The sequence below is a fragment of the Acipenser ruthenus genome, chromosome 1 (assembly GCF_902713425.1).
Source record: "Acipenser ruthenus chromosome 1, fAciRut3.2 maternal haplotype, whole genome shotgun sequence".
Classification (NCBI taxonomy): domain Eukaryota; kingdom Metazoa; phylum Chordata; class Actinopteri; order Acipenseriformes; family Acipenseridae; genus Acipenser; species Acipenser ruthenus.
Genome location: NC_081189.1, coordinates 5,682,220 through 5,970,577, shown reverse-complemented (window position 1 = coordinate 5,970,577; position 288,358 = coordinate 5,682,220). Strand labels below are relative to the sequence as shown.

The following is a 288,358-nucleotide window of genomic DNA, read 5'->3' as shown; positions in this document are numbered from 1 at the left end:
CCCTTCTGTACATGCTTTCAATGGCAGCAGCATGTTTCAACATGCAAATCAATGCATTGTACTATACACAATTCAGATAACATGGCGTTTTTAAACAGGTTTGTCACTAAGGTGACCCTTTTTCCCTTGAACAGGTCACTGTACTTTTGGAGGTGCCATGATGAGACATTCTAGACAATATGGCTTATTAAACAAAGGCTATGCCACTCCAGAGATCACTATTGCTAGATGAATAGAAGTTGCTTCAGATTACAACATCTTTTTTCAATGCTCCTTTTGTCATGACGTTAAGGTGCTATGAGTTCAAACTGCTCTTCATTCTAGTTGCCTGCCAACCAGAAAAACAAAAGGAAACTTAGTCCAAAGTGGCAGATCACTAGCTGGCACTCCCTGTTACTTTTATGAAGACACACTAGCTGTTCTGGCCAACATGAAATAAGTTAATGGGAGGCAGCTGGAACTGAAGCGCAGCTCCTCTCAGATGAAAGCTCCTTAGCACAGGCTTATGAAAGAAAACCCTGAACCACTCAGAATGCTTGCAAATAGAAAAAAGAAGAGAATTACATTTAAAAGTACTCACTTTTTAAATTACAATAAGGGTCAACATTCTGGCCAGGGTAAATTGGTCATTTTAATTCCTTCTTCTCTATGTATGGGGACATCTCTGTAAAACAAAGACATTTAATGATTGCAGTGGCTCTTAGCCATCCTGAACTATATCAAGTACCACAAACAGCTTTCCAGTCAATATTAATAAACATCCAGCAGGGGGGCACACTATTCATTTCCTGATTTGAGAACTGTACGGCTGTTGAAATAATATATTTCATCAGTCATTAAGGTCCCAATCCTAAATTGGATTTTTTCTTTAAAATTATAGTAAGTTGAACACAATCCTTGGCATACATGTGCCGTGGTGCTAACACTGGGTTTTGCCCCCTGCCCTGTTGTTACTGTCTGCCATCAATAATAAGGAATACCAGCTTGATTCAACAAGAATGAAACATAGTAAACATAGTCCTCAAATCAGGAAACTAATAGTGCCGAACTACTTCTGAACAGGTTCAGAACAAGCTATAACCTAATTAAAAGCTGCATCAAACCCAAACATCTTTAATCAAGCTCTAAAGACTAATCAGAAATTAGTTGAAAATACAGATTGTACAGATACTGTTGTACCAGACATATTAACCCAACTGTCTCTGGCTTCCATTCATGCCCATGAACATGATGGGTAATTCTGTTACAGGAGACCCCAGCCTGGCACTAGCAGGAATTATACTCAATTATACTTCTCATACTCATTCATATAGCAAGGAGTCTTTAAACAGTGATACTCACCTGATACTATACAGTATAGGGTGGTGATGTTCTAATCCCATACTGGCAAACGCTTTCATCAGGATAGAGAAACACACTGTGATTAATTGAGCCACTTATTAACGTTACTATTTAAAATATTTATTTAAAAAAATCTTAGGGCGTCAGGATTAAGATCTGCCACTGTGTAGGTTCGGTTGTAAAGGACAGGATCAATCAGGTTTCTACATTTGAGGGCAGCAGGGTTATGATCTGCCACTTTGTGGCTCATAAAAAAGACTCTGAGGTATTTAGATTTGGTATTAAGCTGTTACATTACCAGTGCAGTTAAAGAAACCTTATTACCTGCCACATTCATTGTACTTCCAGCCACATCTCATACTTCATATTTACTTCTTCCACTTCACACTACTATTTGTGTTCACGTATGCATTGCAGTACAGTGTTATCATGCTGTGTATATCATTCACATATGCATTGAAGTACAGTGTTATCATGCTGTGTATGTCATTCACATATGCATTGAAGTACAGTGTTATCATGCTGTGTATGTCATTCACATATGCATTGAAGTACAGTGTTATCATGCTGTGTATGTCATTCACATATGCATTGAAGTACAGTGTTATCATGCTGTGTATGTCATTCACATATGCATTGCAGTACAGTGTTATCATGCTGTGTATATCATTCACATATGCATTGCAGTATAGTGTTATCATGCTGTGTATGTCATTCACATATGCATTGCAGTACAGTGTTATCATGCTGTGTATATCATTCACATATGCATTGCAGTACAGTGTTATCATGCTGTGTATATCATTCACATATGCATTGCAGTACAGTGTTATCATGCTGTGTATATCATTCACATATGCATTGCAGTACAGTGTTATCATGCTGTGTATATCATTCACATATGCATTGCAGTACAGTGTTATCATGCTGTGTATGTCATTCACATATGCATTGCAGTACAGTGTTATCATGCTGTGTATATTATTCACATATGCATTGCAGTACAGTGTTATCATGCTGTGTATGTCATTCACATATGCATTGCAGTACAGTGTTATCATGCTGTGTATATCATTCCCTTACATTATGCTTGGGATGCTGTTTTGTTTTTGTTTTGTTTTTCTGTTTCTTTTTTTCATATCAAATCAGTATCTCAAAATTCTTCATAGGAAACTGAATAACGGACAACTAATAACTGGTATTTCAGCTCATTTCAATAAAGCAAAACATTTTTATATTTCTGGAAAATAATTCGCTCTTTCAAATTACTTTTTCAATATCATTATTATTAATGTAGCTTCACACAGTGTTAACCTTTAATGAATTGCACAAATGTATTATACTTAGATTTTCTTCTGTTTTTTATATTAGCTTTTTTAAACTGAATTCTAAACTCTTTTTTTATTTCTATACACAGTATTTTTTATGAAAGGCGCTATATAATACTATCTTTATTTTTTATATAGCGCCTTTCATAGTACACCACCATCACAAAGCACAGGTAGGCTGTGAACTGTGCATTATATGCAGAGTCACTTATAATAGGACATTGATTTAACATCTCATCCGCAAGATGAAGCACAAGGAGTGACTTGCCCAGGGTCACACAGTGAGTCAGTCAGTGGCAGAGGTGGGATTTGAACCGGTGATCTTCTGGTTACAAGCCCTGGACTTTAACCACTGGACCACACAATCAATAAGTATTGATTGATTGATTTTACTAGGTAGCAATTCATTTATTTACCAGTAACTTGAAAACTAAGCTAAAATGAGCTGCAACAGCAAACTTCCTGTATAGGCAGTTGGATTCCTTATAAATTGGATACTTCAGCTGCAGGGAGTTAGAACTGTAATGCCTGATTTAGACCACAAGGTGGCAGCATCATACAGTCTTTTGAACTGATCCCAGCTCAAAGGTATCAGGAAGCACTACAGTTATTGGTTATGTAATACTATGGCACAGAGCCTGCTACAATGTTATAGGTTGTTAGTTGAATGCTTCTCCCAATTGATGTTTGTCGCATCCATATTCCGTTCGTTTCTAAAACAAACAACTAGCACTATTCCAGATCTAACTGTAGCACTCCCCCCACCGCCACTCAGCTCACATTCTCCTGTGCATGGGAGCCTCATGTTTAATGCACCATTGGCATTTCAACACTTCTGATACAAGGTTTGGTAGCTTGATACCAGCACCCCAGCCTAGCCCCCATTCTCTGCAACACACAAAGACCAGGTGTGTCCCCTCCAAGGCTTCTCACCCCTCTCCATCCACATCCCCTTATTTGATCTCACTGCTGTTCCTTGAAGAAGATCTGCCCTGGGTCCTGCCTACAAAGTAAGTACCTACAAATCCCACATCATATTACAGGTTTTACCACAAAGCCTCTTCATCCTCAACTCCAGATAATATATTCAGGGTTCTCTTCCAGCAGATCTTCTTTTGGTCTGTCCTCATTTTCAGTCAGTTTACCAGGATGTACAAGGGTGTGTTGAGTTCTGTGGAGACAAACATTTATTTAATCCTCTTCCATCATTATTCAAAATTTGGCACCTACAGTCCATCCCAGCCCAGATATTGTATTCCTACAGTACCTGGAAGCCCATTGTGCAGCTGCATTGCTTTCCAGCACACGAAAAAGACAGCAGTCACTGCCTCTCCGGCTGATAACTGACAAAGCTGAGCCCAGTAATATCAAGTCTCTTCTGCTCCACATTGGAAAACATTCATCTTTAAGTGAATTTAATCTGAGAATGTACCAGTTAAATAGAAAGCTACTGATCCTCAAATAATAATGGTTACATTTTAATCTATATGTGGCAGGGTAGCATCACTTGCAAGGCTTGTTACTGTCAGGGAGAGAGACTCAGACACAAGAAGCTGCAGTTTAAGCACTATTGCACACTTTAATTAAACACAAAAAAACCCAGCCCCACTGCTTTTTCCCTTTTTATACACCTGTGTCTGGAGCAGAATTAATTATCAGTTAATCCATTATGGCCCCAGCCACATTCCCACATGTGTTCTGGCAGGGAGAAATTTAACCCCCTCCCTGCCAACCCAATATTCCCCATACACACCCACAAATTACACAGGCAGGGCTTCCACCCTGCCACACCATAGTACAATGGTTTTGAACCCCGGTCCTCAGGGACCCCTGTGTCTTCTGGTTTGCATTCCAACTGAGCTCTCAATTACTTAACTAAATCCTCAATTGAACTAATAATTAGCTTAATTGACCTTTTTAATTGTTCTCAGCTCCTAAACAGTTGGAGATTTCAACTTAACTATAAAATGTTAGAAATAACTTGAAATCTCCAACTGTTTAGGAGCTGAGAACAATTAAAAAGGTCAATTAAGCTAATTATTAGTTCAATTGAGGATTTAGTTAAGTAATTGAGAGCTATGTAGGAATGAAAACCCGAAGACACAGGGGTCCCTGAGGACCGGGGTTGAAAACCACTGCCATAGTACAAAAATGATCCATGTGTTATTACACATCATTTAAACATAATCTTTGGAAATAATGTGCATTTATCAACAGGAAAAAACTATGCTAAGATCTGACCAGAATACACAGAGGGGTTTATTTATCCTTTTACAATTAGATGTGTTATAGGTTAACATACGAAAAAAAAAAAAACGACATACTTGTAACGCAAATTAAAATACTCTTTTTTTTCATTTGGTTTGCTCTAAATATTATATTACTGACCGGAATCAGTGTGGATAAGTGTGGAGTGGTGGCACCCAGTTATAGGTGTTGAATTTCCAGTGGGGCAACAGGAAATTACTTAAAACAGGGAGCCTGGTGTAATATTAAATAAATAACGGTAGGTGGAGGTGATCCCTCACAGAAGGCAGCAGAGCCAATTCGATTAATTTGTTTTGCAGTATTGTAACACTATAGCTGCAGTTGCAGTGAATGGGCGCAAGATGTCCCTATACACAAAAGAATCCCTGTTCAACATAACATAAATCAACAGGTAGCAACACTAGCAACAGAAAAACTCACCATCCTTTACAAAAAAACACGTACAGCAGTATCTTCAAAGCTCAGATAATGGTAGAATCTGCACTTGCTGCATAACGTTTCCCTTTTTTGCTCTCAGTTACACTATGCAACAATAACGATCTCGATCTTGCATACACTTAAAGCTCTTTTATATTAGCCCATTGTGTAGCGTTGTATAAACTATATATACAGATGTTTCCTTACGTTACTTTGAGTAAACACTTTAATACAAGTGCCCAGTTACAATTGTGCTACAGTAATAAAAAGCTAATTTCAAATCTAAACTAAAATACAAATGGCACATATCTTGTGTCTTTGTAAGTGTTATCTTTTTCAATTATTATAATAGTTGCGGTTTAATGTAAACTTGACCTAGAATATGCGGCTACTTTTGGAAACAACCGACCTATAAGATTAGCAACAGGGGAGCCACCGCGACGGAGCCCACGAGCTTGCAGAAATACACTCTTGGGTAAAATTGCGGTTGCTGTTGCGTTTCCATTGAAATCCACGTGGTGGCATTCGTATTGCTGAGAGGAGAGCTGCAGATTTTTCGGCAACTAACATTAGCACAGCTCTGTCCATTTGAACACGAGGAAGTTTCCGCTGCGGAACTTGGGACGATGTAGCATTCGTAATCTATCTAAAAGAAGAAAAAAGTGGGGCCATTAAAAAATGTATCAAATTAACGAACCGGTTGTAAAATGTGTTATTGTGCACGAGGTTCTGATTACTTCGACGCAATGTACATGGCTACATAAACAGAAAAACTAAGGTATATATTTTTTTTGCAGTTTATCAAACTCAAAAGCTGGTTTAAATGCTGTGTCACAAAGTGCACATTGCCACTAGTCCTTATGTCGCTGGTTTGTCTTCATAGCGTTACGCATAATAGTGCCTTTATTAATTGATCTAATGCGATTGAACATTAGTGTCGAAAAGGACTCCCTTGCACGGAGGACTGTTAAACTTCACCATGACAGGGCAGTTTAGTTTGTCAAATCTCTTTAATCCATCAGTGAACGTATGCAGATTTGAGCGATCCACCACCTTTAATGCATTAGTTGTGCCAGCAGTCATGAATAAAGAAAATGGCTTTAAATATAAAATGTTTCACACATACACCTATGGAAGAGAAGGGGCTGACATGATGAAAATGCACTTCTTTTGTCAGCGTACGTGCTGCCCAATGGGCATGGTGCCGCTGTACTGACTCTAAACCTCTGCTGTGCCTGGGCTGTACTGACTCTAAAGGCGGAAGTGGAGGCTGGATGAAATCATGCACATGCTCAGTAGGGTTGTTTTTCACAGCATCTCTGATAAAGTGAGCAGGGAGAGAAGATCAGTTTGTCTTTGTACAGAGACCATAGAGCAGGAAGGTGCGTAATAACAGCATCTATTGCTGTTATTGAAACCTGCAAAACTCAATGAACTGTTTGTCAGAAACTCACTGATCCTGCCTGCAGCTTTTGCACGGCAAAGGCATCGATCAGTGTAAAAAAGAAAGAAAGAAAGAAAAAAGATCACATTTTATATGAGATCTTAATTTTTTTTTTCCAGAGAAATATTTTTGTACGTTTTTCTTACAACCATGGTGCTGGGGAAGGTGAAGAGTTTTACAGTAAGCTACGACTGTCTGAATGACAGCAATGTCCCTGTGTTCTCCAGCGGGGATTGCGTCTCAGGAAGGGTGGTCATCGAGGTCACCGGAGAAATCAGGGTGAAATCTCTCAAAATCCACGCGAAAGGGTTTGCAAAAGTTCGTTGGACTGAATCTAGAAATGCTGGATCCAATACTGCCTACACGCAGAATTTCACCGAAGAAGTGGAATACTTAAATCATAAAGACATCTTAATTGGGCATGAAAGAGGTAAGCATATATATATACTTTTAAAAGTCTGTTTTTAGTAGGAATGTATAACGATAGCAATCAACGTAATAGATGCTCTGGACAGTTTCTTGAGGAAGTTAGACACATAAAAAAAAACTATATAATTTATTTAAAATGATAATATTATTGATAAAAACACGTTTCAACATTTCGATCCGCATGTCGTTGAAATTAATTCCCGTCAAAGCATCATCCCAGAACTGCTTGGACTAAGTGAACAATAAGAAGCCATCTGAAGAATGGTGTCTGCTGTAAAAAAAGAAAGAAGAGTCCGAGCAAAACAAGTCCATAAATCACATCGCAATTCGATCCTCAGGACGTTATTATTATTACTGTGCCATGGTCGTACAATCAAGTGTTCATTTAGGGTTGATTCTTTATTCAGACAGGGGTATCGACATCTTTACATTGTGGAAAACAAGAGCTTTATTCAAAATCATATATGACGTTGCAGGGGTATCCAGTTTGACATAGTCTATATAAAGGTATGGAGATGCTACTAACGCAAGTTACAAATATCTGTTTATAGATGGCATGACGAGGAACTATGAGTTTGATACTAGAATACATCATTTCAGCAGATTCGTGCAGTGATACTGTGTGAAATGTAACTAAACGAGAATGTTACTGTATAATGTTACAGTATACTAAAACGACCTTATACCTAGCAGTAATACACAGTACACAATACACTTAAATAGACGCAGTGTTGGTCAGTATGCTTGTTTTTTTCACTGGGGTTTGAACTAGCTGTTCTGCACTTAATAAAGAGATGTTAAAGAACGGCGTTTTTACAAAATTTGAACACAAACGATCAAAGCCTTTAAACGTATAGTTTATAGGGTATAGTTTATTGTTGTATCTTCTAGAAATTAATTTTCATAGATGATTTCCTCAAGTTTCCACCCTTTGTCAAAAGCGGTTCAATCCTGTTCAGAAACTGGTTGTATGGGGGGGAATTGGGTGCTTGCCGTTCTGTTCCACGATTGGTTGGAAGCGTCAGATGACTATCGTGACTTCATGCCTGCAGAAAAGACAAGAAAAGAAAAGCAATTTGTTCCGTGAAGTTAGATGAATTGTATCATTTTAAATAATGACGTAAGTGTTCGTTGTAATGCACAACCCAGGTTCTCTGTACGAAGACGACGACGCCAAGTCATAATTGCATGCCAAATAACAAAATAATAATACAAATCAATAAATGGCTACAGTGCCATAAAAGACGGAGACATTATCATGAAGGAAATGCTATTCCTACAATGACCGTAAACTTATTTAGGTTATTGAAAATGATGTATTCCTTTGTCAATTTTCCATTTAGTGTAACATGACATTATTTCTATGTGTGAGATACAATTAAAATATGCCTCTTAAGTTTCACCGCACACATTAAGCCACACGCATTCATTTTGTGAGTTGCATTGTTACCCTCTTAAAGTTAGTCTTGAAGACGGTTCCCTGTCTCTACGCTTCACTCTAGCTTGGTTACAGCTGCCACTCCCAGGCCGATTCTCATTGGTCGATATGTTTTGTTAGTTTGTTGCTAAGGGTACTAGGGTTGGATGCTGATTGTGCAACTCAATTTGCCGGTGTTTTGCGCATGAAGGGTTGAAAGAGAAAGCGAATGTATTCTAGTTAATACTGAATTCTGCACGTTTATCTAATTGTTTCCACTTTCAATAGAATGTCGTGTTTCTTTATTGGCCCTTAACGCGATTCTGCACAACTATAACACGCTTGTCTCCCAAGTGCTTTGCAATGCAACACATTCGAAATGCATGTTTTTTTTTTTTAATGTAATGAAATACAGGTAGATTGTACAGCACATACAGTGCTTCCTATTTAAGTCAAATTACTAAAGTTTTGAAATTTGCTGTTTCTTTTACTTTTCATATCCGTCAATGTAAAACATGTATCATTTTATAAAATATATCGCGCAATCTTAAAATATGTATTATCTGTTAAATGAAATGTATGCTATTTCGCTTTAGTTTTTATGTTTTGTTTTGTCGATGCCTGCCACAAGTTACTGTAATAATTGCATGCTCACTGTTGGTGGACAAATTGGTTGTATGTAAAAAAATAAATAATTAAATAAAAGTGCTCTAGTTTCTAAATCATTTGGTGGCGTATTTATTTCTAATGCAGTGCACTGTCGTCTCTGGGTATGTATAATTATAACTGTTTGATATCTCCATCACACAACACACAAGGCTGCTTCCTGACGCCATGCTGCTCAAGCAGTGTGCTGCCGTAAGGGGGACGTCACTGAGAGCGCTCAGGTTAGGCTGCGCTGTGTGAATGCTGCATACTGTAATGTATATGAGAAAGACCGGCTGTGGAGCTGCTCGCACCGGTTCAGGCCGGTCCTCTCCTGCTTTGATTGACAGCTCAGCACTTGTTTACCACACAGCGCTGCTGCTGAGGCTGCTATAGACTGCTGAGCTGGCAGAAAAGCAACTTCAGCGTTATGGAACAGGACTGGGAGGGGGGAGCGCATCATGTCCAGGACAAGGGCTACATTTAGTTATAACGGGAATTCAAATAAATAAGTGTTCAGGCAATGGGCTACGATTACGAATGTTCATGTATTTTACACTGTAACACAATTGTATCTGCACATCAGTACATAAATAGACAAACAAAGGATGCAACCTTTAACCCATATTTAGACTTTTTTTAAAATTATCAAACCACTACTTTAAAGCGTCTTTTCCCTTTTGAGGTGGGGGCTTTCATTTTATTTAAAAATGCAACTGTATTTAACAGACGTGTTACCAACTAATATTGCTACGATTTGCATTTATTGGCAATTCTCTTATTTTTGCAATGAGTACAATTTATTTGTTGTTTTATTTGTGTATAATATGTGTGTCTGTCGGTACGCAGTGAATTAGAAACGTTCAGTACAGAATGCACAGTCTACACGGAAAACGTGACGACATTGAAAGGAAATAACGAAGGTCGAATTGTTTACCACAAATTTAAAACCCCTCAAGGGCACAGCTGACTAGGGAGGAGCTTCTTAACTTTAGTGTCCTAATTGGACGGTTTAAAAAAATTAAAAAAAGGTGTTTTTCCATCCCCTGCAGCTAAGAACCAGTCTGCCTCTTGGGGCCTTCCTTTTCTGTAGCTACTCTGCAGATGGTGTGCATTGTGTTACCTCAGTAGGTACTTGCCTGAGTGCTTTGTTTCTGGGCAGAATATGTGTTTTAAAAATAGCACATTTCTTGTTTAAACAATATTGTGAAATGGTATTGGTTACATAAAACTGCAAGCAGGTGTGTGCTTCAAGAAAAGCAAACTGACCACTGTTCTAACACTTGGTTGTGCAATTTGGGGGTAATAACAGTTCAGGTACGCCTATATTGCAGTAATATTCAATTGATGTTTGTTTTGTTTTCAGGTTTACTTAAAAAAAATTGTAGTTTATTTTTTTGTTGTTGTTTTTTTTTCTTTCTTCCCCTTAACTTTTTGTAGCGCATTTTGTCCACTTCGTAAAACGTTGTGCCACGGTACGTGTACACGTATTTGGAAAATGTTTGTTTTTGTTTCAGATGATGATAACTCTGAAGAAAGTCTCACCACTATTCATTCAGGAAGACACGAGTATGCATTTAGTTTTGAGCTTCCGCAAACGTGAGTATCTGTCTTCTCCTGGTGACACAGTTTAGTGATACTGTTTGCTCTGGCATGCTGTTGCAACACATTCTTTAAACTTGAATAAGTGCCCCTACACTGGTAACCCTGGTTTGCACAATCCAGAATGCCATTGGTGCCGCATATATTTTCAATTCATGAAATTGAGATTCAGATGTTTAATATTTGATGACGTTGGTTATTTGAATGGTAATGCACGGGAACATGGATGCCAACTGTCCCACTTTTGGTGTGATGGTTCCTCATTTAATTTTGTATAGCATTGCAATGGAGTGAATACGTGGTTTGTGTTGCTGCGTTGCTGCAGGATGTGTGATGTTATTTTGGCAGCAGTGTGGAGTAGTGGTTAGGGCTCTGGACTCTTGACTGGAGGGTTGTGGGTTCAATCCCCAGTGGGGGATACAGCTGTTGTACCCTTGAGCAAGGTACTTTACCTAGATTGCTCCAGTAAAAACCCAGCTGTATAAATGGGTAATTGTATGTGAAATAATGTATAATGTGATATCTTGTAACAATTGTGAGTCGCCCTGGATAAGGGCGTCTGCTAAGAAATAAAATAATAATAATAATAATAATATTTTAATGAGATTTTTGTTTTCCACACAGACCCCTGGCTACCTCCTTTGAAGGCAAAAATGGCAGTGTGCGCTACTGGGTGAAAGCTGAATTGCACAGGCCGTGGCTTCTGCCAATGAAAGTGAAGAAGGAATTTACAGTCTTTGAACACATTGACATCAACACTCCTTCATTGCTGGTATGTGCTATTTTTCGTTTTGATATACAGTCTCCTAAAGAATGTAAAATAATAATGATGTGGTATAGAAAATGTTTTTTAAATGTTAGAAATTTCTTATGGTAGGAAACACAATCTTGTCATTGGATCACATCCCAGTAAGACTGTTTTTCATTATTATATTAAATTATAAATCGATATTACACGCTCGGCCAATTACGCGCCTCCCCCTAGGAACCCGCGGTCACGGTCGGCAATGACATAGCCTGGATTCGAACCTGCGATCTCCAGGCTATAGGGCTCACCCTGCACTCCACGCGGATGCGCCACTCGGGAGCCCCTTTACACAAACTCTTAATGAGTTTCCTATCCAATAATTCTCTCCCTTATTGAAAATATTTGTTTGTCAGGGGTACACACTTGAGCTTCTAGAAAAATAAGAATTTCGGGCTGTTCCGCAACTACTTATTTGAATGAATGGCTGTTATGTTACCAGATTTTTTTGTTCTGCACTGCCAATTAGTGAAGGCAATGACAGGCACCATACTCCAGTCTTGCCTTTTCAAATCCTTCCCTAATACCATCTACTATGCAGAAACACTTGGAACTGTGTTACCCATTCAAGGGCTAAGTCCTTGGCCCGCTCTTTAATCTGTAAATCGCTGACATCTTGTGGATTACAAGTACAAGTATTTTGGTGGTGGGGGAATTTTAGATTTCTGGCTCCTCTGGTTGTCGTTTGGAAGAATATTTACTAATTTGTTATTAAAACAATTTTAATGTAGCAACTTCATAGACCCAACAGGGATTTTTTACTGGGGTCTGGAACATTATAAAAAAATATATATATATGTATATGCCTGTTGTGTTTTTATACTCCAAGAAACCATAAAAGGCTTAACTGGACAGCATTCTGAGGAGTATATGAATTGATGTGTGTTTCCTATCTGTGTGTTTTGTATGCAGTCACCCCAGGCAGGCACAAAAGAGAAGACTCTTTGTTGCTGGTTCTGCACCTCAGGTCCCATCTCCTTAAGTGCCAAAATTGAAAGAAAGGGCTACACCCTTGGTAAGGACCTCAATATTCCATTTCAAGCACTCTTGTGTCAAAAGTCTTATACAGTGATAGAATGATAAAACTCCTATTGGACAGCACTTGGAGGTATTCATCCCATCACTCCATTTATGATGGGGGGGGGGGGGGGAGAATCGATAGCAAATTATTTTGTATTAGTAGTATTATGATCAAATTTAAAAGTGGTCTTTACTATAATTGACAGGAAAAAAATGTAGTGTTCCATATAGCATTTTGAAAACAAACAAACATTTAATCAGCGTTTTAAATGTATAAGTGATAATTGACTTGTGCTTTCCTTTGCAGGTGAATCCATTCAGATCTTTGCTGAAATTGAGAACTGCTCCTCCCGCATGGTGGTGCCAAAGGCAGCCATTTACCAAACACAGACTTTTTATGCCAAAGGGAAAATGAAAGAAGTCAAACAACTCATAGCCAATCTGCGTGGGGAGTCCCTGTCCTCTGGCAAAACAGAAACGTGGAGTGGCAAAATGCTGAAAATCCCTCCTGTGTCTCCCTCCATTCTGGACTGCAGCATAATCAGAGTGGAATATTCACTAATGGTGCGTATGTCTCATGTTGCCACTGGCCATACTGAGTCAGGAAATCGTCATATATATTTTTGACCTACAGCTATGGCCAAAAGTGTTGCATCACCTAGAATTTTAGGATTGAAACCATTTATTTATATAATTGTAGATCTTTTATTTAACATCATGTAATCCAAAGAAACATGATATTGATTTTGCAAAAGTCCTGAAGCCACAGTAGTAGTACAGTATTTAATGTTACATTTTGAAATGTCACATTTTTCAATTTCTCTGGTTTTCATTAAGTATATGGGGAAAACTACAAAGCATTGTGCAATTAAATATGTTAACGTAACATTATTCAGCACTTGGAGGTATTCCAAGTTTCACTGACAGGCCCACACAACCTTAACAGGCAAACCATAGCGGAGAAAGGTTCAGGTGGTACCAGCTTAGACCACAGTACATTCTAGAGTGGATAAAACTGCTATGCAATGAAAGACTTATTTCCATCCAGCTTTCATCCAAGCAAAATTAGTTAATTCTTTAGGGTGATGCACAACTTTTGGCCATAATAATAACAATGTTTTAAACCTCACCATAATAATAACAATGTTTTAAACCTCACCAATCCAATCTTTAAAACTTAAGCAGTAAAAAAGTAATAATTTAAATATCTTTATACACACACAGATATTCAGGTTAGAGTAAGAACTTGATCCCTACAGTAATAGGGGGCTTTCTAATTGCATCCCTCTTCAGCAAGGAGAATTGCTGTGTAGCTTACAGCCAGGTAATTAGGGGTGTCCAGTTTTAAACATGTACACATTTCACTATAGTTTACTGCTACTAAACATTTATGCAGTCACTACACATTTAAAAAATAAAAAACAGATATCAGCCACTAAATGAATTCAGTATGTTATTTATTCGCTTGGTTGTTTCTTGAACTCTGCTTCATCAATTAGAAAGCCTGGATGTTGGGTTTACTTTTTCACCCCGGTGAGTCGGTTGCTACATTATGCTGTGTGGAGTTTGGCACAGTCTTTAAATGTCTGAAGTGTAAACGGTAGAGTTGACTGCCTTTGAGTGTGCATGGTAAGGTATTGGTAAATGTGAGTGCCCCGCTGTAATTTGCTGTACAGCTGTGTGAACACAAACCCAACCTCCTTAAAGTGGCCTTCTCCAGTATTCACTCTGCAAGGAACTGAAATTCCTGAAGAGTCCTCGAGTCTTTCTCTTAAAAGATTACAGAACAGACAAACCTAAATATAACCCGCCTAACAATCCCATCAGTTCTGGATGTTCTCTACAGGTGTTGCTAAGAGGATTGCTCATGCTAATGTAGAACAGGTGCACAGATGTGGGGTTATGACACTTAAATAAGCTCTTGTCCTCTCAGGTGTGCTAATTCACCCTGCACAAACAGATTCAATGTGCCGTTTATACTTGACATACTGCTGATTCATACTGTTATTCTCTGTGCTTTAATCTGACCAATGTATTTTTGCTTGTGGTTATCGCAGGTCTTAGCAGGTCTAAGTCCTGTCCCGTTTCATTCATAGGTATATGTGGATATTCCTGGAGCAATGAACCTGCTTCTGAATTTGCCTTTGGTCATCGGTACGATACCCCTGCACCCTTTCGGCAGTCGCACCTCCAGTGTGAGCAGTCAGTGCAGCATGAACATGAACTGGCTGAGTATGGCACTTCTGGAAAGACCCGAAGGTAAGGAAGGAGACTGCTGCCTGTTAGCTACTTCACGGCTAATGCTATAGTACCTCATGTTCATTGGGGTTTGTTATACAAATGTAGCATTGTTACTGAAACTCTGTATTAAGCGTTTCATATCATTATTGTGATTTCTGTACCATTTGAAGTCTTTCAAACAAAGCTTTTAAAATAAACATGACTCCTGAGTAAAATAAAAGAAGATTTAATTTGTAAGGTGTGTAAACTGGGACAAAACTAAACTTTCTGAGTTTGTACTCCTCATGTTGACAGTTCTGATGAATGGCTGTTTTAATTCTAACCTACATTTATTACTGTTATATTTTTAGCACCACCAAGCTATGCAGAAATCACCACTGAAGAACAGAGACAGAACAGCATGGCGCCCCCTGCTGCACGGGATGACTTTGAGCGGGCACTCGAGGGACCACTATTCGCATATATCCAAGAGTTCCGCTTTCAACCACCGCCCCTCTATTCAGAGGTATGAGAACGCTGCACAGGAACTCTGTCTGGGTTTTATTTATTTTGCATATTTAAAAGCCTCCACCACAACAACTCTTTGTATTGGTGACTACCATGTTATGCATAAAGCCCCATGAAATTTATTTTTTATAATTGTTTGTTTTATTTTTTACATTTTATTTTTGTTTCATCTACTAAAATTGTTTTATTCCAGATACAGATTAATAAAATAACTCAAATAAATATAAATAAATATAAATATATAAATATATATATATATATAAATAAACAAAGTATACATCATGTTTTAACTAAATACATATTTCTTATTAAAAATGATCCTTTTTTATGATTTTGACAAACACCTAGCACAGAAATTTCGTTACCATAATTTCTCATTCGCGACAGTAATGGTTACGTACGTGAAGTCCCCCCACTATTTAATTAACTGCCTATTTATAGTAAATACTTGCCCATGCCCTCTATAAAAATACAATAAGATAAAATAAATAAATACAAAAATATTTCTATTGCTGCACAATGGAAATCAAATCCACATGAAGGATCTTAAATCACAAACACAAAAAATGGCTTATTTCAGAATGTTGTTCACACTGTCGCTTAGTTTCATGTACCGCAACACATTCACAATACATTCCTTAAACATATTTGTATCCACTGGTGCACCAGTGGCTATCTCCAGTGGATTAAACAGTGGGCCAAGAGAAGTCAGGAGAAATTCTTTACAGCGTTGTTTCATTGTTATGCAGGTGGTTTAGGCATTTTAGAAACAAACGTCTCTTCTATTCCATCACAATTTTAATTCCCAAACGACCCGTTCCAAATTATACATCTGCGCAAATGCTAGTCACAGCTTCTGTTTCCCTTCAGACCGTGTCTATGATAATGGCTGAGCCTTGACAACTACGATTGCCATATTTGTTTAAAGTATTTTTTATATAAACGACTACAAGGAACGTCCCGCTCCAGGAACCTGCTACTCTACGTAACCCTCTCCTATACTGTGGTGGGATCAACATCCCTTAAACTGACCTACTTCTGGGCTCCTGGAGCCCCAGCTTTCTCAAGGACACTCCTGTCTCTTCACACGGCCTCGGCTGGGCAGTGCCTTCACGAGCGCCGTCTTGGAATTATTATTATTATTATTATTATTATTATTATTATTATTATTATTATTATTATTATTATTTATTAGCAGACGCCCTTATCCAGGGCGACTTACAATTGTTACAAGATATCACATTATTTTTACATACAATTACCCATTTATACAGTCGGGTTTTTACTGGAGCAATCTAGGTAAAGTACCTTGCTTAAGGGTACAGCAGCAGTGTCCCCTACCAGGGATTGAACCCACGACCCTTCGGTCAAGAGTCCAAAGCCCTAACCACTACTCCACACTGCTGAATGGAAGGGTTTCGTTGTAGTTGTCCTGTGGAGTGGACGCTCCGCTCCTTGATGTAAACAAAAGCTCTCTCTCCACGCCCGCCTTGTGTCAATGGCACTGCAGCAGCCCTGAGCTGTAGCTCTGCCGCTTTCTGAGCTCCACGTCGCATCCACGGGCATGCCCCCCAGCCAATCCAGACCTCTCGATCAGCACAACACAGGGCGAGCCCACTGCTCAACTGGTCGCCTAGCAATGAGTCTCCTGTTGCGCATCGCAGCTGCTTTCTGAAAGGCACACATGCACTCCACGAACCAGCGACAGGCCTCTCCCTGTCACGCCTCCTAATTTAAAAAATGTCATTCTGTGTTTGCTTTATAATTTTTCATTTTATGTTTGCATTTTGTTTTGTATGTTGCATTTTGTTTTATTTCATGCTATTTCATATTTGTGTAAAACATGGGGCTCTAGTTTTACAAATACAAACCTTTTGAATGACATCGACCACTGTGGCTTGGTTGTGAGAATGGTGAAAAGGGAGCCAGGACACAAACTTAGGGCCCAGTTCCAGATTCGGGTAGTTAACAATATTTGTTTAATAAATAACTCCTCAATTTGTGGTGTATTTAAATAATTTCTTAAGTGCATTATTGTTTGCATATAAATTCAGTTTTTGTAAATGACTATCTCCATGTTTTTCACATTTTATTTATTTATTTATTTATTTATTTATTTATTTATTTATTTTTGCCAGATTGACCCAAATCCAGATCAAGTAAACGGTAATGAAGAAGGGAGACCAGATTCTTGCCCATCTCGCTGAAGGAAACCCGGACCCACCCAGAGTTTACTTGAGGATTTTTATACTAGCGTCCTAGCTCTGTTTCGAACAGAGAAAATGTGACGAGAAGTCCACTACGAGCAGAGGAAACTGTCGGACATTTTCCTGCCGAGTGGTGGATTGATATTAGACAACCTGTGATAATCATATTGAAGCCTACGGCCTAGACACAAGACTGCTCTGCCTGCCTAGAAAACTTTGCTTTCTGTAACCGTGGCACATACGTGACTCTCTAGAGAGCAGGTTCTGTAGAAAAGCAAAACAAACAAACAAAAAAAAGCATTTCCTGTATGGCGTTAAGCAGCATTTTACTTCAGAGGGAAGATTTGTTTTTTTTTGTTATGATTTTGTCCTCCTGCCTCAGTTGGAAGTTTGCGCATATTGCCTAGTGCTTGTGTTGCGTGGCTCTGTTTTAAAATCATGAAATAAAACAATTTTTTTTCCTCGTTTTATGCTGGACTAGAGAGTGCAGGCTTTACTCCTTCTTGAATCTCCTAATCTGCACAACTATGAACAATGCAGAGTACAGCATTAAAAAAAGAAAAGAAACTGAAATGAAAAATAAGCTGAGAAGAATACAATGACTTTTTTTTTTTTTTTTTTTGAGTTCCTATTAAGAAATGTAGCCTGGACTGTACCTGCGTTGGACCTGCTCCGTACTGGCCTCTCGGGCTGATACCTTTTCAGCTTGGATCCAATCGTGGCTTTGTTTTCAAACATCAAATGCCTTTAGCCCATTTTTGTTTGCTGTATGTGTGTTCTTCAGCCTCCTGTAGTAGAACAGCAAGAGATTACAAACCTGCGTTACAAACACAACAAACTGAGATTCCAGAGAGTACTAGTGGGGGATATTTTGTGAAGACTGCACGCTTCAGATTGAGCATTTGTTACCTTTCTACTATAACCACAGAGCAGCGTTGTTACATACTGCCTAAAACAGTCACTCTCAGGTGAACGTCTCACTTGCCAAACAGTTGGAATGCTATACTGTGTGTTTGTTTTTTTTTTTTCTTTTAATTGCACTGTTGAAAATAGTAAACATAATAATGTGGGATGCAAACAGAGACAGGAGGCAGTTTTTAAAGACAAGTAAGATTCCCTTTTTGTCCCGCTGAGCTTGCAGAATCCTCCCATACCACATTTTTTCCAGTCCTATGAAGCCAAAAAAAACAACGATAGAAAGGTACAGGCTATTACAGCAAACAGTTCGGCACAGAGGCCAAAGAGGTCTGGTTTGCTGTATGGCTTAACTTGAAGCAAGCTAGAACAGGCTGACATGTTCTAGACTGTTTAAATGCATTATATTAAAGACAGATGGAGCAAATGAAAATCTGTTGGTGCGTAGGGTTAACACAGACTTCTATGAGAAGGTGATTTTATTTTTTTGTTAAAGGTTGAAGGACTGGGAAAACATTTTGGTAGATCAACTGTTCCCCCCCCCCCCTCACTTGTTCCTCCGTGAAGTACCAATCCAAAAAAGTTTACAAGAGGCATTCTTACAGATCGAACCAGCCAGCACATTGTAATAATCATCCAGCTTTTCACCATGTAAACCTGTACACACATCAAAAAAAGTGATCTTAACTGAGTGGCCTTGAAGAAGAACTGACATGATTTATTGTTATTATTTTCATAAATGATTACTTAATTCCAGTTGCAGCCAAACTAGGAATTCTTATATTGCCAGGCTGAATCTTCACCTTTTATACCCACCTACATTCGGACAAAAAGGGAAAACAATTGGTCCTTTAAAGTGAGAGAATAATTCACAAGATCCCTGTATTACATTTTGATTTCTTAAATACTGGGGTAGTTGATGACCTAGGGCATTTGGTGTTTGTTTTTCAGTCAGACTCCATGGTGTGTGTTTTTTTTTTTTTTTTTTTTTTTTTTTTTTAAAAAGACTAGGGAACAATTGCTGTTGTATACAGCAAACGCCTACAGACATTATAAAAGTCTACTGAAAATGGAATTGACCAATATTCCAGTCAGTGGCTTGGTTGTTGCTGACACTTTTGTGTATTTTTGTCAAAAGATTTAAATGTGGTCTAAATGATAATTAAAAGGAAAAAAAGAAACAGCAGCTAATTTCTTTCTTTTTTTTATTTCTCTAACTGTTTCATTGGTCAATCCCATAACCCTGAACATGTTGGGCTTGTATTATAGTCCAGTGTTCAAGATAGTTTCCTCATTTTTGAAATTAGGAACAAAAATGAAAGGAAAAAAATCCCAAATGGTTTAGAAGCAAAGTGCAATATTCCATGTTTCTGTATGATCGAATTTGTTCTGTAGCTGTTTGTACAGTTTCTCATTCTTTGTTTTTTAGCTTGGTGCTGTTCGTTGTCTGTCGACTCTGTTACGAGAGGAGAGTACCTGTTCTGAATGATTTCTTTTTGTCTACTTCTTCCTTGTGAAAAATAAACAAGGTTTTTTTTGTTAAATCTTTGAGCTGCTGTTGTTTATTTCGCTTCATGTCAGTCGTTTGTCTGATTTCTTTCAGTTCCATCATGTGCGGTGTCCAGGAAATGGTAACAAAGTGTTCTCTGTGATTCTTTCTGTCAAGTTACTGGTGATGGTTCCGAACAAATGACCTGTCTTGCTGCCGCATTGTTTCAACCATTGGCCACGACGGATCTTTTTCACATACTGTATATACGTTGTACTTCATATGAACAAACTATTCCAGCACCGATGGGATTCACCTAACATTATGCAGACTTCAATGCTTTGGTTTTGTTTAACTTTTTCCCAAATGCGTTTACCATAGTTTTGCATGGTCAGTCCTGGTTTTTAATAGGTTTTTACCATACCTCACTGGGATTTAAAATGCTTGCACTATGCTTTATTATATATTGCTATTATGAGAAACGTTTTGAAAAGGATTCCATTACAAGAGATGCATACAAAAGGACTACAGTTTTCAGGAAGTGAACTGGGCCCACTCAACACATTAAGAATTGGGTTCTGCCCACAGTGTGTGTGGGGATGGGGGTTGAACGGAATTAATTCTGTCATATATTCAGTGTTTGTTTGGCTTAATTAACACCTAGTTGATATATTTGGTACAGTTTGGTGACACATTTACAGTATTGATATCGTTTTGAATTGACTGTTCTTTTTTCATGGAAAGTGAAGATAAATGTATTTTCTGTACCAGTTCCACACCAATGTAGTGGATGGATTTGAATCTTGCCTCATTCACAGTGACTGGCACCTTACAATACAACCTGAAGAAAGACCTCCTTGTGCTTCTGTGCACTCACAAAGCTACCTATTGCAACCTGTTGGTGGTGGTGGTAGTGGTGGTATTATTATTATTAGTATTATTATTAGTATTATTATTATTATGTAATAGCCAAAACGTAGTACTTTATTTTTCAGCCATGTAAAGATAAAATATGTATTTGGATATCATTTTTATTTATAATTTTTTTGTTTCACCAATCATGTAAGCCAAAACCAAGAAGCTCTCAAGCCTGCAATACAGTGTTCTCTCTTTACGATGATGTAATCGGGCCGTTATGAAGAAACCATGCTTTTTGTGTCAGTGGAATGGCATTAATAACAGATGGGAGTCACGACAATACCGCCTTATTACTGCTTATGCAGTTTAAAGGGCCGCTTTACAGTATGTCATTTTATCCAGAGAGGATTAATCCAATATGCAAAAGCTGTGTTTGTGTGCGTTGGGTTTCCCCCTCTGAAATCAAGCACAGCGGCAGATCTAGTTGTTGAGTAAGTTCATTACTAATCTATTTCCCATTTTGAGGAGCACATTAAACTATGGTTTCCTTTTAATCCCTGGCAATGTCTGACATGTGGGCAGCATCTCTGTTTGCCTACTCCTTGTTGATGAAAGCTTCAGTTTGTGCAGTAGGCTGCAGCAGGGAAACTTCTAAATTACTTTGAAATGTCACTGCCAACCTGGCAATATGGGACTTCCTTTCATACACCTTCTCTCGCTCTCACTCTCACTGCAGTTTTCCCATGAGCCGAATTGTTGTTCCTAACTTCCTGTTGCAGGACTCTCTTTCTATTGTAGGACAGAAACCAATGGGCTTGTTTCAGTTTCACTATCTTTGTGGAGGGTGCAATTGCTTTTAACAGCATTTTTGGTTTGATTTTCTTCACTGGAGTGGATTATTTTCTCCTGGATTTGTAAATGTGGTGCATTGCAAGACAAGTTCCTTAAAGTCTATTGCACTGGAAGGTAATTTGTATTTATTCAATACATCTTGGAAAATAACAGATCCACAATGCTCTGCAATGTTTGCCGTGTACACTGCTGGACACTTTATTAGGACCTGTCTAGCGGGTTGGGTTTGACAATGACCTGGTGTGGGTCGTGTTCTCCAGTGTACCCTGGGTCCCTTGCTTACTATGGCAAGGCTAAACGAATGTCAGTTTATTTAAGCGCTGTAACCGATCCAGCCCACTCAGTCACGGCTACATGATAATGCACCCACCGTAGCAGAATTGTGATTGAGATGAACCTGAATGAGGTGTTCGTCATCACAATCCTCTGCCTACCTCTCTGCACCAATAGTGTGAAATATGAATCACTGTATATATTAGCATTCCCCGAGACACCTTTGTGGAGTCCATGCCAAGGCTGTCATTAGCAAAAACAGTAAAGTTGTCAGGCTGTGTATATTTTGCCCTTTACTGCTATGAGAGGCAGGGACAGTCCTGCAGGTATCTGAAGGACACAGGAAGCAGAACCAGCCCTGGTGTAATAGGCTCAGTAGATCATTTATGTACAAGTCAACACTCTGAGTTCGCAACTAACTGTAGTTTCAATACTGCAAATATGTGAACCAGCAGACAAAGAAGATAATTACTGTAAATAATCTTGGTCATATAAAATTCAAACTACAAAGGTCATCAGCAAAATAAAAAAGGTTAACCTCTGAACAATAAGGGACTTGCGTCATGCTGTTATGCTAGTAACAGATATGAAACGATAAGCCTTGTTTATCACAGCTTTGAGGTAAACAAAAGTGGGAAAAGGGCACATACCTAATACAAACTAGAGCAATACTAAGGGAAGTTTAATACCATAACAAACAGAATATAAAACACATTGTGTGTATAATGGGCATGACTGAGCAGTCGGGCTACATTCCTTGTATAACAAACTGTATAATAGCAAACTATATAGAATACTATAACCAGGGAATATTGCACACCTCGTACATAACACACATCTCATATACAACACCCAGAAATTATCCTAAAATGTGTGTGCACACTACACCCCGAACAGTACATTACAGTGCACACTACACCCTGAACATTACATTACATGCACACAATACCCCGAACAGTACATTACATTGCACACTATACCCCGAACAGTACATTACAGTGCACACTATACCCTGAACATTACATTACATGCACACAATACCCCGAACAGTACATTACAGTGCACACTACACCCTGAACATTACATTACATGCACACAATACCCCGAACAGTACATTACATTGCACACTATACCCCGAACAGTACATTACAGTGCACACTATACCCTGAACATTACATTACATGCACACAATACCCCGAACAGTACATTACAGTGCACACTACACCCTGAACATTACATTACATGCACACAATACCCCGAACAGTACATTACAGTGCACACTACACCCTGAACATTACACTAAACACAACCCACAAGCAATCGGAGCAACAGAATTTGAAAGCTCATGTAACAAAGTGAAGATATGTAGGTATCTGTATACTGTATGTGGCTCTGTGGATCTAGGTGATACAACAGTGATAAGTAAAGTGGTCACAATCTAAAATGAATCTACCAATTAAATTACAGTATAAAGAATGCAAGGGACAGGAGAGAGATTGCTTGTGTGACTTAAACACAACCACCATAGTCTATCATAGGTAATAACAGCAGTTATCTTAATCGGTTAATATTGGAAACAGTTCTCTATAGCATTAATCACTCTAGCTTTAAGTAATTTAGAAAATAAACTTGTATAGATTATTGTGTGGGGAGACAGTACCACGCAGACTGTTATATTCCCACACGTTGAGGATGTGGTTTAATGTGGGATGCTCACATTGTCTGTGAGGTGAAGGGGCGTGCTGCACATTTCAAAGCGGTGAGTCAGAAACACAGGCGCTGGGTTTGTGCTGAACGCTCCAGTGGAATCCAGGTACAGTACTATATACAGTATACACTTTTCCGTTAAATTGAAAGTTTAATAGGCTGACTACTGTACATAAACCAGGCCAATATGTACACATTCTGAACAAAATACAATAGGGATTGTTAATAAAAACCGATAAAGGCCCACTGGTTGATACAGTACTCATCTGCTTCCTCAGTGACTCGCTTGATACTCACGCTTCTAATTTAGAAAAGCTTTCAACTCTTTAACAATGGAGGGGCAAAAAGTAGGTTTTTTGTTTTTTCTGATCAGAAATACAAACTCAGGGTGTTTTTCTTCTTTTTCTTTGTAAGTAATCTTTGTAACTGCTGCACACTTTCCTTGTGTGAAAAACCTGCCTGTAATTGTGCAAGGCTCAGTCTTGACAGATAACAAGGCTTTAATGCTTAAGCCATATCTGTAGGAGGGGATGTTGACTTCAGACACGCAGATCAAGCAAGTCACTTCTTCATATCAGAAAAGCTCTTTACTGCTAATTAAGTGCAAAGCTTTATTTTCATCTAATTTACTCCTGTGCCTTTAGGGAGCAGAATTCTTCTGATGTTGATTGCTATAGATTAATTAATGCTCCTTTATCCTCTCTAACAGCTCCCCACTATGGCAAGACAAATGATCATTTAGAGATATCTCAAATTGCATTTTAAGATATCAACATATTTAGAGATGTCTGTAAATCATTTGTAGATATCTTTAAATTAATGAGGGGTGTAAATAAACCCCTTTGAAGATATCTTAATTTACAGATTTACAGATATCGTTAAATAATGTTTTGCTCATTTAGAGATATCTCGAAATCACTTCCTGTTTATTTAGAGATATCTCAAAATAATTTCCTGTCATTTAGAGATATATCTAGAGATATTTCGAAATGAAAAGGAAGTAATTTTAAGATATCTCTAAATGAAATCCTGTGAAATTGCTGTTTTGAATGGACTTCCTGTCCATTTAGATATCTCTAAAAGAACGGGAAGTTATTTAGAGACATCTGTAAATGAACAGGAAGTTATTTCAAGATATCTTTAAATGATTTAGAGATATCTCTAAATGAATAGGAAGTTATTAGAGATATCTCTAAATGAAAAGGTAGTTTTGAGATATCTTAAAATGATTTAAAGATATCTGAAAATGCATTTTAGATCTCTCATTTAAAGCTCCATTTAAAGATATATGGAAATCATTTTGCAATATCTATTTAAAGAATAGACCAAAGACCTGACGCAAGAAGCTGCTTTATATATTTGTATATTTTTTTCATCCTTAGCTAGGCTTTTCTTCCAGTTAACAAAGGTGGTTCCTCCAGTTTTTTAGATTGAGTAACAATCTCCTTAATGATTGCGTAATTAGTGTTAATATGATCAGATTTAACTCTGCTTTGTTGTTTCCCAGTTGTATAGCAACATCCAATCACACATTCCAGAAGCATGATTTATAATACCATATCCTAATCCACACTACCTAAATAATGCAAGAGCAAGCCGCATTTTGATTAGCTTTCAACACGTGATGATGGTGCATGTGAATAGGGTGTACGTGTTTTACATGAAGGGCTTATAGAATTCCTGGACATATTTTTGTCTTGTTAAAGTGTGTGTTGGGGGGGGGGGGGTGGAGGGGGGGGGGGGGAATTGGGGGTTATAAAGCAGTGCTTTTTTTTTTTTTTTTAATATGTAGTTTTTGTATTTTTTGTATTTTTTTATCAAATCCACCTCTTAAAGACCCTGACTTGGAGGTGTAAGTTTCCATATTCCACTTACTGTTTGCCTTGTTCTCGTTTTGTGGTTCTCCTTATGTTTGTATTGGTGGTGTTGGTTTGAGGGGGAATTCCTCAGGTAGAACAAGTACTACATTTCAAGGAAATTCTGTGTCTCCGAGAAGTGCATTTATGATACATACAAATTATTTTCATTGGAAACTTTAAAGCTGTATAAAAATAAACCAGTTAAACCAAGGATATGATACTGAAAATAGGAACTTCTATAAAGTGAAGAGCAAACAGACCAATCCCAGGGTTGAAAGAAATGAACAATAGAGAACTGAATCTACCTAGCCCAGAACACAGAAGAGAAATAACAGACGGCTTAATTGATGTTTTTAAAATCTTAAAACGAATGGACAAAACAAACCCTCGAGAATACTTTAAGCATAACACCAAACTCAGCAACAGAGGACCGTTATTAAATGGGTAATATTTTTGTGGTGTAACTACTTTTGAGATGCATTTCTCCTTAAAATTGTTTGCATGTATCAAAAAATGTAACGATTATCTAAACAGGGCCAGCAAGATATGATATTTTAAAAAGGAGAAAAGAAGGATTGCTTTTTTTGAAAATATATTCCACACGCAATTATAAATTTTGCTTTATTGCTTCACATTTTAGACTGCTAGGATTTGATAAGAAATAAATGTATAAATCTGAAAAGTAAATGCAGGATACTTCTTCTCATGCTAATATTTAAGAAACAAATCTTGCAAAGCTCCCAAGTAAGATAATGTTTATTATTTTCATGTCGCAGTATTTTCTAATTCCACTCTGTTGTCTATCTTGCAGCAGTAACAGGATCCTGTCCCCTTTCGATGAGATGAGATGAGGTAAAAAGATCTAAAACGAGCCCGGCTTGTTAACATCCTGACAACTTTTTACACTTAGAACATTAAAGTCTGTTTCAAAGCTCTTTTAAAAATGGCCGATCTAGTGCACTGATAGTGTAAGGATTATTGTCCATATTGTCAGGTAACACAGCAATAACGATCCATGATGTCATACGGAACAGAAAATACAGAGCATGTTGTTATGTTTTTTTTTTTTTTTTTAAATCACTCTTCCTTGTGATTTAGAGGACAGATCTCAAACCTCAGTGCACTAGAGCAGCCATTTTGAAAAGAGCTTTGAAACAGACTTTAAAGTGTAAAAAGTTGTCAGGATGTTAACAATGAAAAGAGAAATTACAGGTACATTATTTAAACAGTTGTAGCAAAACGTTGGGACGTATAACTATAGTTTTAGAACCTACTACTTACTTGAGTGTACAAGCAAATAGCTGTCTCATGAGATAATACTGAAATAAAAAGGGGGGTTAATCTAATGAGGGAGAATTCCTAAAGTTATGAGTGGTAAAGTTGACACAGAAATGCAAGAATTTTTTTTTAACCCATCAGATTCTGTTCTGAACCTTCCAATGTATGGGGAAAGACCCTTTACTGGTATATGCCAGAAAAATGATTCCAAACAAGAAAATCTTTCCCAATCTTTCAACCTAATAAAAGAAACTTTGCAAGCAAGGTTAGCAAAGCAACATTTTTAAAGTTAACCTTTATTGCAAAGCTAAATATGACTTGCTGCGGAACCCCAGATCTTTCAGAATTGTTTTCAGTTCTCTTATGTTTCCATTAAGTTATTCACAGATTTCACACAGAGTTCGACTCTGTTGGCCAGTTTGTAATAGAAGGGAGTTAAATATTGGAGAACAATAACTCAAAATGATTGTAAGCATCATACAAACATAAGGGAAATGTGAAAAATGTATACAATTACATTTGAAAATGGCTTAAACACAGTGCATGATTTCATAATGACTTAATTATTACAAAGTGCATGCACCATCAGTAAATAAATACATTTAAAAAATCCCCTTTTCTCCCCTTGTTACCCAATTATAAATGAAATGGAGACAGACTTAGGAGAGAGGTCAGGAGACACCTTCCACAGAGAGGGGTGAGGTATGGAATCGATTATCCAGCCAAGATGTTAATGCTGAATCACTGGGATCCATGCAGACTTGACAAAGTTTTAAGATCAACCGGGCGATCATTAATAGGCTGAATGGCCTGCTCTTGGTCATACATGTACTTTTTGTCTTGGTTCCCTGAACTACAGTTGCGGATCATTTGTATAACATCCTCCTGCTGAAGCAGGCCTGCTTGGTTTGCATAGCGACAGGACTTCCTATCAAAGTGGAGGGTATATCTCATGGGTCTGTTTGACAGAAGAAACAAACATTTGAATTCATTATTATTTACTATTTTTTTTGTTGTTGTTTTCAGTATACTTTACAAACCATTTATACATTTCTGATACAGTATTATGTGCCACTAACCTTGTTCTACATTTTTTCAGAGGTTGAGTTCCTTATTTGGCACAGAGTGACTCATGCCTGCAGTCTATTTTCTGTTTTATTTCTCCTGAGTCACGACAAGCACTGGCCCAGCAGCTTATTCCAGCGTGCAGCACAGCAGGTGCTTGTTTAATGAGAATAGCCCTGACAGCACGCCACCCTCCAGGATCCTGCTAGAACAGACTCCAGTGGGTGTGGGGTCAGTTTGAGCCGTTGGGTTAAACAGATATCAATCTGGGGGATTTCTGTGGTTTGGTAACTACGTTAAGGATCTCCAAGTCTGTAAATCCAAGCCATTAATTTGATCAATGGCATGTACATTTAATTAAAGAGTAAGTAGCTTCAGTTACATTTTATTTATTCATTTAATCATGCAGATCATAAAGTTGACTTTTACTATCAAACCCTCATTAACAGAGCAAACACAGTCCTCATTAGTGACATAACCACAGCACTCCATGTGAGGTATTCTGTTTATATAACAAATACAATGCATGGAAAATACAAGTACAACCCTGTTTAAACCTAAATCAAACAGCTACATCTGGATAAGTACTTCCCTTAGACCAGGCTTAGCAATAGTGTATTTTTGCTATGCTACCAATAAAGACGAAAAGAGAGAAAACATAACCTGGGCTCCTGAGTGGCGCATCCGGTAAAGGCACTCCACGTGGAGTGAAGGATGGGACCTATAGCCTGGAGGTCGCCGGTTCGAGGCCAGGAGTTCTCAGAGGGTGGTACACAATTGTTTAAGCGCTGCCCGTGGTGGGGAGGGCTTAGGTCGGCCAGGGTGTCCTCGGCTCACTGCGCACTAGTGACATCTATAGACTGGCCGGGCGCCTGCAAGCTGCCCAGAGCTGCGTGGTCCTCCAACGCTGTAGCTCTGAGGTGGCTGCATGGCAGGTTGCAGAGTGAAAATAAGCGGACAGCTGATGGCACACGTTTCGAAGGATGCGTGCGTTCGTCTTCGTCTCTCCCGAGTCAGAGCGGGGGTTGCAGCGGTGAGCCAGGTTTACGAATTGGGCATTTCAAATAGGTAGAAAATGGGGTAAAATACAATTGCCGATTCCAAATTAAAACAAAAAAAAAAAAACATAACCTGTTCTGTTTCAGTTCTGCAACCTAAAAAATGCATTCCCAGCCTTTGAACCAAATAAAATTAAACTTTGGCCTCAACATAAGTGAAAATGTTAGCAGACATTAAATTAACACTTGTTTAAAACAACAAATACATGTGTTATTACCGACTGATAATATTTCTGCTCCTAGATCTTTGGAAATTCCCTGGTTTTTACAAGATGTTGATTTTCCTGAAGGATTCGATTAGAAGATTTTCATAGTTTTTTTCCTTCCACTCAGTACAAAGCAAAAAACAAGCATAGCCTGGGGCTGATAGTAAACAGTCATTGCACCGAGAACTGTGGTTTGTTTATTTGATTGATAGATCAGAATGTAGGTTGTTTTCTTGGGCACTGGACATTACTCTCTATCAGTTAGCGTCTGTGTCAGCTCTCAGCACTCATATCTCCATACATAAGTGCTACAATCCTAAACCTGCAAGGAACAGACTCGGATCTGCTGACAGTGTAGCACTGGGGAGGGTTTATGTCACGGATCAGATAATAAGTGACTTGTTTATAATTATAATTTGTGGTGGGCTATGAAAATTTTGCTTTTAGCTTTTTTTATTTATTTTTTTTTAATTCTAAAACTTTCTCTTGTCATCTTGGCAAAAAACCCTTGATAAGACTTCTATTTTCTGGTTTTAAAAAAAAAAGATTTACTTCAGTTCCTGCTTGGTCACCACCAGCATTTGTGTCCTCAATACACGCAGCAGGTCCGATTCAGAAAACTTGAAGGACCGATGTTTTGTTAAGCACTGTTTTTTTAAAGCCAGTCTCGATGAATCAAATCCGATTTGCAGTTTGCGAAACCCATTCTGAAATCATTTTTCAAAGCACTTCTAACAACAGTCCTAAAAAAAAAAAAAAAACATTGCTATCAGAGCTAAATAATACTTGTCCTGTAAGAATTTTTTTGTAAACTGTGCCCCTACCTCTTTTTGTATAGACAGGTGACCTCTGGGTTGGAAAAAGTAGAGGGTTTATATTCACAGACTGGCTGACAATGGCTGGGTGGTTAAGAGGATTTCTCTGTCTGGATTTAGCCAATGCATTACATTAAACAGTTAACATTTTCCCAATCCACTTTTCAGGTTTTCCTACAATAGCCAGGTGCATTTATAAGAAATTGGAAATTATTATTATTATTATTATTATTATTATTATTATTATTTTTATTATTAATAAAAGTATTTGTAATACAGGCTTCTCTGAGGCATTCACCCGTGGCAAAATAAATAAATAAATAAATAAATAAAACAGTGGGTCGTCCATAGCTATTAAACAATCAATAGTGTTGAATTATGAAATACCAAAAGAAACTAAAATTCAGTGACAAAAGCTGAAAGGACTAGAAGTCTAGATGTATTGAAAAAAAGCTTTGCCTTTAGTTTCTTTTAGTATTTCATAACTCTAAATATAAAACAAAACCTGAAACTTTCCACCTGTGGGATTATTCAAAGAGACACTACCAGACAGAGGATTTGATCTGGAAAGTTCTGGGCAGACCACTGTGCTGTCAGGGGCAGTCCTGTCATGCAACCTCTCTGCGACGCAGTCGAGCCTCTGTGCTCCTGCCTGTCACGTAATCCAGGGGGTGAGTCAGCGCTGACTCATGAATTCCCAGGCAGTGGGTTTCCCAGGACGGTCAGCTGAGTCAGCACAGCCAATGGGCTGCGAGTAAGAGGCCACACCCTCAGACTGAGTCTCTCTCCCTCATCCAGAGCCTCTGTGCGGGAGTCATTGTGAGAGCCTCTTTGTTACTTTGATGATGGCAGAGTGAGCACGTAGTTGCACGTCAAATATTTTGCAATAAGCATTTAATGAGTCGGGAGAATTGCGTGAATAGTTGTCCTGTACAAAATCCCCCTCTACACTGGAAAAAAATAGTATGCATACCATTTTTAAGAAAAATTTTAAGAAGTGTTAAAGCTTAGATCTTCCCACAATAAACACTGATGAATAATACATTATTATAATCAATTATTTGTAATAAAACAATGCATTTTTATATATATTTCAGAATTGGAGTGGACAGCATTTCCATCAAACAGGTTTTAAAGCAAGAAATAAATAAATAAATACATAAATAAATAAATACATAAATACATAAATAAATAAATAAAAACAAAAAGGTGACAAATTGACAGTTTTCTCTTGAAGGCTCTTCATATCACAATACAAGTGGAGATGTACTTTTTAAATGTCCACAGCCCCTTTAAAAGACTCTTTCTAGAAGCAGGACTGCGTGTGCTCTCAGTGGGACTGTAAGAACAAAGGGTTTAGCTGTCCAATCTGGGAACAGGATGTCAAGCTAGTATTATAACATTTTTCTGCAGTCAGCATGTCTCGTGCTTGACCTCTCTTCTGCCCTTTTCATAGTCCTGGTAGCTGCCAGCAGTCTGCTTTCATACAAAACCCGTATTTAAAATGTGTTGCCTTGACTATTGTAGTCCTTTGCTGCTCATCGCCAGTATGAACTGTGATGAGGGAGGCTGACTCGTTTGGTCCCCATCCTTCCACGTGTTTCTGTAAAAGAACATCATCCAAAGTGAGGGGATTCACTGAAGTTTCAATTTTTTTGCAGCTGCAAAACTTGGCACATGCAAATATAAGTTGTACTACAGTAGCTTTAAGCTATGTAGCTGTACGAATACCGTCCCAATACTTAGACATTACATCCATTCATTACAGCATTGGTACAGAAATAAAACCCTTGATAACAAGTGCTGTTAGTAAAAATCCTGCTGCTGTACAGTATCAGACTATAAACCTCAGTAAACATAAAACAGATTAAGATACACTTTCCTTGCTTTTACCATAGGGTCTATGTGGCAGGGCAAACTGGGGAATGACCAGACCTGTGATTGTTGGCAGGGACAGATGTAACCCCATCCCTGCCAACCTTTCCCACACACACTATTTACAGCAGCAGGGCTTCTGTCCTGTCACAGTCTATTTTAATGATGCATTGCAAACAGTGGTGAATCTAAATAGCTCTCTTTTTACTCTATACTGACCCCTTTATTAACTTCTCCAAATGCAATGTAATAAAACATGTTGGGTACCTGCACTGGGATCCACTACCGGTGTGGGAGAAATTCCTAGTTGTAATTGAATATACTTGGTAAAATGACATTAACATTTTTAAACTATGAGACTTGAGATGCGGTGATGTTTGTCTTTCCCCAACCTTCCTTCCCCCCAAACATTCTCGATTGATCTACTTCAAGGGACTAGATATTAGTAACAGTGTCGGTAAGATTTAAATTGGGGAATGGTTTAGATAACCTGCTGTGCTGACCTGCATGTCTGTTCTAAACAAACTAAGCTGATTCTTATCTGTTAATTAAGAATGTCTGTCTGAAAGCCAATGTACAATGTTCTTCCTATAAAGGGTTAAGAAGTGTGACCCCTGGTGGATACGAGGTGCCATGACTCCTTAAAACTGATTTCAAATGTAGTTTGGCGAAAGAGTAACACTGAGTTTAGAATCATTTTAATAACTCATCTTATGGACGCAAGATTAATAGTTTATGTTTTCCCAATAAAATTCAGATGTTATAGTGTTTTAATTAAGTTTACAGTGAAAATAATTGAGTTTCCTTTAGTTATTGTATAACATGTTTATCATGCTTGTAATTTAATTAGGAGAATGAAACTCAAAATCTGTATTCTACTATGATCAATATAACTAAAGTTAGAACTAAATGAAGTTTTATTCTATAAATGTTATTTTTTTTTTTCTGTTATCTCTCAATGGAGGAGGGTACGCAGCGCTGCCTGTGTTTTAATGACACGCATTACTTGTGTAAAATGAAGTGTCATTCAAATTCTGTAAGGCAATAAAAGGACTGATTTCGGTCAGGGATTAGCTTCCTGTATTCCCCGGGACTGATTGGATCATTTTGAGATCCTTAAATCTATATATGAACTTTTAGTGTTCCAGTTTCAAGCCTCTTGATCTTTAAACTGGACAGCATGTTTTTATAACTTAGCCTCATATTTCTTTTCTATTTTGTTCGTGGTTCTTCTGATATATTTGAGAAATCGAATAATGGAATTGTAAATATAATTTTATAAGAAATATGAAATTTGTGAAGGACTAAAACCCTAGTTTTATGTTTAAATATTAACCACATAATGTAGGTGTTGTCCTGTAATATTAAGAAATGAATATTAACTATATGTGTGTTTGTCTAGGATATTAAGGTATAAATGTTAACTATTATATGTTCATAAGTATGCACTACACCAGTAAGATCACTCAGATAGACCTGGTGTTGGCTTGCCAGCTTTAGACATTTATTTTGAGATGTTCACCAAATGCTTTACTTACATTCGAGATAGAGAAACAAATATCTTTATGTTTTTATTGAGCCAGCTCAGGTGCTTTATTTAAACATCAAGATCATAGTTTTTTGTTTAGTGTGTTATTTATTTCAAATCGAAGGTGTATGATCTAATTACTCTTGAGGTACGGTTTAATAATACCTATTAATTATGTGCGGCAGAGGAAAGAAACCTTAAACACAGGGCAGTGACACACTGCTGTTACTGTTGTCTAGCCAGAATCCTCCTGGAAACTATCTACTGTCTAAATAAATAATCTTTACCTGGAAAAATAAAATAAATGAAATGACACAAAGGGCGGGCAATTAGCCTGGGTAATTTGGCGCGGCGGAGAGCAGTCTGAGTGTGTGCTCACTGTGCTTCCAGTTTAATGAGGCACACTGATGTGGCATGTGGCTCCGGCCTTTCCATTTTCCACTTGTTTCCATTTGCTCACATTAACTCTGAAGCCTAAAATGTGTGCCCACTTTCTCATTTATTTGAATCCACCTACTAACCACATAGTTTTATTTTATTTTATTATTTTTTATTAATCACAGCTGTTTTAAGAGCAGGGGGAGCTGGCTTTTATGCAAATGGTTATTAATGTGTATGCCCCACTTATTTAAAATAAACAGTAAAAAATAGGCTTCCACAGTTGTAGTGTAGTAAATGATCCTGCTGCTGCACCTAACTACAGTACTACCCTTTAACACAGAGGCTGCAGACCCTAACACCCTGCTCCGTGGTGGAGGCTTTCTGTTTGAACCCTGCAACTTGGATTACCATTTAGATTCACTGGAAGATATCTGATATCTGAGAGAATCTATGGAGAATGTATGCTTACATTGTATTAGCAGTGACCATGCAAGCTCAAACACATGTACAACATGTAGCATATCTAACCCAGAAACCGAACACCTTTTAAGCACCAGCTGGACACGAAACAGTTCATAGTCAGCAACACCTGCTGGAAACACTTTATAGAACCCTCTGTGAATTGAAATTCTCAGTCCGGAAGTGGACTCTACTCTTGGGTCCAAAAAGATTAATGTTACCCATTAGAACACATAGCTATGACAAGCAGAGATGTCAAAGAAAGACCACCAGGAGAACAGCTGGGTTTACATACGTGGTTTACTGTCCTTATCTGCTTTCTCCTAGATCAAATAATACGTTTACAAGACCAAACCTTCTGGAAACAGTCTAGTTCCTATAGTTACAAAATGAGTATGGACAATACTTCAGTGTTGGTAACTCCTGTTCATGTAAGGCTGGTAAGAACATAACTTGCATATTAATTAAGATGAATGAAACTTTCAGAGGGACTTTGATATTAATAAAAGATTATTTCCCTCTCTGCGTTTCTTGGTAATGGTCTAATTACAGACCTGGATGACCGATATTAGTGCACTACATTGTTGTATGACCGAGCAGGAATCCTGCCTGACTTGACAGGCGATGGGAGCTATAAATAGTACATGAAGGTAATATGAGGACGATTCCTGCTTTCTAATTGAATCTCATGCTGTATTTCTCAAACCGTTTTACCAGGAAAACACTACATTTCCACATGACTTTTTGACCTATATTCCCAAGTGCTGTTTATGTGTATCTATATACCCCCATTTTCAGATCAGTCTTGTAAGAATGCTCTTCAGGTTATTATTATTTATTTCTTAGCAGACGCCGTTATCCAGGGCAACTTACAATTGTTACACATTATTTTTGATATCACATTATTTTTACATACAATTACCCATTTATACAGTTGAGTTTTTACTAGAGCAATCTAGGTAAAGTGCCTTGCTCAAGGGTACAGCAGCAGTGTCCCCAACCAGGGATTGAACCCACGACCCTCCGGTCAAGAGGCCAGAGCCCTAACAACTACTCCACACTGCTGCCCTGGTTAAGCAGCACTAAGTTTAAGCAGCACTAACTCCTCAGAGCTGAGATACAGAACACTAAAATGCTAGTACATTGGTTACATTGTACTTGCCATTTACTTATATACACTTAGCACACTTAGTATCGTGTAGCTACCATGTAGTTAGCATACTTGTATTTTGAAGTGAATCTGACAGGTTTAACGCTCAATAACTGAACCCTTGCATCATTTTTGCTAGCTGGCATTAGCAGAAATCAGAAATTAATTTACGATTTTGAATGCAACTTTTTCAGATCTGTACTAACAAGGATTCACGTGTTGAATTTACATTAATGCAATAATGTTGAAATGTGTCTATCTTGGATGACACAAGAAAACTTCAAAACTATTTACTCTTGGAATGCTCTGTATTGAACAAAGACTGTCCATTTCAACATACATCCAATCATCTAAATAGTCATAATACTGTAGACTGGACAACAAATCTTTGCAGATACCGATTGAAAAAAACCCAGATATCTCTGCTTTGAAGAATAAACAGTTGCATTATCTTGCAATTTAATGTACACAGGAGCATGTGTATGTAAAGCTGCAGTCAATAGCTGATGGCTATATATGGGTTATATAGATGACTCAATATTTAAGGTGTGAAATGGACAAGCCAGGAATGCTGTTCTCTCTAATTTCCAACGCCTTAGCAAATCTGCTCCTTTGAAATATGTGATGCCTTTTTTACTTTGTGCTGAACTGATTGCAAAGCCAAAGAGACGATCAGCACTTCAGCACCGATGTGCTTAAAGCAATGCATTCCTGATTGTAATTTGGTGGGAAATCCAAATTTGGGTCAAGTTCTATTTCTTATCTCACCTTTGGTCCTTGTGTTTTATTTGCCACCTTATTTCTGACTCAAAATTGAGTCTCTTTACAGCTGGACTTCCAATGGCAGAGCCATAAATTGCATATTTCTCACCCTGCTTGATAAAAAACAGATTTTAAAATATTTAAATAAAATATGAAGCGAGATTCAAGATCAGTTAGCCTCAAAAGCTCATGCTTTTAAGAAACACCATCGGGTGAGGATCAGTTCAGCAAACACCTCCCTCTTTTTCACAACTTCTCTTTGGGATAACAACTCCTCATTTTTCTTGATGATCATTTGACTTAGCAATGTGAAAACAAGCACACTGGGTCCTCAGTTCTGCTGAGGACCCAGTGTGAAAATAAAGTCCAACAGGAAAATTAAAGTTTTTTTATGATAACTTTAAGAATTTCTGCACATAAAAAAAAAACTTATGTATGGCTTCTATAGACAGGTATTTGCTTTGGCTCATAAATTTGTTATGTAGAGATCCTGAGATAATTTATCTTGTGATTTCAACATAACGGTTTGAAATGTCGAGATCCGGAGAATTTATCTTGTGATTTTAACACATTTTAATTTTATTTTTTTGTCCTTAACCAGTCACTGTACATTAGGAGCATAAAAGGTGAAACCATTAAGATAAACAGCTGTTTTCTCCTGGTGGATATGATGGGTATCATTATCATTTTATGTCTTTTATCTTAACTTAACCTGGGTTCTCTACCAGCATAGCGTATACAACCGTCCTCACTACTCTGAACCAAATCCAAGATTTCAGATTTTAAATGTAGAAATATGTAACTATACAGCAGAAAATGCACAAGTTTGAACCAAACCAGTTTGCCCCTTTGTGCCCAGGCAAGCTGTACACTCCACATCTTTGCACTTATTGTTCTGCTAACTCAACAAGGTCATGCATTCAGCTGCTTGGCATGCCATGACTCTTTTGCTTAAAATCATGTCAGCTGTTTTGCGTAGCTGTGAAAATTGAATTTCTCTAATTAATATGTTTTTTGCTGCTGCTTTGTGGTTCATTCTTATGGTTTCTGATTGGCATGTACAGTAAGTGTGGACAGTAAGTGTAGATGAAGTGGAGTACTGCCTACACAAAATCAATATTTACTACAATAAAGACTATGGTTAGGGTTAAGAATGTAGGGTAGGTTTTGCGTGAGTCATGTAAATTCTCCACAAACATAAGTACGTTTTGGATTTGGTTGTGTGAAACATCACAATAGGGCAGTGCAAGCCAGAATGTAACACTGCAGTTCCTCACACAAAGGTAAACATAACCTTGGTCTGGTACAGCTACATGCAAATTGTGGTTTGTTGAACATGATCTGGAAACTGAAAATAATGATTTACTACAATATAAACTTAGAGGGAATGGTAGACTTTAGGGGTGTGCCTAGAGGTAATGTTAAGAGGTAAGTTAATGGGTAAAGGTTGTCACTAATGTTAGGGTTACAGCTTCAGTTAGAGCTAGGGTTAGGTTTGGACTTGAGGTTGTAGCAGATCACGTTCTAACAAATAACTGGAATGGAGCCAGTTTGCTCTTAATGTCATGTTGGCTAATTCCAGCAGATAAACTGAGCATTCATCCCTTCCCAGTCTTCAAATACACAAATAATGAACTGCCCAACCAAAACAACAAAGCTCACAAAACCATATAAGAGGAAATACTAACTTTGCTTTGCCCCATGACTCCCTTCAGAACAAAGTTCCCTTTTGTATATTTCTTTATTCCTCACACGCTTTCCCAGTTATTATCAAAAACAAAGCAAACCTTGTTTTGACTCAAAAATAGTTATTGCAATAACCAGCCAAGAAGAAAAAAGCTAAACAAAACAAAACCAAAAAAATATCCCTAAACATCTTTGGTACTTATCACTCCAGAAGGCGTCAATCCCAGAAGCACATCTTAGGGTGGACAAGCCTCCTCCTTTGTCTTGAGCCAAACACCATAGTCCGGAAAATCTATATTCCAGGTATTTTAGATCCAATAAATTTTCCAGTAGGCCTCAGTATTAACCCCTTATTTTTACGAAGGCTTGAATGATGGTTTTAGTTTCCAATGGTTACTTGAACCAAGCACACTTCCCACTCCCACCAAGCACACAACTTCTTCCCTGTGTCCCAGCAGCTCATCTCAATTAGTTCAACTGGATAACCTGTTGGCATGGTCTTAAAGAAACAGAGCCCTTAATTAAAACAGAGTTGTAACAAGGCAAGGGCTTTGGCTTATTTAGTGATGGTATATACTTTGGACTTGCTGTGAACTTACACATTGGCACACATTTTCAAAATACTGATAACAGCCACCACCAAACAAGTCGAATGGTTTGCTTACATTTTTAAGTGGAAGTAACATTTGTATTCCAGGTGAAATGCCCAGGTCCCAGGACAAGGTCACCACTAGCACCAAAAGCTGTGGGACTTTTAAGGTTTTCTTGTGCCGTTTTGATCCTCACTGGCAGCGATCCCTGTATGCATGCAGAGGTGAGTTCTATGAGAAGACCTTTTTTTTAAATGTACCAAACAGTCGGTTTAAGTAATGCTTGTGGTAGATGAATGGTGCTCTGATCTTTCTGTTATCTGGCAGCCGGTAGTCTGACAGCACTTGTGGCAGTAAGATCAATGGCAGAGCCAATCCAAGGTCATATCCCATGACCTCACCTCACCCACCCAGAGGTAAGCTGTATCTATGACAGCAGTGAGTATCTATAATCACTATCTATTACAGATGCATGCATGAGAAATGTTGAGTGTGGTCTGATAAGATACAGAAATCCACTTTACTCAGCTTCAGGGGTCTTTTTGAGCACACTCAACTTTAAACTCTTCAACTCTTTCAAATTCACCTTGTAATGCACAGCAAAAGCCAATTATTAATCTATTAAATATTTAAATGAAGCAAATTGCAGAAACCTTGGCAGTGCAGGAAAAAAAAGTCCTTGCAATGTTGTACACATTGCTTTATAAAGGCCATGTCTGCAATTTAAATTAATTGTTGTTTTTCTTCATACGAAGTGACTGCAAAGTGACTTTAAAATTGTGATTTATTTTTTTTTGTATCTGAGCGAGTCATATTTTCATAAATTATTGATGTTTTTAAATAAATGGTCCTTGTGCATTTAAAAGGCATGGTTTTCGCTAAATCCCTTCAGCTAAATCCACAGGGCCTCGTAATGTGGTGGTTCTCTATTAGCCACTTTGAAGACATTTTAATTCCCAGGGACCCTCATGCAAATGAAAGCTGAAGCATTAAGCTGAAGTGGGCAATGTCGGTGTTCTGTTATTGGGTTGTTTTTAAAGCATTAGCTTGAGCACTTGATTGGTTTTAGGGCTGGCCAGTCTGAACTGGGCTGGGGTTCATTTTTGTATTTTTTTATAGTGTATTTACTCAGATTCCAAATGATGACCTCAAATCATCGAGCAAATCATTTTGAGCAAGACAACTGTATATCCTCTGGAAATTGTATTTATTCCATGGCAAGTAACTGCTTATTCCAAAACATTCCAGTTCCAAATGTCTCAACTGTAAATATATCTCTTTTAGGAATGTCACATTTATTTTGTATTTGTGTAGAACACACCTTGAATAATAATGTCCTGATAATATCTGATACAACGATTACCTCAAATATAGCTCAGTGGTTTGACATCACCTCTGGGTTGTTGATTTTTGTTAATGCTGATAGACACCATAAGCCACATCCCTTTTATTGGTATAATACTACCAATCAATTAATCCGAACAATAATTTTTTTAATTATTTATTTCCCTTCAAAATCCGGCTACATATGTGTATGGATAAATAAGGTTCTATACAGGAATTTAAAGTTTAATTGCATACTAAGTGCCTGTGAATATAGAGATCCTCAATCGGTAAACCAAGTCTCTTTCACATGTGCCTCATTTATATAAAAGAGGAACGAAGAACAGTAGAATAGCTCTGTATAGTGTACCGGGTCAACGGGATGATATGTTCTGTACACTGATGTTAACACTTGAGTACTGCTTAAATGATACAATTCAGATATGACTGGTCGCTGCAGTATACTATCATTCAAACCCATCTTTTGAAGGTTGAAAACAATTGTCAATAATTTGTCGATTTCTCCCTCAAAAGCGGAGGATCATCATGTATTTTATAATACATAACAAGCGTCGGTATTTATTTGAGTGCGTTCCTAAGCATTTGAAAGGGTAGCTTTCATGGTGTTCCATCACTGGCAGCCTTTTGTTTTTGTTTACCTTGCTTGTAATCAATCATTTAGCCTCAAACGCTGCACAGACTTGTAATAAATGTTTTCCAAAGCGGTCTCCTCAGTGCTTGATTTCTAGAGGAGGGTTTCGCGTTCCTTTAGGACCTAATAAGATATTCTGTCTCACATATAAATAGGGCTGTGTCAAAAAGAGACACATGCTGCAGCAGCTCTTTTGCAGAGTTTCATAAGGGCCTGAGTACAACAAAAAACTAAGCAAAACTGCTGAGCACTGGACTGGCTGCTGCAGCCAGTGTGGAAACTCTATAACCCTGTGTACTTCATAACAGGGATAGCTGGGAAGCCTGGGATGTTTCATTGGGGCCTTATGCGCCATTAACGCTCCACAGAGCTACATGCTGCAATTTAAACACAACTTGTTGCTGCCACCAATGCCCAACATACTGTTGCTGTTTATTTTCTATTTTTCTTTTTTTTTTTTTACATAACCTCGATTGTATTGAGAGTTATTCACATGTCTCTGGGTCTTTCATGCACTGAGGAAACACTCCCTGACTTATGTCAAAGCCCCCACTATCTGTAACAGCAGCACAACATTGGTGGGTGGAGGCCCTGGTTCTGGTTTTGATATAGACTGTGTTGAAAATCCCAGTGATGATAAAGCAGCTACAAGGTTAATAAAAAACAAAGACAGCTGATATTTATGGACCAGCAAGTGCTTACACTATTTTTTGCAGTGCAGCCAAGGTAAAGGTACTCTGTTTGTACTGTAGCAATGGAAAAAAAAACAGTCACCCTACAAAAACTGCAGCTACTGTACTGCATAGAAACACTAAAGAGGGGCTCCAAAGACGGGATTGTAGTGCGCTGGGCTTCTTTTTAGGGTGCTTTAAAAATAACATGTCACAAAGGTTACTCAGTCCTAAAGCATGCCATGAAATCTCTCACCCAGTGTAACTGGATTCAGTCTATTCTGAGACCAATCAAAGAGAAAGCATGATATTTGTGTAGGGGGAGTAAAGTTTTCACACCAGCGTTTCCATTTGCTAACAGGCTGGGCAAATTAGCTGATGGTCAGTTGTTAGTTCATTATATATTCCAATGACGTTTGCTATATTCAGACTTCCGAGCCTGGGTCAGGTTACACAGCTACCCAAGACAGCTAAGGTAGTTTGTGTATCCCAAACATGGCATTTGAGTTATGAGTCTTTTGAATTAGATACGTCTGGCCCCTGGCATCTGCTGCATTGTGCAAAAGGTTATGAAACTGGGTCAGTCCAGTGTTTTGTATCAAATGGGATTAGGGGACGGTGTTGTTTACTTAAAATACGGTAAAGAATCATCTTTATTGTGATAATATCTAATCAATGAGGCATATGTATTAATTACTGTATGTTTTATGTCTAGGGTTAATTGGTCTACCACAGACACACATATTCAAAGCACAAATATAGTTCTTATACAACCAGGATCAAAGCTTCTTAAATAACTGTGAATATATATATTTTTTACTTAAAACACATCACATCATCATGTCACGTTGAAGAAATTTAATTTGAAGAAAAGTGTTTGATGTCCTTGCTGTTGAGTTGTCCTCCCTTAGCGAGATGTCTCCAGCAGTACTATCTTTAAGTTTTCAGTGGTAACAAAAACAGCTTTTTCAAGATGCAGAGTTCAATGCAGCTACTATATAAAAGGTGAGTTGCCTCTTAGCCGCATGAGTCCTTTCCTGTATTTACGGGGGTTTGCATTAATGAGCTGGAGCGAGGCCTTACCATTTACCTGCACTGTTACCTCAGGTCCACTACCACACATACAACCAAGATACACAAGCGAGACCTTACCGTTTACCTGCACTGTTACCTCAGGTCCACTACCACACATACAACCAAGATACACAAGCGAGGCCTTACCGTTTACCTGCACTGTTACCTCAGCTCCATTACCACACATACAACCTATTAGCTACAAGATACACAATCAGAGTGCCTTGTTGCTCTGCGAAAGTATTTTTATCCTGGTTTTGACAAAATGTTTTTAAACAAGTTCACAAGCAGAGTTCCAGATGGTTCAAGATAGCTTCATAGTTGCCTTGACAACAGGAAAACAAAAATGGTGAGCTTCCAGTGTCCCGTTGGAAGTTTGAGACTGGAACTAGTATAAACACAGACCTGCAATATAACATTTCTTACATTCCTTTGTCTTGTTTGTTAAGAAAGGATTTTTTTAACTCGAAATGCATTATATCCACTTATCCACTAGCTTGGTTTATAACATGCAAACATAGTCAGACACTACCCACAGCACACTGATGACTGGGAATGTTCCAGCAAAGCCCATTTTACCAGCAGATAGAGTTAGCTCATTGCTGATATTTCTGGTGCACTTTATGGCTTGCTTGTTTATCAGCACACACCTTCTGTATTTTATTTTGTTGTTGTTGTTGTTGTTGTTGTTGTTGGTAAGAAGAGGGGACTTAAAACACATTGGTTTCATTGTGGTTTCCCAGCTAGTTGTTTTAAAGTCACTAGGACATGATGACTGAAACAGATAAGGATACAAAAAAGAGGAACACATTCATTAAGATACCATGATTAAGGCTGTATTTTTTCACTGTAGAAAATAGCTTATTTCACAACATTTTGCGGTCTTAAAATAGGCATTTCAAGATGTTTCACTGTTAAACGTAAAATGTAATAAAGCAGAATAAAAAGGCATTGTCACATTCAAAATGTATAATTTTCTCTAGAGTTATTGTGCAACAAATGTTCCTAAATATTAAAATGCTTCCCTGAAAAACAATGAATGCTAAACTGCAGGATATTGCGTTTTGATCTCCACCTTTTAAAGACATTCTATTTTCACTATCACTGAATTATCAAACAAAAATAAAAACATAAATAAATTTAGAATAACAACAGACACATTAAATGTCCCCTTCTTGCACTGAAAACAATATTTCCATATGATGCAGCTGGTGTCTTTTTAGTTGAAGACATTTTAAAGAAATCATGCAGCTCTATGCAGTGTGTTCACACATTTACCAGAAGCGTCAATAAGGCAAACGTTTGTTGTATTTATTTTATACAGAATATGTAGTTACACTATTCTTTCAGAAATAGCAGTTTTACCGGGGATCTACATATCGTACTCAGGAGGATGTGTGGTCCGGTGGTTAAAAAAAAAGGGCTTGTAGCTAGGAGGTCCCCAGTTCAAATCCTGGCTCAATCACTGACTCACTGTGTGATCTTGAGTAAGTCACTTGTGTCTTTTGGTTGAGAAGTTGTTGTAAGTGACTCTGCAGCTGATGCATAGTTCACACACCCAAGACTCTATAAGTCGCCTTGGATAAAGGCATCTGTTAAATAAACAATTAGACTACACCATCTAAATACACACTTATCCCGCCACTAGTAGCCATGTAAGAGCAGGGACCCTTAGCAGTGTGTTATACTGCCACATATCTCTACCAATGTTGGGTTTTTGACTGCAGTTGTTTGCAGATAACTATATCCAATGTGACCATTCTACTGTGCAAGAGAGCTATTTTAAAGCAGCCGTGTTATAAGTCACTGCTCAGTAAGCGATGACACCCTCCCTCTTGTGGTTTTCTCTTCCCTGGAAGGGACCCGCATTCGGTGTGCGCACCACAAGCCTCGCTCTTCCGCATGGCACAAGACGCTGCTACCTGTCATTCATCCAAGGGCTCTGGGTCTGCTCAGGCTTTCACAGTATGCAAATAAAAACATGGGAGTTTTCTCCTAGGAAAGTGGAATAGTGCTGAGAGCAAGGCTTGGCAGAGCAATAAGTAACTGTAGTTAAGAAAAGACGATTTTAGGATAAAGCCAATAAGCAAATTAGACATGTCCCGCCGTCCACCAAAAACAAACAAACAAACAAAAAACAACCATTTAAATAAATAAAGTAATAGAGAAAAATTATTGTTTTTATAGCAGTTCATTATCTTTAACAGGAAAGTCCAGACAGGAAGCGTGGAAAGTAACACTTTCACTTACCCTTTGAATTCATTTTGAGTGCTTGTTATTCATAATTGCTACAGGCTGTACACATCTAGGCCTTATGGTCTATACACAAACGTTTCAGTATTCTGTTTTTTCTGTTTCAGAATTCAGATTTTAATACAAATTCTGTAGGGTTTTAAAATGCTAAGTTCAATTGCAACTGGTTGCTGGTAGATGATTCATTATGTTTGCAGGTTCAGGGCAGTATATGGTTTTTGCTTTTTCATGTTGCTAGTTTTCAAGAAACACTGCATTTGTAGTCATTACACAACCCTGCCCATATTCCTCATAATGCCTACAGGTGAACTGCTGCTGCAATCTCATCTTGTGGCTTTTTGTTGTCTTTTGAAATTGTAACTTGCAAAAACACAGATTTAAACTTTCCAGGAAAGATACAGCAGCTTGCTCTGTCATTCAGCCTCCTTTGGCTTGAAAAAAAACTGTCTTTGGTTCAAAACTAGAAAGTCCCTGGTAAAATTGCTGTACTTGCTTTGAAATCTGCCTCACCTTTGTCTGGATACATGTGTTGATACTGTAATTTTACATGTATGACCAGCATGCCGCTAGTTATAAGAGTGCCAATCTGGTTGCATTGCATGCATGGTTGAGTGATTGAATATTTAAAAGTGGGGTGTTCGGTAGACCGGTCAGTTTGCAAGTCTGGTGTTTGTAACTCTGAGGTTCTACTGTATTCCAAGACAAATACAACTTCTAATGCTACAAATCTAGTAGAAAATAACTTTAGCTCACTTTTTGAGTTAAATTAACCTTATGCATTGCTTGTTACTAGTTTTGCTTTACTATACCCATGGCTTTTTTCAGTCTGATTTCTCATCCGACTCGAATGCAGCTTATTATAAAGAATGTATATGAAAAAAAAGGTAATCTGTCTGTCATCCCTCTTTACTGCACCAAGAAGGTTTATCAAACCACAGTCATGCCAAAATGAAAAGTGCTTACCAGTTTCATTGCATTTTCATGTGTTTAAAAATTGTGCTCATGTGTCACCTGTGGTCTGAAATTCTTCAGAATGCTACAATGGGATATTTTTTTTATTTTTTTTTTCAAAAATTTAGTCGTTGCCAATTATTTTTTATTCTCTTCTCCCAATTTCGAATGGCCAATTATTTTATTACGGTTGGCTCACCGCTACCACCCCTGCGCTGACTCGGGAGGGTGAGGATGAACACACGCTGTCCTCCGAAGCGTGTGCCGTCAAGCCGACCGCTTTTTTTCACACTGCAGACTCACCATGCAGCCACCCAAGAGCTACAGCGTCGGAGGACAATGCAGCTCTCGGGCAGCATACAGGCAAGCCTGCAGGCGCCCGGCCAGACTACAGGGGTCGCTGGTGCGCGGTGAGCCGAGGACACCCTGACCGACCTAACCCTCCCTCCCCCCGGGCGACGCTCGGCCAATTGTGCGCTGCCCCTTGGAAGCTCCCGTCCTCGATCGGCAAAGGGATAGCCTGGATTCGAACTCGCGACTTGCAGGCTATAGAGCGCATCCTGCACTCACGTGGAGCGCCTTTACTGGATGCGCCACTCGGGAGCCCCCAACAACAGGATATTTAAGAGCAAGTTGCAATTATTGTCATTTAATAGATTTCTGAGTGTGCCTCAGACAAACTGCTGGCACACAACATTTAATGCTACTTGCTGTTTAATGTCTCGCTTTGTCCAAAGGACAACACGTCCAACAGCACAGTGAGTTTTTATTCTGTCTGCCTTCTCATAAAGCTGTGCTTTGGGTTCAGCAGGCAGAACGGTTGGCACAGTAAGGTTGTAATACAAGGGAATGAAAATCAAATGTGTGCGCTCCCCAGGCATATAAAAGGAAGGCATGCGAAGTGCACTTCTCGCTGGTAAGGTGCACATTAAGATGCACCCCAGGTTTGATTATGAAAATTCCCTCATCTCCTGCACGTCTGACCAGCAATATAATGTACGTCTTGGCAAGACTGAAGTGGCTTTGAGTTAAATCCATTCCTATTGCTCTATGATTTCTCCAGCATACCACTGCTGGTAAATCAGACCATTTGGTCAACTGCTGTTTTTATAAATCTGACCGTAGAACGTTTTAATATAGTTGTGTTTCATAGCCAAATACATGTCACACAGCATGCCGTTTAAGTTAACAATTTTAGGACCTTGGTTGTTTTGTTTTTGTCCACAAAAGGCATACATATTTTCACAGCACAAAGAAATTAGGTCAGTGGCTGGCCTGCAATTTAAGAAAAAAAAGTAAAAAAACAACACTCTGGTTTTAGACAGGGCACTGGGGTGAAAACCCCAACTCTGCTGTAGCCAGATCTTTAATGTACACAGAGTGGACAGGACTTGGGATAATGCTGAAGAAATTAATTTCAACATCTGTTTTCTCTTAGCCTTGGATTCAGTGGTGACTTACAGTATGTTTGAGTAAATAAGCGATGTAGAACACAATGTCTGCTAACATTTTATTTTATAAGACAAACACTCAATTGTAATGTATGACCTGGTTTATATCTCTCTACCACCGTCCCTGGTTTCTCTCTGGTGTACCGCAGTGCTCCATTCTGGTCTTTCAGTCATGTCATACTTTCCCATTCAGTGGTTCTCCATGCTGCTCAAATTTACTTTGTTTTTAAGGACTCTTCCTGACATCAAGTTCTGGATGTTTCATAACTGCTTGCAACAAAACTCCAGCAAGGCAGGGGTCAGGCTCTTATGCTCACACTGGCTGTGGAATGCTCCTCTTTCTGACATCCCCTGAAGTCAACTATTAGAAGGCTTGGCGTTATGTTAAACTTGATCTGGCATTCCACAGTGTTCCTTTATCACCAGACTTGATCCTGGAAACATTCTATGATCTCCCAGTGGAGTTTAAGGGCCTTGTGTAGCCATGCTCTCTAGCCTTGCTATCTTTGTCACTATGTGACTGTCTACACTTCAGACTGTACTCTGAACCGCTGATCTCAAAGTTCAATGTGATTAACTGGGGGGAAGGGCTTTCAGGTTTTATGTCCTTCTTCAGCTTTCTGTCAATATATATATGGAAGTCTGACTCACGACTGATATTTAAATATAGAATGAGAAGCCTAGCCTAGTCACGGCTACACTTAGAATCTGTACGATTCACTGTACGATACACAGTGCACAAGACATTTACTGCATTATGTAGCACACACTTTTTGTGGGATTGGGCTGTAAAATATGAAATCACCTTACAGCAAGCCAGTTTCAGTCATGATAGGAACAACATCATATATGCCAGACCTGGTGGCCAGGTGCTTCTGAGATATCCAAGCCTGTTTCAGGAGGATCAGAGAGGGTCACCCCCCGCCGCCCCCCCCCCCCCCATAACAATCTGAGAACACCTTGAGGACTCATAGCAAAAGGTTTTTACATTTGTGTTAATTAGGGTGATAATGAAGATGAGTTGAAACAGAAGTTCTTAAAAGTTTTATTAACAGCGTTACACAAAGAGATCAGTGTTATTGAGAATACTTGCCTATCACCTATTTATTCTACATAATATTTACATCCAGCTAGGGTAAGTCTCTTTCTTTCGTCTTTATGCAGTACATTTTAATTAAGCTCTGCTGTACAAATCTTTCATGGTATCAAACACCTAGTGAATTTTTTAAACAGCATTCTATCCAATTACATCATTTGTTTTAGTGCAAAAGCAGTACAAGTACCGTATAAAAATACTGATTTTTTTTTTATTTAAAAGAGTTAGAGATGAGTGTCTGCTATGGGTATTCTTCTCAGCTCTACAATCTGTGAGTTTGCAATGCTGCCTCCATCCTGACTGCCGTGACCCGACTCATTGTCGTTCATGTTAAGGCAGGAACCTAGAAGACACAGAAAAAACTGACCATGAGACCACTGAATACACACAGTCATAATAAATCACCTCAGCCTCTCCACAATCGAAATACTCCATTCACAAACATCCCATGTCATAAAGCTTGTGGGTTTAAAATGGTCTGTTCAATAGACCAAACAAGTATTGCTCTTTGGGTAATTCGCATGGGGAGCTTTGAGAATCTAAGTGTTTGGTGCATTTCAGGAAGAGTCCTATTGTAATGATAAATAATGCCATTCAACACAGCAGACTAATTAACCCGTCCTGATCTTGGGTATTTCCATAGAAAACCCTGAAACTATTTAATTAGTTACAGTAGGGCTGACAATTGGCTGAGTTGCTTAGTGCTGAAATAGTTCAACAATGGTGGTATTTATAGACACTGCCATTTAGATCAATTGAATAAAAAATCCAGTGGCTGATGAAAAACATTTTGAGAAGAAGCAAATATTTAAGGGAGAAGAGAGCAGGACAATCCCAACTTCTTTGGAGACTTTTTTAGTCAAGTTGTGGGCCATTTCTCACATGGACGACACATTATGAACTGAAGAACTTCCTCACAGACATACATCCAATGGTGAAGTATGGACATTTTCCTTTGATTGCCTGAGGAGCTATTTGGAGCATTGGCCAATCATGATACATTTTTTTTCTACTGTACATATTATAGTTTTTCAAGTTTGTGTAGGAATTACCGTGCAATAATAAAGGAGATGCTGTATCGCTGTCAGCAATCGAGCTTGGTAATGTTCTTAGAAGGGTATGGCACTTGACATCAACACCCTGATGAAAGAATACTATACTATTCTTTTAAAAAAGCCCACACTGGTCAAGGAAATATATTGAGCAAGACTGTAACAAGATGAAACTGAAGATAAACTCAAGCAAGTCTGAGTGGAGCTGGCAATGTCAAAGGGTTTGTCTCCTGATAAGCAAACATCCGTTTGTAACAGGCATCAAAATAGCATGCATGGTGAAAATGTAAAAATACAATATATTCAAAACCATCAACAGAAGCTCTGTCATGCAATGTAAATGAACATTTCTTAAATAAAAAAATAAAAACCTTGGAGCTTAATTCAATTAACTTTATAAATGGAGAGAAACATTCCGGAAAATTGTAAATGTAAGCAATCAAAAGAATACATGTGGAGAAATATACATTTAGATTCAATTAACACCTCATGAAACGAAACCGCATTTATCAACTGGTGCTTGAGGGTATGTATCGGAAACTTACAGATCAACTTTCTGAATGAATGGTAAAATAATTCAATTCAGAGTTACATTATGAATGATTATAAAGAAGCCTGGTTAAAATCATGCTATTAGACACAGTACAATAGTGTTCCAGCAGAGCTGGGTAACTGACTCTAAGCTTGCTCTCTCAGAGGTTACTGGCCGTGACATTCCTTGAATGAGAAAGTATAGCCGGTCATTACCATACATTAACCTTTTACCTCTCTGGGTCTTAATTTCCAATGTAAACTTAGAGACATGTCAACATTTTTCAGTGAGGGAGAAATACCTGTTATCTTTGTAGGGAGAAATACCTGTTGTCATTGTATTTTTTATCTTGCTCCTAATTGTATTATTACTTGTACTGTGATTCTTGAAATGTATTTTTGTTTACGACTGTAAGTTACCCTGGATAAGGGCATCTGCTAAGAAATAAATATTAATAATAATACTAACTAGATAGGGGAGTGCAGCTGCAAGCAGGTCCTTTCTTAGAGGTGTGTAAAGTTAAATTGCCCTGTTCTTTCATTATAAAACCCCCTTGGCATGAAGATAAATTATCTAGCAGGTACTGAAGCTGACGGCACATTCATAATTGCTCAACAGGAGGTTAGGAAAAAAGCTCCCCTTGGTAGATTAGTTAAAACACGCATTGGTGTAGAACACTTTGTTTTAAAAGGGCTTGGTGCAGAACTAAGAGTAGCATTGCCAGATTGAGAGTTCAGGTAGGAAAGAGTAAGGTAGGGGAGCTTCTGGGGGTTGCGGACACACTGTTTATTACACTGTGTTGACTATATTATTATTATTATTTATTTCTTAGCAGACGCCCTTATCCAGGGCGACTTACAATTGTTACAAGATATCACATTTTACATTATTTCACATTATACAGATATCACATTATTTTACATACAATTACCCATTTATACAGTTGGGTTTTTACTGGAGCAATCTAGGTAAAGTACCTTGCTCAAGGGTACAACAGCAGTGTCCCCCACTGGGGATTGAACCCACAACCCTCCAGTCAAGAGTCCAGAGCCCTAACCACTACTCCACACTGCTGCCTATAATGTCTAGAAGACAGGATCTATCCCACGCTGGCTTTCTATAAAATGAAGGATATTGGAAAAGTTACAACTTACTATATCGTCTTTGAAAATATATTTTAAAATAACAGTGTGGAGTAGTGGTTAGGTCTCTGGACTCTTGACCGGAGGGTCGTGGGTTCAATCCCTGGTAGAGGACACTGCTGCTGTACCCTTGAGCAAGGTACTTTACCTAGATTGCTCCAGTAAAAACCCAACTGTATAAATGGGTAATTGTATGTAAAAAATAATGTAATATCTTGTAACAATTGTAAGTCGCCCTGGATAAGGGCGTCTGCTAAGAAATAAATAAATAAAAATAATAATAATAATAATAATAATAATAATAATAATAATAATAATAATAATAAAATAACGCCATGTACTGTGGATGTTGTTGGACCTCTGTATTTGGGGTTATAGACATGCTCTCCCCTCCTTGATACAAATTGTAGTATTTACATCAGTCAGTGTCTTGGTTATCTTTATAGCTTTAAAAAATAATTTATGATATCTAATTTGAATCTCCTTTCTTCTTTGTTCACATGTTGCAAATGCTAAATATATACAGCGGTTTGAACACAAAAGAAATAGAAACACTTGACAGCTGTAGCACACACACCTCCCTGTCTCAAGTCAAATTATTGATGACCATATTGGCCATTCAGAAGAAAAGTGTTCACTGCAGATTTCCACCCCCATCTTGTTTGAAGAAACCAGAGGCCTACATTAGTGAGGCCTGGTCATGTGGTACCACTCCAGAACAGTATAAATACTGAATCGGTGCTGTCCTGCCAGCCCATGGTGGCCCTACAAGCAGTGGTGTTATGGCAGCTGTTTCTAAGCGTTTGTCCAAACACTGCATACAGAATGCAACGTGATGATTCACTTACCAGTCTTTAAGGCAAATATTAGATCATCAAACTCTTGGGACTCCTCCTCTGCCACCAGCGAGCTGTTAGGGAACCCTCCCTGTGTGGTGTAGGCTTTCCCGTTCTGAGGACTCTGCTTCAAGACACTGCTGGCCTGGCTGTTGGGCCTCAATGATGTTCTCTCCCAGTCTGGAGGCACCTACACAACAACACTCGTTATTGAGGAGGAACACAAACATTAAGAACGGCCATTCATGAATGACTTGCTTTCAAATAAAACTATACATCTGAAAATTTTAAATGTGGAAAATGTGAACAAAAAACAAACAAAAAAAACATTGCAGTAGATGCATCTTGTTTACCCTTTGCACCTGCTCTTTTGTAGTTGTTATATTGTCAATAGACTTTATTTGGGTATAACAATAAAATCAAACCTCCAGGACAGTGCAATACGTGGACATGCAGTATATAAGCAGCGGAAACTTTATTCACAGTATACAAATTACAACCAATTTAATACCAACATTTAATTCTTAAGTTAGCAAAACACTAGAGGAAAGTATTTAGACTTCACATAATCTGAGTTTCTGCCTTAAGGAGCTGCCTGTATCGTATGGAGAACGCCTTCGAGGTAATGTGATACTGCTTGATTGAGAAATTGGCAGAGCAAAGTGAAGTGGAGGTAGAGGTGGGGGTGGGGTTGGGAGGTCACTCGGCTTTCCAGATAAGTTTCCTGCCTGACTCTGTATTTGCTTTACTTTCATTGATAGTTTGTGGGAGGGACCTGCCTGACAGTGTTTGCGATACTTTTATTTAGAGGTTAAATCCCATCTTCAAATTTACCAAAACACTGCCATTAATCAAGACACACACACTGTACACTATTTAATGATTTTCATAATTTTGCACAGTTTTAGATCAGCTTTGCTTAGCAGTCCTCTCTGCTATATATTTCTCTTATTTAAGAGATGCCCTACACACCATGCATACATTTCTATAATGCTATTCAAAAGTACTATAGCTTGATAATCTCTGAGGAATATGGGATCAGAAGTATTGCACTGGTGGCATTTCTTTGGTTTACAGCTTGAAAATACTAAGGCTTAACAACTAATTAACAACTACATTAGACATAGCACTGGATGTACCTACTGCTCCGATGAAAGGAGGGATCAGAATCAATCACAAATGAGATACCACTCGAGCTCCATCATTTTCATTGGACCCCGTATTATTCAGCCTCGTGGATTTGAATGCAAGATGTGCCTTGCTTAAGAGACAGACGCCATACAGCTAGACAACTAAACCAGCTCACATAATCCTGGAGAGGATCAGCTTAATCCAACTCAGATTCTCATCTCAAACAGCCACATGTCCAAGAAAAAAATAAATGAATAAAAATAAACCACAACACATTACGGTTGTCCTGTTTTCTTTAATCATTAACTTCAGTTGTATTGTTTCCACAAGCCCTTGTCTATTAAATTTTCCACACAAACATCCCCTCATTGTTAAAGAACAGACATTCTGTGTTGCTTAACCAACCAAAGCCAGAAATCACGAATAAGCAGGACGTCATAACTCTTTGGTAAAGAATCCCTTGAATGAGTTTCATCACAATTGGATGCCCAATTTTCCAGACATATCTAAGAGCGACGTAATGTCCTCCTGGCACATCTCCTAAGTCGTGCTAAATAAATAAACGCTTTTGTTTCTAACTATCTTGAGTGTATTGCAATCCCCTTCTCCATGACGGTTTCCGCTAAGTAAAATGGGAAGTTTGTTTTTGCTTTGACAGCTTACACACTGCAACCTACACTTTCCTGGACAGAAATTATAGATGCTGTAAGACAGCCCCCACTCTTCTAGAACAAGCCTTAGTATTTTGTCATGGAACCAATCTGGCATTGAGATTACCCAGCAGGGCATCTTTGATCAAATCAAAATCCCCTTTGCAATACCGAACAGCCATAATAGCATCAAGAGCCCACCGCTGTAATAGCAGCCTTTCTCATTTCATTCTTACAGGAACATTTCCCTGGCAGTCAGGACTCTGACGGAGCGAGAAATTTGGTTTAATTGTTGCCGGATCAGTGACTGGTACAAAATGTTCAGTTGGGTGAAATCAGACACAGATCTTTGTAACACGTCCACTTTCGAAGTTGAAAAGGTTTTTTGGCACTAATAGACTCTAATTTGATCTGAAAGTGGTTGTAAACCCTAATATGTGCTTTCATGAATAAAACAGGATTACTGGACTTCAGTGGAATGGGGTCATGCCAATGCAAAAATTCAATCACTCTTCTGTTAGGCCTGGTGTTATACTTCCACCCTGCTGCGGAAAATATGAATCTCAAATCTTGGGGGGAAGAAATCATCGTGAAATGCCTGCTTAATGTACACTGTATGGGCTTCTAGAAAGAGAAGTGTAATCTCACTTCCAAGACCATTAATACAAAGTACATTGTTATCATGCCACAACGACACCTCATAAAGGGAGTTCTGTTCTAAATGCCTACACACATAGACACTGTCTTTGGGTTCGCTAGGAGAATCCCTGTTGTTTTCTCATTGTAAATGCAATTAAGTTGAGTCTCTATTGGGTTTTTTTTGTATTTTTTTACCTGCACAATTACCTACAATTTACCTTTATGACTTTATTATCACTATATTGATTCTCAAAAGATTATGCCAATTACATTATTAATAGGCCATAATTAAGCAAGTTTTAAACAGTAGTGATAACATTATGGGGTCTCTTCTGACCAAATTTACTGTGAGGTTGTAAATACAGCATTCCTGTTGGGCCTTTGGACCCCAAAACAGACCCTGAGTACTAACTCATAGGCTGACAATAGAGAATCACAGAGTGCTACCTACACACCACTCAGCATATTCCAATTGTGAGAGGGAGAGTGGATGGGACCGGTTATGAAACTCATGTTCACTAATGTAGTTTTTTTTTTTTTTCAGAACCAGCATTACACAACACCATTAAAACAAACAAAAGTAGTAATGAAGCAAAAACAAAAAAATTATTTGAGGGTGCACAAACCTTTGCAGTAAGATAGCAGTCATAGAAAGATTTCAATATGGACCAGACCATTCTTAAAAACACCTAGAACACCTTTCTAAGTAACGGTTTCCTCAGATAGATTCTTCCCTGCATAAAATTCATTGTATTCATGTCTGTTTAATGCCAAATTATTTACAAACTTTATTTTGCATCTGATAAGTGAGTGGTTGATAAAGCAGCATGATTTACCAGTAATGTCGGTGCAGCAGTCAAAAAGGATCCTCTTACTTGGACAAAATTTAATTAAAATCACATAATAATTATCTTTAACAATAAAAATGCAAAACAAAAGGAAAGAAACCCCATCTTAAAGTCAAGTTACCTCCTCCATGGCAGTTATAAGGTTCTGGGTGGACTTGCTGATCTCTCCCCCCACCGAAGGACCTCCACTCTCCTGAAATGCTGATCCTGGGCTGGGGTGTCCACTCATCTCCACACTGTAGCTGGCTTTGACCGGCCAACAGAGCTGATTGTGCAGTATAAAGTACACCATGAAGACATAGAGGCCCTGAAATCAAACACACACAACAGGCTTCACGAAGGACCATAGAAAACAAGAGGCTTTCATTTGTGTTTGAGGCAAATTTCACTTGCTTGGTTTACGTGCAGAACGGCAGAAAATCTAAAGATCAGAGTGAAGCATGTTTCAGTTTTAATTATTTTCCAAATTGTCAATCGTTGATGTGCACATAAAACCCAGAGTTGAATTGGATTATGCTGCTAAACTGGGCTTTAGGTAACAGATCTACTGAGTCAAAGAAATGGACTTTGTGCCTGTAGCCAACTCTTTTCCTTATTCCTTTCCTTAAAATGGTAATTCCATTCATCTGAACTGTCGTGCACTGCCATCCATGACCAAGGGGGTCTCAAAGGTGCCGTTCTGAAAGAAACACACACTGTAGCAAACATGCAGTTTCATTTTAAACAGCCTTCTCAGATTGCATGCTTTACTCACAGGAAATCTCTTACATTCAGTCACTTTACCTCAGCTACAACCACTTTAAACATCTGAGAGCCAGAAGTAACTGAAATTCTACTTCATCAGCAGTTGAAAAAGGACATTAGCTAGTCAGCCTGGTAAACAACAATAGAGAATGCCAGAGAACAACTGAATATTAAACAGGGAAGAAATTGAATCTCCAGTGCATTGAACCATTGCTCTGCTCTTTTCTATTTAGGATGCCATTACCTGCTCAGTCTGGAGGTGAAGTATGTAATCTTGTGTGTATTTAGTCAAATGTAGCCATCCAGAACATGGTGCATACAATATATTGTGGCTGTATGCTCTGTCACTGTGACATGTTGATGATGAATGATAGCCGTGTTATCTGGGCTGATTACCGTCAGATGGGTGGTAACATCAGGTTTTGTAGTTAACTAACATGGCTTCACGGTACAGTACAGAGGATGATGGATGGAAAAAATAAACATTGTTCAGACTCCTACATAATCAAGTATAACAAAAAACGGACAAGGGTTGGAACGGACCAAAATGAAATAATCAGATATGCATCACACGCGTTTAACCGTCACTTAAGTGAAAATTTTATAGGGTTGGATATGTGAGTGCTGACTGTATACAGTAAATCTGGGCTCTGGACTCTTGACCGGAGGTTCGTGGGACACTGCTGCTGTACCCTTGAGCAAGGTACTTTACCGAGATTGCTCCAGTAAAAAAAAAAAAAAAACTGTATAAATGGGTAATTGTATGTAGAAATAATGTGATATCTTGTAACAATTGTAAGTTGCCCTGGATAAGGGCGTCTGCTAAGAAATAAATAATAAAATAAAACAGAGCCTTGTTCAAGGATATACAGATTTATATTTTCCTAAAAGTCTTTCAGCCAGCTAAAAGTTCGATGGAGGTTATTGTGTGCCCAGTAAACAGATTAACTTCAAGTGTAAAAAGTAACAACTAATAATTAACCGGTTAGGCTTTGCAAATGTTGCCAATAAGCTTCTCCTTTGAAGTGAATTATTTCTGTCAACACAAAACACACTTTCTCTTTCTGTTTCCTCTAAAATGTTATTATACCAACAAAAAGAAATCCCCCTTTTCATTTCAGTTTTACTTTCTGCCCTATAAAAGGGCTGTAATATGTCATTTGTACACCTCATACTGCTGTACAGAACAGCAGGAGTGTGGCTATTTGTCTCATGTATGTAGCCAGTCACAACAACTCAAGATACAGGCGTGGAATTAAACAAACTGGGCTGTTTAACAAGTCTGCACTACAACTATGGAAAATGTAGTTAACAAGACACTGATGAATTACATTCTAGGGTAACATTGAACATAACTGTGTGACATGTAAGGTACAAATTGTTCCCTGTGAAGTCCTGCATTGACTATAAAATGCTTCTACTGGTGTATAAATCATTGCATGATCTGACCCAAACCTATCTGTCCGACCTAATTGTCACTCATGCTACAAAGCGCACTTTGCGATCGTCTAGCGCAGGAATGCTACAGATCCCTCGAGCTAATCTCAAAACATTCGGCTCGAGAGCTTTCTGCTGTTATACACCAAAAGCCTGGAATGCCCTCCCAGACGACATGCAGACTCAACTTTTTCTTTTGGTCGGCTACTGGAAACCCATCTGTTCAGAGCTGCCTTTAACTGTTAGAACTGTCCCTTGTTCTTTTTATGTGAAGCTCTCTGTGATGTGAACACATGAAGGGCGCTATATAAATGCAGGATAGATATATAGACAGATAGATAGATAGATATGTGCTTAAATGTTTGCTGTTTACTTTAAAAACAAAAAAGCTGTATTATTTAATTTAGTCCCAAACTTAAAACCAGCTTTCTAGGTCACTCCATTGCACTTATGTGCCATGTTGGTCCAGGGAATGAAGAAAAGATATGTTGTTGAGCTAGTTTCAATCACACTACTCCCACTCGCCTGCCTACAAGAGCCCAATGCTTTCATTCTGCAATGCTGGAATATTCTGTTACTGTGCAAACATTGTTTTAGCCTTTCATTCATTATGTAGCAGTAGAATCCCAGCCAAGCCATGTAAATATTAGGGTCTAAACTCTAAACCAGAGGTTCCCTCTTGTTTCTTTTTCACCATATGCCGCCCACCTGTTCAGCTGCATTAGGCACTGCAGCCCACTATTAGCATGCCGTAAGAAAAATGACAGATGAAAAACATTTTTAAACTTGTAGCACTGTGAATAAACATCATCTAAGTTTTTGATTTTTAACCTTATTTTTGTCTTCATTTGTATTTTGTCATTGCTTTTGTTTATTTTATATATATATATATATATATATATATATATATATATATATATATATATATATATATATATATATATATTTCTGAAACCACACAGATAGGAGGAACCTTAAACAATAATATTACTGCTGGAGATTTAATGCAGTAGACACAATTATTTTATTTTTTTGTTTTAATTCCAAAGCTTGAAACAATGTCCTTCGGCTTGTGTTTACTACTACTGTCCACATGTAAATAACCACTGTGCTGCTGCTTTACTATTCTCTATAGGCCAGAAGCAAAACAACAAAGAAAAGCAAGGTCCAACAAACCTCTGAACCTAGTGGCAACTCAACTTCTATACTGTTCTCTCAGTGTATCTTTCCCCTAAAACAGCTGTATAGCAAACAACAAAGACCATCTGTACGCAGCTCTCCATGTGTGACACTTCTATATTTAGCACTGTTTACATAAATGTACAGTACATGTTAACAGCACCATTTAAACAATGTACTACCATTATCAGGATGTGTTTAGTTTCCCTGAAATGGCACTGTATCATCTGCACACACTCGCTTTCAATCACAGAGCCCAGAACAGGAAGCACAGCACAGCACTGCCTGACCTTTTGTTTTACAGCAAAGTAACACATAACTTTCTATGGGAAACACAGAGGCAATGCTTCATTTCAAGTATTCACCCATTAATAATGTGTCCCAGTAATCATCTGGTAATTAATTTTACAATAATTAAGGCTGAGACTGAAAAATATACTGGCTGGGCTTAGTCAAAGATAAACAGAATGTTATTCTGAGGTTCACTCACTGATTTGGTGTTATGAGATGCACTGCCATTACAGATTCTTTTCACTGTTGGTGAGATGAGGTAAAAGCTCTATAAGCATTGTGTTTTTGGATGGTACTGTATGTAGTGTTTTTCATATAGGAATGCATTTACTCTTGCCAGGTTTATTCCAGTAGTTTGTAGGGGAAAGGACTACTGCCAAATGGAAGTCAAAATGAGACTGAAAAGCAGTGGGATCAGTGACTCAAAATTCAAACTGCTGCTTCAGGACCATTTGGTAAAGATGATTTACATAGGGTCTTTGATCCACAAGAATACGATGCTGGTAAGTTCACAGGACCACTCCAGGTTGAATGCAGTGGTTGTGCTGATGGAAACTTTGGTAGCACTTTAGATCACAGAGGCATTACCATGTAATTACATAGTAATAACCCACTAACTACCAATGCGTGATGCTCTTACACTGTAACTAATGAATAGGTGAGTATTATGAGTTACCATGTAATTAAATCCAAGAACAAGATTGTATTTAATGTAATTACAAAGTAGTTATCATGTAAAGAGACCAATATAGTTACCCAGTTATTATAGAAATTACAGTACTATTCATGTGCTACCAAAGAATATTGCACCACAGTACAGCACGGTATAAATGAAAGGATGCAGAAAGAAATGTTCTCATTTTGTTTTTAATACAGGATGTGGAAAATCAATTTGCATCAGTAACCTGTTTGTGTTTTTTATTGTTCTCACAGTTTACTGGAAGAAACAAAAACAAAACAAAAGCAGATGTTAATTGTTTCGATAAATAACACTGGAACAGTTTGATTAATTCCATATTTGTCACGCAAAATTCAAGATGATAAAATGCAGATGTTCACAGGAAGATTTAGCAGGGCTTAGTAAAAAGATGCCAGTGAATCCTGCTAAATAAGCATTGAGGAACAGATGTTACCCACCGTACAGGCATCTACAGTAAGGTTAAGATGCACAACATGTAATTATATATGTAAATCCTGCCCTGGTTTTCTATGAAGAAAAAAATATTGTGCTCTTTAGTACTATTCCACTGATTTAAGAGTGATGCCAAACACTTTTTGTCCATGAGCAAATGGACCAACCTAATGCTCCTCCTTAGAACGCTATAGTCGGAAGCCATAGTTACAAAATGTGTGTTTCACCTTATAACGACAATGGATTGTGGAATGGCATTATGGGGAAATGGGAGCCGTAACTATGCCACCTTATAACTGGTTCTGCGGTATAAAGGGCTGCTTAAGAAATGGGGTGGGGAGGGGGTAGTATCATTTGTAATGCTTTTAAACATAATGTATACCTGTGACAGAGATCGAATGATTCTTGGTGTTAGATCTCCCTCCGGACCTGTGAGGGTGCTGTGTAAAAGGAACAGAGTACCCTTAACTAAATAGCATGATAATTTATTCCTTGGGTTAGGTGGAGGTTGGTCATTTAGGAAGGGGGCGGAGCTACGGTACCCAAACTCAATGACTCGGACGGGAAACGGCGTGGCATCCGAGGATTGGAGGAGCGGATGCGCTCGTTAACCTCGGGGTCATGAGCGAGGATGGTAGTGTAAGTGATCTGTCCCTTGGTAAATGGTTAGTTACAAACCTACACGGAGACCGTGTTGCAGTATTGCGAGAACCGTGAGTTTTTGTCTTGTGTGTATTAGTGTCTGTTGTACCTGTCTGTTTGTCTCAAACTAGACTACCCAGAGCTGTAGCCAGCATAAACCCAGACATCACTTTCACCCCTGCATTCACGGAGAACTGTAATACACCACTAGCACCTATTCACTGTCACTAAAAACTGTGTTTGTTGTTTGTGTATAGTGTTGGTGTACGAAACTGGACTTTTTGGTTGCGGGTCAAACCCGGGGATTACAATTACCGAGTGATACACACCGTTGTATCACTCCATCACTATTATTTACAGGCGTTCGCCATAAGGCTCTGGACATTGTTTAATAAATCAATAAACACCCTTGCACCTGGAATTCATTGTCTGTCTGTTTTGTATCCGCTCTGCACTGCACACACCTGTAACCACACACCACTTTGCCACAATACCACACAAGTTTTTCCCTTCTGATTTAATTGTTTCTGTATTTCTCATTTTTAGTCAATTCAATTTAGCTCTACAGTGCCACAGAATGCCACTTAAGATGGGTTTATCTCTGGTCAAGACTTACTGATACTCAAAAGGTGGCAGAAGACAGTGAGAATGCAGAGTGAATAAGCTGTATGCTAGGATAACTGCATACTTCATCCTGACAGACAGCTTTCTCACTCTCTGCAATAGTGAAAATACAAATGAGTGGTTTGTGCATCCCTCTACAAAGACTATAGAACTCTTATTGGTCTGTTAGTGTGTCTGTGTCTCTTGTTTATTACCGCTTAATATCACACCCAGTAGGGTCTCATTTGCTTATGGGTTGACTAATGCCACTGACATCTACATCAAAACAGGACCTGAATAGACAGCTGTGGCCATAACTCTTCTGTGTGGACAAATAGCTTACAAAATAGGCCAAATGTGTTTATGTGGCTCTAATCGATAGTACAATATATCCTTTAAAAAGGAAATTGGAACAAAATGAACATACTGTTCTAATATGTTTATGTCTGTCTTGGGGTGTCTGTATAAAAATGGTCCTGTCTTGTGGACTCATTTCTGGATTAGATTAAGACTGGCCTGTTTCTGTAATGTCTCTGTAGTATGTATTGGCCCTGTAGCTTATTGGGGGGGGGGGGTAGTCATTTCCTAATTAGATGATGTAAACAGCTGATTTATTGGGTTATGGCAGAACTTGTTTGTGAAGAGAAGGTATTTATATTTTGAACTGTCTTTTATTAGAATAGTTAAGCAAAGGAACTATATGGAAAGCATTGGTTTGCTGTTTTAAACTTTACCTTCATTCTTGCAAAGGTAAACAGCGTGGAGTAGTGGTTAGGGCTCTGGACTCTTGACCGGAGGGTCGTAGGTTCAATCCCAGCTGGGGGACACTGCTGCTGTACCCTTGAGCAATGTACTTTACCTAGATTGTTCCAGTAAAAACCCAACTGTATAAATAGGTAATTGTATGTGTAAATAATGTGTAAAAAATAATGTAATTGTATGAAAAAATAATGTGATATCTTGTAACAATTGTAAGTCGCCCTGGATAAGGGTGTCTGCTAAGAAATTAATAATAATAAAAACAAGAGCAGAATGCATGTTAAGGCTACAGTAAAGGCTCCCCATTCTACACAGCATGTAAAAGTCACCTTGCAAAGACTGAAACTACTACCTGACAATGACAGCCCCCCATTGATTGACAGTGTTTCTTAGGTAACCTGGAGTGTAACAGCTGTCTAGACAAAGCATCCATTACAGGAGAACCTTTCAAGAAAAAGCAAGTCTAGTTTAATAGGATTTTCTTACAACAGTACCATAACCAAATTGTTATTTTACCACAAAAAAAAAAAGGTTCTAAAACAGGCAATGCAAAGTGTTTGTGCTTCTGAGGATCTTCAGTTCATGGATAAACATTGACGAGATGCAGTAAAAAGCCAGCATCTACATTATACACATATATGCATCTCTGTCATATCAGGCTCTAGTCACAAAGCTTTCACTTTGATAAACAAAATATTTATGAAACTGCTCTAGGTGGTTGCTCAACAACAGCAGTTTCAAGAATATGATTTATCCTAATCATTTTGATAACAACGAGACTTTGGTTTCCTCCAATTAGCCTTGGCACTCTCCCTGAAAACATTCATCCTGTTCTTTTATTATAGTGCTGAATGATTTGCTATCTAGTTATGTCTAAAAGGCTGTCAAGTGGGAGACATTCTGTTTTTGTCAGTCTATTCTCAGTCTCTTTTTCTGGCATGCTCTAACCAAGGATTAGTTAATGATATATAATGTTTTTTTTTCCTGTGGGTAGATTCGTTGGGAGGGGGGTAGACAGGTCTAGTCAGGTTTGTACAGACAATTCATTTTACAGACACATTACTCATGTTAGCTGTATAAAAGAGATGTGGTGTGTCTCTTAGAATCACAGTAAAACCTATGAAATTACAGGGTGCCGGGTGCAAGAAGGGAGATCTCTTTAGATGGTCGTGACTGTGGAGAGATAGCAGTGGTCCACTTAAAAACAGGAAGCACAATTAAAGTTGTAGACATTGTTTTTGTTCACAAAGACAAGTTTTCTAGTTTATTTTGCATGTGTGTGATTTAGCTTCTGCATTACTGCGAGCTGTACCTCGTCCTTCGTCCCTCACACTGGGGCACACTGCTGTCCCCCTGGCACTGATTTCCACCTGTATATATCACAGCTTGAAGAGTGCAAGACTTGCTTTGACTTTTGGTTTCACTTCATAAACTATCCGTTTCACTTGTGGCTTCTTATAATGCCTGTCTGAGGAGCACTTTGTCTCTTATCACACCACAGCCTATATGAGAAAGCAAAAGCTTTTCTTCACAATAGGAAGCTTATGTATTCAGTAGTCTTGTCTGTCATTGTTAGTAATTGTTGACATTATCAAATAAGAAGATTACAATCAACATGTTTTGATATTGTGTTTGTTAAATGTGTAATCTGAGCACCAAATACCTCACAGTTAAAACTATTTATTGTTAAATTCCAAATGTACCAACATTTCCTCCAGTGCACACTAATTACCAGGATCCATCGGTTTTGAATTCTGTTCTGAAAAACCGCTGACAGGCATACACATCCTTGGAGATCTCTCTCCTTCCCTTCAGCTTTCCCCTTCATGAGTATGACCAGGTTTCCATGGAAACAGGGTTAGGGTCAAGGTACCGACATGAGTAACTCATATAATTGAACAGTGAGAAATGGAAGAATATAATACAGCTATTGCCAAAAGTTTTGCATCACCTAGAATTACAGGGTTGACATATCGTTAAAAAAAACTAAATGAACATAATTTAGATCTCATCATGTGATCAAAGAAACTCACAAAATGATCTTGCAAAAGCCTACCGGAAGCTAGAATAGTAGCACAGTATTTCATGTTAGATTTCGAAATGTCACATTTTCCAATTTTTGTTTCTCGTTAAGTACATGGAAAACTACAAAGCAGTACGTAATTCAATATGTTAACGTAACATTAGTCAGCAGGTTAATTCTATAGGGTGATGCAAAACTTTTGGCCATAGCTGTAGGTTCTATATTAATGGTTTTATTAAACTAACTTATCCTATCAAGTAATTGTTACATTCTTCAATTACTCAATGTTCCCTTTTAAAGAAATCTTATTGAAAGTTATGTACGTTTATATTTGTATGCAGGGCGGGACTTAATTTTTTTGATGTGAGTTATATCAACACATGCTGTGAATTATCCAGCCGACCTACAGTGATGATTGCTGGTTGCCTATTACCAATATGTGAATAACATATGGTTAATTAGCAGAAATACAGTTGTGTATTTGAGGCCTTAGCTCATTAACGCTTTGCTACCCAGTGTCCTATATATTTGAGATTGAGAAACTAGGTATTAAATAGGTATTGGAACATACGCAGGGCAGTAAAGGGTTAATACCACATTGTATCACTTAGTGGTGTTAACTTTCATAGTTAAGCAACTATGTAAAATTGGCTACAACAGCACCCCTATGGACATTTTTATAGTGGCATTGTGTTCCCCATGGCTTGTTCTGTGCCAGTACCAATACTCAGCAATCGACCCCAGCAAGCAACAGCATGTGTGGATATACCCCAAGCGACTATTCCAACCCTCCTTTAAATGTTTGACTTGATTTTCTCCATTTCACCACACCTCCCACTTGAAGCATAAAGGATCGTTCACACTGGACGCGACGCGATGCGGGTGGCAAGCGGATCTTTTGTGTTCAATTTCTGGAGAAAACTCGGCTTCATAAATGAACTGCTGTATACCTAGTTTTACTTGTGCTTGCTTCTGGGGTGGGAGGCATTTCAATGGCGCAAGCTGGCTGAGCAAAAGCATCTCATCTTCATCCAGCGAACTGGTGTTTTTATTTTGTAAATATGCCGTCAGGTATTCCCCAGCGGGATCATCGTTATGATTTCTTTTACACCGCTGTGGTGTGCAAGTCGATGAAGACAGCGCGGTTTCATGTTCTTCTGTCTCTTCAGCAGCTTGCTCCTCTGTCAAGTTGCTGAATGTTTTGTATTTTTTTTAAATGGCACTTTATGTCATTATATACAAACATACAATTAAACAACAACAAAAAGAACAGTGTTGGCCAGTCTCCACTATCCTAGTCAGAAAGAAAATAAAAACCACTACTGTTTTTCTGTACAGTTTTGTAAATGCATGTAAAGCAACTGCTGTATTTAGAAAATCTATTGGATGGGCAGTACAGATCATAAACACATGCAGAGACGGACGCGACCACTTTTTTTTAATAAGTGCTAATGGTTTGTTGTACAGTTGGTACATCATTTTACAGACACAGCCTGTCTATAATATATACAGTGCCTTGCGAAAGTATTCGGCCCCCTTGAACTTTGCGACCTTTTGCCACATTTCAGGCTTCAAACATAAAGATATGAAACTGTAATTTTTTGTGAAGAATCAACAACAAGTGGGACACAATCATTAAGTGGAACGAAATGTATTGGATATTTCAAACTTTAACAAATAAAGAACTGAAAAATTGGGCGTGCAAAATTATTCAGCCCCCTTAAGTTAATACTTTGTAGCGCCACCCTTTGCTGCGATTACAGCTGTCAGTCGCTTGGGGTATGTCTCTATCAGTTTTGCACATCGAGAGACTGAAATTTTTGCCCATTCCTCCTTGCAAAACAGCTAGAGCTCAGTGAGGTTGGATGGAGAGCATTTGTGAACAGCAGTTTTCAGTTCTTTCCACAGATTCTCGATTGGATTCAGGTCTGGACTTTGACTTGGCCATTCTAACACCTGGATATGTTTATTTGTGAACCATTCCATTGTAGATTTTGCTTTATGTTTTGGATCATTGTCTTGTTGGAAGACAAATCTCCGTCCCAGTCTCAGGTCTTTTGCAGACTCCATCAGGTTTTCTTCCAGAATGGTCCTGTATTTGGCTCCATCCATCTTCCCATCAATTTTAACCATCTTCCCTGTCCCTGCTGAAGAAAAGCAGGCCCAAACCATGATGCTGCCACCACCATGTTTGACAGTGGGGATGGTGTGTTCAGGGTGATGAGCTGTGTTGCTTTTACGCCAAACATAACGTTTTGCATTGTTGCCAAAAAGTTCGATTTTGGTTTCATCTGACCAGAGCACCTTCTTCCACATGTTTGGTGTGTCTCCCAGGTGGCTTGTGGCAAACTGTAAACGACACTTTTTATGGATATCTTTAAGAAATGGCTTTCTTCTTGCCACTCTTCCATAAAGGCCAGATTTGTGCAGTATACGACTGATTGTTGTCCTATGGACAGAGTCTCCCACCTCAGCTGTAGATCTCTGCAGTTCATTGTAACAGGGTGAGGTGCCCTGTACATTGCTTGTTTACTTTTAGATCGGGGTCCCCCTCTGCCCCTGTGTTATTTTGTATCATTATTATGATTTATTATTGTATACATGACGGCGAGCGCCGTATGTTATTGTTTTGTTTATTTTTAAAACGTGTCCTGGCAGAGGCGAGATCGGTGCTCGTCCTCTGCCAGGTGTAATGAAAAATACTCGTGCAGAAGGTGGCCATCTCCCGAATTAATTAAGTGATTAATTTAGTTGCTAATCGGGAGATGGTCACCTGAATATAAAAAGCCTGCAGCTCTCCAGTTCAGGGTGGGTGTTTGGAGTAGAGAGACGGAGAGCGAGAGGATTAAAACGAAACTAACAGTAAACAGGAACAGTGACGGCGATCTGCCCAGCCTGACCTGTGTTTTTGTGTTGGTGATTTCTTTTTGTTTAATTATTTATTTTGCTCTGTGAGCGAAATAAATAATTAAACAAAAAGAAATCACCAACACAAAAACACAGGTCAGGCTGGGCAGATCGCCGTCACTGTTCCTGTTTACTGTTAGTTTCGTTTTAATCCTCTCGCTCTCCGTCTCTCTACTCCAAACACCCACCCGGAACTGGAGAGCTGCAGGCTTTTTATATTCAGGTGACCATCTCCCGATTAGCAACTAAATTAATCACTTAATTAATTCGGGAGATGGCCACCTTCTGCACGAGTATTTTTCATTACACCTGGCAGAGGACGAGCACCGATCTCGCCTCTGCCAGGACACGTTTTAAAAATAAACAAAACAATAACATACGGCGCTCGCCGTCATGTATACAATAATAAATCATAATAATGATACAAAATAACACAGGGGCAGAGGGGGACCCCGATCTAAAAGTAAACAAGCAATGTACAGGGCACCTCACCCTGTTACATTCATCCAGAGTGATCATGGGCCTCTTGGCTGCATCTCTGATCAGTCTTCTCCTTGTATGAGCTGAAAGTTTAGAGGGACGGCCAGGTCTTGGTAGATTTGCAGTGGTCTGATACTCCTTCCATTTCAATATTATCGCTTGCACAGTGCTCCTTGGGATGTTTAAAGCTTGGGAAATATTTTTGTATCCAAATCCGGCTTTAAACTTCTCCACAACAGTATCTCGGACCTGCCTGGTGTGTTCCTTGTTCTTCATGATGCTCTCTGCGCTTTAAACGGACCTCTGAGACTATCACAGTGCAGGTGCATTTATACGGAGACTTGATTACACACAGGTGGATTCTATTTATCATCATTAGTCATTTAGGTCAACATTGGATCATTCAGAGATCCTCACTGAACTTCTGGAGAGAGTTTGCTGCACTGAAAGTAAAGGGGCTGAATAATTTTGCATGCCCAATTTTTCAGTTTTTTATTTGTTAAAAAGGTTTGAAATATCCAATACATTTCGTTCCACTTCATGATTGTGTCCCACTTGTTGTTGATTCTTCACAAAAAATTACAGTTTCATATCTTTATGTTTGAAGCCTGAAATGTGGCAAAAGGCAACAAAGTTCAAGGGGGCCGAATACTTTCGCAAGGCACTGTATACCAACGAACTATGATTGTGAAAACCAAATCAATTTTAGTGTTTTTTGATCCCCTGTGTACTCCGTTAACTGCACCCCCTAAGTAACGCCCATTATTTTTGCCTCTGTCATTGTGATACTAGCCTGAAACACACCCGCCAGCTAATAGTACATAGCGATTTAAGCTTTTGACCGTGTTTTGCTTTATTTTTAAAATTGAATTTATTTAATCAAATTAGGACTAAAATTGGCCATAGATAGATCAAATCAGAAACGTGTTGTTATTTAGAAGAAAAGCGCGGTAAAAATCGACCCTACAATAAAAGAATACCTTGCAGTCCCAGATTTTCGGATAGATAGCGAAAATCACTGTTAAGTGTCCTCAGTTCACCTGAGAAACATTTTAACAGCCCTCAAAATGCTGTTTCACAAAACCACAGATAGATGTCGTCTGGAACTAATGTTAAATAAGAAAAAAAAGTACTTACCAACATGCTGTTGAAGATGACATACATTATCAGCATCCAGAGGTGTCTGTAAGCCATATGCAGGCCTCCCCAGAGCCACACCAGAGAAATCAGGGCAAAGAGATACATCACTAGCGGGACCTCTGAAAAACAAAAACACGCAGACCACATTTCAATTCACTGACATGACTTCACCTGTTGTGAAGGTTATCAGCAAACACTGTCCCCCCGTCACACTGAATTAAAAAATACTGCTAATGGCCACGGTAAACACATTTTTCTTAGGTTCTGATGTGAATATAACTGAATGGTACAATGGTTAGCAAGGACACCTTTTAAACGGATTCATCCATCTACAGACGTGCTCAAATTTGTTGGTACCCTTACAGCTCATTGAAATAATGCTTCATTCCTCCTGAAAAGTGATGAAATTAAAAGCTATTTTATCATGTATACTTGCATGCCTTTGGTATGTCATAGAATAAAGCAAAGAAGCTGTGAAAAGAGATGAATTATTGCTTATTCTACAAAGATATTCTAAAATGGCCTGGACACATTTGTTGGTACCCCTTAGAAAAGATAATAAATAATTGGATTATAGTGATATTTCAAACTAATTAGTTTATTTAATTAGTATCACACATGTCTCCAATCTTGTAATCAGTCATTCAGCCTATTTAAGTGGAGAAAAGTAGTCACTGTGCTGTTTGGTATCATTGTGTGCACCACACTGAACATGGACCAGAGAAAGCAAAGGACAGAGTTGTCTGAGGAGATTAGAAAGAAAATAATAGACAAGCATGGTAAAGGTAAAGGCTACAAGACCATCTCCAAGCAGCTTGATGTTCCTGTGACAACAGTTGCAAATATTATTAAGAAGTTTAAGGTCCATGGAACTGTAGCCAACCTCCCTGGGCGCGGCCGCAAGAGGAAAATCGACCCCAGATTGAACAGAAGGATAGTGTGAATGGTAGAAAAAGAACCAAGGATAACTGCCAAAGAGATACAAGCTGAACTCCAAGGTGAAGGTACGTCAGTTTCTGATCGCACCATCCGTCGCTTTTTGAGCAAAAGTGGGCTCCATGGAAGAAGACCCAGGAGGACTCCACTTTTGACAGAAAAACATAAAAAAGCCAGACTGGAATTTGCTAAAATGCATATTGACAAGCCACAATCCTTCTGGGAGAATGTCCTTTGGACAGATGAGTCAAAACTGGAGCTTTTTGGCAAGTCACATCAGCTCTATTTTCACAGACGAAAAAATGAAGCTTTCAAAGAAAAGAACACCATACCTACAGTGAAACATGGAGGAGGCTCGGTTATGTTTTGGGGCTGCTTTGCTGCGCCTGGCACAAGGTGCCTTGAATCTGTGCAGGACACAATGAAATCTCAAGACTATCAAGGCATTCTGGAGCGAAACGTACTGCCCAGTGTCAGAAAGCTGTGTCTCAGTCGCAGGTCATGGGTCCTCCAACAGGATAATGACCCAAAACACACAGCTAAAAGCACCCAAGAATGGATGAGAACAAAACATTGGACTATTCTGAAGTGGCCTTCTATGAGTCCTGACCTGAATCCTATCGAACATCTATGGAAAGAGCTGAAACTTGCAGTCTGGAGAAGGCACCCATCAAACCTGAGAGCTGGAGCAGTTTGCTCAGGAAGAGTGGGCCAAATTACCTGTTAACAGGTGCAGAAGTCTCATTGAGAGCTACAGAAAACGTTTGATTGCAGTGATTGCCTCTAAAGGTTGTGCAACAGAATATTAGGTTAGGGGTCCCATCATTTTTGTCCATGCCATTTTCATTTGTTTTATTATTTACAATATTATGTTGAATAAAAAATCAAAAGCAAAGTCTGATTTCTATTAAATATGGAATAAACAATGGTGGATGCCAATTACTTTTGTCAGTTTCAAGTTATTTCAGAGAAAATTGTGCATTCTTCGTTTTTGTGGAGGGGTACCAACAAATTTGAGCATGTCTGTATAGCTGACTCAGCCAAGACACAAGTTTAAAATGCTGTGTTTTTCCAGGGACGGCTTTGTTAATCCTATTTGTTTATATAAAAAACTTACTATATACATGTTGTGCCTCATATACAGGATGCCTCATATATAGGATGGGCAGTATAATCAGGTTCAGTATTCTTCTACACAATATATTAAGGTATTTTGATAGCATTAAAAAAGGGATAAAGACAGTTCAACCAGTCCTCTTTATGCAAATACCACAGACGACCAGAAAGTGCTCCCCGCTGCCAAATGGCTCTTGAATCACATCTATACATGATTCCATATGTCATTTTTAAGATATTTTGTGAACAAAATCAAAGCACCCCTGAGCCAGACTGAATACAAACCAACCGCACCACGTTTATTTATTTTATTTATTTATTTCTTAGCAGACGCCCTTATCCAGGGCGACTTACACCCACTATACTGTACACTAGCCACCAACGAGCATTGGGACTCAATAAAGTCCTGAAATCTGGTGTCAGTTAACCACAGAGCCATAGGAGCACTGAAGGGTGCTTAATAACACAAGGACATAAGCTGGTGTAATCAGGGAAAGACCATGGTTCCATCACACCAAGAGTTACTGTACTTATATTACTTACTGTATAACAATGGCGAATACTTTGTGAGTTTATTTTTAATGGTATTGTTCACTGAGAACAGCGCTACTCACTTTAACTCCATTCCAACTCAGGACTTTGTTTAAAATCAGGACTTTAGCCTATATAGGGTGAGTTAAATCATTTACAACCTGGTTGAAACAAACTCCTGGACTGTTCAATAATCAGAGACCTAGTTGGAGCAAGGCCATGGATTGGAATAGCCACATGTGTGAATAACCCTGACACAGCTACCAACATCATAACATCACAAGGTCACTTTAGGATACCTTTAGGATAGGAATTGTAAGCCTTCCAAATGAAATATGTGCAATCAACCGATCTGCATAATGGAAAACTGCTTTGTTCATAATTTTCCACTTTTTTCCATTCAGAGAAGAGTGAACGACTCATTTTTTCCAGACTTCTTAAAATCCTTATTCAATGCAAATAACTGTTTTATTACTCCTGGGTAAGCAGCGAAAATACATTTATGAATTCATTAGGATACTGTAATCAGGTTCCATAACTTGGCAGCTGCTGTTTCCAGTAGCTTTAGGCATTCTGCATGTGCTTAAACTGGAATCAATCCCAGTGGCTGAAAAAAGTGCAGAAGCATTTCTTGGGGATATTAGTTTCTGCAATACCCTTTTTTTATCCCTATTGGGCCCATGTACAGTGCCCAGTTTTATCTGGAAATGTTTTAAACAATACAGAATAAAAAACTCAACCTAGTTCAACTGCTCCTGTCTGCAGCTTAGTCCTTTCTAGCTTTTCTCCTTGTGGGCAAACAATATGAAAACTGCGCTTATCAGCATGTATGACCATTGTTACTTTATCCGCAGATGTTTCAAAAGAATGAATATGATTTTGTTGTGAGACAGATTGAGTGATGGGCAAAAACAAACGACGCTGGGAGCAGACCCCCCGTTAATCAATGACACAAGACACAAGCAACTTCAACAGTACGAGGTACACAAGAGGCAGCAACAGCACTTGGTAAGACTGTTTTGTATAAGTCACTAAGAGCGTTCTATTACACTTGTATATAGTAAGAACAGCACAAAGAAGCTTTTGGGTGGGATGTAAAATCTCACCTCAAGCCTAAACCACACAATAAGATAAAAGAAATCTGTATACAATAAGCTTTAGAAGGACTCTACAGCACATGAGCTAGTCATAGGCTGCTGCAGTCTGTCTCTAAGTCAGTAAGTTGACATGCTCCCAGACGTACCGAAAATGTCAGCAACAGAAAATCTTTTCACCTGGTCCTCATTCAACCAAAAAGGTTTGACCCTAAACAATGTTGTGTGTCCTTTTAAAATGATTGTGTTTCTTGTATGCCATGGATAACTGATATGTAACCTTTTGTACCAAGAGAACTTTACAAATAAATAAAGACCAGGAAGAACATGTTTTTGCAGACAGAAACATGATAAATATGCAACTTCTTGCGAGAAAATCAACAGGCTGAGTCATCACAGGGCCTGACATGCTCTTACAGTACATTAGCCAAAGATGTTTGTGTTTTTTTATCTACTTCTGCTGTTGGGTTGTTATAAATAACAAAAATTACACTGAGGCGAGGACATGCCCTGTGACATAATACGTTAATGTTTCCAAATAAATATAACAGAACTGCAGGCAATTCTGCCACCTTAGATTACAGTCTGGTTAGATCTCAGAAGAGCTGGGTCAAGTCAGTACTGGGAGAACAAAGAACAACGACTCAGAAAGGTGAAACCAATGTCCCAGACTGAACCAGTGCCCCATTCTGCTGTATGATGGCCCTTCCTATCTACTGGACCCAAGCCCTTTTCAATCTGAATTTGGTGGCTACCAATAGTGTAAGAACATACGAAAAGTAGGAGGCCAAACAAACCTGCCTCTGCTCATGTGGTTTCTAGTGGCTGATTGTTCCCAGAACTCTGTCTAGTCAGCTCCTAAAGGGTTCTTATAACTTAGCAGCAACACATTGGCAAGAACAGTGATACTCAATGGTGTCTCTGCCAGTGCATTACATTCCAGAAATGTGTCCCAACCTGGCCCTTATTTATTCAGTTGGACAGTCCTGAGTCATGCTCCAGCCTGGTCTTTAATTGCTTAATTGAATCACTTGGGAACAACATCAGGAATTGGAATGGACTGAAAGAGACACGAGTGCGTGCCACTTGTGCAAAAGAACCTATGAAAAGAACACACTCGGGCAAAGCAAATGATGAAACAATTAATTGCCAAAGAAAGAAAGTTGAATTCTCACAATAAAGAAAGGAAACAATGCATGATAAACTGCATGTCTGCCAGTAGGGTCAAGAATCTGTATAGCAGAAACCTCATTGGCACCGAGCAGACAGGCAGGTTCTGGCCAATGTTTGATTTTCTGAAGAAACAAAGGCAATTAAAGCAAAAAAGGAATTAATTAGGGAATTCTTCAACCTTGCAAATAAGCTTTTCTGGCATTGTTTACCAGCACTACATGGCTTCCAGCACTGACTCGTGAGGGACAATAATGTATTCTTGTACACCATTGTGTTTCTGTATTTACAACTGACAATTATCAGCATGCATTAATCTAAATGCTTTTTCCTACAGCAAGCATCAGTGCCATGTGCCAGTCCCTCACCGGAGCCAAAAAACCCAGTTACAGAAAGAATGGCTGAACTGTACCAGTGTTGCTATGCCAACAAGAGACAATTAGTCTTCTGACGGACATTTTAGGTTCATAGTTTCACAACCACAAGGGCAGTGGTACCTTCAAAAGGAACTTTTTTAGTACAATTGCAGAATGACTGGGTGGGACGTATTAAATGGATGTGCAGCTGTAATTTCTGCCCCCTCAGAAACATTGGCAACTAATAAAAAATCTGCAAAACCCTAGTGGTCTTTATGTAAACCACCCCACTTAAGAATTCAGCTAGAATATTTTCCAAGGCAAAAACAGTGGTTGAAAAACAAGGCAGCATTCCTGAGAAAACTCTCCCACCACAGTTAACTGCTAGACCAGAGTTAGTGTCAAACAAGTCAAGAAAAATAAAACTGAATAAAACTGGATGTGAGTCAGTTTATTCCAGACAGGCTCAGTGACTGGGTGCCAGTTCTGACTCCTCACTCTGTTTTTCCATAAGCGTAAGCAAATTCCACACTGTGGTTTGAGCCAGGGTCCAGAAGCAGCAAAAGATATTCTTTCCAGGAACATGAGAGACTCATTCAGTCACAATAAAATGCATGTGTGTCGGAGGGGTTTGGAACAAAACAGGCAGGTAACAAGGTCACTGTGTTGCTATGTATTTTGAGTACAGTTCACTCCGTTTATAGGAATCACTGACATAAGAATCAACCGCATATAGTGATCAAAACCACTGGGACAAAATCATTCCTATACTAAGCATGTTAAAACAACCTGCTTGTAAGAATCAAGCAATCCGCTTATAACAATAGTTTCGGGGCATACCGACTACATGTAATATGGTACTGTATTAAGTGCAATGACGTGAACAGCCAATAAAGTTGTTTTTGAATTTGAATTTGAATTTGACCACATCTCACATGATTAGGCACGTACGCAGCGTGGATCGTGCAATGATACAGGGAACACTGGACAAGTTTGTAATCAAACAGTGACTGCACCACTGCACTGTGCAGGTATGTTTTTGGTGTTGCTCTTTTAGTGAAACTCTGTTTCAGTAAAGTGAATACACATTCATTGAATACATACTGAGTACAGCAGTGTTATTGTGTGATATACGCGGAGAGGTGAGGGGGGGGATTGCAGAGCTTTGTATCTCCGCTGAATGAAAAACTGTGAGATTTACATCGCAACTGAAAATAAGTAAGCCACAGATGATTAAATGCTGTGGTAGGCCTCACAGTAAATACTGTACTGTAATGTTATTTTAACTCAAACGCCATTACATGTAACACCACACAGCAGTTAAACTAGGAACCCTCACAAGACGATCACTTTTCAAGTATACTGTAGTAAAATAGGATTCTGCAGCCTTGAGTAAACATAATCATGATCATATAACAAGCTGCTTCCCCACGAGGACTTGTTTTGATTGTTTTGATGTATTGTCCTCAGTGATTAAGCACCGTTGACATTTGTATTTAAACTGCTGATGTGCGGAGGGACGCTTTTGCTAATTGTAATCATATCGGTCCGCTTTTAAGAATCATCCTCTTATAAGAATCAAATCATCTGAGTAGATGTGATTTTTATAAACAGAGTGCACTGTATCACATTCACAGGTTTGTGTGTGGATACAGTAGGCTGATGTTTGTATAATTTAACAAAACTAAAATGCTTTTGCCCAAGTGAACAATTTAATTACACCATAATCTGTTAGGATCCCAATTAGAAATACAACACATTGGCTTGGGGTTCAGAGTGAATAAATAAAATGGCCAAACCCTACCCCTAGCTCTCACTCTAACCTTAACCTCAAGCCAGGGGGTCCTATTTTCGTGACCTATTCCTTTAATGCACTTGTATCAATGTGCAAAATGCAAAATATTGATTAAATAAGAAATAAATACAGAAGGACATTTTCCAGTACTGATTTATTTTTCTCAAATAAAAAGCTTAGTTAACAATTCAAACACACATGAACATTGCATGAACACTGCAATAAGAATTGTCACCTGAGAATGGTGAGACAGTGAAGCTCATATCTCTCAACTGTTGGAGTACAAACATGCCAATAAAAAAAAAGCTAATGGGGTATGACAAAGTATCCTGTTAAATACCCCTGGCCAGATTTAGTTGCTGAATAAACAGAAAACAATTAAGCCACTCAAAAAAGGGACCTGTGCCCTGTTAAAAGGCAGTTAGAAAAGGGTTTTTTCCAGACACTGAGTGACATGTTGGTCCTTTGTAGCTGAGCCACAACCTCATTTACGAAACACAAACAGAAGGATTCTGAGAAATACAGTATGTGCCTGCAGTTTCTAAATAAAGCCCCAATAAACGTGGAAATCATTGCAGACGCTCGTGAGTATGCAGTGGTGCTCTAATTGCCAGCACAGTCTGTATTCTTTTCAGTTTGTTCTTCCTGCTGTAAAGTGCTCTGACAAGGATATCATCATTTCCACCGGCAGCACAGTGGGTGACTGAGCGAAAGCCAGTTGTGAGGTTTGATCTCTAAATGCTTCCTTCACAAAACACTGTGCAGCTGCTTTACAACGTGTGGGTCTTGGTGGCGGGTTTGCACACATGAAAAGTTAAAAAGATACTGATGGCCTGTCTTGTGAACCTGTCTTCAATCGTTTAAACTGCACTGAGATAAATTCTCAAAGTTACCCTAAAACAACGACACGTCTGTTGTATTACGGATCTGCACAGTGTGGTTGTTAGTGTGCAAACCTGATGTATTCCTGGATTATTCATCCGTGCCAGGACTGTAAATTAAAAATGAAAGCTCAAGGAGTAGATCATCATGACCTACTTCCACAGTATGTACATGAAATAAACTTAAGTCTGAAATAATAACAGTCTTATATTCCCATGTAATTCTCTCACAAACTAGTGGTAAATACTGTTGCCATGTTTTATTACAGTTGGAGAGGCGGTTCTCAAGATGTACTGTAAGTAAACATTTAGGAGGCAGTGTGGTCCAGTGGTTAAAGTAAGGGCTTGTAACCAGAAGGTCACCGGTTCAAATCCCACCTCTGCCACTGACTGACTCACTGAGTGACCCTGAGCAAGTCACTTAACTTCCTTGTGCTCCATCCTGCGGATGAGATGTTAAATCAATGTCCCATTGTAAGTTACTCTGCATATAATGCACAGTTCACAGCCTACCTCTGTAAAGCGCTTTGTGATGGTGGTCCACTATGAAAGGTGCTATATAAAGATATTATTATATACTATAATTATAATTATTATTATTTTTTTGCTTATGTTCTTTCTAAACATGATTACTTTAGAACCAAAAGCAGTTGTATGGGTGTCACTGTTTATTTCAAGACACAAAGGCAAAACACATCCTAGCATGCCAACTACACGGAGGTCACATAAACCTGTGGGGTCACTGGTCACCTAAAAGAGAAAATATACAATAGGCATACAGTTAAGTAACTCCTGTGTTTACCACCAAACTGAACCTGAACCAAACTGAACTGCTGGGTCAAAGGTTTTGATGAAAGACAAAGCATCTGAAACATACTACCTGTATATCATGCACATTCAGTATTATGATATACACAGATTAAACATCCTATAAACACCAAAAAAAAAAAAAACATCCTGTGGCAATATACGTAGAGCAGGCACCAGTGCTGTGGTGGTAAAAATAAGTGGGTAAACGAACCTTTCTGGTGTTCCGGGCCAGGCAGTGGCATGGTCGGCACCAAGGGTGGGCAGAGATGCCCTTAGTAGATTATGTGCATGTCAGTTGTGGTGGTCATACAGCGTTGTGGGTTACAGGTTAATTGGAAGAGATTCTGCCCTTCATTAAATGCACTTGAATCACTTTATATAATAAACTGGAATATGCCTTGGCTTTAACCCATGATAGAGTGTACTACTGGCGGGCACTGTGATTCCCATATGTTTGAGTAGTTCTCAGGATGTGTAATCTACTTTTCTATTGTACTAGCTTACCTACTGCGCAGTAGCATTTTGAAAGTATGAACTTATAAAGCACAACTTGATAGACTTGTTTATTATGCTTCCATGTGGGCAGTGTTTTCAGTTTTTTAATTTCCCATGAAATATTATCTCAGTCGATATCACATTTCTTTTGCTGAAGTAGCAATGTTTCATAACAGTACATTAAAATCCATCTGTCTGCAGCAACGTAACTTGCAGACACCATCACGGCTTGTCTGTAGATACGCTGTGCGACTATCACCAGGGATGTGTGAAGACTTTAATTTTGAACAGTTTGCTGATGCACCAGTAATCAAATACTGCACAGGAGAATGTTCCAAAACATGTGCACAACTGAAACTTAAGAAAAGTTCATGTTATGGTCACCATTACATTTTTTGGGGAGAGCGCCAGGAGTCTGCAATGCTGTGAATTGCTTTCATGATGTTACCGTGTCCCTGTAACTTAAGTTAGTTTGTAAGCAAGCCTGACCTATTGAGGTATGTGGGCACTACAGTGCAGATTCAGCACCTTACTTCCTGTGCATCTTATCTCCACTTCTACATGTTTTTACATTAGCAAACTTGTTTACGTGTTATCCGTGTGGAACAATGGATTGAAATTTATTCAGCTGGGGAGCTGCACACTCAGTAATTGCCCTTATCATCCTTCGCATGATTTTCAGTGATCACCTATTGTTGGAACAGTAATCACTTAGCATGCTAGTTTTGATCATTTGTTTAGTCTGAAAAAATTGTATAATGACAATAATCATGTATTCTGACAGTCATCTAAAGCAAAAAAGGATCCACTCCACTGCTGCTGAGTTGTTTTGTTCTTCTTTTTCTCTGTATACAAACGGTTTGTCTATAAATAGAGCTGGGTGTTAAGAGCCAAATTACTTGAATTGTGGGAAAGAACATTGATATGGCTAGATTTTAAAAAGTGGACCGAAAACAATAAAAAGTGCAAGAGAGAAAGAACTGTTAACTAGTGAGAAAGACACAAAAACAGGAGGAAAAACAAGATTTACGATAATCTTATCTGGATTAAAATATTTTTTAAGTGTCGTTTCACACTGTTTTATAATGGACACATTGTATGAACACTGTTTTAATTTCTTAATGCAATGCAAAGTTAGATAAATGTTTTCTATCTGATCGAAGAACAATATTTATATTATATGATTCAGTGTTTTCTTTCCAACACCTTTTGAGGTCACCAGGTAGCAAACATCCTGTAATATAATTTTAAACCTAGGAGCCCACCTACAGAGAGCTGCCCACGGAGTTTCATAACCCACTTTGCAGTCTTTGTTCTTGCAGTATAATTAATACAGAAACCTTGCCTTTTCAAAATAAACACATTCAATATATCAATTACTGTAATGCAATTGACTACATATTTTTTCACCTCAACCATGTCTGTGATAAGAGTGATCCTCAGCAAATACCATATCCAGGAGGTTAGGTTGGTGTCAAACATAGATTCTTACAAAAATGATCTGTTTCTTCTTCTATGAAGTAAATCCATCCCTGTTAGAAGTAGCTCAATGGCTACAGAACTGGAGCCCTAACTTGAAGCAGGAAGCAAAGGAAAAGGAAACTTTCTGTTTTATTGAGATTGCATTAATACAGAATCTCCAATTATGTTCTATCTCACTGTTGTCCTCCAATCTCCAGCCTCTTTACACTCAGGAGCCTGACAGTGTACAGTTCCTGGTGATTTTGCCTAAGTAACCAATGGGAGCACCACAGTGGATGTGTCTCTCCCTGTGGAATCCCCTGTGACTTGGACACGACCCTGCGTTGTTTGACTCATCCTGCACACCACACGTCATTCCTTTACCAGGTTAGCTACTCAGAGACCCTAAAGGAGACTTTCAGAGAGGACTAAAACAATTGTAACTGTATTTAACCTGGAATGAAACTATTTAGAGCAATAATTTACCTGGCTTGAGGTTAAATTTATTTACCCCCCCCCCCCCAATCTTATACCACTGGGCCCCTGGATAACAGGAGGATTTTGTAAGCAAAAGCCACGACAAACATGTAGCTCCCTTCACACACTGGCAGCTGAGTGCTGCGAATTTAAATATAATTGCTCTTTTAAAACAGCAATGAAAAGGCAAAACCTCTAGAGTTCCTTTGAGCTTAGCATCAAAGTGAAAAGTACCTTATCGAAAGAACATCTTGTCTCATAAACAAAACAGCTCATTAACTTTCAGTCCCAAATGTGATAAGAACAAAATGGAACCACCTACCTATCTGTTTCCTCTCATAAACCTCAACTCGCTTATTACACAGTTGAATCGGAAACTTGCACTTTTGTCCCTCATTCTACTGTGGTTTTGGGTCTGAGCTGCTAATTTGCAATTAAATTATACAGTACTGGGTTTGAAATACCCTTCTCTGTGTTCAGGTTTTGGATAAGAGTGATCCAAAATTGAACTCAACACAATACACAAAAAGTGGGTGCATGAGCCTTTACTCCAGCCTCTCAGCCTGGAGTTCTCTGGATCAACATGCTGACCTGTTTGAGACTGTGCCATAACATAATTCACTACAGGTAAACTAGGATACCAGTCCAATCCAGTGATCCCCTCCTAAACTTAGACACACATTCTACTAAGCTAAAACATCTGCTGCTGTTTTGCTTAATACATGTACAATGTCTCAGCCTGTTGTTTAATATACAGACTGTTGCAATCTTTGGGTAAAACTAAACAATGGTGGTGAAAGGAGGTCTGTTTTAGAGGCATAATATCCAAACATGTATTTCCATGAATCTTGACTCGTCAGTAATAACTGTGAGCTACATTATTTCATACAAAAACACCTTTGATTTGATGTGGTCATAAGGGTCATTTCTTGTAAGAGTATGTCATGACTCGCCTTCTACTATATAAACCCTGTCCTCAATTCCAAAATACATTAGAGCTACATGTACTACACTCCATGTTTGTTTTAAGGGCTTTGCCCACTGGATCCATTCCACCATGCGTTTTTAAAAGGCGTAATTGTGATGCGTCATTAATTTAACAAGCATGTACAGTACATTCCCTATTGCACCTTGCACACTTGAGTCCGTAATTGTAAGCACGATGGTGATACATCAATTTTGGAATCAAAACAAGTTTGATTTGATCCTTTTTGACGTGCGTTAAAAATGACATTGACCAGTGATAATCACTTGGGAAGACACGTGGGTTCTTGCAGTTCCCTGAACAAAATTGAAAATCTAATTGTGTGTGCCGCCAAACAAAAATTACTTCATGATAAATCCAACAAAGATTACAAAGACTTTGAAAAAAAAGAAAACATATGGAAAGACATTGGTTAAAATATTGGTCATATGGTTTCTGACGCTATGACAACTGTATGTTTTTTTTTTATTATGTATTGCTTAACAACATTATTGTAGGTCTAGCAGAAATGTAATAATTAGCAAACGTTTTAACTTCCATCTTTAGTGCACTAAAAAATAAAGTGGTTTATGATTGCTGGTTTGCTGATCGTTAAGTTTATACTACATTTAACAATTTTTTTGCGTTCAAAGTTATGTAAGACTTAACAACAGAATTGTATTTATTTTTTATTAAAATGGTGAAGCTAGGTATATTTACTACAAAGCCTCCACAGCACATGAGCACTCTCAAGTACGATATTAACGCATCTAGTGTGCAATGAATTGACTCATGACTTTTTCGGATGACGGATGATAAATGACGGAACGGACTCAGAGTGCAATGGCCTTCAGTCATGTAGCAGGATATCTACCCCATTCCCATCCAAGCCTTTGGACTTTCTGCACCGTCATCCTAAAAATAGAACCCCCGGCAGTGTCAAGTGTCAGGCTGTGCGGCTCCCTCTGTGCTGCCTACTGTCAGCTGCACCCACACATGAAAACATAGTAAGGTCCACAGATTGTGTCAGACACAGGCCTAAAAGCTTTTGCCACAGCACATTTTCTGTCAGTCTAGGGATCACAATCTTGACAACCTGCTATCATATTACTACTCAAAAGAACACTGAGAGCAAGTCAGGATGTTGTTGTCTTAACTTTACAATTTTATAAGGAAGGTAGAACAACAAAAGAAACACACCTTGTATATAATGGGAGAATTTAAAATCACTGCTGTATTATTTAGACAGGGCTTGAAATTGGAAAAATGGGACTCTCTGATGGAAAGAGGCTAAAAGCTTGTGCTAGGGGTATCTGCTTCTCAAACATACTGCAAGACTATAAAAGGAGGGCTGTGTGTCCCTGAGTGGCTCTCATATCTCACTCACTTACATGCTGCTGCCTCAACATCATAATTGTCTAGCTCTGTGTTTTCCGTCCCAAGGTCATTTGCTGATACCCACCCTTTAACTTGTCTGCCGCCGCCATAAATAAAGTGACTAAGAAGCTGCTGAAAACATGTTTATGCAGCAACCCGTATGGATTCTGCACTTGTGGGAAATCTATAGATTACTAAGCAGGGTCAGATAACAGAGTTCCATTTTTAGCAGCTCAAGCAAACACAAACTGTTCACCTGGGCTTGCCTCATCTTCCCATAAGGGCTCACCTTTGTTATACTACTTGTTCTTATCACTGCTTTTGAAAGTAATTATTAAAATGACTTTTTGAAAAGTATTTTAATGCATGTAATTTAAAGGAGTATTTAATCATCTTATCTTTTACCATTTCTCCAAACGCTAAAGAGTTTTAAGCTGATTTATCACGAAAGGCGCTATATAAGACATAAAGATAGACACTTTAGTGGTTAGCATTGTTAAGTAAAAAAGATAGATGAAGCTGCACCTTTGCTACACATGCTAGGCTGTCTGTTTGCATTTTGCCTTGCAAGACATAACTACTAACTGCTATTTTTGTACCAAGGATTTTACTTGTCAGATCTACAGAAATGATATTTTTTCAAATCAACAAGGATTTTCTTACCTGCCATGATCCTATGTTGGGCATGTGTAAAATATGGATATCAAAATAGCACGTTCACAGTTTAGTGGTGTTTGTACCATTCATAAGGGAACAGTTAATACACTGTCTGACAACTTCATTAGGACCTGGCTACTCAAAAGGACCTTAAATACTCAAAGTTCGAACGAACGGTGTAATCTATTTAGTATTGTTGCAGATTTCCCAGCAATGTTCACCCAACTATGCTGTGCTTGTACTCTCATGGCAGGGGCTATTTCCAAGATGATTATGCACCAATTCAACGTGACCCAGTGGCTTGTGAATGGTTTGAGGAGCATCAGAGACTTCAGGCATCTTCCATCACTACCAGAATTCCCGGATCTCGATCTCATTGTGTATGATTGAGATGAACTTGAATGAGGCATGACACACTTTAGTGACTTTCACAGTATCCTAGTGAGGGGTGAATCTTCAAGGATATTTCACAATGTATTTTATTATGTTACACTTTTGCAGTTGTATTTGTTGTGTTCTGTTTTTCAAGGGCAGCCATGCAATTTACAACAAATGTTGCAAAAACTGAATTACACACACTTGAAGCATCAGTGAGAGATTGTAGATTGTAGAATGTATCATTTTTCTGAGTACAGTAACTAACTTTATAAACACTATGATACGGTACTTTCAGGAACTTTGCCAGCCTTCAGTTCATAATATGAAAAACATCTACAAGTTTGTAAAACAAACCATGCAATGGATAATTATGTAAAAATTGACAACCATGCCCTGGTGCCTCCCTTATAATCCTGGGTGTGCAAATCAGGTCATTACCCATTGCTTTTTGCTTATACCCATACAAGACATAACTTATATTTACAGTAAACAAAACCTTACATGTAACGTTGCAGGAGGTTTCTACTAGTTCTGTGAAAATTACTGTACAATGCAGGAACATTTGAAATGTAAAATGAGATAAAGAAACACATTGCCTTTCATTGTGCATATTAACATTCTGGGTACAATAGAACACGTAGCTGCTGTAGAAATCCCCTAAGGTGCAGTGGATGGAACATCATTTATTTTGCATAAAGAAATTAGAAAAAGGATATGTACAGTAAATTCAATTCTGGAGCTCTACCACCCAATAGCTTGAAACTTTTTCAATGACCCCCTTTTCAATGACCCCGTAATAACCTGTGTATTCAAGGATGAAACCTTTTGACAATAATATTTTTTTATAGCTTTATAAGGTTTATACTCTGTTTAGGGCATTATTCTTACATAGGTTACTGTAAAATAATCAGATAAGCCTGTGTTTCTGTATTTTAAAAGCGCCTCTGTTAAACATATCGCAAAATGTTCAGTTGCTTGCCAAAATCAAGACAGGGCCCCAGAATGTTTTTATAACAAGAAGCCTTGTCATTGACACATTACGAGGAACAGTAACCTCTCACCAGAGCTGCTTTTTTTAAAATAATAAACCCAACTTGTGCTCAAGGACTGGGTACATCGGTTGTTGTGAGATTACCTAACCAGTATCGGGGAGCAGCTTTTAAGTGTAAATGATGCAGAAGTCTCCTTCCATACCTGTGCCGTTGGTCCTTCCTCTGAAGACATCGTCGTAGGCTTTCCATTGGGGGGTCACCTGGTAGGCATGGATGAACACCACGAAGACGCCCACGAGACAGGTCAGGGGGATGAGAGCAGCAGTGGACAGGGCAGCATACACATTGGGAATGAAACACCTGCGACAGAAACACAGTACACATTACTGACATTTAGTTTTTTTTAACACATGGATACAAGGACATTAACTGTGTTAGTAGTTAGTTGACCAATAACCTATTCACACTGCTTTTTAACTCTTTCGCCAGTGCGCTGGTTTGATGGAGTCGTCACTGTAGTACAGTAGTCTCCGCCTATAGGAACACATCCTCAGGGAACACTTCGCCTAAAAGAACACCCTGGTGGTGAAACTGATTTTTCTCATTGTAAATGCTCCGGCTAAAGGAAAAGGAACTTTGCTTAAAAGAACACCTTCTTGGCACTGATAGCGATTCGTTCACAACGGATACAGTACTGTTTTATAACTTGATAACTCATCACCATCAAACTTAAATTAAAATGGTTTATTCAATATTTTCAAATGTGACTTGTTATCCCGAGTGTCATTTATCATTGCCTCGTTTTGTATTCTGATTTCCACGAGTGCACCTCATCGCTACAAAATGGCATGTAAACAAAACGGTCGGCAGGAGGCCACTGATTGAGGGTCAGTTTGTGTACTTAACAGTCAAGAGTCATTATTGCTGTATTAAGTTATGACAATCCTAATAAAATTACCCTGTCCTGCCATTTTGACCAGTTGGACACCCACAGCATGCCAGCCATTCTGTATATAGTATGAGGTGGAGGACATGCAGTTTGGGTCAATTTCCTTTTAAAAAGTAGTCTTTTACAGATACTTGAACAAAATTGTAATTAATTAAGGACCTTTTGTAAATGTAACAAAAAGTAACTATGTTATGTTTTCACATCAAATGTAATGCTTTACCACTTTCGTTACCTGTCTGAAAAAGGAACCATTACAGTTACTGGAAAATGTAATCAGATTACAGAAAGGCAATTCGTTATCTACAACACTGAGGACATGATCACCAAAAAATGCCCCCAGGATGCAGCCTATGTTAAACCTGGAATCACACAACACAGCAATTTCATTTTTATAACATCCTTCATTGCAAGCATCCCAGAGTGCTTTTAAAAAATGTATAACAAACTAAGAAGAGCTCTAAACCAAAAAGGCCAAATCAAAATAGTGTTCATTCTGTGGCAAACACAGGAACAGGAGGCGTTGAAATAAGCAAGCCACCACAGGGGTCACCACAGGGGTGCCTGATTAAATAGCCCAGTAACACAGGTGTCTACATTTCCTTTAACCAAACACTGTATGTTTATTATACTGTCATATTTATAAACACAATGTACCATAAATGAATGACTTATTAACAATTAATTCAACACGCTGCTAATCAGCAAGCAAATGTGTCTATGAATGCCCCTCTTGCTGTGAATATTTATTATTCAATTAGACACATAGTGTGGCTGTATTTGTTTGCTGTCAACAGAACAATCAGTCTATGAAATCTTCAGTTTGGTTCATGTGGTCAGGTTTGGGAGTTGCCATTTCAGTGGGTAGCATATTGGCATTAATGTCAAAAGGTCACAGATTCCCAACCTACGCCACACTTTCCATTATATGATTCCAATTGAATTCAATGTAATGTATTCAATGTGGCCAGAACACTTGAGATAATACATCTTCTGGATAAATAAGACAATGAAACACAACATTGGGAGGGGGCTCATGATGTAAAACTATTAGTCAGGTAGACACTTCAACTGCACTGAAGAAAGCACTAGCCGAAACCTTTGTTGACTTGAGCGTTTTAAAGTTATGGACGTCATAATGTAACGATCCTGAATACTGGCCTGTTAAAGCTTGGGTGCCCCACCCCTCACGTTGCTTGTACTGTAATTTGAAGTAATCTGGATCCTCAGAATTCTACGGTAGCTCTTGCTGTTTGTAATTGGTGGGTTGTACCCGTTATATGAGCGAACGCTTGACTACTCTCAATACATTTCCATCTCCTGTTTACTACATACAAACCCATTTGCATTGTATTGTATTGTAATACACTGGGAGGGAGCAACAGTAAGTTGTGAAAAGTAACTTCAAAGAGTTTAAAGCGGCTTTGGCCAAACTCAGAACAAGTTTCCACAGGGCCTGCTTGGTTGGTCAATTCGCAGGCTTTTCCTTGGTTTTTAAACACCCTGGCTGAGGGAAAACTACTAGCTTTTTATCTGAGGAATTCATTTTCATCAACAGGATGTTCCTGTTATGCTCCCACTGTACAATTAAGAAAGTAATCTACGCAGTTTTGACTATGGGAACCTCGTGTATAACTGCGTCAATGTTTGGGGAATGCATGAGAGACAATCCAAATAACGTACCCTGATTTATTTTCACAGGACAACTCCCACCACAGTGGTTTTAATAGCCTGCTTGAAGAGAAAACAAAAGAAGAACAGTGTGTAATGAATTGGCATCTCAGCCCATTAAACTGAATGGAAAGCCAAGGACTGGATGCAAACCACAAGCCATTGCATTCATCCCTCTCTTAATCAACGCACGTCCTCGAGTGTAAACAAATGTGCATGTCCACCTAGGCTCAGGGAGGGAGTTTCAACGTCAGGCTTTTCCGATTAATGCAATCAGAGGTGCAACACCATACTAATAGATCGTAGATCAAATTTCCATTCGTTATTATTTAAAAGAACAAAGTTAAAAATAGAGCAACCACGACCACTTGCTGTCCCCCAGAATCCAGAGGGACTTTATAGAATCACGCTTCTCGAGAGCCAACGAAAGGATGGATACAGGAGCAACAGCATGGGCTAATGGGAGCACACTGAATGGAACTTATTAGACAGGAATGAGAAACCTTCTGTACCAGTGTGGAACAGAGTTTTGGATATCCATAAACTTCTATCCCCTGTTTAACAAAAGCACACACTGCGGCGCTTACTGAGACTGCACTGGCCCTCCCAGAAGGCAAATAAAAGTGATACTGAAAAGCAGCACTTTACTGTAACCACATCCATAGCAGCACCACAAGCGCCCTGATTGGCTCTCCGATCTCTGCTGTTACCGAGTGAACCCAGAAACAAGAAACTACGCGCTATGATTGGCTAAAAGGCAATGTTTGTTCTAAAGGAAATTAGATACCACAGTTGGCAAAACAAACCACCATAACACTAGAGCTGCCAAAACTCAAAGTGAGAACATAATGTGCTCTTCATGGGGGGCGGGGAGGGGTTACACCATGACACGGGCTGGGGTTCAGTGGAGAGCCAATGGGATGGATGTCACTAGTTTAGCCCTGTGGTTGGTATCAAAAGACATTTATATATAGTGGCTGTTAGGGATCTTAGCTCTCAGTCTAGTTTTTAGTGTTCAGCTCTCTGTGGATTACATTTCTTTATGTTGATAGTCTCTGCAGTGGCTGCTGACTAACAATCACAGTGGTCATTCGAGAACGGTGATGATCTTTACTGGTAAGGTGGTTTGTGTGTATGGTGGGACCCTACACTGAGGCTACCCCTCCCACCCAGTCACTGGGGCTGTCAATGTAACACCCCCACCAACACAAAGCTTTACAAACAAACATTAGTAAAGCTTTACCTTGTGTGACATAAAAAAAAATATTGATATGATATGTATGTATCCACCATTAGACTGCTGTTACAATTGTGTGCTCATATTCTGTTTTTTTTTTTAAAGTTAGATGGGTAGTTTCCCGGTCCAACAAAAATGTAAGGCATAAAAAGACAACGGGTTATGAAGTTTTGGAATAATACTGATAACTTGTCATTTCCATTTGGTCACTTGCATATCTGTTACCTGCATCTAACTTTCTTTCTATACTTGGGTAATTGCATTTCTATTAAACATTTATTCATGCTAACCAAATTTGCTATACAACTAGTAAGAAACTAGTATGGAGGTGCAAGTAGGAATAGTACAAATAAATCAGTTGCTTTCAGAAAATTAAAAAAAATGCTGGCAAACTGGGCCCTGTGTCAGTTCTAGTGAGGCCTGGCTTTATTTGTGACATAGTGTCTCCATGTATTCTCTCTGATCAAAGTGACTCAAGACTCAGGATGGCAGGGTTAATAGAAGTCCCTGGCTGTCTCACCTCGGATCTTCATATATATATATATATATATATATATATATATATATATATATATATATATATATATATATATGAAATAGTATATATATAAAATGAAAAAGTAAATATGTGTTTTGTTACTAGGCCTGACTGTCGTTTTATTTAACTTCCTTGCTGTTCACTGATTGGTCATTAAATATTGTGTTTGTGATAATGGTGTAAATGACACTGCTACACCATTGTCTTCTCACAAGGCTGAAGATGTCATAACCTTTTTCTTTCTATTTATAACACATAATAGATGTCAGTATAGAGAACAAAAGGTAGGTTACCAATGTAATATATATATATATATATATATATATATATATATATATATATATATATATATACACACACACACATACATACATATATAGTACAGTAAGGGGAAATTGAAAATATTTAATCAAATAAATGTTTGTCTACTCAACTGGGTTTCTTGTAAGTTTTGCCTCACAAAACCCAGATAAAATCATATGTATGTTATTAACATAAGCCCAAACAACTGTCTCTAATACTACAGTATATCTCCATTCATTTTGTTCCATAAATCACACATCTGGGAAATTTAGTAGCTCTGTATTTTCTCCTGCAAGATGGCGTGCGCATCTACATCTGGTTTGTATAGCGAGGGCCTGTGCAAGCATGAATTTTCAATACAGACTGCAACTACAAGAGCGTAAAGAAAAAAAAAAAAAAAAACGACTCATATGCAAAGGAACAAAAACAGCCACTGGCTCTATTTCAAAAGCCACAGCAGGAATAAACGGTCTGTGGTCTAAGCTGCCAAAAATAGAGAAGTTAATGTGAGAGAAGTAGGAGCTGACACGCCACAGGTTCCCGGAGGTGAAATCACTGTGCTGAGCTGCAGTCCTGCCTGTTTACTCTTCTCTCTGGTGCTGTTTGATCTGTGGGCTCAGCACCCATATACAGAACCTGAGTATCTAGGAATATGATCTTTTTTTTTTCAAAGATAATTGACTTCATGTAATACATGACTGTTGATTTATTTTGTTTTTACTCGTTTGGCCTGAAGGTGGTTTAGTGAAAATAAAGACAGGGAACAAAAATGACCAAGAAGGCATTAGTAGTGAAAAATACACTGAAGAGTGATGGTTCTGTCTGTGGGACCAAAAATAACAACAAAAGACATACTTAACGAAGGGCAAAACTTAAATACTGAGGGGTCGTGTTCGATTTGAATGCAGTGTAGTGTAGCACATATCTAGGTTTAGTAAACTAAAATTACTTAACTTGGTAAGGAATACCTGTTGTCTTTCATGAGGGTACAGGTTCATTAAAAAAAAATGTAGTCATGAATTGAATGTTTGTTTTTTACATGCATCATTTTCCAGTACTGCCCCAGAAAGCATTACAAAATCTAAAAAACAATAACAAAGAAACTGGTTAAAACAAAAACCTGGCCTGTTGGAGATACTTCACAACCACTGGCCTAACGGTAAAGGAATCAAACATTTTCTGTCATCTGCACGTATGGTCCTCTAGATACAAGTGTGACTTATGTACAGTCATCTACTGTACATCAGTTTCTGTTATACTAACCATAACATATATACAGTTTTGATGTGTCAATATTTTGCCTGCACAGTCAATTCTATAGCTGTCCCATCTCTGACTCACCTATTATATTAGCACAATAACAACCAAATAGATCAATGTTACTACTGTGTCTGTATGTTTGAGCCTTGCTGTACACAGCTTATATAAAAAAGTCATGCTCAGAAGACAGAGTGCACAACAAAGCTCAATGCCTGTGTGGTTAAAGCAGCTGTGGCCACAAACTGCAGGTACGAGTACGAACATTAGAATAAACATCAACAACAACAGAATGTTGCTATGACAACTCCAGGTTGCTGCAACTCATCTGTATAGTCCAAGGGCAAAGGCCAAGTTTACTCTTCCATTACAATCAATAAACACTTTACAAAAAACACCCTTTAATGAGCATACCAACCAGTTATACAAAATATCTACTATATGCTGTATACCATACATATTCAGAATGCTAGGACACTTTTAGTTATACAATTTTTTTTCTTACCAGCCCACAGTGAGCTGTTACATTATATAAACTTGGAAAGTACCAGCTTATCTTAACATCCTACAGCTGTTTAAACAGCATATAACTGCCATTTAGCACATACATACCTCAGAACAGAGTCTCTTACTTTTGAATTTTTTTTTAAATGAACATTACCTTTCATGAAAAAATATTGGAATGGATGACTGAGTAAAAAAAATAGAAGAGGGTGTATGTGTGTCTGGGGGGGTGGGGGGGGGGGGGGGGGGGGTAGGGGGTTAACTTCCTTCCCTACTGAAAAAATAGCCCTGAAACAGGCTGGACCTTACTGCCTACTTGGTCTATTTGTAGCCTGCTAGTACGAAACATTCAGTTCCTGAAATGTACAATCTTCAAAACCACACAGTAGGCAAACCTTTGAAATAACTGACTCCAACAAATACATCCAAGGCTTTGAACCACACAATAAAACCGTGGAAGTTTCACTTCCAGTCCCGTCTGTGTTGGAGAGCCACACAAATGACTTCATATGCAGTGAACCGCGTGACTACAGAAACTAGAGAAAAATCAACAAAACAGTACATTGGAGATCTTGTTACCTAAATAACCCTAAAGTGACATACAAACGATGCATACAGCACGCAGAGCTTTGATACTGTCTAAAATGTATTGTGGCAAGGGAGATTTGGACTATATTTGAGATTCAGCCATTGGGTTTTGAGAGATCCTGTAGATAATGGGGCAGTCCTCTGACTGATTGACTGCCATTGTTCTAGAAACTACATTCATTCAAATCCCAGTGTCTGAGATTCAGTTTTCCCACAACCAACAGCACACAGTATGGAAAGAACAATGGTAGGTTTGGATGAATCTTTGCTGGTCCTTTCTGGATTTTCCAAAAGGGTTGGTTCATGGATATGGCATCACAAAAGAGATACACCATTGTCCTCTTGTTCTAACCATAGGTCTGCGGGCAATGATGGATCAGAAAGGGCACTTACACGTCTCCGTATACAGGGCCATAGATTTCAGGCATGCTCCAGTGGTAGGCGCCCCGAAGGATGATGACGAGCAGGGCGATGACGAAGGCAGGCAGGCCCCAGCTCAGGGCAAAGAAGAGCAGATAGCGCCTCTCTGTGTGCTCATCGTTCATCACCAGCACGTGCCAGAAGTTCACAGCCTGAAACAAGAGGAGCAGACAGGCAGAGTCAGGCAAAGCAACTCACAGGATCATGTCTGTAGGGTATCAAGTACAAACCTTCAAGCAACAGAGAAAACAAACTAGAAATAAAGAACTAGGCCAATATTCATAAAACATCAACGTGCCCTTAAATGTCTTACTAGGATTTCCAGTGAGTCTCTGACTGGCCCCCCTACTGTATTGCATTACATAATGTACAGCACGTTTACAGTGGCTCTCAAAAGTATTCACCCCCCTTGGACTTTTCCACATTTTATTGTGTTACAACATGGAATCAAAATGGATTTAATTAGGTGTTTTTGCCACTGATCAACACAAAAAAGTCCATAATGTCAAAGTGAAAAATAATATCTACAAATTGGGTCTAAATTAATTACAAATACAAAACAGAAAATAATTGATTGCATAAGTATTCACCCCCTTGAGTCAATATTTGGTAGAGGCACCCTTGGCAGCAATTACAGCCATGAGTCTATTTGGATAAGACTCTACCAGCTTTGCACATCTGGACCCTGCAATTTTTGCCCATTCTTCTTTGCAAAATTGCTCAAGCTCCATCAAGTTGGATGGGGACCTTTGGTGAACAGCAATTTTCAACTCTTTGCACATATTCTCAATTGGATTGAGGTCCGGGCTTTGACTAGGCCACTCCAGGACAATGACCTTTTTTTTTAAGCCACTCCAGTATGGCTTTGGCTGTATGTTTGGGGTCATTGTCCTGCTGGAAGATGAATCTTCTTCCAAGTCCCAGGTCTCTTGCAGACTTCAGCAGGTTTTCCTCCAGGATTTCTCTGTACTTTGCTGCATCTATTTTGCCCTCTATCTTCACAAGCTTTCCAGGCCCTGACGCAGAGAAGCATCCCCATAGCATGATGCTGCCACCACCATGCTTCACGGTAGGGATGGTGTTCTCAGGATGATGTGCGGTGTTAGGCTTGCGCCAAACATAGCGCTTAGCGTTGAGGCCAAAAAGCTCTATTTTGGTCTCATCAGACCATATAATCTTCTTCCACATAGTCTCAGAGTCTCCCACATGCCTTCTGGCAAACTCTAGCCGAGATTTGATGTGAGTTTTCAACAATGGCTTTCTTTTTGCCACTCTCCCATAAAGGCCAGTTTTGTGAAGCACCCGGGCTATTGTTGCCATATGCACAGTGTCTCCCAGCTCAGCCGTGGAAGACTGTAACTCCTTTAGAGTTGCCATAGGCCTCTTGGTGGCCTCCCTGACTAGTGCCCTTCTCACATGGATGCTCAGTTTTTGAGGACGGCCTGTTCTAGACAGATTCAAAGTTGTGCCATATTCTATCCATTTCTTAATAATGGACTTTACTACTGTGCTCCGGGGGATATTCAATGCCTTGGAAATGTTCTTATATCTTACCCCTGATTGGTGCTTTTTAAGAACCTTATTCCGGATTTGCTTTGAATGTTCCTTCGTCTTCATGATGTAGTTTTTGTTAGGAAATGTACTAACCAACTGTGGGACCTCCCAGAGACAGGTATATTTAACCTGAAATCATGTGAAACACCTTAATTGCACACAGGTGGACTCCATTCAACTAATTATGTGACTTCTGAAGACAATTGGTTGCACCAGAGCTTATTTAGGTGTGTCATAGCAAAGGGGATGAATACTTATGCAATCAATTATTTTCTGTTTTATATCTGTAATTAATTTAGAACAATTTGTAGATCTTATTTTTCACTTTGACATTATGGACTTTTTTGTGTTGATCCGTGGCAAAAACTCCTAATTAAATTGATTCCATGTTGTAACACAATAAAATGTGGAAAAGTCCAAGTCCATGGGGGGTGAATACTTTTGAGAGCCACTGTAAATCAGGCAGCTCAGTGACGGGGCACCAGCAAGGAATGACAGAGTTTACAATGAAGACTCAAAGCTCCAATTTAATTTCAGGAAGATGGGCTCAAGTTGGCTTGCACTGGAGTAACTCAAGTTAACAGCAGGTGTACCCACAGTCTAAACTAGGTGGCATGCCATCTGCCCTGGGACCTGGCCACTCTACAAATTAGGCAGAATACTGACATGCAGCACTGTAAGTCAAGTCAATTCTATTATTAATCAGCCGGATTCCATGGTATCTGAGCCTCACTGCAAAAAGCCACCTGCAATAGGTATTTTAAACTAAAAAAGCCAAACTGCAAACACGCATTTCTAGTCAATTTAATGAAACAATACACAGTTTTTTATTCATGTGACGGCCAAACATGAAATATTTACTACAGAAGTTATTTCACGTTTAATGGAACTACTGTACCACAGGGTATATTTGCAGAAAATATTTGTCCTTAAATGCAATAAATCCTTTGTAGGCCCACTTATTTAGTATGTTGGGATGTGTCTGTCTTGCTATAGTTTTAGCAGAATTCTTCATTGACTTGTCTGGTTAATTGTAAGAGCTGTTTTCTTAATATGTGTTTGAAATGTTCTTTACAGTTTCCTTATATTCATCCATTTAGATGATGGCCCTGTTTTCACTACTGATATCTGGAGACTATCAAGTACAGCACCGGTACTGCTCTGAAATACAACACAATTTACACTTACATGGCTACATTCATGCCAAAGCATCTCAGGACACTTTGTTCACAGCATTATCCAGATATCCTGCCTTGTCAAAATCTAACTACAGCGGGTTAGACAAACAAAAAACACCCACCATACCATTGTTAATAGAGTATAGGACCATGATGTCATCTAAAAAGGCACGCACAAAGACGTTTCAGTGGTTGCCACCTATATGGGAGTGGAAATCTGTTGTACAGAAGGGCCCATAGTGTCATTTCATCAAGAAACATCAACAATTTGTCATGGATACAAGGCCCTAAAGTGTGTCTGTCTTGCCTGAAACTGGCTTGCTAGAACACTACAGAATTCTATTTGCATAACAAATAATCAGTCGTGCACAGAGTACCGATGACAGGTGTTTCCAGCCTCTGCACAAAGGATCGTATTCAAACATGTATGGAGTTGACAACAGGACCATGATGGTACAGTGCCTGGGGTTCCATGTACAAAACCGCCCTGTCTGCCTGCTCTCTTGTGGGCAAAGCTATTCATGTGAACCAGAATGACTTACTTTAAACTGTCCATGAACTACATGACAAATAGTAGCACTAAAATGGCAAACAATGGTGCTTAATTACAACAGCTTGTGGGAGATTCTTAATGGAGTGTATCTTAATTAAAACCAGCAGCCAAACGGAAGACTTTATTATTTGCTGACCCATTGTCGATAGCCCATATAATGACTCATATCAACAACGGCTCATTTCGCTTGAACATTCACAAAGCAGTTCAATCGACCACAGCACTAAGCATTTCTTTATGCATCTGAAGGATCAACAAGGTCCTTGGCTCATGCTGATGTTGGAAAGTTCAAATCCTGACACCATGAATAATGGGACTCGATTTCGCTTCATTGTTTTTAACTTGTGAATTGTTTCTAGGTTTTGTGTCAGAAAGGAGGTTGATCCAATCCAGGGCAATGCTCCAGCGCAGCAACACAATCAGCTGTGGCTTACCCCAGTGGGCAAAGGTTGATCAAAGTCTGATTTCCCCTTGTCCTTTTCAAAGCTGGGTTTATAGTGATCAATCGGATTCATTCAGGCTGTATTTCTAATGTCCTGTCTCTTATATTTCTTTATTTTTGTACAGACCTTGATATTCTGGAAAAAAAAACATAATAAAAGAGACCATTTTAAATATTGTACACAGCCTGAATTAATCAGGTTGATCAATATAAACCCAGTTTTGAAAAGGACAAGTAGAAATCAGACTGGGGCAACCACGGGGGTGCATCCACACAGCAACTGCCTCTCTACCCATCACTGATGGTACTGTGAATACTATTGATAGACTGAAATATCTCTCCAGGAGGAGTAGAGCTCTAGCCAAGATGAGCTGTGATGATCGGTTTCTTGATTTTCATTAAAGAAACAAGAAAGACTTTTAATAACTTTCAACAATTTGTTTTGTGCCTTTTTTTTCGACATATTCAACTTTTTGCCATTATTATGCTTCTACTTTGATCAGATAGATAACAAGCGATCCAAATCACGATGTACAGCTGTGATGGAAATTTGTTTTCAAGTACGTTTTAAGAGGCAGCAGAATCACAAAGCCAGACGGGCACAAGTGACCCTTGAAGCCACCTTCATTAGAAGAGCAGTTTGAAAAATCTGCAGAGTAACGTAAATCATGGAACTCATGTGAGTCAGGTACATGAAAATGTGATGCAAGACAGAGCGTATCAGAGTGTACTTCTGCCAGGTTGCAGATGGGTATTACTTAAAGCAGCACTGACTCAATAGCATCTTATACACAGACATATCTCCTTCTCTCAAGATCATTAATTTTATAAGAGTGATATATGATCTGCAGTGACCCAAAACACTGTTGTGTAACAATATCCAAGTGATATTATCAGGAGCTCATTCCCACTGACTCCCATTATATTCTGGTTGGGACATTTCAATGGATATTTCTTGACCCCTCTCTCCCCTTCTTTCAACACATCTCTTCCCTGACACTGACCCCAAATCCATACTTTTCTCACTACTTATTCCACACAACTAGTCCAAACCTGTACTCTCCAGATTGGACTACTGTAACTCTCTCCTTGCTGGGCTCCCTGCTTCGGCTATCCATCCCCTTCATTCAAAATTGTGCTGCTCATCTAGTTTTCGCCCAACCTCGCTGATCTCATGCTGCCCCTCTGCTTCGCACTCTCCACTGGCTACCTATCTCAGCTCACATTGAATTCAAGACCCTTGTTCTTGCCTACCACTTTCTTCACCACATTGCCCCCTCCTACAATCCCTCGAGACTCCCTACACCACCCTGTACTGCCTTGTAACATCTGTAAGTCGCCTTGGATAAAGGAGTCTGCCAAATAAATAAATAAATAAATAAATAAATAATATAAACAGGAGTGATATAGTAGCTCAGTCCTCAGTTCAAATCACAAGGCAGGTCCCTTTGTTGCAATGTCTGCCATACCACACCTGAAGACAATGTGAAGGAAATGATTCACACTTTATTTTAGTTTTGAAGTATCTCATTTGTGACAGACTTCCCAAGAGAGGTCCCTTTTATCCCAGGCATGTCTGAAAACAGGATATTCACATCTTCGGTTGAATGGAACTGGAGTTTCAAGGCACCGCTTTGTCTTAAAACACAGCAGCAAAAAATTGGCCTTATCTTATCAGGTGGATACCTGATTAATTTATTATCATTTTGTTTTACATTTCTATTTAACAGTTTGCTTTCAACACTATAGGCCAACATGTTCAAAGGTTTTATTATTATCAAGTGTATCTAAAAGTGAAATACTAACTAGTTCCAAATACATTCTGGCGCTTTCGACGACCAAATTAGAAAAAAGCTTTGATGACTCACATGGGCCTACATAGATACCCAAATGAAAAACAACTGCAGCCTAAGCATAGCCAAGATTAGCAATAAGGTAAAGGTTTCCCCTCGTTTGATTTTTTTTCATGTTCTTATGTACTGGTTGAAAAGGCAGCTGTGTTTATTAGAAAGCACAAACAGAACTACAATATATGTCCTCCCTGGATTGTAGTTATTTTCAGATAATTGAAATAAAAACTTTGGTTTGAGAGGCCTTGAATAATAAACCTATCTCGTTTTAATATACAGCACTACATAATCAGCAGCCATTAAGTCACTGACAACTCATAAAGCTAAATAAAGGTGGTAACGTTTCAGCTTGGAATCTTTTTTGTAAGCACTGACATTAGTTCCAAAGATACCTTCAATGCCACCCCCCTACACTCACCAGAAAGTGTAAACTCACAGTACCTCAGCACTGCTGCTAGGCCATCTGTGATACATAAAAAAAAAATGACTGACTTCATTTCAAAAGAGGGTATCTGGTACAGTGAGAACGAGCAGAAGGATATTTATGGAAAAGAAAGTAAGGTCACCATTAAGATGCCATAATTGGACAAGGCCTCGTAGATGTTGCCAAGACATTGCAATGATGTGGCATCAACAAGAAGTCACACTGAGGACATCAAGGGAGCCCTAATGGGCAAGGAAGGAGAACCACCACTCTTCATGATATCATTAAACTAGGTCCTGGTAGGGAGGTCACATAAAATAATACTGTATATGAGACGTGTGCTCACAACAGCCATGACCAGGTAAATGGGATGGGATGAGATCATGAAAATAACCTATTTAATACAATCAGGGCAGGATGCTCCAGAAATAGGTACAGCATAAGTATCTAAGAACCAGAGTGATATAATGTCATTCTTTATTTTGTATTTAATTTCTGAATACACACTGTCTACACACTAAAATACTGTAAACTATTTCTCTCCTAACAAAGACATTGATAAGACTTCTAGTCAAACGTTTGTTTGAAGAGTAAGTAGTATCAATTGTAAATTGCTTTTTTATATTAACATATTATATAGTTTGCATTCTTGAAGCTATTTTAGTACTTTTACATATATTACAATGATCTTATTTTAGTATTTTTTCCATATCGTACCATTGATAAAGAAATGGATGAACTGCCATCAGACATTGTACAGGTGTTATTGTGATGGGAAAGCGCACGGTGTGCAGAACTGTGTAGCAGATCAGCACGGCTCTATAGCAGCCATTTGTTCAAGTTCAAAAGGTTAGTGTTCAAATTCAAGTTAATTTGACTTTTCTGCCCAGATCGCCACTTACCTGAATAAGCATCCAGCTGAACTGGCTGAGGTGAAGATAGTGAGCGAGCAACCCCAAGGCAGAACAGCTTTCCTCTGAGAGCTGCCGGCTGCTGTACGCGGACACCAAAAAGGAGATCTGCAACAAGAAGATATGAATGTCAACTCAAATAAAAGTATGCAAATACTTCTTATATCCACAACTAAACATAACACTAAAATCCAGAACATTAAAAGTGGAAAGTCACATTGTACTTGAGGCTAATGTGTGTAAAAACCTTAACTCCATCTCAGATTGTATTCACTCAGACGTCCTCGTACACCTGATGCTTTGATATTGTTTTGTATGATGTATATATCACCCTGCTTTGATATGCAGGTTTGTAAGCTTGAGCAGATGCTTTAATCAGGCTTGATTATATACTGTTGCACCCTTGTTTGTTCCCACAGTTCATATGAACACAACTGTATATTAGTGCCTCTGTATCAAGACCAATGCCTTAGACGCATGCTGTTAACCTTTACAAAATCAGGATTTGACACCCTTTAACAGTAGCACCCTGGGTAGTTCTTACAAGCACCCACACCTGCACCTTACCTGTTGTAAAGCAAACCACATATGTTGCAAATGCCGCAGAAAGCAGACCTGGGTTTAAAATGGAGCAACTGGCATTTAATGGTAGCTCAAAGGGACTAAAACAATAAAAAATGCTCCATGGCAGCTATTAATAGTGCATGAGCTGTAGTTCTCCAAGCAGACCAATTCATTACCTTCTGGGACATCTGTACACACATGCAGGCTTGCTGAACAAACAGGCACATTGGCACTAGTCTATTGCAGAACAGCGGCCGGGATCAGGTGAGGACAAACCCCTCGAACAACAAAAGATGCAGCAGGGGCACTGCTATTCACAGCAGCCTAATTGTACGGCAACATCGTGTCTAAAGAATTGGCCGGCTGTGCCTTTGAAGTTTGCTTTCAAATCCCAACGTGGGCGGCTCTCAACGTGATTCAGACCCTCCCGACCAAAGCAGCTCTAATTAAGCGCAAACAGTGCAGTCGACCCTTTGAAAATGTGCACTTGTTGCTGCTTCTGCAGTTTTCTATCATCTCCCCGCTTGCTCTTCTCCTGGAGATTTCAAATGCACAGCTTTTTAATAAAGTATGACTGAAAGGCAGCACAAAATCCCATTGGGGATTGTTAAGATTAATTATCAACTAACAACATGTTAATTTGCAATTGCAAATAAAATACCTAATATGCATCCATGCCTGTACTAGTTGTTGCTATCTGAATGTTCTGACTGCTGTGCTGCGGTCACACAGCTTTGTTTTGACATTGAGCAAAATGTTATGTAAATCAGCAATTTAAATAGCACTTCACAGGAGTCAGTATCATGAAAAGTAGGTCACCCTGACCTACAACCACAGTATGTAGAATAGCTTTACTTATTCCTTCAATAAAGGTAACACTAGATCTCAACCAATACAGCAGGCACAAAACAAGTAGGTCACCAAGGCTTTCTGTAGAAAGTGATTCTGATGTGAAGATTTTATTTATTGCAATGATAAGATGCTAGAACTTCTCTAGAGCAATTCTCAAGATGTGAATGAAACCTAGAGTCTTCTAAGCAAACATTTAGACAAATGTATTCTCAAAATATAAGAAAATATCAGTTGCTGGGGAAAAATAATTATTTTAGGTAAGACTTTGTTTTATCATCACCTGCCCTCCAGTACACTACTGTATTAGCCTCACTAGTGCCATTTTTAATCATACTGTATTTCATCAAAAGATACACAGGCGGATCTCTGGAGAATGTGAACATTATCTAATATGATTATTAAGTTGTTATATAAATATATTCTTTAAGATAACAAGGTATGTTAGTAACAGTACACATCCTGGATTTTAATAAGAAATGTAATAATTTAAAAGGTCAGTACCATGAAAATGTTTCTCACCATGGTGTGCATTTACCACATGCAAGTTTCAGGCTATCGTGCTTATGAGAAAACTTAATTATCCTGATAATAATGTTAACACATTTCTGAACTTCAAAGTACATTATCAAACAATGACATGTTTTTGAACCCACACACGGAATCGCTAAATACATCTGCACTAACACTCAGCACCCCCCCCCCCCCCCCATTTTAAAGATCACTGCACTTCTTTATACACCTCCACTTTGAGCCTCAAAGTCCTCGTCAGAACAACACATCACACCCCCAGTCCTTTATGTACTGCATAGATAAGTAGGAGCCAACCTGTTTGTTTTACCCTTACATAGCCAACATTAGATTACACATAACTTTCCATAACTCTGTGTGGAACTGCCCTGCATTACTTTGCTTGCATAATGTGGTTATCGTGATTTGTACAGCCAACACTCCTGATTAAAACTCAATGCACTGTGTGTGTGTGAGACATTTACTGTACACAAAAAAGGTTAAAATCAGGTCAAATCATTGGCTGACAGTGCAGTTCCTTGTTTAACTGTGTAGGGAAAAACACATTGGAAATACTGACGTGACAATACAAACAAACACCACCTACAATTAACTTTAACTCCAGGCAAGTTCATTGCTTTAAACAACAACAACCAAAAATGTTTTTTTTTCACATTATTGAAAATGTTCTATATAAAGTATTAAAAAAAAAAAGGTTAACTTGTTTTGTAACAAAACAAAACATATGAAACTTGTTCAAATTTGGCCCCGTAGCAAATCATTCAAACACAAGCCCATGTCCATTATGAAATACTGTAGCACTAAAGCACCAGGACTGAACCTTCATGTACTTACTGTCTGCTACTGAAACCAGTGACAATGCTTTTACATTACTTACTTTTACAACTTGTTATATAATGAGAGATCTACAGTCATCTCCAAAATTACTGGCACCCTTGATAAAGATGAGCAAAAAAGACTGTATAAAATAAATAATACCAGTACTGAGCTATTTTGTAATTTTCCAACATGTGGAATATATTTGACTTTATTAATGATTCAATGGAATCAACCAAAATTACTCAAATTATCAATTTATTTCCAAAAGAAATCAAGTGTCACAATTATTGGCCCCCTTGTTTTCAGTACTTTGTGCACCCTCCCCTTGCAAGGATAACGGCACTGAGTCTTTTTCTATAATGTTTAATGAGATTTGAGAACACATTGGGAGGGATCTTAGACCATTCCTCCATACAGAATCTTTCCAACTGTGGCCCTTGGATTTCTCTTTGCCTCCCGAACCATCTGCCTCACTGTGCGTGGGGGCAAGATACACTTGCGTCCTCTACCAGGCAAGTATACCACTGTTCCAGTGGTTTTAAACTTCTTAATTATTGCCCTAATAGTGGTAAGTGGTATATTTAGTTTTTTAGCTATTGTTTTGTACCTATTGCCTGATTTATGAAGGTCAACAACCATTTGTCTCTTTTCATTTGTGAGTTCTTTGCCTTTCCCCATGGTGATGGATGACAAATGGATTTCATATGCGTGTTACCTCATTTTTATACCTCAGTGAAACAGGAAGCCATTGAAGGCCACAATACAGTTCTTTACAGTACTTAAAGAAGTAGAATGTTCATGCAGATTTAATTTTGTTTGATTTTATTTATAAGAATCTTTAGGGGTGCCAATAATTCTGACACCTATCTTTTTGAGGAAAAATGTTATTACTTGATAATAAAAAACTTTTTCTCTGAGCAATTGTATTAGAATAAAAGAATATGTTTTTCCCATATATTTGAGCATAAAATATAGCTCATTACCTGTGTTGTTTATTTTATACAGCCTTTTTTGCTCATCTTTATCAAGTGTGCCAATAATTTTGGAGGTGAAGGTATATAAACAAGTTATAAACTGTAGTAGTACATTTCCACAAATTATCATTTAAACATGTTAATGATAATTTTTTGAGACTTTTATCAAATCTGCTGTGGGGTTGAACAATCTATTGCACAATAACCCCACACAAATACCACCCTGTATTCCAGAAAGCAAGCAGATTTTATCTGGACTGATAGCATACTGAGTGACACAAACAGACTCATTGTACTGCAGAGACATTAGGAACACAGGCTGTGAATACAGAAATCAGGGCCTAATTTAAATGCATTCTAATACATCCTTTAACAATAAAACCACCTAGTATACTTGATACCCCCGGCTTATTTATTTATGTATGTGGTCAGTCCAAATTGGCAACGAATCATCCAATTTAGCCTGACCAGATTAACATATACGTTTTGCCCAGAGAACAAAACCCATCAAAACGTTATTATCGAACCAAAAAGGTTATTATCATAACCCTAGATCCCTGAAATAGAAATGTAACCATTACCGCATGGGAATTTACCCTGTGGCGCAGTCATGCCCCGTCCCCGAGGGCACAAAAGTACTGCGCTAGTGTCATTCTTCCTTCAAGTCTGCTGCAATCATGAATGCAGCGACCTTGAAGGTTAACGGTTACATTTCTATTTAAGGGAACCCGGGTTATGATAATAACCTAACGTTCCCTTTCAAGTACGAAATGTAACCATTACCGTATGGGTGAGTGTGCCAGAGCCGTCGCGAGGGCAATAATGCAGAATGACTAGAATGCTACTAGGCTAAGCGGAGAGGCTGTCTTGTGCGTTACCACATGGAACCCCCAGTACAGGAGCTAGGGCGATAGGGAGAATCTCACCTCTATGCCTGTGTTGTAAGGATCGACTTGGTTTTGAGGATCCACGGCATTCAGTCTGTAGAACCTAGTGAAGGTATCTGCCGCATTGCATATGTCCAACAGATGCCCACGTCAAAAAGGTCCTGCAAAAATTGCAGTATAACTGCCATGGGACAGGTCGTAGGGTCGAACCCACGAAGCAGACAGCACCTCTGAAAAACACCTCACTTGTACCCTTAAAGGGAACACGTGGACAGTGCCCTGGCATTCTGCAGGGTGTCAATGACTCTATTAGAAATCCCCAGATGGCTCAAATGCAGCCATTCAGGGGCCGGACCCAGAACTGCAGGCTCGATGGGTTGGGATGCCATAAGGTCCCGCTCAGGAGCTGCATCAGAGTTTCCTGGACGATTAAGGGGCTACTAGGAGGACCTTGGCCTGGTACTGCCTGATTTTCTTCCAACACAGCGGGAGCAGGGCGAGTGGTGGGAAGGCAGATAACAGTTGCCTTGGCCACTGGTGTGCCAAGGCATCTATTGCCTGTGGGTCCCCACCTCCTATTAGGGAGAACCAGAAGGGAACAGTGGGTTAATTCCTGGGAGGCAAAGAGATCTATCTCTGCTCTCTCCCAAACTTCTCGCAAATGAGGCTCACCACCTTGGGGTGAAGCCTCCACTCTTGAGAGGAGGTCCGCCGCTCAGTTTGTCACCCAGGGCAGATGAACTGCCCGTAGTGAAAACAGGTTCTTGTGTGCTGAGAGCAAAAGCTTGTGGGCCACACGATGGAGACTGGGCGACCTGAGGCCGCCCTGGTGGTTGGTGTAAGCCACCACAGTTGTGTTGTCTGTACGAACAAGCATATTTCTCCCTCAAATTTCCTGCAAAGAATTCTGCAGCTCTAAAACACTGACGCGGAGACCTTGCTAAGGGGTAGAGGCCCTGCTAAGGGGGGTTCCACACACCTTACGCACCCCTGCCATTCCACACAGCGCCCCAACCCAGGCTGGACGCATCCGTGGTGATGATCTCTCTTCTGGGAAGGAGCGACTCTAGCCTCTGGCTTCACATGGGGCACAAGGCCACAGTGGGACGTAACAATCAACAGGCTGTAGTGCGCAAAATACCTATAATTAGTAAACACTATACTGAGCATCAAAAGAAACGAATCACTTATATTGGAGCATCAAAAGAAACGTATCACTTATATTTGGATAAAGTTCACTAGATGTGATTGAAAAATGACAAACTCTGTTTTAGAGCAGGTGCAGTGACTCATGGGGAGTCACATATATGAGCCGGCACAATCAGAGTGTGCTATACAAAAAACAATGTTAGTCTTCTGTCCTTACCAGCTCAGAGCCTCAATACAAACTCCTGGGGAGTCACATAAAAAGTGTGTGCAAGCTCAGTCCTATACTTGCCAACATTTGCAAACTGTTCAGTGGGACACCCGAGGGGGTGTCATATGCAGAAAAACACATAAACACACAAACACTCATTAACATATAAGTAATAACTTAACCCCCCCCCCCCCCTCCCCCCAGAATAAATGTATATTTTTAACTCCAGTCTCTGTTTAACGAACACTTTCTTTTTTTGTTGCTTTGATAGATGCCATTTTCTTTATGACATGCCATGACTTTATTTAATACATATCTCAGAACCTACAACACTACGCTTCCTGTGATCAATGAATGCTGTACGAAAACGAAGGGTGTAGCTAACTCCAGTCCTTCACATTCCATTGGCTCCCACATTTTACTCAAAATCATACGCATCAAATCATATTGCAGTAGCAGTGAGGAAACAATACGCTTCTGCAATATGACTGGATATGACACATGTCAATCAACTGAGATCTGGTCATGTGAACACAATCCCTGCCAGGCAGTGCAGTGCACGAGGGTCAGCAGTCGCTAAATATATATATTGTCAACAATGCCCAGTGAATCTCGGGCAATGGTGTTAGTGCCAACAGCTCTCATCAAGCATTGTTTATAGCGGTGCATTGTAGTCTGTCATGCTGCACTAAGTAGTCTACACTGAAAAGAAAAAAATGCTGTGTTGTTGTTATATATATATATAAAAAAAAATGTTCTTGCAAAAAAAAAGTTTTACCAATAAGTGTACTTAAAAAAAAAGCTAATGATAAACTGTGTAACTGTGTCATAGTAACCTGTCGTGCTGCAATAAGAACACTGTAAAGAAAAAAATTGGTTGATTTTAACACTAGCTCTGTGTCGTTGGTTCTATTAATATTGAATACATTTGGTTGAATACAGCTATATTGTATGAAGTATAAAACACTCCTACACACTGTACTTTGCCAAATCTCACTTTTATTATTTAAAATGAAAGATTTCGTCAGAGCATTATTTGGTTGAATAGCAATCCGTTTTTTTTTTTGGTTTGAATAGTAATACGATTTTTTCAATATTGACCAACTACTAGCCAATGTTGTTATTTAGGTCTTTAACAACATTGACCGACAAAACTGGGCAATGACGTCAATGCCCGGTCAATGCTGTTATTGGCCACTGCTCTTGGGCACTGACAACAATGCCCGGCCATTGACGTCATTGGCCGTATATATATATATATATATATATATATATATATATATATATATATATATATATATATATATATATATTCCGGCGCTACAGCGAAGACCCTAGACTAGCTATGAAGAATTTCCAAGGATTTTCTTCCTATGTATCAGGGCGTGGAAGATTTGCTAAGAAATCGGGACAGTCCTGGCCATACAGGGACTGTTGGCATGTATGCAATCCTGCATCCTCTTGAGCCACTGACAACATCTGCTGCAACCTGTTGGCAAGCTCTGCTCATTTTACAGTCCTGGCTATGCATTATAAAACAAGATACTGTATGTAAACAACAGAATGCTCACATGAACAGAAACTGCACCAGGGTCACAGGGCTCCCTTGATTGCAGTTATTGCTGCTGAAAGAGTACAGCTGTAGAGGCTGCCTTGACTGCAAATACAATTCCATTTATTACATAACGCTCTTCGTGGGAGTCAAGGTTTCTGTGCTCCAGAGAGAGTTATATGCTCCAATAAAGCAGAGCCTAAAAGGAGTTAAAGTACCCGATAGACAGGATATAGTTCAAATGAAAAACAACCACATTTACACTGTAGTTACAATACAGCAAATTGCTGGAAACAACCACAGAAAAGAGCAGTTTGACCGATTTAAATTTACTGAATATCACTGAAGCCAGCGACTGAGCTAAAAATTATACATTGGTTACCATTTCTAATGCAAACATGTATCAGTATATACTGTTCATCTTCACTAAACTAGCTTGCTAAAATAATAATTAGGACACTGTCATCCAATAAACACTAATGTTACCTACTGCATGTTGCTCAAATAGCATATTTGTCAACAGTAAATGTTCAGCTGCTTTTTTTTTTTAAGAGTAAGTAGCTTCAGTGTCACTTTTATGTATTTTGTTTGCAATCACTTTGCTGGCCCCATGTACATATATAAAGAGACAGTACTTGCACAGTGTAGTTTTGTTGTTTGGCTTACAACCTGAGAACTAGTCTCTATAGATAAAAACTGCAATTCCCTTGAGCCTCTTCAGCAGCCATGAAAGTGCTGTAGCAGACAGTGCAGTTAAGCTTTTAAAGCAATTGGATTCAGATAGTGTCTAATTTTGTGAAAGGTACTATTGTGAGCTATCTGCAACTAGTTTAGACCAGCCTGACAAAGCTTGCCAGAGACTGCAGGTAAATGTTCCAGACACTATATATTGTAGGCTTACTTAACACTTTACTGCTCCCTTCTACAACCCTAATGCTGTGTCAGTGGTTAAAATAATGATCTAAGCAGGAACAATAGAGAATGATATATCCCATTTATATGCATAATCTAATACGTTCAGAAGAATTGATTCCTATAAACCCAATCGAGTTTGGCACGGACACATTTGTTTTCTGACTAAAAAGAATCACAAAAAGCTTGCTTCCTTGTGCTTGTAAAAATAGATGAGTACTGGCGGTATGTGTTTGCTTGTGGGGTTACACTCATACTCGGAAAGCTTCCCTATCCAGCTAGATCTTAACTCTCCCGGCTCATCAGAGTGTAGAAGCAAAGGACACAAGGTTTCTCATTGGACCAGCACAGAGGAACTCATCCAATCACGTCGCTCATTTATCACCATATGGAGTCCAAACGTTCAATACTGGCATTTACTGCAGTTATCCAAACTGAATTTAAAGGATACTACTTAGTACTGCTGATATTCTTCTAAATGGACAGAACTTTCTGAGACAGGCTCAAACCAACAAGATTTCATGTTCAATAAACACAAGGGAATTTTGCATTATAGGCTTGCCTAAAGGGCACTTTATACACAAACACACACACACACATATATATATATATATATATATATATATATATATATATATATATATATATATATATATATATATATGAACCCTGAATAAAAGTTTTGCTTGGGCTGGGAAGCAGACCACTGTAAGGTCACAATCCCAACTCGTTTTTGTATTTGGGTGTGGGCTCCTAGGAACTGTAAGCAATACCAAGAATAACAATTACCATTTGATACACATATCAGACTAGCTCGTAATTGCTGGCCTGCTTTCCCCTGTGGTTATTTTTGTGAATAAATGAGTCAGTCTCCGATCGAAATGCTTATCTATCCCCCTCGCTCCCCCTCCTCTTTTCCTTCGCTAACTTCTACCGGTCTGAACTAGATAGCTCCAGCCTCAGCAGCATCATCGCTTCCTCAGCTGCTTTTGTTCAGAAAGCCCAGTGCCTCACATGCATATGCACTCGGTCACACAAACTCAATTAAACCTGTAAGAATTCCACTACCCTGGGCCTAGGCTATTGAAACACACTCAATGCATCATAATTCCAGGCAAAATAAATAAATACCTGTCTATCTATCTATCTATCTATCTATCTATCTATCTATCTATATATCTATCTATCTATCTATCTATCTATCTATCTATCTATCTATCTGTTTTTGGATGTGTGTGTGTGTGTGTGTGTTTAATTCCTCTCTCTTTTCAATTCAGCTTTAGGCTGTTTTCAAGCCTAAACAACAGCTACTATTTACACACTGCCAGTAGTCCAAGACTAATATGGGATTCTCTAACATAATGTGAAGCAGGCCATCTACATGGAGTTAAACAAACTGCTAACTATAAACGTAACACAGGCCAATGAAACTGAAAACCGTGTTCTCTTTACCAGGAAAACATAAGAAATGCACAAATCCTCATATCTACATGCTAGTATTGCACATGCATCACAGGGTTAGTATACATGCAGTCAAATCTGCAGTGCCTATGTGTTATATGTATTCCCTGTGTTCCAGTGTCTCTGTCTTCCACAGAAGATTGCGGTTGGACACTGACAAGCCCCACACCCCCACAAACTCCTGAATCGATTGCAATTCATTAGCAAATCCAGATTTATACAGTCCCAGTGAGGATCTCAAAAACCCTCCTCACAGATGGAGGTAGTTGAAGGAGAGCAAAATCTGTATTGTTGCCCTACTGGTCTAGCTCCATGTAGGCCATTCATTCCAAAGCGAAGGCAGTATGGGGTATATTTCAATGATCTAACAATGAGAGACAGAATTACAGCCCTCCTTTAACTCTCTAATAAACCTGACTGGTAGTGTTACAGGGTTTCAGGGTTCTAACAAGCCACTGTTTAAACAATACCTCAATAATGATCATTTCATCATTTAAAACACATTACTGCCTGCCTTCTGTTTCTTATTCTAATTTGTCTCTCTAGCGTCCTTGTTAACTGTTTTCAGTGCACTGTTATAACCACAGTGCATTTAAATAGTAATAAATACATTGATACAGTAGATAACCAAGTATGAGTCATCTGTAGATACTTTGCTGTTTCGTGGTCCTGTACAGTAACTGCATCGCCACCCTATATTTACATATGCAATATAACATAGAACTGCATCAGAAATAATACCCCAACAAAGCTGGAATCTGCAGCCTGGCTATAATATTCACAAATTCCTCTCCCACCTGTAGCTGCTGTCGTGATTTTGCTGGGGTATTCATGTATTCATGTACAGTGCTCCCTCTTCGACAGTTCACAAATTTGTCAAACAGTCATGTACTGTACCTAACCAGTATAAGGGCCCTTCACCAATTCACTGCTTTCAATATTTCAGTATTTTCTGAAGTCTAAGTCAGCTAGCGAAATAAACAGGGAGCACTGTACTGTATAAGTATAAATCGGTACTTGTCAGTCCTGACTGCCGTGCGCCAGTCCTAACTGCTTGATGTGAAAAGATCCTTGCATTGGGGTGGGTAACTGTGTTTATGTGCTGCACTGCTAAATATAATACATGAAACAGGTTGCTCTTTTTCAGGGATGTGCTGCTTTCCTTTCCAGTCAGGACAGGGGAGATAAGCTCATTGGCAGTATTGTTTCTTGTTTGAGTGACGCACACACAAAGCAGACAGTTTTGACAGGGCTGATCCAAACAAGCACTCCTATGAAAGCACTCAAAGGCCACAAACAAACCACTCTAGCCAGGCCTTATTTCCTTACCTTTAAAAAAACATTGATATGGACTGAGGGCTCTTTTTGAGGGACCGGGCCTTTACAATAGTTTGGCAATAAAACACAAGTGTAGTCAGTCACCGTTAGTTTTATTGCACATTGCAATTTGCTACTGATTATTCTATTATTGCTAGTCATTAAATGAGGGAGAAAATCTGCCTTGGTGTAAATATAGTTGTATACACAGTTAAACCCCTAAGCACAATAACTGCATTCAACTACTTAATGTGTTGATAACGTGGAATTTAAATAATAATAAATATACCACTCCACAGGAAATTTAAGACAATGGGATCAAGCTTGAAGAAGTAAATAACTACGTATACTTAGGACAGTTAGTTTCGGCAACGGAGAACCAAATGTGCGAAATCAACAGAAGAGCAAAAATGGGCTGGAGTGCATTTGGAAGATTAAGCATGGTTCTGAAATGAAGACTACACTTACACCTCAAGAGGAAAGTCTTCGAGCAATGCGTGCTGCCAATGCTAACTTATGGATGCGAAACCTGGATCTTCAATGCAAAAATGACTCAAAAATTACAAACCACTCAACGGAGTATGGAAAGATGCATGCTTGGAATAACAAGAAGAGACAGCAAAAGTAAGGAATGGATAAGAGCATAAACAAAAGTATGCAATGATATTATAAAATAATAAAAAACTGAAATGGCAGTGGGCCGGACATGTAGCAAGAAGAACAGACCATCGCTGGACCAAGGAGATACTAGACTGGATCCCAAGAGATATAAAGCGACCAAGAGAAGACCTCCAGGAAGATGGCAAGATGAAATTAGGAAACACGCCGGAGCAACGTGAATGAGGAATGCAGCAGACAGGCTTTTGTGGAAGAATCCTGGGGAGGCCTTCATCCAAGCAGTGGATTGAAAAAGTATATTGTAACCAGCGTACCTGCATTTTCATCTAATAAATACAAAATAAAATCAAAATATAACCTTGGTATGCAGTCACCAGTTGATGATTCATTAATTCAGAACCTACATGAGGTCAGGTCTGGTATTGTGGGAAGGTACAGGGTATGTCAAGTGCGTAAAGCTAATTACAACATCATGAGAGACAATTATAGTCAGCAGGGAAAATAAATTCACTTCAGCTTTTAATTGAAAAGGCTTTAACACTGACATTTCATTTTTCATTTTCAGTTAAAATACTTAATAAATCTGGCCCAAGGTAGTTTATCACACCTTTAGGAAATGAGAAACAATAATGGATAAGGCATTGACAATAAAGATCTGAGTTTGATCAAGTGATGCAAAATGCTTCAAAAACAACAGGACTGATAGTTCTGTAAATTAATTCTTATTGCTTTTGAAACAAGACTCAAAAACATTGCTTTCACCATTTGCTTCAACAACATTTTCCATTACTATGCACACCTATTTCATGAATGGCTTTGAAAAATGCTGAATATTGTAATTCTTTACTGAGTAACAGGAAGCTGCAAGGAGGTCTGGGTAGATATTGATTAGCAAGTCAGACCCCTGCAATTCATTATAAAGCCCTGTGTGTAAGAGAGACTGAGAGTCTATATGTGTGCAGAAAGTGACTCCTACTGGTGTGAAACAGATCCATCACACAAGTGAATAATCCACCTTGGACATTCCCATAGAGGTTACCTGTCTTTACTGTGGCAATACAAGAATGGGGTGATTCCTAGATAACTTACGAGTTCTTGTTTTACTAAATGTTTCATTAATGCTACAATTGAATTAATGAATGTATAAATGACCACATCAGACAAACTGTTTGTACAAAAAGGGAGTCTTTTTTTCTTCCTAAAAGTCAGTGTGGGAGGGAGTAGACAAACAAGAAAAACAGTCCCATAGCACTTTGGATCATACATTTTGTCAGCATTTACAGAATGTGTGAAGCTAAGCATAGCACAGTTACTCAGTGTGCATCCATAAAGCACATTTGTTCACTAATGCAACAGTCTTGGTATTTTGTAGCTTAATTTGAATGTAAACGTTCTTATTTTATTGAATGTTTTGGGGGAAGACAATTCCACATTTTAAAATGTGATTATGTGATTAGATCGACACGGTGTGGCTCGTGCATTTCACGCTCTGATAAACTGATAAATGTTTTCAGTACACCGTTTACAGTACACAGTATGACAATGGGACCCCCTGTAAGAAAGGTTAGTTTGTTTCTCAAAAATAATAATTCCAGTCCTCTTGATGTGATTTTCAATAAAAACAGTTTAATTCTGAGACAAAAAGGAACTCCAGTGATGCACAATACAGAACGTAACCACATACGAACTGCACGGACAAATCTTCAAAACTAAATAATACAACACTGTAGGTTTAACAAGCCCCCCTCCTTCCCCAGCCGAAGCCCGACACCTTGTCTGTGGGAACCTGTCTCTATCGGGTGAGATCATGTTTTTAACACCTATGCAAAATCCGCTCTATATAGGGGAAATAGCACCTTGAAAACCAGGATCTTCCACCTGAGTTCAAAGAGTACTCTGAACTTCAAAGTAACCAGATCGTATCCTGTTTCCTCAGGCAGACAGGGCCTTTGGCATTGTGTGAGATTACAGGGGGAGAGATCATTAAGGATGTATTCCTTCTTACTATAACAAGAGAATTGTAAAATGGTTACAATTAATACAATATTTAAAACCTTACACACCTAAAATGTCATGCTCTAGGGCAATGTACATACAGTATGTGATGGGAATGATTTGTACTTTTGCTGTATTGTACAATTTGAGCATCTATATCATGAGGCTTTGGTAGATGTGGTTAGTCTTGCGGTTGAAGTTTTGAACTTGCAGTATGTTTGTGGCTGACAGTATTGTACAGTGTACATTTGCAGTGCCATATATGTTGTGCATATGTGGCTACTGGCTAACCAGTTGTGTGTGCAGAGCTAGTTAGCTGTAATATTGTTTGTATATGTTCCCTTGTGGGTGTGAAAGGGTCTTTATTTTCCACATATGAGATTGTGAACAGAAACACATTCCTCTACCAGTGCACCATTGCATGTTTCTAGTATGCGTTGTTTGTTGTTTTACATGAACTTAATACAATTTTTGTATAGCAAGTAGGGAACGAGATTAACAAACAGAGCTGTGTTTTCTGTGACTATGATTGTATAACTTAGAACACAGCTCCCCTATGTGGCGAAATGTTGTAACTGCTACACAAAGGTGAAGTGCCATCTGAAAATTCAATACACCTGTTGTTGCCCCATAGTTTTATATATTTATTTACATTTATTTTTTTGCAGTTTTGTACAAATTGGGCTCACGAAATGGCATTGACTGCAGCCATACCCCAAATTCTGTTCTGACTGTACACCCCTGCCATTCAGTCCTGGGCCTCTCTCAAGCAGATCCTTCAAATGGTGTGATTGCCCCATTGGAGGTTAAGCACGTTAAACTTTCGTTCGTAGCCCAATTTAAACCCAGGGCTCCGGAGTCAAGAGATGCTATGAAAATACTGTACTGTGCCACCGCCAGTCCTTTGTAGATGTGTGTGTCTGTTTGAGCGCTGTGTGAAAGGTCCTTGCCCCTCAGTTCAGCTCCACATTCTACCCCAGCTCACAGTCGTTCAGGTTGGCAGGTTCATCCAAATATAGGACACAAACAACACAAGGAAGTACTGCGTGATAAAACCATGCTGATAAAATGCAAATAAACAGCAGTTATTAATAACCATATGAAAGATTTCCTTTTTTGGAATTTCTGGGATCACAGTATTTTCCAAGAAGTGTGGACATTACTTTCCCTTTTACAATTCTGGTCAAAGCAATGCTGTTTCCTGTTGCAGCATTTGTTTTCTATTTTAGTTCAGACTTCCTCTGTGATACGTCAAACTTCAGGATGGGTGGGCTCTTTGCCAACTTGATTCATTATTCAGTTTATTTGTGTTTAATGCAGACAGGGGCTTTTGTTTATACCACAGGAGCCCATGGTTACAGAGACAAAACAATGGCTTCACATGTACAGTTTTCAAAGGGGGGAGGGGGACGGGGGTGGTCAAGGAGAGTTGGATGAAATATGAATGGAAAATTTGATATGTTCCAAAGAGTTGAATAAACAACCAATTATGTTATGTTTAAAAGCCCCAATAACCTTTACTTCCCTTGTTTTGTAATTTGTTTTTGTCTTTACACTGGTGAACTGCTTAGTAAACCTTTCCCATTGTCTGTACAGCCCTCCTGGTCCAGGTACCATGCTCTTTGAATGCAGACACAGCTAGTTCTCAACACACAACAGCAAGTCTTTTCAGAGAGGGATTCTGTGATTGAATCCCAGCCCTGAATGGAAACCAAAGTCATCCCAAGTGAGCTGGCAAATTCACCTGATCACTGTCCTCTCTAATAACTAATCTGATAGATGGATTCATAATATTTGCACTGGGTGACTCATTTCAGCTTGCAGGGATGTGCATGCATATTCTACATGGCAGTATAACAAGTGCACCAGCTATACTATAATACCATCCTAAAGACATTGCACAGCAGTAGGGCTAGTGGTTGCCATCTTATAGGGGAAGCAAACACATGGGAAACACCAGTGATCAGAGTTGGCGAATCTAGTGACTGGTTATTGTCGGCTCTGGTTAATACTAGATGCTAGAAGGTGCTGGTATTCAGGAGAGGACTAGGTCTAGTTGACGTTAATGAAATGAAGATGCTTGATGGCAATGGATGGATGTATTGTACACTATGTTGTTCATTTTACCTGCTTTTTGGATTTACTTTGATTAAGCCAATTCCTTACTTTGTTAACTCGAGATGACATGTACATGCTCTCATGGTTTCGGTTGCGGTGTTAACCCGAGATGACATGTACATGCTCTCATGGTTTAGGTTGCTGTGTTAACCCGAGATGACATGTACATGATCTCATGGTTTCGGTTGCTGTGTTAACTCGAGATGACATGTACATGATCTCATGGTTTCGGTTGCTGTGTTAACCCGAGATGACATGTACATGCTCTCATGGTTTCGGTTGCTGTGTTAACTCGAGATGACATGTACATGCTCTCATGGTTTCGGTTGCTGTGTTAACCCGAGATGACATGTACATGCTCTCATGGTTTCGGTTGCTGTGTTAACCCGAGATGACATGTACATGCTCTCATGGTTTCAGTTGCTGTGTTAACCCGAGATGACATGTACATGCTCTCATGGTTTCGGTTGCTGTGTTAACTCGAGATGACATGTACATGCTCTCATGGTTTCGGTTGCTGTGTTAACCCGAGATGACATGTACATGCTCTCATGGTTTCGGTTGCTGTGTTAACCCGAGATGACATGTACATGCTCTCATGGTTTCGGTTGCTGTGTTATCCCGAGATGACATGTACATGCTCTCATGGTTTCGGTTGCTGTGTTAATCCGAGATGACATGTACATGCTCTCATGGTTTCGGTTGCTGTGTTAATCCGAGATGACATGTACATGCTCTCATGGTTTCGGTTGCTGTGTTAACTCGAGATGACATGTACATGCTCTCATGGTTTCAGTTGCTGTGTTAACCCGAGATGACATGTACATGCTCTCATGGTTTCGGTTGCTGTGTTAACCCGAGATGACATGTACATGCTCTCATGGTTTCGGTTGCTGTGTTAACTCGAGATGACATGTACATGCTCTCATGGTTTCGGTTGCTGTGTTAACCCGAGATGACATGTACATGCTCTCATGGTTTCGGTTGCTGTGTTAACTCGAGATGACATGTACATGCTCTCATGGTTTCGGTTGCTGTGTTAACTCGAGATGACATGTACATGCTCTCATGGTTTCGGTTGCTGTGTTAACCCGAGATGACATGTACATGCTCTCATGGTTTCGGTTGCTGTGTTAACTCAAGATGACATGTACATGCTCTCATGGTTTCGGTTGCTGTGTTAACTCGAGATGACATGTACATGCTCTCATGGTTTCGGTTGCTGTGTTAACTCGAGATGACATGTACATGCTCTCATGGTTTCGGTTGCTGTGTTAACCCGAGATGACATGTACATGCTCTCATGGTTTCGGTTGCTGTGTTAACCCGAGATGACATGTACATGCTCTCATGGTTTCGGTTGCTGTGTTAACCCGAGATGACATGTACATGCTCTCATGGTTTCGGTTGCTGTGTTATCCCGAGATGACATGTACATGCTCTCATGGTTTCGGTTGCTGTGTTAACCCGAGATGACATGTACATGCTCTCATGGTTTCGGTTGCTGTGTTAACCCGAGATGACATGTACATGCTCTCATGATACATGTACAGTATCTGTATCTCAATCGCCACTTAAAAAAAAGAAAGAGCACAAAAATTTGGTCGAAACAGTAAACTTTTTTTTTTTTTTAAATGCATTTGACTAGTGAACCAGAACAACTTATATTTTTAAGGGAAGAACCAATAGAATGTAAACGTAATGCTTTCGTATCATACTTTCTATTGATAACAATGACCGAATTGTATTGTTATAAATAGTCACAGAACAGCTAAAAAAAAGGCATTTTTTCCTGTCACTCAAACATGTTTACATATGCACTGGACATACCAAATGGGTAATATTTGAAGGTAGCCAGAAGGATGTTAAAAATTGCTTAAACATGAATTATTGTGAATTAACAAAAAAATAAAGAGGGAGCACTGTATTTATTTGGGTTAATGTGCCATGCCATGGTAAGTTAATAATTACATCAAGTTAATAATTACAGCACCTTGTTCTGTTTTGTCTCTAGGAACCCTTTGCTACGAGACCCAACACGTGCGGCACAGTCTAGGAAAGTGCAGAGGGCTGCCGAGGTTCTCAAAGTCGACAGCATCACTGGTTCACTGCTATCAGACAACAAAACATTAACTAAAACCCAAGTACATTCTCCAACTCTGACAATCAGACCGCCGTTTAGCAAATAAACGAGGCTTGGGAAAGTTTTGCCACTTGATCACAGTTAGTGAAAACTAAGTTTGTTTTTTACAATAACTAATTTCCTTCACACATATTTATGGGCCCTGTATATTGATTACACTGAAAAGGATGCTTTGACTCATTTGTTTTTGTTAGGAAAATCAATATGTTGAAGTACAGATGCTTTCAGGCAGCATGCTTAAACAAGTTAATTACAGCAGCAGATAACAGTATATAAGTAGTAGATGATGATGAGAAAACAGAAGCATCTCAAGGTAATGGGCGAATGTATTACTTATTCAGATTAACAGTATATTTCTATTTATTTTATTAATTTTGAGTGGTAACATTATGGATGAAACTAAGTCAAGTAGACAAACGTTTCAGCTAGTACATCCATTAGTGTCCCAAAACTTGTGTCTAGAGATGAACCTTTCTTAAGTCAGACCTTATCTGAATAAATTCTACCCTACTTAATGCCAGTGAAACTCTACAGTATTTCAGCTTTTCAAATAAAGAGGTTATTAAATAAACATGTTATTACAAGTGCAATAACTCCATCAATCTTGGCTGCCTTGCTCTTACATTTGCAATGTAGAATTCACATGTAGTCTGGAAATAAACACATTATAGAAACCATGTATTTTCCTTTTGTTTCTAAAATAATACATCTGCTACCAACTTATGCCCAAGAAAGTGAATGGAATTGAATACAGGTTGGGCATATTATAGGGAACTGTTTAAAAAACTGACACCTAGAAGTACATATTTATTAGTTATTAGTCCTGCTTGACCTACATAAGCATTTAATCAAGTGAATGAAAGCAGTTACCAAGCCTTTATTAGTTAACCATTTCAACTTCTAGCTTTTCAGAAGATGACCTATACAAAAACATAACATACGAGAACTGGAAAGCAGATAATCTTCAAAGACTTCAAAGGCCTTTCCATACCAAGTTTCATCCCAGATGGAAGAGCTACTGTATATATGTGTGAATGCAGGTTTCACATGGGACAACAATTAGAGGTTTAGCCTTGTCCCGATGGAAAGGGTTATGTGGTTCACCTTGGTTCAATCCAGATACCGCAGTCTTAAGAAAACTGGATCCTTTGTACCATTCAGTCTGCATTAGGGTTTATAACCAGCCAGGATTATTCTGTTCATCTTTGTGATTTATATAGATTGACTAATCTGACTTCTTTATCTTGGCGAAGATTGAAGCACTGGTACATAATTGTTTATAAATTGTTACTTACCTCTAGTAGTACTTATAATCTTAGATCTCAGACTATTCAGACTAGTTTTGAAGTTCCTAGGGATCATACAGAATTTGGAAAAAAAGTCATTCAGTTTTCTAGCTCCATGGTCTTGGAATAAACTCCAGGAAGAACTGAAACTTACTGTTTTGATCCCTTTAAAAGAGTTCAAACAGAAAACTGACATCTATGTAGTCAAGACATGTTGCTGTTTTAGCCAGTGCTCCTAAATTGTTTCTTGTAATTTGATTAACTTGTTTGTATTGAATCTCAACAAGACTTTCCTGGTTGAATAATGGTTAAATATACACAAAAGTGAATGCCTGATAGGAGACCACTGACCGGTGAACAGATAAGGAATGTTTGGGTATGACTACACTGGCTCCTCTCCTTGCACAGTGTCCCTGAAGCCAGAACCCTAGAGTTCTATCCTGAGTTTGTAAATAAATCTGTGTGCAATTGCAGTTGACCAAAGTTCTTTCCACGAAACCCAGGCTGTTTGTAAACTTGGTCAATTAAACACATTGGGCTCTCAAACGTTAGCCTTTGTTTAGCAATGCTCTTCATTAACATCTTTCAAACTACTGGACAACAATAAAATCATTTTAGCAACTTGGTTAACTTGATAAGCTGACTGGTGAAAAATAAGTAATAATAATGTTTTATAAGAGATTTAAAAATGGTGACAGATCTAGATATCGATATTGATTTTGGAACAGGATGAGATTGAGTTTTACAAATAGTTCTGTGGTGCATATGGAAACACTGCATTAAAACCATTGTATTAAGAGAGCAGAGCTGGTCATTAAGATGGGAAAGATATCTTGGCCTTCACACATCACTTGTTATTCAGTTGATGCCCCTAAAAGGACAACTGGATAGTGGTGTGAAATATCAGTGTAGTCTTAACTAATATGTATTATTTGTGCAGCTTCAACAGAGCTTTCTGCAACACATCTAGGGGCAGATGTACTAAAGTATTGTGCCTGTCACAATAGTCGCAAACGAGTCAGAAGTCTTGGGTGAAATGTACTAAACAAGCGCAATGCTATTGGCGACTTTTTAGGGAATCCTTTGCGGCCGCAGTTTTACTTTGTGGTTCAAGTTTAGATGAATATGTATTTATGGGCGTTCCTGCATACATTTGCAAAAAGGGGGTGGGGCTAGTGCAAATGAGGGTCCTCAGTTATTATAATGAGATGTACAAAAGCTCCCGGCAACTGTGACACCTACAATTGCATCAATTTGTTAAGAGCTTTTGAAAGCATGTTTGAAACAATGCAATTTTTGCTGGCATTTCCTAGTCCGCTTTTTCTCATGCGTTGCCAGTTGTGCTCAATGAATTTTTGAGTACCTAAATTTCACGAAAGGCAGGGTGCACTTACAACCCTTGAAAACAAATTTCTGGCATTTCTGGTTTCCCCAACATATTGGGAGCAATAGACTGCACACATGTGACACTAACCCCTCCAGCTCATTCTGAGCATCTGTATAGGACCATTATCTATTTTGTGTGTCTAGGCTACAAAGCAGCAAAGTTAAAAATAATAATAATTAAAAAAACAAACAAAACACAACAACAACAAAAAAAAACTATTTAGTTTCAACAATCTTCAATTAAAATAATCTTTTATTCGCATTGTACACCAATGTGTTCAATGCAGCAGCATGATTTATTCTGTGTTACTGGTAGCCTGCAGGCTAAAGTAGAAAGAAAGTGCGCTAGGTATTCATTTTGATTTTTCTACTGTACTGTATACGACTACTGTACAGATTTATATTTTTACATACTGTAATGTGCAGCCTACTCAAAACACATTAGTGTTATTTCAGCACAATGATTTACATTTAAAATGCATTGAGCACTATAAATGTATGTGTGTGCGATTTTATTGTATTGTTTTTAAACCCGACACCTCCTTATGTCAGTCAAACATGTCCGGTTTAGTGAGGGGCTACTGTATGATTATGAAAAGCTTTTTGGTGGTGAAGGTGGGGGCCCCACTATAGAATCTGATGGGATTAAACTGCCTTTCATTATATATATATATATATATATATATATATATATATATATATATATATATATATTAAAATAGGTCAAATGAAGACAGAACAGAATACACTGTACAGATTACATTTACATTTAATAAAAACAATGCTATTTTGATTCTTGCACCCTTGCATGTATAGACGTTATCCTTCGGGCACCCTCTGCTGCAGCAAACCACAACTCAACTGCCGGTATTTATTTGAACAATGTTGCATGACTCTCACAATGTATAATGCTAGAGATCTTGCTACGAAGACGCAACAAATATTTAAATTAGTATACTGCGGCTCTCTACATGTTTTCTTTAGTACAAACAACTAAATATTTACTTTGCAAAGTGTCACAATAAAAATGTAAATTGCGACATGTTTGCACTGTGACTGGCCCATCTTAGTACACCTACCCCCTAATCTCAAAGTAGATCTGGATGCAATCATTAACACTGCACCTAGGGGATGCATGCAATACTGCATTTCTTCTATATTTTTTACTAATGATGTTCTTACTTCCACATGGGACAGTCTTGCATGAGAACAGGTTAATGGTTACACTCTTATAAAATTATATTTTGGGTGCATTAAACTGAGTTTTAAAAAGTCCTCAGAAGGACTGAAACAGAACATGATGCAATGTGCATTAAAAAAATAACAAAAATAAAGTTGCTCTTTAAAATCAGTACTGACCACATCTGACACTGACTGGCTCCTGAGATCTGATAGCATAACAACTGTTGTGGCGGTAGGACTTTAGTTTGAAAGTCAGAGTCATAAAACACTGCCTTTTGTTTTAATAGAGATATTGCAATCATAAATGTCAATCTTGGTTAACAAAAAGTCATTATATAAATGCAAGCCTACGCTTTTTGGGGAAGATACACAATCTTTAGTTTCTGCAAACTTTAATCTATTTGGCATCTTTCAGCCAACATGCTAAAGATAAACAAACCTTCCATGTGGTAAATGAATGCGCCATGTCATCACTGTTGGCACGCTCGAGGATACTGTTACTTTGAACTTTGGAACGGCTGGCTTCCAATGTTTGAGCAGCTATTGGAATGGCTCCAAGCCCCGCTCCAGCTTTCGCTCTGTGTGTTTGGATTCTTGGGTTCACCCTGTACTCTGAACCTGAAGACCTTGACCACCTATCTGGGAGCAGAGCGTGTGCTCTCCCTGTCTCTCTCTCTCTCTCTCTCACACACACACACACACATGCACACCTCTCGTAGAGGGGTTCTAAACATTCTGTCCTGCTGATGCATGATCCCATTCCCACAAGAAAGACGAAGCTCCCTGTTGAGCAACAGTTACCGTTTACAGTGGCACTACAGCAAGCTCTTTTCTTTCGGAAGTCCTCTGAGACGGATGGGTTAACTCAAATGAATTCATAAGGAATCGTGATGTGTTTAAGACTCAGTGACCCGGAATAGCACAACAGAGAGCCACCATTTGGTTTACAATAGAGGTCCTATGTTTACCTTGGGAGGAAGGTCATTTACTGTACCTTGGCCTAACATCAGAGTGAGAGTTAATGGAAAATGCACACCCAATCATGAACCCAACTGCCGCAGAAGAAGCTGAAGATCGCCACTAATTTATTACTTCGAATTAGGAAAAAAGTGCATTTAGACATTTTGGATCAAGTGGTATGAAGAAGAAACCTACGAGATGGTGTCTAGACAGTGCTATTAGATAGGAGATCAGTCAAGATCACTCACAAATCCTCCATATGGTGGGTGTTATACCTTCCAGTTTTCACATCAATACAACAAATGGTCCCAGAAATACAGCAACACCCAATATGAAGCATCAATGACAGATTTCTTGCTAGACGGCTTTTTGGCTCCAGGACTGCTTAGTGTCCTTTAAGCACCTGACTGCTTACTGGACCTCTGCAGGTACAGTCATCATTTTATGACAAACATCCCACCTGAGTCGGTCTATGGTAGTTACTAGGGGTGGGGATTTCGAATAATAACATATTCAACTATACCAAGAATAAAAGTTTTGAATACCCGAATACAAGACCTCTAATTACTCATAACGGTGACATGTCCTTAGAATGCATTAGCAGCAACCACACATAGGGACACATAGGTAAATACATCAACACTAACAGCAGAGAAACATCTAAAGGCATCTAATCTATTCAAAGTAAACAATGATTTAAACTATAAGAAATAAGAATACACAGCAGAGGGGTTTTAACTACAAAACACAGAACGTTATAAAAAGGACCTTCAAAACTTTCAACTGCATTTTTAACACACTTTGACTCATATAAAACACACAACACTACTGCTTACTTACAAAGAACAACAAAATATGTTCGCTTAATAAAATCTATGCTATAATATAGTATATCACAAAAAAATGAGATGTACTGTATCCGTACTTGCTGATTCCATAATATAATAATAATTATTTAAAAAAAGTCTGATTCCAGAATCAAGCCGATATCAGTAGACCAATAACAGCAGAACTCAAACAAAGACTTAACATTGTCCGAGTAGTTTGCAGTCAAAATCCAAATTAAAGTTTACTTTAAAAAAAACAACAAAACAACAACAAAAAAACAACGCCTCACCTCGCCGACCACTGCGCCCAGTAAAACTAAAAGATGCAATGCTTGTTTTTTTTTATGTGACCTTCTGTGTTTTCTTCCAAAGTAGCAGATGGGTTCTTGCATTTTAGATGATTGAGCATTTAACTTGTTTTTTTCACAACAGAAAATACTTGTGCTGCAGACATACATTTCACAATGGTTTCGTTTAACATTTTTCAAAATACTGTACTTCCACGTGTTGCTTTTTTTTTTTTTTTAAGATGCCATTTTCATTGCTTATGTATGCCCTTAACCAATAGCAGAGCTAGGTAACGAAGGAGCCCGCCTCCCTGTCAATCATCAGTGAGGTGACAATTCTAGTGCCTGATCACTTTTAACTTCCTCCTCTAACAAATACTGTGCCAAGTTTGCACATTGTTCCATTTGTTTTAGAAATGAACGAGTATTTGAAACTTGATCAAAGTATTCGAGTAGTCATTTAATTTAGAATACTCGATTACTCAAATACCTGGACTCGCCCCTAATAGTTACTGAGACTCTTTCACACTTGGTTTGCTGTTTAAATTTAAAAAGACCTGGATTTGAAACATTATCAAATAGTGAACAGCACACACTTCAAATGGTGGTTTTGGTTCACTTAGAGGTTGACTCTGTATTTTTGCCCCCTCAAACGTTTGTCAAACTCTGGTACAGAAGAAGTTGGAAATTGTTGGAAGGGTTTAGCATTTGCTAATTGATCTCTGGTCTACTAACAAAGAGCTCTTCCTCTTTATCTTTCTGGCTTTTTCTCACCTTACTGAAGTCATGAGTTACAGCTCAGGGGAAAGGAAGCAAGATGAAGGACATGCTGGCTAACTTCTATAGCCAATCCACAGGCACCCTGAAGAGAAACCACCATACCTTGAGATGCCTTACTCAGAAATATGCCTTCAGAAAGGACAACACAGCAGCCAAAGTCAAAGCCATACCCCTGCAGTGCGGAACTACAGAACACAATTCATCAATACTGAGGGAGCGGAAATACTAGCCTCCCACCGGGACACCTTTCTCAGGCAAGATGTGTAATCTAGAAGCAAGACAGCCTGGATATTTCTACTCAAGAGAGAGCATTTATATTAAAAACACACACACACACACACACACAACAGGATTGCAATTATCCCCTACAACATATCTTGTTGGCACATCCCCAGCATATAGTAAATATCTTATTGATGTCAGGTTTGTAATAATTAACACTTTAAAACCAATACTACTGTCCTAAGGATACTTTCCAGAAAACACAGGTTAAAAAGAGCAATAAAAAAAAAAGTCTGATAGATCTACACTACAAGAGAATGCCAAAGGAGATTGCTTCTTATTTAGAATTTTTTTTTATCCATAACATTAAAACACTCCATCATCAGACATGCAGCACCAGACAACCATTTTGATACAGTAAATTAGATAGATAGATAGATAGATAGATAGACAGATAGATAGATAGGATAGATAGATAGATAGATAGATAGATAGAAAGAAAATGAAACTAAAAACAGCAACTAGGCAACAGGGTTTATTTAGATTTCCAGAAAGCTTTGGACAAAGTCCTGCATAAAAGATTAATTCTCAAACAGGACGCAGTAGGGATTCAAGTAAATGCATGCACATGGATTAGGGAGTGGTTAACATGTAGAACAGAAAGTACTGATTAGAGGAGAAACCTCAAAATGGAGCGAGGTAACCAGTGGTGTACCACAGGGAACAGTATTAGGTCCTCTGCTATTCCTAATCTACATTAATGATTTAGATTCTGGTATAGTAAGCAAACTTGTTAAATTTGCAGACGACACAAAATTAGGAGGAGTGGCAAACACTGTTGCAGCAGCAAAGGTCATTCAAAATGATCTAGACAGCATTCAGAACTGGGCAGACACATGGCAAATGACATTTAATAGAGAAAAGTGTAAGGTACTGCCCGCAGGTGCATTATAAATATCATATTATTATTATTTATTTCTTAGCAGACGCCCTTATCCAGGGCGACTTACAATTGTTACAACATATCACATTATTTCACATTATACAGACATCACAATTACCCATTTATACAGTTGGGTTTTTACTGGAGCAATCTAGGTAAAGTACCTTGCTCAAAGGTACAACAGCAGTGTCCCCCACTGGGGATTGAACCCACAACCCTCCGGTCAGGAGTCCAGAGCCCTAACCACTACTCCACACTGCTGCCCCATATGGGAGATACTGAAATTGAAGAAGGAATCTATGAAAAAGACCTAGGAGTTTGACTCAGAAATGTCTTCATCTAGACAATGTGGGAAAGCTATAAAAAAGGCCAACAAGATGCTCGGATATATTGTTGAATTTAAATCAAGGGAAGAAATGTTAAAACTTTACAATGCATTAGTAAGACCTCATCTAGAATATTGTGTTCAATTCTGGTCACCTCGTTACAAAAAGGATATTGCTGCACTAAAAAGAGTGCAAGGAAGAGCGACCTGAATTATCCCGGGTTTAAAAGGCATGTCGTATGCAGACAGGCTCAAAGAATTGAATCTATTCAGTCTTGAACAAAGAAGACAACGTGGTGATCTGATTCAAGCATTCAGAATTCTAAAAGGTATTGACAATGTTGACCCAGGGGACTTTTTCGACCTGAAAAAAGAAACAAGGACCAGGGGTCACAAATAGAGATTAGATAAAGGGGCATTCAGAACAGAAAATAGGAGGCACTTTTTTACACAGAGAATTGTGAGGGTCTGGAACCAACTCCCCAGTAATGTTGTTGAAGCTGACAGCCTGGGATCCTTCAAAAGCTGCTTGATGAGATTCTGGGATCAATAAGCTACTAACAACCAAACAAGCAAGATGGGCCGAATGGCCTCCTCTCGTTTGTAAACTTTCTTATCTTCTTATGTTCTAACAGCATCTTGTTTATTTGAACATTGTATGTTGTTTCTTTAATAGTCCAGGTTTCTAGGCTCCTGAAAAAGTGGCTTCATGTTCCCTTAGCTTTAGAAAGTAACTTAACAGAAACCATTCCCCCTGAATATTCTTTTCTAAGGGAATGTACATCAGAAGAGAGCTTGCTTAGCTTTAAGTTCTAACTAGATTAATCATTGTTCAACCACAACTTAGTTTCACCCCAAACTTGCTTGGCATCAACTTTCTGAACAATGGTGCTGTTAAAGATTGGTTCTTAAACTTTGCTGGGGGTTACAATTCAACATAAAACTGTTACCTATTTGAATATTTGCAATTCCTTCACCTGTTTTGTTTATGTTTTTTTTAATGTGTCTTCATGAGTGCCCTTGACCAGATCTGTAAATGATATACAGTATTCTGGTCAAAGATTATATTTTGGTTTGAGTGCTTTGATTAAACAAACTAACTAAATAAATGTTATCAGAGGTGAAAGCATCCTTCCTTCTCTTCAAATGCCTATAAATCACCCAGGACACCCAAGCACCCCAATACAACAACTAGCTAAATGCAATAAAAACAATTAACACTTTTTAATTTCACTCAAAAATGTAGAAATGACTTAATTACGTGCAGTCAACAACATTAATATATTGTATTAAGCCTGTTTGTTTGAAGTAAAATAACACATTTATGCCCAAGTGCAAATTATTTGCCATCCAAGAGTCTTTAGTACGTATATACGTAATTGGTTTGTCTAATTAAGACTGTAAGATACTGTGCTGATTTCCCGTACTGCATAAATGCACACTTGTAATTGATTTGTTAACTCCTCAGTGAAATGTGATAAAATAAATAAACATGCAAGCATACTATCAGCATGCACAAAATGAGCCTCAATATGAGCAGGAGGGGCTCCTCTCATTCCATCCCAGTGTCTGTCAGAGTACAATATCTTCTCGTCTTTTAAAATGTAAGACTCTTTTCTTTCCAGTGCTTTAAGGTTTAAAAAGCCTGATTTGGAAGAAAGTGCAGAAAATTGCCCATGTTTTCTTTTCTAACAGTAATCGTTAAGTTTTGTGCTAGTTTTTTTTAGAAAACGCTCACTTTCTCCCAGAGCCCCAAGTATTCATCTGATTTTCTTTTCTTTCATATTCAAACAAACAAACTGTGGAGTTTTTCATATTTTGAATAACTGGTTTGTCTCAATAAGCCTCTGAGACAAGAGTGCACGCAGCCTCTTGTAAAAAATATTTATTATTTGCTCGGGTTGGTCTCACTCACTTGTATAACGACTAGCACCACATTTTAACCTTTTCACAACCTTGGCAGACATACAAAATCAACCCAAAGTAATTACTCCCTCGTGGCTATACAACATATAGTGACCCACAGAGAAAATATATAACCAAAAACAAAGAGAGTTGAAGACAGTTATTTGCTAGACCAGCTTCAAAGATGAGCTTCGTTCATTGTCTCCCTGCTCTTTGCTGACGCACTTTGGGTATTAGCAGCTCTCTAGAGAACCTGCACGTCACTTAGGAGGTAACTTGGCAGCAGTGTGCGGCTTGCAGAGGAAATAAATCAAACACCCCAGACAGAACATGAGCCAGGGTTTCATCCTCTTACTTGTTTCTCACACAGCGCTTAGATTTCTAGTTCCTCTGCTGGAGTGTTTTGTGACTCAGAAATAATAATGTTATGAGTTCAGAACACATTTTATTTGTTGGTAATGTCTTAGGGTTTTCCAAAACGGAAAGTGTGAGCTTTCTCTTGCTGTCTTTGTGTGTAAACTTCAATCACACATGTAATACTGCTGTACTTATTTAACAGTCACTGGTGTAGCAGGTATTGGGCTGAGACCTGCAGAGCACTCAAAAGGGTGGAGATGATACTATACAACAACAATCCTGAACTTACAATGGAATCTTTCACAGCTGACACCGTCCCCAAAACACTTTACAAAAGAAATACCTAAAAAAAAAAACAATTCAACAAAAACAAAGTACTAAAAATGAAGCCAGCTGAAGAAAAATCCCTTTAAAAACACCCAGTGAACCAGAGTCCCAGAGAGAGTGGGGAAGGTCTGTAAAACACTGTGAGAAACAAACCACTTCAATTGACATTAACCAGTGTCTATTTGACTATTATCTAAAATAGCTTGGTGAAAATTGCTTCACACCTGAGAGTCTTATCAAACAAATGGGGTCTTCCAACCAACTGGGTTGCTGCTACTATATACCAAATACAGTTCCTCTTCTGATAGATTACATTAGGGTACTATTTACAATCGGCCTCTTGAAATTGATCAGTTACCATGTGATAACAGCTTCCAGGTACTCAATCTATTGCTCTGGGACTTAGTACCACAACATGGGGTGTGGGTGCAGTGTGCTGCTGGTGACAAAAAAACAAAGCCTTATCTGCTTTGACTACCCGCCCTTTACTTTTCTAAGAAATGTCTGTGGAGAACCTGTGCTCCACTTCCAGAAAGAACAAAGAGTAGCAACTGATACAAGTCAAACAGATATGACCTAACACCAATGGCCCAATCCAGCAGGTCATTTGAGATGTAAGTATCATGGGCTGAAGGTGATCTCACACTGGGCCATCAGTCATTAATCATGCAGAGTTCAGAGAGCACACAGAGGCGCTAATTAGCTAAAGGTGAAAGGGCATGTTTTTTCTGAAAATATTATAATTATTTAATAATAATATACAACAGCAAGGAATTACACAGAACTATCATTTTCCTGCTACTCGCTGCTAGTTTTATGCCATTTAATAGTTTATTTTTTCCCTGTCCCTTGCACTCTGGTCCAGAGAAAAAAAGGAGAAGACTGCATCAGAGAGAAAGAACTACTAACAAGGGGGAGCATGACAATTAAAAGAGTTAAATGATGGCTTAAAATAAGAAGATGATATTATTTGGTAAGTGAAAATGCAATTAGTGTTTCCAAAGCTGGGTGTACCAGGTCAGTAACACAAGGCAGTGCTCCCCGTCAACCAGCAACACAAAACAGTGTGTGATGCTGTTCACCAGTAAACTGCTGGAAGGCAATCTAAAATACTATGCTTTGCTATTTGCCTGTATAAACCGTCTAAAAACACAGCATTCAAGCAAGTAGATGACCTATGACCGACATATATACTGTATGTAAAACTCTAAGAGGGACATACACACAGGCGAACATGTACCTCCATATATAACCATATTCTGATACTCTGAATATCTTTCTTGTAAAGAATGTCCTAACCAGGTTTTAGTCAAATTGAACAAAACTGAAGTGTGCCTTCAACCCGTATATCATGGTCGCCGGGAACGTTTGCTAAATGATAAAGAGATACTGGAAGGACTTTGAGGGCTCCTTTGTGTTCTCTCCATAGTGGAGATTGCTGGTACAGTAGATTACCAAAAGGTGTTGCTACTAGAAGTCATGAAACAGTTCAATAGGATGAAACAGGTTAAGTTTGTGCGTCTTGTTTACAGTGCAGCCCTGGTGGCATGACAACTGTACAATATAAATATGCAGACCGTGATGTAGGTGCATCAAAAAAATCTGAAATAAAAAACATCAGAAAAGCTCAGCCAGTGTTTGTTCAGGCACTGTATCTAACATTGGGTCTGTAAATTCTAACCAGTGTAAATTAATCTATTTTAAACTAGGTTATACTCAAAAAGGCAGAGCGTACACCAACTCTGCTGCAGACATGTGTTAAATATGTATATAGTGTTTCAAAGAAAAGAAACTGTTTACTGGTAACACAGGCTGACCCAGCACAGAGGACATGCTCTGGACAACTGAGGGCATCTGACAGCCCTTTGCATTTTTAAAGCATGGCACTGGATACATCACACTTACTGTATGACTGATTAGCTTTTCTTACACAACGGCACTGATTCTTGGGAACCCAAGACAATGTGTATTTGGGTGAGTCACACAATACATTTCTGTGATCACTTTACATGCCCAGATCTCACTGCAGTATGAGAATAGAAGCTCCAAAGGCAGTCACACTATTACTGTGGGCCAAGCTTGTCTTGTAATACAATACAGAACATTATTAGTCATCAGGACTCCAATGTGATTGCGTGACTCTGTTAAGAATCACATATACACATGTGGCAGGGTGGAAACCCTGTGTGTAAATAATGTATGTTTTGTTGTTTAAGTGTGGCAGCGGTGGAGACAGTATGGAGAGAGTGTGTAGAGGATCAGTGAAGACGACTGCCCAGTCTGAGCATAACGGAATTGTTTCGATTTAAACCCTGTATCCTGTTTCCTTGTGTGTTTTTGTGTTCATTTAAATTATATGTGCGCATTTCCACTTTATCTGCAGCTCTCCGTCTCCGAGTCTCATTCCTGCTACAACACACTTCTGAAAAAACAACTGGAGCGCTTTCTCCCAATTAATGCAAACTTGTAAATGCTCCGTGCAGCACACTGCACAATTATATTACATGTGGAAACAAGGTATGTTTTGTGGCATGCCATCTGGTGGGGAAGCTGGGTGCTGAAGTTTCATCACAACTGGGTTAGTATTTAAGATGTTTCGCATAAAGTTTATTTAAAAGTGTGTCAGCCCCTCCCCTGCATCACCCTCAACAGGCATCCTCTGCTAAGTTAACAATGTTGGTGTAATCAAATGTGATTCAAAAAGAATATTTTGATATATACAGTAATTATGGCTTGACTTATTCAGTGCTGAGAACACAAAATAAATCCCTCACGTCAAGTATTGTCAGGGACATTAATGCAGCTGATCTGATAAGCATAGGAACTGTAAATTATCACATTAAGTTGCAAGTGTCCATGCTCAGAAATAACGCTTGATTGTTATTGAATTTAAGTATGCAAAGTGACTAGTTTTTCACATTGAGAGAGAAGACTTCGGTGAGTATATTTCTGAGTTTGGGTGCAAGCCTCTGAACGTTGTAGTTAACAGGATTCATGAGTGTCGGCTCAAAACAAATACATTCCTCTAAAAGGGCGAGTGATTTGTTTCCAGTATTTTGGGCACAAAATATACACTGAAAAGTTCAAGCCTTCAAAAGCATGCATTGTAACCTTCAATAATAAATACCTTTCAATGCAAAGCAATTTACTGCAAGTAGCAGGAAATGGCTGAACATTATGTTCTGTCCTTGCCCATGCTAATGTTTAGTAGTTTAAATGGGGGTTTTAGTCAATAGAGGTTCCTCTGGTGTGTGGATGATCTATTTTAAAAGGAATAACTTTTCAATCTTTGTCTTCAAAAGGCTTTCATGAATCCATAAAGACAGGATGACAATGAAAGAGTAGTCACTTATTTGAAGAGTCCCAGTAGAGTTGGTATATATTCATAGAAAAATTACTCATTTCCTGAAATAGATGGACATGGAGAGAGTTGCAGATAGACAGAAGGAAACATAGTGACTGAGACAAACAAACTGACAGCCAAACAGACAGAAGGAAAGATAGATAGATTGCTAGGTAGAGAGGGAGACATGCAGTATTGCTAGAGGTGGACTACATTGAGTACACTTAAATGAAGTTCTTTTACAAAGTGGAAAACAATTCACCGGTATTTATTGCAGTGACTTTTTGATTGCACCCAGTAAATGTGCTTTATTACCGCTTGCATGACAAACATTAACATGGCAGACACGCATATCCAGGTAGGACCCTTGCCAGAGTAATTTTCCACTGCATACAATCTTTAGTTGCCTTGCTGTCACCACTACCTCTGCATGAACTATACATTTTACCATACTTCAACAAGCCTGAAAAAAATAGCAGATAAAGTAACTAAAATGAGTGTGACAATTAGCTCCTGGCAACAACTAAGAGAAAACTGTTCCTTATGACAGTTATATACCGTAGGTGTAAAGACTTAACAGATGCAGTGAAAACTGCACATTGTCAAAGGAAATATACGTATGGGCTTGGCATTAAGCTACTAGACAAGTCGACAAACATATGTGCAAATGCCTTCATAAGGACTTATAGGGACACATGCAAAATGTATGCAGTTTTACATTTAATGTATGAAACATTATTTTGTAAACCAATAATAAACAACACAAAGTTGAATTAATGACTGGCCTTGGCAATGGGAGCACTACCTGTTTAAAAGGTCTACCTCATACTTCACCTCTTATCCCATTGGCTGCACTGAGACAGTGACGTCAGATGCTGTCACAAGTGACGAGCAGAAGTGAAATGCACACCTGTCAGAGTTAACTGGGAACTATCCGCTTTATAGACGCTTCTCTTGTTGCTACTTGGCAGCATTTCTTTATTTTTTATTCATATAGTTTTTTTTGTAGAATAAAGGAAAGAAATCCTTGAGCAGAGTAAATGGTAGGCTATACACCACACAGATGGCATATGAATGTCACTAAAGGTTCTTAAGCTAAAAAATCTGTCTCTTGTGATTCAGAGGTGAAGTATCCCAATTAGACTGCAAAGACCATTGGTCGTCTTTGCTACTGTAGAAGGTACAGTACAGTCAATCCACAACTAAAATGATTTTGTGTTAAACTTGATAAATGTTTAATAAGGAGAGAGAAAAAAAACAACAAGTAATGTTAATATTGGAGTTACGAACTACATGGGTAAGAAATAGCACCTAAAACCAATAGGGTATTACTTAGATTGACTATGGGCACTAGAGTGTTGCACAGGGGACTAGTTAATGGTTACACTCTGGTTTACCAGATTTACTTGGAAGTTAAGCATGATTCTGACCGCTGTGTTAATGCAATGGGTGTACTTTAAGCTTCTGTTTTAAAAAGTCACCAGGATGTGACGACTGAAACAGAAAATAATGCAAAGTGAATCTCAACAAGAACACAAATACATAACTCAGTGATTCAGTTTAATAACAACACTGTTTTTCCAATTGCTAAGCATTGCTGTTTCTGATGCACAGGCTTTCACAGTTGCCGTGCTAAAATAAAACCACATGTATCTGACTAATGCCAGTGGAATTGAGATATCAATAGTACACAAAGCAGCTCAAGAGACAAGGCTGGAAGTTGGTGGAAACGTGATTTTTCTTCTCTCTTTGGCACATCATTACCAGCTGCAGGCATAGGGATGCAGATGAGTTTTAATGACTCATAATTGAGAATACGGTTTAATTCTGAATTCTGAAAGCAGACTGGAGTGAGCAAAGCCTTAATAGCCTCTGATCTGTTCTTGAATTTTTTCAAACCTGTAACTCAGACGGTACATGAACCGTACACATGGTTAAAAAACATTTTGTTTTGTTATTGAATGTGATGGATATATTGCAAGAGTTTCCTATTCTTTAATCAATCTCTGTTGTACAGTGATTTACAACTAAGAGGCAATGGCTGCACAAAGACAGCTACAGTGGAATTAGCCATTGATATAATTGTACCACAGGTATCATATACCTAATGATTGCAGTACTACTTCAGTATCCATGTGCTTCCTTCCATATTAGGTTCACTGTGTGGAATTTCAGTGTAATTCAGTGGGAACGTTTCTGTAAGGGCAGGTACAGCAAACTGTACTTCTTGTTTTCATTAACATCCAGTTCTATAACTTCTCCACCAGAATCAAAAAAGGGAAACATATCTCAATATAGATTGTATTAGGAGAAGTGCTTCATTTAATTGAAACCTTGAGGTGTTATTCAGGGAGCAGGTGCAGGGGCTCCTCCCTAGTTAATCACGCCACTCTAACAATTAAGCTAATCTATCAATTAACCTCCCTATTTAAGCCCTGGGTCGAACACTCATCTGGCTGTTTTTTGCATTTTCTACCTTCCTCCCCTCCTCCTCCAAATGGAACGGTCTCCCTCTGGGGGCAAGCAGCGTCACTTCCCAACCTTAGGCCCAGCCGAGCTGGCCTCAGCCTCCAAGAGGAAGGTTCTCTGAGAGCCAGAGGGGATCCCCGGCCAAATCTTAACAATCATCCCAGGTTCCCCCTGGGGTCAGCATACATGCTCTCCAGCCTTGGAGCCCTGATTGGTTCTGTCTCACCTCTGAGAGGGGTCCTCCCTCTGAGAGGGCGGCTCTCCCTGAGCCAAGGGGAAACCCTGTCTTCTTTACTAACAAACTTGCTTTCATCTCTGCCTGTGTTCCTCTCTGGCTCTTTGCATGTTCATTTCCTTCTCTCTTTCAGAATTTCTGTCACCCCACATGCCTTTGTCTCAGAGGTCTGGCCGTGCCGATCTCCCAAAGCACAGGCGTTCCTTGTTAGTCGGAGCGACTTCTTCTAGTCTTCTCAAATGTATCCTCTATCCTTCTTTTCATTTCCCCTTGGGGGAAGAAACGCTTGTTGTTTACTGTGCCCTGTGCCCTGTATTTCACTGTATTTAATGTATTATGCATTGTTCCTCACTATCTTGTAAAGCGCTTTGTGATGGTGGTCCACTATGAAAGGCGCTATATAAAATAAAGATTGATTGATTGATTGACTGATTAATTCCCAGCCTTGGAAGCTGATCGGTTCGGTCTCACCTCCGCGAGCCCTTGCTCCTGTTCCGTGAATTTAGAAATGTTCCTGTATTTTGACAAATACATGGGAACCTTGTGTAAAGTATTTTCCTGCACAGATGTGTATACTTGCATAACACTCACAATGGCATAAGCAGTGGCAATATGGTGTATATTTGAATTATATAAGGCAAGCTCATGCGTGAAGCTCCTGGGAGTGTGGAAAAAAAATAAAATAAAAATATATATATATATATATATATATATAAACACACACATATATATACACAGTATATATGTTATATCCTGTCAGTTGAGTCCACAAAACTGCACCTGTGTTCTGTGCACCTTCACACTTGTACTTCACACACACTAAAGGAAGCCACCCATTTGTTTCAGAGAGCTCAGCACAATATAATAAGGTTGTCTTGTGTTTTTCCCTGTCGGTCTCAGTGGAAAATTCCAAGTGCAAAAAACCTATCCCATTAAAAATCCATCGTGTCACTTCTGCTGAGCTTTCAACAGTAAAATCTGACTAGCAATAACAACACATCATTATATATTACCTGCTGTTTCTTTGTTAAAAAATTGTTTTGTTGTCAGGATGGACCCTGGTCTCTTTAGATTAACCAACCAAAATGTGTTTTCAGTGAACATTTCTTTTTTTTTTTTTTTAAATCTGTTTCACATCTCTCTCTCTTTGCAAAACCATTTATTGCCATCTGGTGGGCCTAAGAAATATTTCTGTTGGCCAAATCTTCTCCACTTCTACTGAAAGTGGACTCTGCAGTACACGTGAAAAAGACAAACAAGGTGCTGAGGCACACTGGCAGTAGGACAGAATAAAACCTAAGGTGAAGACAGACATCAGATCTCACTCATTGCGTGTGTAGTTTTGGGCTTCAGACCATAGCATCAAAGGATGAGCATCTGCCTTTGGTACAGAGAAGGCCATCCAAGATTCTAGCAGGTTATTGATTTTATATTGTCATATGTGAAAGAGGACACTTGGTATGACCCCCTTCTGAAACGGTCAATAACTTGTGCTAAAGAATATACAAGTTTCATAACAATTGGAAAAGTGGATTTCTAAAATTTTTTGCATATACAATATGTATGGCTGCCTTCACTATATCGCTGTTGCCAGGGAAGAATAATTAGGAGCATTAATAAAGCAGTGAAAGTTCAAAGTCTTAAATAATAGCCTCTAAAAATACAAAAATTAAGTAGGTTCAGACAACTGGTGAAGAGTTTTATAGCAAGGGTCCTAATCTAGAAATCAGATCATTGTAATCTGGACAGAAACGTTTGACATGAAGAGGGTATGGAATGCGATACCAGGGAAGAGCATTGAAGCCACCAGGTTTAAAGGGTAATAGAGACCTACTGTGGACATGCAGCTTTAGAAAGAGGGGACACAGAGAAGAAACAGGAGGAGAGTGGGGAATCCAAAGGTGTAAGCTTGCTGGCTCTAATGCTTTTATTAACACAATGACAAATCCAGACAGCAGTGGATGCTTCCTAACCTAATGGACACTTTTAACCATTTCTCTCACTTCACAATGCACACACCCAGAATGCTGACCGTTCTTCAAAGCAAGCTGGACAATGAGGTACAAAGCATTTGCGTTGTATTATCCTGAATATGGTTTGATATGTGTCTTTTCAAACACAGCTGACGCAACAGCAAAGCCTCATCCTGCAATCTGTGAAGTCACTCACCTGAGTCCCCAGGCAGGCCACCATCATGTGCATGAGGAGTTTGGCAGCAAACATTGAGAATCTCGAGCAAAACAGATGGGACAAAATGGCCAGGGAAAATCCTGTGGAAAGAAACAGAAAAATACCCATTTAAGAAACACTGCTCTTCTGGTGTAGGTCAGGGGCTCCAAAACTTGTTTTACCTGAGGCCCACCTGTTCATTTGCATTAGGCACTGCGGCCCACTATTAGCACTGACAAATTAAAAACATTTTAAACCTGTAACACAGTAAATAAACTTAATCTAAATTGTTCTTTTTTCATTTGAATCTTATTTTTTCTTCATTAGGATTTTATTTCATTTTCATATATATAAAATGCATGTCATTGCTCCCGCAGCCCACTTGGGCCCAGTTTGGGAACCCCTGGTGTAGGTAACTGTTCTAAACACACCCATAGCTAACACTATTTTACTGGTCCCTTTTTTTAGTTAACTAACTGTTAATAACATTCTGTTAAAAAAATATCACCAAGTTTTACTAAAACAAAAAAAATATAACTGAGAAGAGTGGTCCTTCAAACCATACTTCCTTTTTTTTACCATTTTCTTGTCAAGCACGTTGCCCCTAGACCTCTTAATGATTTTTGACTCTGAACTCAGTGAAATGGGTTTCATTTTCTTTAAAGGTGTTTTGAATGCAACAGTACTTTCTTTAAAACACTAACTTAATAAACTTTCAGGACTTCCCATTATAACCTGAATATTCTACTGTCATAAAATGCATTTCAGTTGACAAATATTGTTCTTTAATGAAAATCCAGACTGCATTTTTTCATTTGCAGCACAGAAAGGCCATGCTGTATAAGATGCTATACCATACCTCTCTGGGCTTTACAATGCTTACCTTTGCTTTACCATGCTTTCACTGTACTTTATGACACTTTGCTATGCTTTTACAACAGGACATTTTTACAAGGCATACTCTGGGGTTGTTTCTACAGTATCCAGTGTGTTTCAGGGCTTTAAGTTTTGTAATACACACCCGAAATGCAGATGAACCCTGCAGTGTGGAAGGCCTCATTGTAGGAGGAGAGGTTGTCCGTCTGGGCGTAGGCCGTGTAGATGGACAGGTGTGAGCAAGCACACTCCACGAAATTAGCAGTGTCATCGACCACCCGGCAAAACTGAGTGTCCGATAACCAGCTGGGAATTAAAAAATACACAGATATGAATACACAGAGAGGCTTAGGTGGAACAGTTCTGCCTTCAATTCTAGGAAAAGAGGATTAGTTCAGGATCCACCATCTGCTAAATACGGGCCGGTTTCACATGCTTACAAGCTTTGCTGGTGCATATTGCTTTTAATCTTTAAGGCACTGTTGTTGGCCTTGGACATTCCTACCTCCCCTAACTACTTCCTCCCTCCTCACTGGCCATGCTTGTACAATCTCAGAATGCTGAAGACAGGCTTTCAGCCAAACTTACAAGTCAAACAAGACAGTGTAGTGCTCTCTGTAGAAGTAGCAGGCTTCTATTCTTATTAATCATTACTATCAATGCATCAGTCAGTACCTGTTAGATAACTGACCCTGGCTACAGTTAAGTGTCCAGAGCTGAAGGGGCGGGCTCTAAACGAAAGGCAAGATCAATAATCTAAAGATAATATAATGTGTTTATGAACAAGGTTCTGTAAACATGCCAAATACTACACAGACTTGTATCTTGTAAAGGTAATGGTAGCTGCAGAGGATACTAATGCTGTTATAAACTAAAAACATAAGACATTATTTGAAATGTGTTTTTAGTATTATGGACTCAGATTCTTTAGGCTGCTTGAAATCTACCCATGGGATACTGTGCGCTCTACTTAGAACCCGATTGCGTGAGACAATCCGTGATGTTTATTCAGTTTAGTAATAGAAAATGCAACATTTCCTCAATTCCCCTTTGAAAAACTGAAGAATGCAAAGCCCCAAAACTAGTATAGAGCAACAGCTTCTATGAGTACAGATGTTCTAACCTCCTGTAGGGGATTGTATTCAGAAATGAAGTGTTGATGATTATCAGGCTTGAAAACGAGCCACATAGCAAACTGACTTTTATTATTATTTCTCTCTTCAGATCGACAGCAAATTGGATTTGTTTATGATAACTATCAATATAAACACCCCATTTACTTTAGGCACAGGCAATTAGAACTGTATTTCTGACCGTAGTAGAGGATTGCTATGCTTGCATTGTTTCCCACAGGCAGTGAAATGTAAATATAGAACACGGATTTTGCTGGCACGCCAACTAGCTGGGATCATGAAGGTTCTAAAGTGCCCCACAGTATACTTATAGTGCCCTTTGAAATAAAGTCACAACCTTTTAATATAAAAAAACACAACATAATGAAGACCTACATGATTCCCTTATAAGATTACCACAATACATTCAAATGGTTTTTTTTTTGCAGTTTCTCCATGCTTTTCCCATGGTTATACTATGCATTTACCACAGTTTACTATGGTGTGTCATGTTTTTAAATGTGCTTTTCCATACCTTTCCGAGGTTTGCAATGCTTACCTCTGTTCTTTCACTACTCTTTATTATACTTTGCTTTACATTTACAACAAGAATTTTAATCGATTGCAATATCAATATAAAAAGCCCTAGCTAACAACCATGTACAGTAGCAGTGGCACATGCTACTAAATCCAAATCTAAGTATAATTGTATACGTTCCAATAAAGCTACAGTCTTTTTTATTACTTTTCTCTTACATACTGTCCTCAATCTGGTTTTGGTTACTGGTTATTTTAAAAAAAATCCTACATAACAATACAAATCACATACATTGGTTTCCTACAAATGTTTATGTAAAATAAAACAGCTTTAAAATGGTAGCACAACATTATTTCAGAATTTTACTGGAGTCTGAGGCCTGCGTCTTTAATTTTCTTTTATTGTGTCTTGTTATCCTCATGTTAATGGTCTGATAATAATGGCAAATGCTTCTTTTATCCAATTTGCAATCTTCAAATCAATAATGACTACTATTTAAGGAAAGAGCTGAAAGGGCATCAGTGGAACGTGGCACCACGAGCAACACATCGTGTTCCAGCAGGCAGAGGAGTTTTACATGGCTCAGCCTTGTAATTGTGTTTCAGAGATATCATAAATATAAACGCATGGTAGACTCAAGTCACAGCAGTGCACACATCAATTGCTTGTAACAGACTTGCACCACCCTTTGTTTTAAAAAAAAAAGAAGAAATGAACTGTGATGGAAAGAACTGTAGTATCATAGCTTCTATCATTTGGTACTGAAAAGTCGCTCTAAGTCTAGAGTCTCCATAATTACAATGTAATCCTGGAGTTCAATGTATTTTAGTTTTTTACACGTCTGCACATTATCTGCTTAAAATTTGTTTCTGATTCATGCTGTCAGTCCAGAAATCGACAGGCTAATGTTGTAAAGGTTTAAACAGTAAACTATAAAAAAAAGGTTTACTTGATACATTGTAAACCACTTTAATTGCGTTATCTCGGTTAAACAGACATTTACACAGCAGGTTTAAACATTGAATCTATAGAAGGGCAACTCTGGTCATGGAGGACCATTCTGCACCAGATTTAACAGGTACTGTATAATGAAATAATTACCTGCTTTAAAGAGGGAACACCTGGTTAGAACAAAGACCTGGACTGGAGCTGCCCACCCCTAGTCCAATCCATCCAGTCCTCAGGTCTGGAGTCCTCCAGGTTTTAAAAGTAGCATTTAAAAATGAACTGACCTGGAAGTAGGTTCAATTGGTTCTTTTAAATAATTGAGGGCACATGTGGAACAAAGAGCAGGAGGTCTGTGGATCTTGAGGACTGTTATTGCACACCCCTGATTTACACCCTGAAGACACTAGTCATGATTCAGTGACTACCTTTCAGCTGCCTGGTTCCAGAGAAGGCACAGAGATTGGCGTGGCTTGATCCGGCGTTCTGCAGCATAGATACGGTAGGTAACCTCGCTATTGTCTGCAAGAGGGCGGGAGCCACGGCCCTCTAAGCTGACAGAAAAAATCTAAAATAATAAAAGGGAAAGCAAAGAGAACTTCAGAATTAGCAGAACATTTAGCAGTGAAATCGATTAAAACTAACTTTCTCATTGAAGCCTAATACTATGCACTTGTTTTTCTATGGCTTCTTGTTACATTGCTGCCCCCTGCTGTCCAATTCAGAACTACACAGCTATCAAAGGGGGATGGCACACATCTGTAGGGCTCTATTGGGCATTTTAGAATAAATACAGTCATCCGTCGCGTACCCGCCCGTCACGTACCCGCCCGTCACGTACCCGCCCTAACTGTTTATCTGCCATGATCAATCTCTTCAGCAACGTTAGTTTATTATTGAATAGAGAAAATTACTTCAGAGATTGTAGATCCCACCAAAGTTTTCGTACACTGTGTTGTATGTGCTCCGTGTGCTGCCATTGCTGGTAGTGTCACATGAGCTGTTCAGTGTGTTGATATGTAAATAAATCCTGTTCACCTGCGGGGCGTATCAACGTCAACCTCCGTCTCGATCTCCTGCCTGTCACTCAGCAGCGAATGCAAGAGCAGACGGCTACTCTGTCACAAGCATTACTACCCTGTATCTTTCTAAACAAGAGATTTTGGGGCACTCCCTAATAAAAGCTGAATCTCAAAACAATAATTGAGTGAATATAGTAATTGTTACAGCTGTGTATAATGGTACTTAAAACAGGATTCATTTATCCATCTTTACATATCCACCCTTACTCTGGTCCTACTGCAGTCAGATACGCGACGGATTACTGTAGTTGTGTTTAATTCCTTTATATGTTAATAAATTAGATCAATTACATACAACATTACTAAACTCCTTCATGATTCCTTCACCAAGCTTCTGCTGCAGCAGGACGATTCTAGCACACTATCACTTCAGACTACAATATTGACAAAGTCAGCCCACGTGATCTTTGAAATGACAGTTCTGAGTATGAAATTACTTTAATCCAGTAAGCGCTGTCAATATGGCTTTCCTTACATGATGTGTGATCATGCAGTTCAAAGCTCCATGCGGGTATTGCTGCACTTGCCTTGTTGTTGAGGGCAGTTGGCTTACTGCTGGTAAGGAACCACTGCTGGCTGCTGTACTCAGTGAACTGGACCTTCTCACAGCTGGCTATGGAGACGTCACCAGGGACCAGTGAGGGGACCTCCAGCAGAGCCTCTGGGACCCGCAACGAATCCCCGTTCTTCCCGTTGAACTCGTGTCCATTGATCTGCTGTGGATACCAGTGGTAGGCTTTGATGCTGATGTACGGGCAGCTGTCTAAGATGGTCTTGCCCCTGTTGTATAATATAATAGCACTGTCATTTAATACAACATTAAAAGAGTTAGGACAAAAATCTCCTTAAAATATAAAACAGCGTTCTGGCTTATTTGGGATGTTTTGCTTTTGTTCATTGTATATATAGTCCTGTCAAACCACTGACTGTACTGGATTACACTTAATAGGAAGGAATAGAAGAATGAAGCATTTTTACAGTGACCCCGTGCAAAAAAGGGAAGCTACTTTTCCACACACAATTTGAGACTGTCTGTCTGTGTGAATAAGAGCTGCCTGGTCAGTCAGGAAACCTTGCTTAGAGGGCGTGGGAAAACGTGTATGGAAGGCGAGGTTTATAAGTAAATGAAAAACATTTGACATTTTTAAAAATGGTATAAAAAAACCCACCAGTGCAAGGATGATGATAGTAGGAAGGTTTATCTATTTGACTCAAGACCAAAATCAATGCTGTGCTGCTTTGGTTGTGGAAATACAGATTCATATATTATTATTATTTATTTCTTAGCAGACGCCCTTATCCAGGGCGACTTACAATTGTTACAAGATATCACATTATTTTTACATACAATTACCCATTTATACAGTTGTTTTTTTTTACTGGAGCAATCTAGGTAAAGTACCTTGCTCAAGGGTACAGCAGCAGTGTCGGGGACTGGGGATTGAACCCACAACCCTCTGGTCAAGAGTCCAGAGCCCTAACCACTACTCCACACTGCTGTTTAATTTATATAATAAACAATTGTTTAAAAATAAATAAATACTGGACATACAGTACTGATGTGTTTATTCGTTTGTTCCTCCCATAGGCTTTAGTTTTTACAGTTTGACCTCAATCAAAGTGGCTTATATATGTTCAGACTTTCAGATACGTATTAGTCATCTAAAACTGAACATTGGATCAGCCATTCCTAACCATCCTTCTCTAAGCACGCTATTAATTAACAGAGCACAAACCACAGGGAGCTGATCAACAGCGTTCCTTCACACGTTTATCTTGTATTTTGACTGCACAGTTAAAACTGCCTTTGTTTATGACGGGCGACAGAAACAAGCTGTTGCTTCCCCCACGTGTGTTCGGCTTTACAGCCCTCTGCATGTTCTTCATGCTCTGTTCTGTAAACATTCCCCTCTCTTGTCTTCCCATGACGCAGACTGCCCGGCGTCACTGGGAATTTTATTCCAGATGTATCAGCAACATTTGATAAACCTGATTCAGCAAAGACCAGCAGCCACTATTTTACATTGCACCTCTAATGGCTGCTGCTGAAAACTCTACCTGAGCGAAAGCACTAGTCTGTTCTACAGCTGACCTGAATGTGCTAGGCACACCGCTCACAGATTCCTAATAGCCCAGTATTGGGATGCGTCAGCTAAAGCAGGGAGAACTACTAATTAATTTTCTTCAGGTTGGTGTCAGTGGATCGGCAGGTGGCAGGCTAGAACAGAGGGGCTCAAGTTTGAATACCATCTGGTCACAAAAACTGCATATATAACCTGGCAGATGTGGTTTATTGAACTGCACCACTTAAACAGGGCGTGATATCCTTTCTGACTTCATGTAGTTTTACTTGCTGTCATTAACTATGTATAGGTCTAGCTAAGCTTGATTTATAAATGCTTCGGTAATAAGGTAAGTCAGCAACACCTCGCCCGCTGGTAACAATGAGTTCCAGGCGGCAGTCCTGCAAAAGTAGGATTCCATGCTCCATATCTGCAGTCTGAACAATAGCATGTTATAACAAATGCCCATGAAAATTGTTTTCAAGATTTAGCCTTAAAAGGTAAGCAGCTTTTTTTTGTTCAGCTATTTACTCTTTAAACCGCTTCTGGTGATGGTGTCACCATGACATGTATTCACATGTTCTGACTGGGAAACAAAGACAGTTGTTTACACCCACAATTTATTTCTGCGTTAATCGCCAAGAACAATCTTGTTTTTATGTTCTGCTTTAATGCAGCCGTTATGTACTCAAACACAAGCTTTGTTTTGATTTGATTTGCTCATTGCAGTGAATGAAGACACACATGCTGTGCGTAGGATCCTGCTTTCTGATTGATCAAGTAGACACACGTTTCAGTTGTTATGTTATTCAGTGCTTTTAACCAGGACATCATGATTGGAACAAAAAATGATATACAAGAAGAAACACATTAGCTAAGATAGCCGTGACACTGTATTCCAAACACACACCACCTGTTCTTTAACCATTTCAGAGCAGATTAAGCATGGATGGGACTGACTGCTCAGATTGCTGGCAGCTGATCATGTCAAAGTTCTAAAATGACAGCACAGTGCGCAGGGTGAGTACACGCTAACACCCAGGTGCAAAGAAGAATAATCTGTACCTTTCAGCCTGCGAGCCACACTGTGTCCCAGTTAGCAGAGAAAAGGAGAACCTCTCAGCGATTTCCGAGAGCTGACTCAGGCCCCGCGTGTCCTTGCGGCTGGGATTGGCCATCGCACACAGGATATCGTATGTCAGGCTCCTGCTGGTGTCCCCCAGAGGGGTCTGCGCACCTTCCGCAATCACCTAGGTAACAAGTGGTGCATTCCTGTTTAACATACAGACACACCGACAGATCTACCCCCAGATGCTGATACTTTCAATAGCTGTAGAATGTCTAGACCAAATGTTATTACAATTCTATTACAATTTTCATAGAACTTTTACAGAAGTTCCTTGGCAAAGTTTGTGACAGTTGCCTCAGGATAATAATACTTCATAAAACACATGGCATTTTAAGAATATAAAAAGCAGACATGCTTTTGCAAATTGCATGTACACATCCAAGGTGATAAATTGGTTTAAATGCCAAAGCATTCTTCCAGATTGAGAACAGCAGACACTAAGACACTTAGAATAATTGACAAGTCTGACCTTTTTCATCCACAGCTGCCTGTAGATACTTGTAATGCGTTCTATTAAATGTTCCAATACTTAGCACACTCTGATTTCTTTCAGCACTAAAGAGTTTATTAGCTAGGATTTATAGGATAAAGTTTTATGTTTCTCATATTAGTTTGTACTGAGCTACTCTGTTGTGTGTGTGTGTGGTATTTATAACAGACAGTGATGTCGCTTTTGTATTTTAATCAAAATAAATACATACATACCCATGCCAAGGGTCTATATAACACATTATAAATCACTTATGAGAACTCATGCAATCATCGTTAAAGGTTTGGCAGAAGCCCAGGACATCTTATCATGTGTATAGAGGCCATGCCTTCCTGTGCAAAGAACAATGTGCAAACTTCTAAAAGAAGATCATGATGTTTGGAACCACTCCTCTTGGTTCTTATTGCAGTTACTCACATATGATTGGTCTGGTTCTGTGCAATTCAAATGGTTTTATTTCTCTTTGTACGCTCGGCCATCACCCAGAAGAATGTGAAAAGGACTGTCCTTACCAAGTTTAATTACAATTGAACAAGTGGTTCTCAAGATACAGCTAAATCTCAGCCACAGAGAATATTGTTTCATTAAAGCAGGTAAAAATAGAGAGTAAAAAAATACATATTGCCAGGATAATGTAACATTTTAGACTGTGATTAATCCTGTTCTAAACAGGGTATCATATGAATAAACCATAATGATACAGAATAGATGCCATTTTAGTTTTCTAGTCAAATGATTGAGGTGGATTATTATTTTTGTTTTTCATAGAGGAATTTGGCTCGAGAACAGAGGTTGGGATCTTGAAATTAGAACTGAATTATATGTATCACCTAAAATATTCCCCTGCTAACTAACCCATATATGTTGTTTAAAACAGGGGTGTGCACAAACCCAAACCCCAAAATGAACTTAAGTATTTTTGAAATTTTCCTTAACATCCTTTCGATGATCAAAATCACATCATCTGAAGTTTGCCAGACGATATGATGCCAGAATGTCCACAATGCAAGTGGTCCTGTGTGACGAAAAGGGACTGCTATCCTGCATTAAGCATGTGTACACACTGGGAGCAGACACTGAGAGCAGACAGTGAGAGCAGACACTGAGAGCAGACAGTGAGAGCAGACACTGAGAGCAGACACTGAGAACAGACACTGAGAGCAGACACTGAGAGCAGACAGTGAGAGCAGACACTGAGAGCAGACAGTGAGGGAAAAGGATGAAGAATCACACTGAATGCTACTCATTCCTGTGGGATCTCGATAAACAGATCCACAGATTTGTGAGGATGATTGTGCTCGGACCATGGTCAACAACTCTGGCAGTTGCACACCTTGCGAGACCCTTACCTTCTCTAATACGTTAATCACAGCACTCAGCTGCTCCCCTGTCACCTCTGTCATGATCTTGCTGAGCAGGCTCTGCAGGACTCGGTTCAATATGCTATCATCCAGGGGTTGGTACAGCTGCTCCACCAGAGCCCACACAGCCTGAGTCTCTGGGTCTGACACGATGGTGACGTTGGCAACACTGAACTCGGGGTCGACTCTGGCGCCCCCTGTGGGGTTATACAGGACCACCTGGAACCTCTTGGGAAGGGGATTGGACGAGGCCTGGTCAGGGGTCAGGGTAATGTCCATCAACACACTTCTTTGCCCAGCTTCGAAAGTAAGGACCCCCTCAGATTTCACAAAATCCATCCCCGCAACAGCTGGCAAGATTGTAGTGTGTCCCACTGTCTCAGCTTTCTTGAGCTCCTGTGTAGAATAAAGGGGAAATCATGTGATATAAACAACACATTTCTTTCTGTAACAAAAATGTATACTTTCATGCATTCCATAAATCATTGCATGGCAAACAATTTATTTTTAGTAGCCAGTACACAACCCTATTCTTCATAGAAGAATACCTTTGTTTTGTGTGTGACTGCAGATGATTTGATGTCATTCTCATACTAAACATTGTTTCTGGATTAGATGATTACTTGATGTGAGATGTCATAATACATTGAAAATAGTTGGATAAAATCAGACTGCTGCATTAAGTAAACATGCACAAAATGTAGAAGAACCGCTCTGCACAATATGTTATTTTTTTATTTATTGCACTTGCTAACCAATGTCACAGCAGCTAAGGCAGATTGCCATGGAAACAACTGTTCACTCCCATTGACAGCTACAGGACTCGTCATAATCTTGGGGATAGATGGAGGCTGTCCGTCAGTCTGTATGAAACACTTGAGAATTTACATACACTGCTGTGCAAAAGTCTTAGACATGTTGCATTTTTCTACTCTGCATTATGAGCATCAACAATTTACTCAAAGCCTCCAGTAGTGTTTTCTACTATTATAACAACCTTGACTTACATAAAGAAGGAAAAACATTGAGTGAAATAACTTGCTTAAAGGATGTGTTGCAGTAAGAATCCCTCTGTTAAGAAAGGGGAACAAGACTAAAAGGCTAAAATATGCACAAGAACACAGAAATTGGACTATGGAACAATGGTCAAAGGTGCTTTGGACTGTTGATGGATGGACAATGACACCTGTGCCTTCTGCCAGTTCTGTTGTCAATTCAACTAGTGGCAAACCTTTAATTTCTTCATTCACCATCTCGACAGTAAAGCGTTGTATAGCGTAAGCTGTATTTAAAAAAATGTCTCGAAACCCCTCTGCTGTTTGGGTTTTTTTTGTTAAATGCCCACACAACCCAAAAAAAAGTTGAATGCAAACTATGCAAGCGACTCGTATCATGGAGGCATTACCATTTGACAAGTGTAAGTTCATATAATTATTAGTATTATTAACATTTTAGTAGTAGTAAAATGTGACTGATAACCTGCATGGAACGGTGACTGTTAAATAAAGCTTACTGTATATGTCGCAAGCAGGCTCAATTATGTGTAAATATTTTTTATTTAAATTATAAAAACATGATTTGTGTTCTATGTAACATACTTTTAATCTACATGTGAATGTTTTATTCCATTTATATGGATTACCTGTAAAATAATAGGATTTTCAATCAAATATGGTGACGTCACCAGTAAATTATGCAAATTAGTACCATTGAAGGTTCGAACATTCCTTCAGGAATGTGTTCTGATAGTCAAAGGTCAAAATGTACCCTTCATTGCAGCCCTAAACAGAATATACATTTTAATTGGCGGCACCCTCTGTTTTACAGTTTTGGTGACAAATCCCAAACTCATATTATCTTGAACTATTTTGAATACCCCCAGAGTAGCAGTGGAAATGGTTACTGGAGCACCCAGAACCCGTGGAACTAGCTGAAAAAAACATCTCATTGTGACTGATGAAAGGCACCAGAGTGATCGGCCACGCAGCACTTGTTTACAGTATAATGATCTAACATTGCCGGCAGCACACAGCACAGGAGACGGTGCCAGATGGCTCTGACCTTAGCAAAGCTATCCGCCAACAGATTCGTCAAGCCAGTCGCTTGTGTTTGTGAGCCAAATTCAGTTTGTTAATGCAGCCCCCAGCACACACTAACAAGTACACAGAGCTCAGACATCACAGGCACCACTGAAAACAAAGCAGACTGAGCCCCTATGACCGTAATTACTTCAAAGTCAAAAGACATCATTTCTAATGAGTGTTCAACAGGTGGAAACTCAGGTTAGGTCACTGGTTCAAATCGTGCTCTAATTTGGACATGCTCCATGTACACTGCCAGCAGTTGAGCTTCAGATGCATAGGTGGTGTTCTGTGGGAAGGCAGGGCTGATTTGAACTCAAGCACGCAACAAAACATCTGGACTTATTTAGAGTTCACTGATGCTAATTACTAGACTTGAACTATTCAGTGGATAGCTATTCAGAGCACCCAAAATACTGTAAGAAATCACTCTTAAGAGGAATGTATTTCTTTTTAGTAGAGTCGATTATAGAAAATAATAATAATAAAACACACAGTCTGTGCCAGAGTAGCTAGGAAGTCTGGGTGCTAGAAACAGTTGAGAAGGTCGTCTTTGATATCCCATTGCACTGCAATGCCAGCAAATTCTGTCTCTGGCGCTGCAAAGATGAATCTGTAAAAGCAGAAATGTGGTTGATTGACTGACCTGCATGCTGTAGCTGACAGAGATGAGGGAGCTAGTGCTGGACTCTCTGATCACCTGCAGGCTGAGGAGGGTGGATTTCTGATGGACCACAGGGAGCCGGGAGCCCACAGCGAAGAGGAGCAGCCCCTGCGGGCTATCGCTCTCCACAACTGTGATGTTGGCAAATCTGCCGCTGTCGTTGATCATGGCTCCGGCACCCACCTGGTAGAGCTCAACCAAAAACCAGGACCCAAACTCTGGTACCTGCCCACAGTGAAAAGAAGAAAGCACGAAACACTTGAGAATGCGATGCTGTGGAACGGACTGTGATTTTGGTGTCAATTTTGCTGCATACCGTATGAACTGAGACATCATTTTCTTTTATTGAATATCTTTTAGTTATTATTGGAATTCATAAGGATGCATTAAGTTGTAATTGTGTTTCAATTCTGACACAGCATAGTGACTTATAAATAACACAGTATGAAGAATAGAAGTACCAGTTGTATTACTGTAGACATATTTTGTTCAACATGTCTTACATTTTAAATTACTGACACTGCATAAAGATTGCAGTAATTACACAGCTTCCATTAATGAAAAACAACATGTTCTTCTCTTTTATCTGTAAACCAGCTCTAGGTAGACCTCTAGTGGATTGTCATGGAATTACAATTTGTTTTTCTTCATTCCTGATTGTGTTCCAATGCATGGTCACCTATGCCTTATTCCAGTACTCTACGGTACACTGTATTCGTGGGGGATAGAATAGGTTATTGCTAATATGTTTCTAACTCTTAACATTTATTGCAGTTTTGGTAGGCAAGCTGTTGCAAAATAAAGGTGAAACTCAATGTTTCACTTCTGTGGGAGCTACCCATGGAGATGTGAAAAGGCTGATGTGTTCACTCCTCAGGTGCTTCCTGAAGAACACCTATCAGCACAGACTTCAGCCACAACCTGCCTTCCCTTCTCTGCTTTCTAGCTCCTTTATTTCTCCAATCCCCTAGTCCAATCACCAGGGTCCACAGATCTTTACTGCACATTCACTTTAGCTGAAATGCAGTGTATGTTTATACTGAACAGTTACATTCATAATGAGGCCACACTTGACATTGCAAGAGCAGAGGTTGGATTTCTGGGATACTTGACACAAGCATTCAAATATCTTCCCAGAACAAATTAATCGGTGTAACACCAGAAATTGTTTTTGGTTTTGACATTTAATTTTTTAAGATTAATTACAAACAAAAGGTCAATGGGGAATGTAAAATCAAATCATAATAATCTGTTATATATTTCAAACATGGTAAACGCTGCCAAAAAAATAAGAGCGAGCGAAAGACATTTTAAAAGAAGAGCTTAAGGAAAAGTATGGCAAGTGGTTGATATTGCTGTCAGTTATTACCATAGGCTAAATGGTCCTCCTCTTAGTTTCACCCACCTTGTCAGGTCTGATTTCCAGGCTAAAGAAGCACAACGTCTCCCCCTTGTGGCAGGTGGTTGTTCCTGCGATGGACAGCAGTTCACTGGTCAGGTTCACTCCGTTGTTTTGGAGTAAAACGCTGGTTTTATTGAATGTAACCCGCCAGGACACTGCTACATCTTCAAAGACCCTAAAAGTCAAAAAAGAAGTCAGGAAATGAAGCCCCTGTTTATAAAACTGCTAGAAATAATGTACTATGTTAGCACAACTGAAGTACCAGTAGTGAAAGATACATCTGAAAGCATACAAAGTCACTGAATCACCTATTCTGAAGAAAACTGTGTGATCCGGGGTCATCTTGATAGATAATTTAAAACCGTGAATCCGTTTGTGTTATATGAAAAACAAACTGGAAATGTTACAGAACTGGCGAGAAACAACTACTGTGCTTTTAGGAAATCTAAATGAACCTCCTGGGTTATTTTTTAAAGCCTTTTAACCCCAACATTTGAATGAGGTAAATGCTTTGTGAATATGCTCCCCAGTGTCTTCGAGTTTAACTGTTAGGACATTGTTTTTATGTATCCCTATTGACAGTCAGGTATCTTATTTCCATACCTATTCTCTTGTCTCTGAACAGTGAGCACCACCTTCCTGTTCTCTGAATCTTCATCCAGCACCAGCCCAGCCAGAGACTCCACACTAAAGCCCACAATGCCATTCTGAAAATCACTTCCTGAAATGGAAACAGAAGTCAGTTAATTTACACTGGACATTACCACTTTTTTTTATATGTTATATATTTTGCCACTTGACAGCCACGGTTCCTGAAATGGACAACAGTTAATTAGAAATGTTCAATAAACTGCAATTCGGCCAGCAAAAAAAAATACATAAAAACAAGACAAACTGTCACCTAAGATGATAATCTTTGTGAAGGACATGAATCCATTCTCATCTTTCCCTTCCACAATCTGAGCCCCTCCCTGCGGGCTGGCGAGGTAGACGAAGAACACCTCCTGCCCCTCTGGCTCCTCATCATCCAGGATTCCAATGGACACATCAGCCTCCCTCTCTCCTTCCAGCAGTGTAATCATCACCGTCTGCTCCTCAAAGTCCTCTCCCTCCCTGGCCCAGGTATGGTTCACATCCGTCCGGTTGCCCTCAAAGGGTGTTCCTTGCAGTCCAGAAGTTAAACTTTTTTCCCCAAAGGTTTTAACCTTTGCCCTTATGACCCCAGTGAAGCCCACAGTCCTCCGCACCCGAAGCATCACCCCTCGCAGTGTGCTGTTGTTTGTGTCTTCCACAGCATGCACCAACGTAGGCCCAATACTGAGCAAGCCGTTGATGATGTCATTGGCCAAAATTGTTACTGACGCCACACTGGACTCTGGGATCAGCCGTGGCTTCAGATACGGGGAAGCTGGCCGGCCATTCAAAACGTCCACGTTGGTTAAGTTTACGTAGAAAGTTTCATCAGCCTCCATAATGTTATCGTTCAGTACAGACAGCCTGATAAAGGCTTCCGTTTGACGAGACTCAAAAATTAGCTCTCCATTCTGGACGGCCTCAAAGTCTTCCACAGGTTTGGCACTTCCTGCTGACGTCAGGTAGGTCAGACTGGTCCGGTTGCTACGGAAACCAAACAGTCTCTGAACATACAAGGTGACTGTCTGGACGTCTTCCTCAATCACGAGCTGTCTGGAGTTTGGCGCAAACTGGAAGATTCCCAGAGGCTCGATTTCTGCTGTAGTAAAACCAGACCTGGAGGAAAAGAGAAATAGAAATGAGTGTTACCTCCATTAAGCATTGGTTGATTGTTTAATCGCTCTGGTGCCCTATTCGGAGCCTCATGCCTACATACTGTATATATCATATTACTGCACAAGCTTTTTTTTGTTGTATTTCCTGAAGAATCTACATTTTTCCCCCCTGCTTTTTAATAATATCGTTTTCCCAATGAATATATTGTATTACTGTGTACATGCATGCTTTCAGTGTTTCAATGCATCGACTGTTGTCTATGATCACCTATGAGATATTCGATTACAAAGTTGGTTGCTGATTGCACCTCTAGCAGTAACCTCTGTACACAAGATGTGTGTCCTGCCTAAGTATCTTCCAACGCATATGTTCCAGTGTTGTGTGATGCAGATACCTGAGCCGAGCCCCACCGGAGGAGTTGGAGTGCACTGCCTTCAGGTGCACTGCGAACGCTTCCGCTCCAGTCACATTGGAAACTAAAGAGAGTGGCACAGATCTGCTCCTATCACCATGCGCCAATGTGACAGTCCCTGAGGAGACAGAGCACACACCTTTAATAAAAATGGATTGATAAAACATGTGCCATAGGACTATAGCAGGGTAGTCAGGGTTGAGAGACCAGAAATAAAAATACAAATAAAAATATACTGTCAGTGAATTGAAAACTTACAAGCTGTCCATACAGTTATCCTTAATAACCTTCACAAATAAAACATTAACAAAAACCACTTAACAGGAGCTGCTAGTAATATTTGAAATCCTTCCACACCTCATCATTGGCAACAAAAGTTAAACTGCTAAACACAATAAAGCATGTTTGGCTTAGGCACATTACTGCCCCTCTGTTTTGGGTGTCATTGCTTCAGTGTTACTCACCGGATGTAGGTGTGATATGGCCAAGCTGGAGGCCCGCAGGTTCCTGCCCAGGTGGGTACCCGCTACTCCACTCCACCAAGACATTTCCATACAAGCCTACCCTGGAAATGACAGCAGCACAGCTACTGGCTGTGGAGTCAGAGACTTGAAGAGCCACTGAATCAAACCCAACCTAAACAGCACAATCCAAAACAAGAGCGTTAAACAGAGATGGTTTCCGTTTCTACGTTCAGCTTTTCCCAAATGCAATTCAATGCTGTGCATACGCAGTCCAAAACATCAATGCACGTTGCAATTATTTATTAAATACTGATGCAGGGCTTCTTATTTATCATGGCTTTTCTGATTGGTTACAAATATTCCTACTGTGTTCAAGTTTAAATGTTTTTAAGTGTTTAACACCGAGCAAATTAATCAGAAAGTAACACCACTAACAAATTCATATGCAATTCTGACTATTACCAAAAAAAATAAATAATAATAATTAAACTAAAACTAAAACTAGGAACTGGTCTAAGCACACCAACAGTCCCCAACCAGATATGAAGATCATTTAATTGGGATAACAAACACAGCATAAAACACATTGAACATGTCCCACGGTCTCTAAGCTTCAGTTAACTGGATTTACAGATAAGCACATTGCAGCCCAGACTCAATGGGGTGCACAACCTGCCATACCAGGATACTGAGCTGTGGGTCTGTGTGGTACAATCCCATTTACACTTCTGCAGGATACCAAACGCACCGGGGAGATGTCTCAGCAGCTGCAGCACTCATTTTACCCAACCCTTCTCTTATTTTAGATCAGATATTACATTGTTCTCCATTAGAGAACATCAGACCAAACCCAAACAGATTACCGGTATTATTCCTGTTTTGAATCTTTGCTAAACTTGCTAAATTTCCCCTGTGTTTTGTGATTTTTTAACAAAAGGCACTTCTTTGTGATTGTGGCAGGGCGACTGCCCTGCACATGTGGGAATTAGTGTTGGTGTAATTTATATGTGGAAATGGGTTTATTGTGTGCCTTTTTGCTGTTGTTTTGTTTGATTAGTTGATTGTGTACAGATGGGTGCTCAATTGGGACTTGCTACCTGCTGGGTTTGGTTGAGAGGAAGGGCAGCAAGCGATTGGCTGTGCCGGTCCTCAATCAGCAGGTGGGCAGGTCTCGACTGAGTGTCCGTCAGTTTAAAAACATCCGGTTGATCTCGCTCGGGGCGACTGCAACGCCATGCCTCAGAGAGAGGCGCTGCACACACATGAGGAGAGAGCGGTGCTTGTGAAGGCAATGTCCAGCCAAGGCCGTATGAAGCAGAAGTAGGTTAGTTTAGCGTCTGCTAAGAAATAAATAATAATAATAATAATAATAATAATAGTTTAGGGGATAGTGATCCCAAGTAATGTACAGCGACGGTTACGTTGTGTAGCCGGTTCCTGGAGCAGGACGCCTCGTTTATAAGGCTAGAGCGCACCCTGTGTGGCACCTTTTATTTGTAGTTTTTGTTTTTGTTTTATTTTGCCTTTTGTACAGTTTACTGCATGTGTCCTCTGTGTGTTACCATCGCTGGTAGCGTCACATGACCTGTTTATTTACTTTCTTTTGTATTAATAATTCCTGTGCGCCTGAGCAGCGTTTCAGCTCTACGCCCCATGTCTCTCTGTATTGCCTAGCAGCCGTTACCCACACACGTGACACGAGCACCCTGTCACAGTGACCTTTAAAGATTTAAAGTTGTTAAGTTTTAATACCCAAGTTGTTAGGCAGCTGCTGACATCTGAATGAATATTATCTTGTTCTGCCATCTAGTGGTCAGTAGCTGCACCTGCAGGGGAAAAAAAGGCATACCTCAGAGTTCGCTGCCTCTTCAGGGACAGACACCACTGCAGTCTTTGCTTCCATCTGAATGTAAGGGGGGTTGCTGAAGCTCCCACCCACTAGGCTTACGTTGGAAAGCTGAATGGTGAAGTTAAACCCAGTTGCAAAGAAAACCTTCAAAAGAACATGGCAACATATTAGTGCCTTTCTGTAAAAGGTGTCCCCTACCTACCAGTAATAAAGCTAGAATACAAATCAAAATATATATGTGCCAGGAAATTTACAGGGCCATACAGAAATAGAGATTAACACAATATATATTATTTATTTAAATATGGTCAACTAGCTTTAGTTGTATACCAAGGTAAATGTGTTGCAAATGAAAAGTAAAGCGAAAGTTTTTATTTTAATATAATATTCATATTTAATATACATTGTATGACACAACTTTTCAAAATAAGCATCTATTGAACCTTATTATAATATCATATTCATATTTAATATATATTGTTTGACAAAACCCTGCAAAAATACACAACTCTTCAGCCAACAAAATCTTTTTGAAAATAAAATAATAAAATAGGCACCAGAGGGCATTCAAATTTCAAACACAATGACACCTACCTGATTACTTATTGGCATTACACTAGTTCCAAAGCTAGAACCATCTTTAACCAAGAGGCTTCCCAGAACAGTGTCCATGAAGAAGTCCTGGCCTTGGCCGTCAGCTGTGATTTTATACTCCACGGTCACGTTTCCAAAGGCCCCGGCATGGCGGGTGATGTTCAGGAGAATGTGGCGGCTCAGCTCTGGCCCCACTTTCACAGACTGCCTGTTTGAATATACTGCAAAGAGGCCGTGTGGGTCATCGTTAGCTTTCACAGTAAACCTGGTGGAGCTCTTGTTAACGTCCAGCTCCGCACCCCCTTCCACAGAGCTCAGCAGGAGGGTGCACTCCTCGTCTAGTTCTGGAACATCGTCAGGTAAAAGATGGACGGTTATCTCCACCGACCTCTGCATGTCAGGAATAGTGACCGAGCCGCGCACTGAGCCAAAGTCTCCTGTTACATCAGAATCACTGTGCAGCTCCCAAAACACCTGCACAATGAAGAGCATATGAGGTCAATGCTGCCTAGTAAGGTGGGGCTGGAGCAACTACAAGTTCACTAAATGAATACAATAGCATTCAGTACAGGTGCAGCAATTTGTGTTCATTTTCTGTACATGATATCCACCATATCATGGTATACATCATAACATTCATTTTAGTGTACTCACTTGGAAACATATTTTAGCCCCACTAATAAAATCTGATTTGTAGATTTACCATAATGTTCCCCATTGTTCCTTGCACCCTTGTGACCAGGAATGTGATACTCAGCGTCCCCTCTGCAGAGCTCGGCTCCATGTAGGTCATCTGTCTCAGGGACTGCTGGGTGAACTGGACTATTCCATTGGGATCTCCAAACTTCTGGATCTAAAATAACAGACAGAGAATCAGAAAGGCGACGTGTACAGCAAGAGCATTCAACACTGCCTCACAATAACAACATGAGTCTGCTATTGGGTTCTCACTCTGCAGTTATTTTAATTTAGGCCGTGACAATTCATGTCAACTAATGGCATTGAGTGTACAAGGAGATAACAGTCTGCCGAGAGGACACAATACGAGATGGAGTCAAAGTCAATCTACTGTATGGAATCAAACCAATACGTACAGTATATGTGTTCTTTACATTAAAGTTTTTGGACAGAAGTGGCTGGTTACATTAATCTGTTTTTACTTTTAGGATGGTAAGATGCTAGACCTTCTGGTTTCACTGACCCTGGTTAGCACTGTGGACTACATCTACCTTACTGGAGACCAAATTAGGTGTACCAAGATGAATCGTCATACAGAAACTGGAAGTGTAAATGTTTACTTACAATGCCTTTTTTCTCTAAATACAACTTGTAGTATTACTTACTACTAAGGTGACATTGCCTGCCCTCGGGTCAATGTCCACTTCCCCTGAAAGCAGGCTCAGCTTGATAATGAAAGTCTCCTGCACTTCCACGTCTCCATGAGGGAAGATCTTCAGGTCGATGGTTCGGATTCCTCCCTCCCCATCTCTGAAATGGAATGATCCATTCACAGGTTCACCAATGTCTGTGTTTACTGATGGCAAAACCTCTTTTGAATTGGGACCTAGAATGTTCCATTTTATCTGAGGAAGGTAATCAAGTTAAAGGTTAATTGGCAAATGAAATCTCCAGTACTCTGACTTTAATCTCACCAAAATAGTCCTCACTTAGCCCCCTGACCTTTTAGGCTGTTTGAAATGTATCTTGCTATATAAAGAGCGGTTAGCTTTTAGAGGAGTGCTACCTGTTGAATAATGACCAGACTAAACCTAGCAATTAACAGCTAATAAATAACGACTTAATACAATATTATTTATTTTATCAGAGCATCCGTAAAGACTTTTCACAGGTGAATGTGAGCGTTGCCTTACCTCCGCAGCCCCTACTAATCCTCCTGTCCTGTCCAGGGCTAGCATTATGATTTGAGTGATGTTGGAGTTTGGAATGACCAACAGGCTTTCATTCAGGAATCGGATTAGTCCGTTAGGTGAGTCGCTTTTAGCAATGGTCACTCTGGTCACTAAGTGGGTTCCTAGGACTGCTCCCCCTGTGGCGGCTGTGAGCTGAATCTCAAAGTGCTCCTCATATTCCCTGCAGCGAGATGGAAGAAATCTTTCAATCCTCAATGGCACCACCGCTGGTACAGAAACAGCAATTTAATCAAACAGGTGTGTGCTCCGCCCCCTGCAGGCAATGACAAGTGATTCAGTCCCTCTTACCTCTCCATGTCATCGATAATGGAAATGTTGATGAAGCTCTGGTTCTGCCCATGGTAAAAGGTGACTGAGCTGTTCGGAAGGCTGTAGTCGACCCCATTGGGGAGTGCAGTAACACTGCGGGAGATGAAGTCTGCCGTCACCAGTCCGAACGTGCCCTGCCTTCTCAACACCAGGATCACCACAGTCCCTGCATCCTCCTCCACTGAAACGCATCAGAACAAGCCAGACAATCAAAACACTTGCAGGGTTAACAGATTTTATTTCATACCGTGCCCCTTACAAACTGAGATCAGCACTTGAAGCAATTAGACATCTGCTTATACCTGGTTTAAAGCAGAGATCCTAAAACTTGCTGCATAACAAGGCTTAATATGCATTCCAGTCTTGATAAAAATAATAATGCATTTCTAAGGTTGTCAAACAATCTATAAAAGTATAAAATTATCCGTTAAACTTATGACAGCTAACATACAGTGCCAAGTTTTCACTCCAACTCCTTCACTTAAGGTAACACTTAGAAGAAACTCAGTTAAGTAGAGAAATGCTTTTGACTGAGTTTCTTTTAAGTTTTACCTTAAGCTTCTGAATGAGTGTTTTGAAGCGATGGATGTTACTCCGTGGGCTGCAGTGAAAATTCAGTAAAAAGGAGCAAACCTAAAAAGTAGAGTGCCATAAGACTGGAATAAAAAAAAATAAACAATTTTATGTCTGTGGTCTCATTCTATGTGAACGTTTTGCACATAAACTAATTGATAAAAAGGTGTGTTTGGATGTGTTACACACAGGTGTTGCTGTAAACCAATGTCCATAAGATCATTGTGTGGCTCAAGCTGGACCTCGAAACATGCAGACAGCTTACCATGTAGCGTGAGGTACTGGGGGTCGAACTCAATGACCCCCTCTGCGTTGTCACTCTTCTCAATGACGATCCTGATGGAGGATATATTGCCCACTGCTGGAGGCTGGTCTAGCTGGAGCCCGTTCTCCCTCACAGTGAAATCCAAGCCACTGGCAACAAAGAAACATAACTGTTACAAACATACAGGGGGATTTACAAGTTGATGAACTAACCACACCTATTGATCACCAATCATATAATAAATGTGGTCAAACAGCATTTTTTTGCCACAGAGTGGCATATTTGGAGCTTGAGTGAATCGCCTACCTCCCACCGAGAATCTCCACTCTGGTGATATTAATGAAGAATTCTTCGGGGCCCTCAGGAAGCTCATCGTTGAGGATTTCAACTGAGATCGGTCTGCTGGCTTCCCCTGGCCCGAATACCAGCTGACCAGTCACAGGGGCGAAGTCAGAGCCTCCCACCGCAGAGCTGCTGAGGGTCTGGTACCAGAGCTGGACATGGGCCAAGCTGCCCCCCCCACGCACAACCGTAATCTTTACCTAGGAGGGGAAACAGAGCACTGCTTACAAGATTGTGCTGTGACCCCCCACGCACAACTGTAACCTCTACCTAGGAGGGGAAACAGATTCCTCCTTACAAGATCCTGCTGTGCTTCCCCACGCACAACTGTAACCTCTACCTAGGAGGGGAAACAGATTCCTCCTTACAAGATCGTGCTGTGCTTCCCCATGCACAACTGTAACCTCTACCTAGGAGGAGAAACAGAGTGTTGGCCATTTCATTGATTATTATGAAGTCACTTGCAAAAGAAAATGTTCCCCGCAAAGGTACAAAATGATTTGGGTCAAAGTTGAGAACACAAAATTAATTTAATGTGTTCTCCAGCAGGATTCACATCCGGGGTCTCCAGTGGATGACAGGAATGACTTTCTTTTTTTTTACACCCTCTGAATCTACATTTTTATAATTATGTTTATCATCCCTTGATATGAATTCTTAATCATCAATTATTGTGGCTTGTAAAAAACCATCAGGAGGAACTCAAATGACATACAGCAGGATTTTAACTTGGAGGGATTCAATCACAATCCCACAAATGGTAGCTTTGCACCACTGGCTCCTACAGCCAAGCACACACACCAGATGTCTGAACCTGTGGCTCCTCTATGGCATCAACACATCATCAGGATTGGTTCTCATGCCGCTGAGCTCGTCTCCCTTTCATTCAATGAAACCCAGATCTCAGAGCCTGCCCCTCACCTGTCTGTCCTCCTCAGAAGCCTGCAGGAATTCCTGAGAGAATGAAAAGCGCCCAAAGGGGAAGTCACTGGCTGCCATGGTGATATTGGCGTACCGCATGGACTGGTCGAGCTCCGCCCCCTCGCTCACTCCTGTCAGGGTGAGCTGGTAGAGCTGCCTCTCCTCAGGGACGTTGTCATCCAGGGCCTGAAATACAGCCAGCGACCAGGGCGTCATGATCAGTTCACAGATTCTTTAGTTCAGGCATTCATCCACTGTAAAAAGAAACCTCTGGCCACCTAGCATGAACAATAGGTGACAATATGGTTTCATTTGATAATTTCCTCAGTGTATCAGGCTTTCTGTGTCCCAGCGATGTGTTTTTTTTTTACCTTTAGTCGAATTGTGGCTGCTGACTGCCTGTCCCTCATTATCAGCATTCCAGATGTCTCCTCAAATTCAGTCGCAATTGGAGGAGTTATATTCCAGTAAACTGTGATTTCACCAAAAATCCCTGGACCACGGAATAGGCTGGAATAAAAAAACATTATCTGTACTTCCAATTATAACAGCCCTTATAAACGTTTACTGTGGTGCATAATAAAAACATTGTGAAGTCCAGTAAAGCATAGTGAAATCATGTTGAAACAGTGACAATCATTGGAAATCACATAGAATCATGTGTATTGGGGGAGGCTGGCATGAACCGGCAACAGCGCACACTGCAAGAGACAGTCTTGACCACTATCCAAAAGAGCCAGGATCTTATAGATATACAGCTTTTAACCATCTCTCACCGTCAGGGGGCAGAATTTGTAATGGCAGTGCATCAGATATCACTGCCCGTAACATTTTCTGTGCTGTACTTTTATAAGAGAAAAGACGGTACCTTATCAAGGCAGTCCCATTATAATTTCCCATCGGTTCTCCGATCAGAACATTCTGAGATGATGTGGCAATGCCCACTCTGCCCAGCGCTCCCTGGTCACCCAAAATCACAACCGTGGCTGTGCCTGAAAGACAGGTTTCCCCTCACATTAGAAAGGCGTTTCAGCGGTTTATTAAAACGATTCATAATTGAATGGATTACTTTATCACTAACTGTCGATAGGGCTGATTGCTGCATCATTCGTGGCTGAGAGGAGCTGGATGATGAACCTTTCATCGCCCTCCAGAACAGCATCCCGATAGGCACGCAGAACTATGGTCTTCTTAGACTCCGTCTAGTGGGATTAACAAAGTCTTATGATAACAGTGTACTAAAGCAGTAAAGGTTAGTGAAATGATAAAGCATAGCCAAGTGTGATAAAAATTAAGGGATAGTTAGTTAACCCATTATAGTTATGCTATACAGTAGTTATGTTAGATGTAGTTAAATATGCTAAAATGTCACCAGAAATGATTATTTGTAAAATTAAACCAAAATAAATAGTGCACAGCTCTTTTTTTATAAATGTGGTATTTGTATGAAATATTAAGTTATCTTAACTTATGTATATCCTTTCCAGTCATCATCCTGGTGACCTGTAAAAACACCCATGTGGCCTCAACATAACTCTCAGTTCATCAGAAACCCAGAGTGTTGCCATTATCCTGCCCTGTGCAATTCTCCTGCCCCTAGGGGCTATAAAAAATCCCATATTTGCTCTATAAGTAAGAATACCACTCCTCCCCAAACCAGCATTGACTATTGTAGTGCCATCTATTCCAGCAAGGCGGCTGGGTCTGTGCTCTACCTCATTGAACTGCAGTGTGCTATGAGGAGGTCTCTGTGCTCTACCTCATTGAACTGCAGTGTGCCATGGGGAGGTCTCTGTGCTCTACCTCATTGAACTGCAGTGTGCCATGAGGAGGTCTCTGTGCTCTAGTGTTCTGCGATACCTGATTTAGGCTACCTCGATACGATACCCTGCATAAGATCACGATATTCGATATTATCACGATTCTTTGAATTTTATGTCCATTACATGTTAAATGGCTGTCAAATAAAAATGTTCACAAGTACAAAGTGTGGTAGAGGCTAAAACTCACTTAATGCTACAGCATGGTGGAATGCTTGCTTTTTAATTTTATTTTCTGTTGAAACAAGTTCTCTTTTTATATAAGAAATACAGAAAATAGTGTAATCAAAGTCATTGCCACCAACTATTAAATACAACTGTAAAGAAAGCTTAGTATAAGAGACATTATTTTCTGTATATATTGTGTTTCAATATATATATATATATATATATATATGAGAGAGAGAATCATTACTTCAAATTAATTTTATAAAATAAGTTGAGCTGATGAAAAAAGCATTTCTGGCAAAGAACTTCTGATACTGTAGTACTGAAAACACTGATAACTATTAGAACATAATATTATGTTTCATCTTATTCAAGCCAAACGTCTCCTTCAAAACAACATTGCAGTGCACTATAAACATAGGAAATGTTACGCAATTTTATTCAGACCATCATGCGAGCGTGGATGTTAATTTTGCTAAGAAAATAAATTAGACAAAAGACTTTTACAACTATAGATTAGAGCACATCGTTTACCTGCTGAATCGCGTATGCACGCCTTGAACTATATATGGGGGGGTGGTGGACGGGGGGACGGGACTATGCAGCCTATGTACTGTGTACTGTACTGTATGTTTTTGTGCTGAACTTGCAACAATCAGACGTCCGTTTCCAGCATGAAAGCTAATTGTTTTACACACACAAAAAAATGTTTTACGACAAAATCCAAGGAATATATAAAGTGTTAACCATTTTTAACATGGAGTCGTTTTAATGACACGTCTGCAAAATATATTTTTGCATCTTGGTGAACTAACGAACGGCATTTTGATCCGCTTTTAGTGCGTTCCTATGTTCTCTTTACACAGTGCTTTTTTTATTGTACTATTTCAACTTCTTACACACACACACACACACACACACACACACACACACACACACACACACACACATATATAAATACTAATTGGGTGCATTATTTACATTTTTAAGACGAGATGTAATTCACAGAATCTCAATAATATGTAAAACAAAATAACTACAGTAAAAGTAGAACTATTTTCACTGTAACTAACTTACATGCTGTCGCTTCACTTCAACAAAGAGATTGGGGTGGCGATCTGATAAATGCTTAAATAAATTGGTGGTGTTTCCTCCCTTGTTTTTTACTTCTTTCAAACACCTCCTACATTTTGGATGTCCACCTTCAACTGGATTGCCGCTTTCATTTAATGGATAACCAAAATAGTTCCACACTACAGTGGAATTGGCTTTAGAAACCAGCTGTTCTCCCGCGTCCGCCATGTTGATACTTGGACAGTACTGTAATTAAATTTTCCGAGAACGCGCAGCGCAGGAAAGTTAGTTTCTTCCGGTATATGCAAAAAAGTTCATATCGTTTTTAAAGCACACAATTAAAGTGTTGTTTTGAAGTCTCAAAAAAAAAAATAGCCAGACCGAAAAACACGATATATCACCAAAAAAAAGACGGGATCGAAAAAAACCGATATATCGATTATTTTTTTTTAACCCGATATTAGGTATCATATAATTTTTGTATCATGATATTTCGATATACCGAAATACCGCAGAACACTACTGTGCTCTACCTCATTGAACTGCAGTGTGCCATGAGGAGGTCTCTGTGCTCTACCTCATTGACCTGCAGTGTGCCATGGGGAGGTCTCTGTGCTCTACCTCATTGAAATGCAGTGTGCCGTTGAAAAGGTATCTGTGCCCTACCTCATTGAACTGCAGTGTGCCATGGGGAGGTCTCTGTGCTCTACCTCATTGAACTGCAGTGTGCCGTTGAAAAGGTATCTGTGCGCTACCTCATTGAACTGCAGCGTGCCGTTGAGAGGGCTCAGGTCATCTCTCGCTGCTTCCTCCACCAGCCAGATGATCTGGACTGCCCCTCGCCCGCCCAGGCTTCTCACCACTGCCAGAGTCACCTGGCCCGCTGGATCATCAGTGAACTGTGGCTCGCGAACCGTCACCTGCAATACAAATTTAAAAGTCATTTACTATATATATATATATATATATATATATATATATATATAAAATGATAAATAATACCAGGTAATACACATGCTGCACAAATAACAGCCTTCATCTCAAACAATCGAATGTCCTGAAGACTGAATCCCTGTTCGTACCGTTTTCTGTTCAAAGCTGAAGAGCCCCACGGGGGAGTCGTTGGGAGGGATGTTCACGATCACTGTGGTGTCGTTTCCCAGTCTAGCGCCCCCTGTCACTCGGGTCAGGGAAACGCTGAAACTCTCTAAGAACTCGACAATGCTGTCGTCTATAATGGTGATCTCTATCACACCAGAACCCTGTTGAGAGATTTAACGTCATTAGATAGAAATCTTTTTCAATGGGGAAATCATCACACTATGAGAAAACCAGACGCATTTCCATTTGTTGCACTTTGTAGACATACCTTGTATGTTTGTTAGTTCATCGCCACGTGGTACAACTTCCACTCATTTAGATTTCATTCACATTGTACTTAATCAATTTAAATTGAACTAAAATTGAACTATCAGAAAAACATGCAATGTAATTACTTCCAGTTCCATTAAATGAGTATCACAGTGTTGGAAACCCTACCAGTTAACCGCACATACCTGTCCGTCGCTGAATGTGAGGTTTCCAAAGGCGGGGGAAAAGTCTTCTAGGTTGGCACTGATTGGTTGAGCCTTCCAGTCCAATCCCACTGCTCCAAACCTGCCAGCCAATCGAATAACCAGTAACTGCAACACATTCTGTGGAGGGAGGACCTCATAGCCGGTCACACCACCTGTTATAGCCTGGGAAACAAGAAGAAATCAATGAGCTATCTCCATACTACTGATTTGATCTGGATCGCTCTGCAGAGTACTGTGAGGTTGTTGATATAAAAAGCAATACTACTTTAGTAGAAAGAAGAAAATGTATGGAAGAGTATAAATCAATGATCAACTTGCAATGGGTGTCAACAAAAACAAAGCATCCCTTGAGGCATAATGTAAAGAGTCAAGGTCACTGTGGCAGGGCTGAGGCCCTGCACATTGAAATAATATGTTTGTGTTTGGTTTGTCAAGAAAATGTGTTTAATTCAAAAGTTTCTGCAAAATAAAGTTTGTTAGATATGGCAGGGCTGGGAGGTTAGAATTCCCTCCCTGTCTAATTGAACTTCATGTGCAGCATGTGGCCAGGTGTTGATTGCCTAATTGATTATCAAGGGGCTGTTTATTTTTGCACACAGAATTCAAGCAAATGCATGCATTTTAGTCACACATCCATCATTTGATAATTTGAACATGAAACCCAGTAAATGTGCTTACATTCACAACAGTATGAAAAGGCTTTGTTACACACATTAGCTCCTGGTAGAATGTTGAATTTTGAAACCTGCAGTGGTGTAAAATGACAAGCTTACTTTTGAAAGGTTAAACTGTAAGATTCCTCTGGGCTCATCGTTCTCCTCAATGGTGACCTCTGCAGTTTCCATTCCCAGTCTCTTCACATTGGGCTGCCCTCCACCCAGAGAGCCAGTCAGCAGCTCCACTCCAGTGATATTGACGAGGAAACTCTCAGCAAGCTCTGGGATATTATCCTTTAGAAAAGCAATAACAGGATTCGTTAACCGTCCTCCCAGGACAACTGTGATAATAACATGTTCTCAACTTCAGAAGCCTTTCCTGGTTTCTTCTTTTTAACTAAAAACCAAAACCTATTTAAGAAAACCTGCAATAAAACCAAAACAATCTGATTACAATGGTATGGATTCTGTTATTTCCTTAGGATAATGATAAGTGAAAATAACAATAATGTTAGAATAAATGTTAATATGTTGTGCATTGGGTGTCTCTTAAGTCTACTACTAACATATATATATTTTTTTATCTACAGGATGACTGTACACAGGATATGGTGTACTGTACAAATGTAAGGAATCTGTTCCAATATGTACAGTATATTATGGGATGTGCCATACACTTTTAGTTAAAAAATGTCAAAAGGAGTTGTTGTTTACTCCTTTACAAAAATAATAAAAAATGACTCAACAGATATTTTAAGGTAGTATCCTTGATCCATTTGATATCTGTATGGAAAAACAACCATGAGCAAACTCACAGGCAGTACAGCGACTTGAACATAGACCACGGGCACGTTCTCCTTCATGATGACAGTGGCCTCTTGTGCCACGTAGTCCTCGTGCTCTGTGGCTTGGTTTACAGGCAGCTGTGAGAAAGCTGGCTTGGTTCTGTAACGAACTGCAACATCACCGACAAAACCCTGTTCTCTCACAATCTTTAAAGTGACATTGATCTGCTTCACTGGAATAAAGAAATGAAATGAAAATATAATTACACGTATAACTGTAATATACTAGACACTGGTGTTATAAGTGAACAAAAGCAAAGCATGCCCCAGGCTTGTTTAATTGTTGTAGTCAGACTGTAGTCATGTAAACCAGAAAGCCACATGACTCAAATTGAAATTTTCTTCATGCATCTATTCAGTAATCATATGTGTTTGCAAAAAGGCAAATCACTGCCCTTTCAAAGTACCGTCAGGCTCCTGGGTGGTTACAATGAGGGAGTCCGAGTGCCAGCCTATCACCCCATAGGGGGAGTCGTTGGGCAGGATGGTGATCTTAGCCCTGTTCCTGAGGGGGTCAACGACAGCCCACCGGGTAGGATCCCGAATTCCGACGGTGGTGACTTCAGTCAGGGTGACAATAACGGTCTCTGCAAGCTCGGGAATGCTGTCTGCCAACACTGTTAGTGCGAGCGGAGCAAAGGCTTGACTCTCAGCAAAGGTGACCTAAGAACAAAACAAAGTGACACTCCCTAACAAAATGATGAATATGTTTCCATGTGACAATGAGACCTTTCAATTCTGCAGCCCCAACTCCTCTCGCTGTATCTAGAGTAGGCAGGGCTGAAGCGTCACACTGTCACATGATTTGAATAGGCTGTTCAGTTTAGGATTCTCAGCAGAAGCTTAAAGCCAGATTAAGTCACATTTAGAGAAAATGATAATAACAGTATTGGACAAACACAACCCAGGAGAAATGCTTCACCACAAACCCTTACCACTCCGAAGGTGGGGAATACGTCACTCAGGCTCCCGTTGGCTTCCCAGTGCACAGCGATTTGTCCAAAGGTTCCTCGCAGGCGTTCGATACTCAGGGTGAGCAGGTTATCTTGCTCCAGCTCTTCAGCTTGTATACTCAGAGAACTCTGGAACAGATGTGTTCAGTTAAACAGAAAGGTAAGAGAACAAATAAAACAAGACGCACTCTAAACATGCTCCATCCTCCCCTTACCTGTGCAAAGGCCACTATTCCATGGGCATCATCGTTGGATGGAATGACCACAGTCACATGACCATTGAAGCTAATCTCCGCTCCCCCCTTGGGGTTCTTCAGTCGGACCCTGAATGACTCCTCCTCTTCTGGGATGTTGTCATCAATCACATTGACCGCTATCTCCAGCTCTCCATCTCCTGGTTTGAACCTCAGTTCACCTGAACTAACAGCGGAAACATGACATGAATATCATTCAGAAGAATAGAGATACCTAGAGAATCCAGAACCTATTGCTACAGAAATTGCAACATGTAATATCCAAAACAAAAACATACGAATAATATAAAATAACTGATTTAACAGAATGTGGCTGATAACTGTTTATATACTCTATCAACTGGTTTCACAGACCCTGATTAGCACTGATCTTGGACTAACACTGGACAGTCCAAGATTAGTGATAATTGAGGTCTGTGAAACCAGCCATAGGTTTACTTCTTTTTAGATCTGAAATCACATGGGTGTTTTTTAAACTTTCATGATTTTGCTATGTATTCTATCATATGAAACTTTGTTTCCTGTAAAAATCAGTTTAGCCCACAAGAGCTCAATTTTAGAGAACATTGAAGAGGTGAGATGGCGAAACCTTAAAACACACTTTAAAGAACGATATCATTTTCAAGCAGACAAAACACATCTGAAGTATCTTCCTACACAAAAACATCTGTTGTGTTTCCAATAACATTAATATCCTCCACAGAGGTCATTACCTGTAGCGAGGTCATTATCTTCACCTGGGGAGACCAAACTTTCACCTTGGTCATTTATCCAGCAGGTAAATGTCTGCTGTGTCAGACATTATTGCTTCATAATCTGGATATCAAGTAAGATCAAATGAATGTTCCAATGTTACCTCGGGATGAAATCGGACTGGTTTGAGACAGATGTCAGTTCATAGATTCTGGAGCCGGAGCCCCCGGCTGCAGCAATGAGAGTTTTAGTTGCATTGAGGTGTGGGGCGCTGAAAGGGAACAGCTGCTGGGCTGGGGGAACCTCCAGGACCAAGGAGAAGCGATTCAGCTCCGACCTCCACGAATACAAACCGGAAGTGTTTTTACCAGCAAGCAGGAGATGGACTGAAAAGGAACACAGGAGAGTTAGCGCAGGTAAAACGTAGAATTAAAACTCCAATAAAGTAAAGAACAAAGAAGCTTTTGAAGTTAAGTCAATAATACAACAGTGAATAGGATTGGGACATACAGTGAGGTAACGTAGTAACACAACAATATAGTTCAAAGGAAAACAGAAAGGAAATAAATCAGCATTCTCTAATTTTAAACTGGGATATGGCGCTTATTAATTCTAGTTTGCTGGATCAAATCCAGCTCAGGTTCCAGGTACTTTGGCAGAGCACTGTGTAGAAAAGCCAGTGCTGCTCCTACACTGAGCTACACCTACAGTGCAGACTCACAGAGGGCTGAAACCTGCAGTCCTGTACGGCTGGCCCCAGTAAATGAAAACTGTCTGCAGAGGAATATTGTAGTGCTGAGTTTTACTTACTGATGCCAGAGGGAGGTGTGAAGGCCTGGGCTGTGTTCAGTTTACCATGGGAAATGGACTGGAAATGCTGGAAGAAAGACTGCCCTGCTCTCCAGACAAACACCTCACATGTAGAATTGTACTCTGTATAGTGAAAACAGTATTAAGACTGTGCAGTTCAGCCTGTAAGTTATGCATTAATACTAAACACGTCAGCCAGTGGATGTATGTATGTATATATGTATGTGTGTATAAATATATGCATTGTAACTGTGTACAACAGTTGCAAAGCTTAGCAAATCAAGTCTCAGGTTACACCAAAATGTATACCTTCAGTAAGAAGCAGCAGGTAGACCTCAGCCCCCTGGTGGAATGCCTGCACCTGTTTAGCTGGGGTGTTGAGAGGCAGGGCCTGAGGGTTCCTGAACTGGTCCCCAGCCCACTGGTACAGCACACAGCTCTGACTGGGGCTCAGCACAGACACGGCCAGGTACCAGCTGTTTCCACGGAGGAATAAGGACAGCCCCGAGGCTCCTGTGATGCTGAGGTCTTGGTGGAATATAAACGTGTTCCCGTTCCATCTGAAAACCTGGGAAGATGTTTTAATGAAATAATTGCATTATGCAGTAATACTAAATGTAGTCATATTTTAAACAGACTTTGTTTACTGTCTGTAATTCTGAGCTTTTTCTACAGTGAAGTACACTATATATATATATATATATATATATATATATATATATATATATATATATGTTTTCAAAGCATTTAATTGGCTTTTAATTAACTCCTAATTTTGAAAAGAGAAAAACAACTGTACACTTTAGCCACTATTACCCTATTGACACCATCTACACAATGCATTATGCTTTGAGCAGGTAATTGTGAGTGAAGTGAATGGCAATCACGTGGTTTCAGCGCATGCATATCTTGCATTATTTAGGTCAGGGCTGGACAAATCTGGCCTTACAGACCAGGTCTGTGTTCCAGCAGTACTCCTAATGGTTTCATTAAATCAGTGAATCCCTCATCTAGGGTTTAAAGCAGTTACTTGTTCCATTATACCTGTTAACCCTGAATGGCCCTCCAGGACTGTAGTTGCCCACTCCTGGTTTGTTGATAGGGTAGAAGGAGTATGTTTCTCATTTTGTAAGATTAACGTGGAATTTGAACCAGATGTGGGCCCTGTGAAATGAATTGCTGTGTTCTGCCAGTTAACCTGCTCAAACTTGGTAATTGAACTCAGTGTGTCAGGTGATTTGTATTTTAATTGATTAATTGACAGCTTAAATTGCTCACCAGGTGAGTATATATGGAATCTGGTCGAGTGAAAATACTGCTGTGTAAAGCACAAGATTATATTAGGTGGTATGTTACGAAATCTGTTTGTAAACAAAAATTGTTTCTATTGTAAAAGAAAACTGTACTAGCAAGTCTTAACAACAACAAAAAATCTGAAAAATTGTTTGCATTAACATAGTTTCGCCTCTAGATGGCGATAACATATTAAAAGCAGTGGAAGACACACAGCATCATTTTACTGTGTTGATCCTTCCAGGCTGTTACACAGACAATCTCACCCTGAGGCATGCATGGTACACTCACCTGGCTGGCAGTGATTAAATAATCTGTGCTTTCCAACATAAAGTGCTTCACATCAATATTCTCCGCAACATTCCAGGATTGCACCTGTAGAAAAAGAAAAGGAAAACGTTTAACCCACTGATCATTCCTACACCTTGTGAAACACATCATTCAGTGCAGTGTCCAACCAATCCCATTGAAACATTTAAAATACACTATATAAAAATACAAAGTAGAGGGTATGAATACCTGCAACATTAAAAACCTTATCAACACGAAAGTCAGTACCGCAACATACATACATTGTTTTACACACTAGGTAGGTCAAACGTACACCTAATCTCCTAGCATAGCATGAAATAATGTAAAGGTTGATTATCTGTCTCAATAAGTTAAGAGTGTCTCTCACTACACTAGCCCACTGTGCAGCACGTCACCTGAGACGAGCATTTGAACATTTCTTGTTTATGGTTTCAGAAGTCACTTATGGAAATGCTAAGCAAGTACCAGTGTTAAGTTCATATCAGGTGTCAATCTGAAGAGGCTGGTGTTTGATGCTCTCCTGTCATCTTGTCCTCCGTGAGTGATCGCTATATAGGATGACCCATTCATCGCAAAGCTAATGCAACTCCTGGGACCTTGGATCTTCAAAGACTGCAAAGAAAAAGGTTTAAAGAATGAGAATATCACTATATAGATTGTGTAAAAATGTGTATATATTAATCAGGCACTATCAATTAAGAATTGTATTTAAATATAATGATTTTCAAACATTTTACGAGTGGCCTATAGGTTTTGAAAAACAAAACTTTCTATCTGTATGCTGTGAGGTATTGGTACTGCACCAGATGCCCTATCGTATCACACTAGACCCACTCCCTTCACCCATGGTTGGTATTCACCTGACCCGGTACAAACACTCCCTGCCACCTGTACAACGTGGAGACCTCTTCCAGGGAGGGGCTGGCTGGAGGTATGCCCAGACGGAGAGCGTACAGGGCCCCCCCTGATGTGAGGGTGCACCAGCCTGAGGATTGCTGCTCTGGGAAGCTCTGCAAGACAGGTAGTGCTGGGTAGTCTCCCCCTGAAAAAAAAAAAAAAGATTCCACACAGTGATAGCAACCATTGCAATAACACAGCACTTCCTTCTCGTCCTTTACATGTAAACTCAAACTGCAAGACCATTGAAGACAAAACCCGTCACGCACTGACAGGATGTTAACAAACAGATCATTCATTTTATGACTGTTGTTCTACAGTGTTCTGTTTATGAAATCTGACATACACTACATATCTGAAACATCTATAAACCAGCACAGGTCCCTCTTACAAGTATATTATGAATGGCTTGGATCAGAGACCTGGTGAAACCCTGGTTCATGTCTTTATAATGTTGACAGGACATCACAATGGTGGAGACTGAGTGATGTAGTGCTTCTAAGGGAGTCGCATCACTTACTCATGCCGTAGGCTGTGTCTGACTGTGTTTCCCACTCCACACTGACTTCAGCGTCCAGCCCGTTGCTGCGAGACACTCTCAGATACACCGTCCTGTTCCCCTCTTCAACAGTTACAGAGCTCGCTCTGAGGAAGCAAAAAAACAGATACATCCACACTGCACTGGGAGGGGTGTAGCCATGCGATACTCATCAGCATACACAGGTCAGGGTACTTTGTATGAAGTATAACAATATTACATTATCTTTAAAGATGGACTATTGTTTTTAAAGGCAAAACAACTGAGATAGAAGTGTTCCTTCCCAACTATAAATCACATTAAGTCACCATTCAATATCCAGTTGGAGGACTACTGATAATGTATTACAATACAAAATCTTTGTATCACTGTACTATGTAAGTTGGAATTATGTTAATTTATTTTGAATACAGGGAATACTTATAATATATGTAATATTTACATTTCTTTTTAATAGCACATTAGTGTTGCAATATGTAGCCATTCACATCCAAACTCAACAGCAAATTGTCAAAATACACAAACTAATTAAGCATTTTGTGCTTCAACAACCAATGCCTTGTTTATGAAAAATAGCCGTGCCTTGATAACCTCCCCCTGGGGAGTTTCTGTGCCGCAAACTAGGCAGTGACTCAAGACCCAGCCGTGCACACACACGCATGTATTTCAAAGATAATTATTGTTTTAGTGGTTATGTTTTTATAGAATGATCTTAACTATGCATTAATGCATAGGCCTTAATTAGCTGCACAAACCGTTAGCTCCAATTAGACTGTTACAGAACGCTCTGTTGCACACATTCAAGTGGGTGGGGGGGAATCGAAGGGGAAGTCATATTTTGGAGACCGGTACAGGAAGTACACAGTAGTACTGCAGTCCGAATCCTTTATACAGTATTGTACTGTACTTTCAAAATAAAATATATATATATATATATATATATATATATATATATATATATATATATATATATATATATATATATATAATTACTGTGAATTGCATGGATGCAAATTGCTTTTAATTTACTTGAATTTATAATGATTTTGTTGTTACTAACATCTAGCTTATATTTAACATTTGTATTATTCTTCATTTCATTTTACATTTTTTCTGGATGTCTAGCAATGTTTGGAATTATTTTATTGCTGTATTCTTATTTTATTGAGTATGGTTTACCTCTCTTTGTAATAGTGCTTGCACTATTGAGATATACCTGTGCCGGCCTGGTAGGAACAAGGTGAATAATCTGAACTAGACCAAAGAATATTATTTCCTGCTGCCATGCCAAACCTGCTGTTGACTGGAAAGATCCTGAAGAGGCCGAGCGGAGCCTGGTTCTGTAGTACTGTGATCAGGGTCTGCAGGACGGAGCCCAGCCTGGCTCCCCCAGTCGGGTCTGACAGGGTTACCACGAAGGTCTCGTTCATCTCCGGCTCCTCATCCAGCACAGCTGAGATCTGCAGGGTCTGAGGAGAGGGGCAATGCTCTTAGACAAGAGCTGCTACACAAGAACCCCCTATTGGTAAGCAGCACTCATAGTTACAATATTTAAGAAAAACAAGCTAATCTATTAAAGAGCTGCTGACTAACAGGAATTTATGACGTAACTTTAAAAGCAGTTTATGGACAATACTACAGTATGCTTTTTAAAGATTAGTCTGACGAACACAGAGAAGTGTGCCCCTAAGTGCTTTTAAGCCAATTTACCTCACATTTAGACTTAAGATACTTTTGCTGATGTTGTCTAAAAAGTAGACAAATAAATATATTTTTAAAGTTTATTATTTTTGGTGGTCTATTTTTCAGCCTTACCAGCAAAGAACTAATACTGCCAGGAGATCTGAATACTGAATGCTAACACAGGCATGCCTGTATGACCTTGGCCACAGTCTTGACCCCCTGGCGCCTCAGTTCTCATATCCTCTGCAATAGTTGCACTACAGTTGGTACCGCATTATGAAAGTTTGCTGTTTCCCACAGATCTTCCCAAAAGATCATGTACCTTGAACCTGACTCCGTCCTCCAGGACAACAAATCCTTGTGAAGGCTGGAGGTCCTGCGATGCGTCTGAGCCGTTGAGGCTGGTGATCAGGTACTGCACAGTGACCTTCCCGAAGGTGCCCTGAGGAGGGTCCCGCACGACAAACAGCAGCGCCACGCTCTCTGACAGGCCAAGGGAGGTGGGCTCCTTCAGGAAGAAGTGCTCGCTGTTGTTGAAGGAGATCACTCCGTGTCCATCATCGTTAGCAAGGATGGTCACTGCAGCTGGAATAGCAGGGCAAGGAGCATGGTCAAGGAACAGGGACTATCTGAACAATACACACCTGAATCCACCACACGTTTTGATTAACGTGGCAGTTTCAAAAAGACAGACTGAACTTCTACCTCACCCACTGAGAGGGTAGTGCTACCAGGGCAGACTTGAAACCTACTCACCATGGCAGTGTGGGAAAGGAGTTACAATATAACATGAACTATATATATCAGGGACATTACAAGATATACTACAGCTTAAGATCATATGGTTACATTGATAACCATATGATCTTAAGCAGTGTGGAGTAGTGGTTGGGGCTTTGGACTCTTGACCGGAGGGTCGTGGGATCAAAGAGGTTGTATAAAGTACTAGGGAAAAAAAGCACTAGGGAAAAAAACAGTAAGCCAGCCCCTGGAAATTAAATGGCTTCCCATTTAGATACCTTTCTTCTCTCTCTTCCGCTACCAGCCCTTCCCACATTTGCCACTTATTTACTCTGAGCTAGGCAGTGTTGTGCACAAAACTTGTCAAACCGAACACTGCTCCCCAGTATTCAAGTTCTGCCACTAACCTTTACCGTGGAATGACCTGCCTAAACAGAAACATTTTGTACAGATCTATTACTTTAGTCTAAAAGTACAAGTGTCGAAGTAACAAACCTGTAGTGTTGTTTCCAAGCTCCAGCCCGAAAGACGGATTGGCCAGAACGAGCTGGAATTTCTCATCCCCTTCTGGTATGTCATCATCAGAGATCAAGACCTCGATGAACTGATGCCTCTCCCCATCGGCAAAGTGCAGAATCTGTAGGATATAGTACATGACAGACAGGTTATTGCAATCACTCCACTGGCTCCCGATCACCGCTCGCATCCAGTTCAAGACTCTTGTACTCGCCTACCGATGCCTTGACCAGACTGTACCCAGCTACCTCCAGACCCTCATCTCTCCCTACGCTCCCCTGCCTCCAGAGCCCGCTCCTTCTCCACCCTTGCCTCCTCTTCAGACAACACCTGTAAAACTCAACTCTCCCCTTCTGGTCAATTCTCTGCCTTTAATGCACTTTAACTTGCACTTATCTGCTCCCTATTTTACTGTATTTAATCCTGCACTTAACCCAATCTGTAGTATTTTGTATTTCACTTGCACTCGTATCTAACCCTGATGTAACTATCAACACTGTTATCTGCTCTTGAACTGCCCCGATATCAAATCGTACTGTGTTTTGTATTTGCTCTTATTAGGACTGAAGTCATTGTATTTTGTATCTTGCTCTTAAATGTACTGTAACTCTTGATATGTATTTTTTGTATATTCGCCCTGGGTAAGGGTGTCTGCTAAGAAATAAATCAATAAATCAATAAATCAATAATATAATAATAATAATAATAATAATAATAATAATAATAATAATAATAATAATAATAATAATAATAATAATAATATTGTTGGGGTTGTAGGGTCATATGAAATGAAGTGATAATGTGCGCAGGAATAGGCTGGTGGATTGAGGGGTGACACCAATACATTCACAAGTACTCAAACTCCTTGAAGCTATTTTATCAAACAAAAAAGGTAAAATGGTCAATAGACCTCCCCACAATAATAGGCTTCTATATCCAGACACTAGGAGTAGCCTGTGATAAGCTGCTCTGTTGTCAGCCTAAGGTGTGGTGCTACTGAATAGGTGGACATTGTCCAAAAAAACATTGCCCATCTTATGGAACAAGATGGATTACTTAATATCTGTGAGTGCAATTCAATGACAAACAAACTGCTTACTGTTGAAGTTGCATTGTAATCGAGCCCCAGCTGAGCTTCAAGGTTTTGAGTGTAGAAGAACAGAGACACATTGCCATAGGTCCCTCCATTCCTGTAGGCCACCAGCGTCAAGCTGCCAATGGATTCATTCACTTCATATCTAAAGAAACAAAACAGTTTTACTGTTTTCAAAATCCTTTAACCAATCCTACGTGCTGAATTACACAAGGCACAGTGTTCTTGTTTTAAATGGAAAAATATAAAAAAAACATATTATAGTAAAACCACAAAAAAAAAAGCTGTGCTGTGGCAAATATTGTCATATTTGTAAAACCATGTATATCTCAATGGACCTAAAGCAGAATAAACAATAACCATCTTTATTGAAATAAAACATGAATAGCAATCCAAAAGAGGAATGTGGCCTGGCTAAGCAAAAAAGACCCTTTCCTTATTTAACAAGCCCGTCATCTCTGGTGTATACTGCCTAGAATAATATGTATAATACAAAGTGTTTCTTTATTCCCTTTAGAATTGTGCATTAGCGCTTTGCACAGGATGACATCTGAACACAGGCTGAGATGTTCTGTAATTTGAACATACTGTATCCATAACAGTGATTGGGTGACTACTGATCTTGATTTATAATGCTTATACAGTGATATTTCAGGCACAGTATTGAAGAACACATGTGCAATCTTCAGGCCAATCTGCTGCTTACAACACACCTATGAAGTTGGTAGACACTTACTTTATGCTTTGCCATGCAATGATTCCTCGGACTCCATCGCTGGCATCAATAGTGATCTGTGCCACCAGGCCTTGAATATCTAGGAATGCACAATACATTTTTATTTGTACATTTTTTTATAATACATTTAAGAAGCTGATGTGCACAGAGCAGTCAAGTCCTAGGCTATGGTAGTGTGAACTTCCTCTGGCTGCCCTGACCTTAACACAGCTGTGGTGGGACCAGAATCTTCTAGAGCAGGGTCATTCAATCATGGTCCTGCAGGGCCATTCCACTCCAGGTTTAACAGGTAAAGCTATATAATAACTACTTCAGATCTAATTGGTTCAATTAAACAATTAAGAACATGGCTAGAACAAAGACAGGAGTGGAAAGACCAACTTTGGACACCTCTGTTAGTTAATTTAACAGGCTAAGGGTCAATTAACTAATTGAGGACTGGAACAAGAGGGACATGAGGAAACAGATGGCAGTCCCCAGACCTGGTGACTTTCAGTCTCCTCATAAATGACAACAGGACAGCAATGGAAATTAGAAGCTGCTTCTCAGTGCGTCTATCAAACATGAATACCTTTATTACAAAAGCAGCAAGCTTTTTCTATGGGATCTAAATCTAAATGGTGATCCACTTCAGTCCCTCCACAACCACTTGATGAGTTGGATTTTAATTTTAGACTGATAAGGATCTTACAAAAAGCTGTGAGTCGCATTGTGCCCACGGCTTTACCTTTAAGTCTGTAATGAACCAGGTCTATCGGTTCCACAGGCAGACAGTGCAAGGCGATCAACAGAGACAGTGACAGAACAGGAGGAGAAGAGAAAGATCACCATGGCAAGAAAAGAGAAGAGTTGTCAGTTAATGGTTTCTACATTTATAGTTTACACACGTTCCATTAAAGTGGTTGTATGTAACAAAATAATATTAAAAAGGATTAAATACTTAATTGTTGTGCTCCATTGACTAGACAGGTCTCAACATTAGCAAATTTGCAGTTTTTTTATTTTTTTATTTCGTTTTTTTTGTTTTAGAACATGATAAATGGTACTACGCTAGGATTAAGAAAGTACTCATTTTGCAAACCATGTTTTTAGGTAGTGTTTATCTTATTGGTCATTTTTTAAAGCTGTCATTAACCAACCAGCTGCTTCCCCTATGGACTGACATGCTTTGTAGCCAGTAGCATGCTAAAAGACACTGCTGAGGTGAAAAGGTGTATATTTCCTGAATATAAAGCTTGCAAACTTGAGAACTTTTCTACTTATCAGATATCATCTTAAAATGAAAATACACATTTGCAGTAGCATGTGTTTCTTTCAAAACTGCATCTTCAAGGCCTTTCTAGTGAATGGCAGTGCAAGATTTATGGATTTTTATTTTTAATGTAAGCTACAGCCACTTTAATGTGGTCAGTTAAGTCTCAGAGAAACATATGGAAATGACATACACTGTGGTAATCAGGTACTGTAGATGCTGGTCTGACTTGGCGGTTTGATTGATCTATAAGGTTAGGGTGTCAACTACAATTATAAATTGTGAGCCATTCTTTTGTAATAAATAAAGAGAAACCTAACAGGCTGTGCACAGAAGTAAGGTGGTGCCAGGGTGTAACTCAATGAGCTGCGCTTACCAAGCTTGTCAAAGGGAGAGGTCGGGCTGCGTGTGACGAGTACAGCAGAGGTGATATTTACAAGGAAGAACTCCTGCAACTCAGGAAGCTCATCCTGGAAAGAAGAACAAAAACAACGTTTTTCAAAGTCTTATCCATATACATTGTGGGTACTATTAAAATGCACCCACACTCCAGTTGTTGGTCATCTCATTTTCAAGCTTACTCAACTTGCAATGCATTACCTCTTACATTCAAAGTTCTATAGTTGCAATAATTTAGCATCCTTTTTGACTACTAAATATCATATTGTACTCCAGTTTATACTTAAGGTTTTATAATTTGTATACATTTGAATGGAATGGAATATTTGGCCAAATAAGCAATGTACAGTGTTGACTACTTATTTATTTTATTGCTTTGTGAAGCTGACTTCTAAAGGGAACCTGATGGACTGAAGCATTAACCAGCGCACACACATACAAGTATTTTTGTAAAATTAGCAAGCAGAAGGGTCTAAAGTAAAAGAGGCTATCGGAGTCTGTGATAAGCGTTTGCAGAAGATTCATGAAAAGGATCTTGTTTATCATTCAACTTCCATTTTGCTTCCTATGATTTTAAAGACCTTGTAAAGTGTTATTTACATCCTTCTGCATCTGCAAGTAGTTGAAGCAGTTGAAGGGTTATTGCACTATAACTCAAATGATGAAAAACATCCCTTTCAACAAATATATGTGGATTTAACCCTATAATGTCCAATTCCTTTTGTATGGACAAACCCTCCTACAGTATATTTATGTAGCTGGATCATCTTCATTGTATCAAACACAAATTTAAGAGACCTGGACAGGGAATGCATCATGAACTGCATATAAATATGTTGTCTCTTGAGGCTTGACTGTACACTGAATATGCTACAGAGGGTGGCGATGTATTGTGCGTGATACATCAATGGGCATTACAGGGTTAGTATAATAAAGAACCGTTTGACTTACCTCTAGAATGGTAATGTTGATTGCAGCTGATGTTTGCCCCTCCTGCAGAACCAGAAAGCCGGCCGCAGGGATGAAGTCCTGGCCGGGCTCAGCAAGGGAGCCCTCGGTCTGGTTCTGGGTCTGCAGAGACCCACGTACCGTCTCATAGCTGATGTTTATGGATCCTATAAGAATGATGACATAAAAAAACATATATCAGCAACAAACACTCAGAACCCTGTCTGCATGTCATTCTGATGCTTGTCATATTAAAGGTGTCGCATAGGTTTTATATTCACAATCCCATGCTGAAAATAGGTCATGCTTTATTTTAAGGCTCACTCTTTTTTCGGTTTAGTGTTTAAGTTTATTAACTGTTAACCTTTGGTTAAACTGTTAAACTTGCATATTAACATTATATAAAAAAAAATCATGACTAGTGCTATTTTATAACCTTCTTGTTATTCAAACTTCAGATCCGTTAAAAGTGAAAAGTTCAGTGAAAATATATTGGTATTCAAATGCAATACTCAGAGCAGGTCTGGTAATTCAGTTAAATGTTGTGTGTTTGATATCAAAAGTATGTTTGCTATGTCAGTAAAAAAAATAACATCACTGTCACAAAATCCAATCATACTTCTTTGGTGGATGACAATTATCTTTCCTACAAAACCACAGTCCACAAACCCTGCATGGGGGTACATTCACTTTGGAAGCAATTCTATGTGATCAAAGTACAGTAAATATCTTCAAAACCAGCAATGAAACGAGGCAAACCAACCGAGAGATCCAAACTCCCTGCGGATGAAGAGCTGGATGCTTTCATTTCCCTCCCTTGTGGAGACCATCTTGGACGAGGGAGCAAAGCTCAAAACACCATAAGGTTCGTCGCTGGCTTCCACTGTCAGGACTGCTTCAAAACCCCGCCTGTCAAGAGCAGCTGCTCCCGTGGGGTGAACCCCTAGCAACAAGATACACAAGCAGCAATGTTTTCATATATTTACAGTATTTACTGATTTACTATGCAGACAGACTAACAGAGCAAGGACATTCTGCATAACTCACTGTGGTTCTATTTCTTAACTGAAGCGTCTAGACACTGCAGTTAAAATCAACATACAGGTACAGTGCTCCATCTTTATCAGGCTATAGTCAACATGCTATTTGTGTACTGCCTTATAATGAGAATGAAAGTGGCAATGGAATGACATTATGGGACAAATGGGAGCCACAACCATACCGCTTTATAACCTGTTCCACAGTATAAAGGGGGAGTACTGTATTGGCATAGTTCTCCAAAATCCAATAATATTAAGTATAACACTTAAGAATACATGCCCCTTTATCTGATGTGTTGCCCTAACTGTGTTGTGTTGCTTTCTCCTCAACTAAAGAAGCAATGTAAGTGGAAATGTCACTTAAGGTGCATTATGCAATTGGCCACTGGTGTTTGTTTCCACAAGAAACTAAATCTGTGTTTATAATGTGAATTACTGTACAGTCCCTGGTACTTTAAACAGTCCGGTTTTATGAACACCAGACTACAATGCAAAGGGTTTGAGAAGCACTACTATGTTGAGACACAACATTTCTGAAGTTGTTTCCAGCAGCTCTCAGGAGGATCCTTGTGACCAATAAAGTGTTTCGTCTGCTGTTATACCACCTTGAAAGAGCAGCCAAGAACTGGCATTGCACTTGAGGCTTCCCTTTGCTTTGGGGTTTCAAGCTTGTGTCGGTATAGGGCCTGCTTTTTTTAGTAACTAAAATATTACTACATTTTACCTTCAGTTCTGATGTTTGCCAGAATGACCCTGTATTCCTCCTTCTCTTCAGGGATTCCATCATCCAGCAGCTTCACAGATATGGAAGCATTCAAGGTGCCCTATAAAGGAATATAAAGGAACAATAAGGAACATTGTTTGTCATCTCTAAGCGATTCTCAAAGTAAGAAATCATTCCAGAAATCTTCATTAAGTTCCTGATTTAGGGTTTTTTTTTACCTCTGGAAAGAACAGGACTCCTGTGAAATTGGCAAAGTTTTGCCCCACGCGAGGTCCTTGGATACTCCAATCCACAGTGACGTTGCCCAGGCCAGGAGCTGATCTTGTTATTAATAACTGTACGCTCTCTCCTTGAAAAACAGATTCAGAAACATTTAGGCCTGGACGATAACTCCAGTCATGAAGCCATTCCTAATCATGACAATCAAATCAATAAGGCATGCAGTCAGCCCAATTTCAACCGTCCAAACCACAGACAGTGGGCTTCCTTGCAGGGCTTTTCTTTAAATGATAAGTGGTTTAATGATGGGATGTCAAAATAACCCATCCCTTCCTTTACAAACACTTACTGTGGTAATATTCAAGTACACCACAGTGAGGCATGGCAAAACATGATAAAAGCATTCAGGAAATTCAGATTAAAAAACAAAAACCCCAATTTGAAGATTTGGATAAAGGTTCATCCTCACATTGTTAGCTTCAGAAGGATCAATACGAATTCCCTGTGTTTGGGTGAAGATCCAGCTTTGATAGGTTGTTATTTGATAGTGATGTCATCATTAATACAGTAAACCCCATTAAAGTTATTGTTGCTAACACAATAATTCCATAAATCTTAGCCATGTTGCATATCCATTAGCTATGTAGGTATCAAATGTGCAGTTTTCAGAAACACATGTTGTAGCACACGTGTATTTTCATTTTAAAACATGAGATCTCGTACTGCTTTAGGTTTAAGGAAGCGCTCTGTTTCTAAGCCTTATTCTTGGGTTACCTGTTTGCACTTCCTGGATCACTGGACCTCAGCAGTGTCTTCTGGGTTAAATCATGTTAGTCAATAAGGGGAGCAGCTGATTGGTTATTGACAGGAAATAAGTCGGTGAAGGGGTGGGGACAATTTCACTCTCCTGGTGACACAAGTCAGGAAGTACAAGACAGTCCAAAGCATGGCTTGTAAACAGAGATTTCTGCAGCCTAGTGCAGGGCCAAGTATCATGTTTTACATTCAAAATACACATTTGCTGTAACATATGTTTCTTTCAGAACTGCACATTTGAGATTTACTGTATATAATAAATGGATGTGCATAGCATTTTATGGAACTAAAATTAAACATTTAAAGAAACTGCAATTAAAACAAAACAAAACAAAACATTATGTTTTGTCCATCCCCAGTGCTTTTACAGCAGACAGGTATATATCCGTATTATATAGCTCTAAAACTATATAATCACCCACATAGCATGCAGAACATCAGTTCTAACATTAAAAACAAACCAGGGAGACTTGCTAACATGCACAAGCAAAAGCAAGCCGACTGCCATATGTACTAGCCGTGGCAAGCATGCTCTTTTAGTTCAGACTTCAATATTCAGCTTTTTATGAGATGCATGCAAAACTGCTGTTTACCTGGAAGCTTTATGTAACTTAACTTTCACAATGACAACTAGAAAGAGTGTCAGTAAAGTTTTACCGGAGCTCAGAAAAACAATGCATACAGCAATGATACAGAACATGTTTAAATGTTTTGTTATAGTATTAGTCAGACAGTATACAATATATACTGTAGCTATTTTTGCATGTATTTAAAAATACAGCGATATCTTCTTTAAAAATATATAACTCCAAAAAAAGAAAATACAGTTTTTTTTCAAAGGATATGCAAAATTATATATATATATATATTCTTTAGTAACAATTAACTAAATTCTAAAATACAAAGCCACAAATCTACTTATTTAATGTGTTATTATTATTATTACTATCGACAATATAGTTCATAGCATTTCTTTTTGCCAGTACATACAGAAAGGCATTGGCTTTTAAACTGAGGAGCAGGATTTCCAAAAAAAGGTACCACCAAAATCCAAGACTTATGCATTGGGACTTATTATTGTAGGATGACTGGGGCCTGGCATTTGTTAGCAAATGTTACACCTCTCAGATATTGTAACCCTGAATAGAAAACAATCCACTATATATGCAAACATAAATGGACCCAAAAAAACACATTACAGGAATATTACAATTAAAAGCCAATGCCTGATAAATAAACCCATCACATTCCATTTAGACAAGGAGCAAGCCCTGCAAAAGCTAACAAACGACTCCTACTCCCTGACAGACCATGCTGCATATCGTCCCTATTAGCATTATGTCATTCTTACAGGGGGTCCTTGCTGCTTGCCTAATTTGGATCTAGAGTAACCTCTATGAAAAGTGCACACAGTCACTGACTGCCACTCTCTGGCCAGGATGGTTCATGATAATTATTGTGCACATTGATGGCTCTCATTATAAGACAGTCAAAAACTGCATATGTTAATGAAGGAACAGCTTATCTTGACAGGCTACTGGGAACCATTAATGTAAGGAGAGCAGCACACACCAGCACAGAATCAGCATAAACCATGGCAAATATCGGAGAGCCCCATATTTGTAACAGCCGTTCAATCATTTAAACAAGATACATACATATACAGTGTATGGAATATGGTCACCCAGGGTAATATTACTTCTATTACTGAGTTCAAATATCTGCGGGAATTACAGGGTTGTGTTCTTTAAGAATATCTTCACTCAACATTGAATACATTACAGGACAATCTTTATTACATTTATCCTAGGATCCCCCTCCCCCAAACTATCCTATAATTAAAAAAAAAAAACTTGCTGGTGATCGTCTATCTTCCTTCACTGTTTTACACTATGCACTGTATATTTTATTTCCAGCCAGTTTGGCTACCTAACCCACAGGAGCACTAAATTAATTGCTCTCTCTCTCTGTGGGCCCCTAGCCAAGATCGGCAACAAGGTGGAAGCTTGATTCTGTGAGCTCCTACTGAACTCCATGCAGCTGAGCTTTCATTTCTTTTATTCTAATTCCACGGCTTGCCCAGACCCACTTGCAATTTAACTGTGACAAGAAAGTCATTGTTGGAAGTGTGTGTGTGTGTATGTCTTGTGTGTTTAATAACCCATATGTAAATATACCACAGTATATTACAACAATGAAACAATTAAACATATCAAGTTTTTTTTCCCCAGTACTAATACTAAACATATTTTAGCCCAGAGAGACATACATTTATTTTATCTATATTTTAGGGAATGATATTTGGGCGTTTTATAACAAACAGTATATCTTGAGAGGAATCAACACGAGCAGTAAAAACATAAATACAATGTATTGCCTTTCAGTTCTGCCGTCCTGTTTGGAAGCCGACAGCAGCTGGATAGTTTGTCAGGCTGGCAGGCTCAAGGCTAGGGAGAGTATGTTATAGTGAGAGTTGATGAGGAATATCAAGAGCGACGTCACCAGGCAGAGAGACCCACCTTCTCGTGCCATCACCGATCTAGAGGAGGTCTGAAAGCCAATGACTCCGGCCGCGTTGTCACTGGCTAGAATGAGGATGGTGACGGTGTCGGAGCTGGGCAGGATGCGACTGCCTCCTTCCGTCTGCGTCAGGCTCACCACGATCGTTTCATTGCCTTCGGGCTCACTGTCATCCACGATGGACAGCTGAATGGTCTTCCTGAGGTCACCTGCAGGGAGCAATGAGAAAACGACAAGACTGATATTCCCTTACTGACCGAGAATCAGTTCAAAGGTTTCACTGAAGTAGAGGTGGCCATCGTCCCTCGTTCTTACCAGCACAGTAATGTCCCTCATCAGCTATAATAATTTAATATGGGGGGGGGGGGGTTGTTAATAACACTGGAAAAGTCTTTTGTTTTACTCAATTTAAACACTTACCATCTGCAAAAGTGAGTACTTCTCCGGTGCCGATGAAGTCGGTGTTGAGGGTGGCTGTGCCCCCTACCACACTCCACTCCACAGTTACCTGCCCCAGGCTGCCCCCTCTCCTCTCTATCACCAGCAGCACCGTGTTCTGGGGCTCCTCCTGCACTTCCAGGTACAGCCCCCCCTTCGTGGCGTTGGGGCTGGTGCTGTAGATCAGAAACACCCCAAAGGCATCCCCATTCATCGCTATGGTGACGCGGGCCGTGTCAGTCAGGCCTATTGAAGGCCTGTTTTGGGCGGTGGCCGTTATGTTGACCAGATCGACTCTCAGGAGGTGAACAGTGAACGTTTCGTCCACTTCGGGCAAGCTGTCACTGAGGATGGGGACTGTGAGGTTGGCTGTTTCCTCCCCTTCCATCATAATTGCCAAGTTACCTGTCACTGACTCATAGTCGCTGCCCGCAATGGCTTGCACGTTGAACAGACTGGAGAGTGTGGTGCTGTTCTTCCTGTAGGTCAGGGTTTCAGAGCTGTTGGTCTCCTTGTTGCTGAGGGAGGCCATCCAGTCACACTTGGCCACTCCAGAGGTGTTGGAGAATGAGAAGGCCTGGCAAGCTCGCTCTCTAAGGCAAAAGGCTGCACAGGCAAGCAAAGGTTCTTTTTGGGAGGTGACGTTAACTCGTGCTCGAAAGGGGCCTACAGGAACTGCCGGCACCGGTAGGTCATAGTAGGCCAAAACATCCTGTCCCTCCTTCAAAGCTTTGTCCACCAAGTCAATCTCGGCTGTGCTGTATAGGATCTGTAGACGTCCAAATCGGCCCCCGCTGGAATTCAATTATAGGCAATAAAAATAAAACATATTTACTTACAGCACTGAGCTCCACAAACCAGACTGACAATGAACTAGAATGCAACATGGTCCTAGTAAACAAAGTTTGTTTTGTTTTTACAAGACTCTAATTAGGGTTTTGCAGGCTACATAGTTTCATAACTGGCATAACTGGTGTTTTTAAAACTAGGTGCTGCAGAAGTTTTCAAACTGGCAATGCTTCCGTGTAACTTTCTGGGATTAAAAAACTAATCATGTATAATAAACCTATACAAAATACCCATGCATGATATGTAGCCAAGTAGTTCTTAGAAGAGAAACACTGGAAACAATTGAAATGGCTTTATGCACTGAAACCTAATTTAATCATTTAGAAATGCTGATTTAATTAATCAAAATGGGCTTAAAACAAAACATTCCTTAAAATGGTCCTTATTTTTTCATGAATAGGGTCCAGTGTCTCTCCACCCTGGCCCCTCCCTCACACACAGTAAACCACCTGTCATGAGTATGTGTGAACGACAGCAACAGCAGGTCAGTGAGTGTCAAGTTCAAGTTACTTAAGAACCTGTCACCTCACAGCTCACTGAACTCCCCTTGTAATTCTACACTGGCACTACTGGCTACCCAATGAGATTATTACCAATTGATAGGGTAGCTTACCTCAGTTTTATAACCTGGACAGGCACACGCTTAGTAACCTAGTTTGCAAAAACCTTGAAAAGTCCTTGTAAATACTCACTGGAATCTCCTGGTAATCACATCTTAAGTAAAATAATACATAAACCAACCACTGATTTGAGATGTTTATTGTGTTAAATATAGTTTTCAAGAGCCTATGTGCCTCTTTGTAAATTCGACAGGTTACCAAGTTCTAGGCTCCAACTGTGAAAATCCTGTGACTCTAAGAGGGGCAGACACCATGTTTAACCACTGGGCTTGCTCTCCCGAGACCATCGTCAGCACTGTGAAAGTCTCACTCTACAGTATTACTGTTATTGACCAGGGAGAGTCACTTTGTGATAGCAGGTGTTCCATGCTGTTCTGAATGAGAGGTGTGGGTCTTATGAGCTGGCATCAAAACAGTAACAAATAGCCTGTCTCCAAAATGCAGTTCCACACCTTCTCATGACAGTGATGTTGGCAATGAAGGCCCCCTCCAGAGGTTCATGGACTCGGTACGCAGTCTGCCTGAAGGATACAGTCCCGTAAGGGTTGTCATTGGGAGGAACAATAATATTCGCAAATCTTTCTGCACCAATGCTACCTCCGTTTGAGGCTGTCATCAACTCCACACGAATAATCTGCGAAACCAAAGAGAAATAAATACCACTGCACATTTTATATTGACAAAATGACTGGACAGGTGTGCTCCAAATGTGTTGACTCACCTCCTCAATTTCAGCAACATCATCAGCCAATACTTCTACTGTAAGTGTCTTCACGGTTTCACCAGGGGCAAAGGTGATTTGACCTGATGCAGGTCGAAGATCATCGCTGGCAGGTTGTCCATTAACAGTGGCCGCCCATCCTACAGTCACGTTGCCCAGAGTTCCAGCGTTCCGCACGATTGGCAGGTTTACCTTAGTGGCATTCAGATTAAGCTCCTCTACTTTCAGCATGGCTACCTGAAAAACTGATGCATGAGAATAGGTGAGGGACACGTTATTTGTTTTCTATTCCCTCTACCCAGTGTGGCAGTCCGTATCTTACAGGTTACTCTTATTGGTGAACCATCTTTAAAGGGAAATGCCTGAATGACAGCTAGCTGACAAAATAGTATGTTTTTAACGTAAGCTCAACATATCATGCAGAGCCCTATTCTGAAGTGTGTGCAAAGGGAAAGGCTAAGTTACTGAGAGTTACACAGCTATTATTACAGAGTACAACTAGCAAGAAACAACTTAGTTGCAGTACTGTCTTAATAGTTAAAATGATTGGTAGCACATTAGGTTACAGGGCATACATAGACATGTAATAACACGGTAACGACCAACACTGCTCTTACATGGTCACTATTGGAGGGAATAATTGTGTAAATACATGGCCATGTCCTGTTTCATGGTGTTACCATATAATTACATTAAATAATAGATACAAAGGTAATTTCCATGTATTTACACATTATTTATTTAGCATACGCCTTTATCCAAGGCGACTTACACATAATCTACTATGTCAGAGCAGGAACTATTTGTAATTACAGTAATTCGAATATTGATCAGAACAGTGTAGTTACTGGGCCATGCAACCAAAAGTGCTGTCAAATGATTCCATTCTGAAAACATGCCTTTGCAAATGCTTCAATATAGGGCTGGCCCATAATGTTTATTCAGTGGTAATGTTGTGGTCAATCCAAAAGCTTAGTCACCTTATACTGAATGAGGGAGGTAAAAAAGAGAAGTCATTTATCTTTCTTGTACATATTCTTGGTTACCTAATTGGTCCAATAATAAAAAAAAAAACTGTTTTGGATTTCACCTGCCAACTGAGCTCTTAACTATCAGTCTGCTCTCTATTTGTCTGATCTGAATTCTTGTCCATTGTGACTCAAGCTTTTTGACAAAATATGTGAGTCATAATCTATTTACATAAAAGTAAGACCTCCATATTGCAGGTGTTTACAAACACATTGCCGGGAAGTTAAAAATCAAAGAAGCAGGTCTTAGCTTACTGAAAGACCCGTAGGGGTCATCCGAGGCCTCGATGGTGATGATGCACTGGGTGAGGCCTCCCAGCAAAGCGCCCCCTGTGGTCTGGTTGAGGAGCTCGATGCGGAACCTCTCCTCTATCTCCGGGTTGATGTCGTTGATGATGTAGATTGGCACAGACTTGCTGGTCTCTCCTTCAAGCAAGACCACATCGGAGGAGGCTACGCTATAGTCTTCCCCTACACAGAAACAGAGTCAGGTGGTCTGCTGAGAATAAACTCATTTTAATAGAATGTAGTTATACTGAACATGTTGAACTTTATGACGATTGCATCCCTTAGATATATTAGTTAATGGAGTTCCCCAAACCAGATAGAGTAGTGTGCAGTGTTGTGTGCTGCACTGCCGTTGCGGATTCTGTCCCGTTGGTGAGATGAGATGAGTTTAAAAGCTCTAAAATCACAAACACAGACGACCCCGCTTGCGCTGCACAGGGTCGCCGGTTTGCATCAAGCCTCCACCCTGCTACAATAGCATAGGATCAAGTTGGAGTTATCATGAATTATTATTATTATTATTATTATTTATTTCTTAGCAGACGCCCTTATCCAGGGCGACTTACAATCGCAAGCAAATACAAATACATTCAAGTGTTACAATATAAGTCATACAATAAGAACAAGAAATACAATAATTCTCAAGTGTGACAAACCACAATTCAATAATACAGCAGATAATAGTGAAAGTTACATCAGGATATGATTAAGTAGTGATAGTTACATCAGGATATGATTAAGTACAAAATACTACAGATTAAACACTTGGGAGATTACAATATTCTGAGGTACAGGATTAAATGCAGTAAAATAGGGGGCAGATAAGAGCAAAATAAAGCATATTTAAATGAAGGGTGATAGTGTCCCAGGATACAACAGAGGAGTTCTACAGGTGCTGTTTGAAGAGGTGAGTCTTAAGGAGGCGCCGGAATGTGGTCAGGGACTGGGCAGTCCTGACATCTGTAGGAAGGTCGTTCCACCACTGCGGAGCAAGGGTGGAGAAGGAGCGGGCTCGGGAGGCAGGGGAGCGTAGCGGAGGTAGAGCCAGTCTTCTAGTGCAGGCGGAGCGGAGAGGTCGAGTGGGGGTGTAGGGAGAGATGAGGGTCTGGAGGTAGCTGGGTGCAGTCTGATCAAGGCATCTGTAGGCTAGTACAAGAGTCTTGAACTGGATGCGAGCGGTGATCGGGAGCCAGTGGAGCGAGCGGAGTAGTGGAGTAGCGTGGGCGAAGCGAGGTAGAGAGAACACCAGGCGAGCAGCAGAGTTCTGGATGAATAAACTCAATTGGGGTGGCAAACAATCCAGGACAGGTTTTTGATCCACAAGTAAAAATACCTTAAATGATTTTGAACAACTATAAAAGGTGCACTTTACATGTGCTGTTAATTGAAAGGCCTTTAACAAACAGACTCGCTCTGCAAATAACCTAAACACATGGCTTAACTCTTACCAACCCTCGCTGTCATTGGCACTGCTCGGAACTTCACAGAGACATCTGCAAAAATCCCTCCGGTCCGAGTCACATTGACAATCGGGCCCACGTAGTACTCCGCCACGCTGACAGAGGGAGACGACAGCTGCAGCACTCCAAAAGCATCGTCACTCGCTCCGATTATCACCTGGGCAACAGCTTCATTCACAGGCCCCAGGCGTGGCGAGAGATAAACTAAAAACACAACAGGAATAGTTTGTCATTGCTGTACAGTGTTAAAAAATACTGAAGAAGAGTTAAGAATATATTTTATCATTTATAAGAAAAAAGATTACTTTTCTTCAATTATGTCTAACAGTGTAAAACTAGAATGGGTAAAAAAAAATACTAACTAATTAAATAAAATCTAATGTAATTTTAATTTTAACTAAATTATTTACCCAGAACCCATTGAGACTAATGATACTTTACAACCAACAGCATCAATCATAATCAACAAAAATGCAGAAGACAATATCAGGACAAAACAGACCTCTACAGAAAGCATACACAGGGCTGTTCACTGAACCTCTACAGAAAGCATACACAGGGCTGTTCACTGAACCTCTACAGAAAGCATACACAGGGCTGTTCACTGAACCTCCACAGAAAGCATACACAGGGCTGTTCATTGAACCTCTACAGAAAGTATACACAGGGCTGTTCACTGAACCTCTTCAGAAAGCATACACAGGGCTGTTCATTGAACCTCTTCAGAAAGCATACACAGGGCTGTTCATTGAACCTCTACAGAAAGCATACACAGGGCTGTTCATTGAACCTCTACAGAAAGCATACACAGGGCTGTTCACTGAACCTCTTCAGAAAGCATACACAGGGTTGTTCATTGAACCTCTTCAGAAAGCATACACAGGGCTGTTCATTGAACCTCTACAGAAAGCATACACAGGGCTGTTCATTGAACCTCTTCAGAAAGCATACACAGGGCTGTTCATTGAACCTCTTCAGAAAGCATACACAGGGCTGTTCATTGAACCTCTTCAGAAAGCATACACAGGGCTGTTCATTGAACCTCTACAGAAAGCATACACAGGGCTGTTCATTGAACCTCTTCAGAAAGCATACACAGGGCTGTTCATTGAACCTCTACAGAAAGCATACACAGGGCTGTTCACTGAACCTCTACAGAAAGCATACACAGGGCTGTTCATTGAACCTCTTCAGAAAGCATACACAGGGCTGTTCATTGAACCTCTACAGAAAGCATACACAGGGCTGTTCATTGAACCTCTACAGAAAGCATACACAGGGCTGTTCATTGAACCTCTACAGAAAGCATACACAGGGCTTTTCATTGATTGGCATCAGTAGAAACTGGGCAGTGCTTTTCCACTGGTCTAATACTTACTTTGTCTGTCTTGAACTCCTTGCAGGAGAGTAACATTGATCAGCTGCACAAACACAGACTCTGCTTGTTCAGGTTCCAAATCATCCAAAACACGAATGGTTATGTTAGCTTCGCTCTGATTGGCTGCGAAAATCACAGAGCCCACTATGGCAAGGTAGTCACTTCCCTCGTTAGCCCTGGCAGTGCCAGAAGGGATGGCGGGTGATCCTTCATCGTCCCTTACTGTCCTGTAGCTCAACTGTACTGAGCCCATAAGCCCTTTCAGCCTCTGTATCACCAGTGTCACGTTTGTGTTCGCTTCCATAACCTGGGTAGGGCGGTTCTTCTCAGAAAAGACAAAGAGCCCATAAGGGTCGTCATTAGCAAGCACAGTTAACGAGGCATTGGTCAAGGCCCCCAAACGCCCATGAGAGACGTTGCCAATGCGGACTACAAAGGTCTTGTCCAACTCTGGTACCTCATCCGACAAGACCTGGAGCACTATGTCCGCTCTAGTCTGGCTGACCTCGAATGTGACGTTGCCGATTTTATTAATCAGGTCTGACTCAGGGTCCGAGTCGACCTCCCAGAACAAGGTCACTCTGGACAAGGCTCCTCCAAGGCGTGCCACCTGTAGCAATAAAATAACAGAACTTACTGTTAGTGTGGCTAAAATAACTTTCTTTCCTTTATCTGATGTATGTCTTTTGACGGATTGATAAGGTTTACTCACTTGCAAACTTAAACATATATGCATATGTGACCAGGTCACCCCCCCTAACACAAGTACAGTCCTCTGGTGTAGTGCCCTCTGGTGGTCTTGTGAAAAAACCTTACAGGCCCATGAACCTGTCTGTAAAATATAAACTGACATTCCCTTCAAAAGCTACGGCCGCCAAGCTTTGAGTGGTTTCTGTTGGTGGTTCATTTAAAATGTTTCCTGCTGCAATGGCTTGTTGTAGTTTAGTCTGACCTGCAGGACGACAGTGCCGTGACCTCCCTCTGGTTCTGTTCCACTGACGGAGAGCGAGTCTGTGCTGAACTGAAACACCCCATGGGCGTCGTCCGAAGCAGCGATAGTCACTGTGATGTGAGAAGCCATCCCCAGGCTGGCTGTGGGAGAACATCACTGAGTTAGTCAGCAGTAAATACAACACTGTATAACAGGCAACCATTTACGCACATACCAGCCTAGCCCTGTTCAGTACTTACCACATCTCATGCAATGATAGCTCTGTAATACCATGACTGTCCACAAAGTGAATGATGTCAATCTCTTATAGGAGAGTAAGAGTTTGAACACTGTCTAAGAGCATCTAAGAGCATACAGTACAGAGAGATAAGAAGATGCTGGGAGGTTCTTACCACGCTGATGAAAAGCTGGGAGGAAGAGGTCGGCGTCCCCATCGCCGCTGGCACTGCCCTCACTCCTAAAGAGTTCAGCAACTTCAGGAACACACACATTGATAAAACCCAAGACAGCACCAACAATAAACAGGAGAGAAGTGAGACACATAGAGCCACACACAGTGCAGTGCACAGGAAGGCAGGACCACTTAGTAAGATGCCGGCACAACAACACAGATACATACAGGTGTCTGAAGGCAACATGCTTCCACTGGGATACAAGAGGAACACTTAGAAGTATATGAGCAGAATTTGCAGCAGTAAATACAGATGTATGTCTCAGCCATAAACTCCATTTAGTCCCAAACAGGCTGAAAGATTGCTATTGGCTTTACATTATTATATATTTTTTTGTATGTGCTAAAGTAAATCCCATTTGCAGCTGTTTTTCCAGTGCTAGCCTGTAACAGAAACTAAAACTCCGCTGTCGTGTAGTAAAACTGGGTAGGTGCATCTAGAGCTCAACTGGGAGTTGGATTGTATGGATTCCTTTTCATCACGCCTCTCTCAATCAATATCTATTAACAGTCCATGAGCTGTACGCAAACCACTTCTTTCATTCATATGTATACACAAATGCCATCCCTTTACTGTCTATAGGAAATGACCTGTGGCTGGCCGCTAATGTATTGTTCTACAGCACAATTAGAAAAGGAGCAGTGCTTTCGTGCTCTGAGTTCCCTCTTACCTCCCCAGGCAGGGTTGTAAAGCTCCACTCTGAAGGACTTGTCTAGCTCAGGGACAGAGTCGTCAGTGATGTTCACGTGGATGTATTGAAATCGCTCTCCAGGCTGGAAGTCCAGGGTGCCATCTGTTTCCTGCCAATCCAAACAGCACAATTCCTACTTGAACTCTTACTCGCGTGCTGCTTCTTTCTTTTAACTCTCTGTTCTTGTAACTGCTGGAACCCTTTACCTTTGCAATTTCTGATACTTCGTTATCTAGCCCATATGTCAACATTTAAATTGGTCATTTCAAACTGGGTAGAAAAGGGATTGAGGGAAGCGCAGTTACCTCATAGTCAGATGGGCTGACTGCAGTCAATGGCACTGTTCTGTATCCCACCAGCACCCTTCCCAGAAGGCCCTGGGCACGAACCACCAGCAGCCTGATCTCCCCGACCTCCTCCTCCACGGTGATGCTGGCAGCTGCCAGGGCCGGTCTGATCATCTCACCAGCAGGGTCTGGAGGGGGGCCCTTGGAGAACTGCAGCAACCCTGGGGGAGAACCACACATAAACTCAGGGAATACCACGTGAAAAAGATCATATAGCAAACCCCCCCCAATGCACTTTGCAACGTAAAATCCAAAACATCTGCATCACGTGACCTGCATTATGCAAAGCCTGTTGTATTGTGACCTAGTGATTTACCATTGGGGTGGTCGCTTGCTTTGATGATAATGTTAGTGGACGAATTCTCTGGGTCTATACTGGCCCCGCTGGTGGGGGTGGAGCCCTGTTTCCCATCCCCAGACACCGCTGACACCAGAGTGACCCGGAAGTGCTCTGCAAACTCAGGGATGTCATCATCGAGGACTTGGAGGTTCAGAACCTGGGAAAGGAGAGGACAGCACATTGATGGGAGGAGATTTTTTTCAACTTTCAAGTTTTTACTTTCCTTTTTTTTATACATTTTCTGAGAGTCAAACTGTGTTTGTTAAAAAAAAAAAAAAAAAAAAAAAAAAACAAGCACAAAACATGCAAATTGGTGCCCATACTTTCACAGTTATTATTCCGGTATTTAGCAGGGGTAATATTTGGGGATGTACAGAAGAGCAGCTCACCTGCTTCTCTTCAGCTAATGAAGATTATAGCTATGTATCTATTGAATGTAAAGTCATAGATTTCTTTGTATAAATTGGGGGGGGGGGGGGCTACGTTTATTAATTTGTGGCTTTTTTTTGTGCGTTTGGCAATGAATGAACATCATGGTATTCTGAATGTTGTAATGAATAGTTCATTACAACATTTGGCCACTAGAGGGTGTCAAGTGCAAAGTAAAAATCCCAGAACGACAGCATAAACAAAAGCGCATTTGGGGGGAGTGACTTCAGTCCACACATGCCAGTTGATTTTACACATCTTTAATACACAGCTCATACTGAATGTAAATATGTTTACGAGCCACGGTATCTGATTCTGGCACCAAGAAATAAAAAAGAAAAATAACACAAAAAACAAACTGATATATTTTTTTGTTTTTGATAATTTACTCATTTTTAAATACATCACTACCATTTACATTTTTCAGATCTTCCTGTGATCATGTACCAACACAACACTAGATGGATATCCACCATCAGGACTTATTTCTTAATTTGTAACACAAAAATGCCACAAAAAAAGCCATCCAATGGGGAAGAACAGGGTAACTGGTGTGTCAGCATTTCTGAGTGCGTAGATCGAGATGTATAAGCAGGATTCCCATGCTGCTGCTGCTGCTGTCTGGTGGTGCTCCTCACTCATCCATGATTGATGAGGGAAGGTGTTTCCTGCTTACCTCTGACCGTTGCCAGGGGAGGAATGTGATAGTGCCGCTGGAGTTAGCGAAGTCCGGAGCTGTGGGTGAGCCGCTGCTGGAATCCGTCTGAGTCACGGTGTAATTTACATAGACATAGTCCAAGGCTCCTCTGGTACGCTCCACTACACAGGAGGTCACCGAGCCTTCCTCCGACGCCTGGAGATAAGAAGAAGAGGTGGGGTAGTATCTTTAGCAACTCATTCCTCCTGTTCCTTAAGAGACTGCTGTACCCAAATCAACAAGGCAACTCTCCCCACTGGCATACCCAAGCAGCATAGTTCATTAGCAAGTAGCTTCAGATTCTGTTTCCTTCGGTTTTATTCTGTTTGTTTGTATGATGTTTGCAATCATTCAGAGTGGTTCTTATTGCAATGCCTGTTTTTGATAATTCTGCTGAGGTGCTTTAGTTCATGAGCCACTCTTCAGTTTGAGTTGCCTGCCATGGACACATGTACAGTAATGTAGGCTGGGTCAGTCACAGTGTCTGTACATTAGAAAGTGCCATCACCATCTAATGCACAGCAGAGTATTATCAGAAAAACAAAAGGAGACTTCGTCACTAGCTAGTGCTGGTTCTTTTTCTACAGACACTTCTAGCTTCTGTCTATGCTGCATTTATCTACAGCATCAACTAGAACTGAAGAGATGCTCCTTTGACTTACAAAAAAGTGACCCATCCTGTCTCTATAAGCTGTTGTATATGTGTGACAGGCCACATAACCACTGTATAAAACACAGGCTCTTTTGCACAAGCATTTCTAGAGTTTGGAACCTCGTCTCCCCAGCAGGGGTCTGGATCAGCAGTGCACCACACAACACTTCCATCTACATGCATGCACTCTCTTATTTTGCATGCCAAGATACTGCATGCATATATATGCGCAAATAGCTACAGTATACCCAAACTCTGATTTGAAAGGAATTAGAGATGAAACATGACATGGATCCCTTTGCATGGAATGACAAAGTTTCACATTCTAAGGGAATTCGCTGCACAGGCTTACCATCTGTTGTGCTGAGAGAATAGTAATCATCTCATCCCACAGACAACTGCACCTCCACTGCACCCATGCATGAACCTAAATTAAATATATATGGGGACCTAGATCCAGTAATTTAGCACTCACATTACATCTACCGAGATACCGAAAGGCTGCATTCAAATACTTCTGCAAGTAACGTGTGGAAGTTCTCATTCCATTATTTATTTAAAGGAGTGCTCACCAATGCTTTAAATTCAAAGTTCTTACTTTTGTTTTAGCTTTGCTAACATTATTACCTTAACTGTCTTAACTTTTTTTGCACATTAATTCAGGATATGCAAATATTTCAAATCCAGTGCTATAGATAAACTGCTGCATCCTGATACCTTTGCTGTCAGTCACATGGTCTGATTGCCGCTAGACCAATGGAGTGATTTTGAAATGCAACACATGAAGTAACTAGGTACCAGGAAGCAGCAGCAACATCTAATCTACTGCTTTGTCTTTAACATATCGGACTAATCCATATCCAATTATCACACAAGCAAGTATGATGGAAAGAAAGCCTGCGCATGCTAATAAGAGGTAAGAAAATTGATTTTCACACTTGAAATGTTTTTAAAGCATTTAAACATTGTAGTGACTGTGGTTATCAAATATAGCAGCCATTACTTATATATACATTGCACCACCTTGGGGCAATTGGTGTGCTTTTGCAAAACGCTACACATTTTAAATTATTTGCATACTGCTGGCTTGTAAAGGGAAGACTTTACAGGTATTTAAATGATACATCAACCTTGCACTGGATAGCGTACAACCACTAAATCCAGCTTACTAATTATTTAAATCATTAAACAAAGCAATAGCTTTTCCCTGGGGTATATTGAAATTATTAGTGCCGACGCAAAGCTGATTCCAACAATAGTGAATAGGGAATAAATATTTATATCACCAGCAAGTTTAGTGTTCCTTTTCAATGACACCCTGCAGAAGTGCCCAGCAGCATTCAGTCGCTGACAATATCCTCAGCCAGGTCAGCTGTGACTCTGGCTTTGGCTTTTCCAGAAAAGGATTTAAGGAGAATGCCCCCCTGTATTGCACTACTGTGGCAGACACACTCATTGATCCTGCCAAGCTGAATCCACATGTCACCTCCATGCAGAACTGACAGGACGCACATTCCTGCTCCCATGATGCACGGGGTGGCTGTGTGGGAATGGCACACACCAGAAGGTCAACTGCTACTTATGTGACTCAATGGTCTGTTAACAATGAAGTACGGGCTGTAAAATACTACTAAATTGTGACATTTACAGCGGCCAAGTCACACCGAAAACAAATAGGTAAGTGCAGGCTGTGGTAATCGTCTGTTTGAGAATTACTACCAGATCTAAGAGTTTATTTAGCTCACCAACAGAAGTTCTTCCTTTATGGTCTTCTCTGTTCTTCCCTCATTTGAGGAAACTGCCTTTGTTTGAAATAAGACATTGAAGATCAGTCTCTAAATGCAGTGATTTATTGAGGGTACTACTACTTGCACCTCAGAAAAACCTTAACTCCTTTTTAAAACATACTAGAGGAATGGCGTAATGGACCACACAGTACTTATCAAGGTCTTAATATGCCAAAATGCAATTTACACAATTTTTTCAAAAACAGAAACAATCATGGGCCCTATGCACAAAACCTTCCAAGTTGTCTGTTACTAGTTTTGTAACATCAACAGATTTAGTTTACTTTCACAAAAAAAAAAAGAAATTGCATTTTGTAAAAAAAACCTTGAATAAGTCTTTTTCCATTACGCCATTCCCCATGAGACCGGCGTGTATTATGAAGGGGTGAAGAGCTAAATTCTGGTTTTTGTCAGATGCTCCACTATTATAATAATAACTGGCTCAACTACCTCTTTAAAAAGTGCAGGTAAACTTCATAAAGGTGCAGTAAATTACGCGTTATCAGCACTGCCTGTCTGTTTGTTTATAACTACATACTAATTTAGCTTCAGGGGGCTTATTTTGAAATGTAAAGACAAAGACACATTTTCGGAAAAGAACAATTGGTATAAAATAAGCAAAAAGCTTAGTTGCAGCAAGGCACAATACAATTATTGTTTTCAGTAGTTTCCTGCTAGCTCAATATCTTAACATGAATTTATTCCTTTTTGACAGTGGTTACATTGGTCAATTGATTGCTTTTAGCAAAATATATATTGTTAGCTGGCAGCTTCTGTAAGGGATGGATTCAATCAAAACACACAGTGCTGCTTTACAACACACATTATTTCCCTGTTCTGTGATGTTATTCAATCAAATATCCAAACAAAGGTGGACACTTCCCGAGCACACCACTACACAAACAGACACAAAAAAAACGTGTCTTCAATGCATTCAATACTCCTTTTTTTGAAACACAACATATACCCCCGGTAAATTTGACTAAATGTAGCCATAGAACAGGGAAATAGCAGGAGTGCTGTAAAATGAATCTTGTGTCAATGGAAAAATAACTTGCATCAGGAATGCAGGCGCCTGTGAACCCAAAGAGCCCGTTGGCATTGTCGCTCTTCTGTATCCTCAGCCTGGCGGGGGTGTTTTCCTGGAGCAGTCGCGCTCCTCCGTGGACAGAGACCAGCCAGAGACTGAAGAACTCCTCGGCCTCCTCCTCCCGGTCGTCCCGCACCTCCACGATGAAGGCCTTGCGGCTCTCGCCCTGCCGGTACTCCAGGTAACCCGACACATTGCGCAGGTCCGCCTTGGCGGGCTGGCTGTGGAGTTCGTGGATCTCTGCTCGGCTCAGCCTGCTCGAGTACAGCCGCACGTCCTGCATGAGGCCTGTGTACCTGTCACTGCCGTCAGCCCCCGCCCCGATCCTCACTGCCGCCCGGCCTGAAACACAAACAAGAGAGGCCTTCAGTCACGCCAGGGAGTCCAGACCATGGTGACAAATACAGCGTGGAGGCTCTCTGGCCTAGATTTGAATCTGTTGTCTTACACATTTTTGTAGACAAAGCTACATAGTCCACCACACAAACCCACCAAACGTTCTGCATTGGATGGGTACAGAGACCCTCTTGCCATGAAGCCCTTGTTTTTGGCTTGTCATTTTCTTTTCAATTGAGGTTAACATGATGAATACATAACATTTTGTGGTTCTACCCTTTTTTTTTGTATAATTTTTTTATATACAGTATATCAGTACATTCTTACAGATTTAGATGTATCTATTTGACCTATTTATCTTTTTACTGTTTAGATGAAGTTATTTTTTACACCAAATATTGCCATATCACAAAATCCCACACATCTTCATTAGACTGGCCCTGACTTAATTATTCCGTATCAAACACACCTAAGTTACTGGTGTCCTCTCAACAACAGCAGCTCCCAGTTTATCTAACAATAAATAACCCACATCCTTAAATGTCTTTTGCACACCAACCCCTATCAGCAGGGCTCCTGTACAGTCACCTCCAGCATTTCCTTGTCCATAAATATTTAACAAAAGGAAGCCTTCTGTTAAATTTAACCACAGCCCCAGAACAATAAAACTCTCCTGCACTCTATAAACTGCTATTCCCAAAAGTCAGGAAAAACACATTGACTGTTACTTGCTGGTACACAGTCTTGTAGATTCGGCAATTAAATTCAAACAAACATTTAAAAACTGGAGTTCTGGGCATAGCATAGCACACAGTAAAGGTTCTGGGATGGATTTACTCAAAATTGTCATTAGCATATTATTTTCTGTGAGGAAAAAACACAAATTACAAAATGTGCTGATTACGATTTGGAGTAAACAGCTTTCATAATCTAGCCCACTGTGTCTTAATAACAATGCATTTCAAATTGTATAAAAATAATGCATACAACAAAAGCAATGTATAACTTTAAGACTTTAGAGTGTAATTTCAGTAAGGACGTTTCCAAATATACCACATAGAACAGCGGTATTATGTCCCCATTTGTATCACTGTTAATTAATTGAAAACTTACCATCAGCAATTGCTTCCCCTTTGAGGCTCGTGGTCCCCCCAGCAATGGGGCTACCGTCCATGTAGAACTCAATGATCCCATTATCCAAGGTGATGATGACATGCAGCCAGACATTGTCTTCCAGGAACCTCACTGCTGTTGCCCTGGCAACCTGAGTGGCATTGGATCCCACGGGGGTGTAATAGAGCAGCAGCACTACATGGGACTCATTGGTTTGAATCTTCACCCCGTAATACAGGGTGCCGTTTTCATTTGCCTTGGCGATGATAAAGCCGTTGGTGTTCGCGCTGGCCATCAGCCAGGCTGAGAAGGTGAAACTGGCAAGACTTTGGTTCACAACCAGCTGATCCTCTGGGCTAACGGTCCCAAAGGCGCCCGCAGAGCCACTGAAGAACAGAGCGTCTGTGCCGGAGTGGTGACGTCTCAGGTGTGGTCTGAGCTCCACTGGACTGGGGAAGGACCCCTGCAGAATCAGATCTCTCATGGGAGGAAGTCCCGAGCGGAAGGCATCAGACAGTATTTCCCAGCCGACGCGAACCACACCGAATGTGCCCTGATTTCTGAGGATGGTGAAGGATGTGATGTCAGACATGTCGTCTTCCGAGAGGATGTCTTCAGCCACTTCCTGATCTAGACTCTCAGGGTCTATCACAAACACCCCGAAAGGATCATCGTTAAAGGGAATGAGGACCGTGACATTCTGGTTAGCTTCAGCCAGCCTACCTCCTGGTCCTGGATAGCCGCCTGTGTGGAAACACGATGGAAAAGAAACATCATACATCAAGAGTGGCGCTCTTACTAACAAAGGTATCTGGATCCATCACAGGAATCACAGCTCAGACCCCAGCCCGACTGGGAAAATGTGATTGTTCACTGGTAAATTCAATAAACAAGACGGATTCAGCATTTTCTCAAGCACTTAGGACTAAGATTAGTTGTAAGACTGCATTGGTCACTGCACCTTTAATTGACTTTGTACCTGATATGTTGGTCAGCATTAGGACATAGACCTCGTTGAATTCTGGGATTTTATCTGAAAGAGCATGGAGGGTGATTGGCTTGGATCGTTCTCTATTCTCGAAGACAATGGTTCCTGAGGTGTTGTAGAATTCTTGTCCAGTGTCCAACACTGATCCATTACCAAACAGCTGCCAGAAGATGGTAACTGTACCAAACATCCCTCTATCCCTCACCACCCTGAGAGACACATGAGAAATAAAATGCATTTGTTTTTCGACAGGTATAATACAAGGAATTGTGGTACAAGAATTAAGGACATGCATATTTTGTAAAACACATTTTTGTAGTTCAGTACTGAAGTCAATACTAAATGATTGAAAGACTTTTAAACTCTGCAGTTTATGTATTACCATTAAAACGTTTGTGCTTTTTTAAGGTAAGTGCAAGGAAAGCAAACTGAATCCTACTGGCTCCATTTACCTGATGTTCAACAGTGCTACTCTACATGGAAAACACTGAGGAAAAATATACTTTAAAAAAGTCAAGAAAAAAACAAACATGGCAGAAACATAACTTGAGAAGTTATGAGCAGAGCTTGCCAAATTGGAAACAGCAGCAGGCACTTTACTGTACAGCAGAGGCAGTCAGCCTGATGAGGAGCTCTGCTTGTATACAGTACCTTGTAAAACAAGCACTACAGGGGCATTCTGCAAATATCTTACGTGAAGTCATTGGAGCTCCCCTCCTCCACAGCCTTGCCTACAGGCTCCAGTGAAAAGATCCCACTGGCGTCGTCATTGGCTTCAATCACTACTGTAGCTGTGTCAGCCCCATAGACCACTGAGTCACCTGGAACAATACAGAATTACCTCTCAACACCAGCGCACTCTCAACTGTTTTGTTTTTTCTAAACCCATTACCCACTGCCTGGAAGCCTTGTTTATTTAGATTTCAGTGTTACAGGATCATAGTTTAACAACATGTTGCCCTAGCAATAGTACTACAAACAATACTGTGTGACACTATTTTCCACTTTCCACTTATTATAAATTGCATTGAAATTGCCTCTTCATTTAGGTTATATATCCCTGTTAAAATAAAATTATAGTACCAATGTAATTTAAGTGTAGAAAATAGAAATCAAGGGTAATTACAGGAAGTGTAGTTATAGTATCATTTATTTTATTTAATGGCTACATTAAATTAGTCATACCTTACTATTATAGCACAGTGCAACATAGGGTCTGCTGGGGCTGTCTGCTTCCCCAGCTTTCCCCATGCTTATACTATTCACCTCTGTGCTTTACCATGCTTGCCATGTCCTGCTCATGCTTTCAAACTGTTTTACTACAAATTGCCATGTGTTTTTACAATGGTATACTGCACTTCTAGTGTAGGCAGGGTGGAGCATTCTACATAGTCTGAATGACAATGATGACAACAAGTTACAACACAATAGGGTCTATTTCAATGATCTAAACCACAAAATCAAGTTGATAAATTTAAAGATCAGACACTGTTTCGATCATTTAAATAGACCCAAGTGACAATAAACATGCTTGTGAACAAATAATATCAAACCTGTGGCGTTGAAAAGGAGGATATAAAAGGGCTCTTCAGTTTCGGGAATGTCATCGTCCACGATGGTGACTGAGATGTTCTTCATTCGCTCCCCAATCTCAAACACGAGGACGTGGTCGCCCTCGTCAGGAATGAAGTCTTCCTCTGAGGTGCCTCCACTGGCCGTCTGATACATCACCGTAGCGACAAAGTCACTCGACCCATTTCGCAGGACTGTGAAGCTGGCAACATCTCCTTCTTGAACTCTCATGGCAACGGGCTCTGGAGGACAGATTCAGATTCAGAATGCTGCTTTGGAATACAATTCATTTGTGGTACTTTTTTAAACATAACACTGGGTCTAAGTTATTAATATCTGAATAGACCAAAGTGAAATAATATATTTCAAAAATATGAATACAAATTTCTTTAAATAGGGAAAACTCCTTTTTAAGGGAAATACTTACACAACACCAATTGAGAAAATGTGAAATAGTCCCAAAAGAAATGTTGTTCTTTCATGTTTTGTGTTTGGCTTTTTTATATATATTTATTCAGTAAACAAATTAAGTAAAGAGCTCTCTTGTATTAATTTACCATCCATTTTCTACAAGCAATTTGTTTTTCAATAATGTCTGTAATTATGAATGAGCTAAAGCAAAGATACCCTACACTCACAGTAGCTAGGGCTGGCATTATATTGGAATGGTACCTGCAAAGTAAATGGGATCATCATTTTTTCTGATCTGTAGGGTTGCGTTCAGCGCATTTCCTAGTCTTGCTCCTCCAGTCACATTTAAAAGGGTGATTGTAAATACCTCCATGTCTTCAGGCACCTGGAAGGAACGGAATAGAGATATTATCCTTGTACAGAGCAACTATAGCCACTTGGTATCCTAGGACAAACATTTTTAGGACGCCTTATATGAAGCCAAATCAAATGACACAGTCATAATATCCTAGACTTTGTCTGCTATCCACTCAGAATATTCGATGCTCCCTGTAGTTACAGCTTAAAAATCAAATAGACAGCAGTGTTTTTTGTGAACAAAACAATAAACAATATGGAGGCTGTGTGGTCCAGTGGTTAAAGAAAGGGGCTTGTAAACAGGAGGTCCTTGGTTCAAATCCCACCTCAGCCACTGACTCATTGTGTGACCCTGAGCAAGTCACTTAACCTCCTTGTGCTCCGTCTTTCGGGTGAGATGTAGTTGTAAGTGACTCTGCAGCTGATGCATAGTTCACACACCCTAGTCTCTGTAAGTCGCCTTGGATAAAGGCGTTTGCTAAATAAACTAATAATAATTATAATAATAATAAAGCAACCACATGGAAACCCTAAGGCTGTAGATCTACATGTAATACACTTTCTGTGTAAACAAATGTTTACCCTTTAAAATTTCATACAAAATTGAATTGAAAAACCTAGACTTGATTTGGTATTTATATTCATATTTACTTAAGAATTTATTTTACGTTTTACATTGATTTTTTTTCCCATCCCGTATTCAATTACAATAGTTAACCCTCTGCTCCTGTGTGGCACAGATGCACAATGTTACCTCATCAGGAAGGGCTGTCAGTGTGATGTTTTTTGAGAACTCGTCCTGTGTGAAGGACAGTGTCCCCTGGACAGGGTGCACATCTTCACTGAAGGGTGTGTCCAAACTCCACGACACTGAAACATCTCCAAAAGTTCCTCTGTTTCTAACCACCATGTAAGAAGCTGCAAAGTGTTTTTAAACTGAGTGGTTATTTTTACTCTGAGACAGGACAATGAACTATAGTATTTTTTTGAGGTAGCTTTGAACAACATGGTAGCGGATCTAATTACAAAGTACATACAGTATGTAGAGGCATACATTATAAGGTTCTGATACTCTCAGTAACTTGTGGTAAAGAATGTAATCAAGCTTATGGTAACTGAAAAGAAATTCTCATGATATACAGTGAAAATGTACGCCATGGGTATGAAATTAGAGAGGCACTTCCTTGTCTCCTCAGATTCTGATGCTCTTAAGAATGTTCTATCCACGTTTGACAGTAAGAGGCAGTGCCATGTAATGCTCGCCTGATACAGACTCTCACCCTTGTAAATGAGATGAGGTTAAAAGCTCTACAACCACACCAGCAGAAGAGCCTCTATTTTGTAGTGGTGAAGCCGCTGGATCACTGGGAAGATGCAGGATAATAAACACTAATAAAGCTTTTTTTTTTTTTTTTATTTCTCACACGACAATCTCATTATTAACCAAATCAAGTTTAACCATGCAGTATTTCCACATGTGCTGCAAGCAGCAAACATCCTGTAGACATTTTCACTCCATGAGCCTCTGCTGTAACCTAAACAGAAGGGGATTCTTTAACCCACTCTTGGTTGCTTAGAGTTTCCACTATACGCCTCAGCTGCTGTCTGTTTCTATATGATGCAGGTGAGCTCACCTGAGTGAATCTCGCTGCCTTTGCTTTCGTTCAGTGTTTCCAGCAGCCCTGCCCTGCTGAACTCAATCACCCCGTGAGGGTCGTCGTTTTTTCGGATCGTGACGTCGACCTGTCGGGCAGCCCCGAGCTTGCTGGGGGGAGCACTGTGGCTGCTGAGTACCACAGAGTACACTTCATCCAACTGCAAACAAGACAATAATACTGTAGCAAGCCGTTTATTACTCTGCGTGGAAATCGACCATTATCTGCTTAAAGTTAACTGAAATTGACATCTATGGAAACAAGTGTGAAAACTATAAGAGTCCACATTTTTTAATCTGTAAGTTAGAAGTATTACAAGCTCCGGTGTATAGCATGTGCACACAAGCAAATGTAAATATTGTATGTTGGGTATGAACATTTTTCAGCAGAAGCAACAACAGCTGTTGAACTCAGCTGAAATCCATTGAATTTGTAATGCATCTGTGTTGACATTGCTTGCTGTAAAAGTGTTTGATCTGAATACTAGCTTTTAAAATTGCTTTGACCCCGGCTGACACCCACATACTGATTCACACATTCAGATTCATACAGAATCAAACACATATTTCCCTTTCAGCTGAGCAGTCGCCTCCAATCAAGTTTATTGGCACTCGTCACCCCTTTGATGCGAACACACAGACACACACACCTCTGGGGTCCCATCCGGTCGTGCCACCAGTGCAACCACCACCTCCCTCTCTCCAGGTTTGAACTCCAAGATGCCAGTGCTGCCATAGAACTCATAGGTGCTGCTCGGCATAACTTCATAGCGGAGTAGCTGCTTCAGCAGTGCACCCTGGGACCGGACCACTCTCAGCTCCACGGCCTCCCCTTCCTGCAAAAAAGATAGGTTCACAGACTAAGTTCCATGGCTGCTGTGGGATTTTTGTGGCCGTAGGAACTTGTTACTTTACCAAACCAATACAGACACATTCACGGTACTCTAATTACTAACACTCATTTCTGTAATTAGAAAATGTGTATGGGTCATATAGGGTATCTCTTATTATTGTATTCTTATTGTAAGAGAGACTGTACTCGTGAAGTTTAGAATTGGAACATGTTTTACGCATCGGATGACATATATGCACAAGATAAGATTTATAGCATTTTGAGAAATCGTTACCAGGGATTGGTTGATTTTTTATACATGCTTTATATTGATATGAATAATGCAATGAAGTTATAAAGTAATAAACTTTAGACTTACATTAATTAACCATGGTCCCCTGGAACGTGGCGAGAACTCAAAAACTCCACCTGGGTCATCATTTTCAAAGATAACAATCTCCCGGCTGGTGAAGCCTGACTTAAGAATCTGGTTTTCTGCGTTAGTCCTACAGGGAGAAAAGAAGGTTACTGCAATACAGTAAGCCAATCCCATCCAGACATTTTCACTTGCATAAGTATGAGTTTGTTACAGAACAGTGGGTGTGTTAAGTAACTGAGCCCCTCAGAGCAGTAGAAGAACCCACTTAACGGCATGCTCAGTTCCGCTATAGAGCAGCTCAGAGCGCTATAGAGCAGATTTCATCGGTTACCTGAGTGAGTGGAAAGATTATCACCCTGAGCCACTTAGTTACCTAACTACCCACTGTGTATCACAAACACAACGTGCCCACTGTGTATCAAAACGCAAAGCGCCCACTGTGTATCACAAACACATTCACTATTGCTCACTATTGCTCTATCTTGCATCCTCTATATTTCTCTGTCTTTTTTCAATAATTGTTTTGATATTTAATTTTAATGTCACCTGACGACCCCATAGCACTCTAAACTGCTCACTGTGCTCACTAAAATGTCTTGACATTACATTTCAGAGACTAAATAAAAGCTCCCTTGCTTGGGAAGTGGGAGATTTCGGTTATATAATCAATATGCATCCACATCCATTTGCACCCTCATTTTGTCTGCCATTGCAGCATGTGAGCCGATTATGGCTTTACTGTTTTTCCTGATCGGACATTTCTCATTGCTTTGGCACTTAGTCGGTCAAGTATTGGTATGAACACTGTGCCCCCATCCTTCTTCTTCAGTACCGAGAAAACTAGATAGGGATATTCCATTTAATTTGTTTCTTGTTAGTCATTAACAGAATACATAAGCAGAAATAGGTTGTGCAGACGTGTTAAAGAACTATATTTGTCTCCCACTTAACAAGGGAGTGTACTCTACTGAACCAGCAGGAGCAGGCACTGATGGGCAGCAGCTGTGTGAACTCCTTCAGCACAGTAGCTGCTTCAGGCCCTTCTCTCCCAACAGGGGTCTCCATTAGGCAGTGGTGCGAAATTTAAAAACAAAAGATAAAGAAAATAATTCCAAACACATCCTTTCAGTAAACTCCCTACATGCATTCAAACTCTGCCATGTATAGAGAAGTACATAAAGCATGGTGCTAAATTAGGTGTAACCCATAAAGAAAACCCTTTCCCCACCCCACCATCCCCCACTCCCAACCCCAAAGCAGGCACTTCTCAAACAAAGTGTTGATTCACGGCACACAAAGGCCAAACTTGCTCCACTTACCCAAAGTACACTACAAACCTCTCCGTCTCTACCCTGCAGGCACAGAGTGGGAGGGAATGAGAACACCATTCGCCTCAAGGTTCATGAATAACAAAATAGCTTTGGAAAAAAGATGAAATGAGAAAAGCTGGCCTTTTTTCTCTCTTTCTCTCTTTCTCTCTGCATAACTATCACTTTATGGGAATCCTACTTGCTAGGTTCGTCGGTTCCCACTTACAAGAGGTGACCCCATGACCAATCAGGCTGTCAAGGCCTATTCACAAGACTCCTTGCCAACTTCAGTCCATGAAGGAGACGATTGCCAAACACCGCACACACACACACACACACACGCACTCCCTCTTTCTCTCAGTAAGTGAACTGCTGCAGCTGAGCAAATGCAATTCAATGACATGAGAAATGTGTTTAACAAAAAAATTTAAAAGGATTTATTGGATTGGAGTAAAATAACAGGAACTGGAGACAAAAAAACAATGCTAATACTGACAATACATTGTTACAATTTCCTTAAAGAAAGTGGGAAAACTTTTAACTGGAACCAACAACGTACTTTCCGCCATCATGGTCCACTGAACATGTTGTCAGACTTTGTTTAAACAAGTAAAATGTCTTTGTGCAGTAACTGTGGTAGAATCTGTCTGGGGACATCAGCAAATATTCTTCTGAAATACTAGTGGTGCTGTATGTAAACTGTGCAGAGTATGGACTTCTATAATTTAAAACCCTAAACTAAATTAAATAATCGTTTATAACTGCACAACATTAGTACAGGCCAGTCTCATGCTTTTGTCTTTTGTTAAACCACCAGACTTGCTTACCACTCACTAAAAGTGAAGACAGGGATTTCATCCAATAAAAACACTCTCGTTATACTGCCAGACCTGCTTGATGCTGGTTTTTTATTGAGAACGGAAGATGGTGGAATAAGAAGAGAAAAAGAAAAAATGATTTTGGAACAAACTGAAAATATAAAGTAGTTAAAAACTATGGTGCTGTACCTGTCCAAAGAGATGCTGAAAGTTTCATTGACCTCTGGGATGTCATCGGCTCGGACGGTAATATTGATGGATGAATCGCTCTGACCGGAGAGGAATATGACGGAGCCGTTGAAAGGCCCCAGATCGTCAAGGGTCAGTTCTCGCTGGCTAAGCCCCGATGGTCTCAGACTCCAGAACACTACTGCCTGCCCGTCCGTCCCATCACGTTGCAAAGCCAGAGAGACCTAAATGCAATCGTGCTTCACTTTAGTTTAATCTATACATTGATTAATACCTAATTTCAGGCGCTAAATATATATTTTTTTAACCAATGTCCTTTAACAGCTTTATGACAGTGACAACAAAACATATTCAGACTACAAATATTGAAAGTGTCTCAATATTTCTTGGAACCCTTTTAGATTTTCAGTGCAAAAGTCACCCCCTATAAACCGATACACCCGCAAATACCCCAGATTTTAAAAGAAAACAGAATTCTTACAATTAACTGTGAAGTATTTCACTCCTTTAACCTCCCCCCTCTAAATCATTGTTTATAGACATTACATGGAGGAGCATTGTAAATCATAATAATGATTCTAATATATAATAAATGTAATGGTCAGCAATTGAAGAGCGCCCTTCTAAGCTGTGTGTGGTTTACCAGATTAGCGGAGGCCGTCTCAGGCTCGAACACCACTAGGGTCTGGTTGCTGGTGAAGCCGATCTCTCCGTTGGCGATGTCTGGAGTGATGATCAGGGAGATGTTCAGGACACCCCACAGTCTAGGGCTTACTGGAGGGATGGGCGGGTTGATACTCACCAGTTCCACACTGTCCAGCTAGAACACAGAAGAGAAGAGGAACGGGGGCAGGTCACAACAACCACAACTTCAAATCCCCATTATTGTGAGCAGTTCTAATTACAGTCCCTCAGATACTGTACTAAGGTGCTTTCACCTGAGGTCAGGAGTGGCTCTTCAGTTCTGACTTGCCTGCCACAGATATGTGACCTAGGCTGGATTGGCCAAAGTGTCTCTATAGTTAGATCCAGAGCCATTGTGCCACATGTAGTGACTTACCACTGTGGAAATAAGTTTCCTTCAGTTTGCTGTAAACACACTGCTGTGCGCTAGCTGGTGCTGGCACTTGCTAATAGAAAGACCCTAGATGGCTGATCTAGCTTACATTACATGTTTATAAAAAATGTTTTAAAAAAAAATAAAACCCAATATTTGACTGATTCGTAAAAATAAAAAAAGACTCCAGCAAACACCTTACAAATTTAAGGGGACATAAAAAAATAAGCCCATGTATTTTGAAGCTACTTTAATTCATTTCACAGGATAAAACATCAAGTTCAGTTAAGCTGCAGTTATCAAGCAGCCCTGCTCCACTTGGCTGTCCTTCGGACCAGGCTTTATAACAGTATGTTCATTGGTGGGTGTTTTACATATCTGTGTTTTCCCAAAGTCCCTGGTTTGTGTTGTTTGTTTGTTTTCACATGGCAGCACTGGAACGGGATGGTATTAAACATCGTCATTGTACCTCTGATTTCCATTAGGCCCAGTTTATTGTTGTATCCCTTCATCGCAAAAACAATCTCATGGCTTAAACATGAGCGCAGGGCCAATTACATCCCAAGAAGTGCTTTCATTTACTGTTTGCTGATTGCTGTTGACTGATAGAAGCTGTTTATTTATCCTCCTCAACAAGGCTGATGGCATCCTGCCAGCAGCTTACTTCAATACAGTACATGGAGATGCTAATGAGAGCCTGCATTTATTAAAGCCATGTATTTGGCTTTATAAGCACAGTCAGGGGGTCGTGGCAATAGAATAGCCTTTATCCTGGCAACGATTCATTTAGAGCAGGTTACCCATCAACATAAAAACAACACTGAAATGCCAAGTGAATCACATTGTTTTTATTTATTCTTAATTTATATACACATACCCTCCAACCAGTGTTGAGACAAATGATTTGTAACTCAGTGAACCCCACTCAGATCCCTTTCTTACAAGATATCTGGGTAGTTAATTACCACCTCTTCAAATATCTCTAAATGTTTTTAATGAACAAGCCCACTGATGTAATGCTGTTTTTCAGTTAGTGCTAGGATAAATTTGTTTTTCAGCTAATTCAAAATTAAAGAATATTCAAATATTCATTTAAACATAATACATTTGAACATGAAAAAGCCATGTTTATGCCGGGCACTATTTAACTATGAGAATGAGGCTTACAAGGCCCGGAGCATGGCAGCAATGGGGAATGGACAGAGGCTCTCACCTGTACTACAAAGTGTGCTCCGTTTTGAAGGAAAGCATCGTTTCTTATTGGTAACGTCACCTGGACCTGGGACTGTTCTGCAGGAAAGAGGACGCTGTTTTTCCTGGTGGTGTTCAGGACCCGGTCCTTGGCTCTCCCCGGATCGATTGGCCCGGTGGGAATGTAGAGCACGGTGTAGTTCAGCCTCACGTCTCCCACAGTGCCCCTCTGGCGGAGGAAGCTGAGGGACAGGAAACGACCAGAAGGGTGGCTTTGGATCTTTTGCTCGTCTGAAGGGTGGAATCTGACTAACCCGTAGACATCGTCGCTGTCTTGAATGTAAAACACCATCTGGGCAACATAAAAAGATGATGAGCCATCGTCAGTTATGCATTCTGTGTGGGCAACAAGATGTCTGTCTCATGTGAAATTAATATGAGCTCATTCATTTAACACCTCTTTCTTTTTATTTATTTATTTTTTAAACTGAACATTTTAAACGTAGCTTTCCATTAACTGGAATCACAAGTGCAGCACACATCCTTGAAATGAATATGGTTTATGAAACAAGGACCAGGACAATTTGGGACCTCTAAAATTGAAAAGTTTAATTGCGTCATTTAATTAAACTTTCATTCACTAAATCAGTGATAAAGTTTTACAGTTCAGAATCTGGAAAATGTTTGAGCAATACAGTAACACACATTTGATTGATGATTTAGAAGTGCTTGGACATACAGACCTCCATAGGCGCATCCACCTCCACTCCCCCCTGTACCGTTCTGGGCACCAGCCTGAACAGGTAGGCCTCTGCCTCTTCCGGGAGGTCGTCACTGGTGATATTGAGCCGAAGTGAGGCTGACATCTGGCCTTCAGCGAATCGGAGGGTCCCTGAGGCCGGGGTAAGGTCTGTGGCCACAGAGGACTGGTCGCTGCTGTTCCGCATTATCGTCCAGTTCACAGACACACTCCCATGGGTCCCTCCATTTCTTACAATGGAGATGCCTTCAAACCTTCAGTCATGGAAAAAATAGACATGGGTGTTTTAGTGAACACCTCTGACAGAATGGTTTGTAAACATGAAAACCATAGGATAATCTGGAATAATGAGGGGTGGTTGAAAGAAGTATTTTTATTTGTAAATGTTTTTGAAATAAAGCATAACAGGATGTTAACTCAAAAACTTGTGAGCTTTTGCTCTTCATGATCCACAAACCAAAAAGTTACATGAGCACAATATAGTAGCCATATTGCAATGTGCACATGTTTTGTAGAAATGTTTTAACTTATACATTTTTATGCTAGTTAAGGTTGCATACCTAGTATGTACCTGGCATTAAAAGACACAGTGGGCCAAATCCACTTGGCTTTTCATGAAGCAGTCACAGGTCAAAGTGAAGGAGATTGTTATAGTCTAGAACACTGAAAATATAAGGTTTGTAACCTTTATAAGCTTTTGATTTACAAAAGGGCTGTCCAACTGCAATATGTGTGAATTAGAGTCAGATTTCATTTTAGCTGCATTCCTTTAGCATACTGTAGCAATACTTTTCTGCAGCTGGGAAACCTACCTTGAAGTGAGGTCTTCATCGATGACCACAGCCTGTGCCAGGAGTGCACTGCTGATTGACAGCACTCCATAGGGTTTATCATTGGGTTCGATGGTGACCTGAGCAATGCCCGGGCTCAGCAACACTGCATCTCCCTGCAGCGTGTCCTCCAGTAACACCACCTGAAAGGATTCGGCAATCTCTGGAGTGGCATCGTCGATGATCATAAACTTCAGCTGCACTTCAGAGACTCGAGGGGGGAAAATGACGGTGCGGTTGGGCTGCAGGTCAACAAAGTCTGATGTAAGCAAAGCGCTGGCCGTGCTGTTGCCCGTGACGATCATATAGCTGATGGAGACCTCCTCTGAGTCTGATCCGATCACGCTGTCCTGCTCGTTCCTTCCTCGGGTCACCGGGATGGTGATGATGCCAGCTGTTTCAGGCACCACAAACACGGACTGGGTGAACCTTACGGGGCTGTCGTTCTTGTTGATCCTGATTTGGACACTGCTGCGGTTGAGGTTGATTACAGCCCCGCCTTCAACGCTGGTCAGCGCAATGGTAAAGATTTCATCATCTTCTGGAATCTGGAAGAAATGTGTTAATAATTACAAGCTTTTATTCTGACCCTCTGTTTCTACTAAAATCTTACCTTTTCCTACAATGTAGCTGTTATATACATTTGATATTCCGTAGGAAGAAGAGTGGAGTGGCTCTACAGCTCTGATGGCTTCAGCAGCTTTCTCTCAAGGATGCTGTCTTTTTAGAATAAAACTACACCACCCACTCGATATATCATGGGTGTTGGGGTCCAGTATAAATCCGCAAATATCGAGAGCCGCGATATAGCGAGAGACGCATAGAAAAACACATAGGCTAACAAATACTGTACAACCACTCCCACGTTTTATTGGGGGTGTCAGGGCCCAATATAAATTCTTTACGCAACCCGCTTTTTCTCATTTTTCGTATAAAAATCAGCACACTGTTTTAATTCATACTGCAGAGGTTAATTGCTTCCATCAACTAAAGTCTCCAATTAATTTCATGAGCCTTCCTCTCCTTTCTCACTGCCCTGTGACTTTTGCTAGTGCATTGTTGCCACAATTTAACACCTCGTTGGCCAAAATAAAAACCGCTTCAGCAAGTACCGGTATTTAATTTGCTTTGTGTTATTGTGCAATGTGTTTGTATATGATAACAGTACGATATTAATGCTTTGTTTTTAATTGTTTTGTATATTTTTGTTTGAAAAACAAGTGAATTGCGTGCTACCTGATCGTCCCGTATGAGTAATCTGTACACCACTGTCGCTCTTCCTGGGGGCAGGGTGATGTTTCCTTTGGCTGGGCTCAGGTCCTCCTCGGCTGGGTTGGGGTCGCCAGTGATCTGCCAGGAGGGATGAAATTGGATTTAAGGATCAGGAGAGGAGGCTGCTGATTTAAAAGCCCGTAGCTTTCATACTTTTTTGGGGCCATAATCACAATTCACTGTGGATGACTCCCTGCATTTCTAGTAGCCTGCAAAGCAGGTTGCAAAACATATTTAATCAATCAGAAGGATTATTAAATGTAACTGGATTATGAGGAATGACAGTGCATGGTTACTATTAAATAACACCTGAGAAAGCTAAGGCTTTGTCAAAACTCCTATTACATCTTATCATGCTGTGCATAGAACACATGACACAAGTGAAATACAACAACTCGTCTTTATCTTTAAGAGTAGTTCTTGGGTACAACCTTCATTTTTTTTATTTAAAATACATTAGTATGTTGTGTGTAGGGTGTCTTTTATTAAAATCAGAAGTAATTTTGTTCAATTTTGAGCAGCACAAAACAAAAAAGAGACTATACCCACAATGCATTAAGCTAAATATAGAAGCATATTTGTGGACAGCATCTGTAAACAAATCTTTTTGTAACTTAACCCATCATGCTTGCTTGATAGGGGTTGGTAAATGCAATCATTTGGTGGTAATCATCAGTACACTAAAACCCTGTTGCTGTGGGTGACAAATGGACTTTAACAATAAGAATAGGATATTCTAAATTGCCTGCTCTCTGTATGGATGAATCCTTCAAACAGAACCCAACAGGAAACCAGGTTGCAGAACACAAACCGTGTGATTAAGGGGTGAGATAACGCTGTGATACATACCTCAAAGTTCACGGTCACGGTGCCATAAGTCCCTTTCTCTCTGATTAGACTGAGAGGCACAAATTGGCTACTACCCCTGGGTTCATTCACCGTGATTAAGGAAGACTGCAAGAAAGGAGAAACCAAATACCAGCAACCAAGCAGCTCAGCATGGATATGGATTTGGGGTGTATGGTGTGTGGGGGGGGGGGATAGTGAAAACTGTTTCTGTGGAAACGCCCGACTCCCACAGACAAGTTAATCCAATCTGTAAACTGGTCCCATGATAGTATTACAGTTCCTGGCAACCAAGAAGTTGTTCTGCACTAAAACCTTTGAGTGGGCTCCTCAAGAGCATTTTACCTGCAAAGTCAAAGTTTAATTAAAATTCCTTCACTATTATTATTATTACTTTAATGAGACAATGTAATTCCAGAAGTCGCCCGTGGAAAAACAGAAAACAAAGGCTCAGTCATTAGCCATCTTTCCTACTGACTAAACCTGATTAAAATCGCTTTCAATATATTTTTAGCTTATAATGAACTGAACGTGGGGACATAACTGAGCTAATAAGTGGAATTATTTATGACATTTACAGTAGGCTGCTGGAAGTTTGCTGTAAGACAACTTCAAAAGTAAACTTACCATGTTGAATGAAATAATCCCAAAGGCATTGTCATTGGACAGTATTGTCACAGTGGCAGTATTGGGGGATCCTAATCTCACACCAGGTAAGGCACTCTGAAAAGATAAGATCAGGGAATTAAATGAGTGCAGGTGAATTAACCCCATCGTCAAGGGAACTTTACTGACCTCGTCTCCTCTTGAATCAGTGGCGTTTTAGCTGTGCTCAAATTGACACTTACCAATTGCAAAAATAAATACAATATATGTCAGCTTGTGCTGCTTGTTACTATTTGAGAACTTGTACTGTGAGAGGGCTTTTCAGGAATGTTTTTTTCCAATACCAGACTGGAATCAATCTAAGCTGTTTTAAAAAAATATGTAATTAGGGGGTCCTAAGTGGCGTATCCGGTAAGGATGCGTCCTATAGCCTAGAGGTCACTAGTTCGAGTCCAGGCTATTCCACTGCCGACCGTGGACAAGAGCTCCCAAGGGCGGGTGAACAATTGGCTGAGTGTCGCCCGGATGGGGAGGGTTTAGGTCAGCCAGGGTGTCCTCGGCTCACCGTGCACCAGCAACCCCTATAGACTGGCCAGGCGCCTGCGGGCTTGCCTGTAAGCTGAAAAGAGCTGCGTTGTCCTCCGACGCTGTAGCTCTGAGGTGGCTGCATGACGGGCCTGCAGAGTGAAAAAAAGCGGTCGGCTGACGGCACACGTTTCGGGGAACAGTGTGTGTTCATCTTCGCCGCTCCCGAGTCAGCACAGGGGTGGCAGCAGTGAGCTGAGTCTAAAATAATACAATTGGCTATTTCAAATTGGGAGAAAAATGGGGTAAAAATATTTTTAAACCACAATGTTGTTGTCAATTACTTGGTGCTTTTTTTCTTGTCTTTGTTATTTTCTTTCTCAAATTGGCTGTGCTAAAATTGCTTATTGCTGTCACATAAGACCATTATTATACAGTGCATATTAAAGAAAGAAATGAAAATGAAAAAAGGTAATGAAAAAGCAGTTCACCAGTCACAAAAGAAACCAAATTAAAGCCCATGTTTTTTCTCCTTCTGACACCTCAGTCTGGTATAGGAAAAAGACATCCCTGAAAAGCCCTTGCTTATCCATTAATCATGGTTTGACAACCTGTTAATGACACCATAGCAATCAGGAATTAGATATAAAGCATGCGGTCCTGTTGCAAAATTAAGTTCCCTTTCATTTCATTGTACAGAGAATTTAATTTTGAAAATCTGAATACAGTTTTGAGCCTTGGTATGTCAAAGGTTGCTGCCAAATGATGTCTTCGCATGTGGGAAGCTTTCTTCCTGTGATGCATATTTCTCTTTAAAAGAGTGCAAGGGAGTTCCTGCAAGGCAAACTCGTCTGTGAAACAGCTTTGTTGTATTGTATTTTACTCCTCTGTCAGCCTTTTGTTACTGGTGTGGTGTATTTTATGCACACTAAGTTGTCCTTTAACAACATTGCTTCCAGTAGCAGTGGCGTAGCCGCACAGTGAAATGATTTATGGGAGATGAAAGCACCATACATCAAGAGACCAGAAATGAAAGCAGAACAAGTCTCCGTCCATTCAGTCTGTGTTCTGCAGGCTTTCCATTTACTACTATTAACTTTAACAATGCCTGTATTCTCAGTGATACTTTATTGTTGGTCTGCTCCATGGTTGCCCTTGTCTAATGTTAGAAGCAGCAGACTTGGAGTGGAACTTTAACTCACAATGGGAATTATTATTATTATTTATTTATTAGCTATCACATTATTTTTACATACAATTACCCATTTATACAGTTGGGTTTTTACTGGAGCAATCTAGGTAAAGTACCTTGCTCAAGGGTACAGCAGCAGTGTCCCCACCGGGGATTGAACCCACGACCCTCTGGTCAAGAGTCCAGAGCCCTAACCACTACTTCACACTGCTGCCCATGTTGAGAATGTTGAGAATATCTCAGTCCTACACCTACCCAGCAGAATTGATAGGTGAGCTGCCTTTCTGGGGTTCTGGAGGAGCCCAAAAACGATATATCACTATTATTAAATACATCTGGCATTGTTTCTTTTGTGCTATTGTCTATAATCAGTTATAACAGATATAATCTGTCTGCCTGTCTTTTCAGGTCTGTTAGTCTTTATATGCCAGTCTGTCTGTCTGTCTGTCTTTACAGGTCTATCTCAACAATTGCATGAGGCTGCTTTGCTTTTGCAATGTAGTTATTATACAATGTTATACAAATTTGTTTTTAACAACATATAATGAATACATAAACTAAAGTGTTACTGATATTATTATGCTATTAACACTTTTAAAATATATATCTTTGTTTTTGAGGATGCTATAATAAACTAAATACCTAAAGTGTTACCATGATTACCTAAATGGTCTTCAATGCCAATGCAGTGAAAATAGAATGAAAACAGTAAAATGGTAATAACATTTCCATATTTCGACATACTAATGCTATCACTATACATAGCTAGTAATCTATTGCAACATTTATCTGTACAGGACTATACTGTACACTGTGGCACTGTATCAGGATCAATGTGCAATATCTGTTCCAAATAAACTGTACTGCCCTTGGCTGAAATGTCGTGGCCTGCTAATACATAGAAACCAATTAAACAGACTACGCTGTTATGTAATCATTGTTAATTTGCTATATCTTTTTGTATTTTTGTCCTGTTGTATTACTTTGTCAGTGGGGCCCCAATGGAAATGACAAATTCAGGTGGTAAGTACCCTAATATGTTGATAAAACCAGTGAAAATGCAAAAGAAATGGTAACTTGCCTGTAGTTTTAGCTGAAATACGAAAGTCTCATCCGCCTCGGGGAGCTCATCATCCTTGACTGCTATGTAAATGGTCCTGTTTGTTTCTGAAGCCAGCAGGAAAGCAGCAGCTGACGTGGCCTCAAAGTCGCTGGTCTCATCTCCCTGAAGCTGAAATAGAAGGTACAAGCTGACACATCTGTATTCATGATGTTTTACTTTATTTATCTGTATTATTTTACCTGCAGAACCCATAAAGTCTGAAGCCTTTTTCACAGTTAGATAATAAACTGCAGTTTAATAATGATTGACAACTAGTTAATAGAGCTGGCGCTGAAAAGGTTCAAAGAAATAAGCAACAACATTATTAAACAATTTTCGAGTTCAGCATAAGATATTTTTGTTTGTGACTTTTAAAAAAAATGTAATCTTCCACTTCCTGGTGTTTGGTCATTTCCTGTGCTGGCTGTAGGTGAGACTAACCTCCACAGTTATTGATAACAATAGATAACATACTGCATGTGCCCATATTTTTTTTTAAAAGCACCAAATGATGGAGTGGCAGGAAACAATACACATGACAATAAGTAGTTTAGCTTTCATGCCACCCACACTATCACACAAGGAATATAAAGGTTCATTTTATTTTCCCACCAACATGTGCATGCGTGGAATGATCCTGCCACTTGTGAAGATGGAATGGCAGCAGGACATCAGGACCGGAGCTTCTCTTTTGATCTCGGGAACACTCCAGAGCGGGAATGGTGTGCAGATGGCTGCTTTAGTAAAACTATGAACAACAATCGATGAGCAGATGTGTATTTGCTACGGTCAGATCTGGAAAGAGGTACTCCATTTCCAGAACACGTGTGGAAACAGAAGCAGTGCTTTGGATATCTTTCATATACATAAACAGCGGTTTGGGATGTCCATTTTCTGGCAGCTGTACTGTTTTGTCTTGTATTACACTGCTGGTGACAGTGGCCTCTCTGCAGGGCTGATCTTTAACGCAGACTCTTTCATAACAAAGAAGCTGGACACTCTGCAAGTCATTTCCCACACCTGTGTGGATCAATGCAACCGACTGTAACTCTGACCATGTGTGGAAACCATGAAAATCCCCCCTGCTAACAGATGGGAAAGCCCATCCATCCTTTACAGTGCTTTGGTCAGATAGACAACATAAATGAACCAGACATCTCAAAAGCTGTACTTATTTAATGAGAATGGTGCTGACGTAATTTTGATTTAATCCCGACCCCTTTACCTTTTTCTGTTGAATTACAGATGGCAGTCAGTTGCATGAATTAGAATTAAAATGCACCTACCAGTATAAGTGCAGTGATGTTGACAGGATCTCCAGTTCTTTCAATGATGAGGCGGACCACCGTTGTGCTGCTTTCATTCACCACAAACTCTGTCTGCCCCAAGAACCTCAATTCGGTATCTCCAAAGGCTTGCGAGATGCAAAGTGCTATTAGAAGCTCTGCTAGGATAAGGGTAGGGGGCATTCCTGGAACAGGGAGAGAAATACAAATTATTAGAAATCTATTGCAGCTTCTCATGGCGTGTTTGTGTACAATGGGGGGGTCTCATTGCCTTTTCTATTCATGTGCATCATAATTAAAAAATTGGAGTTTCTCCATTTTCCCCAGAAGGCAGGAGAAGAGTTGGATTCTCAAAGTTATTTATTCTTCACTGTTATTAGCGCAATTTGTATCTGACATGATAAAAAAAAAAACTAGAGTTACAATTCTTTAATGAGTAATAAACAGATCAGAACTACTTAAATCCCTAAATTAAATGTTGAAAAAATTGCACTAATGCCGATTTGGATTAAATGGCCCTGAGAATTTAGCCCAATGTGTTCACTGTCCTTTACATTTAGCCATTCCTGAAGAATTGTCACATTGTGTGAGCCAATCACTTGGTTGAATGTAAAGGTCCTTTAAAACTGGGTGAAACTAATTGACTGAACACAGACTTTCCAGGTGGTTAATGTATACTTGTGACAGAGGGAGCCCTGCTTGTGTAAGTAGTGTGGAGGGGAATGTAAGGTTGGCAGGGATGGTGTCAAATATGTCCCTGGCAACAAACAGAGTTTGGAGTGGTGTTGGTGTGTTGGTGTTGGTGTGTTGGTGTTGGTGTGGGTGTGTTGGTGTGTGTTGGTGTTGGTGTGGGTGTTGGTGTTGGTGTGGGTGTTGGGGTGTTGGTGTGTTGGTGTGGGTGTTGGTGTGTTGGTGTTGGTGTGTTGGTGTTGGTGTTGGTGTGGGTGTTGGTGTGTTGGTGTGGGTGTTGGTGTGGGTGTTGGTGTGGGTGTTGGTGTGTTGGTGTGGGTGTGGGTGTGTTGGTGTGTTGGTGTGGGTGTGTTGGTGTTGGTGTGTTGGTGTGCTGGTGTTGGTGCGTGTTGGTGTTGGTGTGTTGGTGTTGGTGTGTTGGTGTTGGTGTGTTGGTGTTGGTGTTGGTGTTGGTGTTGGTGTGGGTGTGTTGGTGTGTTGGTGTTGGTGTTGGTGTGTTGGTGTGGGTGTTGGTGTGTTGGTGTTGGTGTGTTGGTGTGGGTGTTGGTGTGGGTGTTGGTGTGTTGGTGTTGGTGTGGGTGTGTTGGTGTTGGTGTGCTGGTGTTGGTGTGTGTTGGTGTGTTGGTGTTGGTGTTGGTGTGTGTTGGTGTTGGTGTGTTGGTGTTGGTGTGGGTGTGTTGGTGTGTTGGTGTTGGTGTTGGTGTGTGTTGGTGTGTTGGTGTTGGTGTTGGTGTGTGTTGGTGTTGGTGTGTTGGTGTTGGTGTGTGTTGGTGTGTTGGTGTTGGTGTGGGTGTTGGTGTGTTGGTGTTGGTGTGTGTTGGTGTGTTGGTGTGGGTGTGGGTGTGGGTGTTGGTGTGTTGGTGTTGGTGTGCTGGTGTTGGTGTGTTGGTGTTGGTGTGTTGGTGTGTTGGTGTGTGTTGGTGTTGGTGTTGGTGTTGGTGTGTTGGTGTTGGTGTTGGTGTTGGTGTGTTGGTGTTGGTGTGTTGGTGTTGGTATGGGTGTGTTGGTGTTTTGGTGTGTGTTGGTGTTGGTGTGCCGGTGTTGGTGTTGGGTGCTGGTGTTAGTGTTGGTGTGTTGGCGTTGGTGTTGGTGTGTTGGTGTGTGTTGGTGTTGGTGTTGGTGTGTGTTGGTGTGTTGGTGTGCTAGTGTTGGGGTGCTGGTGTTGGTGTGTTAGTGCTGGGGTGCTGGTGTTGGTGTGGGTGTGTTGGTGTTGGTGTGTTGGTGTGCTGGTGTTGGTTTGGGTGTGTTGGTGTTGGTGTGTTGGTGTGTTGGTGTTGGTGTTGGTGTGGGTGTGTTGGTGTGTTGGTGTTGGTGTTGGTGTGTTGGTGTGGGTGTTGGTGTGTTGGTGTTGGTGTGTTGGTGTGGGTGTTGGTGTGGGTGTTGGTGTGTTGGTGTTGGTGTGGGTGTGTTGGTGTTGGTGTGCTGGTGTTGGTGTGTGTTGGTGTTGGTGTGTTGGTGTTGGTGTTGGTGTGTGTTGGTGTTGGTGTGTTGGTGTTGGTGTGGGTGTGTTGGTGTGTTGGTATTGGTGTTGGTGTGTGTTGGTGTGTTGGTGTTGGTGTTGGTGTGTGTTGGTGTTGGTGTGTGTTGGTGTGTTGGTGTTGGTGTGGGTGTTGGTGTGTTGGTGTTGGTGTGTGTTGGTGTGTTGGTGTGGGTGTGGGTGTGGGTGTGGGTGTTGGTGTGTTGGTGTTGGTGTGTTGGTGTTGGTGTGTGTTGGTGTGTTGGTGTGGGTGTGGGTGTGGGTGTTGGTGTGGGTGTGGGTGTGTTGGTGTGTTGGTGTGGGTGTGTTGGTGTTGGTGTGTTGGTGTGTTGGTGTGCTGGTGTTGGTGTTGGTGTGTTGGTGTTGGTGTTGGTGTGGGTGTGTTGGTGTGTTGGTGTTGGTGTTGGTGTGTTGGTGTGGGTGTTGGTGTGTTGGTGTTGGTGTGTTGGTGTGGGTGTTGGTGTGGGTGTTGGTGTGTTGGTGTTGGTGTGGGTGTGTTGGTGTTGGTGTGCTGGTGTTGGTGTGTGTTGGTGTTGGTGTGTTGGTGTTGGTGTTGGTGTGTGTTGGTGTTGGTGTGTTGGTGTTGGTGTGGGTGTGTTGGTGTGTTGGTGTTGGTGTTGGTGTGTGTTGGTGTGTTGGTGTTGGTGTTGGTGTGTGTTGGTGTTGGTGTGTTGGTGTTGGTGTGTGTTGGTGTGTTGGTGTTGGTGTGGGTGTTGGTGTGTTGGTGTTGGTGTGTGTTGGTGTGTTGGTGTGGGTGTGGGTGTGGGTGTTGGTGTGTTGGTGTTGGTGTGCTGGTGTTGGTGTGTTGGTGTTGGTGTGTTGGTGTGTTGGTGTGTGTTGGTGTTGGTGTTGGTGTGTTGGTGTTGGTGTTGGTGTGTTGGTGTTGGTGTGTTGGTGTGTTGGTGTTGGTATGGGTGTGTTGGTGTTTTGGTGTGTGTTGGTGTTGGTGTGCCGGTGTTGGTGTTGGGTGCTGGTGTTAGTGTTGGTGTGTTGGCGTTGGTGTTGGTGTGTTGGTGTGTGTTGGTGTTGGTGTGTGTTGGTGTGTTGGTGTGCTAGTGTTGGGGTGCTGGTGTTGGTGTGTTAGTGCTGGGGTGCTGGTGTTGGTGTGGGTGTGTTGGTGTTGGTGTGTTGGTGTGCTGGTGTTGGTTTGGGTGTGTTGGTGTTGGTGTTTTGGTGTGTGTTGGTGTGCCGGTGTTGGTGTTGGGTGCTGGTGTTAGTGTTGGTGTGTTGGCGTTGGTGTTGGTGTGTTGGTGTTGGTGTGTGTTGGTGTTGGTGTGTTGGTGTTGGTGTGTGTTGGTGTGTTGGTGTTGGTGTTGGTGTGGGTGTGTTGGTGTTGGTGTGTTGGTGTGCTGGTGTTGGTGTGTTGGTGTGTGTTGGTGTTGGTTGTTAGTGTTGGTATGCCGGTGTTGGTGTTGGGTGCTGGTGTTAGTGTTGGTGTGGGTGTGTTGGTGTTGGTGTTGGGGTGCTGGTGTTGGTGTGTTGTTGGTGTGTTGGTTTTGGTGTTGGTGTAATTTATACGGAAATATTAAATTATGAGTGGTTTAAAATTGATAAGCCATGTCTTGTTAATAGATTGGCAATGTCAAACAATTGGTAGATTGAAAAATGAAGAAAAGGCAGCCAATCTTGATTAACATATTTTTAACATTTTTTTTTTCTATTTAATTATTACAGGTCTGCGTAAAACCTCTTAAAGGGAAGAAGTTAAAAACATTTATCTTACCTACATTTGTCATTTTTGGTTCTTTTTTTTTAACTCAAATGTCCCTAGCCCTAAATACATTTTACTGTGCATAAATGTTAAGCATCTAGTCGGAAAGTAATACATTATAGTAAACCATTGTGGTGTTGGTCAGCGGTAATTTGAAGCTTCCCATAATTCAGAGCCAATGTACATTTCTATGGATTCCCTTAGGGGAAACCTCTACAAAAGCAGAGTTGCCTATGATTGGCCATGTTCTAGTGATTCAGCCGTATCCCCAAATAAGAATTTACAAAATGCTATAAAAACTGGATTAAGAGATGCTGACTGTGTGCAGACAGAGGGAGAGACAATGGCAAAGCTAAGCCCACCACTGCTACTGAACTCACTCATGTGCTGTTGCTTAGCAATGATGATGGGAACTTCCTGACTTCATGGTTCGTGCAGGGGTCTCAAACTCAGCTTATCTGAATTTCATTCTTCAAAAGTGCACATGTGGGCCATATCATATTTGTTTAATCTTCCAGATAAAATGATTCAACGACCACAATGCAAAAAAAAAAAATCAAATCCTGCTTTGCAGTCATGAGTCAGTCTTTGCACAGATTGAAACTTATTAAATCTACAGTAGTGTCCTCCACTTGATGATGCTGGAAATGCTGTGAACAAGGCCCTACAGGTACAGAAGTACTAAAAAGTAAGCAGTAAAATCTCAGATTAGAGGTGTGCAGAAATTTGTACTCACATTCGTAATTACTCTTAAGACGTATTTATCGGCAGGTATTCAATAAATCCATTCATTATTGTGTTTATTTGAAAACAAGAAAAGCTGTCCTTTGCTCATGTTTACAAATGAGTACCAATCAATGGCAACTAACTTCCACAACTGAGTTTTCAAAGCAGATCTGAATATTATGTTCCTCTTAATTGAGTCCTTTTTTACAGCATGACGTGACAGAGAACAAAAAGTAAACTCCTGCGGCTGGCAATTACAAAGGCGATACAGTATTAACAACAGGATTCTCCTGCACAAAGAGCACTCTGGGCTCTGCTCTGTGAAGAGACAGTGTCAGAAGCTATGACGGCTGTCACTTCTAGCAACTGTGAATAGCCCCAACTCAATTTCTCTCAAAGGCTGCACCTCCCTTTAAGAACAAAACCACACAAGCCTGGCACACCAAGGGGGTACATTCCACAGAGGAGACTGCCAGGGTCTTATATAACCACCCCCCAATCCATTATAGTGTGCTAACTAAAATTAAACTAGAACTTGCAGAGCCAAAGAAATGTGTTTTATTAGGCACATCATTTTCTTCTTTTCTTTTGAGCAACAGAAGCAAAAGCCATCTGCTGAATGCAGAACGTTACAAAAGCCACCCAAATGCTTCAGACAGCCTTGTCCACTATAGAAACCCTGCACTATTATGCATACACTTTAAGGAATTAAGGAATGTTTTTCAACATTTTTTTAAATAAATATTCTCAAAGATTAAACAGAAAACCGAGAATGATCTTCTAATCCTCTTTAAAGCAATTAAAAAAAATGTTTCATTGAATTGCATACTGCTCTGTAGTTTTCCATATACGTAACGAAAAACTGACACATTTTAAAATCTGACATTTCAAAATCTAACATGAAATATTGTCTAACTATTATGGCTTCTGGAAGACTTTTGCAATATAATTGTGTAGTTTCTTTGATTACATGATGTCAAATAAAATATCTAAATTATGTTCATATAGTTTTTTTTTTTAAATGATGTCTCAATCCTATAATTCTAGGTGATGCAAAACATTTGGCCGTAGCTGTACAGTAAGCCCCATGCGCCTAATAAAGAGCAGCTCACTGTAAAGACTCCTCTAATCTCTGTCAATCCCTTTCCAATGAATCTGAATACCTCCCTCTATAAGACCCTCTCTCTATGGAGCTCAGACTAAAGGAATTCCACTGTATCTTTAAAGAAAAATCCATTACAACCACGTTTTGACAATGAGGACTAAGGACGTTTGACAGCATACAATCAACTCTCTTTGGGATTCTTAAAACAGCAAACTTGCAATCATCAAATACTGTAAGTGGGCAACCTCACAGTCAGTTACTGTCATGCAGTTGTAAGCATGTAGTTTTTAACAGGGCATATATTTTGCTCAAGTAGCTTCCAAAAAGCAGGAGGGGAGTGATACACTGTTCTACCTCTTTTGTCTTCAGTTAAGAAGTTCACTCCAATTCTAAATGGCTTTAGATTTGTAACCAGTGTGCACCACATGACACTTTATGCTTGGACAGATGTGTCTGAACACATGCTGATGAACTGCATACAATGAGTGTCACTATTCACACTGGACTCCCAGTCCCTTTTACTACCTTTGCTAATGTGTTGTAGCCATTAAAAAAGATTGGTGATTTATTTATTTTTTAACCAGTGATCAAGATCATTGTTGTAAGTAACGTTATATCCAAGTGTAACAAGTTGGCAATTGAGTGGAGATAGACTTCCGACACTGTAGGAGACACTTTTTCACACAGAGGGTGTATAGAATGGGTTACCAAGCCAGTTGTTGGTGTTGAGCATTGATAGCACGTAAAATATGTTCTTATGCAAATAAAAGATAATGTCATAACTATCAGAGCTGTATTCTGGATGTTATACTAGCTACCACTGCATGCTGGATGAAACAGGTTAATATATAAGACTACAGACATGCACATACAATAGATTGATGATCCAGTCACCAGTTATGCACTTGACTGTTTGATTAGCTCAATCCAGAGCTTTTATTCACAATGCCCCCTGATTGTCAACTTTAATTCGCAACTTTTTTATTTTTGCCAACTAGGGATTATCACTGATGTTCTGGTTTATGCAAAGCGGCTTGAGATGATTTCATGAAAGTTGCTCAAGAACTGGATTTTGTATTGTATGGTTCTTTATTAACAACTGCTTCCCAGCATCAAGCTGCTGGAGCTTTAAAAGAAAGAGTCAACCAAGCGAAGATAATTAGAAAGTTTTTGTTCTGTTCTTATATTTTCATTATCCAGTGCATTACAAAGAATGTTCCTGCTTTCTTGGACCTGTCACTTCATCCATGACTTTGCTAGTCTCTTGAAGAGCAGTGCAACTCCAGGTAACTGACACCCGCCAAGCTACACTTGATCCTTCCAAGCCAATGTGACAAAGTATAATGTTACCTGCATGAACTACGGGTCACTCCACGACTCTAGAGTTACCTCGGCTGGGAATGGAGCAGTTTCACAATATTATTATCAATTATTGAAAGGTGAACTCACAGCCAGTCTAATGAAGCTGTTAGTGTCTGTACTTAACACAATTTTGACATATAATTGGTCACTGAAGAATAAATTATGTCATGATGTCGCTGTTTCCCCTTTGTAATGGACACCCTTGGATGACTACTTCATCAAAGATAACTTTACTGCAGCATGCTCTTGCAAAAAGCTCAAAAAAGTGTTGTAAAGCATAGTACTAGAACAGGCAAGCGTGGTAAATCCCAGAACGGTGTGGTAAAGCCTATGGTGACTTTTACAAGGGTCAGAGCACTTTGTTAGGTACTGTTTGTTTGTATAATGTTACATTAATTAGGAATGTTTATCCAAGAAAACACATAAAAGGGATATCTGTGGAAGTTACAAGCAACTTTACACATTTTAAACCAAATGTCCTGTAGCAAGAAATGAAATATCTTGAGAAAATACAGACATGTTGCTTCTCCAATTATGTGGAGGTAACAGAGATCAAGCCAGCAGCCCTTCAGAATCTTACCAATAACCTAATATTCCTGTAGACAAGCTGCTAAGCTCGTCCAATACAGAGGACTACTGTATCACAGGCTCCCCTAAATTCACAATTTCACAGTAGGGAAGAAGATTGCTGAAGTGTGCATAAGTAAATCAGTCATACCCATTACAGGCATGGTAATTCTATAAGATCATAACCTATGGATATGGAAAGTCTACAACTTTATGTCAACAACATACCATCTTTGACTCACTGAACAGAAAACAATTCTATTCACTTCCAACTTAAAAAGTACCCTATAAAGCTCTGATTGTGTATGTAAATTCTGACAAAACTGATGGATACTGAGCCCACCCCTAACTCAAGCCTCCAGAGGTAAAAGCTTAAAGGCTGTTGCATTATTGCACTACACCATATAGCTCTAATTTCTTTCTACAATGACCCAGTCTTTTTTTAAGGATTCTCAGAACTTGGAGGCAGGACTCCTGAGCCCTGGCAGACTGGTAAAGGCATGAGACTTCCATGCACCTACAGTACTACCTACTTGCACCAGCACACAAATGCAGCCTGAAATCAAGGTCTCAGCCCAAGAAAGGATGTCTGTCCTGGAGTAACTTTGGAAAACATATGGTTAACTAGTTTCAGTGTATGTCAAAATAAAAAAACAGGTTGTAAATAATTCAGCAAATCCAGACACACATAAAAGTGAAAGCATATTAGTGTTACCAGTATAATGAATAAGAAGTTTGTTGTCCACAATCAGTTTTATCCTATTACATCAGTTTTAGCAATCGGTTTCACTACAAAGACTATTAATCTGCCCCCGGTTTCAAGTGCTCTAATCCTTAAAGGCACAGTGCACCTATTTTATTTGTTTTTGTTTTTTTCTAGGACAGAACAAACCAGTGCCGGAAGACATACTGTTGCTCAGGTACACTATATGGATCATGTATCCAGCATCTGAGGAAATCTATACTGTCAGCAGTGAACCTCAGTGAGAGAAGAATTAAAGGTTAGCATGGTTACAGTGATGCAAGGGTTGTATTTAGATCACAATGACGGGGTGCCCATTGCATTCAATAGGTTTATTATATACAGTCTAAAAGAAGAGATACATATTAAAGAGCAAGGCATGTGGTTAGGGTTGGGGTTGGGGTATTTATAGCACATACACCGTGAACTTTAATAGAGTGCTGTAGTTTTTCCACAAATGAAAATAATTCACTCGATGGCATTGGATAAGAAAAGGTTATTTGATGCTAGATCTCTCAACACTTGTGCACATTTATTTATTTCACTTGAATTTATTTCAGTTCAACGTTCTCTTTGAGAGCGAACATGTTGTGTGTTCTTCTCCAGCAATCAAAAGTAGACAAGGAGGAAACCATAATTATCTTGGCATATACGACTTCAAGTGCTTTGTAGTAAAGGCTGCTGAATGATGAGGAGCAAATAAGAGGGCCAGGCCTACCCCCAGAGCTTTACAAACGTTTGATGTTCGATGCTAAATTTGGCCGCCTATATCAATGTCTGATGTAGATTTATGCAAGCACTTGTGTTAGCATGCCATAAAAAGAAGGACTTGCTATTCATCATGTTTAACCACCTGCATAATCACACAGGAACTCACAGAACTACAACACTACAATGTGGAGTTTTTACACCAAATTATCTAACAGCGTTAACTGCAGCACCTACAGCTTTGGGGTCTTGTTTATTGATATATTAATATTTGTGAGAGTTAGTATTAACTCTAATGCATTGTGGTATAGGAAGAACATGCATGTTGCGCTGATTGGTAAAACACACTGTAAAAATGTGGTAAAGTTTGCACTATAAGTACGCTGTAAACGTTTAAAACAAAAACTCAAGAGGTACCAGCTTCTAAATTCATGGCGCGCAGTTTCTGAATGTTCTGTTAAAATTTGTCAAACAAGTGTCTAATTAAAGGGCATCGTTTGGTTTGCTGCAGTTAGTTTAGTCCTGGTGGTTGTGGAATGCTTCATTCCTCTTAGGGGCGTCTTCTCCTGCAGGATACATGCAACAGGTCCTACCCACTCCTATGGAAGCGATCCTGTGGCATTTGTTACAGTGTCCTGATTGAGTCAAGCCCCCCACCTTCACTTCACTTCCTAACCCAAGCAGGGGGGAGTGTGATGGGGGGAATCCAATCAAAGTGCATTATAGCAAGCAGCCTTTAGTAATGCTGAATCAATAAGAAAGAACACGTTCCCCAACATGAGAAAAAAACATAACTATTTCACAGACTGTACTCTCTTAAAAAGCAGTTTAATCTCTTCTCCTGCATTCGAACTGCAGATACTCACAAACATTAAAACTGCAAAGTTGCTGTAGTATTGAACCTAGAAGCTCGTATTACTATTAAAACATACAGGCTCTGTGCATGTTGCAGGTGGTTTAGAGTTCAAATGTAGCCTTTAAATGGTAAGAGAAAATCGTTTATCCTTTTAAAAGAAAAAGATACCAAAAAGCACTTTAAGAGAAAAACTATTGCAAGACAGATGCTACTTTTGAAACCCAATTAACCTCCTGGGTAGCAAACGCCAATCAAATGTCTGTTTTCTACAGAAGTAACTCAAAAAACCCTTACAGGGGCATTGTCTCCAAACTCTCCTCTGTCGCTTTTAACTTGAGCCAATCGCATCTCACTTCCTTCTAACGAAAATCACAATGATCTATCCTTAAAAAAAGATCCATTGAATTCTGATGCGGTAAGTACTTGAGGACAGGCAGCTCTTTGCTTATTAGCCAGTCCTGCAACAATGACTGCGCCAGAGAGAAAGGTACTTTCATGGGTTATACAAGGGCTGCTTCTCAGCAGCACCAAGCCTACAGAAGCAAATTATAAACCGTATTACTTCATTGCATATAACCAATTGGGGCTGGCTGAAATGCTAATTGCCTTTCAAAAGAGCTCAAGTAGACAAGGGGATCTTGTGATTCACAGACTAACATGCCTGTTTTTGTTCCATTTCTTTCTCATTGTTTTTTTTTTTTTTTTTGGTCTTGTTTTATTATACAGACTCACAAAGTCCATTCAGACGTATAGTCTTTTTCCATAACTTTTTTAGAAAATGTGGGAAATTCCTCCATATCTGTCAAAATCTCACCGACTGTCTGGTTTGGCAGACTAGTAGATAGCAGATGGCTGGATTGAGGACACAGTAAATCCCTGACAAAGAACAGCCTCAGTTTAAAGACACACACAGGGACGGTCAGCCAGTGGATAAGAAACAAACAGGTGATGTAGCACCACTCCTGCTTAAAGGGATATATTTATATCATGTTCATTTCTCTAATATTTCATTTCTTACTCATTTCATATGCTAATGTGTAAGTTGTCTTTCATTCTCTATTGTGGTTTCTGCGTAGGTCAATACTTAACAGTATTGGGGAGGGGTGGGAACAAGTGGTTTGCAGCGCGCAGGTGAAGGAGTGAAGCGGTGATCAATAACAGACAGACAACGATAATCCAGGTGCAATGGTTGTTTATTTTTAATCCAAAGTCTCTTGACAACAGTAAATAATAATGAATGGTAGTACACAACAGTGTGTACTACTCAGTATAACCCAGGGGTTCAGTCCTGAAATAATATACACAGTATAAACACACATGAAACACAACACGGTCACAAGTCCAAAGTGAGTGCAGTAAGTGCAAATGGTGAAATACAATTTATTTGTGAACAAAGGTGCAGTGTTGTCCAGGTTCGTACTGGCCATTAGCGACAGCTCCTGGATCGTGTTTAGCCATCTAATAATCACAAACAACCACAGTATTAGACACGACAAAAACAAACAAACACTCACAATATTTTTACACTCCTTTTCCGGTTAGTCCATAACTATAACAAAGGAACAGAACGCTTCCCGTCTGGGACGATGACTTAGTGTACCGTGGCTCCACCCCCTTTCCAGATGGCCGACTTCCAACTTTCTCTGGAATGAATTGTCACTGTCCAGTCCAGGCATCCTGTTCCTTTTCCACAGCGCCCTCACAGGTCAGGAGGGAGATTTAGAACCAAGGTTCATTTTCTTTCTGTCACAAGGGGTCAAGGCTCTTATAATATGATCAAAAATGTCATAAAAAATTGAAAAAGTATTTCAGTCAGGAAAACTCATGCAAGAGAACAATATTTATTAAAGCTTAGACAGTAAATACTACGTTATACATATTTTCATTACATCTTTGCCCTAGGCCCATCATTTCGTTTTCTGATAGTGGAGAGGCTGACTGTAGGAAAGCCATGGGCAGGGGGGCAGGATAGCTTCCCTACCCTTAGACGAAGCCAAAAAACAGGGGGCGCAGACCTCCGATGTACAGCGGGGATGAATGGATTGAGGAAATATATAAAGCCTTTTATAGCTGATCATTGGACGTGTTGTTTATCAAATGACAAATGAGATACTGGCCATTTGACTGACAAATGCTGTGGTAATGAGGGTGCCTAATATGCTTGATGTTTAAGATTTGAATCTAACTTAAAAAATGAGTTCCCTGCCTGAACCACCACTTTGCTAAATATATACTTGGAAAAACACCCGTGTAAGTGTAATCTCAAATAAAAAAGTGCTTTGGTATGCATGCACAGTATGCAGGTATGACTTGGTCCATCGTTTGCTCTGGTCACAGTCTTGACATGATGTGGCATAGGCTCCACAAGGTGCTGGAAGGTGTCTCCAGTGATGTTAATCCATCCAGTCATTAATAATTAAGCTGTGAGGAGATGATTGCATCGTTCAGGTTTATCCCAAACATGTTCAATAAACTTTCCCTTCATTTTGACATTGCTGATAAACTCTGCTGCAGCGATCATATGTATGTATGTATGTATGTATGTATGTATGTATGTATTTTAATGTGAGTTATTGTTATTATTTGATTTATTATACAGTGGATCTGAGGAAGAAGTACAAAATGTTTATATCGCTCAAAGTTTGTTCACTGTTTGCAGCTCAGCTGCTCCGAGGTGAAGTTGGTGAAGACGTTTGTGTTGATTAACTGCAGTTCAACTGTAACTAATAACAAAAATGCTGTAAATAACTGTAGTTTATACAGATGTAAACGTTTACTGGAAAGGGAGTCTTTCATCGGTATCAACGTGACCTTGAAATATTTTCTAGGAAAAAAGCACGAGACAGAATGAGTTTACCAACTGAAGAAAGCAAACTGACAAGGGAAAGATTAAGAGGCTATGTCGTCATTCAGAGAGGCAGTAAGCGTACAGACCCATATGGCTGTACTGACACATGAGCATGGAAAAGCCCTTTCATGCTGTCTGTCGGCCTTCAAGGCTGACAAAGACATTGATAAGGGGTGACTAATAGGGGGAGGGGAGAAGGCTATCTGGGAAGCAAGTTTATTTTCACTACTGACTCTTTCATGCAGTTCTGTAACACTCCTCACTTGCAACACAGTACAGATGCTCCATGCTCCTTCCAACTGGCAGCACTACATTAGGATTTAATAGGGAAACAAAAGAGCCTGTTTGTCAAGTGATTTATTTTCTGTTATTCCTCAGCTTTACAGCATCATGGTCAAATAGGACTGTCCTCTATTCTGGGGGTCATGATCCTCAATATGGAAGGGTATATAAGACTTCACTTGACTTTCGAGCATCTGAACAAAGCTATAGTATAGTAATTATTAGTACTATATGCATATATAAGGAATGAATATGTAATATATAAATAAATGTTTAATTGTCAAAAATAGGCATGTAAAATATTCATGTTAGTCATGTTTATACAGTAATAATTTTATAGTTTGAAGACTTCTAGTCAAAACGTTAGTCATAGAATGTATTTAGTTTATTTTAGTATTACAATAACTGTACCCTACTTTTAGTCATATTCAAAATATACTGGAAGTCTTTTCCATATACAATAACTGCTGTACACATTGTTGGACTTATAAATACAAATCTAATTTATAAACAGGGCTTTCTGTGATGGGTTTCATAATGCTTACACAAATTCCAAATATGTTAAGGTTTAAACATTTAACAGGTTTAGTAGAATCATTATAGCATAAACGTGTGTGGTACATATGGCGTGTTTTTCCTCTTTTTCTTTGTACTGTAATAATGCAACGCAATTGTTCATACAGAGGTGGATGAGTAACCAGCACTTAGCAATCTGCAGTGGAGTAGCACTCAACACAACAGCCCTGCTGATGTTGAGTCAAACTGTGGAACTGCATTGATAGTCCCTCACCTTTCAGGGGATCCAAGCTTGGTTAGCAGCGTAGACAGTAAGGGAAACTAATCTGGACAGCATTGCACTGGTGAGTCATCAGATGAGGACAATGACTCATACCATCAGGCAATTACACAAACTTGAAAATTGCAAATAAAAAAACATAAACACATAAGTATAATAATTGTATTTTAAGCGGTCTACCACAGTGGTAAGTTGCTTGCAGACATGAAGGAGTGAGAAGACATAGCTATTATTTCAATAGTGTATTTAGAGGTTAGCTTTCAGAGCAGACTAGTTCTTCTTTTCTCATGGTTTGGGTGTATCTGAATTGTATTTTAGCGGGGGGGGGGGGGGGGGGGGGGGGCGGTTCTTCATGATTCTCTTCTTTTCCTTTTTAATTTTTTGTTAGTATTTATGTGGTGGAGATTTCAAGCACAAAACTTTTTATATTGGGACCTGAACATTTTTATACATGTTATGGTCATGTTACTGAACATTTTTATACAAACTTTAAACAGTGCCAATTCGTTTTTAACTGGCACTAAGGCTGGACTGTGTAGCTCCTGGATTATTATTATTATTATTTGTTTATTTATTTAGCAGACGCCTTTATCCGAGGCGACTTACAGAGACGAGGGTGTGTGAACTATGTATCAGCTGCAGAGTCACTTACAATTACATCTCACCCGAAAGACAGAGCACAAGGAGGTTAAGTGACTTGCTCCGGGTCACACAATGGGTCAGTGGCTGAGGTGGGATTTGAACTGGGCACTTCCTGGTTACAAGACCTTTTCTTTAACCACTAGACCACACAGCCTGGATATAAGATGATGAATGCCATGATCTTGCAGCACAAGCATTCAAAAAACATGGGCGCACACAAAAGCATGACATGGATTCACCACATTACAGATAGATTTCTATAATCATATGGGCAGAACCGCGTAAAATAGGCACATACTCCTCTGAAACCCACTCCAAAATAACAGGAATACATGTAATAAACTGTATGCAGTAATCCCATGTAGTAAACGACACTCATACACATTCTTTCACGTTTCAAGATGTCTTTCTCAAAGCCTCTAAAAAGCATTCAGCTTTTCATTCACGCTGGAACAAAAGCTTATTAAAAAAGTTGGCTCAGATCATTCCATGCATGATTATGATTAATTTCTTTATTTTTTATTTTACTGAATTCAACATTTAACCAGGAAAGCGAATATAATGCTTTGCTTGAGGGGTGTTTGATAAGACACGTGAAACAGAGGGACATGTTTATAAAAGAGGTTAGAGGATGTTTTGAAACTAAAGAAAAAAATGATTTGGAGTTAACAAGACTAACACCGCTCTCCTCCTAAAGTTTCCTTCACCAGCCTCGTAATTAAATTTTCATATTATTTTATTTGATGTTATTCTTGTTTAACAACTTGTTTTTTTATTTATCCATCTGCTGCTTATCTTCTAGCACTAATTTACATTAATAAGTGCAGGAGCTGCAGCACAGCACATTAACTTTTTAATAAACCTGTTCACTTTTGAATGCTTGTGAGGCTTATAATTTCAGAACGCCTTGCTGGACTGATCTGAAAATGTGTACGCAGATTCATAACAGTGGAGGAAGGAAACAGGCACAATTACACAGTAATCACGTGTGAGTGCACATTTGGGTGATTTCTTTTAATTAGCTTATTTTTTTCCATTCAGTTGTGAAAGGATGAAGTTGTATGCTGGATACAAAAAGTCTCACTTTTTTTCATGAAGAAAAAAGACTTAGCTTTTTCAACAAGAATATCAAAAACTCTTAACTTATAAGAAAGTAGACAAACACTTTAAATAGTTTGATTAAGACATTAGCCTAAACCTTTGAATAGTATATTAAAAGCCACTCATATTTTAAGTATTATTAATAATTGTCTGCAGAATTTTCAATATGATACAATATTACTGAGAAAAAAAACCTTGCGAGTAAAATTAAATCTGTACCTGATGCAGACACTAGCTTTAAATTAAAATGTTTCTCTTCTTAACTTAACTTAGTTTCTTACCATTTTTACTTTATAATCTAAAACATGGGTGAAATTCAAACATGACCATGAATGGTTGTTCGCCCTAACAAGTAACACACCAGTGTCAGAGAGTTCAAATGCAGTGCAAAAACAACAACGGCAGGCTAGTCCTTCATTGAACTAGCAGAGCACCTGAACCCCAGCCTCTGAATCACACACCCTGCTGCGTCAAGCTTGCATTCCCACTTCACTGAGCTGCAGAGCCTGGACCCTTTTATTTATTACCTTCTACTTGGGTACTACTTGTGTGCTAAAGACTCGAGTCAGTTGGAAATGAAATGGGATTGTCAGATATGATGTTCCAAAGGGACAGAAACATAAAGTGTCAGATTAATGGTCATTTCCCCACTCTTTTCATATCCCATTATTTTAAAACAAAATCCTTTAAAAAATGCCATCCAGAACCATATGCATTTCATACCTTACATTTTTGTTCCGGGGATAAAAGTTTGTCGTATATTATGCTACAAAACATCCTCTGGAACTGAGCTGTCCAACTATTTTGTCTAAACGAGCCATACCAGGGAGTTCTTACACAACCATACAAAACATATCACTAAAACGTGTCAGTAGTTTTCTGCTCATTAAAGCATAACCTCAATGTGATACTAATAGCCATATTGTGGAGCTCAGTAAGCATTTATGGCTCAAGAGCCATCAGTTACATATTGTGTTTACAACCCAGCACCAAAGACCAGCCTATTCTGCATGTACAGTACATTATCTATAATGCTGTGTTTGGTACAAGGATAGTGGTCTAGTTACATAAATATAATACTCAACGGATTGTCTCTAACATACAAATATATATGTTTGTATGTATGTATATAACATGTGTGCATTGGGGGGGAGGTAATTACAGTTAAAAATAGTACAAGGCCTTTTACAGTTTAAACCATAATTACATTTTGTGGAATATAAAGGGTGTGTCTTTGTTAGGAACCACTAGAAAAAAAATGCAGGATTGGCATTTCTGTGTATAAGAACTGATAGGGGAAGAGGATGGATAGAGAAGATTGTAAAATTTGAAATAGGGTCCTTTTTCTCAATCATAGCCGTCTTGAAAGAGGAATCACTTAGTGCGTGGCGAGATGCTAATAAAATTACCACACCCTGTTAATACCCAATTCACACAAATCAAGGATAAAACATATCTAAAAATATACCCCTAACATTTCATTTTTAGATGCAGATTATATACTGGATAAGAAAAAAAATCAAGTTTTATTCCTCCTATTTTACTGTCTTAATGTTTGTCAGTACATACTGAACCTGTCCAGACCAAGGAATAAAGTCCACTGTGATTCTATCTGGATAATCTTCTTGTGCCTATTTATTACCATAACACGCATGCACCTTGAGATGGGAATTTCTAATTAACTGGTCATCTGTCTAACAAGTGACCTTGCAAGGCATTGAAACTGGAAAATGTTCCCTGCAGATGGGTGTAATTAAATGTTAAATTTGTAAGGCGGGACTTCAATAGCCTCTGTCAGATAAATACTGTATACAGGCTTCCTACTCTGTATCATACATCTGACATCTGTGAAGAAACACTGAAGACGAACAAAGCTCTGATTTTAATGATCACTTTTAAATATAATGAAGTCAATGCTCATGGCGGTAAGCACATGGGTGAAGCAGCTGCCACCTGGCTTTCGCATGCCCACTTCACGCACAAGCACTCTTTAATAAAGAACAGGAGGGAAAGTTCATCACACTCAGTGCATCAATCAAAAAACAAACAAACAAACAAACAGGGACAAGGATTTATAACGCATTTTAGAAAGCGAACAATCAGTTAAACACATTCCACTGTGATTATCTATCTATTCAGGCGAACTTGCAATCCCTCCATTACAAGACCCAGGTGGCTAAGCCAAGTCCAAATACAGGGAGATCTTCATTGACTGACTACAGAGTAGGGATGATAATAGTTTAGGGTTTAAACATTTTCCTAATGGAACTATTGTTAAAGATATGCATGTTAAGGGTATCAGCTGTACTGTTTATACAGTAGGATGTGTACACTTATTTTTTTATATGTATTGTCTTTTCCATATACACATTAATGCTGTTGTGTATCATTAAAAGTACAGGTTACAGGCATGTCCAATTCCCATGTGACCTTGTTTAAACGTATAGTAAATAAAAAATAATCTCACATCCCTACCAGAGTGCTCTGTTTATAAGGAGATGGGAACTATAAGGAAGTTTACTCTAGTAAGAAAGATATTGTCCAAGGTATAGTAGGATCCATTATTATTATTATTATTATTATTATTATTATTATTTTTAAAGGCTTAGATTGTAACTATATTTGGGGCAAGAATAAATGGCAGACACTATAGTCTAGAAGCTAAAGCCATAAAAACACAACTTTGTGGTCAAATTTCCGATGGAATAGTACACTGGTAATAGAAAAAACCTCAGCCGCAGTATAAAATCTAAAACTATTAATAAATACGTCATTTGGATAGCTTTAAACTGATATATAAAACAGTGGACAAAAAGGTGAACAGGGTGACTAACAAGATTGTTGGAAGAAACAGAAACTCTTCAACACTAACGCTCCTTTCAGGAATGGCTTCAAGACTTTCATTTTCACTGGAAAAACTCATTCTCTCCTCAAAGCCCGCTTTATATAGCAATACAGCATGCTTGTGACTGAGAGTGTGGCCTTACGGCTCACCAATTGCATCTCAACAAACCAATCCCTAATAAATAACTTCCAATAAATATATAGCCTGGTTCTAGGCAAACATTTCGGTATCCAAAAAAGTCCTGAAAGAATGAATGGCTTGGATCCAAATTTGCTGATACTGTAATGCATACATGAAAACAAATGTATAGTTTTTTTGTTGTATTTGGGGATATAACACTATTGACTCAAAAGTAGAAACAATAGATATTATGCAGTAAATACCTACAGTTAAAGAAAAAAAGGCTGAATACAATTATTTTAAACATATAATTTAGTTAATCAATTCATTATTACACAAGAAAACGTAAACAGATTAACACATTTGAGTTGTCCCTTTGTGTATCCATAACTGCTGGATTTAATGTATAACCAACAAATGTTGCTTGTCAGCTTTTTTTAAGGCAACCACATCTATCTTGGGAATATTGTTTGTAGCAATGAAGATTACCAAAATTCGCAGGACTAGCTATTCCCTTTCATCAAATTCTACGTGAATAAAACGTCCTTCTAAAATTCCCTGGTGCCATCCTAACCTTGTTCTTCAAGCTTCAGAGGGTTAAAGTTAACTGCTGCGTAAATGGGAACCAAAATAGTAATATAATCCAATGTAAGACTGGTCAACATTGCCTTTTAAAGTTGGTCCTAGTTCAGGCGCACCATGTGTGGCGGTTCCCCATGGATTGTTATTTTACTTCAATGGCAGGGGGGAGGAAACAGACAAAGCACAATAACCACAGTGAATATCAAAAAAGTAACCATGGTAGCGTTTGTCCACTTGTCAATGGGTACCCAGCCATTCATTTAATCATTTCACCGAATCAATATTTGAGCTTTTCAAATGTATTATTCCGGTTGTAAATCTGGGATATTTTTTGCAAAACAAACACAAAAAAAGACAAAATAAATATATATTTACTAGAGCTGTTTTTTTGTATTTATCCATGAAGCCTGAGCTGTCTAGCAAGTAGCATGAATAATATGACCAGCCGCGGGCATACCTGATATATCCAATTTAAAAAACATACAGAAAAATAGAATTATTCAAATATAAGAAATCAAATTGTATGAGTATATGTTAATCATTTTGATTAGATAACATGTTACAGCTATTGGTGAACTTGACAGCACAAAAAATAAATACATGTGTTTTGTAATATACCTTAATGTTTGTAAATAAAAAACATAGTTAGAAAATAAACGACGCGTGACAAAAAATAACATAGAAATTGAATATATATATATATTGGTGGGGGTTTTTTGTAGGTTTTTTTTTGTTTTTTTTTTGTAGGTGCCCTGTCAGATGAATGATACCTGGTTCAAATCTATTTTAAGAGTCACTTACCTGACGTTTAACTTCTCAACAACCCAGGACGAATATAAAGTGCTCCAATATCGCAGAAGATATCATCTAAGAACAGTTGGCTTACAAAAAAACATCTCCAATGTTCTGTCAAAATAAACTGTTTCAGATGCTATTGTAAAGCCCAGCGTTGAAACTCGTATTCCCAAAACGATTTCCTCATGGGCTCCTTATTATTAAACCTGTTTGCATTTATACACAAAAGCCCATCGACCAGTAAACGCTGGAATAAAATAACTGGCAACTGTATTTCTTCTGCCTTGGTGTCTCTGGTTTTGGCGCCCCTTTGCTTCTTGCTCAGTTCAAGTGAGTGATAAAATGCTTTCTTGAGACGAGCTGCCCCGCACAGCCTTGATGCTCTCCAAACACAACTATTCAGTGCTATGCCCATTGCATTGACAAGTCATGTTTAGCTCATTCATTTCATCACTTCCAAAAGCGGCTCATCTGTCCAGCCCCGTTCAGTGGCGAGCAAACAGCTCCACCCAGCGAAGACTTTTCTTTACCCATTTATTTGAGACGCGAATCGAAATTAGGTTTCTAAAAATTGACTATGGTACACCACAATAAAAAATACAGGGCCTATAGAAATATACATACCGTGTTGATTCAAGGCAAAGATATTACAATGGATATCTTTGCCTTGAATGAACACGTTATGTATATTTCCATCTTGATTCAACATGCTGGAGCAAAACAAAGAGCACCCCTACGCCCCCCCGCAGCTCAAACTTTAATCCACCTTACAGGCTTTGACATTCCTTGGACTGGTAAGCTTAACTACTGTTATAATTGATTTCGACTTTAAAGCCTTGTATTGTGTGAACTGTAAGATGTTGTGAATTTTGAGTTATTTTACTTTGGCATAGCAAAATGTCTCAAACATTTGCTGTTCTTTACCTATCATTATGTACATCGTTAGTTTTTCATGAAGTACATTAGATTCCAGTGTGGTTGGCATAGAGCAGCTCCTTAACTGATATGTGGATAACTGAATGCGAGCTGCTGCACAGGAAGTGGACCTATAGTGTGGTGCCAGGATATGTTGCTGTGCTAATATTAATAATAACTTTAGAGCCTTGCTATTAATTATGTTTCCACAATTGTAATTGCTCACCAGCACCAGTGCTACTGTCAGACCAGTACAAGGCAACACATTATTTTATGAATAGGGTAGACAGACTCAACGGCTCATTGGTCTGCATGGTTTTCACGGGCGTTCTTGTGTCAGCATGAAAGTTATGATATTTAGTGGCTGCATTGGGGAAGAAAGCATTGTGCATGGGGCGAGTCTCCCTCTAGTGGTTCACAGTAGTCACTGTGTGCAACTCTAGCTCTTGGTCAGCAGGATCTGGTTCTGATGCTACTTGGGATGTAAATGTAAAGAAAGCCTCTTAAATTCCAGTAAACCCTTACAGATGGCTTCCAAGAAATAACCATTCCACAGTTATGTACTGGAAGCTGACAGCAGAGCATAGCTCATACTGGGGACACTGATCCCACAGCAGCATGCACAGCACAGCCAATGAGAAACAATGATTCACTCATGCCAAACACAATTTCTAAGTCAAGCTAGATGCATGATGGAAATAGGATGTAACACCAGTAGCTGGCAGCAATACCAGTCCTTTAGTTGGGATGGATTAAACAAATAAAACGATTAAAGGCATTCCTTTAATGAGAAGTTATCAGTTGTCCAGCATATTAAAAAAAGTCTAAATTCTACTTTTCTAACAGATTTGTAACAGTTGGGAATTAAGATAATTGAAGTCTTGTTTTTATTTGACAAATCCTACTTTTTTAAATGTCCATAGTGGCCCTATTAGCTTCAGTACCATGTTAGACACTTAGACAAGACTCTTGCAAATGTCTGAGTGTGTGATATCTGTGGAGATGATACTAAATTTAAAGCTATTAAAAAACACATTCAACTCCAGGGCTACTTCAATCAAGTGCATTAGTGATCTTAGACCCCCCCCCCCCCCCCCAAAAAAAAGACACAAATAAGGAACCGAACGTTTCCATCACATTATTTAAGCATTTTTTCTCCCTAGTAACTGCTGGCACAAACAGACCATCTCCTTTGGAATAAAGTGTGTTTGCATTCAGGAAGAGTACATAGCAGATTCTTATCGTATCCAATGGAGAGCAGCATCTGTGAGTGACTGCCTCACACAAAGTAGCCTAGGAAACGTACTATTGAATTGAATTGGGCACGCACATCTGGGCAAGTGTCAGAATTCCAGACTGCGAAGTGTAAATATACAATATATTGTGCAGTTCTACGAGCATGACTAATTTCACAACATTGTGGTTTGCAGTAAACATTTTTGGAGGAGGCTTTCATACTTGTAGCCGGGAGGTCTTTCATAATTATTCATAACTCCTCCCCCAGTGTTGTGGGGGAAAATATTCTTTGTTTCTGCTGTAACTCCCGTTTTGAATTCCACTCGATGGCACAGCTCGTCGCGTCTCTTTTGAATATTTGGTCCAAGATTTCTGGCAGAAGAGATTTAGATATTGGCTTTAAATGTAATATTGACACTTAAATAATTATAATGCCTGAGTGCAAGAAAATACATTATGCATAACTATCAACTTCGGACTCACTAGGAGAGAGGGACATTTAAAAAAATAAAACAAAAACAGTAAAAATGACTGCTCTTTATTCAAACTAGGGTCCAATACAGCTTCCTGTCCTCTCGTTCCCCTCTCCTGCTCCAGCACCACTGTGCAAATTCAGCCAAATATATTTGGTTCAGCAGAGGCCACTGAGGTTGAGGGAAGTTACGTCAGTACGTCGCTCGGTCTGATGACGTGGCGTAGGCAAAACAAAATATAAATGGTTGTCATTATCGCCGGTTGTTATTAAAGGTATGTATTTTTTCCCTTTAGACTTGTATCGTAATACGATAGATACGTCTCCGTTGAGTTAATAAATAAATAAATAAATAAGTTAAAGTAATTGGTGGCATGTTATCTGGCTTGTTGAGTTGAAAACACCGGGAAGCACGTCACTGCTGCACAGCGGCCGTGAGGGATTTGCACCTATTTTTTTTATGCTTAGCGTTTCAGCAATGTGACGTGGTAAACTAGTTTTATTTTTATATTAATGTTGCAGTTCGCTAAGTTTGTGCTCAGATTTAGTGTAACAATATTTACTGGTGATAAACTTGCTTATTAATGCGCCATACGCTGGTGATAATGGAAAACTTACTCGGCATTGACACATCGATTCTAATGGGCAAATAGTTTAAAATGATTACGCAAATGAACAAACCGTTTTTATTTTAATTTTATTTAGTTTTGTAGGTATTTAAATGTAATCACTGTTCGATCCGCAGTTAGGAGAGTTCACGCGTTTACAGCGGCTCACGAAAACAATAATACACCTGGTCATTCAGCGACTGCTTTTAATTTTTTGCTGTTAATTTCTCATCACTTCCGCTAAGGCGTTCTAAAAAAAATAATTAAAAATAACAGTTAATTTCTCACCTGTTTAATATCCTATTGTGTGTGTGTGTTTTAAAATGATTATCAGCAGCTGTTTATGCTTTCCTCTGTATTTAGCAAGCTTACTAATGATTCAGGGGGAATGCTTTTGAAATACTGAGTGTGGAGAAGCATATTAATGTGCGGAGCACTGGTGCCTAGTACAGGTGAAGCAGTGTGCACTGATCCAGTGCTGAGAAATTAGCAGGACTGATATGTATCTTCACCTGACTTCCACATAAGTGTTAAAGCATATAAAGGAGTATTTTCAGAAGCAATGTTTGCTGGAATGCAATGATCTTAGCATTTAACAACAGGGCAAGCAATTATTCCCAGCATTCTTCAGGAGGCAACTTTTAATAGCAATATTGCTGGTAATATTATTGATCTTGAACAGCAATTTCATGGATCTTCAGCATGGTTGTGTCAGAGGTTCCTGCTGCTTCATGTCTGCTGTAGTGTAGTGAAACAGAAAACTAGTACCAAAGGATGTACTCGATTAATAATAATAAAAAAAAGGTACTGGAAAATATATTTTTATGGCTACCTGCTGTGTTGAATTTTGTGGCAAGTTTAGAACATAAAATAGTCTATCCTTGCTTTTTAAAAACCATGCTGGAATAATGATGAAAATTACATCACAGGTGGAATAGTTGCCAGCAATAACGACCCTTCTCTAACTCGCATGGCTTGGTTGGTGGCAGGCTTACTCAGTGTTTTGTGCATGGACGTTTCAAAGCTGTCAGTGATCACTTGCAATTGTGGTCATTTGTAACACCCATCGTAGGACATTAACAGTTTGGAAATTAAATATTAGGAAAATGTAGATCTGTGGTAAAGATGATTACAAATCAATTGTACCCCCCCCCCCCCAAAATACATACAGTATATATTATATTTTGTTTTACTGTATTAGGCTACATTCAAACAAAGGTGTATCGGTGTACCCAACTTTACATTCTGTAACAATTGTGTACGCATAACATTTCTACATTGAGTACTGTAGTGTCTGACATTCAAGAACAATGTATTTGAAACGCTACCAACAGTAACCAGGATGGAAACAATACCTCCTCACCATTGGAAGTTTGAACCATACAAATTGAGATGCTGATCTAATTGTCTCTTGCTTAAAACACAAGGTGTACACAGCTGTGCTACCCTAAGTTGCAATGCTATTAACTTATAGTTTTCTTTTTCGTCCCACACAAAGCAAGAATGACGGGTAAAAGCCAGCAGAGTGGTTACCAACCAGCCACAGGAGTTCAGCCAGCTAATGGAGGACGTGCCTATGTTTTTGCAAACAATCTGAATTTGGAAAATGAGTTTTCTGAAGATGATGGGGATTGCTATGAGCTGCGATCAAGAGGAAAGGAAAAAGTTCGCAGAAGCACATCCAGAGACAGATCAAATGACATTGTGTATTTGGTGAGAGACATTAAGGAGGGAGACACCTTAAATGCCATTGCTCTTCAGTATTTCTGCTCGGTAAGCCATATTTATTTTCTGTTTTGATATGTTTTTTTGTCGACATGACACTGCACCATTTCCTTACTTGCATAAAAATACTTTATGTATTTATTTTCTGTTATGATTGCATCTGGTTGCTTGGTTTTACTCTTTAAACAATAGAGTATACTACATAGGATTTTAATGAATACAAGTTACAGTTCAGAATGAGTTCTGTGTTGTATCGTTGCAACGGAAAAGTTATTCAATTAGATATCTTTCAATACTAGTATAAAACTAAATAGTTTAATAATAACATATGTGATTATATTTTGAAATATTCTCATTCTGTGAATATTTCATTAAAGAAATAATGCATGAAAAAATGCAATACAGTATTAGCATGCAAACAAGCATCCACCATGTTTAAACACAATAGCATTAAGATTTAGTACATTATTTCCAAGACCTTTTTGACCATGGGATTGCCTTGCATGTTTGAAGCTTGTCAATAGGTTACATCAGACCTAATAATTGAATACATATCGCAGAAAGTAACTATTATTTGAAAATAATTAAATACAGATTGCAGAAAGTAATTATTTGAACATATTTAAATATGGTTTATGGAAAGCAGTTATTTGAAAATAATTAAATGAGTAGTTGAAATACATTTAAATACTTTAAACTCTTCATAAATATGTAACTGTAACATACAGCAGCCTAATTGTTATCCTGCATTCTAAGCAGGTTAAGCCTTTTTAACCACTCTATTATCTTTTGGAAACTGCTGTATTTCAATTAGATTTAATTTGATCAATTCATTGAAATATTTGAATATTTTATTTCAGTGGGTAAATATCTGAAAACAATGAAGTATCTTTAACCACTGGTTTATGGCCTGTTTTGAAGTTATTGAATTGAACATGTTTAGCATTTTCCTCATCAGAACGTGGTAATTGCAAGACTTGGTACATAATTCTACATTTAGAGTAATAATTAGGTTTTAGTTTTTGATTATTCATTAACTATTTGGGAATAGTTGGACATATATATATATATATATATATATAATTTTATATTTATTTTTTCAAGTAGTGTATATATATAATATACATATTTTCAAATAGTATTTGTTTTCTGCAAAAAAAAAAAACCTAAATACTTTCAAATAATATTTGACTTTGTGAAATTAATATTTGAATATTTAAAAACTCAATTGATTTATTCAAGAATAGATGGTGTTTGCAAATAAAATATCAAATACAACTGTATTTGTCCCAGGTCTGGGTTAAATACACAATTCCTGTTGTATTTCACATTACAGGTTGCAGATATCAAGAGGGCCAACAACCTTCTTAATGAACAGGACTTTTTTGCCCTGAGGTCTTTAAAAATCCCTGTGAAAAAGTTCAGTGTCTTGACGGAGACCCACAGCCCCTCCGTGCTGAAGCAGCTCTCACCAGCTGATCACAGCACCCCAGAAGCACAGGAAGCCGAAGCCGCCTTGGACTCTTCTTCCTCGACGGAGAGCGTGGGAAACTACCTGCAGGAGGTGGACAAGGACATTGAGCAGCTGGTGAAGTCCAGTGACTCCTCCAGAGGAAGCTTGAACGAGGTGGTCTCCTCCCTTTCATCACCGCGGCAGCTCGGGGAAGCTGAACGCAGAGTATCTGTCCGCAAAGATCCTTACTATGGGGCAGATTGGGGTATGAGGTGGTGGATGGCTGTGACAATCATGCTTGTTGTTGGGATTATTACTCCTGTGTTTTACCTTCTTTACTATGAGGTTTTGATGAAAGCGGACATCAGCCATCATTTGACGTCTGAGTCGCTTGGTTCAGTTTCCGTGATCCCCACACAGCACCCGGAACTGTTAAACGTAAAATCGGGGGAAGCAGTACCTAGGGAGGTTCATGAACATTTCAACCTGAATAATCCTGTTCCTTCTCTGCACAGGGATGACACGTAGTCGGTGCTTGAAAACAGTCTCCATAAACAATTCCCTTGGACCACGTCCAGTAATGGTAGTTGTTTCTTTATAAAGGTGCAATCTTAAACATAATGGACAACAGAAAACATTTTAAATAAAAAATAAAAAATCTCTTTCAATGCATAAAATATGTACTTTACGTAGAGATATTATGGTGGGCACACCTGTGTTTTACTTTTTTTAAAACAGTTGGTATATGTATTGTAGTTGAGACTTCTCTGAAGCTGCCACTATGTTATGCTCAGGAATATACCAGTACTAAACTATTCAGGGCATTAACTTACGATCAATGAAGAGGATACTTCGTAACTTAAGTTTACTTCTTGCAATCTGCAACATTAATATTCATTGCTTTGCAGAACCCAACCATATTATAGTGCAAGCAGACATATATACTGTATTCCTTTGACTTAAGACATACTTTTTGAACAATTTTTTGCATCTCAAAAATAGCCTGCCTTAAATTTGAGTACAGTATAGTGATGCGTGTATTAAAAGACATACAAAAGACTACAAAAGACATGACTACCCGAATACACAAACAGCAACGTAACTGACTGCCAAGAAAAGACGAACAAAACGTCAGTGCCTAAATAGACAAGCAGCAACATGACTTACTGCCGAGAAAAGACGAACCAAAACATTACTGACCGATTGCCAATCATCCATGACATAGAGGCAGACATTTTCAAAAAAAGTTATTAGCTTCTAACAAGCAGTACCAGCTTGGACAGATCGGAAATGCTGATCACACCCCCGTATCCCAAGCAATACCACAGTTCACAAATTGGGAGAAAAACAGGTGTGAGTAATGAGAAGTAGCACATAACTAATACTCTGTGTGATAGCAGACTGCCTCCATATGCGTAATTGAGGTTGTAAATGCATATTTATTTGATGTTTTATTTTTTCCTCAAATTGAGGGTGGGAAATTTGGGCTGTGTCTTAAATTCAAAGGAATGCGGGGTGTGTGTAATATATAATATATATATATATATATATATGGATAGGAACTTTTGGTAAGTTCTTGAGCACTTGCAGCAATCTACACAAGTTAATGCCCTACTTTAATAAAAGCATTGACTGCTTTTCATATATGTGAAGTAATTATTATGTTAACTGCATGGTCATTAATTTTAATACATTTACAGTATGTGTGATGTTGAAATGTTCCACTAAATTAATATTTTAAAGTTTACATTTTCTGATTGAATTGTATATAGAACTGTTGAAGACTGGCTTATCTGATGGTTACAAGCAGTCATCTGTATAGGTATGTGCCTTCTCCATATGGATAAATGGGCAAGAAAAGCATTGTTAAACACAAAGAATAAATATATTTTGGTACAGTAGTATATTGATTTGGTTTCATTCTTTATTTATATGTTACTACTTTGTGTAAAGCTTGTCTCTTTTTGTGTCTCAGTTTGGGTAAGGTGACCACAATGCGAAGTTGAGCAGTTCTGGCTGCTCAAACTGTACAACATAATTTACTGTTATAGGAGACAACTAACCCACAATGTATTTAACTTATTTTGAATCACAAAAACAAAGATTGTACTCAAGCGCTGATATTAAACAGTGTTGTGTCATATATTAGGAGGCAGTGTGGTCCAGTGGTTAAAGTCCAGGGCTTGTAACCAGAAGGTCATCGGTTCAAATCCCACCCACTGACTGACTCAGTGTGTGACCCTGAGCAAGTCACTTAACCTCCTTGTGCTCCGTCCTGTGGATGAGATGTTAAATCAATGTCCTATTGTAAGTGACTGCATATAAAGCACAGTTCACAGCCTACCTCTGTAAAGCACTTTGTGATGGTGGTCCACTATGAAAGGTGCTATATAAAATAAAGATATTATTATAAGTTCTATACATGAGAAAAGATTTTAACAAATCATTAACAGTGATTAGCTAATTTTTTCATGGTTTGTCAGCTGGTAGATGTCCATGAAATATTGGTGTGTAATAGAGAATGTATTAAACGTAATATGGCAATTATATCACTTAAGATCACTAGCTTTCACTTGTTCGTCCAGCTATGAATCAGATGACATCATCACGTTGTCTCATTCTCAGTACAGTAACTACTACAAGTAGGATCCTGTTAAGGTCAAGCATAAGCAAAAACAATTACTTTTTTTCAGGCAGTGGAAATGTTTTTTTTACAACTGAAAGGCAAATGATCAGTGCCAGCTCTCATTGTTCACCCATGTCATAATAGGGACGGTCGCAAGACCTTTTGAAAGAGAACCAACACAATCCAAACACCATGTTAGATATTAGAAAGGAAAGCAAGACACCGCTTCAATCTGTAGCATTTTATTCTGCCTATTTGCAAACATATAAAAACTCAAATTGTGTTTTCCAAATTGACACCACTGGCTTCAGCAAAACTCAAGTTTTCAAAAAAAATGCCATTTATATTAAAATAAAAATTGCATAGTTTATTTCAATCAGATATAAAGTATCCATAGCCAGACTGCCACATTTATGTCTTATGGATCCCATGTGTGGGGTACCAGTCCGCCTCTGTAAGTGCATTAAGTAACATATTTACACAGCAGGTACTGCCATAGAATACTATTTGAGTTTAAAGTGAAGGTCCATTGAGTGGCTATACCACAAAGCACACCATTTTGCAAAGACATTACCTGCAAAGTTCATATACCTGCAGAGTGTTCAGAGAGATCTAATGCACCCTGGCTGTCTATTAAGAGTATCAATTTAAAGATAACCACGCAAAAGCAGGGAGTTCCAATGAATCCTCACACCTCTTATACAGAGATATACAAATATGCACAGATGTTAACAATAAGTGTTTTTAAATATCTATAATATGCTATTAAATTATTAGAGGTAGAATGTTTGAAAACTGACTTGTGGGCTGAGCTTGCTAGACAACACAAGTTACAGTAATTGTATTAACCTGTTTTACTTAGTGAGCATGGCCTATTCATATTTCAAGTACTGTAGGATATGAAGTTTTTCCCCAAATTACTCTGAAGATTTACATGATTTTTATAACAGATACATAATCTGGAGAAATGAACCATACCTTTCAATCCGTGCAAATGTAGTTTTAAATAAACAGGAATATCATGACGTGGACATTTTTTCATTAGCAATTGTAAACGAAGCCATTTTGTACAGGGTCACAATTTCCATTGTGTACAAACATGCAAAACTCCCTAGTTAAACATACCCAGAACCCTACCTCATGGAAATGGAATTCTAGAAAGCAGGCTTTTCACTGGTGCTGCGTGGCTGATTGTATGGGTTGCAGTGGGGCTCATTTGTACAGAAATGCTTCTTATTGAATGACACCAGTCATACTCTCAATAGCAAAACCGCACAGGTTGTTTTTTATGTTGATATTTATCATCATATCATAAAATAACCATTCATTCACTGAGAAGTGCCTGCAGCTGTTGTATGCAATAAGATGTAAATGCACAGTACAGTTAGTAAGTTGCTTCATCAACGTTGTCATCACTGCCCCCGCCAAAGTCATCCCCATCTTCAAAGTATGAAGCAATGTAGTCATTTTCCTATGCATAGAAAAAAAAACTGAATCAGTATATTTGTATATTCTGTTCTGTTCCAGCAGCAAGAGAAATGGCAAAATAGAGTAGGCTTCAACTCCCAGCAGTGTTTACAAGAATCTCATTACTTTGGTTTAATTTGTATTCACACATACAGCTCAGGAATCAAAAAACAATACACTTCACAACTTTCACTAGGAAGTGTCTGCCTAAAGAAGCATTATACTGTAGACACATGCTCCCTTCTGGAATAACAATGCTATCTCCCTGCTCATTGCAATCAGAATGATCTGCAATATTTGTTTTATTTAATTTTTCTTATGGCAAATGAGTGAAAATGGAACTCTTTCAGTTTTATTCCCCTGTTGATTTATGACCAAAACAATAAGGATTATATTGCTGCGATACATACAACACAACATACAATAAAGGCAAAGTAACATGTTTATTGTAAACCATGCAGTGTGTTCTGTAAGCCTTAAATACAGCGGGAGAAGAGTTTGAGTGAACTGAACTTCTGTTACATAGCTTTTTTATTCCTTTGAACCATTTTTGCCGCATGCCCAAGCCCTCACACCCCCAATAGGTTAAACATTCTTATTCCTGTCTTGTGTTTGCTGACCAACTGTATATGAGACATCAATGGGAACCTGTACCACACTGTCATTATTAGAAATACAATTAAAAGGCTGGTGAGAAAGTAGATGGGGGGGAAAAAAACAACCTAAAAGCTAACATTACAGGCTTCTTGCACTGTGGTTACTTTATAACACACAAACATTTCCGTTAGTAGTGTATCTGTTTTAAATTGCAATACAATATTGAAAGGGAAGACAATTACCTCCTCAAACTCCTCCTCATCATACTCCTCCTCTGCTGCTTCTTCCTCCTCCTCCTCCTCTTCTGGTTTCTTCTTCTCTTCTCCTTCACCATCAGACTTCCCTTCTTCATCCTTCTTTTCCAGCTCCTAGAACAGATTTAGACCAGTATATTTGATCTCGATCCTTTAGAGTGATAACCAATTCACACCTAAAAAACTTTATTTTTCAAAATCATTACACCCCCAAGATACTGTAGGCTTTGTGCACCCCATTTATAGAACTTAACAGAGGTTGTGGTCAATTGTCAGTAGGTCTTGATTCGAAAAATTTTGTGAAGTGCAATTCATGTTTTAACAGATCACAACAAAAGTAACAATATCTATGCACACATTTATACCATGGCACTTACCTCCAATTTACTAACAATGTCCACTTTTTCTTTACTTGGTGCAATTTTTGGTTTTGTTTTAACATCTGTAAAGGAGAAATCAGAGTTTCATGTTCCATGAGGTAAAATAAATGGAACTATAATGGAACACTGAAATACAGTTCAGATTGCCAGTATGTAGGGAGAGGGACTGCCAATACAGTGTGTATCTTTCAATATGTGTGTGTGTCTCTCTCTCTCTCTCTCTCTCTCTCTCTCTCTCTCTCTCTCTCTCTCTCTCTCTCTCTCTCTCTCTCTCTCTCTCTCTCTCTCTCTCTCTCTAATATATATATATATATATATATATATATATATATATATATATATATATATATATACACAGTGCCTTGGGAAAGTATTCGGCCCCCTTGAACTTTGCGACCTTTTGCCACATTTCAGGCTTCAAACATAAAGATATGAAACTGTAATTTTTTGTGAAGAATCAACAACAAGTGGGACACAATCATGAAGTGGAACGAAATTTATTGGATATTTCAAACTTTTTTAACAAATAAAAAACTGAAAAATTGGGCGTGCAAAATTATTCAGCCCCCTTAAGTTAATACTTTGTAGCGCCACCTTTTGCTGCGATTACAGCTGTAAGTCGCTTGGGGTATGTCTCTATCAGTTTTGCACATCGAGAGACTGAAATTTTTGCCCATTCCTCCTTGCAAAACAGCTCGAGCTCAGTGAGGTTGGATGGAGAGCATTTGTGAACAGCAGTTTTCAGTTCTTTCCACAGATTCTCGATTGTATTCAGGTCTGGACTTTGACTTGGCCATTCTAACACCTGGATATGTTTATTTGTGAACCATTCCATTGTAGATTTTGCTTTATGTTTTGGATCATTGTCTTGTTGGAAGACAAATCTCCGTCCCAGTCTCAGGTCTTTTGCAGACTCCATCAGGTTTTCTTCCAGAATGGTCCTGTATTTGGCTCCATCCATCTTCCCATCAATTTTAACCATCTTCCCTGTCCCTGCTGAAGAAAAGCAGGCCCAAACCATGATGCTGCCACCACCATGTTTGACAGTGGGGATGGTGTGTTCAGGGTGATGAGCTGTGTTGCTTTTACGCCAAACATAACGTTTTGCATTGTTGCCAAAAAGTTCGATTTTGGTTTCATCTGACCAGAGCACCTTCTTCCACATGTTTGGTGTGTCTCCCAGGTGGCTTGTGGCAAACTGTAAACGACACTTTTTATGGATATCTTTAAGAAATGGCTTTCTTCTTGCCACTCTTCCATAAAGGCCAGATTTGTGCAGTATACGACTGATTGTTGTCCTATGGACAGAGTCTCCCACCTCAGCTGTAGATCTCTGCAGTTCATCCAGAGTGATCATGGGCCTCTTGGCTGCATCTCTGATCAGTCTTCTCCTTGTATGAGCTGAAAGTTTAGAGGGACGGCCAGGTCTTGGTAGATTTGCAGTGGTCTGATACTCCTTCCATTTCAATATTATCGCTTGCACAGTGCTCCTTGGGATGTTTAAAGCTTGGGAAATCTTTTTGTATCCAAATCCGGCTTTAAACTTCTCCACAACAGTATCTCGGACCTGCCTGGTGTGTTCCTTGTTCTTCATGATGCTCTCTGCGCTTTAAACGGACCTCTGAGACTATCACAGTGCAGGTGCATTTATACGGAGACTTGATTACACACAGGTGGATTCTATTTATCATCATTAGTCATTTAGGTCAACATTGGATCATTCAGAGATCCTCACTGAACTTCTGGAGAGAGTTTGCTGCACTGAAAGTAAAGGGACTGAATAATTTTGCACGCCCAATTTTTCAGTTTTTTATTTGTTAAAAAAGTTTGAAATATCCAATAAATTTCGTTCCACTTCATGATTGTGTCCCACTTGTTGTTGATTCTTCACAAAAAATTACAGTTTCATATCTTTATGTTTGAAGCCTGAAATGTGGCAAAAGGTCGCAAAGTTCAAGGGGGCCGAATACTTTCGCAAGGCACTGTATATATATAGAATAAAGATACATTTAGTTAAGGGAATTCCAGCAAAATACCAGTTTTATAATCGGTCATTACTAGTGTGTTTTAATTGATATAGAAATTCTAATATGCTACGTTCACCTCAGGTTTATGTTTTCTGTAAAATTATTAGTATTGTTTTGTTCTATTTTTTTACTTACTGGATATCTTTTTCTTTTTTCTTATGGGCATCAGCTCTCTTGGGAGTCGTCTCCAATCTGCACGACATGAGTGACAAAATGGCGTGAAAGTTTTTTGTTCTTCTTTAATATAATGTGAAGGCACGATCTCAAGGCCTGTTGCCTGTATTGTTGATGGTCAGAGGATTCTGTGCCACTGAAACGGTCAACTTTAACACGGAAACACCTACAATGGAACTTGACTGCAATATAAGGCTATGAGAGTGTGGAGGCAGCAGATTTGTAAAATTGGTGCCATAAATGGGTTAGTGTTTCTTTTGCAATATACACGATAACTCAATCAATAGAAACATTGAATAAAGATGTGTACTAACTGTGAAGCCAATATGTCAGTGTTAAGTCTTTATCACCTGAACGATACCAATATACAGTCAGCACTCACATATCCGACTCTATATAATGTTAACTTCAGTGACCGTTAAAAAAGAGTGCCATGCATATCTGATTATTTCATTTTGGCCCGTTTCAACCCTTGTCCATTTTTCAGGGAACACAAAAAAGATACAATGTCAAATACACAGCTAACAGGACTGTGTTTCCAAATAAATAGGCTTCCATTTAGATGTACTGTAGTTGGTTACAGTATTTTAATTCAGAACGATATGATTCTGAAAATATCAGATTTACAAGTTTCAAACCAGGTGTTCAAATCATTAAAACAGCTCATCCAATGAGTCAAGGTCAGCTCTGATTTACCTGGTGTCCATGTGCTGGCCATCTCTTTATTATATTCCTGCAAATACTTTTCTTTGTATCTTGCAACATCTATGGGAAACAAAAAAGGGTACAGCAGAAGATAATTTTGTTTATTCATAATTTACAGATACAGTAGGTAATAACCATGGTCAAAATTTAAAAATGGAGTGCTTCTGCAATCTTTGTTAAACATATTGAAACTTGATACTTGCTAAATGAAAAACGTTTTCTAATCCACTGATGTACTGCTGCTTTGTTCTGTTAGTGCTCTCAGGTGTTTAGGCTTGAGTGGTAGCTAGTTTTGTGAGACCCTCAAGTTTCAAGGCTTCAGTGCAGTGTGACCATTACATACTGTAATAGACAAAACAATCATATATTTGGTATTTAATGTGTTGGTTTGCCTGGAGTATTCATGAACTCAATAGACAGATAGCAGTGCATTAAGTATTGTATTGTGTTGTTTGAACGCCTCCAGCCTGGGATGATTGCAAATTGTTTAGCAGTTGCTAAATGATTCAGTGTTTTGTAATGTGAGAGGTTCATTTCAACTCATAATACAAGTACAGTCGCTTGTAGAAAACTGTCATTTCTATGCAATTTCTTTGACCGACTGAATCTTCGTGATATGTAAAACTATGAAACTATTCCTTGTCTATACACTTCAAGATAGACAGACAGCACCGATCAATGAAAACCAAGCTTAGTTTTTGCTTGCATGGCAAAACTAACAGCGCTAAACCATAATGATGCATCTTACAGATACAGTCTTCAGATGCAATTTACACTCACCTTTCTTCACACTCGGAAAATCCATATGGTAAGGTAACGATTGCATAGTTTCTTTTAACTCATGTTTTAAGGCCAGCATATAATCTTCATCCTCTCCTGTTTTCAAAGGCAATGGTTTGTAATCTGTTGGCTGTAACAAAAACTGACTTTAATTTGTGGTTTGCATTCAGTAAAAATACATGTTAATAGAGGTTTATTTTGGATGCCAAATGGCTAATGTTAAGAGTGATACAAGAGGTCCCCTGAGTGGCTCATTCAGTTAAAGCGCTGCCTCTGGGAGTGCAGGATGAGTCACACAGCTTGGACGGCACCAGTCCATATCCAGGCTGTGCAAAGAGGCAGAGCTTTGCTGGGGACCCCGAAGGGGGCGTCACATTGGCTCTGACGCTTCCGGGGTGGGGGGTGGGAAACTGGCAGGGATTGCTTCTCCTCATCACGCAACAGCGAACCCTACTGGTTAGACACTGAGCACATTCAGAGTGGATAAAAAGCAGGGCTGATCTCTGTTCTCCAGGATCGGTAGCCCGCCCACCTCTGCTCTGACTTTAGGCTTGTGAGATCGGAGGATCTCACATGCCCTAAGAACATCTGTGCTATGATGGGAATCGCTGCAGTGAGGAGAAAAAACACAATTGGACATTGCAAATTGGGGGAAAATAAATAAAAAATGTATGTTACCTCTTTTTATTAGCAGTTTGGAATATATGTTCTTTGCTTGTTTATTTTTCTATTACACCAACATTAAATATATTTTGCTTCCTTACATCACATTACAACCTATGCTGTAGAAGAACGTAGTGGCCGTCTCATTTATAGTGGTCTCATTCAAGCTAGATTGCTCCTTCGAAAATGTTTGCGACTGGTTTTCATTAACCTAAAACTAAGAACTGTACCTTAATAAAGCAGAACCAGTATTATACAATATTTACCAACTTTAACTGTAATCTATGGAAATGCATAGAGCAGAGCCTTTGGGCCTACAGATATCGAGAGGGTAACCTGGAAAGGAATAAGCAACAGTCCCCACAAGGTAATAGTTCAGTACTCACAGGGTATACCTGCCGTGGCTGATACGCAACATCTGGTAGAGCTTCACCCCTGCCCAGGCCAAGCGCCTCGATGTTAAAGGTAAATGAGGCACGTCCCCGACCTCTTCCTGCCATCACGGCTCTGGAACAAACCCCTCGCTTGTGCTGTGGGTCGCTTTATTGGCAGGTTATAATGGCAAAGACTTTTTCTTGCAATGGTCATCAAAATGGGCAATTCTTTACAACTTTCAAGACACATTCTCACCATGTTGGGGATGAGTTACAAAGGTATCCTTCTCAAATCACATGTGGGCGAAATATCATATCACCCATAACTACTAAACATGCAGTAGTGCTGAATTGAAAAACACTAAAAGAAACTACAATTCAATGACAGTTTTCTGACTAGTGTAATGTGATATTACACACACAAACACACACACACACACACACACACACACACACACACACACACATTTAAAAAATAATCAGCTCTGGAACCAAATACTATATTAATTAGTAATATGTAATATAACACAATAGAACTTCACCACCACCACCACTTTTGAAATGGTAAAGGTGTTTGGGGGTATTCAGCCCCCTCACTATACAAAAGTGCAGCTACTCCTCTCCAAACTGTTGTTCACACTAAAACTTAAGTATTGAATTAACATATAATAAAATCAGATGCCATAACAAAACTATAAAGCCCTGCAGCCTATGTGCATCTTTTGACAAGTTCCATCTTTGAACATCAATGTGAACAGGAGTATACAGGCTGCAGTAGTGCACAAGATTCATGCTGAACTTCAGGTAACATGTTATGTGGGAAGCGCACTTTATGCAGTCCGACAAATCATCATAACCGGTCACTGTTGACCGTCCAACTCTTGATTTTGTGATGGCTGACTCAGGAAATCAGAGGGGACATTTAATCTGCCAATAGGATGCAATAGTCCCACCTCGGTCAACTTTGTTAAACGGAGGACTGTAAACTGCTCACTAAACCAAAAACTTTAGTTCTGTACTTTGGTTACAACAAACCTTTTTTAGGGTGACCATACAAAAATAATTAATTGACAAATAGCATAGACCATCCTCTACTTAGATGCATCTCAATTTTATCATGTGCCCCATTGATTGTTACAGCTCAGATACGTGTTTACTAAAACACATGTTTGTAAACACATGAGACTAGTAAAACAGAACTACTGGTGACGCTGACAGAACGTTACCAGCACACCGAAGTCCAAATTATGACACCACAAAATATCAATACTTACAGTATGGCCGCACGGCTTGGGGAATATGAGAATGTTTTATTCAAGACTCTTAGGATACAATGAGAGTGACGTATTAACTAAAACTTTGAAAAAAATACATCAGCAACGGTTGCAGTACTTTCCTGAATAACACTGAAGAGCTAATCAGGCGTCAGCGTTTTGAGTTTCATTTTTTCAATACTCGTGTCAACATATACAAAAATAAACATACAAACCAAACGCCAGTGCATTCATTTTAATCTGCAATAATAACAATGTAAATAAATCTCACATGAAAGAGACTTATCCTAACCTGGTTGACACAGTATTACTTGAAAACGCTGGTTCACGGCTACACTGCTACTGCACTCAGGTACATTCGTAACCACGCTGCCTCCGCTTGCTTGCTTGCTAGCTGGAGATTCCACAGCGCACGCGCAGTAGCAAAGGGCGTGATATTCTAGTCACCGGCTGTTTCCCTGGTGACGTCGGTATGAAACCAAATTGTACTCAACACTTAACAACCATATTCAGAAAAATACGATGAAACATTCATTATCTATGTGCTGTCACGGGGAAGTTAATAGATGAGCCTTTAATCAAATTGGGACTCAAAAATGGATTCTGGAATTTCCAGTCAATAGAAATTGTATTGGTTTTAAGATGAACCTTTTCAGCCTTGTCATCATTTTTTTTTCTCTGAATCTAATTAATCTGTATCCACAGTTCAAAGCAATATTTGATCCTCTTTCCCTACATTGCTGACTGCCAATGTGACATGTGTGGTGCCTGTTTTAGAAGTTACCATTGCAGAAACCCATTTTTGGTCAGCTAATGATTCTTTTATTCAGAGTAATAGGCTTGTATTGTATATATTAACATCAAAGATGCAATACAATAACTTGTATTTTAAATTATTGCTGAATATGCTGGGAGTATCATGTGCTCAATGGTTCATAAAAGCAAAAACATATTTTTTCCCATTAATTTAATATCTTGTTATACTTGGCCTGCAAAATGTCTAAAATGTTAACATTCATGAGTCTCATAACAATGGAGACCTCAAGGATGAAGGCAGACAGAAGATTATTCATTTGTACCCAGCTGCAGAACAAGATGACCTGACATCACCCACAATAGGTTCTGTCAGTAATGTATGGAATTATGATAGATTTCTAAAATGAGACACATGTCACGGAAATAATCTCTGACAAAGCATATACTGAAAAAGAGGCTCACCTTTCTATTTTTAACCAGCAAAATGTAACATTTGTGACATATAATACAAATGTTGCTTGAGTGAATGTGTATGCACGTGTGACATGGTCACTCATTGCAATAGTATTATATAAGATAAGGTGGGTTACTATCATTATAAAAGGAGAGATTTCCACTGGTATGTGTTGCTCTACAGTTATATACAGGGTAAACTACTTAACCCGAATGCACATAATGATTAAAAAAAGGAACCTGCTTTTCTTTTTTTACAACTACCTAAGCTAGAAATGAAACTAAATAAACTCAATGACAAATGTTTTGACATTTTTTTCAATGTCTTGTCCTCATATAACATTAGGTAGTCCAAGATTAGTACTAATCAGGGTCTGTTTTACATTTGTTGAATGCTAGTGAAATAACCAAGGCTTTATTTTCGACTTAAACTCTGGGGAAGCCAATTGTAACCACAAAAATATGTCCTTTCACGTAACGTTGGTTACAGATTATAGACCCCAACCTGAGCCTTAAACTTTTCTGATGCAGTTCTCATCAGAAACTATGTGAAGGTCCGGTGGGGTCATGCCACCTGTAGGAGGTGAATGGGGAGAGGAAACCAAGCACTTCCATCAGTGTTGTGGAATGTTCTCATTGCTAGATATGTTTCTAAAGCCTTGATGAAGACCCTCAAATACTCATGTGTGTTAAAATGGGCAGCAGTGTGGAGTAGTGGTTAGGGCTCTGGACTCTTGACTGGAGGGTCGTGGGTTCAATCCCCGGTGGGGGACACTGCTGCTGTACCCTTGAGCAAGGTACTTTACCTAGATTGCTCCAGTAAAAACCCAACTCTATAAATGGGTAATTGTGTGTAAAAAAAAAAAAAAAAAAAAAAAAAAAATGTAATTGTATGTAAAAAAAAAAAGTGTTATCTTGTAACAATTGTAAGTCGCCCTGGATAAGGGCGTCTGCTAAGAAATAAATAATAAAATGGCGGAACATATCAATACATTTTTTTAAATACGTGCAGTGTGGTCCTGATCAGAAAACTGGGAACCAATCCATCAGCGAGTTTGAAAAATTTGCCACCTGGCCTCAATATATTTAGTATATGTTAAAAACAAGGATATCAGATGACCAGATATCACTATTGGTCCCTTAACTGGAAGTACCTCCATCTGCAGAGTGCCCCTGCCTGTTACTTTGAGAGCCTAGCTGCTATTAATAACAGCATTCAGAACTTATTTTCTACCAGCTGTTACTGTTTAGGTTCAAAACTGCATATTTTTGTATAGGGTGTTTTCATTAGGCATGTTTTTTATAGGTTGTTTTTCATTAGGCATGTTTTTTATAGGGTGTTTTTCATTAGGAATGTTTTTTTTTCAGGCTGTTTTCAACAGGTGTGTTTTGATAAGCAGACACTTTTGGAACCCAGCTTTGTAACTCGCCACACATTCTCAGATTGGAACTACTCTGTATCCTCATCACATCACAACCATGACTGCAGTCTGCCCAGGGGGACTCTTCCAGCTAGGCTCCAGGGGGACTACTTTAGCTGGTCTGTACAGTAGCTGCTATTGTTTAATAAGCTCATATCAGTATATGTTCAATGCCTCAATAAAGTATTGTAACTGTACCTGTTTGGTTTCTTACTAATTTAGCATTTCAGAAAATAATAATAATAATAATAATAATAATAATAATAATAATAATAATAATAATAATAATAATAATATATTGTTTTAAAATTGGAAACTGCACATGAATAAAAGTTTGGAAGCATATCTAAAATGTATTTGACCAAAATAGTATAGAAAACTATTACTGTCTAATACAGATATCCATGGAATACAAGCTGCACTGATAACAATTTTTAGGAGTGAAATCTTTTTACTTCATCATTAAGAAAGTACAGTAATCAGCTGTAGTAATTATCCACCATATCTTTGAGGCTTGGGTTCTTTTTTCAAAATTATGATATTAAAAAGAAAGATACAATTTGACTGTATATATTGTGTTTTAAAATGACTGTAGACAGAGGATATTGGGTGACGATGAGTGAAAATGTTTGGTGTTAGTTTAGGAACCTTTGCCTTTAAGTGGGCGTGGTTGAAACCCTGACAACGAAGCTAGTGACAGGTAATTGGCCAATCAGGTTCCCTTTCACAGCAATGCCCATTTGTCCGTGTTTTAATGTAAACAGCTTTTCTCGTGACTGTGTAGGAGTATCGTGCAGTTAATCTTCTCTTCATTTAAATTTCACTCCGTTGCTATTCATTCTTTTAACGCCTCTGTGAATATCCCTGCGTCCCGAGCCTTTTTGTTTTGTATGCTCTTGTCTTTTCACGGGTGTAGCAGCGGTTGGGATGTCTGCAGCTGAATGGTACGCACATAAATCCCTCGGAGACGGGGTGTTCTGGATACAGGAGAGGTTTTATGAGTCTGGAAACCGAGCCAACATCTGGCTCGTCCGCGGGTCGCACCAGGACGTGGTGATCGACACCGGGTTGGGTCTGAGGAGTCTACCGGAGTACCTGCAAGCAAAGGGGCTGCTTGGAGACGCGTCAGAGTCCGGCCGCAAGAACCCCCTGTTAGCGGTCGGCACCCATGTCCATTTTGACCACTCGGGCGGCTTGCATCAGTTTCGGCAAGTGGCGGTGCACGGGGCGGAGGCAGACGCTTTGGCAAACGGGGATAACTTCGAGACGGTGACTTGGCTCTATGACAGCGAGATTGTGAGGGCTCCGACCCCCGGATGGAGGGCCAGTCAGTACCGAGTACAAGCGGTAAAACCAACGCATATACTGCAGGAAGGTTAATATGTTCTACTCATTTTTGAGCGTCGTAATAATAATTTTAAAAATCTATATAAAAAAAAAATGCACATATACATGTGGCTATGTATAATATAAAGTAACCAGGTTGGCATTCAACAGGTAACGTAGTGAAAACAGCTGATATACGATGTATTACCTTGCCTGGGGCACATCATGTGTTATCCCTTACATAGTAATTCTGGCCAATAGGCTGAACTATGGAGTTATACTACAAACATGTGTTCTGATATGGAGGTCAAGGAGCAGTCTTTCTTAGCACTTACTCTTTAGTACTTACTGACTATGTATATCATAGTTGGTATCATCTAATTATATATCTTCTGTTTTATAAAGCATATATATATATTGTTTATATTCAGAAGTCAGTATTAATATAGAGTTCAGTGTCATTTTAAATTGGCTTTGCAGTATAATGGCAACACTTCTTTATCCATTGAAGGTGAGTATGGTATGCTTGTGGTTGAGTAGGCTGCCCTTTAAAGGACGTTTAAAAAAGCGTTTCCTTTGTATCTTCCTTATTTAGGTGATGTAATTAACCTTGGAGATAAACAGTTGACTGTAATGCACATGCCTGGCCACTCCAGAGGAAGCATCTGCCTTCATGACAAAGAGCACAAGATGCTTTTCAGTGGGGATGTTGCCTACGATGGGTCAATGATCGACTGGCTCCCTTACAGCAGGATCAGTGACTATGTCAACACCTGTGAACGCCTGCTTGAACTCGTTGATGGAGGGCTTGTGGAAAGGGTGTTGCCGGGCCATTTTAACACATTTGGGGCGGAAAGGCTGTTCAGAATAGCCTCCAATTACATTTCGAATGCTGGCGCTTGCCATAGGTTTTCCTCGTGTGCCTTGAAGTCGGTTGCAAATCTAGCTCTCCGTGCGTCAAATTCCAGAAGCGCATCTTGATGCCAAGGTTTAGCAAAAAGGGATGCTGGTTATGTTATGTTACATATTTCCACCCTGTCAACTTTTGAAACTACAGTAGGCTAAATATTGCTCAGAATTGTAAAGGCATAAGTTGCCTGCACCAAATTACAAAGCGTGCATAAAAAGATTACATACACATCGTGTGGGTTTTTTTTGTTTTGCTTTTTTAAAATCTATAATTTAAAAAAAAAAGGTTAGAGTCATGCATGGTGCCAGCAGGCATCATGAGAGCTTCCCCTCACTGCTCTGTGAGCACACTTCAATTCTCACCTGGACACCCTTTGACGTTAACCAGAGACTGACAGATTGTGTGGTGGCTTTGTGAACCTTAGCCAGACTTGAATCCAGGCCACCAGGGATGAAAATCATGAAAGGCTAGTGAATTAGCCTGCTGCCAAGACTTTATTCACACATTACCAGCATGGTTTTCAAATAACGCAAATAGGAGCTGGGTGCAAAATTATTATTATTATTATTATTATTATTATTATTATTATTATTATTGTTATTTAATTCTTAGCAGATGCCCTTATCCAGAGCAACTTACAATTGTTACAAGATATCACATTATACATATATCACATTATTTTACATATAATTACCCATTTATACAGTTGGGTTTTTACTGGAGCAATCTAGGTAAAGTACCTTGCTCAAGGGTACAACAGCAGTGCCCCACCGGGGATTGAACCCACGACCCTCCGGTCAAGAGTCCAGAGCCCTAACCACTACTCCACACTGCTACCAAAATTAATTACCTTGCAATCTTGATTCAGTATACTAAGTCACTGCAGGCGCATTTTCAAAATATACTCAGAAACCATTCAAGTTTTAATGAGTCTTTCACACCTTAATCAGTTTGCAATCCTATTTGCTTTGCACCATCTCAAAGTTTCACAAAGCAACATTTGAGAGGGAATCTGCAGTTGGAACCAAGTCAAAGTTTAGGGCCAGTCTTTAATTCCTGTGAGGCCCTTTCCAACATTGATCCTATTTCTCAAGTTTGGAATGCAGTGCTTGAATTTTACTTAAAAATCTGGTAAAGACAATTAATGAGACAAGGTTGAGGCTGACCTAACTTTTCCTATAAAGTAACCTATAAAACAGACACAATGGGGTGACTTTGAATGATATTCTTTTTTTGTTATAGATTTGAAAAGGTGTAGTTTATTTAAGACGACAATTCTTTGAAAATACAGTAATAGGCTATGTTTTAGTTGAAATATCTCTCTCTCTTTCTATATATATATATATATATATATATATATATATATATATATATATATATATGCCTTCATTGAATTATTAATAAAGAAGATACAGTCTATGAATCAAACCATTTTAACCTGTCTGAATCTAAAACATGCATATGATTGACTTTGGTTTGGTTTGCTAAATTATGACGCAAATGGTAAAGAAGCAATTCCCATAAGCAAATACTCTGTCTTCTTCATTAATACAGCAGTTTAATTACAACAAACCCCTTAAAAAGAGAGGCTTCATCATGGTGAGATGATGAACACTTTTAGTAAACCAGACTACCAGTATATGTATTCTGTGTCATAAACCATTGAACATCCCTAGTATTTGAAGCAGTGACAGGAGAAGCTATATTTAGGAAGATATTAAGCCAAACTAAGGGATGATTAAGCAAACATTTGCATGCACTACTTAAATATGAAGAAAGTGACAACATGCATGTCAGCTTTATATGCATTTATGAATATATTTAATACTGTATATGAATATATATTTTTTATGTTGCAAGCTTATTTTTGTGTTTTTGAAGATTGTAACAAAATGAGAGGTTACAGACTTATTCTCTTTGTTAATAAATTGTCAAATGTTCCAATGTTACAGGGACAAATCTATTTTTAATGATTGCTGAAGTATTTCATTATTTTGCAGCTTGGTATAAGTAAGTGTTAATAGTTTGTGTTAACCTCTTAACTAAATAGAATGCTCATTAATAGAATGTATATGGAATTGGAGTACGGTTATTGTACATTGTATGGATATGCATGTTATAGCTTCTGTACGATTCTCAAGTGTCTTAACTACTGTATTAAGCATTGCTTTGTCAAATGTCTGTGGTAGGTGCAGTCCATTGCTTCAATTGAGAAGGGACATTTCAATATGATGACAGAAACTGATGTCTATCTCTTTTAACCAAAAAAAAAACCTGACAGTAGCAATTGTTAAAACTTGTGAAAAGAACAGCAAGTGGCTTTTGATTTGCAGTCAAACATTTATGGAAAATGGAAGATTTTCTTAACAAAGCCCCTTAGATTGACTTTGAAGGCAGTACCTCTAAGCATACTTTGAAAACTACCCACATTAAACTGTAATGCTGACAGCTTATGCACATACAGTATTACCCGATAAACAGCACTTTGTTATAAAATAATTGCACTTTAAATAAAGGCTGGATTTGAAACTGTCATTCAAAATAACATTTACGTTTACAAGCCTAAAGTGAACAATGAGAAGGGATATTGTTCTGACTTTTATTATAGCTGTCTGATATGTTAACTTTATAATTTCTGACTTTTTTTGTAATGTTACCAACTGTAAAAGAAGACATGGTGTAGTTTTAGCAGCATGTCTGGCATAGTTAAAACAGTGTTGCTTTGATTCACCTGTAATAAAAGCAGTGGACAAAAACATTGCCTGTTGTACTTACCACCTTGAATATAACCACACACACACACAAAACAAAAGAAAGTGTGCTTGTTCAGTTAGTTAGTTTATTTTCATGTCAGCCTGGTAAATGTCTCATGAACTCACTAGATAAGCAGTGTTGTTATATTCTAATTGTATTTCATTTCAATTAAAAGCTTATTTAATTGTAATGTTTTTTTTTTGTTTTTTTTTTAATATCTTTTATGATAGCGAAAGCACCGGTATCATCTGCCTCATAAATTTCCATTGGAACCAGCATATACAGTACTGTATTTAACAGTCTATAAACGGGCTATGCTTAAATACATGTGGCCAAGTTAAGTTGGCAATCAGTTTATCAATTTAAGCGGACCACATTTCGCACCCATTCAAACACACATTTGAACATGTTTGGCTGGATTGCCCAAGTGGAGAGGAAGTGCTCTGTCACAATATGATACATGTTTTGTGTTAATTGTTCCGTTTAATCCTGAATACACCAAGGAGGTGCTGCTTTTATGGTGGCAGTGGAAGTTGGAAAATTCAAGGGGGCTGACCCTGATTTTGTTTAGCAAGCACTTTAGTATGTTTACCCTCTGATAGCACCCTGGGTTTACACTTCAATCACACTGCAGCTCCTCCAAAAGCTGAACTCTCACAAACTGCCTGAAAATGGATGGATAGAGGATGCCCAGGTTTTATTCAGCAGAATTTGAGCCTCTGTTCTGGACCTCATGCTTACATAACTTACATAATCGATATACATTTTGCAAGACCCCTTGTATAACTGCACTTGCTATCTGATATATTGTGGCACATGGTATTCTGTCCTACAGCTATTCAATTTCAGTTATTTTATTATTTGTTTATTTAGCAGACACCTTTATCCAAGGCGACTTACAGAGACTAGGGTGTGTGAACTATGCATCAGCTGCAGAGTCACTTACAACTACGTCTCACCCGAAAGACGGAGCACAAGGAGGTTAAGTGACTTGCTCAGGGTCACACAATGAGGCAGTGACTGAGGTGGGATTTGAACCGGGGACCTCCTGGTTACAAGCCCATTCCTTTAACCACTGGACCACGCAGCCTTTATTGTTTAACTAGTTTAACTAGGATGAGGACGAAGACAAACAGCAGTCCCAATCTCACTCGCACATAAATAGAGTGTCTGTTAATACATTACACTATAATACAACCTCAATTAAGACCTAAAACTACAATTACCATACAATAGAGTTTTAGCAGGCTCCTTATTTAAAACTGGTCGATGCTGGCCATTGTGACCTATCAAGAAAGCAAACTGCTCCCAATAGAAGAGACTTGACATTGGTGGCCTGATTTTTCCATCATGTCTCTTGAGTTTATGAACCCGTTAACCCCACCATAAAATACAATTAGGTCTACACAGCATATTCCATTAACACACAAAGATGGCCAAAGCAGCCGTCAAGGATAAGTCTCAGATAAAAGGTAGGTTTTAAATCTCAAGCTGACCGTCTGTGGCAAGTCATAGTACAGTATGAAGTTCCACAAGAGACCTGTGAACTGTATCCCCTGTTAATAAAGCTGCTCATTTATCAATCCCCATTACATTCTGCAACAGTAGTGACCCTTTTTTCCTGAGCCATGATATGAACAAGGATGACCTAAATACAGAGCATCCAGTTGGCTGCAAACACAATCAGAATCATAAACTGATTTTTCATTTACTTTGGATGTTACTGGGTTACCCATAGTTTTAGATTAGGATTTTTTTTTTCTGTAAAATTGTATTAACCAGATTTCAGCTATCCATCAGATGCAGACAGTCAGGGCTACATTCTATGGCTACAACACAGAAACCTGTCATAGCAAAATGCTGTAAATATGGTTTTAAAGATATTAGGAAGCACATGCAGAACTTCTTATGCTTACACTGCTTCATCCTACATTATGCAGAGATAATAAGATTATGCAAAATATAATGATAATGGGATTGGACAACTGCAATCTGCATGCACAAAAATATAATACATAAAGCATCAGATCATTATTAACAGAATGCAGTACATTGGATACATGCTGCCAGGTCACTTTATTAGGACATGCACCTTATATTGCATTGTGCCACTGTTCAGCCTGGTCACAGTCTTGATATGATGTGGCTCCACAAGTTGCTGAAATGTGTCTCAGCGGATCTTAATCTATTCAGATAAAAATATTTCATACCATTCGCACAGGATCGTGATGACAAGTGTGTCATTCAAGTTCATCCCAAGCATGCTCAAGTGGATTGAGAACTGGGCATTGTGATGTCTGAAGTCTCTGTGGCGGCCGAGCCACGCTGTCTTCTTCTATAGCGTGTGTTTGTCTTTCTCACCGTGCCCTGGGCTGCTCTAGAGACGTCTTTAGATTTATCAAACAAACCACTCACAATATAGTAATTGCTAAAGCGCATGATTAATATTTGAAAGTGCATAATCTTCACAACTAAATACCTTGTGTAGCTATTCAATGGCAAACATTAAAATGTAACCATGATTTTAAGAGAGAATTTTAATGTTTCTTTAAAAGAATAAGTTCAACATAATATACAGTACAGGTTCTGATTTAAATTCCTCAAATAGAGCATTCAACATAGATTACTTATATAAACACCAATGTAACCTGTAACCTTTAAACAGTTCCAGATGGATGCCCCAGGGCTGTTATGATGCCACAGCTTTAGTTTTCCACATGAGGCACTAGTGGTTGTGGCAGCTCTGGTCTTAAGGGAAGGATCCCACTGGGGGAAATAATGCTGCCAGCATAGATTCCTGACCATGACTAGAACTTGAAGCAAATATGTACTGTTGGTGCTGCCAGCATCACTTATAGTAAACACAAATATCACAAGAAGACAGTCATTATTATCATGCTAAACTAATATATATATATATATATATATGTGAGAAATATGTCACTTGTTTTGAGTACTAACTAAACTTTGAACAGTCCTTAAACTAACAAACTGGACAGCTAAGCTGTTTACCAGTCACAAAACATTTCTTTTTAACATTACAACTCAAACAAAAAGGTTTACACACTACCTTTTGTTTAAACCACACAGGTCTCTCCACACTGCCAGCCTCCTTCCTTCCTTCCTTCCTTCCTTCCTTATTATTTTATTATTATTTATTTCTTAGCAGACACCCTTATCCAGGGCGACACACAGTCGTAAACAAAAATACATTTCAAGAATCACAGTACAAGTAATAATACAATTAAGAACAAGATAAAAATACAATGACTTTGGTTCTAGCAAGTACAAGTATGACAAAATACGATTCAATAACGGAGCAGATAACAGTGTCAGTGATAGTTACATCAGGATATAATTAAATACAAAATAGTATAGATTACATAACACTCGTGACAGATTACAGTACTCTAAAATACAGGATTAAATGCAGTAAAATAGGGGGCAGATAAGAGCAAGTAAAGCACATTTAAGGAAGAGTGATAAGTGTCCAGAGGGAAAAAAAGAGGAGTTCTACAGGTGCTGTCTGAAGAGGTGAGTCTTGAGGAGGCGCCGTAAGGTGGTCAGGGACTGGGCAGTCCTGCCATCTGTAGGAAGGTCATTCAACCACTGCGGGGCGAGGGTGGAGAAGGAGCGGGCTCTGGAGGCAGGGGGGCGTAGAGGAGGTAGAGCCAGTCTTCTCATGCAGGAGGAGCGGAGAGGTCGAGTTGGGGTGTAGGGAGAGATGAGGGTCTGGAGGTAGCTGGGTGCAGTCTGGTCAAAGCATCTGTAGGCTAGTACAAGAGTCTTGAACTGGATGTGAGTGGTGATCGGGAGCCAGTGGAGTGAGCGGAGCATGGAGTTGTGCATCAGAAGCAACTCCTTCCTTCCTTCCTTCCTTCCTTCCTTCCTTCCTTCCTTCCTTCCTTCCTTCCTTCCTTCCTTCCTTCCAACTGCAGACTACAGTCTGCCCTGAACAAACATTGTACCCAGTTCTTATATACCTTCCTGCTAATCACAGACAGGAGACACTAATTACATTATAAAACAATTAAAACAGGTAATCAAATCAAATTAAATAAACACAGCCACACACACATTTATCTGGCAGGGACAGAAATTAATCCTATCCCTGCCAACCACCAACACATTTGACAGGAAATCACCCTGCCACATATATATATATATATAGTGGTGCTTCAATTCGTTTTTTGTTTTTTAATGTTCTAAGGATATACAACTATTTCCAATACACTGCTGTAGATAAACTGCTACATCATGGTACCTGTTCTGCAGGTCACATGGTCCGATTGCCACTGGACCACTGGAGAGAGTTTGAACTAAAATGCATGAAGTGACAAAGCAGCAACTTTTCATCTCAGTGTTGCTTTTCAAATACCAGCATACTGTAAACTGAAGCATACAATACAAGCAAAGCACCAAAAGATCTTAAACAGAAGACAAGGGGGGTCGGTAATAATATTGCTGACGCTGACGGTAAATCTAGGTTTTAAAACCTCGGTTGGCAAGCCTTCAAAGTTTAACATAAGACTTCAGACAGACAAATGATTGATGAAACATGATCCGTACATCCTAATTCTGTGAGGCTGCAGTGATGTCTTTCCTTATAAAACACTTTACATTATCAAGTAGACGCCGAGTGAGTGAAGCCAGTATATACTATCATGGGAATTAATCCTTGCCTAGCCACTTCCACTAGCGTATGTGACCCCGGGGGCAAATTATTTCCTTTCTCAGTGCCTCACTCTCAATCTGTATAAAGCTGTAAAACCAGGTTACAGCAATGCAAGCCAAACCAGATCTGACATCACAGCTGAGCTTTCTTGCATTCATAACAACAAAACAAACTAGCTAGACTAGGCAGCTCAATAGTGAACCTCATCTACATTTACTGCCACAGGTACTAAGGAACAGAGAATTCCCAACATGTAAGTTATAATGTGGAGGACATACATAGAATTTGACAGAACCCAAAACAATGCTAGGTAGTTATGACCAGATTGCTCCAGTTATTTAAAAAATAAAATAAAACCATACATTGTATTACTATTTTCCACTTTTTTTTTTGCTGTCACTGAATTATTACTATTATGTAAGCGAATAAAAAATGAACTTGAATTTGAATGTGGTTCTTCTAGCCCTATGTCTAATGGCCTCAGGTTGTATAGCTATGCTCTTTGTTAAAATCTCATCAGAGGGGCCTCTCGAGTGGTGCATCCAGTAAAGGCACTCTGCCCAGAGTGCAGGATACACCCTACAGCATGGAGATCGCTAGTTAAAATCCAGGCTATGCCACAGCTGACTGTGGAAGGAAGTTCCCAGGGGCGGCGCACAATTGAACAAGTGTTGCATGGGCAGGGAGGGTTAGGTCGGCTGGGGTATCATTGGCTCACCGCACACCAGCGACCCCTGTTGCTGGCCTGTGTGCAGTTCAGAACTGCGTGGTCCGCCGACGCTGTAGTTCTGTAATTGTTTCACAGCAGGCTTGCATTGTGAAAAAAAGTGGATGGCTGACGGCACACTTTTCGGAGGACGCAAGTGCTCATCTTCGTCTCTCCTGCAGCGGTGAGCCAGGTTGAATAATTGGGCATTCCAAATTGGGAGAAAATTGGGGGTAAATAAATAAAAAATCTCATTAAAATAAAAACCAAACTAAAGCTTACCCAAAGCACAGAACCTTTTTGCGTATGACCTCCCCCCAGGTAAGAATGTTGATTAATTATTACATCTTTCTACACAGTAACATATTTTTGAGGCAGTCCGACACACTACATGTTATTTATTTGTGTGATGTGCACACTGTGGGTAAGTTTTGACTCAAAATTGTTATTTGTAATATAATAATAATAATAATAATAATAATAATAATAATAATAATAATAATAATAATAATAATACAAAACCTACAAATTAAATTAAGGAGCCTCTAAGTAGTTTTAATATTTATTTAGAAGGAAAAAAATATTCGACCAATTTTTAAACCAATTTCGACTAAAACGCTTTGTGAATGTTCTCTAATGTGTCAAAAGGTAGCATATTTTTCCACAGAATTACTGTGTCGACTATTAAAATATTTCACAGATTTCGCAGTATCATATCTGTATGTTCCCTTGTGCCCACACAACAGAACATCACCAGCCGTCACCGTCATCGACCGCAATGGCTGCTGGGTAAAACCGTTACCAGTCTGCTTAACCTTTCAGTGGACAAACTTAGTGACAGCAAACTTGTCCAATCATAGCTAGCAGTTCAGCTGAATCCGCCCACAAAAGTGTAGCTGTAACCAATCAAACACCATCCCGGGGAGGAGCTTGTTTGTTTTGTGTCTGTTTGGGAAGCTTGTTGGAGATATTAAACCGGCAAAGTAGTTTCAGTTTACAGTTGGTGTTTTCGTTTATTTCGGTTTATCGTACAGCAGCAACTACAACAATGAGTTTATCATTAAGGTTGGTGTAGTGTTTTTAGAAAATGTACAAGTATATGTATGTACCAGTACGCTAGATAGATACATGATTGATGTGTCGTCTTTTGTAACTATTGTGTTCTGTGCATGGTTACACATCTGGCGGGTTTAATTACAGAATGTTATATCAACTTAAACACGCTTCTTATGCAGGGTAATGTGTAACCCTCAATTTGATTGTAAAACGAAATGTAATCTGCAACTGATATAATCGCACTAGGTTACATGCACAACAAAAGCCTTTAACAACACTAAAGAAAGCGTGCATCCGATGACATGTTGTTAATAAGATCGTGCTTGTCTGGTTACAGTACTGTCGTCGGTAGATGGGTTTTTTATTTATTTTTTTACTGGCAGTGGCAGCTGATTTTGCTCCTGTCATTAGCAGCACAAAACATTTTTATAATGTAACTGACCATCTCAAAACTTAAAGCCAATATTACAAATATTTATTTGTCTTCAACCCCGATATGTAGGCACCGCTATTGGTCCCACCATTTACTAAAGAAATAGTGATAGGACGTTTTTGATCCAGTATAGTGTCTTATAAATAACCAGCATAAATTAGTTGCATCCAAAAGCCTTGTCATTGAGTGCTAGTAATTAATGTATACTTATTGATTTATAATGGATACACAGTCAAGTATAATCTGGTAAACAGTTCAAATGACTGATTACTCAAGTCATAAAATTTACGTGAAACATTTAGTAGTTTCAAAACTATTACATAATATTGTATCTATGCTGTTTGCTTTTAAAATGTAGCTTGATAGTTATTGTATATATATTGTAGAAATAAAGTTGTAAGTGCAGGTACTGGTTCTTTTACATTCAAATTTCCGACACCCCGACAACTTCATCCAAAAAGGGTTACATAAAAAGCTTGATGTTTCAAGTCTATTGTGATTTGTAACCATTTGATACTTTTTTTCAGGACTGAGCTTGCAGTGGATAAAACCAAGAGAAAAAAGAGAAAGGAGCTAACAGAAGAACAGAAGCAAGAAATAAAAGAGGCCTTTGAATTGTTTGATACTGATAAAGATAAAGAAATAGACTATCATGAACTAAAGGTAGGTTTTACAACACTGGAGCGTTAAGACAAACACAAAAGCACAAATTCATGGTCGTTTTTACTTGGCCATCTACCTCCTTGGAACCCTGAGATCCTAGGAAAGTTATCTACTATTTTGAGCCAATCCCTAAGTCTTGAAAACTCAAAAAATGATATAATTGCTGTTATAAGGCAGGCTTTCCATAGCCTTGATCGATTAAGAACTGTGGAGCAGATAACACTATATATATATATATATATATATATATATATATATATATATATATATATATATATATATATTCAAAAAATTGGTGACCTGTTGGGCAGAGTTATGTACACCAAATGTATGAACTGAGTGGTCAACCGAACACCCCACTTTTAGCTGGAAGTATGCCATCACTCAACCCTGCCTACAATGCAACCAGAATCCAGTTTTTAAAAGTGTGAGGTTAACCCACTGACATGGTAAGAACTGGGACAGTACTGGGAAATTGTCAGCGGTATTAAAACAAGCCAAAAAAACCAAATCCAGCAGCAGAGCAGTAAAAACGATGGATTGTACAGAAAGCTGCTGATGATCATTTTGATAAAGCACCGCATAAGCGGCATGCTGGTCATGGAGAAGGCATGAGGAACGTTTTAGTCTTAAACAAAGCAATGTTTTTCCAAGCCAGAGGGGTCTGAATGACTGAGCAAGCTCCAAGAATGCATTTTGTTTACAATAAAATAAAAACAAGGTCTACATTAACCCAGGTTTCCCTGGACGTTTTTGCTAGAGTAACAATTTGACTAGTAAGTTAAGTGTAGTGTTTTCCCATAACAATATAGGTGTTGCATTACTGTGATGTGATGTATTATTTGCCAAATTAAGGCTGTAAATAGCAGGTGTACACATTTATTAAAACCATTGAAAACTCAATTTCAGAGTTACAGACATTTCAGCATTACGAACAACCATCATTCCCAAGCTGTTCATAACTCCGAGATACTACACTGCAGAATTGTTTAAAGCATTTCTGTGAAATCATCCTTTGTAATTCCAGCTGACTTCTATGTACAGCAAACTGACAACAAATTCACAGTAGCCAGTTCAGACAAACAAACAATTTGAATGAGTTATACGCAGGCTGTTATTTTGGTGAGTTTGACCATTGCTTTAATTTGACAGGTTGCAATGAGAGCTTTAGGCTTTGATGTAAAGAAAGCTGATGTGTTGAAGATCCTAAAAGATTACGATCGTGAAGGAAGTGGCAAAATTGCATTTGATGATTTCAATGAAGTGGGTGAGTATTATCACTGAAATAAAATGTTCACATCATGCATTATTATGTACGCAGGGTTCATAATGGTGGGGGAACTAAACAGGCACAGTTACAGATTTTTAAACTAAAATGTTTATCCAAAACACCCCAAATAAAATACCTGCTGACTATTAATTCATCTACAGTATAAGCATTATGGTATGTGAGTGCATATTGGTGTGATTTGCAGTGTTAGACAAATACCCTTCTCCATTGGTACTTTGAAACTTTGATACAAAATTATGTTTTAATATTTCAAATAAAATTCCATGACTTTGTGTACCTGTCTGGAAGTGTTTTTTAGATGGATCTTCACAATAAGGGAATGTGTGGAGTTTTATGGGTGTTTTATATTTTTAGTTCAAAAGTGCATACTGAAAGGTGAAGGTTTAAACTCGCTGTTTCAGTGACTGACTGGATGTTGGATCGAGACCCACAAGAAGAGATGATAAAGGCATTTAAGCTGTTCGATGATGACGACTCTGGAAAAATAAGTCTAAGAAACCTTAGGCGGGTTGCTAGAGAACTAGGCGAAAATATGACAGATGAGGAACTCCGTGCTATGATTGATGAATTTGATAACGATGGAGATGGAGAAAGTAAGTCAACAACAGTAATCAGTCTGAAACATGGCAGTCAAGCCCTTTTTAATACCACTTCACAACATGTGAAAATAAGCAGAATTGACTTTATCACAGGTTCAACAACAACCCGGCAAAAAACTGTTGAAATATCAAATGTGTTTGCTTTGCTGTGGAACCTGAAATATAGTATTACATTACAAAAAATACCAATAGTGTTTGTTAAAGAAAATATTTTCAGTGCACACTACTATACTGTACATGAACAACACATTGTAATATTTAAAAACATCAAAGCTGTAAACAGCACTCCAATGCTGAATATACTGAGAGAATATGCAGCTTGGATTATATGTCAAACAGGTCCAAAAATTATTTTTAAATTGTTCACAAGAGGGAGCCAGAGCATCACTTTGTTTAATTGAACAGCCTTAATTAACACCTGGAAACCCTATTTCTGCTATTAAAGGTGTATTTGAATAAAGTAAGATGCAGTGGTATGAATCACTTTTACAATAACTGTCTATTAATTGTATATACCCTATTCCTTCAAATGTAAGATGCACTTTAACCTTTTTTTGCTTCTCAAAAATAGCCTGCGTAGTAGTACAGTAGTAATGTGTGTATTAGAATCTCCAACAAAAGACGTTACTACCTGAGTACACAAGCAGCAACGTGACTGACTCCCGAGAAAAGATGAACCAGAACATGTACTGCCTATTCTCAAATCATCCATGACATGCAGGCAGCCATTTTCAAAGAAGAGTCATTAGCTTCCTGAGGAATTGTGATTAGGATGGCTTTAGGGGTGACGTCAGGCCAGGAAATGAATGCAACAACACAGGCAATTTCGCTGCAAAGCTGCAGGTCTTTATAATGGTGACCAAGGGATTAACTAGCTATTAATTATCTTATTATCCATCGGTCACATTTTGCACAGGTTTATTAATTCTGCGTGATCATCAGCAGTAGCTGACAGTCACGCATTCTCACGAGGTATTTTTAAAACAAAACAAATAATGGCAGGCAGCCCCTCTCTCGTCTTGCCAAACAATAAATCAAAACAATGGCTTTTCACCGTCATATAAAATACATAAATCATAATAAAAAGTGCACAAATATACGTGGGGGCGGGGCTCCTCGTCACAGGAACTCATAGAGAACTTTTACAATTTCAGCATTTTTAACAAACAGTACTAGCTTGGACAGATCGGAAATGCTGATCAGACCCCTGTATTCTTCGACATGCCAAGCAATACCAGTTCACAAATTGGGCGAAAAACAGGTTTGAGTAATCACTACTGGAAATGAGAAGCAGCGCATATCCAGTAAAGGCACTCCGCATGGAGTGCAGGATGCTCCCTATAGCCTGGAGATCGCAGGTTCGAATCCAGGCTATGTCACTGCCGACTGTGACCGGGGTTCCTAAGGGGCGGCGCACAATTGGCCAAGCGCCGCCTGGGTAGGGAGGGCTTAGGTCAGCAGGGGAATCCACGGTTCACTGCGCACCAACGACCCCTGTGGCCGATAGGGCGCCTGCGGTTTTGCAGTGGAGCCATCAGATCTGTGTTGTCCTCCGGCAATATAGGTCTGGTGGCCTCGCTATGGATCCGCAGTGCGAAAAATGATGGATTGGCAGGAGTACATTTTGGAGGACGTGTGTTGCAGCCTCCGTTTCCCAAGTCGCCAGGGGGTTGCAGCGGTGAACCGGGATTCAACAATTGGGCATTCCAAACTGGGGAGAAAAGTGGGTTAAAAAAAAACATAGGCGACGACTAAATAAAAAAAAAAAAAGAGAAGCAGCACTTAACTGTAATGCTTCGTGTGATGGCCACAATTATATTTATAAGCAAAATTGCATCCCCTTTATCTTGATAATTTCTCTAAATGCAGGTTTGTCAACATAGTAAATAACAGCAACACAAAAAAAATGAAATAACAAAGTTTTCCTTTTTTTTTCAGTAAACCAAGAGGAGTTCTTTTCCATCATGACTGGAGACACTTAAAGGAATTGCACTGAAATAAATCTTGTGTTTAACTGGAGGTGTTTATCTGATCCTGCTGTTGCTTTTTTATATACACTACCCACATGGATTGAAAGGTTAATACTGACCAGGCTTTGTGTAATGTGAATCCAACATAAAGGGATCAAATATACAACTTCTCTGGCAGTGTTTTGTAAACATGTTTAAAAGCGTGCACTGGTTTTTAAACTCAAACCGTTGTCTTTTTTTTTCAAGACAAAGCCAGAAATTAAGGAAACGATTATTTTATAGAAGTTCAAATTGCAGAGATACTGATTTCATAAATGAAAATATTTCATAAATCAAACTGTAAAATTTGAAATAATCTTGACTGTGTGTCCGTAAGGTATGCTTATACACCATTTCCACAAATTCTTTGCATATAGGTAATTATTGGCCTAATATGGATATATGGACTATGAGTACATTGTTGCATTGTACTTTTATTTAAGTATATTAAAGTAGTGTGCTTTTGGGGGTTTGAAATATTTTTTTTACAGTCCATTTACAAGAATTTCATATTTTTTCTAGCTGATTATTTATGTATAGTACAAAAGTGTTACACAATAAAATTGTAGTATTACCTTTGCATTCAATTCATATGCCTTTATTTCATTTCTTAGCAACTGTCAAAATGTGGTCATTGAAATCAGCAACGGTATGTTAGTAAATAGGATTATTACGATAGGGAGTTAAGACAGGTAGAATATTTGAGTAACTAGTTTTCTGCTGTATTTTCAAAAAATCAAGCTTGAAACCTTATTTTAAACTTCTTATCTCCAGCAGAAGATATAATGCAGACGTTTCTTATTTTTCTACAACCCCTGTATTTTGGAACAGGAGACTGTAATCAAGGTGAATAAATTGTGAGACTAAAAGAAAAGCAGGTACTTCAGGTGGCCTACATAAAAAGAACGGATGTTCAGTGGTTGCTAAAGGAACATTTGTTACAGGTGCACTGAATTTCAGTGGTAGATTTCAATACCAATCTTGATCTAAAAATAAACTAGTCGAACTGTCAAGTTTTCTAATTCATAATTGTATAGTCAGTGTAAGAGTTGTAGGATGTCAGTATAGATTGTACATAAGGAATGTGTCATTGCTGTTGAAGGTACAGCAGGATACATCAGATTAGTATGTATAATGTGCAACTTCTTTTTTATATGCTAAAGCTGGATTTATTTTAGGCTGACTCAAAACTATTTTGTTTCAACCACCCTAATCAGCACTGAATCCTTTCAGAAAACTCATAACCACACAGAATGCCAGTAGGAGGTTTGCCTATTAACATGTAGAATGCATTATTCTACCTTGTTTGATTCCTCAAATGTCTTGATATTTATTCTAGTACAATGATTTAATTGAACCCCCTAATAATTACGAGACAGAAAACAAATCTCTATTGGTCTCTAATAAAGTTCTTAAAACAAACAAACAAACACAGATTTGTGATTAAAACACATTTACAAAGTTGGAAGAGGAATGAGAGACTTGTATTTACATTAGTTTCACAGAGGACAGGATGGAGGGTAGCGAAATTACTTTGAGATCAATCTCCTAGTTGATAAATGATAGAAAATATTTAATCTGTTTCATCTGGTAAAGCCCAGTCAATGTGGGTAGTGCAGCCCTTCGGATGAGGGCATTAGTGTTGTATTCCTATTGAATTCTTAAAGAGGAACATGAGAAACATTAGAACATGCCAACATACAATTAATTACCTACTTGATCCACTAGAGGTAGATGTTACTCATCCATTCTGTATTACTTATATATATATATAAAATCATTTTTTACCATATAAATGGGGGTTCATCACAGTGATTGTGATTAAGACACTATGCTGTGTATCCCACTGGAACAGAACATTTAAACACAGCTTTATTTGTCACCAGAAAACAGATTTTAATCAAATACCATTAACAGTGCAAGCCTAAATATCAAATGAAATGTTGAGTGAATCAGTGGAATCTGTATTTTTGGAATCACTGTTCTGTAGCAGAGTAATGGGACTCTATCCTAGGCTATCGCTGCTCTGTAGAGTACTATCTTTGATTTAAACCAGTACAGGTTACCTTGAGGTGCTGACACATGATGCAGTGTTATCTCTGCATGGATAACAAGGTATTTTAATCTACCAGATACACTGAAACCTTCCTCGTAAAATATACTGAATGAAATAAATAATTTTCACTGAACTGCCTTTGTTATTTCCCCTCCAATTCATTACATATTCTGTTGTTACACTGTAAAGCACTTATTTCTGAAATGAAACCTCTCTTGTTACAGCCTTGCAGGTGTAATGTTTAAACATGAATCCAACAGCTGATCCACTCCATTGTGAGAGGCAGACAAAATTACAGGTACATTTATAAGTGAAAAACCTAATTACAAATGAAGAACCATTTAGAAATAAACCAGCTTTGTCTGTATCTGAGAACAGAAACACAACGTATTTTGAAACACGGTCGTGTGCAAACCCTGCACCCCTTTTCAGTGTCCTTAACCCTTTTCTATTGCCATTGTGTACGTTGCCTCTGATTTGTGTGCAATTGAATCTTTGTCGTGTCAAAATAATTACAGATTAGAAAGTAGCATTGTCTTTATATAATAAAGGGTTTGATTTTTTTCTGATCAGCAGCTAAGGGCTGCAGTTACATTTTCAGCATGTCAACCAAAACTATAACTCAACAATAATTCAAAGTAATCTACAGTACCTGTACACTGAATGTTGTTTAATTACTACACTTCCCTAATGTATGCCCAGGAATGTTCTTATACGATGTATACACAGTACTTTCAACCTGATGTGAAAGGTCTGACTACCAAGTAAATTCACACATTTATATCTGCATTCATAAATTACAGAAATGTACTAGAGACTAGAAAAGGGAGAGTAAAGCAAAGCAGTGAGGCTAGAGTGCGCTAGTGGGATCTACATGTTGACAGTAAACGATGCTGTGCTGTCCTTCATTTCAGGTTTAATACAGTAGGTATGGGGGTTCATTGATGACCTGTAACGTGAAATATTTACTATGGAAGTTGTTTCATTTTTAATAGGCTATATTTATAGAAATTAACTTGTCTATTGCAGCATGTCATTGGTATTGTACCATCTGTATGCTGGTGACGCTGCTTTTAGCGCAGCTAAGCTTTATTTAAGCTGAAATAAAGTAAATATTGCTCCACGTCTGCTTTAATTACTGCACAATCATTTAATTTCCAGCTTGAAAGGTAATTGAAATGGCTGTTTGTCTTCTCAATAAAGTTTAAGCCATGTTAGCCACTAATCCCTTATAAAAGTTTCCCACAGTAAAGCATAGCAATTAGTAATAAAGAATCATGAAAGCATGGTAAAGCATTGTAAAGCACAGCGAGGTATGGTAAAGCATATCAAAAACCTGGTAAACCATGGTAAATACATAATATAACCATGGGAAAACTGCAAAATCACTGTGCAAAACATTACTGTGATAAATGTTTAGAAGGGATAGTCTGGACTCTGGAACAGTCAGCTATTTAGTGTTATAATTGCTAGTGAATTAAAAGTGGCTGAATAATGAGGTGGCTAGGTCTCCTGAATAATTGTGACTGTCAAAAGAGGACCTTTGAACACTTCTCTCCCTCAAAGTCCTCTCTCTCCTGGTTGTGAATTCACTCTCTTAAACAGCTCTTTTCTTGTCCAAACTGCTGTTTTCTCAGTTGTGATTTGTGGGAAATAAACTCCTCATAATTCCAGAGAGGCCGTGTGCAAGCAGTAAATGATGTCAATACACATCTTTAATGTTTAAAAAAAAAAGCAGAGTGGCATGGAGTCGCCTGCAGAGCACAGCCCCCTGAATGATGCACACAGGGGTACTTGGGGAGAACAAGTTTGGGTTTTGATCAAAGTATGACCAGTGACCATGTGGAGGTAACGTTGAATAATTCAAACAAATTCAGTGTAACAATACAAATGATAGACTTGTGGCAGCTTGTCATACAGAACCTATACAAGAAAATTAATAGGACTTGACACCATAAGACAGTGTTGGCAGCTAACCTTTCAGGCACATCAGGAGAGACCCAGACTGGCTGGAAGGTTTTTAGCTGAGATTTGTCGCTCACCTGCTTGGTACACAGAACTCTGCAGACTCCCTGCTTCAATCTAATTCTGTGTTTCACCTGCAAAACCAATACAAAGTGGGGCTAACCCAGTAAATGCTTCTCTTCTGTTGGAACACCTTTGTTATTATTCCCCATAAGGGATGAGATTCCAGAGACAGGGCTATAGTGCATGCAGCCTGTATGTCAAATTTACACTGCTGAGAGCTCAGGAACATACTGGAAATCATTTTAAAATATTTAACTTTAGCATGACACTAACACCTCATGTGTTATTCTTAGATACCACTTATCCAATTCTCATTGCCATTTCTTATTCTATACTATTCTGCACATGCTGTGGATGTATGTCACGGCCATCGGCTTTCTCGTGATACTGATTTCGATTTTACAGCAGTGGAGGGGGATGTGTGTTACTGAGATGTATTATATATTAAATGAATTATATATTTATGAATTAGCTTCTTTGTACTATGGTCTGCAATTCTAAAAACTGGTGCATTTTTATTTATTAATAAATTATAAGTTTGTGGGAAGAGAAAAACACATGTTTATTTTACAAAGGTGGAACCAAACAAATAATACTGTAAGAACTTTCAATTAGTTTGTTTCTCATTTTGTAACATCCAGCACATACACTATAAAGAAATAAAGAAATAAAAATAAGATGTTTTTTCAGCGCCTTTTTTGTTTTGTTTTGTTTTTACAGTTATAACTGTGCTGAGACTGTATTCCCCCGCAGGCCACAACACAACCTTAGTCTTCAGAGTGTGTGTCAGTAAGTAGGTTATTAAGAAAATGTATTTATCCATTATCAAGGCATTCTGTTATACCAATTGAAGCCTGAACCGTGCTATTAAGTCCTATTCATTAGGGGCAGAGAGAATGATATTTCTTTATGTCTGTAATCATTTCTTGTACAGTAACCAGTAGCTTTTTTTCTTTTTTTTTGGCATCGGACATTTTTCACAAACCCAATATCCTTTCACATCACAGAAATTTGACTACAGTCAGGCGTTTACAGGTCACACCAACAATGAAGCAGAAGCTTAAAAAGGCCTTTCTTCTGCGTAAATATATGTGAAAGGATCTGAAGAAATTAGCCATTGTGTCGTTTTGCATTAGGAAGCGAGAAGTGGCTTGAAGTAATGCTCAGGCATTTCCCAAGTCCCATTCCCACGGGATACGTTTTCTTTTTTAAAGGCATCACAGCCTTGGGAATAAAGTAGGGCATTCGATGTATTTCCACATGGATAACGGTACTTTGTGACATCTCTGCAAACGTTACACTATCTGTGAATTGACAGCACATATCTGCCTGGTGGAGGAGGAAGCTGACAAGTGCAGGAGGAACGAGGTGAGGTTAAAGGGTAAAATATCAGTCAGATCTAGATTATACCGAGGCCAACAAAACACAAGCAATCTCACCTCGGTTCAGCATGCTTGTGCTTCACATGGTTTCTGTTACAACTGCCCTTTCTCTTAACAGTCCCACATTTCTAGTTCTTTGATTTTTGTTAATGATTTGTGACAACTTTCTTAATTAAGTGCTTAAAGAGAAGTCAGATGCAGAGCTCTGGAGACTTGAATGTTCAGCCACTATCACACATGATCTTCCAAAACCAACTGCCCCATTAACCCTGCCTGGAGGAACCACCCTCTAGGGGGACAAATCACTGGGTTTGTTTGGAAAATCAAGGAGACATAATCTAGTCAAAAGTGTTTCAAACAACTAATGCAGGCCGGTCATTTAACCTGAAGGGGTTACAGGTAATATAATAATTCCATATACCGTACTTCCCTTGCACTTGTGGTTACTGTATCGCAGCTGCTGCTCCAAACATAGTTCCTTCAGGTTCATTTGTTACTCTACTTGCTTAGCTCAACCTAAGCAGATAGACTGAATGCAGGACAGGTCATCTCACCTCAGCAATGTCTTTGAGGTCAAAGCATTTCAGTCATTATCCGACACTACTGGTTGGTTCATCACAGTAAAGAAGGTTTTGAAGGGGTGAAGAGAATTTCGCTATCCAGGTGAAATGCAAGGGTATAGATAGTCTATGGCATTATGACCCTTTGAAGGTCTTTAGAGTTTTTATTTTATTTTATATAAGTCAAAGGCATTTACGGTGGCTTTAAAATAACAACACATTTTTAAAAACTGGATTTTTTTTTTTTGCACTTTAAAGTTCCTTCCTGACATTTAATAAAATACTGATCTGAGACATGCTGGCATGCTGGCTTCCAATGCAGAGCATATACGTTAACATTGCCCTACCTAGTATGACAGCCATTACAGGATGTCTTTTGCCTTTTGAAACTCAGCATGGAAACCCTGATGAGCGCTTTTGCTCGGGGACAGGGTACTTTTGGAACAGTAGCAGCCGTGAACTTTACAGAGACTGCCTTAAATTAGAATTGCATTTTCAAAACCCTTAGTTCATACAAGACATAAAGCAGCTTTAAAGAAGAGGAAATTATTGCTAGAAGCCTCGATTAAAGGTTTGAAAATGACTCATAAGAGCTTAACAATTTCATCAAATGACATTTATTTTTTTCTCTTTAAACATGATTAATCTTAAATGCAGTGTGAAATTGACATCAGAAAATGTTCCCCGCACAGTCTCTGAGTGTACTGTACTCTGTCAACATTTAATTCAGAACATTCACTTTTCAAGCTTTCACAGGCAAAGGACACTACACATCAAAAATACATTTCCCATACGAAGCTAGACTGTTGGACAATCAAATGAAAGGGTTATAGTTTATTGCTCTCTCTCTCTCTCTGGCTTTTAAGAGCAGAACTAAAAAGGATTCAAAGAGTTTTGAAGGGAATTGTTACATAAAAAATAAATGTGCCTTTAGGGATTGCACCACCACTTTTAGTTATATTTCTTGTAATTTAGCTCATCTTATTATGAGGGTCTACAGATTATTTCATTCCAGATGTTTGTGGGAAGTTTAGTGGTTGCCCTTATAAATTAATGTTTACTGCAGTGCACCATGGAAAAGTACAGCAAAGAAAAGTTCAAACACGTTGTGAGGGATTGTGACATCTGGCTTTAGCGTCCACATGAAAAGAACTGAGTCACACCAATTCCTAATATATTGTATTTGTATACATAATTGTATCTATATTTACGAATATCTACCAGTCTGTATACACCCACACTAAAACAGTAATTGGTTTCTGTTCCTTTAAGTAACAGAGCTATTTCTTTAGCATCTTCTACTGTCCAAAATACTGCAGTGCATTTTTGAAAGGTTTATACAAGCTAGCGTTATTATTTTATTTATTTTAAAGATACTGTCTAAACAGTTTCAAAACCGTTTCCCAACTGTTCCCAGGCTTTAACACCTGCACTGATTTATAAGGATGTTTACCAGTCAGATTTCTTGCACTATCGACACACATGCTAACTCTTTGACAGCATTTGGCCCTGTACACAGTAACAGGAGAAATAATAAAGAGAAATCAGCAGATCATTACTACTGTGATTACATGGCAGGAAAACAAAAGCCATGACCTTGTGGAAAAGGCAGTAGCTGACAGCAACTGATAATAGCATTGTAAGACAGATAATAGAAAACTTCCCACTTCCAAATACATTTTGAGAAAGTTGCAAGTCACTGCAAATGACGGGGCTAATAAATAACAGTAATTTATAGCCAGGCTGCCACCAACCACCCACCCACCCCCTGTCTTATCTGCTATCATATCATAATGGGATATCTCTTTTAACAGCACAGAGAGCTGTTCAGCTACACAACTGGCTGAGAATGTGTAAGAGTTGTTTTGTTTTTGATTGGCAGCACTGCAGTCCTGTCTCTTTGCAGTTCTGTATTGACAGAGAACAGAATTCCATGCCCATATAATCAGCCTGCAGAGGCTGGCCAGTGCAACTGTGCCAGATGACAGGGTTGAAAAAGCTAGGCCATAGGTACAGTATAATTGTTTCCATGTGAAAGGAGGCTAGTCAGTCATAAACAGAAAGGTATACATTTTAAAGTCTACTAAAACAAATGTCAAACACCTTCAAGATTTTAAGTCAAAACTAATATCAATGAGTTTACTTTAGTCATTTCCAAATTCACCACTATTGTATGAATTCAAGGAACTGTACATTACCAATACTGGTATAATTCTCTATTGTACATTTACTTCACAATTCTCAGTATATTTAATATACCTGTGTTATTAAAAAAGCAGTGCTGTCGATCAAGCAAGTGAAATGCTTTCTTCCTGGTGGTATCTAATCAATACCTGTACTGTATGTGATATGGCCTGATTTCATTTAAAACCCTGGAGCAAAAGCACAGGATGGGATTTGGCAGCAGGAAGCAGCTGCAGCTGTTACCTGTATTAGGTTATCTTTGAAATATAAAGTGTATAAAATACAAGCAAGGAACCAGAACAAAGTAACTTCAACGGAGGGAAAATGGGTGCTGTAATAATAATGTGTGTGCCGAGATTGTATTTATTTTAAAAGCCTTGGTTGTGCTCTTTTAAAGCTAGTATAGATGCTGTCTAAAATCAATAAGATACTGAAACTGAGAGGCATGGTTGGCAGACCTGCTGTGGTCCTTTTTATTCAAACAAACCAAACTGCAAGGGACTCCTAACAGTCTGGGTTGTTTGAAAAGGAAACATCTAAGGTTTGTTTCAGATTGCCCACAGCCAACCTCCCAACAACAGCAGTTTAAGGAACTGTAGCAGCTCTTGCACAAAGAGGCTCAACATGATAAGAAGTCTTCTTTTAAATGACCCTTTCATTTTCAGATGCTGTATCGTACACAGTGCATTGAGGCTGAAAATAGCCTGTTACACCTGTTGGTACATTTTGATGGGAAAAGACATTTAAGAGTTCATAACTGAACAGCATTTTTACGACACAGGCTTCAAAGATACTATTGTCCTGTAAAGAGAGAAACCATCTCAGTAAACCTTACCAAGCAATACTTGCTAAGTGTGTTAGATAGAGGTGTCTTGAGAGTGGGTGCTCGACAAGTCAGAGCATCTATCCCAGACTGCAACTGCAACCGGAAAATGAAGCGCCACCTCTAAGAAATGGCAGGCATCCCAAAAAAAAACAAAAAAAAAAACATACGCCATATCCGACTGGAGACTGACACGGGAACATCTAAAAACAATCAGCCCCTAATAGGCCAGACACTGAACTGACCAGAACTGCTGGATGGGCTTTCACTTCCTGTTTATTATGTGCGTGAGCTGCAAGCACTGCGAACATACTGAGTTTATACTTTTGCAAGGCACTGTATATATATATATATATATATATATATATATATATATATATATTCGCATACTGCTCCACAGCGGCCCCTGTTGGTCAGGATACCCGTCAGGGTGAACTCTCACCTCGAAGGTTATGCAAGTCGGCAACATCTCTTGGTTCAGTTCCCAGAGAGTACAAGAGATGGTTGGCTAGACAGCAGGAATAGAGGTTTCCTGTTGACCTCCAGTCCTTATGAGTCGATATGTGGGTTGCAGCAGTGATGTGATATTCAAATTGGGGAGAAAATTGAGGAAGGAGGTACATTATTTAAATAAAAACATTTAAAATATATTATAAACAAAACTGTGTTACTTGTTAGCTTTATACCATTTCATTTTTTTTCTTAAAATTGTTGTTGCTATCGCATTTGCTATTGCATCTGAATATGTATTTTAATATAATATTATTAAGGTTTGAAATAAAACAGTATTTCTTGATTCAATTTGTATGGCGGGTCAGATTGTAAATTAGCCCCATCCAAGGACCTGCTACTGGACTAAAACCTCTTTTTAGACCTGGTTTACTGGAGGTGCACATGCATTGTGTTAGTAGACTAGAGAAAGTGGCTGTCTGAATTTCTAAAAGAGTACTCTGTCGACACTGATGGGTTTAATTTGTTGTTGTATTGTTGTTGTCTGTAGAGTGTATTTTGAGAAGTGAAAGCATGTTTAGCATGCAGGTGGTACAGCAGACTAGATGCACTTCTGTGATACTGGAACTCACTTTGACAGTAGATACATGTAACCCTCTTTCTATCCAATGAACCGTCAGAAAGTTTTTAAAAAATAAAGTCCCATTCACAAGTCCTTCAGTTTGAATGCTTTGCTACATAATGCGGTCTATGACTAATTTTATATTCAAACGATAACTACACTCACTCAATCCTGGCATGCACTAAAATTGTGCCGCAGGAAATTAATTACAGTATGCTAAGAAGGACAAGACAGGAGTGTGATTAATGTGTGTTAAAATGTATCTCCCAAAAAATGTACGTTAACTGCGATTAATTGACAGCCCGAATATATATATATATATATATATATATATATATATATATATATATATATATATATATATATATATAGTGATCACTCATGAGTTAGAAATACATTTTTATTGAATCGTTTTAGTCATATACAGTACTGTATATAATTTCACATGTTGGTAATAATACTATACAATTCTTTCGATAAGCACCATATGGCTATGCAGTTCATTCTTTGCCCATTTGTCAGAGTTGATAAGGAAAATGGATGGTGAAAGTGCATGCCAGGCTTTGCTTGAAACTTCGCTGTTAACCGCAGTATATCTGTGACATACAGACAGCAGATTTCCACTTCTAAACCTTAGAGAAAGACTTTAAAATAGTCATTTACACTTCAGGTTGTGGTCTGGACAGATATAGGTCAGTGATGTCCAAAACTGAGGTTGGTTAGAAGAGGACAGGTATGTGGGGCTTACTTTCAGGTATTGTACTAAGTACAGTACAGTCACAAATTCAAAGCTATATCAAAGCTACAAATGTAGAACCTCTATTCTCCACACTATGTGGTATCAAGGTGTAATTAAATGACCATGTCGTTTGGATAATCCAATTACAACCTTGAAATTGTTTGTATGAATTTCCCAATCAAGAGGCCTCCTAAAAATATATTATACAACCCCTTTACCCTTAAATACATAACATACAGTAGTGCCCTGTACTCCAAATACCAGAGGCTGAGGGCTGAGTAACGCATTTTCCATAACAACAGGACAGAAGAGCACTGCACACAAGAACACAGGTTAACAAGGGGCTGTTCGGATAGTTGAGCTTTTCCTGTATATACAATTCTTATACATGTTCACAAGTCATATTAAATACATAAAACATTGCAACCTGAGATTCAATTTTTTTTTTTACTCCTTTACAATCAAAGCCCTAAATATGCTGTATGCTTTATTACTGTGTATAAATTGCAACACCTCCTTTGGCCATTAGAGGGCACCCCAAGCCTTTCCCAGGCTCTTTGACAGACACAGTTTTGCACAAGGGCACATGACAAAAAACACCCCTGCTGGCCTGAAAGTATAAAGTAAAGGAAACACACTTGCTCTATAGCTGCGCTAACTCATGTGGCCATTCTGTTTGATAGTACAGCCTAATAAGAGAAGAAGAATTCATATAAATACCATCACCTTACATGCATGACTCATTTGTTTACGGCCTCACCTCACAAGTGTTCGTTCCTGTGGCAGCGCACACTGCTACCCGACCACGAGCACTTTACCCTCTGCTAATTAACGTGTCTCTGAATAGCAGGGAGCATTTGTCATTTGAATTTATGCTAATGCTCAGGAAAAGTTCTCCTGGTGGGCCACTGCAGCTGCTCCAAGCACACAATCCTCAGACATGTTTTCTTTCTTGCTTGCTTGCTTGCTCCTTGTCTTATCACAGCTTCGTCTTCCAGTGGACTGTGTGACCTGTCACTGGAGAGACCCACGCGGTGCCCCACACTGATAGGGCAGCTCATTATCTGAGACTGTACATTACAGGCTGGTTCCTGGCACACACAGGGCTGAGAGAGAGAGAGGGAGAGAGGATCAGGGTTCTGAAAAGCGTTGTCTTGAATTGCAGGCAGCCACGGGCCAGGTCAGTGGGAGTTCATTGGGAATTGAGTGACACTTACAAAGCATGCAGCCATGTTCAATTGATAAGCGGTTTGGTAGTTTGTCCTGGTCCTTTATCAGAGTTTAGTGTAGTAAATGAATAGCGAAAGCCTGGTAAATGCTAGTTAAATGTATTAAAGCATTGTAAAAAAAAATCCATAGTTAACCATGGAAAATCACAGTATACTGGAAGCACAGGAACAGTAAACTGCAAGTGTTTTTTGGGGCTGTCTTGTTGTAAAATGTATGGGGCACACCTATGGCTGTAATGTGGACTGAAATGTTAAAAGGCTGTGTGGTCCAGTAGTTAAAGAAAAGGGCTTGTAATTAAGAGGTTCCTGGTTTAAATCCCGGCTCAGCCACTTCCTCACTGTGTGTCCCTGAGCAAGTTATTGAACCTCCTTGTGTTCTGTCTTTTGGGTGAGATGTTGTTGTAAGTGACTCTGCAGCTGATGCATAGTTCACACACCCTAGTCTCTGTAAGTGACCTTGGATAAAGGTGTCTGATAAATAAACAAATAATAATTTAAAAAAGAATGAGCAGGTACCTGACATACTGCTGAGATGAATTCCTGCTGTAGAATTTTTTTTTATGCTTCTACAAAGTACATATATGTTTTTTAATTGGGCAAGGTAAAAGGGAGAGTTGGTACGAGCCTGACCCATGTGGTGTAAACATGGTGGTGCATGAGAAGTCTGTATATCAGGTCTGGCTTTTTTATACAGTGTATCATGGCTGCAGTGCACAAGATCCCGAGTTTGTGCCCAGTCTGTCTATCATTGGGTTACTTTATTCAGTCATTCTCCATGCCTCTGCCTAAACACTTCAATACTACATTCATAAAAAAACACCAGATTGCCATTACTTGTTTTTGGTCATATTTCATCAACAGAACCTACAACGGTGTGACCAAAAACACAGTCTGGTGTTTCTTACTCCATATATATTATGGTATTGCAATAATATCTGATTCATAAATGGGAAATTTACCAAGATTCATACCAATCCAACACGTTTTAAAATCAATTATACTGTACTAGGAAGCCAAAGGTGTTACTGAGGTAAATGAAAGAATAGAAAAAGGGTGATTAGAAAAATGTAACTGTTCATGAGATGTAACCCTCCATCCACCCAGTGAGTACTGAATGAATGTGGAATTCATTTAAGTATTCCATCAGAGATTAATATGTGTTTAAGAGTGAGCTCATACGATATAAACAACCGACTCTAAAGAACCAAAAACGACCTCAGGAACACTTTCTAGTAGCTGTAACACAAGATCACTTGGGTCTGCACATGTCTGTGATATATTTTCTTGCATTAACTAAAAGCCCTCTTTTTTTTATTGTTGTGCGGTTATACTTGCTAGTGCAAATGAAGGTTTGTATAATGCTGTATGCTCTCACCCTCCACATAAGAATTCAACCCACTGATACTGAATGTAATGCAGTGAGCTAACTTGTCAGTGTCATGATAAACACTGCCCTCCAATTTGGTCTCAAGCCCCTCTATTAGGTGGACCAGACATCAGCACTTTGCTCTGTCTGTAATTTTTAAACGTGTTGCTGGGAGAAACTCTCCCATGTAATATTGTGTGTTTCCTTTTCCAGCTTGTACTCAGCTTCAAGTGGGAGTTAAATAGCTCAAATCACTCTGACAGGTCAGGCGGCAACAGCAGGCTCTCAGTTTCCTTTACAAAGTGCGGTGCAGGAAACTGGAAAATTACGGTGGCTCTCCTGCATACTCAGTAATTGTTCGACTTGCTTTGTACCGCTGAAATTACCACAGTCATTTGCAAATGACAGCATTAATGATATGGTGGCTAAAATTAAAATAAATAAATAAAAAAGTTACAGAAGAAAAAGTCAGGCCCAGACTATTAACCCGTACTGTAAACAACTACCTGTCAGACGACAGCTCAGGA

The 288,358-nt window shown here is 39.4% G+C and overlaps 6 protein-coding genes and 1 long non-coding RNA gene across 14 annotated transcripts in view; 4 read left to right on the top strand and 3 right to left on the bottom strand.

The window, feature by feature from the left end:
- The window catches only part of LOC131697111 (uncharacterized), a 5,116-nt gene extending 877 nt beyond the window's left edge, over positions 1–4,239 (bottom strand). The window contains exons 1-4 of one of the 2 annotated variants that reach the window (XR_009306995.1): positions 3,937–4,239; positions 3,720–3,840; positions 1,342–1,393; positions 581–664 (exon numbers count right to left, since the gene is read on the bottom strand). This is a non-coding gene — a long non-coding RNA (uncharacterized LOC131697111). The remainder of the gene's footprint in view (positions 1–580; positions 665–1,341; positions 1,394–3,719; positions 3,841–3,936) is intronic. The other variant, XR_009307027.1, reaches the window with a different exon arrangement.
- A 2,443-nt stretch (positions 4,240–6,682) lies between these two features.
- Positions 6,683–20,130, top strand: LOC117403672 (arrestin domain-containing protein 3). The gene is made up of 8 exons (XM_034928380.2): positions 6,683–7,228; positions 10,807–10,888; positions 11,516–11,663; positions 12,609–12,711; positions 13,024–13,280; positions 14,813–14,975; positions 15,308–15,462; positions 17,603–20,130. Exons 1-8 carry the CDS (start codon positions 6,949–6,951, stop codon positions 17,669–17,671), a joined length of 1,257 nt encoding a protein of 418 aa, XP_034784271.1. The 5' UTR covers positions 6,683–6,948; the 3' UTR covers positions 17,672–20,130.
- A 27,743-nt stretch (positions 20,131–47,873) lies between these two features.
- Positions 47,874–238,009, bottom strand: LOC117404042 (adhesion G-protein coupled receptor V1-like). The gene is made up of 90 exons (XM_058985404.1): positions 237,617–238,009; positions 217,656–217,840; positions 216,349–216,498; positions 213,572–213,667; positions 212,948–213,052; positions 212,063–212,176; positions 210,809–211,374; positions 209,980–210,250; positions 209,259–209,588; positions 207,632–207,808; positions 206,989–207,212; positions 204,672–204,798; positions 204,111–204,296; positions 203,441–203,621; positions 202,561–202,724; positions 201,711–201,834; positions 201,020–201,280; positions 200,161–200,287; positions 199,458–199,675; positions 198,479–199,222; positions 196,998–197,371; positions 193,480–193,656; positions 192,351–192,531; positions 191,993–192,195; positions 191,667–191,796; positions 190,937–191,017; positions 190,545–190,684; positions 189,593–190,202; positions 188,203–188,418; positions 186,722–186,937; positions 185,439–185,683; positions 185,170–185,351; positions 183,231–184,042; positions 182,810–183,019; positions 179,474–179,604; positions 179,256–179,355; positions 178,255–178,434; positions 177,495–177,658; positions 176,521–176,614; positions 174,893–174,971; positions 174,163–174,301; positions 173,043–173,184; positions 172,129–172,391; positions 171,417–171,592; positions 170,106–170,230; positions 169,549–169,730; positions 169,154–169,300; positions 168,668–168,751; positions 167,393–167,651; positions 167,084–167,206; positions 166,437–166,659; positions 165,542–165,746; positions 165,309–165,455; positions 164,781–165,036; positions 164,344–164,546; positions 163,646–163,822; positions 162,852–163,034; positions 162,378–162,557; positions 162,051–162,215; positions 159,315–159,435; positions 159,102–159,225; positions 158,605–158,743; positions 158,234–158,419; positions 157,277–157,512; positions 156,971–157,119; positions 156,112–156,313; positions 155,764–155,983; positions 155,236–155,475; positions 154,596–154,745; positions 153,893–154,366; positions 153,299–153,442; positions 151,450–151,621; positions 150,968–151,103; positions 149,726–150,573; positions 149,428–149,545; positions 148,828–148,999; positions 147,405–147,647; positions 144,666–145,073; positions 142,763–142,947; positions 140,162–140,414; positions 138,981–139,120; positions 136,103–136,263; positions 135,082–135,182; positions 97,973–98,089; positions 91,043–91,221; positions 83,808–83,965; positions 68,113–68,234; positions 54,900–55,085; positions 51,523–51,700; positions 47,874–48,291 (listed from the first exon to the last, which is right to left on the bottom strand). The coding sequence occupies exons 2-90, from the start codon at positions 217,836–217,838 to the stop codon at positions 48,173–48,175; spliced, it is 18,633 nt and encodes a 6,210-aa protein (XP_058841387.1). The 5' UTR covers positions 217,839–217,840; positions 237,617–238,009; the 3' UTR covers positions 47,874–48,172.
- A 2,367-nt stretch (positions 238,010–240,376) lies between these two features.
- Positions 240,377–245,920, top strand: LOC117403593 (lysM and putative peptidoglycan-binding domain-containing protein 3-like). 3 transcript variants are annotated; one of them, XM_034925917.2, is made up of 3 exons: positions 240,377–240,508; positions 242,340–242,614; positions 243,903–245,920. In XM_034925917.2, the coding sequence occupies exons 2-3, from the start codon at positions 242,345–242,347 to the stop codon at positions 244,545–244,547; spliced, it is 915 nt and encodes a 304-aa protein (XP_034781808.2). In that variant the 5' UTR covers positions 240,377–240,508; positions 242,340–242,344; the 3' UTR covers positions 244,548–245,920. The 3 variants fall into 3 exon arrangements, with proteins under 3 accessions (XP_034781808.2, XP_058841296.1, XP_058841259.1); XM_058985313.1 differs by having other exon boundaries at positions 240,387–240,508; positions 242,344–242,614; XM_058985276.1 differs by lacking the exon at positions 240,377–240,508 and adding an exon at positions 240,537–240,721.
- Positions 245,921–246,871: 951 nt separating this feature from the next.
- LOC117404118 (DNA-directed RNA polymerase III subunit RPC7-like) lies at positions 246,872–255,760 on the bottom strand. Of its 5 annotated transcripts, none has more exons than XM_058985143.1 (9): positions 255,633–255,757; positions 255,341–255,388; positions 254,079–254,232; positions 253,030–253,159; positions 252,241–252,309; positions 251,506–251,562; positions 249,341–249,405; positions 248,952–249,077; positions 246,872–248,116 (listed from the first exon to the last, which is right to left on the bottom strand). In XM_058985143.1, the coding sequence occupies exons 3-9, from the start codon at positions 254,190–254,192 to the stop codon at positions 248,030–248,032; spliced, it is 648 nt and encodes a 215-aa protein (XP_058841126.1). In that variant the 5' UTR covers positions 254,193–254,232; positions 255,341–255,388; positions 255,633–255,757; the 3' UTR covers positions 246,872–248,029. The 5 variants fall into 5 exon arrangements, with proteins under 5 accessions (XP_058841126.1, XP_058841165.1, XP_058841086.1 ...); XM_058985182.1 differs by having other exon boundaries at positions 254,079–254,222; XM_058985103.1 differs by lacking the exon at positions 255,341–255,388 and having other exon boundaries at positions 254,079–254,222; positions 255,633–255,760.
- Positions 255,761–258,695: 2,935 nt separating this feature from the next.
- Positions 258,696–263,150, top strand: LOC117403967 (acyl-coenzyme A thioesterase MBLAC2-like). The gene is made up of 2 exons (XM_034006498.3): positions 258,696–259,345; positions 259,892–263,150. Exons 1-2 carry the CDS (start codon positions 258,898–258,900, stop codon positions 260,275–260,277), a joined length of 834 nt encoding a protein of 277 aa, XP_033862389.1. The 5' UTR covers positions 258,696–258,897; the 3' UTR covers positions 260,278–263,150.
- A 6,107-nt stretch (positions 263,151–269,257) lies between these two features.
- Positions 269,258–274,979, top strand: LOC117403900 (centrin-3). Its single transcript, XM_059035802.1, has 5 exons — positions 269,258–269,406; positions 270,358–270,493; positions 271,646–271,760; positions 272,186–272,377; positions 274,322–274,979. The coding sequence occupies exons 1-5, from the start codon at positions 269,390–269,392 to the stop codon at positions 274,363–274,365; spliced, it is 504 nt and encodes a 167-aa protein (XP_058891785.1). The 5' UTR covers positions 269,258–269,389; the 3' UTR covers positions 274,366–274,979.
- Positions 274,980–288,358: the final 13,379 nt, after the last annotated feature.

Excerpts from the sequence above, each read along its gene's own strand:
- LOC117403593 (XM_034925917.2), top strand. The coding sequence starts at position 242,345 with ATGACGGGTAAAAGCCAGCAGAGTGGTTACCAACCAGCCACAGGAGTT. Across the intron at positions 242,615-243,902 it reads CTCTTCAGTATTTCTGCTCG|GTTGCAGATATCAAGAGGGC; the intron begins GTAAGCCATATT and ends TTCACATTACAG.
- LOC117404042 (XM_058985404.1), bottom strand. The coding sequence starts at position 217,838 with ATGCCCCCTACCCTTATCCTAGCAGAGCTTCTAATAGCACTTTGCATC. Across the intron at positions 185,352-185,438 it reads ATGTTGCTGAAATTGAGGAG|ATTATTCGTGTGGAGTTGAT; the intron begins GTGAGTCAACAC and ends TTGGTTTCGCAG. Across the intron at positions 183,020-183,230 it reads AGTACTCACTTTTGCAGATG|GTGACCTCAGGAAGACCATT; the intron begins GTAAGTGTTTAA and ends TGCTCCCTGCAG.
- LOC117403900 (XM_059035802.1), top strand. Across the intron at positions 270,494-271,645 it reads TAGACTATCATGAACTAAAG|GTTGCAATGAGAGCTTTAGG; the intron begins GTAGGTTTTACA and ends TTAATTTGACAG. Across the intron at positions 272,378-274,321 it reads TAACGATGGAGATGGAGAAA|TAAACCAAGAGGAGTTCTTT; the intron begins GTAAGTCAACAA and ends TTTTTTTTTCAG.
- LOC117403672 (XM_034928380.2), top strand. The coding sequence starts at position 6,949 with ATGGTGCTGGGGAAGGTGAAGAGTTTTACAGTAAGCTACGACTGTCTG. Across the intron at positions 11,664-12,608 it reads TCAACACTCCTTCATTGCTG|TCACCCCAGGCAGGCACAAA; the intron begins GTATGTGCTATT and ends TTTTGTATGCAG. Across the intron at positions 14,976-15,307 it reads ACTTCTGGAAAGACCCGAAG|CACCACCAAGCTATGCAGAA; the intron begins GTAAGGAAGGAG and ends TTATATTTTTAG.
- LOC117404118 (XM_058985103.1), bottom strand. The coding sequence starts at position 254,192 with ATGGCAGGAAGAGGTCGGGGACGTGCCTCATTTACCTTTAACATCGAG. Across the intron at positions 252,310-253,029 it reads TTTTCCGAGTGTGAAGAAAG|ATGTTGCAAGATACAAAGAA; the intron begins GTGAGTGTAAAT and ends TGTTTCCCATAG. Across the intron at positions 248,117-248,951 it reads ATGAGGAGGAGTTTGAGGAG|GAAAATGACTACATTGCTTC; the intron begins GTAATTGTCTTC and ends TTCTATGCATAG.
- LOC117403967 (XM_034006498.3), top strand. The coding sequence starts at position 258,898 with ATGTCTGCAGCTGAATGGTACGCACATAAATCCCTCGGAGACGGGGTG. Across the intron at positions 259,346-259,891 it reads AACGCATATACTGCAGGAAG|GTGATGTAATTAACCTTGGA; the intron begins GTTAATATGTTC and ends TTCCTTATTTAG.